We start from the raw sequence: 285,516 nt of genomic DNA, 5'->3' as shown, positions 1-285,516 counted from the left end.
ATATTTAAAAAAAATGAGATAATAATATGATGATAGGTTGTGAAACTTTGTACTATGCGATATCAATGCGTGTTATAATAAATTTCGACATACAAGATGAAAAAAAATCAACATGAGCAAAATAACAAGAAGATATTTTTGTATTTGACTTCGTATGCAAGTTCAAACTGGTGCGGTCAGCACGGCACGGCGATATAGGTTTTATCTTTTTTTCATTATTTTGATTTATTGTTTTTTTTGAAAAAAAAACATAGTTTTTTGCTTTAAAATTAAATCGAATGTAAATCAAAGTGAGAGTTTAGATCCAGATCACTTGTTGGGCGTTGAATTTGCGCCAAATGAATACACCATTTAATTTGATTGAATTATTAATTAGATGTTTTCAAGGTTAATTCTAATACATGCCGTATTAATTTCTATCTACAATTTTATCCTACGCAGTGCCATTCTGTACATTTGCGGTTTGTTAAAAGCAGCCACACATTTGTTCCTAACCCATTTTTCTGATTGCCAATGTAACTTTGTTATAATTGCGCCGGATTGGCATCAAGAAATATTTCAAACATGTTCTGTTTGCAAATCACCGTAGTATTTACCGTGACAACATTTATTCTGTATGTTTGGGTGTTGATTTTTCTTTTTTGCAAAAGTGCAAGTTTGCAATAGATTTTCTTTTTTGCATCAGTGATTTTCCATTTGAAAGTGAATCTCGTCAAAAATAGGCTAATTTATTCGTTTCAACATTTGCAGATTACTTACATTTCATCAAAATCCAGAAAACAATAGTTAAACATTATCAAAGATGAATTGGTTCCATCATTTAATAATAGGTTTGTTTATGATATAGAATTTGTCGCAAAACGCAAAATAAAATGTCATTATCTTTAAGTCATTGTTAACCTTAAGCAAATCGTTCATTGTCAACAGTGTACCACGCATAAAACTATATCAAATGTATTTCAAGATCAATTTAAATCAAGATTTAAATGCGATGCAAAATCATCTAAGATCTAGATATATCCGTCGCCCATTGTTGCGTAGCGAGACAATACAACACATGGCTTGCGAATAATTAATTGCCAAGCTTTGATGTATCTTAGCAATTTATTACAATAACAAAGAAAAAAAAACTAAAATAACTTTAATTTTATTGAATAGCGTCTATAATCGAGAATCTCTCGGTTGAATGATTTCAATGAATTATTTTCCAAAAAAAAATGTATATTTCTTATGACGTCAAAATATCATCGGATGAGCTATGGTTATATTTTGATCTAAATAAAAAAAAACATGAATCAACTTTTTCTTTTAGTTTCGACGTTACTTTGCCCGATTATGTGTCACTTTAAAGGCATTCAACGAATCAAATGTGAAAGTAGAATTGGACTGCCTGTGAGTAAAATTGCAAAATCATGTTTTCTCAATAACATGAAAAATATCGCATTTTCTTATAAAATTCACCGTTTGAATGAATGTTTTAATAGTTTCGTCCCCATTCTGACCAACGTCACCGCGTTGATGCGATTCGCGAGGAAATGAAAAGTAGAGCATCAATGCATAGATCATCGATCGATGCATATATTGTTACCACATGGGATGAACATTTAAATGAGGATATCAGTGATCATGATAAACGGACCCAATTTATTTCCGGTTTTACTGGCAAAATGTCTCATGTTGTTATTACGCTAAATTCGGTTGCCTTATGGACTGATGACAAATACCTTGCTCAAGCAAACGCCGAATTGAATTGTGATTGGAAGATTTTCTCATTGGATGCAGGACCCGATCTCATATCCTTTATATTGGTACTACAAAATAAAAATAAAATCCAATTATTTGTTGCTTTGCGGATCTAAAACATTCTTCCAATTAATTTCACAGTCGAAACTTGACGATGGTGCGCGAGTCGGAGCTCATTCTCGAACAGTGCCGCATAAAATTTGGCACGAATGGAAAGAGAAATTACAAATAAAATCCATACGCTTACTTCAAATGGACCGAAATTTAATCGATTCAGTATGGTTAAATCGACCGCCACCAAATACAGAACTTATCAAAGTGCAACCAGTCATATATGCAGGTGAAAAATGGCAATCAAAGATAAAGACATTACGACAAAAATTAGCAGAGGATCATTGTGATGCAATTATTGTTACATCTCTAACCGAAATTGCCTATCTACTCAATTTACGTGGAAATGATCTGCCGTATACGCCTGTTTTCAAGGTAATTTATCGACAATTGATTCACAACTTTTCCAACAATAAATCCATCAAATCTTTGTGTGATCCCCAAACAGGCTTATCTTTTGGTCACTCAAAATGAATCGATTTTATATGTGAATAAAGACCGAATTGACTTAGGTATCAACTATCATTTAAATTCCTTACTTTGCAACACCGAATGTGTCAAGTGAGTAGTCAATTTTCATGTTTTCTTGTTGATTTACTATGTTAAAATTTGTCATTTGATTTTTTTTTTATTTCACACAGAATCAAAGATTACGATGCCGTATGGCGTGATCTGAAAAATTTATCATATGGATTGCGTAAAATTCTTGTACCTAGTCACTGTGTATTCGATTTTGGTGTATCAGAGGCTATTTATAGTAGTATTTTAATATCGACCGTTTACGAGAAACCCTCGCCTGTCATATTCATGAGAGCACGAAAAAATCCAACTGAACAAAAAGGCATGCATAGGGCACATATTCTTGATGGTGCGGCAATGTGTGATGCGCTTAGTTTATTGGAGCGTAGAGTAATTGAATTTTTGACATCAAATAAATCTGCTCATACATTATTGTTGGATTTTCGCTAATATTTATTATCGTTGTGTTGACAGTTTTTAAACGATGAAACGGTGTTTGAAACATCAGCTGCTGATGATATTGATCGTGCACGTTATTCCATGAAATCGAATCGGGGTCTTTCGTTTAAAACAAATGTTGCATTCGGTGCGCATGGTGCATTTCCCCATTGGCGCACTTCCAGTGAAACCGACACCATTATAACGGACAAAGAGCCATGCATATTTGATTCAGGCGGTCAATATGCTGAGGGTACAACAATAATATCGAGAACTGGTAATAGATAATAATTTGAAAACTATTTACAATTCAATTTTTTAAAAAAAAACAAATGTCGAACGATTGTTCCAGTTCATTTTGGTGAGCCGACCTTTGAGCAAAAGCAAATGTATACAAACGTGTTAAAAGCCATTATCCGTCTATCAACATTGGTTTTTCCTGAAAATTTGACACCAGGTGGAATAGATGCATTAGCTCGATCCTCAGTTTGGGATTCACACACAGATTATCCACAAATAACTGGTCATGGCGTTGGATCGTTTTTAAGTGTTCAAGAGTGTAAGTATCGAGTGAAAAGAAATTGAAAAAAAAAGAGAAGATGATTAATTTTCTTCCAAACAATATACTCAAGTCATAAATTGTCTAGCGAAATTTGATGAATGAGTGTGTGCTATAAATGTGTTAATTTCTATTCCACAGCGCCCATCAAGATTTCGTATGCGGAGTCGCAAAAATTCACATTCGAAGAAGGATACTTTTTTTCAAATGGTGAGCAATTCTGTTCACACGAAACCACGTGTGAATCATATAAATAATCTATTAAAAATGTGTAAACATCTTTCATATGACGAAATGTCATTTGGCAGATCACGTGTGTGCGTTGACATAATTTTTAATTGACTCAATAAAAGAAATGATATGCATAAAATGGATTAATTTTAGAACCGGGACTATACAAAAAAGGATTGTTTGGCATTCGTTTGAAAAATGTTTTGGAGGTATATGATACAGGTGATCGACATCCGTCCGGTACGAGATTTTTAGGTTTCAGAGATGTGAGCCTAGTTCCGTTTGATCCAAAAATGATTGATCGCGGATTACTAAACATTGAAGAGGTATCTCATTTCATTTCAAATCATTCAAAGTTTACATTTGAAATGTCGCATCAATTCTATTTTTAATGTTGACATTAATTTCGCTATCATTCGCAGAAACGATGGCTGAATGAATATAATGCCCGTGTTCGATCGTTGGTTGGTGAAGAATTAAAATCACAATATAATATGCAAGCCTTTTATTGGATGATAAATAAAACGAAACATGTCATCGAATACTATCCAGAATCGGAATATCGACAGAGAGGCGGTTCGGATTCAATACGATTATATACATGGATGATTTCCATCATAATACTAAATGTTTTATTGTTTGCGTATTTTTTTAATTAATTTCATAAACAAAAATCATTCAAAAGCACTTTTGTGTACAAAATAAAACTACACATTATAAAAAAAACAATTAATTTAATGTCCTGTTTAATGCTGTGAGTTAAGTATTCGATTTGAACATGAATGAATGAAACGGAATAAAATTGATATAATTTTCTTTTTAAATTATAGTTCGTTTAACATACTAAAATAAAATAATTTTCATTTTTAGATAAATACGCACGAATCTAGTTCTGAATATATAATAAAGAAAAAAGTGGCAACAATTCAAATTCAATACATTTTTGAATTAAATACAAATATGGTGAATATGGTCCCTATCGGAGAATCGACTTAATACTCTCAATAGATTGTAATCTAGTACGTATGCTCAGAAAACAGCACAACGTTTGTTTGACGTTTGTGAGCTAGCGTAGATGGAATCGAATAAAATTGTGTGTCCGATTTCGATTTGTATGTAAAATATTTTCGAACATTTTCTACCTGAATTTTGGATTAAACTGCATATTTGACTATTAGACATGGAAGATTTGAATCATGAGGTAAGTTTTTTCTTTCTATTTCCATTCAGTTGTTTGGTGAATATAGTGATTTTTTTTTATACTCAAGTCTGCTTTGTTAATGTTCAGATAGTACAATGTTTATAGTTGAAAGTTTCAATAAAATAAAATAAAAACACTTGTAATTCTAATCTTAGCAAAATCAAATGCATTCAATGGCTGAGTATGAGGCCGAGATGGAGAGGCAAATGATGTCGGTACCTGCACCGGGAACACAAATATTGAATGCACCACCACCCGGTATGCAGAACATCAATCAAGGTATCATGCAGCAAAATAATATGGTGCCACCACCGCCAATCGGGATGCCAATGCATCATAACACCAATGACATCAATCAACAAGGTGACCAACCGAATTGGGGCACCGACGAAACCGATAAAAGTGCACACAATTTACCACCATTAATGTCTGTGAAAGTTGATAAGCCGGACGATGTGAAGAGTAACAATCAAAATGCCGGTGAAGTTGTGTTGCCAAAGGCGTTGGAAGATGTATTTGCATTTAAAGATCAATTGGCAGATGAAATGGGCCGTGGCGATGGTGAAATACCAATTGAAACTGATAAAACTGCACCGAGAGCATTGACTGGCGTGATTAGTACAGACTATGCCGATGCCGATGCTGAGTCAGATGATGATGAAGAGGTGCCTGCAAATCATGTGGCCAAATCAAAAGGTCAACATCGATTAGATAAAAATAAAAAGAAAAAACAACGAAAAAAGCAAAATAAAAAGAATCGCCTAAATAAAGTGCAAAATGGTGAAGAGAAAATCACAAATGGCGAAGATAAATCGTCCGCCGATGGGAAAACAAATGAATCTACAGATGATGTGGCTATTGAATATGTACCGGAAAAAATTACAGTTGCCGATTTGGCGCCGATATATCGACAATTTTATCGTGTATTTGAATTGTTCAAGCTAGACGAAAAACCGGCCGCAGCTAAAACTGAGGAAAGTACCGAAAACAATGAAGATGCACAAAAGAAAGATAAAGATCATTTGTTGGACGACGACGACGAAGATATGGATGATGAAAATAAAGATGGTGGTGAGAAATTGTCGAAGCGTAAATTAAAGAAACTCACACGGTTAAGCGTGGCCGAATTGAAGCAACTGGTTGGTCGACCTGATGTCGTTGAAATGCACGATGTCACTGCACGCGATCCAAAACTGTTGGTACAATTAAAGGCCCATCGTAACACCGTTCAAGTACCGCGGCATTGGTGTTTTAAGCGAAAATACCTACAGGGCAAACGTGGTATTGAAAAACCGCCATTCGATTTGCCAGCATTCATTAAAAAGACTGGTATCATGGAAATGAGAGCATCGCTGCAGGAAAAGGACGAAGCAAAAACACTCAAGGCGAAAATGCGTGAACGAACGAGACCAAAAATGGGAAAAATTGATATCGACTATCAGAAATTACACGATGCATTCTTCAAGTAAGTTATAAGCATAAACAAAAATATTTTTCTATTGGAATATTGTTTTTGTAATGATAAACTCCATCGTGAATAAGAATGACTGAGTGAATGGAGTTTTGTTTTGTTTTTTTTTTTTTTTAATTCAATCCAATCAAGATTATTGTCTATTTAAACATTTCATCAAACTTTATTTTCGATTTGCAGATGGCAAACAAAGCCTCGTATGACCATTCACGGTGATTTATATTATGAGGGTAAGGAATTCGAGACGCGATTAAAAGAAAAGAAGCCCGGAGATCTATCGGAAGAGTTGCGTACAGCACTTGGAATGCCAATTGGCCCAAACTGTCACAAAATTCCACCGCCATGGTTAATTGCCCAACAAAGGTATTAAGCGGTGTTAAATCGATACAAATTTATTTGAAATTTTTTTGTCTCCAATCAAAACAACTGCAATTTTTTGTTCGTTAAATTCAGATACGGCCCTCCGCCAAGTTATCCAAATTTGAAAATACCTGGTTTGAATGCACCAATTCCAGAGGGATGTTCATTTGGTTATCATGCAGGTGGATGGGGCAAACCACCCGTCGACGAAAAAGGAAAACCACTTTATGGCGATGTATTTGGTACAAGTCTATTGGATGCCGATGTAAGTACAGATTATTCATTTTTCAAAAAAACAACAACAAAATGTTTCCTGGTTCTAATTATAAATTTATTTTGATGTTCAGAGCGGTGTTGAGGAGGGTGACATTGATCATAATATTTGGGGTGAATTGGAATCTGAATCAGAAGAATCATCTGAAGAAGAAGAAGATGAAGAGAATGAGGATATTGATGCTCCACTTGATGAGAGCGGTTTAGTCACTCCAGCTGAAGGCATGGTCACACCGTCTGGTTTGACCAGCGTCACAGCTGGAATGGAAACGCCCGACACCATTGAATTGCGTAAAAAGAAGATTGAAAGTGAAATGGAAGAGTAAGTGTTTCATTAAATAAATGTTGTTTGACCTTTTTCTCTCATCATTTTCTTACATTCCGATTTTGTGCTATTTATTTCAGCAACGAAACGCCAGTTCTTTATCAAGTATTGCCTGAAAAGCGTGGCGATCGTATTGGCGCTTCTATGATGGGATCAACTCATGTTTATGATATGTCTACAGCGACCGGTGCAAAGCCACCACAAAATATTGCCACACATCGTGTTGGCGATCGCGAAGGCATGGTTGAGCTGGCTCTCGATCCATCCGAATTGGATTTGGACAATGATGCAATGGCACAACGATATGAACAACAAATGCGAGAACAACAGAGTCATCTACAAAAAGAGGATCTATCAGATATGCTTGCTGAACACGTTCAGAAATCGAAACGGAAGCGTCAACAGGGCAGCGAAACGACAACAAAACAAACGAAAAAATATAAAGAGTTCAAATTTTAAATTGTCAAACGTTTCATATTTGATCCATTATTCATTCTTTATTTGTATATCTTTCTTGCGAGAGAACATTCGTGAAGTTATAAAACTTAAATAAAAACAACACCGAAATCAAATGAGCAATAGAATACACATTTTTGTTCAAGCATTTTTAGTACACAAAAGTAGAGAAAGCCGCCGATAAGATAAAAATTGTCCATATCTTATCTTAGAGGGGCCATAAAAATGCATAGGTGTGATGGTGAATCATATTATACACAATTGGCATGTGAATTTAAAACCATCTTGCCATTTAGCAAATTCAGTCACTTTAGTATTGTTTGAGAAATATCAACAGCCACAAAATGTCAGGTAAATTTAAAATGTGAAATAAATTTGTGTAGCGAAATTTATATTTCTCAAAGTCTGATTATCGAAATTAAAACGTGTAAGCAAACGTCATGTGTTGCAGATTTTATTTTCAAAATATACCTTGGCCATCATCCTAAATTGACAATTGATTACAAAAAAGTGAATACAAAAATTCATTTGAATTTGATTGATAGCAGTTTCATATGATAATCGACTTTTGAAAAATGAGTTCAAACGAAATTATTTTCTTCGTTAATTTTGCAATTCAAATTTGTTTATTCAGGTTATGGATGGCAAATGATGAATTCGAACAGCATATTCCCAAAAGAGCATGCAATTCGAGCTGGCCGTGATGCTGATGGCAGCACCATTTATGTGGGACGTGCCTTTCATGAAACTGATTTGCTCCCAGCAAAAGTTATCCCCGATAAACATGCAGCATTTGTTTCATTCGATGGCGAAGAACATCCAAAAACCGAATATGAAGTGTTGCGCTCTGGAGTTTTTGTGTGGGAGTTTGCAACAAATGGTGAAATTCCAACTGGTGCAATTGTAATCGGCAAGACAATTGATGGAGAGAACTTGTATATGGGACGTTGTTTACACGAAGGAACTCAAACGCCGGGCAAAGTTCAAGCCAGCCACGGTTGTTTGTATATTCCGTTCAATGGCGAGGAACTTTCTTTTCAAGAATATGAAGTTTTAGTATTAAAATAAATAAAATACATTTTGATTGAAGAAGTTTAGAAAAATATTTATTTTTGTTTTCTTCTTTTATTCGGAAATTGATTTCTATCTAATTGGCTTTAACATTAACCAAACCAATGTGCTCCCATACAATCTCTGGTCCATTCGGTTTGACACACCCAACACCACTCAAAGGCGCATCCAGCTCTGGTGCATACCTAAGGGGAGAATCACAAAAGGAAAGAATAAAATTTAAAATAATCGATAAGTAATCGGAGAATAATCGAAAAATAATCGGAAACATATAATGAAAAAATTGCAAAGCAATAGCCACAACAACAATATGTCTGGTGCATACCATGTGCATACAGCCGCCATCACGTTCTGTTGGTGTTCGACATTTTGGACATGGTTTTGATATGACCTTTATCGTAACTCTTGATGCATCGTCCCATCTTGCTTCAGTTGCACGCTGACCATCAAAGTTAAAACAAAATTCAAATAAATACGTTGATTAAAAGTTAAATTTCTTTGTTATATTACCAATGGATCGACCGAGTATTGTGATTGATTGGATGTGGCATTTGTTCCATCGTCCGGAATGCAATCACCAATGTGATAACCTTGTAAACAGTCTCGACAGAAGACATACTGAAAAAAAATAATATATATTTTGAATAAATCAAATTGGAATTGATTAAAATGGAAACACTTACACCACAACCATTCGAACAAGTAATCTTTTTGCAATCAGCATCAACTATGAATCCCATACCACAATCAGGGCGTGGACATAGCACACCGCCGGCCTTAAGTACATATTCTTCAGTTGCGAATCGTTGATATCGATCGTACTGTTCCTTTGAAAGTAATTTAAAATGATGAATTTCGTGAATGAATGAATTTTCACAGCCGGCTGGACACGGTAACGTGTATCCAATGTCATCATGTGAAACAAATTGACGGTCCATCAGTCGTGATAGACAATATTGTCGAAAACAATCTAAACATGTGACATGACCCGAATCGCATGGAAAAACTAAGATGGGATCACATACATCGGTACATGATAAACACGGTATATTTTTAATATTACGTTTAATCAATGATAATGGTGCGCTAAAATCTTTTTCACCCATCGACGGGTGTTTTGCGCATTTAAAATAAAATTCAGCAAACGGCAATTCGCCATTATCTCGTGTACATGAAATTTCGTTCGTTTCGCACAGTCCTGGTATTCGATTTGGTTTTAGAACATCATCCCAACCTTCTGGATCTTTGTATACGGTAAACGCACCACCTTGACACAATGAACAACGAACTCTCAACTTTCCCGCACACAAATCATTACAATGTGTACAATAGATGAAGAATCTTGCCTTCATTTTCTCTCCATCTGTTTGTTAGATTTAAACTTTAGTGGACGTCTTTTTGTTTTTCAAACAAAAAATTACCCTTACCTCTATCAACATTAATATTCTCATGTGTCGTAGAATCAGAGAATTGCAAATCAGTCAGTGTTTGTGATAACGGTTTAGATGCTTCATGTTCTTCATTGGGATCCTCTTCAATGGATGAATTCGCCAGTGGAACATTTAATGAGCGCTTTGAAATTGGTTGTGTGCGTGCTTTGACAGCGTGCAAAATACTCTGTTGACCCAAGTCACATTCCTATTTTAAATTTACAAAAAAAAAGACTCCCAAAGAGTTAGTACGAAGAAGTGATGAAAATATTGCGACATAAATACCTCCAATTTCGTTGTATCGCTAAGTTCTTTGCCAGCAAATATGATTTTTACTTCGTCTGGCTGTAAGCCGAGTTGTGGAGCAACAAATTCTTTCACCTCTCGAATGGCCCAATGTGGATCAAGATCAACAGACAATGTATCTCGATTGAATTTAACATAAATACTAAGCGTATTTTTCAATGTTTTCTTACTAAATGACAATAATTCCAGCATATTATGTAGTAAATTTTTTAATAAATTTATTATGAAACTCATGATTTTGTCTCGGTATATTATAAAATATATAATTTTGCATTCATTCTATTTATCTGCTGTCGAACGCAATAGAATAAACATAAACTACGATTAGTATTTACTATGTGTGAGCGCTTCACCAGCTGACTTGACAGTTCGACTGCGCTAGAGCATTGCATGACATTTGTTTGTTGTTGTTGTACTCTGTGTTATTCGAAGTAGTTGTCAAATCTGTCTTATGTAAATAATATGAGTACAATTGATGAGCTAAGATTTTTCTTTTCTTTAAATTCAAAAATATGTCGAAAATAAACGTTGAAAAAATTTCGTTTGTAATTTAGATTTTTCAATCTGAGAAATAAAATGAATTTGGCAATGAACCTTGGTTGGAAGGTATACTTCATGCCTCACCCATTTGATATCAACCAACACTTCATTATTTTTTTCCGTAACTTGGTATATTTCAGGACGTCAAAAATGATCTCAATTCACATTCGAACATCAAGTCAATACCTTCTTCGGTCTATTCATGCAACGTATGTACGGCGGCGTCTATGTGGTTGGTCGCTACATGGTCTCTTGTGTATGTATCTACGACAGCTGCGCTGTACAAAACTGGAACATTGAGCTTTTATCATGTAACTTGTCAACGTTTTTTTTTTTGCAATAGAAAACGAAAATGAGGAAAAAAATAAACACGACTCTAGTACACAAACACCAGCATAAAACGTGTGAGGCAGGGAAATGTATAAGAAAAGCAAAAGAAACAGGAAAAATATCTCGCGCCAGAATATCAGTCTACATTTGATGGGCAACATATTTAGATACACTGAATATTGTTTTCATTTCTCTCTCCTTTTTTTCACGTTGAATGCGAAACAAATCGCAATTTGAATCAAAACAATTTTATTTAATAAAAGTGTGAACGAACGTGTGAGCTTTTTAATTGAAACAAAAAAAGAAACCACGGAATAAGTGGAAAAACATTATTATTTTTTTTGGAAAAATCCAAAATAATTCATTCCATTTGAAATGAATCAGTACAATCAGTGAACTTCCAGTTTCATCTATGAACCGGTTAGTGTCCCATATTTGGTTTGGATTCGCGTAAATGGAATCGATAAAATAGATCAAACGTTGTTTACATATATTCCAAATAGCCACCCTTAATGTTTCGTCAATTTGATTCGAGAATATTAATTTTTTTTGTTGTTCTCAGTGGAAAAACATCATTTAAATGTTAAACGAACGAACAAAAGCGAAAAATAAAAAGAAACGCAACTGAAAACGTGGAAAGAACATTTGCAGTTTTACGGTTTCGGTTTCATGAACTATTGACGTGCATTCAGTATGGTTAACGTTTCTTAATTTTCTCTCAATAGTTTTATACATTTTATGTTTACATATGTATGTTCATTCTGATCTGTTGTTGCAACAACTAGCCAATTTGAAGTGTTAGTTGAACTAATATCCAAATGTGTATTGCGGTATGAGTGTGTGTGAGGGTGTGTTTGTGGCTTGTTTTGTGTTTTATTTTGTCGTCATTTCGAATTGATTTTACTGTATGCTCTTTGACAAACCCTAAACTAATTTATATATATTTTTTTTTAATTGAAAATAAACCCTCCACCCCAACATTGTGGCTCATTTAAAAAAATGTACAAAAGAAAACTCGAATTGAGAGCTCGCAGAATGTTCTAAAGATATAAATGCATTCCATATGCACATGCATATTTGCAAACGAGAGATAGATAAACCATATTTTGAAATAACGATTAGACAATATAGTCGAAAAGTAAAGTAAAAAAGAAAGAAGAAAGAATCATGTTGTGTGAAAACCACTTGTGTAGAAGTGATAGACGACGAAGCAGCACAAGATGCGCTAGATCAGTATGGTACGTATGTAGCGAACCATATATGAATTTGAATATGTATGCGTAGATTTTGAACGTCGACAGCGCAAAAAACGATCAATAAATAAAGGATAAAGCTACGTCTTCAAACTTTTCGGAGAACAAATCAACACACATGCATGGCATGTGAGTGTATGTGAGTGTTTGAAAATCGTTTGGATATCGGTATCCGTTTCACGCCTGTATGTGTGTATTGTGTGTCTTTCTTTCCATATCAGCCATACATACTTTTGGAGAAGCACGCTTTGCGTGTCTTTCGTTGTGCGTTGGTATGCATGTAATATAACGTTATATTAAGCTCAGTTCGCCAAGTTGTCAAAATATGTAGCCGCGCGCTAACCATTAAACATTCGCTTGTTATCCGAGTAACAGCACCCACTAAAATATAAGAATTTCGCTGAGAATAAAAGTGGGAATAGCGGAAAGCATGCTTCCGATTCGATGCGTTTGCCAATTTACTGATAAGAGGTAGTCGATGCGTACTACGCACTGCGCTGGTGTGTATGCCGATGTATACGGTTTGATGAGATCTCAAACTTTGTCGAAAATACTTTTCAACTATCTCTTATCAGTAAGTCATAAAGGCCATAAATTCAAAAGCGCGGTTTCGACGATTTCCACCTTCATTCTCATTCACTCATGTAGATTGACGAAACGCGTATACATAAATTGTCGATATATTGCACACATGTACACGCTGAGTTGGTGGATTGTTCAAGGCGAGGCAAGGCAAACCGTAAACAAGATGGTCTGATTGAGGAAAATATATTTTATCATTCAATGAGTATTATATACTATATTTTCAAAAAAAAAAAGAGAGAAATGAATCGATATTAATTCATTCAGGTTTCATGTAAAAATAAATATTTCTTGCATTTAGTAATATGGCCAATAAGGGACTATATCGTGTCTAATTGCCATTTTCCGATAATTACTGAAAGCAAAAAAAAAACAACACTGTGAGGGTGTTAAACACAATGTTCGGAACTATATATACGAAAGGCCTGAAAAATATAGCTGATTTTCCCGAAAATCAATGCGAAAAGCTGTATTTAAAATCGGAATACATGTATATTTTACAACGTATTCGCTCATGGCAAATAAAATGTATACAAAAATCCACCAAGAGCCAATTTACAGTTTTGCGCGAGAAAAAAAAACGTCAGAAGCGGCTAAATAGCTGTGTACTCTACATACACTTGATGCAGTGGATAGGATGTGTGAGTGAGAGTGAGTTAGAGTTAGAGAGCGATAGAATAAAAGAAACATTATGTATTCATTTTCCTCTTATATGATGTGTATGCTATCACAGCTTCTTGAAAAATAATTACAAAAGCTTGACGTCAACGATGATATTATATGTTTGAAACGATAGAAGGAAACTGAGCATGAAGATTTAAAAAAAACACTGCACTAATTTCGCCTTGTCCTTTGTCTTTTTTGCTGTCGTACTGAGTCTATCAAGTTGAAGATTGCAATAAACTGATGATGAAATGAATATATGAAACGTTGAAAATACTGAATAAAATCGAGAGCAATAGATGTATATTTAATTACGATTATTTGGTTATTGTTGCAGATGCTAAGCGGGCATGGATCCACAACATGTGGTCACCACAATAATTGTGAACCAAATTCATAGAAATAATACGTTAAAGGACCAGTATCGTCAGGTGTTATCCATTAAAAGTTCAAAAGACACGAAATATAATCGAAACTAATCGAAAAGTCATAGAAAATAATGGAATATTGTAATAACGGTTACAATGGCATGGTGTATCATCATTCGCCACAGCATAACCATGAGTTTCGCTACAAAAATGGAATGATGAAAGTAGGCTACAATAATTATAATAATGCATATGGACATAGTCAGCATATCAATTGGAATGGGATGCATCATCCTTCACAGCCACCCCATCATCATCATCATTCGCATCATCATCCGCATGCCCATCATCAGTACGGGAATCGAAATATTTCATCGTCGTGCCATTATGAATCATACAAAGCAAATATGGTACCATTTCAATCATCATATTCGGCGAATTTCGAATCATCGCCATATGAGTCGACAGCCACGGCTGTATCCACAATGCAAACGTATCGATCACGATACGGTGGAGCCTACCAAATGTGCGATACCCAACAATGCTTTCCAAATGGTGAAAATGGTCGTAGTGACTATATGCCACTAAACGGTGGCGTGTCCCGTTGTAACAATATTCCAGCTCCCGATCCAAGAAGTCATCAGACATTCATACATGAGTCGGCCACACATCATCCACAACACATGCGAATGCCACCGCATTCAAATAATCGTACATTCGATTCACATCCGAAGGCACGACAATTTGAAACGGGACCACATCAACACCATCAACAACCGTGGTATGGAAATTCACACAATAGCAGCGAAACAATCAATGAATCGAATCATCACTATTACCAATATCATGCGATGAACAATTCCAATTATAATGAGTACCCCCATGGAAATCAATACTCAGCAGGTGCACCCAATGGTAACGCTATTTTATATTTTTTTCTATTTCAAACTTTTTTCTTCTGTTTTCCTTTCCATTGCTCATTTTTGCATATAAAATGCACACATACAACGAGAGAATTTGTGTCGCTTCAAATTCAACAAGTGGAAGTCGCGCGTTGACTTTATGTATATATACTACTAATACATATATCATTGCGCGCACAGTTCTGCTTTATTCCATATCGATTTATCATTTTTAGAACAAATGGAGCGTGTACAAGCCACAGGGCGTAGCATTGAGCTTGCAATTTCTCGACACATCTCTCGCTTCATAATGTTATCGATTTGTATGACATTTTATATGGACTCATGACAACCAACAATCTACCTCCCGTGTCCCCATATCATAAGCGACAATATTGCCATTATTACATTACATAAAAAATTATTTGTCGAAAATTGTATGGTATACTTTAAATAGGTCAAATGGTTACAGCAAAAGAGGACAAACCATCGAAACTGCATCGCGATCGTAGTTTATCGAAGCTGGTAGCAATGAATCGACGCCTCGAAACACAGGTGAGTTGACGGCCATGCGGTTAATCGATTTCAATTTGTCATTCAAATTGAATTTTCCCCGTGTGATTTTCGAACAAGTAATAAATGTATATTAGCATTTTGAAATATGCTGAAATGTCATGTTCCTACACAAAGTAAATGTTTCAATCATCGATTTTATTCGTTATATGCACTAAAGTTTAAAATATTGGTGCGATAGAGTTGATAATGAATGGCATCGATCATGCGTACAGAATTTTTCTTTTTATCTTTTCAGCGGAACATTTAAAATATTCAAAGTCTTAATTCCGCACACGGACAATTTTCTACATTAACGCGCACCCCAAAAAGTGGGCGGAATACGTAGGCGAAATTGATTTTTTTTTCTAAATATTTTTTCTTATTTGTCCATGACGCAGTTTCTATTCTTCTATTCTAATAATTATTGCGAAAAAAACAGCAACAGCAACAGAAATCCCAAAGCGAACGGTCGCGTTGTAAGCAACGGTAGATTGTAAGCTTTGTTATTCCATACTGATGTTAATGCGCACGAGCACATCCGTATATTTTGTGTTAAAAACTCAATATGAATTGACTCGCTGCATGATTTTTGCCATGAATAAATCGAATTATATTTATATTATATATATATATGTGTGTGTATCGGCTACATAGATACAAGGCCTTTCAACCACTTGTTGACGTACATTCAATGTTTGTGGCGCACATGTTTATGTGCCGTTGCTATGCATACATGTTCTGAATCAATGAAACAGAAGAATGAATGAATAAAAAAATACAATCAACGCATTGTATCAAATTTGCGATTGATTGATGAATGTTTGTTTATATCCAAAGCACATGTAATATTAGTCGAAAAACAATAACAAAACGTATTCATGATTGAAATGTATTTGTCATTTTAATTAGATGAGCGAAAGTGAACGGATTGAACAACATCATCATGAGTCATTTGAGAATTTCGATTATTACACCGACTACTCGACACCCGATTCGATTACAACATCGTCATCTCAGTACACAAATAATGATTGCATAATTAATAATGGTGACACGGATAACAATAACAATAATAATAATAACAATATAAATGACACACCAAACAATAGCCAGAAATGTAGTTCCAAAGAAACGAGAAATCAACAAGAAGCAAATAACACCGAATGGCAAACAACACCTACACAAACATTACCAACAGCAACACCTTCAAATGACACAATAAAAAATGTGCTGCAAACAGAGGGTTCGATTTGTGATCCAAGCACACCGGATGATGGAAATTTGATAAAAAAGAACGATCTTCCATCGGTAAATATAACCATCAAATCACCGGCCAAACTAAATACAAATAAAAAAGTTGTCAAATGTAAAAAGGTAAATGACAATTGTACAATTACATTTCAAACACAAATAAATCGATTTGTTGTTATTTATTCGTTTCAGGCAAATAACATTACAAAAGAAAACTCATGGGGAAAGCGACGAAAAAGGAAAGAAAAGAAATCAAATACTGATTTCAATGAAATAACAGAGCTCAAGGTAAATTTACACTTAAATTGACAACAAATTCACCAAAACACACACAAGAAAATCCAATAAAATAATATGTATGCGATTTAATCGTATTTAGACGGATACAATTCCATTGCCGGCATTTCAACAAGCCTTCGGTTCAACGGAGATTGGACGTTTTTCGGAGATTTTCTTTAATGTTACCGGTAGTCCGATTGAAATTGGACTATTTGAATCGGAAGCGGATACATTGAGTCCACAACCATGGGAAATGGGCGATTCATTGGAGGGACCACATTTTAGTATGCAAGCAAATAGTACACCATTAAGCTATGCAGAAAGTCTTGGCTCGACCGATTCGCCAACAGCGTCAAATAACAGTTATTTTAGTGATTTACGCGCATCCGAATTTTGAAAAGTGTCAAAAATCAACAATTCGAGTTAAAAACGAATGAATTAGCAAATTCTATAGATTTTACATGAACAAAAAAAAAATGCTCTAAGCAAATTAAAACCAAAAAAAATAGATATTATATATTTAATCTTTTTTACGATGAGACAAAAAAAACACACACACACATACACAAAACTACTTCTTCCCAAAAAATTTAGTTGAATATTTCGATAGATTTTGATTTAATTTATTAAAATTATGATTGAAAAACCTTAAATTAATTAATCTTCCAATGGAACTATAGCACATGAAGTGTCAGCCTATCGATCAATTTTATTTCGAATCATCCAAAGTCGATTGACATTATACTCGAGCTCTAGGCGAGAGTCGATTATTTCTATGCCATTGATATTTTTAACAAATTAAATTTCTATTAAAATTATGGTTTAGGATATTTGTTATTTTAAAAGAAAAAAAAACTTTATTATACTCGCATTTCCGTAACTATATCAAAATGAAAATTTAACACAAATTTTTAACATTTATAAAATCAAAAGTACAAATCTCATTTGTCTGCTCTTTCCACTATTTTTCATGAATGTGAAACTATTGAATTTCAACTCAACAATCTACTTTCATATTCACCATATTGTGGAACGTGTTTTTCCTTTAAATGCAAAACAATTTGCGTATTTTCAAAAGAAGAGTTATCAATATATATTATAAAAAAGAAAGGAATGTTATATGATGTTCATTATGAACAAACAAAAAAAATGTCCGTTTTAAAATATCCCTTATTTTTCGATATATCAAAAGAAGAAACAAGCAAAAGACATTGAAGAGATAAAAAAATGATTCAAATAATTAATTAGCTCATATTCTTTATTCTCTCTTTGTCCCATTTCGAAATGTTTTCATTTTCTCATTGAGTGTGAGCTCATTGTCGTTTTTATATATTTGTACTAGTAAATTAACCTCCCAACCAAAATTATTCAGTTGAAACTTGAATGAAATTAAGCCAACAAGCAAGTTCAACAACAATAGAAGCTCAACACAACTCTAAAATAATCGTCTAATTACATTAACATAAAAAAAAATGTTCTTTAATTAAATGTAATGTTGTGTATGTTAAAGTCTTGACTTTCGAAATGAAACTTTCGTCAATGTGTGTATTTAGGTCATTCGAAAAACATCATGAATTTATGCAAATACCATAAGTGATGTGTTGTATAATTTAACGCATCGACAAAGCTTTCGATTGCAATTGAAAATTGCCAGACAGCAGCGAAACACGACGATATTACGGTTTACAATGTAACAAACACATTTTATCCTTAAATGCCACAAGGAGATAGATATATATTGTGTAACCGTAGAGTTTTGATGAATGTTCTAACAAATTTAAATAACTTTAATGTATGATGCCAAATGGAAACCGATCAACACCCCGAACAAATTTGTTTAGTTAGTAAAATATATACATATTTATAGGTATATAGTGAAGTGAAGTCGGAAGGTTGATAAACATACAAAAACATGAAGAAATTTGTTGAATTTATTGTGCCTTTGTTTCTTGAATTCAATCATGATGGAGAAGAAAAAAACGACATTTTATTTTTTACCTATTGTAATTTCCAAAAGTTTTCTTTATTAATGAAGTCATTTCATTTCCTTAAAGCCATATTGAATTAAGCAATAATTGGTGAAATATTCATAATCACACAAAAATTGGTCTTGTCATTGTTTTTGTCCCCCACACACACACACACGCATACTGTGGAAAATGATGTATCTTTCGAAAATGTTGAGTTTAAAAAGTGATGTGCCTTAATTTTTAACAGAATACAATACAACGCTCGTTTATAAAGTTTCACGTTATGGGCGTTTAACGGTGCAACACTCTTTAACAATTTATTTCCAGTGTTTTGATCGCAATATAAATAACACGACTAATCAAACTGTAATACAACAGCACTAGTGTGCATAATAATGCAAAGCAAACCAGAGCTTCTTTCTGTTTCTTTGGAATTTCCATATATTATCTCTGCGCAAAAAAAATATATAGAAGAATGTCACTGTATGGTTTCAAGTAGAACCTAACAAGAATAGATTATGGTAGAAATGATATCAGAACCAAAAATTAAAAAAAAAACACACACAAAACTGTATTGAAATGAATGCAATAGGTACAATAATTTTAAATCATAAATTAATTCAGTGGAACACATTTTATTGAAATACCTACAAAAAAAACCACATTTTTCCGCCTTAAAACATAAATAATCTCATGCTGTTCTTTGCAATAGTGAGAAAGACAAAGAGAGGGAATTTCGATTAATACGACCAACCAAAATATTACTAAATGGAAAATTAAGATTTACAGATAATAATGGAAAGAAATTAAAATGTGTTGTGCATTACTTCACTTGTATTTAATGTTCTTCATGCTGAGATAGTTTCAATCCACAATGTGCATAGTATTGTGCATAGCATGCCGATGCCAAAAGTTTTATGCATCATGACTTTGTGAGTCGAATTCTGATGGAGCTCTCTCTCTCTCTCTCTCTATCTCTTTATGGCATCTACAGTTGGATTACAAAGGGGTCATTTATTTTGAATCTTCCATTTAAAAAGTCTTGTGGATATATTTGGTTTGATAAATATGATCTTTATTGTCAACATTTTCCAAGAGAATATCTCCAACGTAGATACTGGGGCTTGTCCAACCCCTTAGACCATGGTAAGAAGAAATACTCTCTATTTCCCTCTATCTTTCCATCACTATCAATTCATTCACAAAATCCACATTTCATATACACTAATGTATCGAAACAGTTGAATTTAGTTTAATGTTTGTGAAATTGTGAAGACGTCTCATGTTCAATATAAGAAGCAAGTGCTCTTATTAATTTTGCACATAGTGTATGACGAAGAAATGTCACCATAATTCTCTTGTCACAACGCAACTACGTCTTCATGTCTAACTTAAGTTCGTCATTTTCTTGTAATTTATATAGTTTCATGGAATGTAAGAGTCGTCGTATTCAATATAATTTCAAATAAATCAAAAACACATCCTCTATCATTTATCATACAGACATTTTCACATAATTTTCAACGCAATGACACATTGTTTCCGTCTGTAGTAACAACTTTAATGCTCAACATACATACCGATTGCTATACAACACCGTAGTGAATTTTGTATATCATGTCATTGGTCGATAAAATGTGAAGATTCAGTCTCTGTCACTTGGTACCGCTCTCACATCATATTATATTGCCACACTATTATCATCGCCAATGAATAAATGTATAGAAAATTTAGCTTACATTTATGTTTTTCCGTTTCTCATTAATCTTTAAACACTATTCAAACTACTTCGATTTTATTTGAAATTCGAAGCCATAGTCCAAAATGAAGTGTACATTCGTCATTTGTAAATAACAAAAAAAAACTGAACGATAATAATCAAATCTAATTGAAAATTAGGTACACCAGAAAAGCACAGAACAAAAGACAAAAACCAAAAAAAAAAGAAGAAAACAACAAACAATGCAAATAACAATTTAGAACTCAAAAATCAAAGGAAAAACCATTTTCAACATTGTTCACATTCTTTTAACAAAAGAGATGAAACAGAAATAAGATAATATGTCGTAACAAGATAAAAGAAAAATATGGGTGATGAAAAAGCTAAGCTTGGTTTCAATAGTATTTCGATCTTTTGGGAGTTAAATTATGTAGGGGAAAAAATGTCATGACTACAAAAAAAAAACATTGTAACAAAATGGTTTAAAACAATAAATAGAAAAGTACAATCAACACACATTTTATTCCATACATTACCCAATCTGTTGCTGCCACGAATGGAACGACAGACAAATGTGAAGCATGAAATTCCGGTTGAAAGGTAAAAATGTGAAGAAGTGGAAAGTTGTTTTTCTTTCGCTCTTCACTTTGAGATGCGTTTCCTGTTACACAATGAACTCTGCTTTGGCTGCAAAAAGAAAGAACCTCTCCACCTCGGTAACCATCGAAAATGCCGTATACTTGAGATAATTTTTTTTTCTGTAACTGTGTACTTTATTGCATGCTTCACTTTAATCATTTCATCCCCGCTTTGTTCAGACAATAGCTATCGAATTTCCTTATGTTTGAAATGTTACAAAGTAAGTATAGTTTCGCAACTCGTAAATATACTTTCAAGACATACAGTTGAATTAATTGAAACTAAATGTTTGATGGATTTAGCATTTAAAAATTATTTCTAAGTTTTTTTTCTTTTTCTTTTTTTTTTTTGGTTTTTATTTCTTTCATCATCATTATTTTCTACGTATTTATGTAATATTTAAATTTAATTTTTGGCTGATTTTCATTGTGCTTTCCTTGTTTATTCAACAACAATTAATAACGAATGGCCAAAAGATGACTCAGAATGATGATCTCTTCATTGTGCCAAAATTAAGTTAAAACCTACACTATAGACCTTTTGTTTTTGGTGTTAACTTATTATCCCATTGAATGTAAATACGACATTGTATGAAAATGGCCATTTCTTTTTCATTGCATGGATTTTAGCATGGGTTGACAAAAATAAATACAATGAATAGAGAGATAAATAAAAAAAGGAAGATTGGACAAAACTTTTGGGATTGAGCGAAACTGGGTGAAAAGAAAAAGAAAGGTTATTCAATACAGTGTTTTTCAACAAATTAATGAAATTATCCAAGTAAAAGTTAGTTTTTTGTTTATATATATATAAATGTATGTGTATGTGTATGTGTGTGTGTGTGTGTTGATTGATGATAGTTAGGAAGACTTTTAGTACTGTATGCAAATATTTTCCATAATTGGAATGAGCGTTGGTCCATAGTGCGGAAGAAATGTCTCCTTTTCTTCAATTTTTCCATCTTTCTGACATTCTATCTCTGTCCTTGGCTCGTTGTGTTTTCAATTTCATTCATTCTTTCGCTTTTTTTGTATCAATAAACACACAACATGCAACATATAGAGCTCGATCGTTGTGCGAGAGCTTAAGAGAGTCATTCAATGTATTCCCACAGGGTTAGAAATTGCTTACGGAAAACTATTCTTAACAATATCATTTATGTTAAAAGGAAAATCACCATAATAAATAAATATTCATTTGTTTTTCATTAGGAAATTAGCAATGAAACAAATTCATTACTAGGCCATAGAGTACAATATATTAACTTGTTGTTTCAATTTTTGGTATGATCAACATAATGTTTGTGGCTAGATGTTTCGATTTAGATGTTATGGGTCGTTTGGTGTATTGTTTGCTCTGTCATCGTTAAAAATTGCCGCAATTTTGATCCATTAATTTCATCCAAAGTGGCTTTTAACAATAAACTAATTTTGTTGAAATACCTCTAAAACATTTTATTGAATTGTATCCATTCCATTGAGAGCTAGAATCGACTGTTGTAAAAAATAGCCGTAACATACAACTATAACAATTATTTGCCAGCATGCTGACATATTATTTGATACGATAAATGTTACAACATGTAAGTGATGTCCAAGGACGTTCGAGATACTCGCTTGTGTTCGTCGTTTAGTTGATTATATCGCATTGTTGGTCAATCAATAGTCTTATAATGGTGATTCCTTTCATTCGATTACTCACTTCACTTCAATTAGATTTTTCAATACATTTCTTAAATTGATTATTTTAAATTATATTGGACATTGTTTACACATCTTTCTAAATTTATTAAATCAATTTCAATCGAATAATATCCACTTGAACTTGAAATTATGATTTAATTAAGTTGAAATTTAAGTTATATTATTTGAGTTCTTTTCTTTTTTCGATTTGATTCGAAATCTCAACGTTGACAAACGACATGTGTTAAAACATATTTGAATTTAAACGAAAATTGTAAATATTCATGTATAGTTTCTTCTTTTTTTTTTTAAGTTCAAGCGCTTAAAGTCGCTTGTTTTGTTTTTATATCAACATTATAATAAATTTGTTTTGAAACAAAACAGTGCTCACAGTCACAATTTAAAATAGTTGGAATATATATGTATTCCAAGCGTACATCCATCATATTTGGTTTCGTTTCTCAAACACATTGCATAAACGACAAAAACAAAACGACGCTTCAAAAATGTATATGTAACACAAACAAACAAGCAAACAAATAAAATGAATAAACAAAAATAACTCAGAAAGATGTAACTTTTTTTACTCTCTCTTCCTCTCTCTATCTATCTTTTATCGAATTTCCGCACAGTACATATAGTCAATTATGTGGCATATTTTATTTAAATGAAATCCAGCTGGATTGAAACAGACAATAGATTCAAGTGAATCGTTAAACACAAAAGAACGAGAGGAAAAAAAAAAACTAAATATTCGACTACTGAAGAAATACTTATGTGCAAGTGAGTTGCACACTCAAAACAAAATAAAAATACTAAAAAAGACTAAAATGAAACGAAGAGTATTATTTTGTCAGTAAATTGGATTTGATGTTTAAAGTACAGCAGCATCACTGTTCAAATGTATAATAACAATGAAAGTCAAAATTAAAATTAAGAAGTTGGTACTTTGTAAGTGGGTTTTAGAGCCTTGTTGTATTGCAGCCGGTTCCTCACCTAAACGTTTCGAGAAGAGAAGTTTAAACGGATAATATAAAGCATCGGAAAGAACTTTGAAGAAGAAAAATATAATAATAAAATATTGCCCCTCAATCACTTTGGTGTATGGTGTAGATATACATATTTTTTTTAAAAAGCTTTGTGACATGACTAAACTTTTCTTGAGCATCTCATAAAGTGAAATTGCCCTCAAAGCATATTCTCATCATGTATGTGCAATGTGTGTCATTGTTTAGTACACATTTTGAAAAATTACATCCATTTTAGTAATAAAAAAAAGAAACCGTAAGCTTATCATAGAAGTGTTGATGATACATACCGTTTAAAACGTGAACATTAACCGTATTTGGATTTGCATGGGTTGGCATACACCGGTATGCACCCGAATCGGATATTCTCGCCTTTTGAATGAGCAGATAAGAAGTAGTCACTTCACCTTTCTCCGTTATTACACTGACACCTCCGCGCGGACTATCGTAATTAATCTCCTGTGCCAAATAAAAAGCAATTCACCATTAAAAATGCGTCATAAATCAGTTTACAATGAACGTGTTGTTATATGGGCGAAATGAGCTTGGATTACACGCTCATCATAGCCGTCTATTGAAAATTCCAATTTCTAGTGAGCCGAACCTAATAACCTAAGTGGTGTTTTCTAAAGTGTCTCTTCTGAACTAGTTTTTCGTTATTTTACCCTGTAATGTTTTTTTTCTCTCTCAATATTTTGAAATTATTTAAATTAATGATACAATTTCCATACAAGTACACTAATTAAATTTACTTTTCTAATTGTACCTCAATACATATGTATATAAAAAAAAACGACATTTATCCACGGCAGTGAATAACAGAAGAATCAATCTACGTAAAATATCATCAAATATTTCCTCTATTTTTCCATTTATAATGAACGATGTGCAATCAGTAATGAACGAAAACTGTATCGATAAAACATAATGAGGCGCTGCCATTAATTAACGTATACGTTTTTCCGCAAATTAAAATACACTTTTTCATGTGGAAAATATGATTTTGGTCGACAAATCGGTACTTTCATTATAACAATTTTCATTATTATAAAAAGCACCACATTATGGTGACCGCAATCACCTTTCAATGTGATAATTCATCACCTGCAAAATATCACTCCCTCACCCATATACACATAGGTCATACATATATCACGACAGACAAACACACTCTCACACGGCTCCACTCATGAGCCTTGAAACAGTGTGATGATTTGTACTTTTGAACCCGAACCACACTATCACGGATATTGAAAATGAAAAAAACCACACGAATGCTAAACTAAGGTAGTATTAAGTGTGGGAATTGGTGCAATTATCCTATATAAAGGGTCTATGAATGTGTAAATGTGATGCTTGTAGCTACTGAAAATAATTGATCTCTTCGACGAAATAATGGAATTTCCGCTGCTGTGGAGGAAGTTAGGTGGCAAAAACTTCAAAGCGAAACATGATACGAATAGAAACTATTTCCAATATGGTTTCTGTGATAGCGAACAAACGAGACCGATATTGAACGATTCTATCGAGATCTAATTTGTAACAATACCGTTGTTATGATGATGTGCATTTGTAGGTGTTTTTCGGTTTGTCTGAACTCAATTTGAATGAACTGTGGCAATAAAATCGCATGAAAATTGTCATGTAAAATCGTTCATATATACAATATTTAAAATGTTTTATTTACATGTGATTTTCACGAAGAGAAGAATCATATGAATCGAACGAAGAGAGAAAAAAACGTCCGATACAGATTTTAAAAGTAAATGTTTGAATTTCGGCTGTTGTTATATGTTTCATTTGGTAGATAGAATTGTTATTTAAACATTGCCTTTGTTGTTATATGGTGAATATGGGTCCCTTTTGCATTCTCAGTGCTTCGCGTCACTTATTTATGATGTACAGTTGGTCGTTGAGAAGAGAGAATGAAAAAGCATCAATATCATTACCAACCCCAAACCACTATCACCAGTAGCGTCATCAGCAGCAGATATAACAGCTGAAGCGCACCGCTCATTGTGTAAATGTATTTTCCACAGAAAATCGCTGAAACCCTGATTCATATTCATTCTGTCATTCATTATGGCTTGAAATAACTTGCCTTTTCGACAATTTCAACACGTGAAATAAGTGTATTTTCGCGTGGCTTATCACTAAGATATGTATGTATAAGAGCTTTTACTTAGCGTATATATGCATACAAATATATCTCTTATTTCGTTTTGCTATTCATGTATTCAACTCGAGACTGCTTTTACATACCTGATTTTTATGGCTCCATAAAATTGCGCTCGGTGGTTCAGGCAAATGTCTTACAATACATGTTAGATTAATGGTTGAACCGATAGACACGAATAAATCGGGTGCTCCTAGTATGGATGTGACTGGTTCTGGGTTGTACACAGAAGAGCATATACACATAATAGAGAATAAACATAAAAAAACACACACAAACACACACAAAAACGCACAGAGAATTTACTAAAAAGAATTTCGAATCACAGAGTGAAAAATCGTTTCAACGTAAAACAAGTGAAACACAAAGAGAAAACACATCTGACGATGACAACCGAAAAGCAACACATTTTTAAGCAGTTTTCATAATGAGAACAAAGCTTTTACTTCACTTTATTTTCTTTATTTTTTTTCTTCTCTTTCTCACTTCGATGTTTTTTTCTCTGTTGTTAGTGTTTGTCAAAAGAGTTTTTCTCAACTGCGATATTTTTGCATGCAACTTTTTTGTTGTTGTTTTAAATGAAACTGCGCAAAAAAAAAAGTTTTCAAAGTCGCTAATAAAATCGCAGCTCTATTATGCGGCAAACTTTTGTTTTAAATTATCTTGTTTTCTGTCAACAGCCCTATCGAGCTCATTCAAAAACCGATTATGAGTTCAAACAAAATCTCTCAAAGTTGAATATGAGAAGAAGCGGGAGAAATATGAGAGCAACTGAGAGGTAATCTGAGTGAATAAAAATCGAACGAAAAAAAAACATCTATTTTCGATCAACCAAAAAATATATATGTGAAATTCAATCAATTATAAGTTGCAAACATACTCCTCTCAACTTCTACGCACCGATCGGTAAAAAGCTTATGGATTAATATATATATATATACGTATATGACACATACCAACGACTGATAAAATCATTGAAAATCCCACGGGCGGCGTCGTTGAAACTGCGAAAATCAAATGGCAAAATGGGGGAAAATTGTTAATGCATGAGGTGTTCTGAACATCAATTTGAATAATTAGCACATGGAAAATGAAGATTGAAACACAATAAATTATGTCACATATTAACAAGGGACAACAGGATAAATGTTTATCAAGCGGAAAGGAATGAGGATTTTGGGAAAAGGGTGTATTGTGTTTAAACGCTTTCATGGGTGAGCACATTTAAAACCACCGCATGAATATTGACAACATGATGGAATTCATTCAGACCTTGACCTACGAAAGTATAAAAATAAATAATTATAAATACATTCGTGTTAAAAATTCATTCAAGTCAAGACATACATTCGTAGATGCCCGAATCATTTTTTTGCGTATTCCGAATCTGCAAAAAACAAGAAAAAAAGAGAGAGAGATGAATATACATATCCCAGAACATACCCAAGAGACGAGCTTATCACATTTTACGGAAAAACTTTTTCATGCAAAATCTTTCGGATTTATTTTTGTTTTGTTGTTTTTTTTTTATTTCGTTCGTTATTTTCAGTATGGTGAACTCAAAAAGCCAGTAAATTTGTTCAAATGGCTTATATAATTTTGGTTGTCATGCACAACACCAGCAAATTTACCAAACTAAATTTTATTAGCAATTCCGTACAAATGTGAAATGTCAAATTTAGAATTCAACATTTTGATTTGATTTGATTTGTCCACAAGCCGCCAGCTATATTTTTAAAATCTAAATAGTGTGAAATTCAGTTCACAAAATGTTGTTTGCCGCAAAATGATGGACGGAATGTTTCACATAGAAAGAGCTCACCCACCTCAGTCAATGTGACACGGTTTCACTGTATTTTTAACACAAACCTGTAGGGACCAATCGCCAATTTGTTTATTATTCACACACACGAAACGGTTGTCACTTGTGTATGTGGTTTTATCAACGGTAAGTAAGTGTAGATCTCGATGCTAACAGAACGAACAAAAAAAGTGCATAGGTGTATTAGAAAGAGAACGAATGAGAATATGCTTTCGATTTGTCAGTCCAGTTTTCACTTACCCGTATCCAAGTTACCTATAAATCGGAGAGACAAATGTTACATTACGTGACATGGAATAAAGTTAAAATGTTATGCTGGTCTGTTTTTATTTAGTTCGGACACGGTAAGCTCAGCATGTTCAATCGATAATATATTTGCAACAGCGGAGTGAGTAAATTACGAGCCCGAAATGGCCCGGAACCACTCGAAACAAGCTGATTTCATGAATGACTCGAGCAAAAAAAAAGGATGTAAAAACCGTAATAAACTTGTGAATTCAGAATACAAAGCAAAATAATTCATGAAACAACAGGGAGCGTACAGAGTGAATTGTCTCTGATTTCTCAGTATTACTTTTGAGAAGATGAAATGGGCATTTTCTTTGTGCAATTTTGCTTCGATGGCAACGATTCATTTGAACGATGGATTTCTTATTTCTTTTTTTTTTTTTTGAAGGTTGCCAATGTTGTTTTGCACAAAAATCGTCCATGGGGAGCTGTTTGATGTGATATATATAAAGCTGGATTGGGCATTTTCATGCTTTCAAAAATATTTATTTCCTTTCATTTGATACACGCTTTCAGTGCGATTCTGTATGATTAGACGCAAAAACTAATGTGATGTGACAAAAAGAACGACAAAAAAAGGAGCAAGACTTAAGAACATTTTGTGATTATCGCAACTGGCGCAAGAAAAACAAAGTTAATGTGATGATTCCTTGTTTCAATCTTCAAGTATCGGCGTATACATAGTTCAAGAAGCACTTCTTTAATTCAATAATGTGAATTTAGCGCGCAAAGCGTACGAAGCACAATATGGAAACTAGAGCGTTAAAGGAAAAGATTGAAAGATAGACAGATCGAGAGCGCATATGACAGAGATAGACAAGGGAGAGAAAAAAAAATCGAGTAATGATGATGTGCCAATAAATTTTGCGAAGTAAGTTTGAGAGTGAGCTAACGAGCGAGCGATGTTATCGTTTAAAATGTTGAAATGGTAAAATGGTGGAAACAAGCAAATAGACTGGTGTTTACTCACTGTTTTGTTCCCCAAGTTTTTGATCCTGCAATTGAGATTTGCTGTTTTGCCTACGAGCGCAGTGACATTCTTCGATGCTAACAGACACAAACAGGGCAAACAAAAAAAGAGAAAATAGAAAGGGAAAGGCATGAATAATCTTCTTGAATGTTTGGTGTTGTTGTTACACTTACCCGATACATCAAAAAATGGTCCTCGATTCAGAGCGTTATTCATTTTATCGGCATCGTCGCCGATATTGTGGTTATTGTTATTATAAAAATTGCGGTTGTCTCTACTTGAAACGTTCACATATTTTTGGTTACTTCTAATGTTATCGCTGTCATTACTACTCCTATTATCGTCCTCATCGTCCTCTTCGCCGTTATTATTTTGATTGGTCTTGGGATTGCTTAACTCTAATACATATGCCATATTCGTTGAATCAAAATATTGATTTTGCTTTGGGTACGTTGTATCGGCCAAACTGCTTATCGCTGGATGTGCTGGCTCGGATTCTGTAGCTAACGATGGACCAATAATACCAACTAACCAAACTATAGAGTGTAAAAAAAAATATATAAAAAAAAAATCAAAGTCACCAAGGCAATGGAACCATTTCAAATAATACCAACAACAACAACAATTTTGCGAACTATTTATGTGCGTTTAAAGTGCAATAATAAAACCAAAAACTACCCGATATATCGAAAACGGTTAACATATCACTTGTGAATTTTCGATGGGCGAATATCATGCGAATAAACACAAATAAATCATCGCATATTTTCCAAACTTTCGCACCGATTGCGCCAACTTTAGCATGAATAATCTATATTATCCCCATTCAAAATCCGAATTTAAGCTGTCTTCATGAAAAACAAAATCTATATTTCAATGCAAAAGCGTAACCGTTTCACATTCGATTGATGGTGGTGCTTAGAACGACTTTAACAGCATCTCACCAAAAGATGAAGAAGCATTTCCAAGTTCTGTGTATGTGATTTTTTTTTTCTTTCAGTATTTATACGGCTTAACTTGAAATGATTTTCATTCATTTCGGGCACGAAATATCCGATACAACATGATCGAATACATCGACAAAATGTCAGAATGTTGCCACCAGTCAGTCAGTCCACCGATATTTTTCACAATATTTCTTTTCATTTTCATTCGTTTTTAGCTCAAGCATGTTAGCTGTATGCGATGACACAGTATTTTCAATCGTAAACAGCTAACAATTTCTTTTCTTTTTTCTCTGTGTGCTTTGATTGCATTTTCAACAGTACAACATTCGAATGAACCATTGGGAATACATTTAAATCATGTACAGCGACATTGAGATATTTGCTTATAAGTATTTTATTTCACTCTTTTCTCGGGGACATACACATATTGACAGCATTCCTTTGGAGTTTCAAATCTTCGGGATATTTGCAAAGATGACAAGCCGAATTGTTAAACACCGCTTCGATATCTGACAAATCCATCCGATGTATGCCCGCCATATTCGATGGTTTTGTGAATTATGTTAAAAAGTTCCATTTCAGTGCATAAACAAAGGTCTCATTTCAATGTAACCTGGATTATATATTTCGTTTTTTTTTTTCTACCCTCAGACTGAATTATTTTATGCTAATGGCATACGGTATATCTGACAATGGCATATGATTGTTCTCTCTTTGTATTGATCGCATATGCTTTTTTTTGTGCTGAAGTGAAAAAAAAATGAATTTTGAGCTTACCAATTGCAACGGAAATCATAAATGTGACTGCGACGGAAAGTTCCATGATTTACACAAATGTTGTACACATATTTGTTCCTGTAGAGCATTAAAGAAAAGAGACAAAAAAGAGAGAGAGGAGATAGAGAAAAAGTGGTAAGATAATAAAAACAGCCGACTCAATCGCAGCGAATGTAATACATATTTGCAAACATTGCAAAAAAAAAACATGAAAAACGCTGAAATATATACACGTTTACACTGATTTTTATATTCATGCAATGCCATTAATCTATTGAATTGCAACTGAAAATGATAATTCATGCCACTCGAAAAATTATTATGTATATTATTTCGAATAAAATTGCAAAATAAAGATATGCAGTGAAAGTGAGAAAAAAAAGAAGATATATTATACTGATTGACTGTAGATATTAAGTTAAGCGAGTGTATTAGCCAATGTTGACTATGCACTCTCATCCAATCCGATGTTATATTTTCTATCAATGGATAACAGCCCCAAGGCAGAAACACTCGACCACTAACTTTTGACTAACCTTATCCAACCTTATTAAATTCGATACAGTGAAATACATGATATATGGCACCGCATTATATTTCCGGCCGAAAAAAAAACTTGAGACATATTCGACAATATTCTCAGTCGAAAAATACATTTAGCTTATTAGATTGAATGACCAGAATTGGAAGAGAAAGAGAAGAAAGATCGGCATCCGGCCCATTTTCGTAATTCGGTTAGTATCATATTTACCTCTCTGTAAGCACAAGCATATCTTATGCAACGCCTCAAGGCCTGTAAACAACCTTTGTCGCTTTAAAAGTGTATTTATTTCAACTTAGAATATTGAGAGCAAAAAAAATTGGCATCCTTGTTGACAAAAGAAAAAATGGCGAACAGAGTGAAAGAGGTGGCTGTGGAGGTGAAGAGTCAAAAAAATCGTTGCATGAAGAACTAGAGAGAGAATCAAAGTGTATACAAAAGCTTGCTTTTAAAAGAAACTACAAACTTGTACAAAAGTTGTACTGCAGTAGACAAATTAATAAAAATATTTTTTTTTTCTTCTTCCAAAAGTGTGTCAACTAATATGCAATAGTATAGAGCATTGCAGCAAGATTTATAGCAGAGTACAGAGTTCTATCACATTAAAACCGATTCATCATTTGCTTATACATTTTGGTAAATATCCATTTAGTGTTCATCTGTTGGATCTAGGCTGCTGTAAGGCATTTTTCTATTCATAGACTAAAAGATCTTGAAATAGAATTAAAAGCTCTTATGAACACGCAAAAAAGAAAACAACATAAAAGAAGCGAGAGGAAAATTTGATTTTAGCTCTTATAAGCTGTGAAGCAAAAATGGATGTACAGGATATTGATGCACATAAGTTCAAATAAGTAACGCTACACACAACATACATCTTGACTAATATATATACATATGCACACATACACATTCATACGATCACAAAGTTTGCGGCAATAGCAATCATGACAACGCCAACACAAAAAAAAAAAACGCTTTCAATTAGTCCCATAGTGATTTTGATGTTGAGAGTATATTTGATATAAAATTCATGTTTATTTTTCCGTATCGTTATGTATTAAAATATATTTTAAAATCCAGCATGAGTCGTCGTTTCATCGTAAAGGATTTGATAATGACAATGGCAGCGTACAAGTGAACTGTAAGCACCACTAACGATGAACACATCTAACAAAAGTTAATGGAAGAAAAATAAGATTGTGGGAGTTGAAAACGAAAATATTAGACGGATAAATCTATTTGGCATAGATTTAGTTTATAGGTATTGGCATTGCCGTTCTGTGCATTCATACGACATAAAAATTAAGTGAGCTTAATAGTGCATGGGATTTTACAATCTTTCTATGATTAGAAATGCCTCACAATTCTTCACTTGTCTACCGATGTGCATTGTGGTATATTGTAAAATGTAAATGTTATTGTGTGTACACGCCATGCCATTCGATTTGTTGATTCGATTTGAAACGATTCGAATCCATTCGATACCGTAGAAAGATGCTTGAATCGATTCGTTTGGTTTGAATCGTTTGGTTTGCTTTCGTTTCGTTTGGTGCTGTTCTGGTTTTTGTTATAAACATGTCTAAAAAAAAATGATGACTTCACATGAAAATACAGCGCACCCACCAAAACCAATGATAGAAACATACATGAGAAGCTAAGAATGAGGGATGAAGAACGAAAACATGGAACGAAACGAACGAACAAGTGAACGAAAAACGAAAGGCGAATCAGCACATATTACATTCTTTTGTTGTCGCCAACGCCATACATCACATAAAAGCGTTGCGAGATAGGAAGTAAAACGACCGAGAAAGAAAAGCCAATGGTATTACATACAATCCAAGCGAATAAATATACATATTTCTGTATGTATGAGTTTTACACATAAGAGCATTTGAAATAAGAAAATCACCAAAATGAAAAAAAATTGAGTGAGCTAAAGAAAGAGAGAGGGACAGACAGAGACAGAGAGAGAGAGAGAAAGAGAAAGAAGAACCAAAGGATAAATAAAACTTTAACATTTCATGGCATCTTTATCTCGTTCGCTGTAAACGCTTTGCACTCATCGCATAGATAACATTTCTCATCGACACAAAATGCGTGCTGACGTCGAGCAGGGGTTTAGCTGATTGATATGTTGAAATTTTTGAATAATTAGAAAAGCTCTTCAGAAAGAGTGTGAGGAAGATTTAAAGAGTGAAATGAAAAGAATGAAGAAACATGAAATCTGAAGAAGAAGAAAAATTGTAACATGAATACCGTCGAATCTCTTTGAAACTTCTTGCGTAATAATGTTTACTGTTTCTGCTGTTTCTGCATCATTATGTCGTTGTGTGCGTGTGTCTGTGTGTAAAAAGACCGAAGCGAAGAATCATAGAAGCATAGAAACCATTGACAGTCTCCCCCATTGAGGCATTACATTTGTTTTTAACCATCATCGTATCATCGTCGTTTTCAACATTTTTAAGTGCTTTCACGCAAAAATTGATGCCAACATTTGCCATGCCACAACAAACACAAAGCAAACATATTCATAAAGAAGGAGTGTAAATAAAATAAAACGTGCACAATAATAAAAAAAAAAGATTCAAAACATACAAAACACGACACGAGAAAAGCAAACTTTTCCTACAGTTTGTGTCAAAATAAACACGTTCATTGTATGCAGATGCAGTGATATTAAATGCACTAAAATCCATAAAACCACATAAATCAGTTGCAAAAACAGTTTTCATTTGTTTTTGTTGATACATATAAATATGTGTGTACATGTGTGCAATGGGCCCCATTGTTCTCCGCTAATACGATGAACGGCCAAACATCATGGGTACGAATTTATCGTACAACATATAAAAACATATTTATATGGGAAACGCGGGTGTGAGAGAATGAAAATAAAGAGAGCGAGCGTGTGTATCATGGTTTTCGCTCCGAATCGTCACACTGATGCGATACAAACAGAAACGAAAAACAAATAAGCGTATGAAAAAGAATGAAAGAGAAAACGAATATGCTTTCGATTTGTCAGTCCAGTTTTCACTTACCCTAAGCAAATTTAAAATAAAATAGATGATTTCGTGTCGACGTCGATGTTGTCGTATGTCGTTTATTTTCTGACGTTTTTCGTAGTCACTTTCCAAAATGATGCTGCTATTTCTTTCTGCTTGCTTTCTATTTGGTCGTCTTTTTTGACGATTCAATTGAACGTAAAAATGAAATAACTGTCGTGGTATGTGTTTTTTTTTTCTTCTCGCACATGAATACATCTAGGACATTTACATTTTGATGCACACACAGAGATAAAAATTGGTTATTTAGCAAAAAAAGAAGAAAAATCAAAACTCTCAGCAAAAAAAAAAATAATGTGCCTTCCACCGTTATGTTTGACACACACACATGTATACATAATGCAGCCATATACATATAAAATGAACAAAGTTTGTCATTCTCTACAAAAATGTCATTTCAATTAAAATGGAACTTTGGAATCAACCAATGTAATTGACCGAGTGCTCCATAATTTTGTGCTGAAAGTTGTGATTTTTCACAAAATAACCATTTTTTGTATATCATTTTACCGCTTGTGTGCTTAGCAGTATAAAAAAGTGATATCATAGGCTCAAACGTACATGTATAACACGCAAATACCAGATGGGCCACTCTTATCTCGAGGAATTTTGATTGTCTATCTTTGCCTTTATACCCGCAATATATCCGTTCGATGTGTGTCTCGTATCGTTCGTTGTGCTTTGAAGAATTTACGAAGCCCAATATTGGGCGAAACAAAAAAATGAATCAGCCAGATGAAGCACCATAAAACTTAGAAAAATGTCAACTTTGCACTTTGTTTCATGTGAAAAATTTCAAATGTTCATACATTTATTTTGCACGGTTTTTTTTATCGTTGTTTTTGTGTTCTTGATAAAATATAGTGTTGCAGCATCGATTCTGTTATTATTTTGTAACAAAGTAGAAAATAAAACGTTTGCGATCCTTAATTTGTGTAGAAATATTGTGTGTTAAAATTTGCCGCAGTTTTTCACACAATTTTTCAGTTAATAATTAGCAACGGTCTTTCAGTAAGGTCATGCACACACAATACACAATGGAACAGCGGCTATTCAGTCACACACTCCTAACTCAACTAGAGTTTTAGCGCGAGACAACATCACATCAAATTTTTACTCACTAAAGCAAAAGCATCCACTTTTTAAATTACTTGGAGATACCACGAATAGTTAAGTTGTAAAATATTCATTAAATGTGTGTATATGGGTTTCGAAGTAATAATGCGCTTTGTAAACTGTGCATACAATCTAATAGACAAACTGTTTCGGTTTTGGTACTGTTTGTTTCACAAAACCGAAAGCGACAAACGCGCTGCTTCACAATAATAAACCAACGAAAATCGTGCGAACCAAAAAAAATATGTGGAAAATTTCACGATTTTACTGCTGCGAGCAAAAATGATGCGACACAATGGACCGAACAATGCATACTAACCAACGATTGAATATTGTTTGCGCACAGTAGCTCCTGCTGTAACAGAAGTTTTCGTATAAAATGAGAACCACATCCACATCCTTCTCTCTTTCTATGCGGAGCGAATTGGCATGACAAAATGCTGACACATGAAAGACAGAGACAGAAATAGACACAGCCGAGACAGAGCCACAGAGGGAAAGAGATAGAACCAAAGTAAGTGGGTGAAATGAAAAGCATCAATTCAACTTGCTCTTCATTTTGAGACTTAAACGTGTGATACTGGGCCAAAAGGAAAATCATGAATATATGGTGCACGTTAAAACTTATTGTGCACAATAGAAATATGCCATGTGCATATACCGTGAGTTTTTTAATACCTATTGGATGTGTATATACGCGTTTATTATTTGATTACTGTCGAGCGCGCTCTGATATACACTAAACTAGTGCACAACGAGCCGAAACACAACTTTGATGCATGTAAAGCACACATTACGGTGCGGTGTATGATGGAAAATAAATTTTTTAACCGACGTACAAATGACAACGGATGTTTCCGTTCGGAAATTCGGAAATTTGCAGTGAAAAAAACAAATCGCAAAAACAACCGTCTGAATGATATTGTGGCAGTTAAAAGCATGACCAAACACTGTACCAGGAAACTGATTGAACTTCTGGATCGAATTGGGCACGATGATACTATTTTTTTTATCTCTCTTTCTCTTCTTCTTCTTTTCTTTATTTTTTTCTGCTTCTCTTCCATATTGAATTGAATTTGCCTCTCACCCCTTACAAACATCACTATTTTCAACTGACACAATTCACAAATATTCACTTTCCTTCTTAGTTCTTACAACCATTTCCCAAGGAACACTTACAAACTTGTCCCGCTCTGCTTTCTGGTTTTGAAAACCTTTTAACATTCATTTGATCTCAAAGGTAGAAGAGTAATTGAACGAGACAGGTGATGTTTTTATCTAAAAAAAATCCGGTCTATGAAGAGCTCTGCACTAATAAACATAAAACAAAGATAAAACCACCCATTTCGAGGATTTGCAATTTTCATTTCAAAAGCATTCAGTGCCATCAGTTCCTTGGGTGCGACATTTTCAATTTCCTATTACATTATGCAATGAAAGAGCTCGTTAACTATGATGAGATGCAAATAATGTAAGAATATTAACGTACATTTCCCGAAACATTTTATCATACATCCTGCAATGTGATATGGATTTTTGAAATAAAATTGAAAGAGTATTTGTGGGAACCACTAAAATTTGATGAATTTTCCGACATGAAAACCACCACAATTCTCATGGCAATCAAATTCCAACATTCTTTTTTCTGTAGACGGTGAATTAGGTGTGAATTCACTCAGGTCGCAAATAAGTTCTCGTCTGTTACGAAATACATATATATCTGAAAGCAGTAAAAAAAGAGAATTGACGGAAAAAGAATAATTTTTTTTATTTGAGGTTCAAGCCGCAGCGCGTACATCTATTGTATTTAGTCCTAAACAAAAGAATACATGTCTGATGGAAATTGTGCCTTTGTTTGGTATGCGATTCGACAGTATTTTGTTATATTTTGTTATTGCCTTGGCTCCGCTTTATACACACACTTTGTACCGACAACGTACGTAGAATCATAAAAATCGTACCATTTGAATGAAAAAAAAAAGAATAGCAGCAAACATGGTGAAAACTCATTCAAAAGGATGCGCACCACGGCAAAGAGGCAGTTAAACAATTAATCGCTCTCCGATTTCGTTGCAAACCGACAACTTACAATGTCTATTGAAACCAAAACAAATACAATCTGGGCTGGGCTGATGTTTACATTTCCTCATAATTTCTTTTTAGCCTCTGTTGCCGCTGAATTGTTTCCATACATGAGTTTTATTATTTGAATTTACTTTCGTTTAGTTTGCACAGCTGATCTTCAACCAATATGTCGATTGGTTACATAACAATGTCACATTTACCATAAAATCAATGAGCTTATGAAGCAAATGTTGAAAAAAATGTGCCGGAAAAAGCTTGAGAATTTCACAAGTTTCCATTATAAAACTTCATTGAAATTGCCAACTATAACAATCAACCGAAAATTGGTAGAAATTCAAAACTATAGTTTTTTTTTTTTGGTTTTGGGCATTGTTATCATCTGAACGTCTTTTGTATAGAAAACCCCACAGGTTGACATTCGTCGAAATACAATTTGTGTGCCAATACACAAAATTCCCCAAATTGTGGTTGAATGGTTGATGATGGTATTATCTCACTCAATGCAAAACAATTTCAACCCATATTTGTCAGTTTTTTTTGGCAATGCCATTTGAATGAATATCTTTCTCAATAGAGAATTCAATGCGACTTCATGATCCATTTCTTTTTGTCATTTATAATTCGACTCCGATAAACATCGATGATCTATCCGTGTACGTTAGAAAAAATGATAATATTTCTTTTTTATTTTTCACGTCTATTTCATAATGTAACTATAAGTGGGGTAATGTTAAAGGAAAAATCGAAAGCGAAAAAGAGAAAGTACCGGTGAGGGTAGGAGAATTAAAATGTTGCGAAATGAATTTACGCGATAGTTTTGGACTTGAATGAAATTTGATTAGTTTCAGTCACCAGGTTAAAAGTATGCACCGCAAAAAACCATATAAAAAATATGATATATATTTGTTGTTTTTAACTTTTTTGGCGATTTTGGCAGAGAACGTGCGTCGATGCACTTTCTTCAAAGGACGTTGCTCTTTTTTGCAAAATTATCCCTTGAATTTATAGCTTCTGAAACATTAAAAAAATTGTTGGTACACAATGTGAACAAATGTCCAGACTAGGAGGCAGTCACGATTCATATGATTTATTGTGATTTGATTGATTTCAATCGATTTGACACTAAAAAAACAAAGCATCAACTTCTATGTCAATACTTTTTTTAAGCAAACTAAAACTCTTTTTTTTGCGGTCCAAAAACATTTTTGATAAAAAAAGATTCAAAATAATTCGAAATTATTATTTATTATAGAAGATTTGAAATGTTTCCATTTTCAATTTACTCGCCATACTTCAAAAATATTTTTTGTAGAGATTCATTCTTTGGGAATTGGTGTCTACCGTCTACCCCCTAGTGTTCAATAATAATCACGCTCTGGAATATGTCAGATGAATAAATAAAACCATAATTTATTTAGAACATGAAAATTTCCATAGAAAGCTAACTATAGACTAGACAAATTCAAATAAAAGTATACCTATCAATATAGGTCAGAAAATGGCTCAAACAAGTCACATTTGTAACACATTTACCAGGTCGAATAATTTGTTTAATATTTAAATCTGAGCTTAATATAGGCTCGAAACATAGGTTCGTATTTACTTTTGGAATCTCGACAGAGATAAATCGATATAGTTATAGTTTTTTTTGTTCTGAGATTTTTGTTTTTCTGGGCCCATCTATTGTGAGCGCAAATTGTCTATTGCCACAATATAAATTGTCATTTTTCATTCAAAATATATCCATGCGAATTTTGTTGGTGATGATGGTTCAAAATATGACGGTGCAAAAATAAAATGAAAGCTGAAAGTTAAAATTGAATTTAGCAATTATATTGTGTGTTTGGCATCAACTAAAAAGGCATCCAGGAGCACTGACAAAATGTTAAAACTTCACTGTTTAACAATCGAAAAATTCTTGTTCATGTGGTCGTCTACGACACCACTCAGCAAAAATGACTGAATGAATGAAAAAAGAAGAAGAAACAAAGTCAAAACAAGAGAGCGGATGCATCGTTCATTCCTGTGTGAATATTGTTTTTAGTGTGTTTTCTCGCAATAAGCGAGATGTCGAAAGTTTTGGCGTACGATAGAAAGCTGAGGGGTGAAAGATGAATGCACGGCTATGTTGAATCACAAATGTCGTACAGCAGCCATAGAGACGCCGAGCAGATGACGAGAAAATGAAACAAAATTTAGATTCACATTCAGACATCATATTTCGATGCGCTGGACCTAGGTAATCAAATTAATTAAACTTGCGGTCGTTCATTTCATTCAATGTTTGTTGAGGTTTTCGTTGTCATTTGTTTCTAACAACAAACCAAAAAAAAAAAAATGAATAAATAGTTTGTGTAGCATTCTGATTTGGAATTCTACATAATTAGCAGTTGTCTAGTAGAAACGATGATGGAAGTTAAATCACAATATTTCACATCCTGCTTTCAATTCGATTCAACAACAACAACAAAAAAAACACGCACCATTGTATATGAATTCTTTTATGTGCCGTTCCATCCAATGTATTCAAATAAATTTTTATTCTTTCTGCCAAACTTTTTTTTTTGTAGATTTTATGGTCCATATATTATTATGCGTATTTTACATGGAGTGTTCGTGAACTTTTGGCTGTGCGTCACGTATTGGTGAGATGCTTGTTCGTTGAGATTTGATGTGATGTGATGAACAACACCAAGGCGTTAATAGCTAAGTAGAATTATAGCGATAATTTCATTACTTAAAGCTTATTAGGGCCATTCTATTCACTTTGGTATTCCTCAAAATCAGACCAATATAGAACTGGAGAGGAGAGGTTGGCGTTCCGAATTAAATCACTGTACTGAGATTTGTGACGACAGACAATAAGCATACATTTTTGACTTTACGCAAATTCTGAACCCAGAATGTGTTATCCAAATTGCCAAACTTAATTAACTTTGTAAGTGCAACATATGCGAGAGATTCATTTATTTAGAGTATAAAAAACCGAGAAACGTGCGAGAGGAAGAGTGTGTATGTGAATTAAAAAAAACCATTTTGTATTCATTTTTTCCGCAAAATCTCAAAAACGAGTTGTAAGCAAATGCCAAATTCTTCGGCAAGCAAAAAGAGCAACGAACGAACGAATGAATCGAACAAATGGCAAAAAAATAAACGTTTGCTTAAAAAACAAACGAAACTAATTCGAATGTATAAATCACACTTTTAAAGTTGTGTTTTTTTCGTCTTTTTCGTAAAAGATTACGGACAAGTTAACGGAACTGAGGGTGGTATGAATTAATCTGTATGGTTCTTTCTTTTTATTTATTGGGCAAATGTGCTTCATCATTGCTGCGTTGCATAACGAAAACAAAAATCCATTCATATATTTTATTTGTTTGGTGCGGATAGATGCCAGAAGTAAAAGAGAAGGAGAAAGAAAGAGAAAGATAAAGGGGTGCGAGCGAGCGCGCGAGCGCATTTCAACCGATTTTCATTTCAACACCAGGTGCTAGATATATTATGAATACCTGCTGATTCGGCAATATTCAGATATTGTTCTTAACTCAATATTTTTTTATGTGAATTTTATTTTTTTTTTCTTTCTTTTCGATGTTCGATTTTCAATTTTGGATACGCGTTACAATGTGTTCAGTAAAATTTCCAAGAACTGTTTTTGACTTTTATGGGCAAAGATGATTGTTGGCAAGTCTTACCCGTGGATGTGTTTAGATTAATGCTCCCGGCAACACATTATGCTACACATTTTTTTTTACACCGAGAATAAAGAATAAGAAGCCAAAAGAGCCACCACCTCATATATATGTAGATTGTCCGAAAGCAACATTGTTACCATGATACATGTATATTTATTGACATCAATAATAAATCAGAGCGGCTCGGTCCTATTATAACAACGAACCTTTTTTGGGGGGACAGATTTTTCATGGCTTTATAAAAATATTCGACTGCTCCTATAAAAAATTACGAAGAATATATAATTTTTTTGTCGTCTATGTCATCATGTCATCATATTTATTGTAATACAAAAAAAAACATGCATTTGTTTTATGTTTCAAATTCGACTTCGTTTTCATTAATACCATCAGAATGACATACATACGCACGAGCGAACTGGATTACACTGGATGTACACCGAATGAAAAAAAAACTGTGATGCGTTGTAAATACGGCTAGGTTTAGTTCCAGTGGCGTAACTTGAGATCGGATTTTGGGGAGGGTTTTAAAAATTTCGTCAAAAACTCTAGCAAATTGAAAGAAAATTCTATCCAAATGTCCATTCTTGTTCATTCTTCTTCTTCTTTACAATTACTAGAATGTTGGAAATATCACAATTTTTTTGTTTTAATTTTAAAATTATTTAGTTAGTTACGTTTGAGTTTTATGTTATTTTGTATTGTATTGACTGTTGTTGTTTAATTGAATGTCCGAGAATGAAAGCGAGACTTCTATTCACAACTTATTGAAATGTAACACCACCATATAAAATATGCTGACAGTCAGCACTTTGGCGGTGTTACATTTCAATAAGTTGTGAATAGAAGTCTCGCTTTCATTCTCGGACATTCAATTATATCTATTTGTTAATCCAGTATATATAAGCTCTTCTCTTTTTTTTAAATGAACTATTAGGCTTGAAATTTTGAAGCATTGCACATGAATGAGGATTTTATGACATTTTAATTCTCAATTTTTCATATAATTGACCTCAATCCTCCCCACCCAAGTTAAGCCACTGTTTAGCTCATAGTATTCAGTAGATATGCGATTCGTTTTTGCTATGACAGGCAAGAAGTACGCAAGTTAATTTACATTTGCGTTCGAGGCACGTAGGATATGTATGCAATTGCTCTTCTTTCCGTCATTATTCATCAGAACTTAGTCGAATTTGCAAAGTTAAGCTATGTTATGCCAAAGCATCAAATATAATTTATTGCCAAAAAAACTTCTACTCGAATTCAATACAAAATTAAATTAATCAAAGGGATTTTATAAAATCCATTAGGTAAACATCTACATCTATATTCTATATAAATCGTTTTTATTGAGATCAAGAGTAGCGAAAGTTTAAGTAGTTTAAGTGGAGCCGTAATGACAGCTTTATTGCACTCAAAAATGGTTATGTTAAAGTTGATAAAGGGGAAAAAATATCTTTTCTTTGATCTTTCCTTCACATAGATTCAATCTTTGATTACAACAATTAAGCAATAACACTACATTCTCGTCTATTTAACTCACCCGTTATATATTCAGCCTGTCAAAATTGCAATTCATTCCATTTAATAACGCAATCGATGGATAAAAATGTAAATTGCTTGTAATGAACATTTTTAATCATTAATCTTTTATTTTTATCGATAAAATTGATTTATGTGCTTGTGTTTTTTTGTTCAGCTATTCACGTCATCATTTTTTCAATATACAAAATTCCATTCCAATGCGTTTCAATGATAATCAATGTTTGAATCAACTGTTGATTCCATTTGAACAGTTTATTGCAGCTTTATGAACTCAGTCAGAAATTTAATATCACATTACACATACCACTTCATAATTAACCTGTTGCTTTTGTTATAAATAGGAAAAAAATTATCACAACGAAATATCGAGTTTGTATAAAATAATAAAAACTTTGTCAAAACTTTGTCAAACGTAGTAAAAATGTGCTTACAAAATATTTTTCGAAGTCTATTTGGAGATAAAGGAGTTTTAAAATGTTCTACAGAAAGTAAGCTTCGAGTGAAAAAATGAGAGAAAATTAATTTGTTACGAGTAACAATTGGATGAAAAACAAAAGACCCATTGATGAGATCGAAACAAGTTTTAAATTTTATTATGATGAAAATTTTGCTTTCTTTTCTGTCAAAACTATGTCAATTAAATTATGGGGCGCTCATGAGAATCGGCTCACTTGATTAACTTCATTACGTCTCGATAATGGATCCTCCCAATAATATAAACTTCAAGATAGTGGACAGTGTTTGACACCATGCAATTTTAAGGTTTTTTTAGACTTACAAGGACACGAAGTCACCTATTTGTTTCGCTGTTCGCAGCTTTTTTGTTATTTAGATTTATATTCAATCATCATAACCGCCCAAAAACCGCCCTATTTGCGTGTTTGATACCATTTTAAAAAAAATGACAAAAGAAATAAAGTAAAACAATAGAAATCATTTGAAACATTCGAAATTTATTGCTCGAAAATTTATGATTTGTGTGTGTATGTGTGTGTTTTATTTTACTAAATCTTAATCATTTCAATTTGTCAATTGTCTTTATTAACATTGTTCTTCATCTCCTAAAATTAAAGTAGCCTATTGCACATTAGATCCTAATCTTAAAATCTATAAAACGATCAGATTGTGATATAAATATTATAAATATGCGATGTATTCGATTTTAAGAAATCGTATTATCGTATTTGTTTTTTTTTTTGCTGAACTGTATGAATGAACTATATTATATCAAATGACAATCATTTGTTATTTGTATGAAGATATTGATTCAATTAGATTGAAATGAGAGAAAAACAAAGAAACGAAAATAGTTTAAAATGAAACGGCTAAAGCTTGTAAAATATGGAGAGAGAGTTCCGATAGCCAAAGAGTGTTTTTTTTTTCAGAGTTGGCTAAATATGTCGTTTTACATTAGATAATATAGTCCAACCATTGAATACAAATAGGATCTATTGTTATACTATAGATCAGCATAAAACATCGAATTTGTTTCATTAATTAATGTTAGCAATAAACATAGTAATCTTGATTTTAACAATTAGCCACTTCCTAACTCTAATTGAACTTTAATTTGCCGCTGAATCAACGGCTGTAATGATTTCATCGATTATTATAATAAAAAATGAAAGGCTGCGTGAAACCATGAATATAAGCAACCACACAGAAAAAGAACATTTTTTTTTGTAAAGAATTAAAGTAAAAAAAAATTATTATTAATAATGTTAAAATTGTGTTCAATTTTCTTGGTTGCATCATTGAGCAAAAATCCTAATGTACAACATAAATTTGTCAAATATAACATAATAAAATTAGTTTAATGTGTACTTTTATGTGTATGTGTCTGTGTGTCCAAGATTTAGGAAGTAAAATTAATGAAGTGGATTTTGTGTGATTTATATGATTTTAATTTCTTTTAAATTGCAAAATTTTCAAATAAAGACTCTACCATAACGTTGTTGCTACGATGGTATGTGTTTTTCAACATAATTTGTTGTTTCGTCTTTGAAGATATATATAAAAAAAGAAACAAACGTTTAAAACACAAAGCTCGAATAAAAAAAATTTTTTAAAACAAAAACACATCGACAAAAAGGATCTCTTCATCTCAATTATGTGTGTACAATTGCATGATAAATTGTATTTTATTGTATTGTATCGTTAAAACATTCATTACATCGTGAATGTTATCGTTTCGTATAGAGTTATTATAATGTATATTATATATGTATTTTTTACATGAAATACGCACGAATTTTTTTTTGTTTGTTTCAAATTGCACTCATATTATATACTCTATTTTATATCTGTGACACAAAAAAAAACACTTCAATTCGCAGTCGAAAAATAATACAAATAGTTGTTATAAATGGTGTGAGGAAAATCCATTTGAAAATGCTTTTTATGCGAATAGTATAATTATATATAGTATTGTATTTCGGTTGAGATTATAATGTTAAATTGTATGCATGCATCGCAATAATAATGAATTTGTTTTCATGCTTCAGCGGTGAGCGGATCGCGAGCATGATGAATTTTAACGTGTTTATTGTGATTGGTTTTAGTCGTCGACGTTTTTCCACAGATAACACATTCGAATGGTCGTTCGCCCGTATGAATGCGTTTATGTTCCTTTAAATAGTATGCACGATGGAAGTCCTTGCCGCATGTATCACAACGGAATTTCTTGAGTGTTTCGTGTTCACGTGTATGTCGTAGCCAATTGTATTTTCGTGCAAATTGACAACCGCAATGATCACAAGTGTACGGCTTAATTGCTTTGTGCGTGTTCATGTGTGAAATGTATTCACTTTCACGTATAAATGCTTTCGTGCACATATTGCATTTGAATGGCTTCGACGATCGGCTGGCATGTATCCATTTATGTTGCTTTAAATTCCATTTTGTTGTAAGCGTCTTATTACAAATCGTACATTCGTATGTGGTTCGAGATGTTTTATGCTGTTCCATATGCATTTTAAGACTAGATTTTATGTATTTCTTTTTGCAATACGGACATTCGACCGAATCACGTTTGAATAAATGAAAACGTTCGGTATGCGATAATCGAATGTGTTTCACTAAGCTATTTTTGTGCATGTATCGTTCACGACAATACGGACAGCACTTTGGCTTAACGTCGTGCGTTTCACGATGCCAGGCAATTTTTGCCTGTGAATGGAACACTTCACCGCATGAACATATAAAATCTTTGGCCTGTGGCCGCAATTTTAAATGATGTCGATTGCGATGCTGTATCAAATTTGAAAAACGCTTAAAGCGTTTCATGCATAAACTGCATTTTAATGGCGCCTCATTGCTATGAATTCTCATGTGTTCGATCATACTCTGTCTCAATACGAAACGCTTTGGACAATGGATGCAACGATGTTCGCGTATGTTTAAGTGCCGCTTTAAGTGAATACTGAAATTAACCCAACGCTTAAATGTGCGTCCGCACGTATAACATTCGGCTGGATGGGTTGTCATGTGCATATCATATGCTCGAATACTGTTGAATTGCTCTTCACACACCTTACACACATAATTCACGCCGCTGTCAAGAATTTCAAATAGCGTCTTATTTTCATCCTTTGTACCATCAGTTGGTCGTGATTTCAATGTTGACCAATTGTAACTTAAAAGATAATTATTGAGACTAGTGAATGGTCTCAATGTGTCCGAACGCTCTTTCTTACACTCGATCACCGGCGTTTCCGTTGTATCCAACGTTGAACAACTGGCACTTGTTATTGTTTCGGTGGGTTTTTTTATTTTTGTGAATTTCATTGCTTTTGCGGTCGTTTTTGTCACCGACACACCCTGCTGATAATCATGCACACAAATCAAATGTGCACGTTTCTCCTTAAGCGTTGCAAAAATTTGCGCACATATCGGACAACGATATTTTCGCGTTTTTGTCAATGATTTTGATGCCTTCAGCATATCCTTTTCATTGCAAATATTATTGCCAACAAATGGCTTTATATCCATATTACGATCCGTTTGTTCCAACGAACTGCTATACTCAAAAAAAGAAGAAGAGAAAAAAAAATGAAAATTGAAAATGAAACAAAACAGAACAATCACATTTTAATTGCTTTGAATGCTGAATAGAATCAAAAAGAATCTTACAATTTCATTAAAATTGTTGACATATTTTCCATTTCGTGCGATAAATGTTGTTCATTACTTAAACTCCAACTTTCACGCGCCACCGTTGTGTCATATGAATTTGTATATCTGGGCATGTTATCGTTTTCAGTCGAATACACCTTTTGATAGTAACATGTACAAAATGTGTACACATACATATATTAGTCATTTTGGTTCATCGTTAAATGCAACAGAAGCGCATACGCATTAAAATACAACTAACTCACCTGATGGCTCCATAAACCTTCAACATCACCATTGCTCTCTTGCTCCGATATTTCACCTTTAGCTGGCATCTTTTCATCTGTACGTATGTTCAGACTATCGGTTGATGGTGCACGTGCACTAACTGAATTCGTTTTACAACTATCCATGTCCATGCAATGCTTGTAATTCTCTTCGCCGGCTGATGCATAAGACGAACTGAACGTTTGATTCCATGCATTGTTGTCGCCAACAAAGGGTATCGGAGACAATCGTACACGCAATCCTGTAAACATAACAATAAAATTGCAAAATTTCACATTTGAAAACGATCTAAGTTAAGATGTGATGCACACAAAAAAAAAAGACAAATAACAACGAATATTTGAATTGAATTTCGATTGAGAATAGCGAAAAGTTACGTTGTTCATTGTAATCTAGAAATTTCATTCGGCTCGTACCAGCGATGCTATGAAACTCGTTTTGAGAAGAGCCTGGCCCCAGATTCGACACTGACGATGATGATGCGTATGAGGTGCACTCGGAACTTGTTGTTGTCGTCGATGATTTTTCTAAATACGTCTTTGCTGCTGTGATATGAATTTCTTCTGTTTCGTCCATATGTTCTTCTATTGAAAAAAAAAAAATAGAAGAAAATCAATACTTCTGGCTCACTGTATGTACATGTATGATAAATTAAACAAATTATTATTGATTGCTCTTACCATCATTTGCAGCATTAATCGTGAAAAGAACGACGTCTTCTTTACTAATTGACATATTTACATTTTCATTCGCATCGGATGGTTGGTCGTGATCAGCAATATCAAGCATTTGTTGACTTAATTTGATATCAATCATATGTAGTTCGTTCTGTGAATCGTTTGGATAATTTCGAGGCGATGGATCACAATCGGGAATTATCAAATCATCCTCATCGTCGTCGTTATCGTTCGATTGATTCATTGGAAGCGGCGTATATGATTGTCGAAGTGGACTAAATGGTACATCTTCAGAACACTCAAGCAGAACCTCATTCTCATTTTTACTTGTGCTTTCAAATGAATTGTTCCCCGTACGATTATCAAAATGTTCATCTACGTAAAAATAATGGCAACGATTATTTTCAGGTAAATGCGTCGTACGACATTATTGATTTTTTTTTAATGTTACATTATAAATATTATTTTATTTCTACTTCATTAGATTATTATTACTCAATATTCGTATGAAATGTTCATTTGCTCACCAGGAGGATGCAAATTGGCTTCTTCTTCGATTACTGGAACAAATGGCTTCTTAAGTTTAACAACCAATTTTTTAACCGATTGACGATTAGTTGGTCTTGCAGTGTCAGTCGTCGATGACGATGGTTTTGGCGATTTTTGAGATGCCAAACGAATTACGCTAGTTGCTTTGCTTGAACATGGTTTTATGAAACATTCGTCGCTGTGACAAGAAATTTAAAAAAAAAATAAGAATTTGATTTAAATTGAAATTCATATCATATATTACCTGGTATTCCTTTCGTCCAGAGCAAGTGGATCAACCAATTGATTATCGTCATCTTCGTTATTGTGTTGTTCGGCTGAACTTGTTGAGGCAATCTTTCAATTTGAAATGAAGTTGAAATCGTTAAGTCATTCAAATCGCAAAGTAACCAAACAAAAAAAATTCAGTCGTTTTATTTTTAATACTCACTTCAATGTTTGCTTTGGTATGTTTCGGATTTTTAGCATCCGATGGTGAACGTGATTCATTCAAAGTCTTTAGAAGTGATTGTGATCTTATTAGTTGAGTCGGTAGCACCTGTGAGGTAGTTCCGGTTGATGTAGATGGTATTGAACTGACAATTATCATATTATTCAAGGGGATCGTTTCTTTATTTGTTGAATTAAGCGAAACATTAAGTATAGCATTTGGCGAAACTTGAACGTTGCTCAATACTTTCAGACCGTGTGTTCTCTTTTCATTTATGGTTTCACCATCACCGGTCAATGCGTCGGTAGTTTCTTCCTTGAAACTACGCGTTTCTTTATTGCTATCAGACCCACTTTCCATACTATTATCCTTATGCTGTTGCTTTGAACGTTGTTTTCGATATTCACTGCTCTTCGTTGGTCTCTCTGTTTGTGTCTCATTACAACTAATGAACTCATTTTCATCACCATCGACATCTGAACTGATTTCATCAATATGTTCATTGTCATTTTCAAAGTCATTACTATTGGCTAGCTCATCGCCATTCAATTGATCTTCTTCACTTGCACCGGTTTCATTGGGTCCAATTTTTTCGAGCCGTTTAGTTGAATTTTGGTTTTCATATTGTGAACTATTCGATGCATTTATCGCATTTATATTGGTGGTAAGCGTGCTACTGCTGCTACTGCTCGACGCCGACACATTGAAAACATTCGTGGAACAGCTTTGTTGAATTTGTGTGGTAATTTGATTGATTTCATTGCGATGAATCGCATTCCGAACGGATGCATGATATGGTGGTGGTGGCGGTATTGCTTGTTTAGCTGGAATCAGTCGAAATGTCCGTGCCGGAATCGACAGTGGTGGCACTGTTCCCGTACGATGTGAAATTGGAGTCGAACAACTCTGTGATGTAACTCCAATGCGACGATGACTGTTTGATTTCGAAAAAAAAAAAAAGACAACACCAACCACGAAAATTGTGTTTAAATTCATGCATCAATTATGAATAATATAAAAATGAATTGCACTCTTTTATCAGTTTGTTTTTGTTTCTTCTTTTTTTTTTCAAATTCACTTACCGTTGATCATGAAAAACCTGAGTACCATTTACAATCATCAATTGGTGCGACGTTTGTTGTGAAATGGGAGCAAAATATGTAATCGATTGTTGTTGATTTTGAAATGCCTTTGGAAGCGATTTGTCCGTAGACGAATTGAGATCATCAGTGTTGGCCAATGGTTCGTATCGGCTGCATTCGAAATTGTTGGAATTTTCATCATTGGCCCGTTGTTGCAACAGTGTCATATTAACTAATGCCGAGATGACCTGATCTTTTGGATGGGTGTTCAGATGATCTTGTAAATTCATTCCAACATGGAGATAAAGTGTACAAACAGGACACTGTATTTGCGAATCCATTTTCGACTGATTGACCAAATAAAAAAGTCCAAAATATTTTCAATAAATCAACGAGAAAAGTAGCCAGTAACCGTGAGATATTGTGCACAATACAGTGTGCTTTTGCAGCCAGACGTAGCCTACACCTTAGCAGCAACTTTTAATACAACACACTGCAAGTAATTTCATTGTTTTTTTTTCTGTATTCAGTGTCTTCAATTAGTTAGCAGAAAGATAGAATGAAAGAGAGGAAGAGAGAGAGAAATAGCAATCATTGAATTATAGCTGTGACTTTTTTGAAGGTAACATCGATAATGTACCTCTGTATTGCTTTTCAAATGATCATCAGTGGGAAATCATATGTAATCTAAAATTAAAATAAAAAAATTGTGTCAATAAACAAATTACATTTGTGTGTAATATCACTCTTTTTTTTCCTTTTGTTGGTTATTTTTTTGGAATTCGTTTATACAATTGCCGTCTTTTATTCAGTCATTTTGTAATGTTTTCAGCATGCTTTTTTGCCATTGATCTCAAAATCGATCGATAAAAGTGAATAAAAGTTCATACAAAAAAAAAACAAGACCAAAAAAGACCACATACAAATTAAATATATTACGGAAAAAATTGAACAAGATGGCATCTGTCATACGAATTCAGTGTATTTTTCTCAACATTCTTTCATTTATCGAGTCACATTCAACACTTTTCAACACAAAATTTCAATCAAATTTGAATCGAACCTTAATCGAATCAACCGAAATTTTAAAAATTTCAACACCTTTTTGGTAAATTTCATGCAAATTCCGAACAAACCAGTTCCTCGAAGTTCTGCACTATTGTTTGAAACCCTTGTTCACATTGACTTCCATTATTCGTTTCAATTTTGACTAATGTATTGTGTAGGTATTGTATACAACCTTTATTCATTTTATACACGATTCGTGTTTGTGTATTTGTGTCTACGTGTATGTGTGTATGTACGACATTCCAGATGAAAATAACAACATTAATACACTGCAGACAGACAGAGCTTGTACTTAATCGGTTGAGTATGCAATTAATGTCATACTGTTTTGTTCACAACCATAGAATGAGAATCTGATTGTGTTAAAATTATGCCTTTGAATTGTTAAACTAAATTTAAATACATTACTTGACTTGGATTATTTAATTGAATTTTGTTATTTATTTAACTTTATAACAATTAAAATTCATTCGTTTGAGTTTATATAATACTCAAAAATTATGCAGAAGAGAAAAAAAAAACAACATTGTTATTGTACATACATTTTATTTATTAAAGTACTGAATCGGTTGTTAAATACGATTATTTTCGATGTCCCTATCGAAAGCCAAATACACAAAATACACAGTTCTCATTTGACAGCAATGGTCGATTTATATGACGTTCCAAATTTTGTACTCAATAATAATATTATTACATTCTTTTCCAATATCAAAATAAACATTTTTTTAACATCATAATCATTTCACATGATCGAGCATTTACAAAAAATATAATCCGAACGACTTTGAATTTAATTATCATTCTTTTTATAATAGACAGCAATTTTATCATTATTATGAAGGAAAAAAACCGTTTCAATATCAAAATACCATTAAAAATCTTTTTGAAAATCCATTGACTATTTAAATTTAAAGAATTTTTTAATTTAAAAAAATGAAATCTTAGAGGAAAGTTAAAAGTTTGAATGTGAACGACTCTATACGGAAAAAACCTCTATCGCTCAATGTCTTCATGTTTGTGAATTAGTCTGTCTGTATTGACATTAGATTGTTACATTAGATTTAATTATTTTACAGATGTTTCTCGTAATTAAGTCTGGGTGAATTGTTCTTTTTACATCATGTACAATTGATTTCAGGCACCATCATTCGAACAAAGTGCTTTTTCTCAAAATAACATAGTTGAAATGAAAGTGTTAAAAAATTCAGACGTGCTTTCACTGCTTGGATCTCACGCTTCCTCTAGACAAGCTTGAACAAAGATTCTCTTTATCTCTTTAACTTCCAAAGTATCGACAAATAGTATTTCATATTTATTTGTCGAAATCTTTTTCCATTTCTACATTGTCGAAGAATAAATGGTGAATTTTCTGTCGAATTAAAACAAAACAGAATATTCATTGAATTTTTTCAAAATGACACGCTATTTTCCATGCTCTGCTCTATATTATTTAGAAATTTAATTTAAACAGAACAGATTCAAAAACTTTCATTTCATAAAAAATGGAAAGTAATTCATATTCTTTTTTGTCAAACCTGACAAAAGGGGATTCTCTTTTGCTTTGTTTTGTCCGCATTAGTAACTGGGACATTTGTAATAATCGAAATCAATAAAACTGTGACCGGATTAATCAAAATCATCGGATTACAATCGAAAATATTTAAAATGTTCGGTGATTCGATCATGGGTGCGGTTCATATTATTCTGTTTTTTCTTTAATCTGCGGACTTCAGTGTTCGCACAAGATGTTCGATTGTCTTCAACATGCTTGCATTGGATGATTTGGTTTTATTTTAAATGTCGTCGAATGTTTTTAATTTAAAACTTGGTAAATAGACTTTCATCCATCAAACTTTTTAATAATAATAATAAATGGCGTTCCGAACGGTACAGGAAGTGGAATTCAATGGATCCAGATTTGAATGAATGTTAATTGACCAAATATCTTATCAACATTAAACTTTCAATAGCCTTTGTCATCGTTTGGTGAAAGTTTTACATTATGCAAATGGCACCGTCTAATTCGAATATTTGATAAATCCTTGAATTTAATGAAACCTTCGTAGGCTAGGTGAACAAAATGAACCTTGAATAAGACAAAAATTAAACAAATCGTAAATCATGTGGAGATCATTTTTTGAACAAATTGATTCAATATAAGCATTCTAATTACCAAACAGTCTTGCTATTTTTGCTTACGGTTGTGATTACAGTTCGACAATAAAGGCCGTCGTTTTGTTTAGCAACGCAAATTTCACCAAGCCGTTAGATTGTCCATAAAAACGGGAATACCTATTAAAATATACAAATTTTAGTTCAATATAAAGAAATTCACTATAATTAAAATAAGAATAATATTCTAATAATAAATTGCTTACCATTAGATATTTACAGTAAGCTACTTTGTTTCATGAAATTGAATTTTCCTTGATTTTCGAATTAATTCGATCATCTTTTTGCCAGTCTTTTTGTATTACTCATTTATGTCACAAAATCTGCTGACACTTCCGAACGTTTAATGTTTTCAATTGCAGTTAAAGATCTTGTCACGCCTTGGAAAATCAATAGCAATCATCCATTTTCATTCACATCAATTGCTGCTAGGCACGCATTTGAAATTGTTGGTCCAACGAGTGCCAGATGAAATTTCCACGAAAATGTAATATCATCCGGCGATATATCTGTAATTGAAATCACAAATCTCCCTTTACTTTGATTGACATGAGTTTTTCGGTTTTTTTCTATGCCCTTATTGATTTCTTGCAACAAAACTGATTTCAATTTCTAAATGATCGGGAAAATGTATCCCAATTTCAGATAAGAGTAACGTTGAAATTACCTTAAAATTTTAATTTTTTCGATTCTCTCCATAATTTTTATACAATATTTCTAAATAAAGATCCAAAATGCAATTGACATTTCGATAACATGCATTCGAAAGTGTCAATAATGCTTATGACGTTTTTGTGCTGCCGACATTTGCCCGCTATTTTTCAAATGCACGACTGAAATACCGACGAATACATTTTCTTCTTGAATTCATATCAATTTCAATGAATTCGAACAAACAATGTTGCACGTAATTTTTCAATGATAAAATCTGAACCGTTTCCATGCATAACAAAGAGTAGTCACAAGTTAAAAGAATTCGATTCCGTTACATTATTCGGACTACAATAAAAAAAAGACATTATTTTGTAAACCAAATTACAGTTAAACGCGACATTACGATCAAGAGGCTAAACGTTATACAACACAATAGAAAGGAATATTTATTTCTTGCCGTCTTCACGTTTCTTGCCGATTCAATATTAGACGTTTGCATTAATGAGCCATCGATCAATCAACACAATCTAATCTGTATTTTTAATGTTTTTTTTCTTCTTTTCATTTTACTATTGCGTCACAATGTGACAAATAAATTCTGGCTTGTAAATAATTTTTATTTTAATGAATGAAGCAAACAGAAGTGCTTTCTAATGCAAAAAAAAGTAAAATAAATAAACTGCCAATTTCGACAAAGAACCAAAAAATGGTAAAAATGTTGAGCCACGGAAACCGTTTAATGGATCGAGGCAATATTTTTTACTCTGCAATTAATTCATTAAAAAGTGGAGCCATGATAGGTATCAGTTCATCAAAACTAAATGAAATGTATCAAAATTGGTTGTCAGTTTATCAAAGCGGTTTCTCTCTCTCTACATATATATATGTGTGTGTGTGCATCACATGTGGAAAAGTGTTAAAATGTTTGTCACTTTATTTCCGTATTAAATGAATGTTGGATTTATGTTTGCGTGGGTTTGAGCAGTAATATGTTAATTACTCGAAAAATCGTAAATTTCATGTTAAAAGCGTATTTCCTTTGAACCTGTGATTGTGTACATAATCCGTATATTCATATGCACATCAAAACGTGTGCACATTCAATGCATGATTCATTATCTCATCAATGTATGCTTTTGCGGGTTTTTCAATGCGCCCGAATTAATTGTTTGGAAATCACTGGCCGAGCAGCGGTTTGGTTAATGCGTAATTGTGTCCGATTGCTTGGTTACTAGTTGCTGCAAAAGAAATGGAATGGTAAATAAGCTACCGGTAGGCAGGCATCCAACGTTGGCCATATAGCACACGTTTTGTATTTTAAAAAAATAAAATAAATACAGCAGCACTAACAAAACCAACAACAAATATGGTATGAAGAGAGAGAAAGTGAGATGATAAAAGAGCGAGAAAGACAAATAAATACGTAATGTCTGCAAATTGTCGTACAAAAAATATATATCATATATGTGGTTAGTCATTATTTTCCGAAGGGAGGGGGATGGTTACTTCTAAAAATCATGGCATTTGCCTCTTGCTTTTCCTCCAAGTCACTTTAAATGGCATGAAATCGACGTTACATACACTATTTGTTTAATGTATTCACGATATTTTTTTTTTGTTTTTGTTGTTGTTGTTGCGTTGTTGCTGTTGTTTCTGCTACTTTTCGGACGCCACACATAAAACTACACACATAAATTTATATTATGAGTACATATTTATGTATGTGATGCTTGTGCAAGATCAAATATCTCACACGTTGTGTGAGATCAGTTTCGAAGTCTTTTTTTTTGTGTTGTTGTGTCTCTTTTCCTCGTTTTATGCATTTCGATTTAATGTTGGACTGCATGGTATTCATTTTATTGTTCAATACCATGGAACGTATAGTAATGTTGTTTGCGTCGAAACGCCATTCAACTCTTAATACAATAACAGCATTCAATATTATATGCTGAATTGTTGTCTCTTATTTTTGTAGTGCTCGCTGCGTACACACCTTGAGTATCAGAAAGTGAAACAAACGAAAACGAAAACGTGCTATACGAATCCCAAAATATATAGTACTAAATTCAAGACACAAGCCAAGAAAAGACAAGAGAGACAAAAAAAAAACAAAGAAAAACTACATTAAATGACTTCAAATTACTGTAACAGAAAGAACTGTTGAATAGATATATTTGTAATTGGAAGACAGTGAAGTGAAGGTGTTTTATTTGGAAGTTTTAGTATTTTCTTACCGAATTTATTCGTGTTTTAAGCTTCTTCTCAACATCCATTTACCCAGAAATAAATGGATCAGATTTCTTTTAATTGGCCATTACATTTGTGAAGAATTTAATTGTGTGATACGGATTGCGTGCGCGTGTGTCTGTCTGCATGTGTTTATGTGTGTGTATCTTTTATGTACCCTTTTTATTGCATTAAATTTCGTTAACAATCAACTAAAACTCATCGTGAAACACCACATTTGAACGACAGGACCAAAAAGAGGAGTGCGACGGCGGAATGTTCATATTCAAAATGAAGATTGTTATTCTAATGCTTCTTTTGCTCATATTTTTGCCAAAAGGTTTGCTTCAATTAAAATTATTAATCATATATTTGCAGACATTTAGATTATACATTTGTTTAAAGAAAATTTATTTTGAAACATTTCATTTTTTTCTCTGACAAAATATTTAAAATCAGAAACAAAAGTTGAATAACATATTTTAAAAAAAAGAAGGTATTTTGGCTACGCGGGCGAGAAAAAAAACAACCAAAAAAGATTCGTATCGATTTTGAGTGGAGTGGTGACCTCTTTGAAATTACACCAAGTTTGGCAGTGGGTGATTTTGAATTTTAACATTAATGTCAAATGAATATACAATACAAGTTCACAATATTGTGAATGACGAATATGAAACAATGAATTTAATGTGTATACGGTGTAAACTATACGCAAATTGTGATTTTTAACCAGAAAATCGGGTATGACTCCACCACAATATGTTCGATGCAGATCATGCTGTTATGCGTTCTATGTTTCATGTGGTGCTTATATTTCAATTGAAGTGATCTGATATAGCTTTCACAAAATCCATTTACTGGTATGGTAAACGCCATATCGAACATTCGAATTAAAGCCAAAGTTCTGTCAATGTTCTGTTATAGTTTTTTTTTTCTTCTCCCCAAAATGGTTTACACAAAATACTTTGGCATTCGAAAATTAAACAATATTTGATTGTGCAGCTTATTTGAATTATATTATATATTTGTTATATGTGAAAGATCAAAACCGGTATTTGGAGACTGTGTACAATGACTCAAGTGAGCGTGAAGTAAAACTGAATGCTAACACAATAAGTAAACCAGTGGATGCTTGCTATAACCATTTAATTACTTTATTCCATTATTTTGATCAGCTGGTCGATCCTCCAATATTACGTAAACAAAGAACGATGTTTATCAACCACAAAATTATCGGTTAAAAGCTTCATTTACTCCAAACCACCATTTTTTTTGTCAAGCAAAAAAAGACGTATTACATGATAGGGCTGGCAAAGATGCTTTAGTTTAAATCTCTCATATACAAAAAAAAATTCATGCCATAATGCTACATTATAGTACTTACAATTTGAACGTGAGAGAGAAGAAAAACCAAGCCAGCCTTACCATGTCACATTAAACATCAGTTGACTTTCAATAAAGTTGGTTTACTTGAAAATCTATATACGCATGATAAACGAATCCCACATCGGTGTGACTATGTGTATTTAGTCGCCAATTGTGGTTTATTTTGTCGACCTAAATATAATACGTACAAGCATCTTAGAAACGTTGATACATTGTGGCTTTTTGATTGATGTTTATGAAATTGTACAGACAACATTCAATTAATTATGATACATGTGTGTACTTATTGCAATCGCATCCAGTATTCCACAGCATCATGTTACTGTGCGGTACGCATATATGTATGTACACTGTAAAGTGTACACATCATGATATTGTGTTGCATGCACCTTGTGCTCGCTTTCAACATTTATTCATATATTATTTATATTTTTATTTATTTTTTTACTCTATGCTTCGTATTATTCTTCCATTCTATCGGTCTTTCTCTCGAAGCCGGCTTACTGCAATCACATATACGTTAAATTCTTGTTTAAGTTTTGTTTGTTTCAAACTGAGAACAAACGTAAAGTAAATCATATCGTCGATGCGTTCGATGTCCATGTACCAAAGTTGAAACAACAACAAAAAAATACACTATTAAATATTTTGAAGTTGATGTGAAAAATTGAACTATACAATTGAATATCAATATTCATTGTCTTTCAATTTAGAATCAAAACAGCTGGATAAAGTTCGATCAAAGCGTGGTAAAGTGCCAAGATCATCTGACTTTAAAATAAAAAATGACGTTAAACAACACTTGGAAGCTGTTGAAGCTGAATCGATGCCATTAGAGATTCAAACAAACTTTCTAAGCGAATCAGTGCGTAAATACTTGGAACTAGGAAGAGCGATTCCAGGTTTGATTTTTCTTTTCATTCATAAATTATCATCAATAATTAATGTTTAATTTTAAGCATCTTATGGTTTTAATAAATGCTCGTTTGCTTCAAGGTGTGATTGTATATAGTTATATATAAAGTACTACTATAATAGTAGTATCCTTGAGTTAAGAAATCACGTATATTTCACGATAATGAATAATGTAGTCAGTTTGGCACGTTTTTTTTTTTTGGAAGAAATACACAACCAACGATTATAAATAACGATTATATTATAAAAGTTGCTAATCTTGACTGAAACTGAACAACATATCGAATATAACTTTAGCTTTTAACAAATTTATAATTCAAAGGGGGAAAAACTTAAAAAAAGAAATTCAAAAGCGAACATTTAACCAACACTCCGGTTCCTAAGAAAGGAAAAACACGTGTTTTCTACTTCTATGGTTTGAACATTGTTTTCTAATTCGCAGGAAGACCAGGTGCTGACTATCCCATTTTGCCAGCAATTCCTTACACCAATTTTTATTGCGATGAACAAAAGTATCCAGGTTTTTTTGCTGATACAGAAACCCGATGCCAAGGTTGATTGTTTATCTGAATTTTTTCGTTTTTTATCTCGCTCTCTTCTAGGCATTTTCAATTACGTCAATTTCATGTTTATTACATAACCAATAACCATAACCATTAACATTTTGAATAATTATTTTTTTTTTTTTGTTAATTGCCCATTTGTTTTAATGTAGCCTGGCATTACTGTGACATCGATGGTCGGCAAGCAACATTCCTTTGTCCAAACGGAACCCAATTCTCACAAGCCGTATTCGTATGCGATTGGTGGTTCAATGTTCGATGTGAACTATCACCACATTTGTATGAGATTAATGCGAGATTATATCAGAAACCAACACCAAATCCAACACAACCACACCGAAATTTAAGAGATATAATCGACAGTATATTTAATTAAAAGTTACTACAACAGAAAAATACAATTGAAATACATAATTTTTAAGTTAACTTAACATTATTTCAACTCCTCTCATCCATAGAACAAAATAAAGTTACGAATTATAGACAACACAATAAATACCGAATTTAAAAATAAAAATGATGAATTTTCCGATAAATATTTAAGCTATTCGAATTGAAAACGAGCCATTGATTGGATCAATCGACCGAAGATCTTCATAGAATGCATTGAATTTTGTGATTGATATACAATCTGGCCAAATATTCAACGTACCGATACCATTTGATGGAATTTTCAATTCAAGTGCTTTTCACTTGGTAAAAGATAAAAAATCGAATGTTTCGAACGTTGTACTATTTCACAAAATCATTTATTACAATATAGTTGCCGGTTTGTAGACAAAACGTAGCAAAAACAATGCTTTCAGAGTTATGTTAGTGGACAATGTTGAATTTGAGATGTGTAATCAAATGTTTGATATGTATTTCACTTGCAATGTTATTAAACAATAGCTGTGTGAACGGCAGCCAAATCAAATGAAATTGACTCAAAATTGAAAAAAAAAAAAAAATCATACGAAAATTGAATGCCATGACCAAATAAAGTAAGTATGATACTGTATATTGAATCGTCTGCGGTTATGGATATTTCACCACAATTTTTCCTTTGAATTTCTTCGTTTTAAGTTATTAAAACGTAGTTAGCATTGTTTTCATTTTTGTTGTGTTCACCAATCAATCGCACACACACTCTTCAAATAATCATTTATTGTTTATTTTCAATGAAAGCGTCACTATTATCGACACAATACCAATTGTAACAATGGTAAACGATGTCGATTTGAGGTATGTACAACACCAATTCGGTGACAATCAAACCATTATTATTATTCTGCTCTAGTGTGTATAATTAACAAATCAAAAAGAAAATTTACCGACGATACCATCTCTCCTGTGAATAATACGTTTCACATTTGCCATGATGCCAACAAATAAAAAGAACCAATATTGTGTGTATGCGATATTCTGTTCATTGGACGGTTAATGCTTGAATGAAACGTATTAAAGCTGAAATGTTCATTCTTCAACGGTTGAATATTCAAAGGAAATTCACTCTTGCATATTTAATCAGATTTCACAAATAAATATCTCAAGAAACCAAATTCAATCAATACAATGATTCAAGTTTTCGATGCAACTGATGAAATTATTTCCTATTTTCAACGACAACAACATTACGGTGCGATGACTGATGATGTTCACTTTTTAGTTTGAATTACACAGCAAACATTTTGGTTATTTATGATATTTTGCTGGTGTGATGTCAATCGGTAAACATATTAAGTATAGCATCACCAAACAATATAAATATGAATGCATTTTTTATCATACACAATATCTATCGTTCAATAATTCGTTGTATTGAAATTCGTTGATTTTCATTTGGGAAGAAAAAAAATCTGTCAATTTTCACTTCGATTCGTTATAACGAATATTTTCGATAATTATTCTGTTTACGTCAAGTTTACTATTTATCCGATGCATAATAATAGAGAATTGAAGATGATTTTTTTAAGTGTGATAATATTTTTATGTTTAGCTTGAATGAATTAACACAACTAATGGATGAATTTGTGTAGATTTTTTTTTCATTTTGCTTATTAGTGCTCTTCTTTTTGTTCTAATTTAATTACAAACATATTTGTGCTTACGTCTTTTAGACAGTTGAACTGTTTATATTCGAATTTATAATTATAGCAAAATAATTCATCGAGCTAGAACCGAAAATAATCAGAATAGGTAATAAGTGGCTAAATAGAATAGAAGAATAAGTGTCACATTTATTTAGCCACTGAAGAATGAACCACAAAAAGTGGTGCGGGATAGAGAGAGAGAGAGAGAGAGAGAGAGAGAGAGAGCGAAAAAGGAAAATGCGCTAAATGAAAATGATTAAATAAACCATTGCAAAACTGTAAATATTTTTGTTTTGCCACAAAACCATAAACCAAAAACTGATTGAATAATTTAAATGAGCACGAAGTTTTGATGTATTCTGCTTTCAATTTGGTTGCTGAAAGGCATTTTTCTCGTCCTCCTCCCAAATGGTGATTGGGGGATGAAGAAGAGAAATACATAGAGGGGGATGGAAACACAGAGCGGAAATATTTTTTCGATTGCCTGAATAAAATTGATTAAAGGGTAGCACTAGCTCTTTCATGGCGGCAATAAATGAGATCAAAGTATATGGACAATGCGAAATAAATTATTTCCAAGTGTCTGAAATAGAAAGCAGTTCGGAGCTCGATTATCTGATAATTTATTCAAAAGGCTAACTGTATTCATATATCGAAAATGCCGACTTTATAAATGCTACTGCAATAGTTCGTAATACTCACAAAATATGTGCAGTTCGCATTCTCATACTTATTTTCGACTAAAAACACATATTTTTTCGCTTAGTAAGACGGACCATTTTGTTTCGATTTTTGAACGAGATGTTTTTAACGATTTATATGGATCGATTTTTTGTTTGTTTTTTTTTTACCGTTTCTTTCTTTAATAATATTCTGCGTTCGAACATTGTTGTTTGGCAGTATTTTGTTCAATTTTATTTGTAAATTAACCATTTCCAACGAGACTATAGAAAAATCAGTCGGTAATGTGTCATTTATGTTAAATCACACATTATTTACATTTACATTTGTTGTAAAAAATAGCTCCGGCATATGTTCATACTTCAAAATCAATATAAAGAGCCATAAATTTGTTTGTGAGTACTAGTCATGTTGCTTCTATCCTCGCTTACCATCTTTGATTTCATAGTTTCCATTCCTGCTGCTCTACCGTTGCTTTCACCGTCATCGTCAACATGTATTTCAACGTTTCACCGAGTTTGTGGTAAATTTTCATTTTAGTGTGTGTATTCAATTTTTCTCTCTTCACTTGCAATTGAACGGAAAGAAAAAAGACCATTTCAATACATGAAATTTATTGGTAAAACGGTTGAGGAAGCAACAGACAGAGTCGTCGTCCAACAAACTGAATAAACATTAAAAGGACAAGTAAATTGCACAATGAATTATACAACGCTAAAAAAGAGAAAGAAACGATATGAATAAAAAAATTCTTTATCATTGCCATTTTATTTAACAAATATTCCAAAGAACGTTCTATGAAAGCGATAAATACGTGGCAGAAAACTGTACAATTTAAGGCAAACACAGAGAATTTTGCATTATAACACGTGTATCATAAGTTTTGTCACAAATTAGCAATAAACACCAAAGAAGCATTTTGATAATTTCTCTCAGTGGTATTTAGCTTTATTCATGGACAATCCGAAAAGACATTTACGGTACACTGGATGGACCATTGTCTTAAATTTTTCGAAGTGTGTATCGAACCATCAAAATTATGTTCTGAGTAGTATAGATTTGTACATTCTAGGGCAACCGGTTTTTTTTACGTGAAAAGTGAACATTTACCAATTCTGGAAACATTGCAATTACCTTATAATACAAAAATTGATTACGAAGATGAGATTCATTTTAAAAACGTTAAACATTTCGAAATTAATAAGATCACAGGAGGGCACCTAAATATCACGTTTGAACAGTTGGAAGAGCTTAAATGCAATTCAGTTTTTTTTTCGCAAGTGGATTGATACAGTAGAAAAAAATCCCAATTTAAAAAAGCTTATAGTCGAAACCAGAGAGGGAGTGGAAGATGAATATATTTCATTGCTTATTAAAATAGCAAGAAATTTGGTTGAAGCTAGTTTCGATTGCGCATGCCACACTCAAGTAGAAACGATTGTTAAATTTTTGAATGAAAGCAAACATATGCAAAAAGTATATTTAAATTATTGCTACAGCATTTTAAATGAATTAAAATTGCAAATTCCAGATAATTGGAATTTCAAGTTATTAGAACATAAAGTCATTTTTATTGAACGAAAGTAGTACAAAAAGCTTGATACAACAAATTGAATCTTTGATAAAAATACAACAATAAATAAATAAGTGATTTTATTTTATTTGCATTTTTGTTTTTCAACCAATCACAGTGAAGCAAAACGAAAATGCTGTCATGGCGGACAAACAAATTGTTATTATTACGAAACATACTACTTCAACATTTGTCTTTTTGTGCCTTAATAATTATTTTAATAACCTAAATATTTACAATTATTGTTATTTTTAAACACAAATAATAAAATAGATATTTTTTGTGCAAATTAATAGAATATTTTTGGATGATTTTTTTGTGCGACAATTTAAAATAATCTCTTTATTTTCTATGATCGTGAAGGGATATTATCTAGGATATTTCTACATCTACGCTGCCTATCGGGTTTTTGAAAAATTAACAAGGGGCACTTTTTTAGTCGGTCTTTGTTACAATATCGTTGACAATGAAACACCACCCGATCGTATACTCAGCCACCAGCCTTCTCGACTTCGGAGCAGCTGATATCGATCTTGATAACACATAAAAGTTCAAAATTAAATATTTCACCGAACAAATATCACATTTTCCAATTTGACAATATTGTTCCTAAAGATGTGTCTTGATGCCGATTCTAAAAATATTTCTCTTATCAAGTTAAAGTTTCTACAAGCTACGTAAAACGGCTGATTATGTGCGTAATCCGATGAAAATGCCCTAACTCTAATCAGTTCTGTACTTCTCAAATTTCTTTGGTTCTCATTATATTGCAGTCTTGTATAATTTTATCTCTAAGTGAGCTAGACACTATTTTACTTAAAAGCAGATCTCCAAAGCGGTTGAATATTCAAAACATCACATCTAAACTGATACGGTGGCAATACATAATTCTCATCTCTCTGATATACATATCGTAACGACCAAATGACAAAATATTTTTGAATTGATTCTATTCTATCGGAGTGGATACGATGGTATGGAAGCCATACAATACTCGCGTATTCCAATTTTGACCTAACTAGTGCACAATATAATATTTTTGCAGATTCTATCGTGTACTTATTTTTTAATGTTCGTTTGATGAAACCCATTGCCGCATGTTCACTGGCTGTAATCGCATCGATGTGATCTGTGAATGTCAGTTTTGTGTCGAAAAATAATTGGTCCGTTCAAACGTATGATGGCCGTTGTCGATCGTATAGTCGTAGTTGACTACGTTTGCACCCTGTAGCACTTCTTCAGATTCAAATGCAGGTTGTTTTCGTTACACCAGTCGCTCAATTGATCAATGGCCTTTTGAAAAATGATGGCATCAATGGGCGAATGTATAGTGCGGATCAATTTCAGATCATCTGCAAATAATAAAACAAGTGTATTTAACACGGTTTCAACAATGTCGTTTATGAAAATAATAAAGAGACATGGTCCCAAAATACTTCCCGCGGGTACTCCCGATGGTACAATGAAAGTCCTTGACTTTTTTTCACCAATTCCAACAAACTGCGATCGTGATGTCAAATAACCATGGAACCATTTGACAATTTGGCGGCCGAATCCAAATCTCACCAACTTCTGAAGCAATCTCATGTGACTGACACGATCAAAAGCCTTTGCGAAATCGGTGTACAACACATCCGTTTGACATTTGTTGATCATCGAGTCCATCGTAAAATTCACCATCTGCAGTAAATTTGTCGCAGTTGATCGATTCTTCACGAAACCATGTTGATTGTGGCTGATCTTTCCATTTACAAATGTTTCGATTTTGCCGTAGACCACAATATCGAATATTATTGCGATTGTTGGAATAATCACAACTGGCCTATAGTTTGATGCACTGCTCTTTTTTCCCGATTTGAATATTGGCAAAACTCTGGACTTTTTCAATGGATCTGGAACACATCCTTGTTGCAATGACTTTCTAAATAGCACTGTTAATGGCCTGTAAATCTATTGTTTTGGTTGAAATTTGGATGAATTTTTGCTTGGCCAACCCGGTTTTCGGTACTTGATGACAATTTTGAAGGGTTTGAGCATTTAAATTAGGAATACGACTATACTTTTTGCTTTCTCTAGAATCTTTGTCTTCGTACTAAGTCCATGAAACACCATACATGGTTTGAAGACTATAACAGTTATTTTCAATTAATTTGAAACTGTTCGATTCAAATCTGAAGATTATTTGATGATTTAGATTTAAAAGGTCATTTTACCGTTATTTCCAAGCGTTCAGGATCGCATACATTAATTCGATACATTGAATGATGCATGCATCATTTGATGCGCATCAAATAACGCAAACACAATGCTAACGATGTCGTTGTGAGTACGGACCTGACAGCGCACGACGTGCTTATATACGTATGATACACGTAATGATGTGAATGTTCAATAAAGCAAGACCGTCGTATGCTACCAGATCCGTACGTACAACGACAGCGTTGACGTTATTTGATGCGCATCAAATGATGCATGCATCATTCAATCTATCGCATAAATGTATGCGATCCTGAACGCTTGGCTATTTCATTTATATGGATTTTTTTTGTTTAGAAAAACACGTTTTGGGCAAACTAAAAATATATTTAGTCATACAAAAATTGTAAGAAACGTTGAAATGAAAAAAGACATTTGTTCAATATAGAACGAAAATTAAAAATGTCTGGAAGCTGGATAGGAATTTCAAAAGTTTGATCAAAAATGATTCGAATTGGTTATGTAAATGTGAAATATGAGAAATAAATGAGTGTTAAATCAAATGCAATTTTAACTACTTATAAATATTGAAATTTTATGCCTGAATCGGCTAGTATAAAACTTGAACATCACATACGTATAGTCGAGTTAAAAGTAAGTCGGAGTTAAAACTATCTTCCCCTATATTACAAACAAAAAAGAAACACTTTATTTGGTCGCGACTTTCAGAATAAAAATTACATTTTTTATACGAAGTTCTGCGTTTATTCCAGTCGATTCATACATTTAATAATATTTTTCAATTTTTGCGATGATTTTTTTACCTTTGGGCGAACATCATGGCCATGTTAAATAGCTATGAGTGGATTGGGCAAATGATTGAATTCATTCGATGCTTGCAATTTCAATTTTAAGTACATATTTTGAGATCAATATTCACCTATATGGATACATTTACTGTTACTGAGTCCTTTCCGCATCAGTAGCTGAGTTCAAAGCATTTTTAATAGAATTTTTTCTCGCCAACAGGTTTATTAGTTTTTTTTCCTGTATCATCTGAACATCCAGTTTCAGTTTTTTCCACCACACTTGTATTTTTTTTTACAAAAATGTACAAATGCGCTCATTCACAAGGGGATAAATGGCAATTGAAAAGGCCAAAGTGGTTCGATGACGAGTTTGTATGAAAATTGCAAAGTGTTTTTTTTTTGTGTGCAAATTCATTATGCTACAATTCAACGAATTTAACGCAAACAAAACATTAAATGCGTCAAAAAATTAATTTTTAATTTGCAGTTGATGTTCTTCTTTTTGTTTGTTAATTTTCTTTGGGGTTACAAACAAAAACATCAACATAACGAACAGCATTTTAAAACAATCAAGTAATAATTGAACAGAAATCAAACAAATTCATACCATTCATACCAACAACAATCGATGTGTCAATTCCATTTGTATATGAAATCTATTCCACTTTTTTGGCCATTGTAAAATATTTAACCAGCTATCGAGATTTGAGTAGAGTAACGTGACAAGCTGAACATTTTGCTTATTTAAGGGATGGATTATTAAAATCGGCACTGTAAATATTTCAATAGGTTTTCGTTCACTCCAAAAATATAGTGGGCTTCGAATGTCAGTTTGTTGTATTTTAATATGTTCAAATTGGGCGGCTTATTAAAATAAATAATAATTAAAAAAAAAATCATCCAAATGAAAGAAGTTTTTCGAATCGAATTTGATATGAACATGTTTGATCTTCGCATATTTCAAGTGTCAATCAATTTTCAACAATTGAGTGTAGCTTTATGTATGCCATTAATGCAATAATTATTGTATACCAAATGAATTTCTGCTTGTGCAGCCTGCATATTGAGCAGCCAAGCAACGAACGCACATTTATATGGCAACGAACGTTTCAATTTTTTTCAAATTTAACTTGCTCAATTTTTCGACATGAATAACAAAACAAAAACGAGCAAAAGATTCAATTTGTAAGAATCTAATGATGAGAATAATGGCCCATTGTTATATTTATAAGGTTGCGGACCAGAGAATTGATACTTTTTTATCGAATGATTTTTTTTTTATTTTCAATGAAAAATTGAATTACCATCCTCATAAAATATACAATCTCAAATTCTATGTATATATTTGAATGAAAAGTAAACAGTTTTTTTTTGGTCGAATAAATAAGATTCGATTTAGACTGGTTGTATTTACACGCGAAAACATTACGATTTGAATAGAATCTTTGTGCAATGGTATGTGAGACAAAAAAAAAAAAACAGAATAACAAAGTAAAACAAAAGCATGAAAAACAACAACATACATACTACGCATACACAGACACACAGAATACTGCAACGTGATCAACTTTTTGTCAATAAGTGTTTTTTTTTTCTCTGATTATTTTCATTTTATTTTCTTCACGTTGTAATGCATAGCATCTGTTCCCACTTTCATGTTTTATGGCAAATTTTGCTTTCTTTCACCGATTCCACACATGAGCTGTGTTAAGATTTGTTTATCTTAAGATTGAACGTTGTGACTGTCACCTTCGATTTTAACTACAAACATTGCGATAGTATTCGAATCGAGTGTAAACACCATGGCTGACCTTGCATTAATCACAGTGCGTATTGCGTGGTTATTCATTAGAATAGCTATATAGATTTGCATGAAAATTGCATGCAATGCAACCACATCATACACACCGCTTGCCTCCAATAGACTCATATTTTAAAATGAGTCATTTAAAATGACTGTATTTTAAATAAATTTGTATATGAAGTTGGAATATACTATTTAGTTTGTGTTTTATTTATTTATTTTTTCGTGTATCAAATAAATAAATAAAAAAAATGCTGCAACTACAGTCAGATTCATTCATCTATGTGCGCAGTAGTTCAGCGGCAGTTTCTCCTTTCACTTTTTGGTTTGTCTCAGGCTAAGCATAAAATCAAAAATAAAATGCTTTGAACAAGGTTAAAAAAGTTCATGTATCGTATAAACAACGAAATGATGAGAGAGAGAGAGAGAAAAAGCAACTAAAAACTAACAAAAACTCAAACACACGCGAACCGTATCATTTTAAATTCTACGCTAAAATACTGTAATTTCACTTGCCAACACTTATTTCCCACTTATGCTATTTTACACCATATCAATCTAGATAGTTTGACATTTAAAATGATTGTGTTGACGATTGAAGTGACTGAATAAATATATTCCATAATCGTTCTTTCTCTGATCTATTTTCCAAAAATGTTAAAAGCATGCATTTAACAAATACATCACAGTCAGTCGACATTTAGCGAGTTTTTTTTATGGGTTTGAGTATGTCATTGTGCCTTTATGTTTTTTTTTTTGGAAGTATATCTGCCAATTCAATCCGTACAAAAAGACGCTTTGTTTCATTCGTTCACCGATATCCGAAACTTTTTGTCATGTTTGAATGGACCAATCGGTACTTTAATCGAACGCTCATTAAATCTCTGTTTCCTATAGTTCGCAGATAAACATAGTATAAAAATTCAAAATCCGCATCATCACAACTGTCTTTTGTGTGTTTTGTTTTGTTTTCTTCGATCGATATTTATGACCATTTACTATAGTATTGTTACTATATCAAAATCCGTTCTAGTTTTCTTTTATTTGGTTTTTTTATTGAATCGAATCTAAGTAATTTATTGGAAGACACATCATTATTTATGAGTTATTACAGTAGACATTTTAAAGACCCTATAAGACACAGAGACGAATTAAAATCACTTTCAGCATGCATTCTTCAATCTGACTGAGTAGGTATTGATAAAAGCAATAAAGCGCCTCCGCATATCTTTTGTCTAAAAATGCAGCCGAATACCGCTAAAAGCATTGATGAAAAGGTACGCATTCATACACGCATGGATAAATTAAGCAAAAGAAAGAAAGAAAGAGAGAAAGTAGTAAATCGCATCATAGACTTAATAATGATAAAAAGAGTACGGTAACTGCCATGGCACATACACTTGGCACAAAAATTTTCTATGATGAAAAATGAAGATCAAAGAAAGTGTTCTGCTATGCTGTGAACTTTTAACAAGGTTTTTACCTTACACTTTTGAATCTGTTCGTTTCCATTTTTGAGTTGGTATTTTTTTTTTTTTTTGTTTCATGGCTTTGCGCAGTTCCGCTTTCCAGGGTTTGAGCACATTTAATTATAATTACAAAGACGAGAGAAAAATCATTCGTTTTCTTTCACTTTGGTGTGATAAATCATGGACTGTTTTAATGTAAAACAGAAATAGGTTTTCGACATTGCTATGCTTTCAAAAATTGCACTATGTCCGCTAATAAAAGTCTATGACAAACATGAAAAAAAAAAAATAAAATAAAGAAAGAAACTTTACTTTATTTTGAGAAAATATTCCCGAATACAGTGTTTGTGGCTTATATTGCATTGGTGTGCGAACGTACATAGCAATTTACCTCAACGTACATAGATAGCAATTATAAATTCAGCGACTTTACATTCATATTTCGATAATTTTATGAATTTGGTGTGAAAATTTCATAAAATTATGCTGTCTCCGCAACGAACACAATTATGACGCATTTAAAACGTAAATCATTGCTTATAATTGACATCAATCACTTTTTTCAACTATCTGCTCGTAAATTTCAACGGTGCTCAGAAAGGCCATCTGTTATAAATTGTTTTTTTTTTCTTCTTCTTCTTTTATGTTTTCGTATGGTTCGGGCACGAAGAAAAATTCAAATATTACGCAATTCATTTGAATTTAAACCGATTTTCGTCCACTAATTTTATAGTATTATATGAAAATTAAATGGTATTTACTAAGAATCAATTGTCCACACACACATATTATTTTTATAAAAGAAAAAATGTGAAGAAAAATGTATAACATTGAATTGAAATGCGTTCATCTCGAACGTATTTTGTCGATTCTGTTTCAAAGTCATATTAATGTATATCTTATCCAAATACTTCATCATATGATTTGAAGGATTTTCACATGAACTCAAGAGATAGAGAGAGAGACTGACAAGTATGAAACGAGTCATCGATGCCAATGGTCTTTGCTTAAGTAATAAAAAGCATATATACCAGTTCAAAAACAAATCACTTCTTTTGCTTGATCTTCAACTGTACCGACGGTTACTGTAACACCGAGATCACGAAGTATGGTTTCTCTACTTATCTCACCAATAACGATATAAAGTACCGTTGACACGTATGTGTACAATGTATACTTGCACTTGATAAAATGCATAAGACACTACAGTGGTCAATATTTTTATGGGGCTTTCTTATAATTTGTTGAAAGAAAAGATATTACCGTTGGTCGAATTTCATTTCGCCCAACAAAAACAACAACACCAACAACAACAAAATGTGATAACACCATGATTTTATATCACATAAATTTTTTTACACGTTTATACATTCACATTAACTGCAAGTTCACATTGCATTCAATTAAAATGTGTGCAATCTTCATTTTTATCCGTAAAATAAACTCAATCGCAGCAGAAACAAAAAAAAAACATAAAATATAATTATGCATCAAGATGTAATCACGTTTAATTTGAAACGCGGAAATTGAATGCATCCGATGATGAAATGGTGAATCAGTTTTTATTATCATAGATGCTTCCTCTAGACAATCGCAATGAAAACTTACCGCCCATGTTAAAATTTAGCAAGTTCTTATCTATGTTTGATTTGCCAACATGTTCTTATCACATCGATGTGTATGAAAGTCATTTGGATGCATTGAATATGCTCAATTTATAATTGAGGTAGAAAAAAAAGTGAATTTTCTTAGGCGCGAATGGTTATAATAAGAAGTGAAAAAAAGCCATTATCTCTTGGGTGCACGAAAGTTTGGTCACATGTATGAGTTTGTCGCGCCTGTATGTAGCAAAATGCATACGTATGTGAACATGTTCTGCGAACAAAAACACTCAGCTTCCAAGTAAGCAGCGCGTACAGTTTTTTTGTGTTGTTTCGTTTTCTTTTTACTTGACTTATAGACTTTCATTTTTTAACGCAATGTTACAGTTTCAAGAAAACCATCGAAGATGTTGGTTCAGCATATTGACTACAACAGATGTCTAATATGTAAAAGATGTAAGACAGCATACGGTTTTTTTTATCGAAACTGCACAAAGTAGTCTACTGTGTTTCAATTGTGGAATTAATTTACTTTTTTTTTCTGCCGAGCGCTATTATATATCAAACACAAACAATTTGTATTTACCAACGTGCTAGCGAGAGTAAAATCATTAAAATAGAAAACACGTTTGAGATTAGAGTGCGTGAACTTAAATGACCGCAAATTACCTGTGAAAAAAAAAGACTACGATGCGCTGATAAAATCAATTACATTTGAATCAGAAACGTGAATTTGCCTACACATTGTATTTCAATAGTGGTAACAATAACGAAGCCGATCAAATAAAACAATGTTAAATAGGCGATAAACATTTGCATTGGATGTCAAATAGAAAAAAAACGTTATCAAAGTGTGTTCAAAAACAGAAATATATATCGTGAACATTTATTACAATAAACGTTTTACTTTCGCGTCACTAATCTATTATTATTAATAATTTATTTGTTGTAAAGACAATCAAATGATGATAAAAATAGAGTACATTCACTGATAAATTGAATTCATAACATAGGTGCATACATTACACTTATTGATGCATTTCGGCATTGAAAATACAACGGAAAATGTACTTTTTAGCCATTACAATTATTTCGTTTGATAGCACAGTGTCATCAATAACATCATCAAAGCATCGTTTTGTTTGATTCAATCGTCTGAAGCATCGTTATATCCATCGCAAACGTTCTTTTAGCTCTTTTACCTGCCATTGATTCAGTGCTTTATAGAACAAAATAAAATAACAACAATTGATCGAGACAGAAAGAGTTATAGAACAAAACATGTTCAGCATAATGAAAATGTACATGCTCTTCATAGGTATGTCTTTCTAAATTTAATTAATTATATTATATCCACAAAATACGTAGAAAAAAATATCTCTAAATTTGTTGATCATGTAACAATTGGTCAATTTCTCAAATAAGTTGCATTTTTTTGTCGTTGATTGCAAGCGGTGGTAATGGGTTTTTGTATTCGTTAGTTTTGTGTCAATTGTTTTGTCAATTTTCTGTAAAAAAAAAATGGTTAAACAATCAGAAAAGCAGAAACTTTACTACTAAAAGCACTAAATGTAAATACTATGTCAGAATGAAATGAAAATTAAAGCAATTTTCACATGTCAGACAATCATCAAATGGTTGGGAATAAAATGTTTCTATTCTTCGTTGAAAAAGAATAATGTAATGCCACCGAAAAAAAAAGTCTCACATGACGAAATCCAATATTGTATTTCTGTTATGTGTGAGAGATTTTTGTTTTTGTTTAAAAGTTGATAAAAAAAGGTGCATACAAACCATGCCTGTCACTTCAATATCTCAGAATAGTCTTTCGATGACATGTGAAAAATATTCCGATATGAACGATAACCGTGGACAAATTTGTTTGGCATAAAACATAAAATTGGTTTTTATTTTCCGATTTCAAATGTGATTCTTTGGAAAGTGATATATAGATTTTATGTATATCGATCCAATAACAGTCTAGAATCAAAATCGTATATTTTAATCTTTGGCAAAAATCTTTGACACAAGAATTTATTTTTGGAATGGTAAATGCAATATACTATCTATTTGAATGCGTTGATTGGATTTGCTATCTGCTTGGACTACTGATTACTGACGTGCACACCGAACATGGTTATCTCACACAAAGTTTGTATCGTAAAGAATTTTTGATGGTGCGCATGGTTAGAGCATATTGAACAAGCATACGATTTGGTTTGCCCTTTATGCATTTTGAATATGTACAAATCATTCACCAAAATATGCATGAAACAATTGTATCATAAAACTAAAATTTACGTTTTGTATGTACTTCATTCTTTTTTTTTGTTCATCTGGTATGTGTGTGTGTATCTGTGGGTCTGTATGTTATTGTTGTGCGACTGTTGTTGTTGTTGTTGTTGCTGTTGTGTACGATTTGGCAATCGTTTTGAAAATTCTGAATACAACGTTCCACGAAGAACAGCCCCCAATGGTAATGAAATTGAAAAATTCTTTGCAAACATTCTTTGAATGTACACTTCATTTATTAGGTAATAATCAGTGTTGTTATAACAGCAAAACCCCACAAAAACTTATCCGTATATGCGTAAATGCATTGCATATGAATTTATTGTGATAAAATTTCGAGCAGTTTTGGCATCAAATTACTATAGTCAAATCCTTGTAAAAACTAACAAAAACATGATAATCGTATAATAAATTTTCAAATCAACAGGCTTTCGACACATTATGTGTAATTATTGCATGGTATGCTGAACAATTTGCGTTAATAACGTGATATGCTTATTATTATTAGTATTTTTTGATTTGAAATAAAACAATAACAACAACAACAAAAAATGATAGAAGCGAATTTCAATTTGTGATTGTCAAATATTTATCGGTTTGCGTTAATATATCCGATTGAAAGCCGTCATAAATATGTACGTTTGAAGCATCAAATAAGCAAATACAGTTAAATCTGTGGATCGGTGAAAATATTCCATATGCGTGCTTGTGTTTGTACAATTGTACATGCGATTTTGCGTTAACAAATATCAATATGTACGCAATTTTCGCATTGTTATCATTGTTATTGCTATATTTATTGCCCGGAGACAATGCTGATCTGCTAAAGATTAATTATGGAAAACTATTAGAACAATGTATGGAAATAATGAACGCATATATATTCATATATTATGTTTACTTTGAATCGATTGTGTTGCATTCTCCATTTTCTCATCATTTGTGAAGTTCACTTTGAATTCATTCATTCTGTGTACATCGTTGCATACAAATACTGCACATAATTCCCCTATGAAGTCATCGGTGCTGTTTTCGTCGCGTATTCATCAATGGTATTCGTGTATCAAACGATACGGCGTTATGTGGTATAACAAAAGAAGCCATTCCTCTCAAATACTTCATCATGAATTGGCCTTTTAAACAGAATAACAAAGAGAACGGACATTGATGGCAATAGTTAATAGTCAACAGTCAACATCAATATTGACGATACATATATACATTTATATATATCAGCCCAAATGAATGGTATATTTGGTATTTGGTAACACTTCTTCACTTGTCTCACTTTCGGTACGACGCTCTCGTTGTCATCATAATAATAAAGAAGGTGATGAGAAGGTGTCACCATTTGATTCATATTCACTATGACGACTGCATCATGGCTGCATGTAAAATGTCACAAGTATTATCTCTTTATCGAAATCAAACATTGGTGTGGCGTAGACTTAGGAATACTTAGGAAGTTTGGTTTTAGTTTCTTTATCTAAATTCCGGGACCAATTTAACATTACATATATAACATATGTACACGAACCAACATATTCTGACTGATTACCGTCAATTGTAATTAAATTAAAACATTGTATTGACGATATATCCGATACAGACATCAAATTCTCATGATTGCCAATTTGATATGTGCACGGACATCTAAACATCATTGATAATATGTTGAAATGTGCCATCAATTATCAAAATACACAAAAAACATTTTTATAAATATCCCGAACTCTCAAACATTGACAAAAAACCACCACTGAAAGTGGCGAGCGAAATCAACAAACTGCATTATTCATGATAGATTCATTGTTTTTTTTTTTTTTTGAGTAAACAACAAATGCAAATGATTTACAGTTGTCCGTTACATTCAAGCAAAGCTGAAAATAAAATACCGCATTTCATCACGTTTCAATATGGCATCGTATCAATGCAGTTCACTAGAATGTGTCAATTTGGTTTCATTGCAATTTTAATATTGTGGATAATGGAGTGAAACATTGCCGGACATTTCAGGAGAAAAACCTGTAAATATCAGACTGTTGTTTTGTCATGGTTGATTTTTTTCTTCTTCAAATGAATCTGGCTGCAAGCCAGATGTGTACAATAATGTATAAAAGTTTCTTTTCCGGAAATGTACTATGGATTGTTTTCAACGTGGCCATTTTTCAAAGTTCATTTTCTAAAGCCAATATTGTTAGATGTGTTTCTTCGTTTCAAAAAAGTTTACATTAAGTCCTGTTATCAAAAGTGCATACATATAAACATATGGTGTTTTGCTACAGTTCAGGAATGCTTCCACATTTCAAACTCAATCAAATCACAAATACAATGACATTGTGGTCTGACGTGAATAGCATGAGAAAAACTCTATGTCCATAATCAATAAGGTTCATTGCAAGTGAATATTTCACATGTCGAATAATCACAGTGTGTCACAAAATAGAGTAGTGATAATCAAATGGAAACGCAGATAATTCACTTACAAAAATATACTTTTTAATGGCCATTTTTCCTAGTTGACTTCTGATGAAATTTCGCGATTTTCGCCTTGCCTAATTTGATACGTTTTTGAGTATAATTTTCTTTAGCGTCATAACATTTATATGTATATCGAAACTTCGGATCTGAATAAAATTATCTTAAGTGGGTGAAAAGCTAAAGATGTAGACTTGTTACGTTACTCAATATTGGAAGCGAGGGTTATGGGCACCTGTTCAGCTACAGGCACAGGTGAAACATCACAAGTTTGCATACTTTAAAAGGTTCAAAAGGAAGTTTCACATGCAAAAAAGTGCTTAAATTTGCTCCAAACCGTACGTGACTTGAACAAATGTACAAAAATCGATCAAAATTTTAAAAGAAATAAAGAGTTATTTGTGTTTTTATTAGTTTTTTTATTATTTATTTTTTCAGTCACATTTTGGATACACCCTGTATAACACAGAAAATGTTATGTACAAAAATCGAATTGTGAAAATGCCCATCTTTCTCTCTTTCTCTATTATAAAGATATGCACACAAACTATCACTCTTGCTCTAATTGTCTTTGTCTCATATTAGAGTGGTAAGAAGTACTTATTTTTGCACAAATACATTGTTTTATGATGTATTTAATTAATGAACTGTACGATATACGGCATTATATCAGCCCAAAATTCGGAATGCAATGTTTATATTGGATTAAAAACATCCTGGCAACCTCAGAGTAATAAAAATCAATTTCTCGACCATGACAAATTTGGTTTATACGAATGACATATTAATTAAAAATTTGTTTCTCGAATTCTGGAAAAGTGCACCAAAGAACATAAAAACACACAGAGCAGAGAGAACAACAAGATGGAGAAGATCTAGCTAAAAAAATATCTAGCTACGTGAACAATTATTAGATTTCGTTTTTGCGGGTGGGTTTTGTTTGACATGAAATTCTACAGAATTAGAATGGGTAGTACCGTTGATGCCATTTCACCGGTGTCAACGTAATATCATACCAATATTTGTATACTTTCTTTTGTATGTGTGTGGTTCATGATTTGAATTCGAATCCAAAAGCCGGCTTAGCTCACTATGTTTTTATTTTCATTTGAGTCACGTTCGCATCTCACACACGGATAACAACTAAATTATTAATAATGGAACAAACAATTTCCAAACAAATTCATTGTACTACTGAAACGAATGACAATCAATACCATTTTTTCTCTCGCATTTTCAAAAATATACATTTCTTTATTTTGAATTTTTGTTCCGGTGGTTAACATCGAGCCAATTATGAATCACTCAATAAAGAGCTGCTCACTTTTAAAATCCCCCGAGCTGATCTCTTGCGGGCAATGTTGATGGTTGTAAAGAGTGAATTCAGATAAACCATTTAGAAACACTGAAACGCGTCTTTTTGATTTGGTTATTCTTTTTGGACTGATTTTTTTCATTTATTGCATTCTATGATTTTTTTACTTGATATTATAACCTAAGTCAACTTGATTATATTAAACAAATGTTTGTGCGCAATTGGCGATATCTAATCAAAGCCGGCCACGGTAGAGAAAAACAATTCCAAATTAGTACGAAGGGTTCTTTTACATTTTCTATGTGCAAGTGGCATGTATGTGCAGTATATGTAACATTCAAAAGCCTTAACTGACATTCATTTCCTGAAGGCATACTGAATATGGTGGACAATCAACTGTATTGTTTGTACATAGTGCAGTGATACGCAACGAAAAACGAACGATTTAATATCCTAAGGCTTTTTGCATGCACACATTTTCAATATTTCTGCAAATGTATTCACATTTTGTGCTTCTGGTATGAATTTTTATGAAATTTATCCGATTAAATTTACACAAATCTATAGAAATTAAATCACTATAAAAGTTGGGTACAAACACACACACACACCCACCCACATAGCGATGTGTCGTGCGTCACGACCAGAAACTCTATGTATAGTAGAGTGCTTTCTGCATTCATCGTGATTTTTGTCATTGTTAGGCTTTCTATTTATTTGCTAATTTTTTTTTTTTTTTTTTTTTTTGATTTTGAACTCATGCTCGAAATATTTCACAATTCATATTTTATTTTTAAAAACAATTCTTTTTTTCTATTAAAGGTTCGAATATAATTATTGTCGCATCAATGTCAAATTTTCATAGCGATAAACATACTAATCAGACGTCCACTACCGAAAATGGTTTGCATTTCAAGTGGAATAGCCAGCGTATTGACTCGGCGGAACGAATTCGCCGCTTAATACCCTATATGACATTTTACATTCCAACATCAAGCAGAGACTATCTTCCTACATCTCCATATCGGCCCATCAATAAACCCATGGTAATGATAGAATGAGAAATAAATATTAACCAAATCAAATGAAGCCACAACTGAAACTATCGAAGACCAAGTTCATGATATTCAACAATTCACATATATTTTGCATCATAGCTAATGCGATGATGAATACATTTCCATTTTCGAAAACCATCGAATTGTACATCACACATAAAACGCTTCAAAGTTTACAACAAAATCGTCTGCAAATAACAAAATTACATTCCATGTTAAAATAGTAGTATTGAAATATGCACACGATGTCTACATATAGATATGTTGTATGTTTGGTTTATTTGTTTGCTCTATTTAAACTTTGTTCGCGTGATAAGTTTACTGATAACAAAATAGATTAAACAATATCAAACACAAAACTTCAAAATGCATTTCCATGACATCAATTCTCTCATCAAATTTATAACATTTGAATCAAATCATTTTGCAGAATCCATATATTTATCATGAATCGGCAACGATACCAACAAATTACAATGCACAGCATTTGTATTTGCCATCAGCTGGGGCGGCGATACAGAGAAAGCCAACTTATGTTGATGACAAAATTAAAAACAAGCTCAAACAATCACAACCGATAACAAAAAATACGTATGTAACACCTTTAGTCGATGTAGTCGTACCACAACAATCGTATCAATTAAATAGTGATGTTTATAACAATGAGGTAAGTCACAAACCCGAAACCGACTTTCATATTTGTATGAGTATTTTTATTTTCATCGCAAAAGTGACGAAAAAAAAGTGTGCAGCCACACCTTAATTTGTAAATTTTTGGCTTTTTTTTCTGATGAGAAAAACAACAACACTTGGTTTTTCCACAAAAATATTGCCAGTCATACAGTTTGGCATACTATGCGTTACTGCAATTTTGCGCAATGGATATATTTTTTTTATTGCAACTTTTATGCATACCCTCGAAGCTGAACATCTTCATTCCATAAAGTTGTCGCCGATAAAATGCATTGCGTAATATTTCAACATTTCATGATGTCTCAAATTGCCTTCAAATGAATAAATAAAAAAAATAATCATAACAAATGCTCGTCGCTTTTTTTTTAATGAAAACATTTTTGCAGGCAGGAACGCAGTTAATTCGTCCGGCTGCTTATTCAAATGAAAATGGAGAAAATCTCACACCATTTTTGCCATCTAATCAAGTGCCCGGCCCATTTCGACCGATTATTTCACCGAAAAATTATACACATGATTTTCCAAATACATTAAATCGACCGAACCGTATAAAATACTCAAATAAAAGTCCAGTTTTAAAAGAATCAATACCGTTAGCAGTTACAAATACACATCAGCTACGACCAGAGGTAAAAGAATAATTTTCATGAAAAAAAATTGTAATATAAAAAATAATCAATCAAACAATATTACATTTTAATTATAGTCACATATTCAGGCGTATTATGTGGCATCATCAACATCATCAACCGAACAACCAATCACAAACAATGGCATTGATGATAATTCAGTACAACAAGTATATCTAATAAAACCAATTTTAAAATCGGAGATTAACGACCACAAATCAGTAATAAAAATGAATTATCCACAACGTGCACAACAACGTTACAAACAATTCGCAAAGAATATACAAACGACAAAAGCAACGAAAATCAAGTAAAAACATTGCGTTTTTCTATGCAAATATTTGGCTTTCATTTGACATTTTGCACAATTTTACAGCTATGACATAGATCCAGACGATGGTTATGGTGGCCGAGTACTTCTTCCATATGAATCTTACTATACAAAAGATTATAAAAGTGTGCCGCACATTCAGTCGACGGTGCATTCATCCTATTTACAGAAACCAACCGCTAAACCGGTGAATAATGAGTACAATTATAAACCCGAACCGACTATTAACGCTTTCGAACCTGTGTCATACGAATCATACAAAAATACTCATCAACATTTGACGGAAACCACACCAATTGGTCTTCAGACAAATCAAAATCAATCGACAATTGAAATTAAACCGATCGCATACGGTAACTTGATTTCAACCACATCAAGTCCAAAACCATTACACGATATTCTCTATAATATGAATAAAACTTCACTTCAATTGCTGCTAACAAAATTAAAAGAAAATAATTACTTGCCAAAAACATTTACAATGAATAAACTGGACAATTCATTGAGAACCCTTACAAAAGTGTTGAGCGATTTAAAAAAGACCCAAAAACCCATTCAAAATGATCAACATTCACCATTATATCCGGTACGGTATCCACCAAAACATCAACCCATTAAAGACACATTTGAAAATTTGCAACCGATATACCCACTCCAAAGCAATGAAGGTGAGCAGTTCTATTTATATGTGTATATTTCAATTTTTTTAAATCTATTTGTTTTTATTTTCAGCCCCTGGACCACAGTCAGGTACAGCAATATTTATCATTGATTAATATACTTTTTTTTTTATCTTTTTGTGGTTGAACATTTTCAAGTTGAAATTACCGCATACACTACAGTCAACAAATTTTGAGATCACCTCATGGGGTTGAGATCATGTAGACAAATGATTGATTGTTGCAATAATTCCAGCAGTATTTCAAAATCTTCTTTAAATTCATTCAGACTGAATCGTAAATGGTGATTGATTCATTTCGTATAAATTATTAGGTGAACCGGGCGTAGATTTTCCGGTTTTTTCCGTGATACCAAAGACAAGTTTCAATTGTTCAGAACAAAGGTATAAGGGATTTTTTGGTGACCCAGATACAAGTTGTCAGGTTTGGCACTACTGTGATTTGAATGGTGGTCAAGCATCATTTCTCTGTCCAAATGGCACGATTTTCAATCAAGTATGTATTGATGTTGATGTCTTATTTTAAGGCCGATTTACTAATCACAAATAATAATTCATCAGGTGCTATTGACGTGTGATTGGTGGTTTAACGTGAAATGTTCTTCAACAGCGCAGCTTTATGTTCTCAATGAAAGATTATATAAATATATTTTACCACTGAATCCAAAATTCCCCGAAGACTATAGCGGACCTTTAGTCGATAAGTAAGTAAAGCTCCACGGTCTTTTTTCTTTTTGAAACCAAATCTTGAATTACTTTTTTTTTTCAACCATCGTTTTGAGTAGATATCTAGCCATAAAATATCAAGAAATGGAAGAAAAAATGCAACATGAAAGAACGCGGAATCGAGTGAACAACAATGAGGATATCGAAACTGATATCGATACAACATCAACTGAAGACATAACACTAATGGGTGAAACCGATTCAATGCAAACAACCACAACAGTGAGTGATGATTTCGTTACTATTCGATTTCGGTTATTTGATGAATATTCAAAAAGTTTGACTCATTCATTCAAAATTACTAATCTTATATGAATTTATCAGGAAAATTCCATAATCATAACATCTGACACGGAACCAACTACACCCGATTATCGAAATTACTATCAAACAACAACATTTATACCGCCACTGCTTCCACCATTGCCACCGCCACCGAAGTTTCACGTGGAGAGTGAACGGGCGGAAGTTATTGAAATTCGTTCAGATGGATCTTCTGGACACTTGGTCCGTGGAGGTTGAAGTCGACGATAAGTGACAAATGATTATAATGTTTTCTTTTCTAATTTATTTTCTGAAAATGATAAAAATAAAACAATATATATCACATTTTAAATACGAATGCTAGAGTGTAATTTTATGAGTCCTTTCTTTTAAGTTTAGTTTAGTAAATTGATTCAAATGACAGTGAGCGAAAAACAAAATATATATATAAATAGTAACAAAAGGAAAATGCTAATAAATATGCTGGATTCAGTTTTACTGCACAAATAATTGATGTATTCAAAAAACCATGGTAAAATATATAATATTCATGAAAGAATCACTTTGGTTCTTCATATGGAATTTTTCATCCAAATGGCATCCGACACAATAGCTATAATAATTTTATGCAAATGAATTATGCTTTGAGCATAAAGTGTACCATTATTCATAAGAGGTAATGACGAAAACGATCAAAATTGAGTCCAGCTACGTTCAGACCAAAAATAACAACAACACGAATCAATGTTTTGTTTGCATATTTAAGAATATGAACAAACACCAGTAAATTCACTTTACTTTCACTTTGTCTCTCATCGAAACGCTCTCATAAAATGAATTTGTACATAAGTATGCATAAAGATATGCATATAATTTATAGAAAATTGTATATAATTGTGATTTTTTGATTTATTTATCAATTTTTAGTGTCAATAAAGATTCGAAAACGGTTCTCTCCATTTTTTATGTTCAACTCATTCAGGAAAATCACACACGAGACATTCAATTTATTGACCACAATTATAGTTGTTGCTTGCAATTAAAACAAAATGAATCATTTTCTTTCTCTGTTTTTGAATTAACATTATGGCTATGTTTATGATGTGTATTATTTTATATTAATCCATAACAAGCCTGTAATAATTGAAAAGAATTAGCTCGATTCATGCATAAATGATTAAAAAAACTGTACATAAATGAGTTCCATACATTGTCATTGCAATTGAATATGAAGAATTGGTAGATAAGGGAGAGAGATTATTTTTTTTCGCAAAATATTTATCGATGACGTTAAAGGGTTTATATTAAAAAAAATATATGTGTTTGTGTGTATTATACGTGATTGAAAAATAAATAAAATTGAAAATCAAAATATTCAATAAAACTGCAATCAATAATTTGTCATTCTAAATATTTAATAAAGGTTTCTTTATTCCAACCGTTACCGTATGATAAGTGGACATTTATCGAATTGTTGATTCAGTACATGAAGACTGTGCGTAAAGTGATTTTACAATTTTCCAGGAAGCAACATGTCACCACCATAACCATTCGGCGCCAATATATGCATAGTGAACGCTTCAAAAACGCTTCGTTAGAGTGTTCAATACAAGTTGGAAGTGGTTGAACACATATGTATATATCTATCATATGAAAGGGGTAATGCAACAATAATAACAACAACATCATTCGTTATAAACTTATCTTGGTCCTAGACTATTTAATGAATCAATCAATTTACAATCGTTACATACTATATCTATTTCAAAAAAAAAAAAAAAAATTATCCTTCGCTTAAATTTGCTAGAAAGAAGGAAACGATTACAATATTTGCATATGTAATAAAATTGTTTTCTCAATTTGGCAAGGGGTCCTGTCCTACCCATGTGAATCTGTATATATCTGGTGCATTGAATGTCGTTTGTTGATGCACGAACATAAAAAGAATAAGTAAGAAAATATTTTGCGTGAAGAAAGGCTAAGCTGAATATAATCGACATTAGTAGGAGTCGTCGTGTGCCAAATTTGTGTTGTGGTGTGTGTGTGTGTGTGTGTGTGAGGGTGGGAGGTGTGTAGGTTTTTGGGGTTGTTTGTGTATGTGAAAATTTAGTCGGTAATTGATATTTGCGCGTAGCATATTAACGCTTTTTCATCAACTGGCTCTCCGGGTACGTATGCTGACACCAACAAAAATGTAACAGTCTTTAAGTGATTTCGATTATCAATTAATTTTTGTAAATTCACTGCCATCACGGCCGTATCACGTCCATCAACTAGTCCAGCTTCAACTAATTCAGATGCAATACCGTCGGCTGTATCTTTTCCAACCGCAAATTCAAAGCGAATATCGTGCAGTTCACTTTTTTGATTGCGCATCCTTAGTACAAGATTAATTGGTGGAATATCCGATGAATTATGCAATGGTACACCACCGGGTGCAATCGTTAACTCAGACGGATCATCAACTTCACTGTCCGACGATTCAACTTTGATTAAACGATTCATTGGTCGATTTTCTTCGTCTTCTGAATCCGATGAATGTTGACCGTTGTCTTCTTCTTCACTCGACCACACCCATTCACCCGTTATGGTTCGATGTAATCGACCAGATGCGCCCGGTTGTCGTTTGGCCGCTTTACTTACGCGTGTTTCCATTGATGGGCCCGATGCCAGCAACGTTTGTGTTAGATATTTGCGATCTTTTGACTTTTTAAAAAATGGATGCTTTAACAGTTCGCTGGCCGTGGGCCGCTTTGATGGCTCTTTTTGTAGGCACTCAGCAATCATTTTACGAAATGTTTTACCATATGCTTTGTATTGATCCTTTTCATCAGCTCCAGTATCAATGGTTGGCGGATCATTTTGCAATGTTAACATAAGAACTTTCATTGGCGGATATTTATGATAAGGTGCCGTTCCTGTTGCCATTTCAATTGCTGTTATTCCCGATGACCAAATATCGGCTTTAAAATCGTAACCGTGATCTTGTTCCATTACTTCTGGTGCCTATAGTTGCCACACAAAAAGAAAAAAAAAATAGAACCGAAATAAATATAAACATGCAATAAATACATTTACAAGGTATATCTGTAACATTCAATTGCCATCGTAGTCATAGTACAGTAATAATTTCTCATGGCCATTGTCATTGCCCCTGATGCAACACTAAATGTGGTCACACAACATTCACTTGGCATCGTCATTTTGAAAATTATATATAATTTGTGCAACGACAACAACAAAAAAAAAAAACAAATGTATGGTATGACACAACGCACAGTTCACAACGCATAACGGCATCAAGTGCTTGTAAATAAAAACAAATTATAGCCTCGTATTGCGTGCATACCATTTACTCGCACTTATTTCAAATCAAATAGAAATTACTATGACCGGATTGGCAAGTGGCAAATTAATTTTCATTTCATTTTTAAATCACTTACCATCCAACATGGAGTGCCAACAAATGTGTGTCGCACTTTTTGTCGTGACATATCGCGTCCAGTGGCCAACCATGCGCTCACACCAAAATCGGCTATTTGAATGGTACCATCTTCGCCCAATAAAATGTTGCCAGCTTTTATATCACGATGAATTTGTCCATTGCTATGAAAGTACTCCAAACCCTTTAAAACCTCTTTAAGAACAGTTGCAATAGTTGCCTCATCAAACACACCGTGCTTGCAATTTGTCGTTCGCATCTTATGCTTAATGATATCTAATAGACTGCCACCTTCAAGTAAACGCAATACCAGCCACAGTTCGTCTTTTACAACAAAGCTTGTATGGTATGTAACGACATTTTCATGGCTGCACGACTGCATTGCTTGGATTTCTTTTAATAGTTCCTCCATTGATGTGTTCCACTTTTCCAAATTGATACGTTTTATTGCACATTTTTCCTTGCGTGGAATACAGTAAGCAGCATGTACAACAGCCGTTGCACCAACTCCAATTACCTCACGCAATTCATAATCATCCATTTTGTTGGGCCATTGTGATGTTGATGCTGAACTCTGAAAACAACATAAATCGAATTCAAGCATTGCCAATACCAAACTGAACATTTTATTTTATATTCGCTTGATTTATTCTCCTCTCGGGGTGTTTATTTTTATTTATTTGCGTTTATACTTTTGTTATGAATATTTGAACTAAAATCAATGAATGTTTTTCGAAAATATTTCGCGGTAAAAAGTTATTAAAATGGATTTACATAAAAAATAAATGGTGAATTTATGAAAATAAATTGTATATAGTGATGTGCATGCATTTTTATCGTTCATACACATTATATCGAAGAGTGTTCATTGATTTAAGCTTAGTGTACATATGTAGACAGGTCGAAATGCATATATTGATGCTGTCCATGAGCTGTCATTTGATGATATTAACCAGATTCTAAGTTAAACACGAAAAAAAAAAATACAAACACAGAAATGCTTTCAATTTCGATACAAGCAACATGAAAACGACGTGAAAATAGAAAAAAAAACCGATGAAACAGTCAATGAGCGAACTGAATTCTTCTATTGAAAAATAAGTAGCTTTTACAAATGTCACACATCAAAATGTAACGATGAACATCAGATGAACATCATGAAAACAGTTTGATATTGATTTCGGCTCTGTACCTACATACGCTTCAACCAACAAATTCATATCGATGCTAATAGTTTAGAATGAAAGAACCACCGACAAAATCATTTATATAATAAACCGCATCATATATCTCTCTTTTTTTATGCACGCGCAAACTGAAGTGCATATGCTTTTAAGTTTTAAAATAAAAATTGGTTCGAATGTAATGCAAAAGATAAAAGTGATTTATAATTTTGGTGTGGTGCATTATGTTCAAATTTTTGTCGGGTTCTTTTGTGAAAAAAAAATAGAAGAAGAAGAAATATTAATTTAATTGGAACAGGAGAGCTACAGTTGGAATAGTACTCGATGATGGTGCAACTGATACTGCTGGTGTTGTCGCGGAAGCAATGGCTGTGGTGTTTGAATTACTAGCAGACGGTGATAGAGTGCCTGCTGATGATGATGAGTTTGCAGCATTTGTTGTAGACATGTTTGCTTTTACGAACGCAATTCAGTTTTTTTTGTTCTAATAATTCAAACGATTTTTTTTCCACTCGATTATTTGTTTTACGCACACATAAGTCGATCAATCTGAAAAATAGATGATTTTTAAGTTATGAGTAAATTACTTTATCAGACATATTTTAAATTATTGAATAAAATACTATGCTTTGAGAATGAATGCAAAGAATTCATCAATTATTTATCATTTAAATTAGTCGATTTTTTTTTCTTATGTTATATGAAGGAAGGCAGGAGACAAAGAATGAAATGCGTTTAAATGTTATCAATTAAAATTATATACATATATAATGGGTTCTTCAGTGCCCAGCTGTTTGCTGTAACTCGTTCTCATGGATATTATGAAATTATTAGAATTTTCATCGGAACGCTTATGGCATTTAATAATACAGATACTAGAAAAGTATTAATAATTTTGTATACTATCAAATGTATTGTAGTCGTGGTTGATTGGACACATTTAATGGATGTGCCTCATTGTATGTTGTATGCTACATTGTGCTCTACTATATGTCGTTGTGTTGTTGTTGCTGCATATTTTTTTTTTTTGTTTTTCAAATCAATCGAACCCATTCATTTAGAATATTGGTCGTACAGTTGCACTTGTTTTATTTGCTTTTCGATGAAACGATAAAGACGAAGAAATGAAGTAAAAAAACAACGTTGTCCAGTTGACAATTTTGAATTTGAATCACATGATTGAGAGATGTGGAAAGAGACAAAATAATAATGATAATAACAATAACGTTAGTAACGTGAAAAGCTACTAACCAAACCAAATTAGTACAATTTGGAATAAAATCTATTATAATTACGTATGTTATGTAGCTATTGTGTGCGTGTGCTATACATATTACTATACAGTATTTGTTTGTTTACGTAGAAACACTTCGTCGATAGTCTTGTTCAAAACTTGGTGATATTTTAAATTGAAAATTCTCACTATACGTGTGGCAAATTCAATATTTACCTATAGCATGTATATACCGAACCGTACTAGTTCTCAATTTTATGTTCAACATTGAGTGAATCACAAAGTTATGAAATTTTAACTAGGTTTTGTCTCATATTGTGAGGACTGAGCCATTTCAAAATGGTAACATCGAAAGCTAATGTAATTTTATATCGTCGTTATGCTATTATAATAGCATGTGATTTGGATCCATTGTATATAAATGATAAATATTTAATATTTTAAGCCAAAAAAAAAAAAAATTACCAAAAAAATCTTATTTTTGTTCTGACGGGTAATAAGGTAATCTCTTCAATAGCAAAGAAGTTATAAAAAAAACTTTTCTATATCCTATAAGAGAGAAATGACTTGAAAAAAAACGAATCAATTTTAAACTAATTATTTTACCATTTAAAGACTTTCGTCGAAAAAAAAATTAGAATCAAACTACGAGAAGGATTTTTTGGTCGTAAAACTGATCTTAGAATTTGATAAAGATGCTCTTATTTTCGAGCGAATATAAAATAATGTATTCGATATCAAAACTGCGGCGAAACTAATTTATTGTCATATCTGATTTAGGAGGTACAGTACATTCGAATTTCTACTTATTTTCGCTGAGTTCTTTTCATAGTCTGGGCCTGAGCTCGTGGCTCAAGTCTACAAATATATATATATATATATGTTTTTATATGTATTGTATCATAAGTTTACGACTACTGCTGCAATTAAGATTCAATAGTACTCTCGACAGACTAATTTTAAGTGAATCTATGGCAAACGAATGTGGGTGATTGAATGTTTTCAATAAATAAGTAAGATACAATTTTTTCTTTGCTGATTTTATTTTATTTCAACGAAGAAAATATCGAAAAATCATTTGATATTGCTTTTCAGTGATTTGCGCAAAGTGCACCCAAAAATGTACTATTTTTTTTACATCTATTTCATTTTCCATGCACACTTCCAAAATGACATGTGAGGCATATGATCTTAATATCACTCACTCAACTCAAGTATACTATGTGAGGTCTATATAGCGCGTATATTATATATATATAGGTACGTTTGACGTGCGTGAACTGAGAATGATGTACATAGAGTTTCACGTTATAAACCAGATACGAAAACAACAAAAATAACGACAAAAAGATTACGCAATTTTTTTTCCTCAAAAATTCATTCTATACATTTCTCCAGTCAGTTATTTTTTTGTGCAAATCTTGTTGTTGTCAATTTCCTTTACAACTATGATGATAACGACTTCCCATGTAAAATTGTGTAATTTGACAATGTGTGCATCGATTTCGATCAAAATACTCAAACATTAAAATTGTCATTCCGGATTGAAGAGTGCAAAAAAAATCAATTGTTGCGGTTTTTCAATATTTTGGCTCTTTGGCAATGCATAAAATTGCATAACCGAACTTGTTAAACTACAAAGCATAAAATCAATGAAATAAATTGTTCTCATTCGTTTTTTTGAATACATCCATTTCATTCATTCATTGCAATTTGAGGCACTTCTTATTTTTCACTTTGTCCATTTGTTTACGAACAATTTTACGTATATCCATCCGTTCTGATTGAATTTCGTATTAAAACATTTTTTTATCCTTGTGTCTGTCTGACACCAAATCTATATCTTCTTCTTTTTATTCATTTTATGTCGGATATGCTCTATTCAATCTAAAGAGTCTCATTGGATTACATTGACATATGCAGACAAGTCGGTGCAAAACACGAAATTATTTTATTTAAGTTAAATTCAAATTATCCATTTTTTTAATTGTCTCCTGTATTTTATGGGTTATGTACTAAATTGCTTACAAACTTATCACACAATAGATGAAATATTTATTCGAATTTATTGCACTGCCATATATTACTCACTGTTTTTTTTTTTTTGACTTCGTTTGAATACAATCGATTGACGGACTATTTCTTTATAAATTCAATAGGTTTATTTTTTTTTTCGCTGCGAGCCGACACAATTTTTTTTTCTCTCACTTCTTTTCCATATTTATAATGACGTCGACTGTTCCGTATATATGTTCAGCTGTCAAACATGCACAACACGGCTGATTCTCCAAGCAGGAGTAATGTTTGACATTTAAGCCGGTAGAAAGCGCTTGCATCATATCAAATACGCTGTGTTATCGATATGCAACGTTAATTCGTATTTGAATTTTACAATCGAGTGTATTGGAGGCGTTTAATTATTTAAAGTTTAATTTGCATGTAGCGATAATTGATATAATGTGTTTTATGATGATACATGTACTCTCCTTTTATCGTTGACATTTTTTTTTCGCTTAGGTAAGTTGTTAATTCGATTTTTCTAGTTTAACATTTTATTTATTTATTGGTTTACTTATTTGTTTACATATTAATTACTTATGAATAACATTGTTCTTGGAATAAAAATGTTCAATTTGTAACATATTGAACAAAGGTGTAAATTAGCGGAAGTTTTCGCCCCAGCAAACATTTTGAGCACTTGTAGTTTTAAAATTAAACTGATTTTTACGAAAATTTTTATAATTATTTTATTTTTATGTTGCAGTTAACTGAGAAATTCTCTGGTGTAAGCCTAGGCCCAAAATCACTCTACCATTTAAATTTTATGAATAAAATATTGAATCAATTTTTATCACTTATGCAGAATTGATTGAATTTGGATATGCACAAAGCAAGTATATACCTAACGGTTAACTAGAGAGTTACACACCTGTTTTAGTTACTGATACGGTTACGCAATAACAAATTCTATATATACTTGGCGTAGGCTAATTATGCACCTCCTGTGGAAAAATGCATGACTTTCTGCCAAAAATTACTTCATAATGGAAAAAATTGATGCTGGTCACGGTATAGAGTTGCTTTTGGCTCCAAAAGATTAATTAATTTGATCTATATGCAAATATAACGAAATTTAACTTATCTGCTACATGAACTTAAGTTGATATCATCTCAATCCCAGCATTATAGCATATTTGGTCAATATTTACTTAAACTCCGCTCGTATCTGTATCAGGAGATAAAGACTTAAGATCTTTTAACTTCAAATCATCACGATTTTTCTTCGACATAACACAACCGATTTCATAATCTTCTTATTTGTACGGGATAAATGCCAAACATATTATTTATTTAAAATGGAAAAAGTTCTTGAAAAAAATGTTTTGAGTTGTGCTATATATCTTAAAATCTTATCATTCGTTAATATTTCTCACTCTTCTTGGTTATTTCTGAATATGAAAAATTGAACTATAAAAATATATCGCAAATATGTCAGTCGATGATATTTAAAGTGATGATTTTAAACCTTGATTTCCAAGTAACTTATATCATCCACAAACAAAAATTAAGTGAGATTTAAGTGTTCCATCTCGATTACTATACGTGCACAAACATGTGGGTTTATTTCAATTTCACCGCACAGAAAAAAAATGATTGATATTGGATTGGTAAAATGATGTTGCGTGATTTTTTTTCATAAAATATCATAATTTTTTTTTTGTCAAGTGAAGTTGATCAAACTCTTTGTACTGTACCAGAAATATAACATTTGATGGCATGAAATAAACGAAATCAGCCGAGAGAAACCTTTTTTTTCTGTCGTGGAAATGCAATGTTGATTTTATAACATACACTTGACTGTAGCAGTTAAATTGAATTTATAATAGTTATTTGGAGAATGAGCGCGTAAACACAACGACTATAAAATACATTTCTAAGCATACATTTTGGTTTTCATCATCAAAATAAACTTCTTAATTTCTTGTGTACGACTGTTTGATGTATTCGTGAAAATCACTTTTAATTTCCGGCGCATAATATGTGTGTACGATTTGGAAAATTCTGTTAAAATTGTTTGGTCTACCATTGTTGTACGTCGTACAATGTTATTGTGAGTTGTTATTTTCACAAAAACATCGTGGATATTGATATCTACTAGTGAGTTCAATACGAACGTATGTTTTCTTTCAACACTCGATTTTCCGCCAAAAATTGTGCATAGCTAGTGTTTTCATCTAGGGGCTTTTATCTTCAAATGTATACGATTTATACTGTAAATAGTGAACTATATTGCAAAATCATCTGTAATACGCGCAAATAAATGTGCATAACTGCATATATTTGGTGTATATTTCGTGTATATTTCGTCTATGGCATATTTTTTCATTCTCTTTTGTGCGGATCTTCTTCGATTCTGTGTAGCTATACTGTGTGTGTGTACACTGCAGTTTAAAATACACCTTATTCACTGGTATAGGCGGGAAATTTTAATCGTATATATGATGAATAGGACGTGAATATTGTGTATAAATTTGTATGAACGAATGATGAAAGCCCCTAGGTTTTCATAGGTGTATTAAACACGGTTATGGAATTTGTTATGTTATCCAATTTAACCGAAGCCAAACGATAGTTGTTGGTAAAATTTTCATCGATTTCATCGCACATTCTATGATTGAAAAGAAAAAGAAAAGAAAATGATATGAAAAAAAAAACATACGTTCTTTTTGAACTCATTAACAGAATATAAAATGCACATGCAGACAATGCCTATTGATGATTATTTGCCAAAGATCAAAGTACGAAATACGTTCATACAAATCGATTCAGGAAAAGCTTTAGGTGTTTTAAAGTATTTTCGATTGAAGCAATGCGTATTGGCTGAACTCTCTCTGTGTGTAACCAGTTTAAATAAAGTGATATTGGTTTGTTTATTTATTTTCCAATGAAGGTGCACGCTGCTGCTGCTCCTTTTGCCGTTACTGTTGCAGCCACTGAAAATGTCATTGTTATTCTAGTCGTTGTTTTTGTTGTTGCGGTTGCATACATGCGTTTATATGAATGACGGAATTTCATCGCATTTACACACGTATACGGTTTAACATGGATAATAACACCACATAATCAAGTCAGAAAGTATTTTGCGAAAATCCCGGTTATAATTGAAATTTATCATGCCTCAGGAAGTTTTCGTATCATTGCACTTGATTCGTTGAATATACATATTGGGTCGGTAAATAAGTATTGAGACTTTTTTCATAAAACCTTCGGCCATTTTATGGCTAATTACATTATTCCACCGCGTATGGAACTTCGAAGATTTCTCTTTATGTCAAATTTATTCTAGCTAGAGCTGGAGTTCCACAGAGACCCAAACAAATGGTATTGGAAAGTGTAAGGTCCGAACTATATGGTGGATATATGAACATTTTCTGATGAGTGTCTTTTACTTTTTGGTGGACCGTTAAAGATTTGTCTCACCTGATTTTGATTCAAGTTGACGATTAAATTGTGCGAGGACACAACTGGTAGCACCTCGCCATAAACTTCAACACCTCCAACATAACCATTTAGGTTTGTAGTGAACGTTCACTTACGAAGCTAAGCTATTGCTGCTTTTGTTTTTGTTTGGTCTTTTTCTTTATTTTTTATTTTCGTACGAAAATTTCATCTTGATTTTGAACTTTTTTCTTTAGAGTTTATATTTTATTACAAGTTTGTAAGACATGGCATTTTTAAATCAAAAATTTTTTTTTCGCAATTTCTCTTAAGCAAAACTCACATTTTCAAAAATTCTCTGTCTGCAATGTAGTGCTAACGTGGGCTCCAAAGACACTTTTTGAGAAAGAGGATCAAGACTTATTCACCAACCCAATATATACACTTCACAATTTTGATTACACCCATAATCACAAAACAAAATAGAAACTTTATACAGATAAAGTGGTAAAATACCATTAAAAGGAATGTAGTCAAATGGGCTCAAAATACCTAAAATTGCACGGCGTCCATTTCCTTTTTTTTAAATCTGCTTCAAACCTATGCGAATCTATTTAAACGAGAATTCCATCAAAATTATTCCAACGCTGGAAATAAAAATGGCTTTTATTTCTGACAATCTCTGGTTTTCACAAATTACCACAAATATTTTTCGACCGAATTCAAAGCATCGAAAGAATGTCCATTTTTTTGGATAACACACTGAGTGCTAGATATCGGTCACACGAGCTGAATGCAAGTAAACACTTTTAAAATAAGTGTATTATTGTAATATTCTAAATTCCATTTTACCAATACATACGCTAAAATTTCCGTATTTTTTGTAATTCTTTTCGCGTAACAAATTGTTGCTTCATCAATTTTAAAATGACCCAAAATAAATAATAGATTTATTCAATATTTCATGCCGTACGGCTTGGAAAAAGAGCACATGTTTCTCTTGACAAAATTCATTCGTATATGTATACATTGTATATAAAGTGCATCACATTCAAGAAAGAAAATAAATGATTCGAGATTTTTTTCCAAAAAAAAGAAAAAAAGAAAGCGTTTCTGTTAGAAAACGCTACATAGAATCTAAGTTATAAATTGATGTGCGTTGAAGTATGATGAGCGCCCATCGTACAGCATGCTGAGTAAATACACGTGTATTTAACTTTGTTTGACTATGCAAGTGAATAAACAGAATCATTGATAAGGAAATTTTCCACTCATCGCTCATTTTAATAAAATTCGAAGAATTTTATTGAGCTGAGGCTGGAAGGTGTTCTACTTTGATTATCGCCTTCTTCAAATTCTTACATGCGATTACAGAAAAATCGTATCTAGTTCTTTTTTAGACCTGTTAACTGATTATTCTTTCATCGAAAAATTCAAGATCATAGACCGATTTATTTGTCGTCAGAAAATCGAATACAATTGCTGCATTTTTTCTACGATATTCGTGTAGTTTTTTTTTTATCGTCGACGTTGAACATTGCATAGATGCATGAATATTCCGTGCACGGAGTGTTGCTATGGTGAAGATTTTCCTATACAGTTCGTGACCAAGAATGAGAGAAAAATAGTGAAGAAAAAAATACATGGTTGGCGATGTGGAAAAATTACAAAATTCCATACATTTGCTTGATGATGTCTATAAAAAAAAGGTTTTCTTCAACTCGTTTATAATAATATAATGTGTATATGATATGATTGAATTGTGGATTAATAAATAAATTATAATGATTTGTCGTATAAAAAAGAAACTATGAAAATATTTTTGACAAATTACGAAACCAGAGGAAAATCAAAAGAGAACGGTTTTTTTAACGTAAACGATCGAAACAAAAGGAGCTACTTATAAATTCTTGTCCTGAAAATGTTAATTTTGTGATGCTTAATATGAAATACATGCATTATATTCATGTACGTTATGAGTTAAAGGTGTGGATGTATGTTGTCTTTTATACTGTAATTGTTCTTGTTTTCCAACCATTTGAAAATTTTATTGTTTCGTTAGTTATTGGCCGCAATATTGTTTTTGCGGAAAATGATTTATCGATAGTCATTATTAATATATGAAGTGGCATAGGTGTCCATTGAAAGCAATGGTGGAAAATTGGCGAATAATAAAATACATATTGTCAAGCAGGCCATTAAACGTAAATTTCTGTCCTTTCTGTCATGGAAACATATCAACTTTACATGACAGTTTTGTTTCAACGTGCCGCCAATTCATTTATCGATATGTGAGAAGACAGAAAAAAAATATACTCCAGTACACCTTCATCGTATCTTTTGATGCGCTTACATTTATATTCTGTAAAATTTAATGCGCACAAAACTATTGGAAATATTGACATGCGTAACTATATTTCTTCATTGAAAACTTACTCTAATTGATCATGAACATCTCAATTTCAATACTTATCGTTCATATATCATGAAAGAAGCATATAGATAGATTTTTAACGATGGAACAAAAATCGAATAGCAATTTCAGAAGATTGTGGATTCTCACATATGAATATTTCGGGTGGTTTATTATTTAAAAAAATGCGACCCCCTCTTTAATGGATGGCACAGTCGGTTTGAAGTGAATTTCTATTTGAACCCTTGAATACGAAATTAAACCTCATATAAAATAGATTTTTTTTTGTCTTTTATGCTTTCAGTATTGTCGCTAAAAATAAACACACTCAAAAATCGATAAAGTCTTTACACCTGTATGGGTTTTATATTGAGTAAAGCAGCAACATGGTTCACACAAATATTGAATTCAATTGAAGGGAATACTACTTCTTTTAATGAAAGAGCCAGAGCCAGTTATAACTGGAATATTTGATTTGCCTCATATCAAATAGACTTATTGCAATAACATCATCGAAGATGGAAAATTGAAATTACTGAGTTTTTTTATAGTTATAAAAAAGACAAACACACGGACACATACAAAATTCATTTTGGTATGGAAAAAGATCTATGCCAGAGTAATTGCAATTTTTATGCGTCTTCGTGTTGTACATTAGACTCGCAAATGAAAGAAACTTGGGGGAAAAACTCTTTTCTATTGATTAAAATCCGTATTTACATACACAATCAATTTTTATTAGTAAGAGTCTAGTATTTTTGGGATGAAATGGACAATAGTGCATTAGAATAATTTATGGGTTTTTTTCTATCACACGCACCCAAATTGTCGAACGGGGAACGATGGATTCTTTTATGTTTGAAAAGAGACATCCAATAAATTGAATTAAAAGAACTCTTTATGTAAATTTTTTTTATTCCAAAGACTTTGTTGAACATTTCAAGTAGCCATAAGAATGATAAATTCTTCGTTTTTCTTTTTAAAAAGAAATTTTCCAAAAATTAGGAAAAGTATTAGCCTCTTTATGCGCCAACAATTAAATAGGTTTACACTAGGGGACATTCGTAGCAATTCTAGTAAGCTAGTTTTATTTACGTATTCGCTATTCGCTTACTAGTATTACTAGTGAGTACACTAGTGCTGCTAGTAGCTGCTAGTTTTTCTAGTGTTTTGAAATTACCTAGACGTATCGTATGATACATAAAAGAAACAACAGTAATGCTTAAGTCGCTTGTAAACGAACCAAGTGAATAGCGGAGACGCACGATAACGAAGTGAGTGTATTGCGGCAACGGATAACAACGTTCGTTGTCGCTATTCACTCACTTCGTTTTCGTGCGTCTCCGCTATTCACTTGGTTCGTTTGCAAGCGACTTACGCATGCTACAATATATTTTACATGCCTCAATTCATTTGCTTTGGACTATAATACGCTAGTGCTTGCTAGTCGCTGCTAGTTGCTGCTAGTTTCACTAGTTTTTCTAGTATGAATGTCCCCTAGGGTTTACAAGCTACAATTAAAGATAATGGAAATTATATCATTTCATCATGCAAATCTTTGTGGAATGTTTAAAATCAATGATAATCAATAGTTTGGGTTTTTGTTTTGTTTTAAATACAGACCATATATTGAGCTGACTATTCATTTGATGCGGTGCATGTTTGCAGAGCCAATTTGGTGTTGCCACTCACTTGAAATGTCCCATTTGGCGTGATATTTCGTCTAATTTCAAATGAATAGTCAGCAGTTTTATAATTTTCGCTGACGTTCTTATTATCATTACTATTATTGTCGTAGTTGTACAAAATTTAATAATCGAGCAAACACATCAACATAGTTGTATCTTTTGTTCGCCATTATTTGAATTTTTCAATTCAGATTTGGTCAACAACGGCCAACGGTAATATTATGGTGTGCAATATTGACTTAGAAATGTTAAGCGTTGGCAGTGTATTTTGTGAATATTACATATTTCAAGAGCAATGATAATTGTGTGCGGAAGATTCAAAAGGGAAAATCAAAGCGTCAATTTTACTTTAAAAAAAAGAAGCAATGACGAAGTTCTATCCCTATTATTGTTAAAACATAAATAAATCTACCAAATATATATGTATTCATTTATCTAAAATTATTTAAAAATATTGCAATGGAATGTGTATGCGTTGTGTGATTTTTTGTTATCATTTGGTTTGCTTTGGTTTTTGTTGCTGCGTGCAGTACATATCATATATCTAAGTGCATTTTGTAATTGAAAGGAATTTATGTGCACGAGCACGGAAGTAAGTGAGTGTATCGTGCTTGTGATGATAGGGTCGATTTTTTTGTGATGATAGGGTCGAGTGCTTTTTTTCACACCCATGCTGTATTGATCATGTCACAAATAAAATACATATTACTAATATTGTATATTAGCACGTACTACATTTGACAGTCCAAGATAAAAAACAAACTAATCACGAATTTTTACGAATTTTCACGATTTTTTTTTCTTCAAACAATAAAAGATCAATGTAAAAAGCACTTTTATTTCGCACTTCTATTTCTAGCAACAATATTAAAATTCTTACGGTCGAATAAAATTGAGAAATTCAATGCATTAGTTTTATTCAAAGGGTGTCATTGCATGTGCATGTATGTGTATCAATAGACAATACCTGATCATATATTTTAAATATTGTTGTTTGCCGTACAATATTTTCAGCTTTGGAATAAAAGCTTTTAAGTGACAAAAACACTCAAGTTCTGTATCAAAATTGATATGTAATGGGTAAGGAAGGCCATCGAACAAAAACAGTAATAAATATATCTATCTATAATAATATATAAAAACAAACATGCAAACCACAGGTACCTTATTTAGATTTGAGATATCTGATAGATAGAGAAAAACAACCCGAAACAACAATGAAAATGAAGGCGAACCAAAATGTATAGATGACAAGATGGAAAAATCGGACTTGCTTCGTTCGTTTATGTGTTCATGTTTTATAGTGGCAAAATATTTTGTCACCACTATCATGTTGTCAACAATGTCAAATTTATGCACCGTTTTTATATACAACATCGTTAGCGAGCTTTGTTTTAAACTTTGATAGAACATGAAATTTCCCGAGTCGAACACGCACAAAAGATTTACACACCGTTAAAAATGCATTCAACACAAAAGCGCACATTTATCGTTGGTATTTGTCGAGACGCCCATCATCGTATTGGATTCCCTTTTTTTCTCATTTCTATCGCTCTCTGTGTATTTCAGTTAGTATGTATGCTTATTGCTTATGCTTAGTTATACGTATTTATGCACATGCAGACAGTAGTGCTGCTTTTCCATGAATATACATAGATACAAACACATTCGCAACTGCTAGCTACGCATTCATTCGAAAATAATGGCTATATAGCCAAACCAGCGGCAACGTTTCGCTTCCAAATGATGTTGTATTCGCTGGCAAATCGTTCGACTGGATATGGCATCACCATTGGAGATACATGACAACTAGGGTGTTGCGAAAATATTCATTTTTATAATTTGCACTATTTTGCGTTTCTATTCCTTTTCTTCCAAAAAAAGTTAAACGTGTTTTTTAGTTGGTGCCAAGTATTTAATGTAAACAAAACTTGGCTAATTAACGCAAGTGAAAGCAAGTGATTTTTATTTGTAATTAGATATCGATGGGCACAATGAGCATTGTTTTTGTAACACCCTGATACATTTTTGCTCTTTACAAAGAGCATCACGCTATATAATAAAAATATTATTTAATATTTCTTCTTTTTTTCTCTCATCATTTTCGTTTGGTTTATTATGCGTTGCACGAATCCAGAATCCATGTTGTCCTTTGTTCGAAAATTCTGTTCGCATTTCTTATTATTTCATTTTTCATTCGATTATTGCCTAGCTCATCACACTCGCTGTGTTGAAATCGCTGAAAGGAAGGAAGACTGCTTGCGAATGAGGTTAAAATCAATGCAACGATACAGTTATTGCATCGATGGAATTTAAATTGGTCGCTTTCTTTAAATTGGTTGAAATTTGCCTAAGCAAAACAATCGTTAATAACTAATAGTGTGTTGTCGAATCTTAGAAAGTACTAAATAACGAGTGTGCCCCATTGAAATATGTATCTTCATCGAATACGAACCTAAAATGCAGATTTAGATGTAAGTGAATTGCTAGCAAATGTTTGTTAGCTTTCATCGAATTGGACATAATTTAATATCGGCTTTCTCTTTCTCATTTTCCATGTCCGATGCACAAAACATTGGTTTTGTGTGTGACGTTGTATATGTTACGTTCATGTGTTTAATTTTCATTTAGCAACCATTTTTAACCGTATTACCATGATTGTTACGAATTTGAGCTTCTTGCCACTGCCAAACTGATCAAATACAATTTGCTTAAATTTTCGAATCGGTTTGAATGTGTAGACGATGTCTCTTTTTAGCGTATGTATATGTTCGAACTTGTGTGTTTGTGCTCTACGCTGTTGCAATTGTTAGCTGTGACGCTGAAGTGTATGCGGAAGGCGCATGAAATTGCTTTTTTGAGTTTGAGTATATGTTATTTTTTTTTTTGCCATTTCTATCGCAATACATTGATATTCATGATGAATATTAGCGTTGGAGGTGTAGAAGCAAAGTATGGGTTTGATTATTGTGATGTCCGATTTTTATACAAAATTTATTATACCTTGTATTTGCCATAGTATAATGAAGTTGTGTCGTTGTTTTCTTTTTGTTTTGTTGTATGCGTAGTTTGGTATGTACATGTTGATGTTGCTGTAGGTGGAAATGTAAACAATTTATAAATTATCAAACTTTAATGAGTCGCCAGTTTCTTGACCACCAATTGAAGTGGAAAATCTTAAAGAAATTCCTGAAAATCACATCTTTGGGAGAAGGAAATAGAAGAACAAGAAAAAGACGAAGAAGAAGAAGAGAGCCGATTCTCTATGCAGTTTGGCTCGAACTGAACGAATAAACGAATAAACCAACAATCGAACAAACGAATAAATGTACACACAGCACACGGTTCGCTTGTATGGGTCATGGGTTATGTGTTTTAGTGTGCGGAGTGTAACTGTGTGTTCACTGCTTTTCGGCTCAATTGCGTTGCATTGTGGAAGTTGTGCAGAAAGCGGTGCATTACATAGATCGATGTGCACTGCACACAACAGTTAGCACCGTACATAACTTCATTTACCCCTTGCCTTTTGCTATCTATCGCCTTCCAGGTCTATTTTTTTTCCTTCTTTTTCATTGTACATGGTGGATGTGCACGAACCAAACGAACAGATGAACGAACGAACGAGCGAACGAAAGCATTTGATATACACATTATATATACGTTGTGTTTGTTGATATTAATGTTGATGCACACCGATGTATATGCCACACCGTGTTTGGAGAATTTTGTATACAAACAGACACACATGGGTCATTATTGTTTTGTTTTAAAAGTGAATCAGTACCTTTCTTCCTTGTTCCTGTATATCATTTGATTCGCTCTGTCCCATTTTGTCATCACTTGCTGCGCTCGTATAAAATTGGTTTTACTTTTTTGCATGTTGGTTTTAGTTTGCAGCGCGTTGTGTACATGCCCCATTTAATACATAATGCCAAGCGAAACAGAAACACTGATCCTGGCATATGGTGAGCGAGATGGGCCGACGCCAATACATGCATAATGTGTTAAATGTAGCTGAATTTCTATCGGTGTGCGTATGTGCATGAATATATATATACAAATGGATGTGTTTTTATGTGGATGTGTGTGTGATTGTGCAATTTAGGCAAATAAACATAACAGTAACACCACATTTCGCATCCAACGTGAAGAGCAAATAATATATACCACCACAACACAGCCCGAGTAATTTTATTCAACTGAATTTTTTCGAAAATTTAGTATATCAAGAGAATTGCAAGTAAAAGGACATAAATCCTTAACAATATAACATTTACGCTGATTCATAATTCTATTCTTGAATCGAAAAGGACTGTAGCGACTCAATTTTCACAACTCGCACTCGTTCAGCTTATTGATTTGATCGATTGATTTAATTGATTGAATTAAGGTATTATTATAATTTTTTGCTCAAACCGAATACGCAAAAAAGCATTTTGCTAAATTAATGCATTATCACGCAATTAAAATGACAAAAAGATACAAAAATTTAATATCGAAATTAAGGAAATAAACAGAGAACGCGATTGCCAAAAGAATTATAAACATTTAAATGAATTAATCATTGTCTTAATCTGTCGACATATAAATACATCAATAAACCGCATAAAAAAGAGCCTAAAATTCATAGTGTTGTTGTTTGTTTGTTTTTTGTTTCTTCAAAAATACTAATCAGCGTCAATGTAAAGCTTTTTGGTTCGTTGGGTTTCACTCTATAATAACTTTCTCCTTTATAACATCGTGTACTCTTTTCAGTCTTTATTTACGTTTACTTGTACATTTTTTCAATACTTGTTTTATTACTGCAAAATATATTCAATTGCAACGACTACATCTCGACATTGAAAATGAAACAGTTTGACATTTCTTCTTTTTTTTTTAGATGTGTATAAATGTGTTAAATAGAACAATAAAAAAGACTAGTTGTTTATAAAAAACAACGGAAAAACTCAAAAGAGAGCACAAAAAATATACCTCGAAACGAAAAAAAAAAAACAAAAACAAAATTAATAGTAATAGAAGCACACGGCAGTAAAGTCCTGTGAGGTTCGGTTTGGTTTGTGACGTGTGCCTGTGTGCTTTTGTTACAGTTGTAAGCAGGAAATAAGTGTGAAAACACATAACCGACACCCAGAGAGAATACAGATATTTTTCTTATTGAACTTCCTGGTACCAACTGACACTCAAAGGAAAAAAGTATAATAATAGCTACAACATCAACAAAAGAACAAGGAGCATAAAGTGAACAGGTTTTCATCCGTATTTATTAGTCGATATTTCTCGCACGCATTTTATATGTATTTCAATGCCATAATAAGATCAAAATATTTGCATATATCATCTTTTTTCTTGCGTACATGCATACATGCATTGTTGTTTTTATTTTTGTGCAACTATGAACGCTTTAATCGCATTATCGCTTAAAACTGAATTTGGCCAATCATTAATATGTTATATATTTGTTGGCTGGCAAATATAAATAATTTTAAGGAATTAAAATGGATTTTCACACGGAAAATCGATTTTGTGCCGTTCCAAAATTTCTCGTGCATTGAAACTGACCATGATAATAAAAAAAATATAATGAAAGCAATAATAACCATTTTCATCGATATCAAGTCATTGTCGATGCTCGCAATCATGTTGAGCGGTTGAAATTTTAAACCATCAAACCATGATGTGGACAGTGTCTTTTGTGTTGGGATTCTGTCATACATGTCACACGCAAATAGAAACCCTTCGTTACATAATCTATTGTTTATGATTTGCACACACAGACACATGCTGGATGTTTTAGGGTGCATTTTACTCATTTTATTACTTTTCACCAACACGACACCAGCGATTACTGAGATTTTATATACTTTTTCATACATGTAATATCATTTTGGCCGATAATAGTTCGTTTACTACATTGTGCTAAGCGGACAGGCGATGAAATGATACTATTATATGTATAGATTTGGTTTACAGAGGCCGGAGGACGGAAAGAAAATGAATGGGAGGTTGGGGATGAGTTAATTTTTCAACCCATTTTCAGTTGTTTGTTTCTTGTGGAATATTTTCGAATTTTTTTATGTGTCAAGATGGGAATATTCGTTTTTTTTTTCTGCTTTATTTTACACAAAATGCATACTAACATTTCAACTCAATCGGGTTTTGTATGAAACTGACACAAGAAAATTGGCAACGCTCCGAATGTGGGTTCATTCGAGGCATTTTAGTAAATGTAAACAATCAATACATACACATTTTCCAGAAGAAAACTTGATGTGTGTTTATGTATATATGGTATATTTGAACTAGTCGGTTCGCCGCACAGGAACATTTTTATGTACATGCACAAAACTTTTCGTAACTTATACTATTGAAAATGAGAAGGCATCGATGCTGAAAGTTTTCTTTGGCACGACTGTTTTTGACTGCAACAATTCCACAAAATGACGTTGATATATAAAAAAAGCATCACACAGAAAAATAATAATAATAGTAATAATGATATGAGAAATTGTCATACAAAATGATGATATATGCAATTGACATGAACCAAACTAATGAACAGGTTGAGAACAAAACTTTTTACGGATACTTTATGACATTTTTGAAGTGGAAATTCCATTTAGAATTAAACAATAAATTTTCTGACTTTGAAATTTTCCCAAAGTTCAAAATTAAAATGTTGATAAATTAAAAGGTACATCATTTTGCTATCAAGATATAGTTTAAAATAAGTTCAATGCCGACGGGATTAGTAGACAAAATATAAAGGTCTTATCTGGCGGGTAGACACTATCATGACTACCACGAATCATTTTAAATTTCGTCCATTTTCACCAATCTTTTTCAATCTTTGCTAATCAAATCTCTCTTAATGTGATTGCAATTCACATTAATGTCTCATTTTACCGATCTTCACCAATCTTTATTCATATTTTAATAAACACATCTTTTTCAGTCACAAATCTTCTGTCTACCCCCTGGAGTCTTATATACAAGTCAATTGTCCCAATTAAATTGGCTTTATGCATATCTTTAGACGATCGGAATTAAAAAATTTTTTTATTTCTCTAACATTCAATTTAATATAAACTTTAATTTTTGAGAAACTTTCCATAACAACACATTATTTGTGCTGAATTGTTCGTTTTTAATAAATATCTATAGAAATGCAATAAAAATGGGCGAGAATTTTCGTAAAATATATCAATTTGAATAGAATTCACCATTTAAATAGATAAAACAATTTGATTTGTACCAACATTGAATTGGCAACAACGAAAAATATAAAAAAATGCATTTGATCGCAAAATTATCAATGAGTAAAAATCTACTTACTGTACTGAATTTGGCGCCTATTCTATGGATATTTCTGCAGCTATTCATTTAAAAAAAATGTATGTGTCATCTGTTAGAATAAAGTCACTCAATATTCATCATGCAATGTATAATTCCTTAGTATTTGCATGAGTGCTACTGATATATGAGTGAAATAAATATTCATATCTAAGGATAAAAAAAACTAGTTGATGTAAGCTTACATGTGAATTATATATATGTGTGTTTGACCATTATTTTTCTTGTATTTTTAATAAGGCCGGATGAAAACGGACATCGTATAACTACAAATAGACAAACAAAATCAAGAAGCGAAAAAAAAAATCGGAAGAAATATGATGACTGCGCCACACTTTTTTGGGAACTCATATCCTGCATATCATAGACCATCGATTGATAGTCTACAGGCAAGAGAAAGTCCATTAGATTTGCAAATAAATAGCAAACAGCGAAATTGTGAATCACAACCACTACCATTACCAACACCATCTCCAGCAACATCGCCAAGGTAAGCAAATTCATTCTACTTAATCATGGTATATTTTTGATTCACATGGCCAGAATGTAGAAAATCAGATAATCGATTTCAACAATTCATTCACCATGTGAAATTCAATCAAAAATGCTATAAAAGAATTATTGAAGGAATAAAAAGATGTCGAATTAGTCCGATTGCCGTTTTATTGGATATATACGTTTCATACGTCACAAAATGTGCATATAAATAAATGCATACAACATTTATGCATGCAGTATGGTTCAGTGGTGTTTTGTTCCCGCGACTTCATTTTGTGCGAATCACTTTATTACATGTTATGAATATCAAATATAGTCACAAGTAAAATAGTTGGCCACATTTTGAAATAGACACCAGGCACATTCGACATCTTTTTTCCCATGATTTATGTCTAGTTTTGAATATACACTTTTTCAACGGGTGTAATTTTCCACATAAAACGACCCAGTTATCCGTACTTCAATCAACATTATCACCGAGAAAACTATTCTACAATCAACTACAAATAACAACAACAGTTGTTGTCAATTATTCCATAAGGACTTTTATGAACATATATCAATCTATGATTTTGATTTTGGTTTCATTTTTTTTATTGCAGTTCTTTCAAATTTTACTCGCTTGTCTATTAAAATACATTCGACTTTGTTTTACATTGAGAGCTATTTCAAAAATGTCCTCGAACCTTACATTTTTAACTACTACATAGTGAGTAAATTGAAATTTATGATGCCGGTTTTTATGGGGTGCATTACTCATAGTGAAATAAGAATGATTTGAAAAAAAATGCATATGTTCATACACGGCAAACAAAAACCTCGTCCAAACGAAGTTTCCATTCGATTCACCAGTTTGAGTTTGAATAAAAATCAATAGCAAATATTTTGCTCAATTTATTTTCACATAAAAAGTTAATTTTTGAAAGAAAATCATTTTCTTACCATTAGATAAGCTTTAATATAATTCAATTATTTAATTTTCGAATTGTATAAAAAAAATTGAAAACCATGTTATCTTCAACCAAAATTTTATCATCCAACATCCATTGTTGCATGGGTAAGTTACTACAAATATAAATTCCATTACTGTTAAACGAAAATAATTTGTAAATCTAAACACGGGTTGCTTTGTGATGTTTGCTGATTCATGTTAGTTATTTATAAACGTTTTTCTGGCGGTTTCGACTGAATTTTGGGACGCAAAGAGCAAACCAAAATATTTTTTTTCTTTTGCATATTTTTAGTGTAAGTGTAAATACTGTGATCGGGGCCGGTATTCTAGAACAATCCACAAAAATCGTTCGGAATCATTTGTTTATATAAACAACTCAGCTCAGTGAAAACAATAAAAGTTATTGTTATAATTATATTAACACTCACATTACTAAAATCACTATAACAACCACTTCTATTGTTTTCAGTCCGATTCAGCGCCTGACCGTAGCTAATATTTTGAGTGTGTAACAATTTTTTTAATATTTTCAATATTTGGCGACAAATGTAGAGCTCTATTAAAGTTATATTTTGGTACTTTTGGTGTCCATATTTGACGCCAAATGTTGAAAAGACAAAAAAATATTAGTTTCAAATGAATAGTCCGCTCAATATATTGTCGGAATAATTCCACTGTTGAAAGAGGTGTCGGAATAATTCCGAACAAAATAAGTGGAATATTGTTTATTTTTTTTGTCTTATGAATAACGACTATTATTCTCGTTATGTGCTACAATATTATTCAAAACAACATTCATTCATAGAAATATGTTTTTCGGAATAATTCCGAACAAACTGATCGGAAAGTGGCATTAGAATACCGGCCCCGTTTCTCAGAACTTCAAAAAATATTATCTTCTGAGCCAGTTAATGTCACATTTTCCGGTTCATTTTTAAAATTGTTGGCGCCAATTCATTATTGTTGAAAAGTTGGCTTTGCACCTTTATGACATCGAAGGGTGTGAATAGTTCATCGGAGAAAATCAAAATCATCAAGACCATCTAAGTGGTGGCATCTGTTTATTACATTGATTTTGAGTATTACTCAGCGATTGAAATTGCTTTTCAAAATGTTTTAATATTTGATTTTGGTTTTTATCAGTGCACGTTAAGCTTACATAGTAAATACAGTGATCTTTCAGATGTGTAAGCTTAAAAATATATGGTATTACTTAAAGTAATATAATATATAAGCGCTGTTTAGTATCGATCATATTCATTTTTACTTATATCAGCATTTTAAAAGTTGTGCTTTTAATTTTGTTTTTGAAACGATAAAAATGTTAGATAGTAATAATGTGTGTCACACAATTACATCTTTTTGTTATCATTTCACTTGCACTAATTCAAAATTTGGATCAATATTACAATTTCATTGATGTGTCTGGTTAGAATATGTCTGGAGTAAGAAAGGACTATTTTGTACAAGAGTAAATTTTTACTAAATCTTTATCAAGAGAGATAGCTTCAATATTCAATAATGAATGTTCATTTTTATGGAAATTAAAATAAAACCTTGCCGACGTGTTGACTTGTTCGACGTCTTGACTTGTTCGACGTGTTGACTTGTTATTACAGAATTTTCCCCAATGCAGAAATTATATTATTATAGTAAATGAAAGAATAAGGCTATTGTAAAGTATTTTCTATGTTTGATTGTCGGGTGGTTTTGTGTTTGGAATATATGAATGAGTGTATTTAGAAAAATTCATCTCATACTTTGGATTATTTCCTTACTCATTGACTACGATATAAAAATATATAGATAATCCCTTCTATTTAGCTCATATATGGTCGCATCCCATTGTTATTTCATTTATTTTCCGATGAAAACTTTGTTTAAAAAAAGAAAGGAATCATGTAGTTATTTCGCTTGAATACTAAATAATCTAAAAGTTATAAAATTAAAATACTTTTCAGTAAAATCCAATAATCCAACAAAATTTTGCTGGCATTTTTGCCAAAATCATCAATTCATTTAAATTAAGTTAATGCTGTAAATTCAATTTCATTTATTGAAGTACTCTGATATTCACTTTGCAAATTCAGGTACATTACAAACTAGTTGATGTAGAGTATAAAGCCATCATATATACAAATATATATAGTCTGGTTGTACACCAAAGTAAATCGAATAAAATGCAATCAAAGCTCATTGTTTCGGTTAGATGAGCGTTGCGCATCTGTAAATTTGCTTGTAAATCTGCGCATGTAAATATTAGGGTGGAAATTTGTGGTTCATTTACTGACAAAATCTATTATATTATCAACAATTTCTTGTGTTGATTCGCAATCTAAGCCATCGACTTCACTCTAATATAGAGCTGCACAACTGAATCTATGTGCGTTTCATTCACAATATGCATATTGTATGGATAATAACGATGCACCTAATCGATGCGGTTTTCGACTTTGTTTAATATATTTCAAATTGCAGCTGTGCATCAACCAATTAGCATCAAAACCAAAGACTACCAATGTCTACATGCACATGAGTATAATACAAGAACAAACATGCATCCTTTTAAAAATCCAAATAGTTTCTATCAAGTGCATTGCTGCTTCTAAAGCTTTCTTTTATTCGGATTCAATTGTAGAAAAGCTTTTCAAACTACTCTTCATTTGAACAACGAATTGTTTTAGAAACTTTTTCAGTGTATTCAATTAATAATTTATTCGATGACAATTGCAAAGTCGTACAGTTTCGCTTAAAATTTCTGACAAAACTTATAGTATAGAATCGACAACCAAAACAAAAAAAAAATTGCGGAAGAATTAAATATTTTTTGTGTTTGTTTGTAATGGGAATTATTGTTTTATCTCATAATAGCAAAAGAAAAAAGTTTCAAGTCTGAATAATATTATTACAACGTCTTCGATTTCAAAAGAGTTAGATAAAGAGTGCTCTTGATCTTGGCTGATCTGAAGAATATACGAATATTTTTCCTATCATATACATTTGACACCGTTTTACATAAATTTGACGCAACGACATTAAATGGTATTTGTAGAAAGTTCATTAAACGACCATGAATAAAACGAATGATCACAATGATTCTTATATACTTTGAATTCAGCCACCGACTTTAATTTAAACTGTATTCACGAATGTTGTGCGTAGAAAACTAGTTTTGTTGAGGGAACCGAAGTAATTTCAAAATTGGTTCAATCCATAGTTTGTTTCGCATTCGCTGTACAAAAGAGAATCAAACATACACACGCATACAAATTACGAATCGCATAAGTGCCAAACTCCAATATGATCTAATTCAAATTAAAGAAGAAAGAAGCAAAAAAAAAAAGATGCTGCGAGTGTATTGGTTCAAAGCGATTTGATTTATACAATTTCAAACAGCGATTTTCGGTTGATGTTGTTTCAATTTGATTGATTTGAATTCATAGTTCGGTAATTAATTTATGGAATTCAATAAAACAGATATTTTTATGGCATTTTCTTCATCATCATATAATTGACTAAAGACGTCAGGATGACATTTTATATCTACATACACGCACACATTTTTCTGGGCTAATGCGATTATTGCATTTATACATAAAACGTAACAAAAATGATGTACAAATCAAATTTAGTATGCAACATTAAGAGACGAAATTAACGCATACATTTGAGCGATGACGTGAGGTTAGAATGACATTCGAAATAGAAAATTCGTGGAGAACGAAATATTCCTTCGGCTGAAATCGTTGGCACGCAATCCACACATGTGCGTCTAACGAACACCAATGGGGAGGTGGACATGGTATCTTAATGCCAAGTGACTAACCTCCCAAACATTGGTACTGAACGAATACAATTCCATAAAATAAATATGTCTATTTAATTCAAAATAAAAACAGAAACGCCATGTCGTCCTCCTCATCTGTTGTTCATTTTGACCAAATGCTCGCGTTGACGAAAAAAAAAACACATTCAAGTTTTTTTTTTTGTTATACGCTTTAATACATCAGTTTTGTAAATAAGTATAAAACCAATACGAATTCTATGTGCAAAAAAAGCTTGTAAGTGTCCGACGCCATGGACCCATTTACAGTTTTTCGTACTATATCTATGTAGTATATTGTTGTATAATATGAATTGACTTTTGTAGAAATATGCATGTTTTATTATAGGTTTCAACACACAAATTTGTACATTTGCTCTGTGCAGTGAAAGACATAAAAATGCCAAGTCCGTAGGTGGGTTGACGATATATGTGAACTCTTTTTGTTGATGAGCGCATACATTCACACTTTCGAACCTCTATTTGTTGTAAACACTTTTGCGCATACTTACTTTGCTTGATCGCGGAACATACCGAAACGTTACGACGTTTGGCAAGTATTTTTTTTTTCTTCTCTCGCTATTTTTCTTTCTCTCTTGCTGCTGTGAATATGTTGTTGGTGGTGTCGTTGCTGTTGTGTGTATGTAACGCACTAATGTTGATGTTGATGTTGGTCGGATATTAGTATCATTATATTAATACCAATATTACGTTATTTATTTAGAATTTGCTCAAATACTAAAATAACGAACGGACAAACCAAACATCTCTCTCTCTCTTTCTAGTGTATCTAATCTTTCTTTTCTTCCCTTTTTGCCTGTTATCAAATTCATAAATAGATAGAAATAGTAACATTCTTTGCTTTAATTTGCTATCATCATCAAATTTTATAGTATCACAGTAAGTGTTGGGCTTTTTATTGTATTTATCAATTATTGCATAACGCAATCTGGGCGCGAGCGCGTCGAAGAAACAAAGAGGAAGAGAGTGAAACAACCATCTACAATTTTGTCCAAAATGTATTCCAAAAAAAAAAAAAAGCAAAAAAATCGGAAAAAATATTTTTGTTGAAACGGAATTTAAAAAAATTAACTCTATTTAGAAACGAATTCATTGTATTTTGGTGCAAAGTAACTTGTGCAAAATTTACAGTGGATATTACACTAGTGTGACTTTGAATGTATGGAATCGATTGACTTAACGATGCGCGCATTCCACGTTCGTGTAACAGCTCGCTCATTTGGCTCATGATCATATGTGTAGAGATTTGATGTTACTGTGCTACCTCAATATATATACGAATCGGTCGCTGGTTCGCATTCGTTTATTTGTTCGGTCGCTCACTCGCATCATACCGTATCAATATGTGTAGCGAAAACGAACGAGATAGAGTTAGAGTGTGAAAAAGAGAGATAGAGCGCAGCGATGAACACAGAACGAGAAAGATACATATATATTTTGTATTTGTGTCTATGCTTTCATTTACATTCTCCGTCACTCTCTTATAATAATCACTCTTTCAAATCTTTCTTTCAAACATTACATTTATTTGACTGTCCTTTTCTTATTAGTGATTTCCTTCTTTAAATTCAATACATGCTCTTTTATAATATCGCTTCTTCTTCGTTTATGGCTTAGCTGTTCTATTCATGTTCATTCATTCGAATGTATACACTGTATTGCCAAAGATAATATAAGTAACACATGGAATAAAAATCTACTAGTGTTTGTCGTTGCCGTTTGCTTTTTCTGTTGCTGCTATTACTAAATACACATACTATTGTAATGCGGCATATAGCCATGTGGATCACTTAACAGCCGGAGATATTATAAGCATAATAATAACAATTCATAATAATAATAATAATGATGATGATAGTATTCGCGAATTTATTCGCGAATGTATTTGTTCTAAGTTTTTTGCATTGCCTTTTCTTCAGTTGTTGATTTTTTCATTCGCTTTATTTTTTTGGACATTCGTATGACGACCACTTGCTTTTATTAGTTGCTTTAGTTCGTTTAACATAGTCTCCTCTTCAAGTTTATATATCAAATTAGAAAATGTTGTGTTACTATTCGAATAGAAATCGTTCAGTGTGACGCGATTTTTTTTTTTTTGCACAAAATATGTTAATTATTGTTTCAAATTGCTCTTTCTTGTTTCATTTTTTTTATATTGCTAGATATTTGTTGCATTAGATAATTCTCTTTAAAAATAAATGTTAAATGTAAGCCCTGTCAAACAAATCTGTGCCAAAATCTTCTTCGATGATATTTATAATAATTCGATTTTTTGCGTTTGATGTTAGTTAAATTAACAAACAAAAAGTTTATTACCGAAGCCAAATCTAGTAAATGAATGAACGAGAAAAAAAAAGAATCATCGTATCTTTCATATTTTTCTTTTTTTGAAAAAGTGTGTAATAGTGTAAAGTTCACAACAACAACAACAGTACTGTACTGAAGATCATTCGCGTGCCAAATCATTTTTTCTGCTTTTTGCTCACAAAAAAAAAAAATAATTATATTCGGTGAGCTCTTATAGCAACCAAAAAAACCTACACCAGAAAATCGATTTTGGACCTAATTTAAATAATAAAAAAAGACATAGCGCTGTGCAGAAATCATCATTGATAGTGTTGATAAAGCGCTGTTAAAAGAAAAATCGTCGTTTGATATTTTATTGATTCAACATTTTCTTCTGTAATCGAATTTACGTCAAACAGAAGAAGAGAGAAAAAAATCACCAACGAAATTTGAAGAAGCAGTTAAGTGTGAAAAGTAAAAAGTCTTCATTTGATTGAACCAATAGAACTGCTTAATAGAATAAAAGTTTTTAATTTGATGATCATAATTAACGATATAAAAAAGAGCAGAAAAACAACAAAATTCGCCGCGAATTTATTCGATTTGGATAGTTTTTGTTCCACCGAGGTGAGTTTTTTTTCTGTATACATTTAAATCTCGTTTCCGTTGGTAAGCAACGGAATATTTCAACATTTTCTCTATAAAACTATTTCTCTCTATTTCTATTTTATTCCATAAAATTGATTTTGCAGGATATGTTACTTAAGCAATCAATCAATCAAATCGAATTTTCCGAACAATAGTGAAATTCAAGTGAAATCAATATAATATATATGTATGTATAATCAATTCGCATCTTTGACGCTTACACAATGTTTGGATTCCATTGCTCTTTATAATAGGAGATGTTTTGGTTATTTTTCCAATGCTCAAGCAAAGTCTTCTCTTCGTTGTTTGAAAAAAAAATCCATTTTTTTCTCTCACCATTGTTTGAACGGCAAAAGTGATTCCAATGAATTAACTTCAAATCACGACATTATTTCACAGTGAGCGCAACACACGTTGGAGTACACGGAAGCTAACGTGTCCGTTTTCTTTTGAAATGCATCCGGAATATAAAAAAAGCAATTGTAAACCTTTCTCCATTCTACTTGATCGAACTGAAGTGATATTTGATCCAGATATTATTTTACAATCGTCCATATACGTATCATGTATGAAATATTTTCATGACAACTTGACGTTGTGTGGAATCTCCTTGATTGGGGCTTATGGTATTTCGAATATTCAATGAAATGTGTAATAGCGTTATTCATTATACTTGAATTATTTAAAGAACATTCATAACATGTATACCGATTTTTTAAAAAATGTGTCGATTTCTCAATTTCATCGCGAATATATCAATTTGAAAATCAATGGCACTTGTGCGCAAAACAATATTCTACGTTTGAAACCTTGGCGCCTATTGAAAAAATGTTCAGTGAAAAGAAAGAAAGAAAGAAAGAAAGAAAGAAAAGAAATGTGTTATCGTAAAAGTCTTTATTTATCCAATTGCTGCAAATACCCTTTGTTTTCTTTTTATCACTTATAAGAAAATATCCACAGCTGAGTTGACTGCAAAGCATTGGCAAACTGATTTTGAAAGGTTTTTTATTTCCAAAGAAGAAATTCTACGCAAACATGGTTACGATTGACACTGAAAACTTGTTACGGAGCGTTATAGTAAAAGTACTTTGAAGTATTGCTAAATATTTGTTAATTTATTTTATTCGGATGATAATGATCTTTGGCCAATTATTCTATAATTTATGGCTAATCTATATTGATCCAGATCATTTACAATTTGTGTTATCGTTCACAAAACTATGTTGCATGGAAAATCAACTTCTTGAAATCTAGAACAAAACGAAAGCTATTTCTAAAAAGATGGGTGAGAAAGTCAAACAGCGGTGCAACGAACAAAATATAATGTGTTGCAGTTCTATTTCTCAATTTATAAAATCATAAACTGTACCCATAAACGAAAAAAAAATAACATTTGGTGCGAGTTGTTCTCGTTTTTTATTGCCATTATCAAACGAAACTTCATGGTTTCCTCCTATCAACAACAAAGAGCACACATATATCCTTAACGAAAATCCCCATGATATACGCTTCGAAGTAGTTCTTTGATCATAAAATGTAAGGTAAACCTCTTAAATACAAACATGCTTTATTCGCACGTCTACGATTGGATTTTATTTTTCACTCAATTTTTTGTTTTTGTTTTTATTTGGAATGAATTTTGCATACCTCTCTTACGCTCAGACGACAGCGTATATAATTAGGTCCCACTTATAATAATTTTCTAGAGCAAGCCAAAGAAAAAAAAAAAGAAAAAAGAAATACTTAAATAAATAAAATTGATGCACGTACAAACGATATAGCATTTTTGACGTATGATCCTCACAACTGACAAAATAGATGGGTGTACATTAAGTTTCACTTTGAATTGAAACGCCAATAACAATTTAACAAAATATATATTATGATCTTACGTTGATATTGTGTCTATTCGCAAAGCTCTTCAACTATAAGTGTTGCATCCATGACAACGGAAACTATTAAAGCCAAAAAGCAACAAAATGAATTGGGTCCTTTTCATGCTTCGCAGCTTTATATTGGTTTTAATGAATTGCCTCTGTTGTTTTCTTCGTTGTAGTTTGCAACATTCGTCCAGGATTTTCCAATTCTTCCTGTCGTTTCTAATGAACTTCACCCGTATGTACCGAGTGTTCGACAAAATATTATACGATTTTTGTTAACATTTTCTCTCCGTCATGTACGATTTTTTCAAAATCAGTGGCCGATTATGAGCAAATCTTTCGCTGGATAAGATCTTGAACATCGATGATAATTTCACACGGTTAAATTCAATTAAATTCCAATGTAGCGGTGAATCATGGAAGATGCATAGAAATATAACTAATTATGTAATATTATATACTTGATTAAGCTTTTATCCATGGACGAAAAGATAAAATCAAATTGTCCAAAAGATATTTTCAGACGGACACTCAATATGTTCGGTCGCTTTATTTTTCTCCACCTGTTTTCAAAAAAAGAATTCCTTGAGCCAAACCTTATACGAGCGAGAAACAAAATAAAAACAATTTAGATTAGTATTATGTATTTTTGGCTGTTTGACTATGGAAATGAGAGTGCACAAAAATAATACAAGTGTATTTCGAATTCATTTCAAAAATTGCTGACTTGAAGAATTTTCATCTGATTGCAGCAATGAGCACATATTCATTTTAGACATATATTTTTTTTTAAATATTTACAAGTTGAATTTGTTGCGGCAGTTGGTTATAGTATTGAATCAAAACTCATACAATGAAAATGACAACACGATAGAAATAAAAGCAACAACAAAAAACCTTTGGCAAGTGCCCAATTAGTACTGAAGGCTTACACCCAAAAACCATTTTAAACAAACCAACGAAACATTCTATTTTCACATGAGTGTGATACTGTGGAATATGCGCGCACGTGTGTCTCTCTCTGTGTGTGTTTATTATATTCCATGCGTTTCGCCGAAATACCAGCTCCAAAATTGTTTAGAATAAGTTTATGCTAGTACTAGAATTGAGTGTGCTAATTATTACAGCGAACATTTTAAATTGACTGTTCGATTTACGAATTCCTTGTGGTCCTTTTACAAATTATTTATTTGCAAAAAAAAAAATTGTCGATATATTCTCACTAGATTGCCATCTGCTGGCGCTCTCCATCTCTCTTTCGTTTCCTCTCATTTTGGTTTTTAAATAATATATAGATAGACATATGAATATCAAGCTTGGCGTGTTGGTTCGGTGTTGAATGCATTTGTATACATACAATCTGTTATAGCCATGTAGTAAGCTATTATATTCACTTTTTTAGTTTTCCTTGGTTTCCTTTTGATGCTAAACTTTAGATACGTTTCATATAATAAACGAGAATTTTTTGCACCCAAAAATTTCCTTTTTTTAACCGCGTAACGTTAAATAAAAGATTCACTTTTATTCAACAGTTTCATTTTACGTTCAACAATATTTCGTTCTCTTTCCTCTTTCTCTCTCTCTCTCTCTCTCTCTCTCTCTCTCTCTCTCTCTCTCTCTCTTCCTTTCGAATTTTTCCTTCCATATCTCGATACACGGAAAAGCATACGCTTTTATGCGTATGACAAAATTGTTTATGTAAATTCTATTTGCTGAACCACGATGAAGTTTCAAACGAACGGTGCTTGATTGCCATCGCACGGCGTTCTCTCTTCTCAACTATTATTCATTCGTGCGACCGCTTGTTCTCTCTTTCTCTCTCACACACTCTTTCAAACAATGACCAATGTGTGATGTGAGTTTATTTAAAGTAAAGGGAGTGTAAAAATGGTATTGAATCACATTCCATCCTCTCTCTGCCTCTGCACATTTTGTCGATCTGTTAAATAGATATGAAGTGATATGTTGAACACAATAACTTTTTTTTTCCGTGCTCAAAGCTTTGTTAAACAAAACTCAAGAGCAAAACCATTTATGATGCTTCTGAAATGTCCAGTACCGTTTCAATGCTCTAAAAATTATCTGCTTTTATGATCAATTACAATAATTATTACAATAAATAAACCTATGTTTATATATATATCGACGATGAAACTATATCAAAATTCTATTCTTCTAATTATATTATATATTGAGGCAACGTTTGATGTTTTTCACATGGCAACTATGGATTTCGTACTATATCTCAAAAGTAGTACACGAACTAACGGCAGCATGAGTGTGTGTTGCTCGTTGATCGCAAATGAACGAAAAAAAAAAAATATTTGAAACCAGCTAATATTTTTTTTTTCAGGACAAATAACTGGCCGAATGAGAGAGAAAAAAAAGTGTCAAAGAACCGCTTAAAAAGTCACATCTAGCTAAGCCAATATTTAAGAATAAAAATGAGAGATGACTAAAAAATATTAAAAATGAAAAAGGTAAACTGCGTGTCATAATCATGGTGATACCATAGTATTATTCACTGCGATTATTACATATTCCAACACACAATATATTTTGTGTTGGAGTATCATTTTTATACAGCTATTAGTCGTCTTTTTTTTTATTTGCCCGAAAACTTGGTGTGTGCTTATGTAAGGCACGGCACTCTTAGCTCTGCTATGATATTGGGTATGCTGACATCATGCCCTTAGAAAACAAGTAAAAACAAAACGAAAATATTCAAAAATTTACAAATAAACTTGACTGTAGATGTGTTATTCATAGTTCTTGTTTGCATCTCTTTCCCATCTACATAATCTCAAGCGCTGACCGATTCCTCTCGGCTGTGCACGTGTATGAGTGCACATATATTTGTGTGTGTGTCTATGTTTATACAGTTGCATTAAATTGAGAAAAAAAAAACTGTTTAACTTGAATAGATACGAAAAATTCGAGAGATCGTATTATTTATTGTAGTTAACAACAAACACACATCCTCATTTACTGCTCTTTGCAAGACAACAACAAAAAGTTTATATTTTCTACGTTTATACCGAGTAAAATCGTCAATGATACGATTGAGTCGGTGTACATATGCTAGTACATTCACGTTTGCGCTATAATAGGTGAATATACAAATACAAAAGCCATAAGCGCGTTTATCTACGTCTCTCTTTCTTGGTTTTATTATGTTTTTTTTTTTTGTTTCGCTTCTTTCTTCTGTTCTCAATAGTTGATTCGAAAAATGTTTCTTCTCCATCTCTCATTCCAATGGCACATATACAATCTAGATATATACGCACAGTTTATTATACGAAAATGTGTTCGTCAATACATGCTCACATGTGCCTCGATTGGATTGATCTGTACGCGTTTTTCTCTTTCTCTCTTCACTTTTAAATATTTGATTTAAAATGTGGGATGAATTCACAAAATTTTTAAGAACACCGACACCAAGATATATATTGTATTAAGCAGTCTTTTTTTATGTGACTCATTTATTCAAATTATTTTTTATTTAATTTTTGTTTTTTTTTTCTTCTATTCAACGTATTGCATCTGTAGTACTAATATACAGCAAAAATGTTTCCAAAAAAAAGGCAACGAAAAGCATTTTAATTCGCATATATAACGCATAAATTTACACATTTTTTTACAAATTGAATGTTAAATGTTTCCCTTTACAGTTTTGATTTGATGGTTGGTTTTATTCAAGATGAACAAAAAGCCAATTTACTAGTTTGAAACATTTGGAATGCTATGGTTCAACATTTGGCATTTCATTTCTAAATTCTGTACAGCTTCGTATTATATACCTATTCTGTTATTGGCACGAAATTGATTTTTATCCAAATCGTTTTATTTCTTTTCGTCAAGCGCATTTGGTTTTTATTTGTCGTCAATTCGTCGTGAAGGCATAAAGGGAATAAAATATTTTGGACAAAGTCAAATATTTATAGCCATTTATAGAGTTTCTTTAAAAAAGAATAAAAATAAAAATATTAACTCATTTGTAATATCCGCTACAAGAAAATCATTTGTTCTATTGTAATTATTGGCATATTTTCTTCATATGTAATATGCTCTATGATTTGATTTCGTACATTGTGTCGTTTTTTATTTCCTATAAACAGCAGGCACGCTTTCGCTTCAATACACACGAACCGTACACTTTTGTAACAGAACTTCCAATCTATGATAACGATATTCAATTTTATTTTAACGGATTAACTCGTTTTTACCACTACATTTCTGACAAGTTACATGGTGTTGACCCAAATTGTACACAGTTGTTGCATTCGAATTGCAGGCAAGCTTGAGTACAGTAAATTACGCAAGTACTTACTATAATATACACACACACACACATCGCATATAATTTTACTGCGGCAACTAAACCTGACATTGTTTAATTTGGAATATAACGGTTGCCATCGCACGTTCAAAGATGTACCTGAATGAGCTAGTCCAAGCAACTGTACATTTCGTTCATATAAATGTTTAAAATAGAAATTACTATACGTAGTTAGAATTGAAGAAATTTGCCATATCGCGATATCTGATACTGTTATTGTATTTAATCGCGATTGTCAAACCAAAACATTTATTTCTCTTCGTTTTTTTCGTGGATCAACCTATAGATCAATAACGTTGTGAATTGTTGTTGTTAGAAATGAACGAAGAGAATGTGCAATAAAAATCGAAGAAAACATTCGTAAAATATAACATAAAAAAATGCTTGTTCAAGGCGATCTATTGAAAGAAGTTTAACCACTTGCATGTGTATTCCCACTTGTTATTGTTAAAGTCAAATAAGTACAGACAAAGTGTGATAAAAGAATGAGAGAAAGAAAAAAACAACAATCGTAATCATTAGATTGAATGGTTAAATCGTTGAATCTGTGTCTTCTGTAACAGATATAATGCTTAGCTACTGATTCGTTGTTGTTGTTGCTTTTTTCTCGTAATGTATGGTTGGAAACTGTTGTATGTCTTTCCGTAAAACAGCACACGGTTCCGTTGAATAAAATGGTTTTATCGCAGCAACATGCCGGAATGCTCGGTTTAGGCCATTAAATTAATAATAACCAAAACTAAACCGACCAGATAAAGTTTCCTTGAATTCATAAGTTTATATGCTAAAGTTCACGGTTGTTGCATTTAACCAACAATATTTGATTATCATTAAAATTCGGTGATAATGACTTATATTTGCTTTTGCTGTTTGGCTTACTTTGATGTTGCAAATTATGATCGGATTTCAGAATCTTATCTCTTCAATTCAATTTCTAAATAATTCACCATTTCATTTTGCCGAACCTACATCGTTTGCTGTATTTGGATCACAAATCTACGATCCGGTTTTTGTTACTATAGAAATGAGATCCAATTAAAATTAATGTAAATAAATAAAGATGCAACTATAGAAGATGTTACTAATTTGTAAAACCAGGAATTTGTTTATTTGAATGATAAACCACATTGAAGTTGATTGTTCATAAGCAAAAACACAATCATCATTCCCTTCTCATTCCACCGAATCAAACAAACACAGTACTGAGCTCATATACTGTTTTTCTTGTTATTGTAATGGTTGGATATGTTTTTGAGATGATTTGATGACGAACATTCCATCAAAAACCACATTCATTTTAAAAACATTGTGCATTTATATGTTGCAATGACCCAAAATTGAATGAAAAATTTCAACTCAAACTAAAGAAAAACAGTCAACCCCAAATATTTACGATGCCAACCTGTAACGGTTGCGTATTTTTATTGGAAAATTTATTTGGTTTGACTTGATCGCGGTAGTTTACCCTCTCACTTTATTACTTAAAAAAAAAATACATTCAAACAGTAAACTCAGGTATTCATATACTGTATAAATTATATTCCTTTCAACATTAGTCAAATATGACTAACTGACATTTCAACGTTTCAACATTTAAACAAAATCATTACAGGTTTTTAAAAACTGTTTTACATAGTTCTGCTATTCAAACATAACTGGATTAATATATTTTAAAACATATACTAAAACGAAAAAAAAATCTATTTTTATCAAAACTTTTTTTGGCTCCATTAAAAATGTTGGATATACATGTTTGTTTGATTTGTTTTCATGTTTTTTATATTTAAAAGGGATAGTCAAAAGTCAAAAATATTTCGTGTCTCTAGGTAAAACTTAGAGTGGTGGGTGTTTTATCAGGCTGCTTCCTTTTCCCTTCCATTTAAATCAGAGCTTACAAAGAAAAAAAAAACATTATTTTCCACACTTGTTTGTTGTTGAGAAATGATTCATGTGACGGGATCTCTTGATAGAATTTTTTGGGAAATAAAATGTAATCATTTTGAAAAAGGTGAGACACCCATACGCATTGAAGGTCTATGAATATTGGTTTTTGTTCGTATATGCGACCAGAATTTTATGAAACGTTTATTCTCTCTGTTAAATGGATTGATTTCTTGATTACCAATGAAAACTTCTGTATTGTTATTCGAATTGTTTTATAGTCTTCACAGATTTAAAAGCCGTTTATTAGCGCCCAGAATTAAATGAAACACAATTAAAAAATATGAATATTTTCTCAGGGTTCTTTGAAGCTACACATAAAGTTACATATGCAAAAATTAATACGTATGCCAAACAACGTTTAATAAACATGAACGTTGATCATCGAAATCTGATAAAAGCTGAATAGGATTGTAATAACAAATGCACATGAAGAAAATACGTTATGTTGCTGTATATTTTTTACTTTTGGACTTTATTCGACTTATAGCTGCTTAGTCGATTATAGTTGATTGTTTTTTTTATACAAATGTTCAAATCTAGTCAGGCGGTAAATTTGGGACGCCTGGACGTCTAAAACCAAAGTTAACAATAATCTTCCTGTTTTTTACGGAAGAATCAAATCGTCTACAAAAAACGTCCCGAATTTTTTCCACATCGGTGGCTGATAAATGGAAGAAAATGAAAGAAAATAGATCGAATCTATTTGTCATAAACTTATTTGCGCGTAAATGAATGATTTTCTCCTATTGTGTTCCGTTTTTTTCTTCTCAAATTTAGATTTACCGGCAATCAACCATCAATGGATCAGCAATTTTTTTGTCTACGTTGGAATAATCATCCTGCAAACTTGACTGGGGTGCTATCTTCATTGCTTCAACGCGAAGCTCTTTGTGATGTTACATTAGCTTGTGATGGAAAAACAGTGAAGGTAACATTGTCGATTCTACGCATATGCATTTATATATAAAACTTCATTCAAGCACATTATTATTGTATGCTTATATGCTAAGCTACATATTTTGAAGATATATTATTATGGTAGTATTTTTGAGTCACATGTAATTTATCCCATAACTGATCTAATAATTACAGGCGCATCAAACAATTTTGTCAGCATGCAGTCCATATTTCGAAACAATATTTCTCCAAAACAATCACGCCCATCCTATAATCTATCTAAAGGATATACGATACTCAGAAATCCGTTCGTTGTTAGATTTTATGTATAAGGGTGAAGTGAATGTTGGACAGAATTGTTTGCCATCATTTTTAAAAACAGCTGAAAGTCTACAGGTATGATGAGTATAATTTGAGACGCATCATTGTTGATTTTGCCATTTTAATGTCAACATAGATCAACATAGATAGCAAACTGTCAAATTTGATGAGTTAAACATTGTTGAAAATCAATATGATGTCACAATGGATTTTGTCCTTATATCCATACAGGTACGCGGGTTGACGGATAACAACACACTGAATTATCGTTCGGAGACTGATAAAGATCGCACTGATGCCATAGAAAAATTTTCAACAAGCTCTGGTAAAAGCTTCTTTGAACGCAAAACGGATGCCGAACATGGTGCAGATAATGAAAGTAATCGAGATCCAAAAGAAAGACGAAGTGAAGATAATATTACGATACAGGATTTTAAAGAATTTAAAGATCGTGAAAGAGATACATCGACCACTCACGCAGACCATAGTAGTAATAAACGGAGACGAAAAAACTCATCAAACTGTGATAATTCTTTAATATCAACGTACAATACTAATATACAGGAAAGGCATTACTCTCAGGACTCTCAGGTAGGAGAATATTCACTATGACTACTAGTCGACCATTTTATCATTTCACTAATCGTTTTTTTTTCTTCTGCTCTTTGTTCATTTAATCTGATCAAATCACCAATGCACAAACAACCACTTAAAAACATTGTTTTTTTTTCTCTCTCTATTTATAAATGTGTTAGGCATCTTCGCAAAGTAGCTTTAAATTAAGTCCTTTGCCAAAATTGAATCAAGAAGGTGACGAAAGTCGTCGCAACTCACCAGCAAATCAACAATCGGTACTCAACATTAAGCAGGAACTAATGGAAATGGGAACTCACCCCAATTTGCCAATTAGCCAGGAACTTATTCCCGTAAGCAAATTTAACATGAGAAAATTTTTCCAATTGTCGCACACTGTATTGAAAAAACGTCCATTTCAAATATTAACGCCATCTACACGTAGATAGAATTTTGTGTGCTTACAAGCATTAATGTTTGCTGTTGGTGCCTTTTAAATTCCAAGATCAATAACTTCACGATATCTACGTATGGATGGTGCTACGAGCCGTCAACGAACATCCAAATCCTAGTTCGACATTCGTTTTCGCCTCGAAATTTATTGCAGAAAAAATATTTATTTTACACATTTTGTATGTAATTTTTGTACGGGTTCGGGATCTTGGGTTCGTTTTCAGGTTCGTTCGCTCAACCAAAACCGAACGTTCGTTGACACCTCTGTGCTCGATGAGCACCAAACTTTCAAAGTATTTGATCACGGAAATGATGAAACGTTGCCAATAGTGATGAAAATATACTTTAAAATTCCATTGTTATGACCTCACACTCTTGATAAAATTCTTTTTAAAATTATTCGAAACAAACATTTTAACTTTATATTTTTACCTAAAACAATTGTAATAATATTTTCTACCCGAAAACTTTTGAGTTTTGAACTTTTCACAAATAATACAACCAATTTTTTTTTCTTATTGTATTTTACCGACATTACATTGAGATATTTTCAGGCAGCTAATGTCAGGCGCTGACGATTGTAACAATGGAAATGGTTTTATATCTATAACAATCATTTCTATTGTTGTCGCTTCATTTCAGCTCCTGACGATAGCTGCCTGAAAATATTTCAATATAATGTCCGGAATTTTATCACTATTTTCATCAATGTCATCAACGACCTAATATATTAAGTTTTTTTTTTTTGGTTCACGTCAATGTAATAAATACAATTTTTGTATATATGTATGTATGTTTTACGTTCCCGGTTCACATTGTAGCAAACTTCGTTGCCAATTGAATCATTGATGTCACCACACAACAGTAATTTACCGATATCTGAAAATACGGAAAATGATACGCACTCAACTCAGCTGGACCATCCCGACAGTATTGACGGTAAGTTAAAGTTCAAATATATATTTTCCGTCATTTTATTATTCAATCTATAAATCAAAATTAATTAAAGAAAAATCCAAAATTATCTATTAACTGGTTAGAAAGCAGGCTAAAATATAACTTAAATTAAATGGAAACACTTAAATATGATAAAACAAATAATTATTAATAATTTCAATTTTAACGACAAAAAAAAATACAAATGCTAAAAGACGAACAAATCCAAAGAAAAAAAAAATTACAAACAATAAATCGTTCATTTATTATCATAACAGCCTTTAAAAAAAATTACTTCGGTGTTACGTTACTTAGAAAATTTACAAGTATATCTAATGCTAATCTATGAATTACTATCGTTCTTTTAAACAACATTTTAAATAAAAAAATCTTTCAACACATAATCATTATCATTTTTGCGATAATATTGCTTTAATGCTTCTCGTAGTTAGTTCATATACTAATAGCACTTAAATCTTAACTAGTGAATACTTATGTTGTTATATAACTCAGCCTATCTCTGTTGACAGTATGTCCCTTTTCATATAGTCTTTCTTTATGTTTTATTTTTGTTGTCCGTTCATACTATAACAAAGCGTTTTGATACGTTCAATTAGAAGTGAACAATTGTCGGGAAATGAATTGAATGGGCTTAAAAGAACTCGACTTGTATTTTGAGTCTTTAAGAAAATACAAATCGAGATACTATTCTAACCCAATCAATTAGAGTCCTCATTCTTGAGAAAGAGAAAGAACCCAATGAGATGGCAATATTGCTCGGGCAATGGCTGTTGAATTTAAATATTCGGGAAACGATTTCTCTAGATTTGTTTCAAATCGCGGAAGTGTTATCGCTTCTACCTTAAAAAAAAGAAATCGATTTGTTTTATGCCATCGTTGCCATCTAATTCGAGTCCTTTCATCTCAAGTGCGAGTTCAATGAATCAAAAATAGTTGCAAAAAAGTAATTAGTTTCTAATGGTATGTTTATTCATTGGGAATATGTGTCCAATTTTTGCGAAAGTCTGCTTTTAGTCGTTAACCTTATTTTGATTTAAAAAGAACCCAGAGAGAAAACATAATATGTATTGTTTATTTCACAATAATAAATTCGCCAAACAAAATCATCACTCTTTGCCAGTTCATTTGGTTCCAATTTACGGAGCACTGCTTATGTGAAATTATTTGAATGTGCATACACACTCAAGGTCGAATATAAAAAGGGTGTTGTCACCATAGGTTCTGACAATAGAAAATTTAGAAAATATTTTCACAAAATTCAAGAGGGGTCCCCCGGGGAGGTCTATGTGAGCTATGCGAACTATGTCAGAACTTATTGTTGACACCAATAATCATATCAAAAGTCACACATTTCATTACATTCACAAACATTGGATGCATTGGTTTTCAGTGATAAGCTTTACACAGCAACGAATTCCGTCAACGAAGCCTGAATCTCAGTGAAAATATTTCATTTTACAACAAAAATGATTGCATTCAATTATTTTCTACAAAACCACCTCCATTTTAAAAAAAATAGAAATATCAATTTTGCTCACATATATTCGATCACATCACTTGCAAGTGATAAAAAAATCAATTCTTTCATCATGCAACCAATATGATACTTGTGACATGTAAACTAAAGTAAGATTGAAAACCAGTTTTTAAAAAACAATTAACTTTCAACAATGGATCAGGCTTAAACCAATGATTTCGACCACATCATAAAGTGTCTGAAAATGCCGTTATTTCAAATGTCAAAATAAACAGTGTTAACATTCGTAATACATATCATGTTGATTGATGAGCTCATTTGATTGCCTTATCGCTTAAAAATTGAATGTATAAAAAGGTTTTCGTTAATTGTTTAAACTACCAATTGTAATTAATGTTAAACTTGAGACTGTCGTTGAGCTTTAAGTTTTTTTAAAATGTATTTTATGTTTTTTTTTTTTTTTCTTTCAACATATCTATAAAAAGAACGATTCTCGATACGATATAAAAAAATAAAACTGAGCACTTGTCCATAATATGTTTTGATATTGCTGTGGAAGAAATATCTCAAAAATTGAGCTTTTTGACAAACATATAGGGTAATTTGTCTAGCAGTGGCGCTCTGAAGTATTTCTCAATTTTTCTACTAAGGAAGTCAATGTAGATGTTGACAGTTTAGTATTAATGCCCAATCACATTCTATGTAATTTTTGGAGTAAACGCACACGTTCTTAGTATTCATTCAAATACCCTCTGGTAATATTTCTAAAAAAAAATATTTTTTAAAAATGCGAAAAGTGAGTGTTTGTAAGGGAAGTGTCCCTATTTCGGACACTGCTCCTAATTCGGACACCCATGACATTATTTAGGTGTCATCGTTATTTGAGCTCAAATTACTGTCATTCGATAGTTTTTTCGTCTAGAATATTTTTACATTAATACTGACGTATTAAAACGCATTTTTCTTCGCTCCACAAAAGAAAGTAATTTTCACACTTTCTCAAAGTTTTTTCCATTTTTTACCAACTGTCAAAAAATCAACATAAAAGTGATTCAATTCAAGCTATATATATTCATGATATTGGTCTTTCCTTTATCTTTCAATTTCTGGTTGCAAAAGGTGTATGGTCATTGACGTCGTTTCAACTATTTCTTCTTCAAAATGCCGGAGTGTACCTAATTCGGACACCTTTGGTGTTTCTAATTCGCACACCCCATATTTCTTATAGAGAAAACCAGTAGAAGTTTTTTTTTAATCCAACATCATATTTATTCGAAACTACCGATTACCGATTATTCGAACCAATTCTATAGCTCCATTTTTGGTGCGTTCACAGTTTTTTAAAAAATTGGATTTTTTTATTCATAAAAAATGTCTTCCTGAAGAACTTCTATTATAGAAAGTTGGACATAAAAGTTGGCTATCGAACGGTATATAAAATCTTCATCAAAGTTTATTTTTGAATATTTTATTTTGACACTTCCCTTATTTTGTTAGATTTTTGGGTGCTCTTTCAGGTGAACAAAGTAATTTTCGAAAATATTTAGTGTTGACAACTTTTTTGGTGATGTTAAAGTTATACACTGGGAAAAATCTATTACTTCATTTTGAGACGAGCGTCTATAATCTGCAGTTCAATTTACAAACAGGCGCCACTGCTAGACAAATTCCCCTATATATATAACATACTATATGTATAAGTAAATTGAATTTCCTCCTCATTTTCTTTCAAAATCCTTCAATTCCATCATTTTATATTTTTCAATTTGCGTAGATGGATTATTAGTTCAAAGTAAAAAAGAAAAAAATATGAATAAAAATCAATTTTAATGTTTTTACAATTTTTTCATGGTGCGTTTTGAAAAGCGCAAACAACTGCCACTAATTCATTTCAAATTAACATGCAAAGTGGACTTTGTGTGAAATTATGTAGTAAAATGTGTGAAAGCGAGAAAACAAACCTGACAGTGTGATAAGCATTTTTCCACATTTTTTTCTTAACTTTTGAAGTGGAAAACTCAACAATAAACTCTCAGCACTGTAAAATCGCCTTCTATTTACACAATTTGAAGTGGCTTGTGGTGCATGCACTTATATCTAATGCAGCTGTTCTCATTCCTTTAGTGGCAATGTCAAGTTGAGCAAACGTTCTTTTGACAGAGATAGTTTTTGACAGAATAATTATCGAACATTTTTATATGGAATAAGCTCAAAAACGATTGTCTCAGGTAATCTGTTGAATCAGACTTACAACCATTTTTTTTAAAATAAAAAATTCACTCGAAGCATTTTTTTTTTTCGTTTTCTATTCCCATGTGTTTATAAAGCTCTACTACTCTCATATCTTTTTATATATATATATGTTTTCCATATCGCATAAGTTATATCACTTTTTATTCTTAACTTGTCCGTTGTTTTTTAGTCTTGATTTGTTTTGTGCACGTTATTTAGTTTTCCGTTTATCAATATTTCAATAACTAAATTTTGTATCTGTGTGAATATTTAACATTTAAATTGCAAATAACCAAATTATTTAAGCTTTTATACCTCCTTCTATATTTCTGTTATCTCTATAGTTGAACTATTTCAGCTGAATCAATTATTAAATTGATTTTTTTTCCAACTTTTTATTTATTCTATAATAACATTCAACTTCTCCGTGTTGTTCCTTTGTGTGTGTTATTTTCTTAATCGATTCCAGACATATATTTAATTTTTATTCTTTGTCATTCGTGTTCATAAAAAAAAAACAAAGTTTAAAAAATGCATAGATCTAGAACCAAAATGGTATTCCGTGCTAGTAAACAATCAAATTACCAAACATACTCTTGAAAATCCAAATCCACAAAATTTTCTGACAAAAAAAAACATCCTTACAAATGAGATGGAAAGCTCTCTTTTGATTTACAGCTAGTGTGGTTGCAAACACTTTTGGGGTTGGTTTCTAATTATTATTATTTTTTTTTGCTAAACAGAACATCTTTACATGTTGTACGGTAAAATTGGATACAAACAAACAAAAAAATCTCGTCATTGACTCTCAAAATAAGTGAAAAAATTGTGCCAATATTTGAAATTCATATAAAATTAATTACTTTGATGGCCAAATGTTGATGAAATTTATGTGAGACTTGTGAAAAGAAAATAGCAATGACTATTAATAGCAGGAACGGGGCTGATAGTCCAAGCGAAGATCTGGGAAAATATGGGCAGTAAAAAAAACTTATTTTTCTACTTTGAGCAATTAATTGTATTAAATCTTATTATGGACTTAACAAGAAAGTGTCTTTGTATGTGAAATCCACAATAATGCATTCTCAATAAATGCTTTAACTGACAACGTTGGACAATTAATATTCCAGAAAAAAGAGAGGTTCTCACTTGAACGATTCTATGAAAGACACATTGTGTGATTATTCAAAGTGTGAGGTGTGCTATATCAAAAATTATTGATGCAAGTTGACAGCTTGTCTTCTTTGATAATGAAATTCAATGAAGTGAAAAAGAACACTTGGGGAATATAACTATTTGCATATATGCAACGCATTGGCACGTATTTGCAATCAGTTTTACAGTATCGTTTGCAACTATGTAATATTGATGAACATGATATCGAAGTGAGTGTATGCGTAGCTACCATTTTTTTTAAAATTCTCTATGACAAATACTCTTGCGAATACACTTTAACCCATGCGCGACTATGTGCAACGCATTAGCAAGTTAGTAAGAAGAAAAAACAAAACTGACTGAAAAATCAAGCACAATAAAAAATGATATTGGATTGGATTTTTCTCAACTTGTGTTGAAATTGTGATCATTTTTTATAGACGATAAATTCTATTCAAATTTTTAACGAACTTGTTGATTTAATGCACAAACATGGATGTTATTTCACGCGGCCGATAAAAATGTGTTTTAAGAATATGTCCGTCAAATCTTCATATTTTCTATCCTTACACTAGAATGCATCTAGAGGATGTTCAACCACAATACGATTGAATACGAACGAAAATTACCCAGCTATTAGTGATGGCATTCACTAAAAATGCGATATTTATATCGTTTTTAGTTTAAGTTTGAAGCATCACAATTTCAATGAAACATACCATTCACGGAAATATAGTTTTAAAAGATATCAACAGTGATCATCTTTCATAAATGTCATTATTGTCATTGAACCTATCGATTATTCATTTTAACATTAAAAACCAACTGCCGGATCCGATCCAAACCGAAGATGGTCGGAGAACGGTCGGTATCGGATTTAATAGTCTCGGCGTCGGTCAGCTTCGGAGTCGAAAAATCGCCGCCGTTGCGAACATTGTTCAAAAGTACCATTATTACTATGTACTACATATTCTATTGTAAATATTAACTATGAACAACAATCTTTTTCGCAACAAAAGATTAATTCAGCCATTTTTCATCCATAAGTGCTGAATAACATACTCTCCCATCTCTATATTCAATAAAAAAAAAGTTAACTTATGCCATTTCCATGATGGTGATCAATAAGATTTTTTTTATTTAAGGAGAATTGTGCTTACAACAAGCATAGCAAAGATAGCGATTCTATTTCTGCTACGAACAATAAATGAATTCAAACACATAAACTTATATACATCGAATAACGTGAAATAAAGTTAATTCTCTAATTGGATGAGCAATATGGTTTGAGGTGGAGAGAAAAACCGTAGAGATTTCTCATCGTGAAGGTCAGAGACCTATTGCAAAACTACCCACGGTGAAAGAGAAAGACAGCTGATGAGCAATAAGTTTCGTTCGAAGTGTTCGAGATGAATCGAATGCGAACATGGAAAGCATTAGGTAGTGGAGCGACCTCAATACAATTATGTTGCATTTTTTGTTTTGCAAGGCTAATAAAATTACCGTATCTGTGCTAGACTAAATGCAAATATTTCGTTAGATAGAGCGTAGAAACCAGTCTCATTCCATTTAAATTTGTAAAACTTATGCAAATAATTGACTTTATATAAACAAGTTAATATGATGATATTTTCAAGGGTCTAATCAAATTAGATCGATTTAAAGATTTAAAAGATTTTTAAGCACAAAAATACCATTCTCATGATATATTAACAAAAAAAAAAAACGTATGCATCGACGGTCAACAATTGCACTTTTAAAATTATAAGTACACTTATGCAAAAAGAATTTCGTACACATTCACTCAAACAATATGCCAGTCGTGACAATTGGAACTTGTTACTGTTACTCATTGTTGTTAATTGTATCAGGATATATGACCCTCAGTCCTTCAATTAATTTTACTTGCTTACTTACTCCCAAATTACATTGTGTTATGTTCAAACCTTCATTTGCTGCTCAATTGCCAAGTACGCATTGGAGGGTTGTTTATTTAAAATCAAGAGATAAAACCTTGGCAAAAGAAATGTTCAAATCAAAATGAGTTTCAAACAGAGTATTGCTCAGCGCTGCTGTCATTCAGAGCATATTAAAATATCTTGCTGAGAATGCGTCGTCCGTTGCATGCGAAGATACGCTGCAGTTTATATATCACAGCGAACAACAATACATGCATTATTCTCTCAATCGTTTGAATGTTTTGAGTCACATAATCGTGAAGAGAACAATGCATTCATTCTTGTTCTCTGTGATGTATAAACTGCTATGTACGTTCGCATGCGACGGACGACGCATTCTCAGCAAGATATTTTAATATGCTGTGAAAGGCAGCAGCAATGAGCAATACTCTGGTTTCAAAACCTTCTAACTGCATCAGCAGTAGTTTAATAAGATGATGGTGATGGTGAATACGCCAATGCTGAATATATTTACACTTACAAAAGCTTGTAATGTCATAAATTGTGTTTAATCTTTAGTCAAACTCGTGTGCAAAAAAGTGACCTGGCAGCCATTACGACTGTAAAATTAGTCAATTTTAGTTAACTTTGATTAATTAAAATAAGCTATGGTTAACTGTAAGAGCTAACTATAGTTTACAATAATCATAGTCGCCCGACAATCAAGACTGGCTGACTGAAGTCGATTGTTTTCCATAAAAAAATGACAAAAATAATGAATTTAGCCAACTATGTTTTCGGGCGTGTTATGTACGTAATATTTTACGCGTAATATATGTACATTGAAATTTTAAATATTGTTTTTTTTTTTTTTGTTGAATTAATAATTCGTCTTCGGCCTCAAGTCTTTCTTTATATTTCCGTATTGATTATCACTGCGACATGAAAGGAATTGAGTCATTCTTAATATTTAGATCATGGATGAAATGAACCAGTTTTGTTGAATTAAGAGGATGAGTTATTTGTTAGCTGCCAGTCAAAATACCATCAAAATCTTTCAAGAGGCATTCATTAAGCAATACAAGTGTAAATGTTACTAATCAAATTTTGAAATAGTCTTTGTCTTAGCTATTTCAGCAATCAATTAAATCACGTCAATCAAGCGAATGGAATGCATCGTATTGGAAATAAATATTTCGAAAATGGTATAAAGTGCACTATTATTTATTGAGTTCTGTCATCTATTGAAAGCATTCGTCAATGTGATGAGATTTAGATGATGCAGTGAATGATGATAGAGTACAATCACTATATGATTTTCGATTTTCGGTTTAAATGTTCGAGTGACAATCTTTTGGCTTTAGTTTTATAGGCGTGTCATATGCATCAAAATTAGGATTATGCAGTCAGTGTGGATTCCAATATACAGACACTTAACACTAATGCAAATTCATGTTGGTTCAAATTTTTGGTCCTTGATTCAAGTGGTCTTACAACCCATCTTCATTTTGACTTTGTCTCTGTTGATTATTTTCAACGCAATTTATACATACATACATATCTAGTTGATATCATGAACTCACATGCTTCGGTTACATTCATTAGAAGTCCACTCACTCCCTTTTCCAAAATTATGTGCTCTGAAAATGTCCGACGAAAAAAAGAAAACGAAAAACTAATTCTATTTAGTTATTGTGCATATTACTGAGCTTTTGATTGGTTTATGCTATTTTTATTCATCATCAATCAACCTGGATACAAAACTTTTCACACCAAATTCTATTTATGTGCATTCATTCTAGAGGAATAACAATTCATAAATTATGGCATAATAATCGAAACGTTAACATGCAAACAATAAACCAAGTACACCAACAGCGCTGTTTACAGAGCTTGTGCTCTTCTGATTTTATTCATATCATTTATAATATAAGCAGCAGGGACTTTTTCTCAGAGCAATATATGTGAAAAGGAGCGCTTAAGGGAAGAGCTGTAGGAGCACTGAGAGGCAAAATCTTAAAAATTAAAAAAATTACAATGATTTTCGGTATTTTTTAACTTTTAATATTTTGCTCAACATTGAGGAAGAACACTGCTTCTTCGGTCTCTCTGAGCACTCCTCCTCACATATATTGCCTTGAGAAACAATCTCTGCTGCTTATATTATTATCTCTGCTGCTTATGAATAAAATTGAGAAGAGCACGCGCTCTGTAAAGAGCACCGTTGATATACTCGGGAATTGAAAAAAATATATTAATTAATCAATCGATGGAGAACAACATGGTGTATTACTATAATAAATAAGTGATATGTTTAAAAATTTGAATTCATTAATTCGGTTTCATGAACGCAATATTATCCGCATATCACATTCATTCATAAACTTTAATTAACAAGTAATGACGTTCATTGCCAACGTAACACATCCGTTTTATAGGGGGAGACAAATACACACACACCAACACACATACACACACACACACACACACACACAAACGCATACGCATAATTGCAATTATTATTTTGGATTGTGCAAAAATCCAAGTTGCTCCAGCATTGGTCTTGAACTGAGGTGTATTTGAGTTTTATAAATCGGCAAACGAAAAATCTTCTATTTTTATTTAGAAATCATAAACAATTTCAACCTATTCCATATAAATTATTATTTACATCGTTGTTGATTATCCATTATGAGTTTATCCGAAACATAGTATATGTGTATTGTTTTTGCTTCCTGTCAATGACAATTCAATTGTTCAGTTCTTCACTTCCTCATTTTAACGATTCCATTGTATTTTTTGCCACTTTTGACATCCACCGTATATTTATATGTTCACTGATTTTAGTTGATGCTAAATATATATATTCTTTTTTTTTTGGTTTTGTTTTATTTGTTTGATTTGAGTTTCAAGTTGCAGTAAATGATACGTTTGAAAAATTATTTTGCAATTATGTATAAAACAAAATGTATGAATTATATAATATTGATTTTATTTTGAACAGTACTAGTGCATCTGCCTGATAAAGTACAGTAAAGCAAATATCGCTCTGAGAAACCCAAATCGATCCCACATTAAATTTCAATCATTTTTTGCATAATGATCTATGTAGACTGACACGTCATTTACGCATACCACGATAAGAAAACGGTCAATGAAAGACAGACAACTCAGATCTTTATGCGAATGGTTGTTCATATTGATGAATATAGCTACAGTTTCTCATGAAATAAAATGTCACAAAACGAAAATTTATTGTTTAACATGAACTAAATTTTCATAATTGGTTAGTTTTTATCGCCAACATTTTTATTTAAATTTTAAAAAAATATTTTCCGAATTTAAATACAATAATATCATCACATGCAGAATCACGAAATAATATGTAATTGGCAAATTATATGTTTTATGCAGAAAAATTATCATTAAAAATCATTCAAATGTGATAAATTTTTCATTTATCTGACGAAAATTGACATTGCATATTTGTCACGTTAAAATGTCACATGACGATAAAAACCATGCTTTCCGATAGACATATCGCTTGGAAATTAAATTTTTAATGATAATATTATCGAAAAACATCGTAGTTATCACTTTCATATTATTTTGTAATACTACGATTTTTGTGTGTGATGGGCCAAAATTTTTACGCAAAAGCAAAATGTTATCAACTTGAAACAAAGACAAAATGTTGATTAAATTTAAACCATTTAAAATGAAAAATTCATTTATTTATTTTTAAAAAAAACGTAAGACTGAAGAAAGGTTTCTGACGAATACGGATTCCCTAATCATACGATGTTATAAGTTAAACTAAATTCACCATCTATTCTTCATGCATCATATTGCATTATAGCTTTTACAACATCGAATATATTTTGGCACATGCAATTTGATTTTTTTTTTTGAATAAAATTGATTTCATGATTACTTAAGCACATGAACAGACAAGCATAAGATAGAAAATCAAATTTTCATAACGTTGAATAAATTTCAAGTAATAATTTATATATCTTTTTAGTTAAAGTTCAAAGATACAAGCAACAAAAACAACAACAACATAGAAATAAAAGCCGAAAACAAAGAGTGACATTGATTTAATGAATATTGACAGGGCTGTTAAAAAGTGGAAGAACAATCGACATTGACAATTTTTCGTCATCATTTTCAATGCATTAAAATTTAACAACGTAATATTAACCTCAAAATCGTCTTTCAGGCACTCAGCGCCCCTAGTTTAGTTTGTATAAAAAAAGTATTTTTACCTAACTGTGCGTGAAAAGTGGTAATACAAAATACACTGAGTGCCCCTAAAGACGAAATTAAGGTGAAACGACCAAAGGCGGTCCTAAGGTCTAATGTAAAAATGACAAATAACATGCAACATAAGCTTATTAGAAAGTACAAAAATTGACAAATTGATTAATCTTAGAATAAACAGGAAAACAGTATACGAAAATAGTTGATAAAATTAGACCATATCGATAACATCAGATAAAATATTGGCATTCAGACACTAAACATTAACTAGAGAATACTTAATAGCATTAATGCCATATGCACGTTGTATACGTAGAACTGTCACAGTGTTACCCATAGTTTATTAGAAAGATGTCAGCTTTTTCTATATAAAAATGAATTAGAATACTTAACTTCGTAGAAAATGTTAGAAGAAAATGACAGTGTCTACTTCCTAGATTGGCCCTATGCTCCGACGGACATTCAAAATATGCTACAAAATTCAAAGGAGATTGTATTCTTATGCTTGTCTTGTGACAAAAAGAAAAATTGTTAGGAAAAATTTGATATCGTCACAAGGTCTTTGGTAATTAAAAAAGTAAATGAAATTATTTCATAAATACGGTATAGTTCGAGTTGAGCAGACTTCTTGCTTTTGTGTAAAATAAAAGAAAACCATAGATGAGTTATATTCAAATCAATTTTGTTCACGTTGTTTGTGTGCATTGCTTTTTGTTTGATTTTGTAAATGCGTATTTAAACCCAAGACTATTTTAGAGTATGTTTTAGATTATATATCCATTAAATTATCAGAAGTACAAAATTTTTCATAAAGCATATTAGACAAATACTACAAAATGTTTTGAGAACCGTAATAGTCAATTCAGTCCTATTGAATGAGAAAAACAAAATTTATCTACATACATCATAATCATAATAATAATTCAAATTAAAAATTACCACTTAAATTACAATTTAAAATCGAAAACCAAAAAAAAAAAAAAAAAACACTGGATTCGCAGATCCAATTATAATTTAAATACATAAAGAAATTATTGGTGCTTAGTGAGTTTATCTATCTCATTTATTGTGTACGTGACGCCATTTTTCGTGTTGTTGCCTGTTGTTAATTACAGGTGAACGGATTGTTCTGCAGCCATTGATGGCGTCACGAATTCACCAAACACTTCTCAATGTTGGTCACGCAATGGTTGAAAATGGACAAAATGGTTCATCAGTTGTAACGCGACGCGATCACAACATTGACTACTCGACGCTATTTGTTCAGCTGTCTGGAACCTTCCCCACCTTGTATCGATGCGTTAGTTGTCATAAAACGGTATCAAATCGATGGCATCATGCAAATATTCATCGTCCTCAGAGCCACGAATGTCCTGTATGTGGCCAAAAGTTTACACGCCGAGACAACATGAAGGCACACTGTAAGATAAAACATGCGGACATCAAAGATCGATATTTTAATCATTATGTTCATATGTGACCGATGAATGTATTGCTCAAGTATCGTCGAAAAAAGAATAATATGCCTTATAAAAAGGGAATTAATTAACTGGATTTAAATCCCATACGCTCTATATCTATTATATCTATTTCACACACACACACACACATACACACACCAACCACACTCAACTCAGACTCATACGTCGAGAATACTAAAAAAATACAAAACCGCCATAAAAATATATATAAAATAACTTAAATACACAAAAATAGCAATGCAAAATTCACTCAATGGATACAGCATAAATTTACAGCAAAAAATGCGTCACGTCATTTACTTACTTCACTTGTAAGTCGTTGATTATACAAAACGATCAAAGAATCCAATGATCTTAATAAATTTGGAGACGCATTTGTTCATGGGGCTATCCACCAAACTAGAAAACTAGAAAAACAGTAGTAAAAACTAGCATAACGAAGCCAACTTCACACTAATGTGGGTACAAATTGTACGTAAAACTACCAAGAGAACCAACATAGAGTGCGAACAGTACATAAGAGACAATATAAATGAAATTGGAACTGAAGAAGTGCTGTCATCTAACATTAACAAGTTCAGCTCCATAAGAACATGTACAAATAAAAATGGTTTAGAAATAAGATAACAGCGTGTTTATATGGAAAAACGGATAGCATAGAGCATATAGATAGCACATCTGCAGTTCGCAAGGTGTTACTACTCTTTGAGAACCAACTTCACGCATTAGAAAAACTAGTTTTGTGGTTGTCCCCATGCATTTGTTTTACTAATCCAAGTCCAATAAAAGTGTCGAAAATCATCAATTCCTCAATTAATTTCGGAAAACAGATAGATTTTTTTTCATTGTCGACATATTTTAGTGATTCTCAAGTTCCAGCCACCTATAATTCTATATATAAATTTCACAGCATATTCATATTGACTTTTACAAAACAAAAAATTCGTTTTATTTTGACGTTTTAGAGTTATTGAATGACAAATTCGGCCAACGATTAAGTTTATAAATGAAAATGTGGATTGATCTCGTTTTTGGCACTTTTATTTGTTCGGATTGCCCAAATATTCAACTTTCATCCATGCTTCTTAACTTCAATTATTTCTAGCCAATGCACAACTTAGTGAATGCATTAAATTGAATATAAAGTAAACAAAAAACACAACATACAATGAAAATAATTTCACTTAATCTACAGAAGTTTAACCAAGTTTTTGAAACACGAATTTAAAATGAAAGATAAAATAAATAATTTTACATACCAACAGAATTACATACGCACTCAAAAAAATAAAAAATAAATGTTGTATTTCATAAAAGCAAATAACTAAAAGTGTTAGATTATATGGCTAAGACAAATGTGTATTAAAACGGTAAGAAAACTATGGAAGAAACAATTTTATAAATTTAAATACTCAAATAAAGATGGAATGTGTTGTATTGAAATCCAATAAGCTAGTTGTGAATGAATTTAAAAAAAAAGTATTACCCGAGCTAAAAGAATAATAACATATAATATATGCACTTAAAATACCAAATCCTGTATTATTATCATCATTACAATGGATTTTAAGTTTTTTTTTTCTATTTATTTTATAGAAATAAATAGCTAGTCTTTTAAAATGACGTATTATCTGGGTTGATGGCTTTATCAATTTCTCGATTATTTCAAATGTTTCATCGATTAGAAACGCATAGCACATCTCACATATTTATTGCAAAGAGAAAACAAAATAAAAAAAGAAACCATTTAGATTTCGGAAAATATTTTTTTAGTAATTTCAGTTTAAATTTTGAAGACTTTTAGCGAAATATTTGACCGAACGGGAATTGAAATGGATATGTTCGGATTGTTTTATAGTTAAAATACAATACACTTACTTTCACAAAAGTTAACCAACATATTTTCGAGAAATTGTGCAACATTTCTGGAAAAAGCATATTTTCATGCATGCCAACTTTTACGAGAGTCTACTGTTATTATAATGCGATAAGCTTTTACCCTCAGAGCATACGATTAATAAAAAGAATAAGAGAAAATTGTAAAAATAAAATTCAAGATATTTTATGTACAATTGTACACACCAGTTAAGTGAGTGTATTAAATCCTTATGTAGCTATGTTTGCCAATGAATATATTCACTGTGCGACACCCGAATTTTGACCAAAGAAATTTGATATCGTTTAAATGAATTAGGCCCGTAGCTCAAAACAGTATTCGGTTTTACCGCTTTGATGCATACATGTTCACTTGGAGGTTTAAGAAAAAATTGATTTGAAAATCTACCATCTGCTCTGGGCCAGAGAAGTGGTAAGAATGTAGAAAAAAAAAAGTAACCAAAAAAATTGCCTCCACATCGAGGCTCCAAACCAACCTCCCAGAACTTTCCCATTGGATAATAATAAAAACTAAAGCCTGTTCAAGATTTTTTTGAGGTCTAATTCAATCAAATCACATCAAATCTCTGCGATCAATACAAAAAAAATGTTCCATTTAGTCGCACTGTGATATTATTAATAATGTTATAATCAACAATGTATTGAATCGATTATATTGCCCACATCTTTGGAACACAATGTGCATTCAACACGCAGCAATCCGTATTTATTGAATATTTAACGATTGTATGCATTTCCTAATTGAGCCATTAAAGAAAAGAAAGAAAAAAAAAACTGAAAAATTACACATTATTTACCTGTAAAAGTACCTTACACCTTAATGAATAACGATTTGAATTTGTAAAATGTTAGAATGAGGAAAACAACAGAACTGTCATCTTAAAATATACATCGAAACTAATTGCGTTAAAACTTATTTTCTTTTCAATCTACTTCGAAACGATTAATCACATTTCATGTTTTATTTGCTTGTAATTGAATTTCACAACATGCATCACACCCAATTGTTCTTTTAAATTTACATTAAAATGTGACAATGGATTTGCGCTTTTAGACTATACGGTCCCAAGAATTAAATTCAAACGATGTATCAAAGCGGACCATTCAGAGTGTTTATCATAAACTTACACATGCACACGTTGACAAAGAGAATATGCTAGAAAATGTGGTTGTGGTAAATTGAAGCATAAAGTCGATTAAATGCTCGGAAATGATCGATTTTGAAAGAAGAAAAAATTCGAAAAACATCAAATTCCAGAGGCAACGAATTAAATTCTCTCTCTCTCTCGTTTTGATATTAAACTAAATGAAAGTGACAGCAATGAAAATATAGAAAAGTGAGCTTGTGGGTCCTACCAAATGCACTCTATCAAGTTTGGGACCGAAGCTCAAGTTAAAATTGTTTACTCTGGTTATTCTGGTTGGTTTGTAACATACGACAGTATTGATTTCATCAGAAATGAGTTCAATCCAGTGGAGAATTATGGTTGTATTGTGTTCCAGTGTTTTTGATTGTTGTCTTTATTTTTATTCTTTTCATAAAATTAAAAATATCAAATATATTATTCGACGAATGAATGAAACACTTATATAGAGCCATGAATATTTCATTGGAACCCTTTTCAATTTTTATCATGTTTGTTTCTGAATATTTTTTTTTTAGATTTTCTCGAATTCGTTTCAATTTCCTGATTGTAACAAAGTGAACACATCTTCAGTTCTAATTTTAAGCCGCTTTATTTTAAATAAAAATCATTTCGATTTGCAATAGTTTGCTGAAAATATTATTAAATCGATTCAATTTTATTTTGATGAAATCATATTATGCAAAGTTTGAATTGTTCCATTGAGAGAAACCATGCATTTCTATCCAAATGACTTTAAAAAAAACTTATACACATACACACACACACACACATACACACACAAATAAGTTCACACGATTGTCCAATGTCCCAGAAATGGTTCTATTCTTTACTTTCACAAATTTACGGAATTAAAATCAATTCTAACTTTGACTTAAATACTTAAAATCACACTGTATTAGTTGCAGCTGTCTAACAAGTGTACAATAATTTAATTCATTTGGTGGGGTTTTGGATTAGATGTTTGTGCTTAATTTTTCGCAGCTTTATTCACTATTTTCTTAAATATTGTTTAAATTTTAGCTTTTACATACACCTTTGATTATCTCAATTTTCCATTCATACATTATTATTATTATTTTTATTGCTAACGAACAATATGTTGAATTTGGTTTTATTGAATATATTTCATTGTGATGGACACGCATTTTCTAATAAATGAAAAAGACCATCATTTATGATGGTGGAAACATCTTCATCTTTTTCACATTATTGTAATTGAACTCAAACTGTTATTGTCGTCAGACTATCTATTTTCGATCTAACATTTCGTCGTAACATTTTTTACAATATTATTTGCAATTGTTCGAGCATATTCAGAAACGAAATGTTTCGATTCAAATATACTGCTTGAATTTTTCTTTAGAACAAAAATAATGCGAATGAAATATTTATATACTAGCGTCTGGTACGGACAATGACACAATGTTCAGATAGTGTACAATGCAAATAATATTCATGGAATACGGTTGCGAATGAAAGCTGAATGAAAATGGATTATCCAAATTAATTAAAATGTGACTAACTTACTCACAAACACAAACTATATTAAACTAATAGATTCAATGACTTCAGCATTGATTAAAATGACTACCGGCTACAGTGAATCCTTTTTATATTTGAAGTACTCTTCGTTGATGATTGGCCACTTTTTGAAATTGTTCATAATGAATATAGAAAATATTCTGAAAAAAAAAATCACTTAAATTTCAAGTCTTGTTGTTGAAAGAAAAAATGTTTAAAACGAACGAAAATATTTGATTGAGCGACTTTGCTTTCCTTTATGCCTTCATTTAGAGTGAAACACTTTTTGAAATGTTTGGGGTTCTTTGTATTAGATACCTTCCCCATTATTGCTTGCTTACTAATATTAATTGATTAGGTAGTCTAAACCAAATTTTGAGCTCGTCTTTAGCATTTCTAAAATATTTTTGCTTTCGCCAAATATCTCTCAAATATCTTACATTTTTCACCTACTAGAAAATATATGTTTAGATCACATAATTTCAAATCGATTTAAAGAAAAAATTATTACCTTTCACACGATAAGATCTATAACTCGCACTAAGGTGTCAGACGAAAAAAATATGTGTTTTCAAATTCATTCTCAATTTATAAATACTTTCAGCCACTAACAATGGTATAGAAAACTATTCATGTTTCAATCGTTTGCGGTTGAGGATATTAAATTCATTTGATACATACATTAACTACTATTGGTTAAAAGTTATTATTATAAGGTGAAAAACGTGAGAAAATCCAAAATGTGCACTGAAAGAAAACCTACTAGAACATCTGCAAATTCACCAATTAATTTTGAACTTATCTCGTCCACACAAAATCAAAAATATTGACGATTACTGATGGGGACACAGCCCATTAGAATAAACTCATAAGTCCGGTATGCTTTCTGTCAGTGCATCTGTGATAATATTTTAAATTGATCGATCGATATGACCATATTGGCTCACAAACATTGGTTTCATGCACTATTTAATTGATATTCATGACAAAGATCAATTCAACACTTTAGTTAGTTATTATCTCATCTCTCACTTTAAATTTTCTCTATCTGTATGTAGTTCACCACTACTGCAATCAATTTATTTAAATCCTTTTCGTTACCACGTTCTACAACAAAAAAAAATCCCGTTGTTTTGCGAAAGAAAATGAAGGCAAACAATAAAAGAAATCCAGAAAAAATTATACTTATATTATTACTATATTTGGGTCTTTCTATTATTAAATGCACTACATTACAAAAGCATATATAATGTAACTAAATTCAATCAATTTATTTTCGTGAATTAATTTCCTTATACATTCGAACGTTTCAAATTTAACTAAACAACAACCAAAATGTGGCTAGTAATGGGAAAGCAAAAGCGTCAAAACACTTTTTTGGATAGTAGAAAAGCAACTTGCGATTAATTAAACAAAATTCAAATAACACACTATATAATGTATTATACACAGATATAAATAAACCCTTAACTAAAAAAATATATCAATGATTAGATTACTAAGTGACATTTAATTTGAATTTAAATAAAAAAAAAAAAATTTAAAAAAAACATACAAACAAAAAACCATTCATTCGAAATGTAAAATGAAAAATATAAGCAATATCGGATATTGTTGTTGTGTTCGCAGGCTCAAAGGCCTGGCACATGCGCCTCACCTTCGAACGATTATCCGGCGGTTGCAATTTACATCGCTGCAAGTTGTGCGGGAAAGTAGTCACTCACATACGTAATCATTATCATGTACATTTTCCGGGCCGTTTTGAATGTCCACTGTGTCGTGCCACCTATACAAGAAGCGATAACTTGCGCACACATTGTAAATTCAAGCATCCAATGTACAATCCAGACACGCGTAAATTTGAAAATTTAATGGGAACAACGTCTGAGACATCACTTACGACAGCCGATACACGAAAATTTGAAAGTTTAATGGGTTCATCGATAGCATCGCATGTTGCTGCTGCAGCCGCGGCCGCTGCTGCTGCAGCTGGTACATTTAGTGTGGCGCAACCACAAAGTGGACCTTCCGAATGATATAATCACCTTTACGTGGACTACGGTATCACTGAAACGCTTTCTGTAATCGGAAAATCCCACAAGTGCTTTGGATACACTTTGATTCAGATGCCAACAATGGAATTTTATATGAATTAAAACTAATGAAGGGAGAGAGAGCGAAAGAGAGAGAGAAATAAAAAGAGAGAAATGAATAAAAAAAACAAACAAACAAAAGATAAATAAAAATGTGGTCAGCCTTTTAGATTTTTTATTAATTCATTATTGTCGCGAACTATCTATATTCCGAGCTATCTATTTAAGTTCTGCAAACCGTTAATTCAATTACCTATACATTTAAAAACTGACAATTTTAAAAATTGATACTAATCTGTTGATATTATGCAAAAGCTAATATTTTTTTTGCATTTAAATTATATAATTTGCAACGATTTTCAGGATTTAGAAAATAGATCGAATTATTGACAGTTCGCTATATAAGTATATATACACGATTTATTAAGATTCATTTCAATGAAATCATTAAAAACTGAACAATAAAAATTTAAATTTATCATACTGAGAGTGACGATTTATGCATTTGGTTGGAATTGAAGGGGGGAAAGATCCGAAATAAAAATCTGGAAATATTACATCATAGAACGATTTAAGATGAAAAAAGCTCTTCTATTTTGTTGGAAAGAAGTATTATTTCTCTTGTGATAAACATCATTTTGCCGTTTTGCCATTTTGTATTATTCAAAATGAAAAAAAAATGGACCATTTTTTGGATTTTCTAGTGAAATATCAGTTTAGAATGGAGTTTTTGTCGTTAGTTATGTGCGATTTATTGCAATACGGCAAATCAAGAAATGTTCTTGTGTAAACAATGTCTTTGATCTTTTCCCCCAGAATTGGAATGTGTATACTTTAATTAAAATCACAAACAAAAATGTGCAATTATTTATGAAAAAAAAAAAAATTAATCAATTAATCAAAGCCAATTAAATATATCCAAATACTCACCCAATTCAACGATATATATATTTTTAAATATTTTATGTTTTATGTACGCGAATTTAAATTATCACCGAGACTTTTGTTCACAAAATAACCACTATATTTCTTTAAATTGTACCTATTTTATTTACCTGCCTTGATTTTATATTGTTTTCGAATGAAGATATGCGTATTAGTTACGTTTTTGTTTTATCCAACTCTTTTTTTTATTACGCACACACACACATACACATACACACACACACCGACATAGATTCTCGAAGAATGGAAGGAATAAGGCCTACTTTAACTTGTAAAATCTTTATTAAATATTCCACATAGTATGTGCTACGAAACACATTAAAGTTAATTAATTTTATTATTTATATCAATAGCTTAAAAAAATGACAATCGCATGGATTTTCGAAAATCTTGTTCACGTTTTTTTAACAAACTGAATTCACTCTGTACACACATTTTTAATATAAATCACCTTAAGCGTGACTATGTCCCGTTATCTGGCTTGAACAAGAGACAATTCGATAGTCTATTTTAATTGGCAAGAGACCTAACGGAATCTCGATCATTTCATGTAGCACATTTTTGCCGGATTGCTTTCTCCCGAAAAAGATGCCTTCAAAAGAAAAATTAAACGGGACGCTTGAGATATATTTTATTTTCGCTAAATTTATTTTACTGTTTTTTTAGTATTCATTTTAAATGTAATATTTAGACAGATGCCAGTAACAGTCTCATACGCATTGCATTAAAATCCTGTTTTTTTTAATGAGTTCAGTAGTTCTGAAGTAGCTACATTAAAAATTGTAAAATTTTCAGAGTGATATAGTTGATATAAATGTGTTGGTAAAATAGCAAAGCTTTCAGAATTACCTTTTCAAATGTTGGAACATGTCGCATTCATTTATCAATTTCTATCAAAACTCACGCAGTTTTTTAGTTTTATGGTCACATTTTAAATAATATTAATCGTTTATTTGTAACGAATGAAGAATCGACATGAGATTGGTCGTTGGCCTACTTAGCGTAATCCAAATATTCGGTGTTCTTATTGAAAAAGAATGTAAACAGTGTTTTATTGTGTGCAATATCAGAATATTATCAATTAATGTATTTTTTTTTATTTATTCTTGTTGATTTTAATATAGTTAATTTTATATACTTTAACGAACCAACTCAAGCGTACTTAACTCTTATAATATATCTAGATGATTACTTATTTGAATGATATTTTCACGCTAATTACTGCCAAAATCCTCAATTCGGTGTCATGATGCCTGAGAGAGCCTCACTACAACTTTATTCAGCCTTTCATTTCCGCCTAGTCTACACAGGTCTGTTTTCCAAAATGAAACAGTTTTACCGTCGGTCTTCAAAAACTATGCTAGACAAAATGAGCAATCACTAACTCTAGCCATTAGACATTTTCAAAATCCTCATTTAAACCGATCAATTCAAATAGATTTAATATATCCCCATAGAAATTAGTTTACCAGTTATTTTCTTTTTATAATTTATATTTTCCATCCACTTCAATATTGTTAATGTGACATAATTAGGAATGAGAACCAGCTCGACGTTATCTTGCTCACAATAAGAAAATACTTGGTCACGAAAGGAACGAAAATCATTTGCACCGATTTATATTTATCACGGGCTTTAAGATCTCATTTCGAAATATATATACTTTTTTTTAACTAGATCAGCGCAAAAATAGTCTACCTTTACACATAATTCAGCAACCTCTTCAACGCAGAACATTTTCAATTTTGTCATCGAAATATTTCTTCTCTTCGAACATTTTGTTTGGATAACAAAAAAGAGAGAATACGCCAATAATTTCTTTATAAAAAACGTATCTGTTCGTTTTTTGGTTGCTTGGATACACTTATCCTATTAATGCTGCGTGCACGCACCCGCAACATGCAAGCACATTCATTATATGGAAGACGTGCGTATGCAGATATCGTGGCAGCTTTCAATAATAATGTAAGCATATCGGAGCAAGTTTTAAAAGCAAAAATGTAATTCAAATATTAAAAATATAAGAAAAACCATGGAAATTGCTGAATTCACCAGCGAACTTCGATATTGTCAGTCGACATTTCTATGGATCATTTGCGCTCCGTATTAATATGCATAGATATGACATAAATATTTGCACAACTCTACATTTGAGAAATCGAAGTATTTAAATTTAAAAAGAAACGTACCACCACTGCCACAGTGGATTGCCACACATTCTGTTTCTTAGTATCAAATCGCAATATTCGAATTATATATACTTTGGCTAAGAAATGTTCTTTATTCTATCTCGTTTTTTTGTGTGTAAAAATCAACATCTTTCCATAAATGGAACGCATGCACACGCTGGTGCAAACCGAATATATAAAAAAACTTCAAAGTTCAATAATTTTTTTTTTTTCGTAAATCTATTGGGGATAAAACTTTTTTTTTCTCTTTAACTGATTAGACTATTTTACAAACTTTTTGACGTTATTGTACCGTACAAATAGTTATGTGCATGTCATACACATTTTCTGCTTCTTTTATGTTAAACGTTTATCCGAATTTGCATTTATCTATTTAATTTTTGTGCATTTATAAAACAAAAATGTCTAACTAAACGATTATTATTTATACGGAAAGAATCGATATAACTTCTTGATTACGATATGGCATTTTTTTTATTAAAATCATATTTACAATTGCTATTAGTTTACGAAAGTTTTTAGTTTTTTTTTTATTAAGTCTAATCAGTTTTATAAATGTGAATTACAACCATTATAACTTGAGGTGTATACATTGAGGTGGCTTTACGTGGAAATGAAAAAAAAACAAACATTTGGAGTGATGCAATTGCAATTATTATTTACCATGATCTGTCTATGAACCATATCGTGGACTAAATGGACTCAAATTTAAGCAATTCAGAGAGGTTTCGTTGATATTTTTTTTTCATAATTCCACTGATTGTTAATATCAAAATGAGAAATCAGTGATCATCAGTTTACAGAAAGAAAATCACGTCGTTCTATTCAAAACACTGACAATTACATCGGGAATGGTACGCTTCGTACTAATTTGTGTATAAGCTTATTAAACTCCATGTTGTTTACGCATAAAATTGCGCACAACCTTTGTCCATTATACATTATTATGTATGTGATGCATGTTTCGAAAACTCTTTAAGATGGGCTCTTTCTTGAAATGACTGGTAAATTTCCATTTTTTTCTTTCAACTCATTTTACTGTATTGAATTGTTGGGTTGGCTTTTTGATAAATACGATATGAAAATAACCTCATATTTAAAAGCGATAATATTCAAGGCACAAAATGCAGGTTAATGAACACAAATAAATTGTTAAGTGAACATGTCTCAATCCGAACTTAATGAAAAAAAAAAACAATGCGAATAAAGAGTATGAAAAAGAAACAAAAAAAGTAATTAAACGACAAAAAAAAAAAGAAAAAAATTATTAGCAACACGATTGTGATAGTGAATTAATACATTGGTGCTATTCCAAATGATAATTAAAGCAAAAATGGACATAGTAAATTAACATAGGAATAAATAAAACACGATTAATCATGAAACGGAAATGAATGCCGAATTATCTAAGAAGAAGGACAAAAAAAAACAACAACAATAAAAATCTACATCAAGAAAACAAATCTATAAATGGGTAATAGAACTTAATGTGCAATATTACTTGTTTTGCAATATTTCATCGTATGAATCTAGCTAGTATCACAACTACGTTTATGGTTTGAGCTTTTATTCTCGTATTTTTTGACAAATATGAAAATAAATTTACAATTGTTGAAAACATCAACGATTTTAGATACATAATTCATAAATTTAAGCATAATTAACAACTTACTAATGAAGAATGTTTGCAAAATAAATAAATAAAATAAAATAATGAATAAAAATAAACACACATAAATCAATACACACACACACACACACATGCAATACAAACAAATTACACACGAGTTACAATTTTAAACGAATAAAACAATATCGTACAACTATAAAATGGATTAATGGAAAGGTATGTCTAGCATTATGTTTTGATGTTTTGACAAACTAGAATTATAATATTCATCATAATACAATTAATGGTCCAGTAACAACATGAAAAATGTGAAAAAAATAAGTATAGATATTATATATATATGATAAGTATAAGAGATTAAAAAAAATATATACATAAAAGATAACAAAGAGACGAAGACTAATGACTCTTCAATTTATTACATTAAGTTTCCCATTTTCATGGTGAGTTTTCTTTTTTCATCGTAGAAACAACATTGGCTCCGACCAATCAACAATGTTTAACAATAGATACTTTTATACGAGAATGGTAGACAGCGTTTAATCGCTGTACTTGACATATATTTGCGGTTCAAGAACAAGCTACCACACATCAAATTCTAATTGAGAGGATCCAATTTTGATCAACCACCACTATTTCCTGGGAGTGAAAAGGTACAAAATTTATTTTGTTACTTTCGCTGAAACAAATTATTTCAAATTGAATTCATCTTTTTTTTTTGTGACGATCCGGTTATCGAAAAGCGAATTGTTTTTCGGAACATTTCGATGAACATATTGATCTGTAAATTGATTTGAACTAAGAAAGAGCTTAAAAATTCTAGCGCAAAAAATTGCCGCCGTCTTGAATTTGATCATAAACCAAATATGAGTAACACTATTTTTAATTACGGCCTATGGTACTCTATTTATTGATGTGTACTTTCTTGAAATGTTGACAGTTTTTCAATAGTCATCTGTTATATGTTTATTCCAATAAAGTATGATTGCATTGTATTGAATTGCCCTGATTTTCATCATTTTTGCCCGGGTTTTCATCATTGTTACATGACTTCAAATCTTAATATGCAGTTTATAAAGTGCGTTCCATAAAATCCATTTTAGAAAACTGCATTCGTTTCAAAATAACATTTTTTATTCAGCGAGAATAACAAAATAGATTTAATGACAAAATGACCAGAGAAGAAAATCATAAGGAACAATCTGAATGCATACAAGTTATTATAATATAAATTACAATTCGTTTGCAGTCTGTACTTTGAATCCTTGAAACTATGAATTTCACTTCATTTTTATTTTACACTCGGTTCAAGCAAGGCGTATCGCTGTCATTTCAAGTGTTAATTGTTCAATAAATTTATTATTTTTCATTGACAATTACTCTTGTCCATTCATTATTTGATAGCTGTAATAGATTCCCGAGCCATACACTTTATCACTTGTGCAAAAAAATAAAAATAAAATAAAATGAATCATTTTCTAAATTAAGTACTAGAGAGAGAAATTGAATAACGCCTTTTTCGGAAAAGAAAAGAAAAAAAAAATATCGTGTGAGTGTTTGCGTGTGCGTGCGTGTTCTTAATTTTTGTTTTCATAATCAGGGATTCTCTGGAGCTATCAGAATAGTTGTTATTTTATTAAAATGGTTAAACCATTCATAAACACAACTATTTAAATAGATCTATGAAATTCTTGTTCATAAAAAGTCCGTTTCATATACATAGAGTCTTTGTCCAAAAAAAATATATGTGTTTTATGAAAATGTGGTACAATATAGAACATTGTGAATACAACGATGTTCACGCTTTAATTGCAATAAATATTAATCTATTATGAAAACGATTAAATAAAAACAAATAAACTCAACACTTACCTACCATGGTCACAATTCATTCAATATATGAAATTGTGCAGGTCAAATTCATTTTGATAAACATACGTATTCAATCACAACGATCATATTTTCTTTTTGTGTGAACACAGTGATCATTTTTTGTTTCTTTTCAATTTGTCAGAAAATCTCAAATCATCCAATTGGATTGATACATGGGTAGCTCTAAAAATGTTCGAAAAAATTTAATGGACGTGTCTTGAACTGCTCTTTTAATCTCGAATATTGTATAAATGGGTGTCATAACCGTATGAGCCAAGTGAATTTTGGCTAAAATGCCACGATAATACCACAAATTACATCAATTGACTAGCAATCAGACATTTCACTGACTCAACCATATAAAGTGAATAAAATTAGCGTTACAAAATGCCAGTAATTGAGAATAAAATTGTAAACGATAAAATACAACATATTTATTATTTTAATTGTAATAGGTTGATTCGGTGCGGCAATTTGATTATATACTTATACTTCAATTCATCGAAATTTTGAACGATCGAAAAATTCCAGCACACATTTGTTATGTTCACAATCAGCAGCAAGATTATATCGGTTATTATTTTTATGAGTAATACGATTATGCAAAAAATTAACAAAATTCATTAAACAATGGAACAAAAAAAAAACTTTTCTCCTGTTGATTAAAAACTATGTGCCACGATCAAGCAATTTTTTCATGCAAACAAAAGGAATTCATCTGAATTAGTAAGATTTGGAAGAATTTCCAATCCACCTCTGACGAATCGAAAAATCTGGGTATTATTTGATAATAATTTGTTCGGTTGCGAACAAAATGGTGCAATCTATCTATATATGCACACATACATTATTCGAAAACAAATTCAACTGGGATTATTGTGCAAATAGATGCGTATACTATTTTGTTCGAAGTCGAATCATCTGTATGACTTGAATATATGCCACAGATTTTAAGATTTCTTTTTTATCAAGTGCTACATGATAATCTGCATTGTTTTTTTGTAGTTAACATAAATTAATTCTAACAAATTCCTACAAAAACAAGTGAATAATTAAGTTTCTAGATTGTGCAGCTGGTGTATTCTTTTTTGTAACCGTATATGCAAACAAAAATATAGTTAAACATTCTTTAACGGTAGACATAACGAATTTATTTTTGAGAGTAATATTTCTTAAATGTGAAAGAAGAAAAAAAAACTATATGAATTAAGTCATGAATTGTATTGATGAAAAATCGAAAATGAACAACAACAACAACAAAACACACACAATGGCAATAGTGTATTGTAGTTTACACTGGTGTTTTTATAAAAGGAACCAATATACGAAAATGTAACGCTTTAGATAATAAATGGTGTGTGCAATATTACTATAGGTAGTAAGAGCTCTTGAAAGAAGTTAGTTCGTTTTACCGAATAAAAGAAAGCATTAAAACTTAGTAACATGTTGTCACTTTAACAAGCGTAATTTATAATAAATATTATATACAGCAAACTGAAGTTGTTCGAATTTTTATCATTTTGTAAACTATTTCTTGTCATTTCTTGGAACCTTTTTATTAAGCACATTTGATCACATAATCTAGTTTTTTCTTTTTTTTATTTCACTTATATAAATTAATTCAATTTTAAATCCATCGAAAGACATTCGTCGTTAATTACTGTTCGCAAATTTCTGCATTTAACAAAAAAAAAATTGTAACCGCCCGATGAGCAACCCTTCCTATTCTTTTTATAATTATTCAACAGATTCCCTTTTAGTAGTGTTCTATTAAAAGTTGCCAATGTCAATGAGTCCTGTACTGTGTTTTGTATTTCATCGTTTTGATTCGGATTCAATGAACGAAATTCACGTCCATTGATGCATGCAACGATATGACCTACGTCTAAAAATATAAATAATATCGTCTTCATCAAGTTTTGTTTTATTCGAGTTGCTGATGTTAACAGTCGAAGCCGTTTGACTCGGTATTTATGAGAGAAAGCGGCATTAGTCGTGAATTTTGATTTTAGAAATTCAAAAATTAAACAAAAACAACAATCTATAATTCACATTTCTCTACTTATGGAATTTAGTATGGTACACTCCCGTGGTAAACATATAATCATATAAGTAGAATTTGTGTCATTTATCTTACACTCCACAATTTTAGCACCAATCACCTAGAAGTTAGACACGGAGCCAGTGTTGATCTTAAGCTCGATATTGAAGTGAGCTATCACATTTTCACTATAATTTGCACAATTGTCAAAACATTGACAATAAAATTTAAATAAAATGTTTACAAAATACCTTATTGTCACGTGTTCAAATAGAAACATAACCCTTATGGGCAGCTAATGGGTGCACGCATTAAGAGTCAGCTTCCAACCACCGATGCATAAAGATTCAAAGTGCTGTCTTTCGAAAATTTACAGAAAAAAAAAATTGTATACTGTCGTCAGAAAGTTTAAGATCATCTCAATTTTAATGAAATTATGTCATTCGAAACCAAAAAAAGTCAATAATTTAATCTGTTCTTTCAAAAAATACTAAAGTTTGGGTAAAAAGTGTGAGAATAGTTTGAGTGAAAAATCCATTCATGAAAAAACGGCCACTTTCGAGTTTGAATGCATAAAAATTCTAGACAATCGAATGAATTATTGTAAAAAGTGGTCGAACTTTCTTACGGCAATGTATCTTGATTTGCGTATTTTATATACAATTTCGACCGGTTTTTTGTAACAACATTTTCTTATGTATATAGTAGAAATTCAGAAACCGATGTGAACAAAAAATCAGTATAATCTGTGCATCTGCTGAACAAATATAAATTACACACATAAAATATACAAATGAGTTGAAAACATTCGCATTTTGAATAAAAAAGAATGATCAAAAAGGGGAAAAAATGATTTTAATTAGTTAATATCGGACAGATAACTTTTTATTGACGAATATGTGGAGGAAATAGCAAACTTTTTCTTTTTCTGATGTATACTAAACAAACTATTCAAATATTATTGACACTTGGATAGAGTTAAAAGGCTTTTTTAAGTAACTTCGATGGGGAGTCGCTGTTTTTTCCCTCTAATAAACACACAAAGTAAAAATGTTTGAAAGCAAAACCTTTTAACTAATATAATATTAAATCCAAATTTTATAAGCTTACATTAACGGTTATGAGAGCTATCTTGAAATATTTGTTATAGTAGCAATATCTACTGATTTCGAGAACATTTTTCATGATGCATGTTTATGTCTATTCATTGTGTTGCACAACGTTGTTTCCACATTTTGAAATTTCATACTTATTTCTATCAAATCAATCCGCTTTATCCATTTGAAACAAATTAAAAATAAATGTGCTCAACATTTTCGTTTCATTTTTTGACATTTTCATTGTTTTTTTTGCATGGTACGTTCATGTCGTGTATATCTTTTTCAAAAATTCGTTTCTAAATGGTATATAAGTTTTTATTAGTCCTCATGACAATCTTTGAGTTACGTTGACGTTTTTCTCCATTCATTAAATTTTTCTTTACATTCTCATTAGTTGTCAATTAGATAATACACAAAAACATAATTACAAAAAATTATATAATTAATAATAGTAACATGCTTTTCATCCATAACAAGTTAAACTCAAAAATCATTAAGGTACACACAAGAAATAAACCAGACAAATCATTTTAGGATTCATATTAAAATATTAATTTGTAAGGTTTTCTTATAATATGAGAACATTTTATCAGGAAACCTATAAATAATAAAACATGTTTTGTTTCAATTCATTGAAGTTGGATTTGATGTTTGGGCGCGCCAATTTATTAGGATTCCCGTTAAAATATTGCGTTTTTATAAGGAAACCTTACAAATTCATTTTTTAATAGGAATTCTATAATAATTTGTTGGGTTTATCTCTTGTGTGTATATAAGGCTTTTGAGAAGAAAAAAAAGTAGCATAAAAGTAGCACTAAAACAAAATTTGAGATTTGCTCCTATATAGTTCAATTGTCAACGTCGGCATGCGGTGCATTACAATCTGTCCATGGTACACTTAAATGAAATAAATGTGAAGATTGAAGCCCAACACCATGTATCCCCATTTCAACTCCGTACAAGTTCACAATTGAACCATTTGGATTCTCCCAATTCTATAAAAACAATTCCCCTCAACACCTATGGTAAAAGTCTAGACCGTACCTCAGACAGGTTAATGTTTTAGAACCACAGTTTAGTCCCACACAGAATAAAATAAATATGGTAAATTTTTGATAAATGACAGGCTCAGCGGAAACAAACAACTTGAATAATATATTCGTAAAAGACAAATTGAAAAATATATTGCAAAAAGTACGCACAGAAAATGTCTGAGCGCAAAAGAGAAACAAATGAATATTGAGCGAAAAGTGTAATAAGCCTACTTGTTTGCCCTTTGCTCTGTTTACTTTTGCGCTCAATACTAATTTGTTTCTTTTTTGAGCTCAGAATATTTCTGTGCGTTCTTTTGGCAATGTATTTTCCTATTTGTCTTTTACGAAAATATTTTTCAAGTTGTTTGTTTCCGCTGAGCCTGTCATATGATAGTTTACTATAATAAGTGAAATCTACCAAAAAACTTTGACACCATGCGTTTGATGTCTAGTATTATGATGCACAGATCGCACTCATATTTTACTTATTCTGTGATAAACGCTTACCACAAGTACACACTATCAAAAATCTATCACAATTCATTTTTTTTTGTTATATTATCCTTAAATTTGAACTTAGCCGATAATAAAAGGGACTTAAGGAATCTCATCGCCCGCTCTTGCTTGGACTGACATTCATTAAGTCGTTTTCATTTTTAGCTATACAAATGTACAAAGTACATATTTGTATATTTGCCGCTGCTATCTGCGTGTATGGTATTCATGAAGCAATACAAACGTGATTCTGTATCAGACGTACCGAAAGTATGTCCAAAGTGTCACACAGCTAACGTCACGATGGAATTCAGTGTAATCTATACTAAGTTGCCGCCAACTAGTGAAAGCACTAGAACTCCATAGTTGCCTGTGACACTAGCTGTGCTACAATTTTGCATTGCATACAGTCTATGGAATACAATTGCAGTAGATAATAGATAATGAATGCCGCGGCATTCTTCAAATCCATATTTTTTGTTTTTCTAAATATTTTCTTTGAAATTTTCCCTGATATCCCCAGCATATCGTGTCAGTAGGTCAATTGAAAGAATTCATTTCTTCAAAAGGAATTCAAACATTTTCTTGGGAATTGCATCCATTTGAACTATTGAAACTCAAGAGGGACAAAATTGCTCTATGCCCATTTTGCACTTGTCCCTTACCCTTTCCTATCAATAGGGTAAAGTGGGCGTAGAGCAACTTTGTTCTTCTTGAGTTATCCTCCAATTTTGCAAAACATAACCAAGTGATAAAACCTATCCTTGAGCCAGACATCAGACAAATATATTTGGATTTTGTCATCTGGATATTTCAGCTCATCTGAATAACGTAAGGCGATGATAGGGAGTGAAAACAATAGAAGTGACTGTTGTATTGTATAGATATAAAAATACTACCATAACTATAATAATCACTTCTATTGTTTTCATTTCGTATCATCACCTAACGTTATCCAGATGAGCTGAAATATCCAGATGACAAAATCCAAATATATTGTCTGACATTAATTCGTTCCCCTTTTTTAGCCTAAAAATGTTCCCTATCCAATAATAACAACAATTATTTATTTTATTTTGTGTTGTGTTTGATTCACATCGCTGCTGTATACGAACTTGGAAATCACATGTTATTTGTATAATCACAAAAAACTACATCAATTTTGGAATATCTGCCATTAAACACCCAATTCATAAACAAACTGTGTTTATTTAAAGTATAGAATAGTTAATATGAATATATAATTTTGCCAAAATTGTTGTCTGAATTAATAACGAAACACCTGTTTTTCTTCGCTGAACACCTAAAATTTCGTCTAGAAATTATGCGCGTGATATTGCTTTGAAAGCTATCTTTAGCGAAAACCCATAGATCCCATCTTAGGCGTAATAATTTCGCTTTTTTGCATGGTACTGTTTTTTTTTTCAAATTCAAAAACGAAATCAAAAATCATCAGTTTGTCAAAAGAATTTTCTGGGCATGGAAGTATACAAAGAATGTAGTTTCGTTGGCATTGCACATTTAAGTTTTTGAAATGCGATCTTTTGCCATGATGAACTTAAAGTATGGGAACAATTATAAATAAATGCGGTTTTTACTTCTGAAAATCATTTTTCTTTTTAAATAAATTATTCAATATAAATTGGCTTGAATAGTTAATGAGTACATTTCATATTTTGTTACGGCAGTCGAATGGCATTAAAAATGAAGTGTATGCAAACTCAACAACAAAGAATTTATTTTTTCTGACATACATTCAATACCATTTTTACTTATTTCATTCTCTTTTTTATCAGAAACACCATGTTTCACAAATCTTTTGGTCGTTTTCGATGTAAATAAATAATTCTTAATATTTGTTACACAAAACACACAATGAACAAAATAACTGGAACGTTTTCACATAATAGCAAAAAAGTTGTTTCAAATGTTTTATTCAACAAGAAGAAAAAACATTTGTTTACCAATTATTTCTATATTCATATGAACTGTTTTCGATTTATTTGAATGCATTTCTTTATCTATTTCTATCCGATATTTCTTTAGATTTAAATACCTCAAATTATTTTCATGCCATTTTACTTTTTTTTCATTTCAAAAACTAATAATTCCCTAACTCAGTTAGTTATTAAAACGCTTTGAACACATTTCGATGAAGTTCTGTTGGAATGGGGATATATTATGTGTTTTTTTTTAATTCAAGCTCGATTTTGAATCTTTGAAAATTAAGTGAAAGATCTGCAAACCGATTGAATTAAGAAACAATGAATATTTTGCTGTCTTTAATAAAAATCTATTCTAGGTCGTTGCGCGATTGAAATTGGTTCTGAATCTCGGTTTGAGTTCTTTGAAGGGAGAACTGGAAAACTGCACTAAACATAAGAATAATTTACAAAAAAAAAAAAAACAGTACAAAAGATTATCAATGATACAACAATAAATTATTAAACAGAATCGCGACTAAAACCAATTTATTCTCCCATATCGAAAATGATTTACACATCAAAATCACGACGATTTCGAATGAAATGATTTTATGACAATCATTTGAAAGGGATATCACATAAATAATACAATATAACAGTTGAAAATAAAATATCGAACATATATCCCAATATTATTTACAAAATAAATGAACAAATAAAAAAACAAACAAACAAATGAACCTAAATATATTTCTAAACGTAAACCTAAACAAAAAACCAAAAAAAAAAGAAACAAAAAAACGCGTTCATCATATTTTTAGCATTTTTGCTATTATTTGTTGGTTTGCAGGATCCGGTGGACCCCTGTCTTCACATCACGACATACTAACGCCTGGCTTCCTACATCATTCACATGATCATCCGCTACATCGCAGCAGCAGTAATATTAGTAATCACCATGCCATGTCATATCACAATATGTTTACACCGTCACGTGATCCAGGGACAATGTGGAGATGTCGATCGTGTGGCAAAGAAGTAACAAATCGTTGGCACCATTACCATTCCCACACCGCACAAAGGTCAATGTGTCCATATTGTCCGGCAACATATAGTCGCATCGATACACTGCGCTCGCATCTACGAGCCAAACATCCCGAACGATTTTTCAAACATTAAAAATCAATCGAAGAAAGATAATAGATTCACAACTGAAATAATAGAAAATAATGAAACGAATGCATGAAATGAAAAATAAAAACAAATTTCCATTTTCATTTGTTCCAATTTATTCAATGGCCGCACGTCATTGGAAAGAAAATGGAAAATTCATTTGTATCGAACTAAGTAAGATATGCATCATGTTTTATAATTAAGAAACTAATATATAGTTAAAGTGTATTTTGAACATGTCATAAAACTTGACATTCGGATGACAAATCAGAACAGAATATTGAAATTTTTTTAAAGCTATGAATCATAGCCTATGACAATTGACACTCTGATACTTTAAAAAAAAGAGAGAAAAAAATGAAAGCATTTCTGAATACCGATTTTGCATGGACATAACATCGATGCTCAAAATAAATGTTTATTGCAAATTCAGAGATGCAACGGTAGTTCAGAAACTTTCTTATTTTAAACTATTTTTTTTACACTGCACACAATACCCAAATTGAAACTGATGTCGAATCGGTCATGCGCAGATATATCATAACACCTTCACATGAAGCTTTTTTTTAAATGCAAATATCTGTTCTTTTTTCTATCTATAACCGAAAGGATCGTAAATAGTTCGTGTATCTACACTGCCAAAATGGTATCACAGTTTTGACTAGAATTTGATATGAATTTAAAATGTAAATATGAAAACATTGGTTTCAAGCCTAAATAATACAATTAATTCATTAAGAAAACTTAGTCATCATTCTATGAAAATGTATTTTAAACAAAAATCCACAACGTAAAAGTTCAATATATTTAAAAAAAAAAGCGTCCAATTTGAAAAGAATAACATTTTTAACTCTCCAAAATAGCTCAAATGGTCAAAATAAGAGGCCTGCAAGGCCTAAATAGATTATACCATAGATAATCTTTTGAATTAATAATTTTTTTTTTTTAATGATGAATTATGAAGAAGTTGTTCTTGTAATCAATGTCGTCACCAAATCAAAGAAATATTACCAAAAAAATAGAATGCTTGATATGGATAAATGGACATTTTATTCAAAATCCGGTGAAGGCGAATAGTTCTGATGAATTTCATGAAAATAATGAAATAAAATATCACATTGTTTCAGAGTAAGTAACATTAATATGCAGAAACAGCATTGTGCGTAAATATAATTGGATAAAATATATTTCAAAAGTCAGAAATTCTATTCAGTCAGTTTAAATGAATTATTAGCACCTCAGTATTGTGTTTGTTAAAAATGGTTTTTATTTCTATGGTTTTGTAAGCCAAATTTGACCATTGGACGCTGGAGGGTGGAAAAAAGCATCAAGAAAGAAAGGCCATATAAGACATTTTAATCAGTGTTTTGTAAAGCTAATTCGTGTAACGAGTCATTAATTTTGATTTTGACAGAAATTACTGTAGATAATGTCCATACAAAATAAATGAAAAGTTGGCAGCTGACGGAGAATAACATTGATATAACAAAAAAAAAACACACAAGTATATAGGCAAAAGTCAAAAAGATAATCATTTAAAAACCATATATTTACATTCGAATGAACATTGAATTGGTGTGTGGAAATTCATTTGGCATAATGCTGGAACCAGTTTCGAATCGAAAACTTCGATTAATTGATACACACAGATCAGATATTGCCGTCGAAATGTAACCAAACATGAATTTATTTAGTATATGGATTTTAACTCCAAATTAAATGGACATCATAAGGGTAATAATTAATTCACAACACGAAGAAAAATAAGATCCATTCCTTTTATTTTCAATTACCTATATCAACTATTTACGAATTTAATGGGTATGCAGAGTGCAGAGAGAATTGTGTGAACAATATATAATTCTATGTTCTATAACTTCAGTTTCAAAGAATCATAATAATAATAACTTTCTCCAATTTCAAATACTACAACAATTATGATAAGAAAAACAAAAACAAAATGTGAACTTTTAAGTATGTGTTAATAGGGATCCGACAATTAGACACTTTAGTAATTTTATTTCGTTTAATATCATAATCGTCTTTTGATGTGCTTCATCATGAAAAAAAAAAAAAAACAATTGTGACAAAAAGATATTGAAACATAAGCAGCTAAAAAAAGTCAATTTTACGAATTTACTCGTACATAGTGTGTCGAGTAGCAAAAAAATCTATTTCTATCTTCGATGCAAATATTGAAATATCTCTTATTTCTACTTTAAATGCTTTATAATGCCTTGAAAAAGAATTGTGAATACTATTTTATGTGCTTTTGTTATTTTACGGGTGCCATAAGTTTTAAGACGAAAAGAAACAAACAAGCAAAAGAAGAAGAAGAAAAAAAAATCTTGAAAAAATCATGCGAACAAACATTTAATATATTTTTTCACGATGTTTGGAAGTAATTCAATTTATTTGTTTTCAACTGAATAATATAAAAGAGTGTGTATCATTTCTACTTGAATGAAAAAAAAGACGTTGTTTTGTATTACATTTAAATTTTGATTTAAAAAAAGAAACACGAAAAAGAACAATCCCTTTTCGAGTTGCAAAGAAAACAGTTGTTGTTCGGCAAACAATGCATTTGAATTAAAAAGTAAAAAATAAGCTGTCGGTGATCTATGCTTGACATGAACAACATATGCAACTCTAACTGAATCGAATACACAAGTAAAATTAGTTTATTCTCTCAAATTTTGAAAAACATGTGATTCATAGGGTAATTTTCCCAACTAACACAGATCGTGATTGTATTATTTAAAAAAAAAAAAACAAGAAACATTAATAATAGTAGAAGAAAAAAACAAAATCGAAACTGATTGAACAAACTGAGCAAAATTGTGGATATAATTGTTTAAAGATTAACACAATATTGACAATCGATTTCTCAATGTCAACTTGCACATCTAAATAACATTTTAATTACTTGAATGTTTCGCAACACAATTGGTGTTACGTGTATGTTAAGTGGCCAATGCATTTTCTTTTGCACTCAATTTCGGCTGAGTTTTCTCATTGCGGATATTTTGAATAATTGTTGGTTGAATGTTTCTTACTCTCTCTCTCTCTTTTAACTTTAATATTCTGTTTGTCCATCGAAAGAATTGGCGTTTTCTTTGACTTCAGCTTATTTTTCTCTTTGAAACGGTACAACCAAACAGTATGAACGGACACTCAAGAGAAACGGAACAAAGATATAATTGTGTTAAATGGCTTGCAGCCACCTGATGTTGATGGCTCAAAACATGGAAGAAAGAATGAAAGAAGACGATAAATAAATTAACTGCTCAATAAAAACGAGCAAAGATTGTAGTTCACAGTTTTTCCAAACAATGTAACTGTTTATCTCTTGTTTTTTTTTCTCCTTTCAACGCCATTCTCCTTCAAATTGTTTGATTATACCCTCTGGAAAATGTTTTTCGCTTTGATGCCGTTGAAATGATAGAGAAGACGATTGAACATGTTTGAAACATACTTTCTTTATTATTTTCAATTATTCTTTTTTTTTTTTGTCAAAATATCATCCATTGAAATAAACCAGAAAACATCGAGTGATTGCCTAATGCATAATATTTTATTATTTGATTAAATGTGGATCTCGACGCGGATATTTTGAAAATAAAAAGCATATTTCATATACTTTAAATTTGTTTTTAAAAAACGACAAAACTTCTTTATCCGCAAAGTCCATCAAATATCAAAGATTTTAAAATAAAACACAATTTGTTTTAAGTATATTGCACCTTTATGACTTTGCCAATTCAATTTCAAGAATTCTATTCAAATAAATAACAATAATTGAAACAATGGTTCGGATGCATTTCGACAATGTGTCATCCTCAGCGAGTACATTCAAACTCAAATGTTTGCATCCGAACCATTGTTTCAATTATTGTTATTTATTTGAATAGAATTCTTGAAATTGAATTGGCAAAGTCATAAAGGTGCAATATACTTAAAACAAATTGTGTGTTATTTTAAAATCTTTGATATTTCATATAACCTAATTGCAATTCGAAAGGTTGTGTTGGTTTTTTGTTCGATTTTATCATCGATTAAGTTATGAATTCCAAAATATTTATCAAATAAATAAATGATTTCAATCAAAATACATTACCATTTATCATTATAAATTACGAGAACGAAAAAAAAATGCCTGTTGATAGAGAGACGAATGAATGTTGACGAATATTTTTCCAGAGGCCGATTCAATTCAAAACAATGAAATCGAATGTTCAATATGAATTTCAATTTTTCAAACATCAAATTTGATTCGTTTATTTGACAGCTCGTAATTTTTTTTTTTTTGCTGCAAATAACCAGTGTAAATGTTATAAATTTTACGACGTATCTGATTGTGAATGGTGGACGTTTGATCACCGTTGTGAAAATTACACAATCCAAAAATTGATTGACGGAGGGTACATTTGAGTGAAGTGACATTTGAGTTGTGTGCAATTGAAAGCACACTACTACCATGCTAGAATTTTGAAATCGATTGCTAATACTGTGCCAGTTTCATTTTTATAAAGGATATTATGAAAGATGTGTGAAAAAAAGTTCTTAATGGCCATTTTATTTTTATAATTTCTTTTTTTTTGTCTAGTTTAATTTTTTGAATATTCTCATTTTAAAATGTGTTTAAAACAAAACAAAAAAAAAGTTTCATAATTAGTTTAGTTGCTCAAAGAATAAACAGAAAATGTGAATCATATATACTAAAGAAAAATATGCAATTTAGAATATTATACAATTTCTACAAAGAAAATATACGGGTGTTTCTTCTTTTTTTTTTCTTGGAATCCAAAAAGGAAATGAACATTAAAGAGAATTAGTTGATGATATCATTGGACTTGAAATACCGATCAATTGACTACATTGACCTCAGCGACTAAAACAAAACCAAATTAATCAATAAGTTATTGTATTTACATCACGAATAAAATATAAAACAATAAATAACATAACGAATTATGATTTACCATTTGTCATAAACAATATGGATATTGTATTGAACCTTTACATCAGATGGAAATTGAAAATATTAAGATAGGAGTTTTGTAAACTCAAGAGTAACTGGAAGCCCATTTTTGTTTAAAAAAATGGTTTAAATTCATAATATATACAAATGTACTATGTAAAAATCTCAAAATTGTATATGCTTTGAAGAGGAAGAAAAAAACGAACAAACAAAGGAGTCGGTTTTCAGTTGAACGTCTGAAAGTCACTGATGCAACTATATAGCAGGAAATTCATAGGTTTCACAAATATTGTATTGTATTGAATCTTTACGTCAGACGGAAATGCAAATATTTAAATATGAGTTTTGTAACTAAGCCAGTTGGAATCCATTTGAAGAGAGAAAAAAAATGGTTCCAATTCATAATATACACAAATATGGGACATATTCCAAGACACAATTCTTGATTTGAATACGTCTATTGTCATGTTACGTTCACTGTTGAATTTAGGGTTGCAGTTGATTGTAGTGAATAGCAGTAGAAATGTAAAAATCAATACTACATAATACGCATCTATGAGGACAAGTACACGTTAGGCAAGGCACAATTCGTTGAAACCATTCATTGGATTCGAGAACATAAGCGCGGTCACCGTCAATGTCACGACTTACGCAGCATCTGGATGATTTTTTTTCCAAATGTGTACCAAAGAAAGACTTGAATCACACCAATTGGATTCGAACGGAGGTGGATTATCGTTGCTGTTGGTTGATATTATATAGCTACTCCAATAGCTACTCCAAATTCAGCCGTGAACATAATGGATTTGTATTTGTATTAAAAATTGTTGTCTTGGGAACGGTTTTATTATTTTCCAAATGATGTTTGTGTCAAGGAAAAAAGAATGATTCACATATATTATGACAATTTCATGACAAATATTTTCAGAGTTTCATGAACGGATGAATAGCAGTCTAAGCAGTTTGGTATGATGTGTTTTCTAATCCAAATCCTCTCTTAATCATCAAATTAAAGATACGACCATAATATCTATGGATGAGACGAAATAAATGGCATATATATTTTAAAATATATTCCATTGTTTGAAAAGAACTCATAAAATTTTAACATTTTGTCGAAAAACACCAAATTATTATTTGAAGATTGATAGGAAGTCGATGCGAATTCGAAAATCGAAAGTGAAGAGAGAACATAGATCAATTTCACTCCCATCCATAGAATTATGCTGCAATGATCAAACTGAACTCGAACTCGATGCACGACTGAAATGTTATAACAAATGAGCTTAACAAATCTGAATGAAACTAATAGCAACACAAAACTATCAGATTTTTTATTCGAAAATTAAATTTTAAACAAATTAGTGTTCCATATTAAATAGTTAGTAAAATGCAAAAAAAAAAAAACACTTTTAAAATTCAACATTTTATGATGCACACTGTTTGCTCAGGCATTAAATATTCGGTGAGAATTCTTTGAAGGAAAGAAAGAGCTCAGATCTGAAACAATAAACTGTGTATACAAAAAATTACTATGTGTCAAAAAAACGTTGGAATATTTTATAGTTTTTTTGCACCTATTATTTCTATACACTTACACATACACAAAAAACAAGAAAGAATTAAAAACATTTAGAGCATGAAAAAACAGTGTGCAATGCGTACACCAATTATTATACAAAAAAATGTTTCATAAAAATTAAAAAAAACTTTCTAGCGAAGAAGATCATGTCTTTACTACTATTTCACCAACGAAATCATTTCCACCATATTGAAATGTTATGTCATCGTATTAGCTGCAGAGCTATTTGTTATACACAGTAGATACTTGGAAAATTGCAATCGTACAGGAAAAATTGCAATTCGATGTTCAATTGTAAATCAAAATGTATTATATTCTATATTGAATTCTCTTCTCTGATTCAAAATCGAAAATTATGATTAAATCAAGAATCAAGATATTTCATTTGAATTAAAAATATTTTTAAAACAATTTAATTTTAAAATTAAACGTTTTGAAGGAAGAAAATTCAGTGGCTGTTTCGCAGAGCAATATACGTGAAGAGGAAGGAGCAGAGAGAAGCAAAATATTAAAAAATAAAATAAAATATTATGGTATTTTTTTAGCTTTTAATATTTTGGTCCTCATTCAGAATAACCCTGGTCCTCCGGCTGCTTTGAGCATTCCTCCTCACATCAGTGGCGGATTAAGACTTTGGTGGGCCCTGCAGCGAACTAGTTTTTGGGGGCCCATTGTAAAAAAATTTTATCTATTCAAAAGAAAAAAAATTCCTTTGGCCCTGCAGCATTTGTTTCGAAAATTGTATGATAATCCGCCACTGCCTCACATATATTATCGCTCTGAGAAATAGTCGCTGAGAAAATTGCTTAAAAATACACGTATTGATATTAATTTGCAAAGAATTTGTTCAAAATGCTAAATAGCTTAAAATTTGATGGAGGCTTGAAAGTTTAAAAAAATTCTTTGCCATTTTCCGTCATCACTTGATTATTTTAAAATTACGGCAATTGTTATTTGAAACTAAGAATCATGACATTCTCGGCCAATGAACAATGACAAACATAGAAAGCACACAATTTGTTTTTGTTTAGTTTTCGAAGATTCTACTGTCAAAATAACGAAAGAAAAAATGGTATGAAACGAACAAAACCACATTGAACTATCTAAACGATGACAATAAAAAAGTAAACAGATTTTACTCTGGATAAAATTGGTTTCATCTATTTTATTAGTTTAAATTCATAGAAAAAGAATATTTGTTGACAACTGCAAGCTGAGATTTACAATGTAATTTAGTTATAGAATCATTTTTAACAAGAAATTGATAACTATGACAAAAAAAGTATAAATGTAAGTGAAAAAAAAAACACACAAACTATAAAGGATAACAAAAGCAAAAAAAATGCAAATTATCGCAATCAACGGTTTCATAAAACGCAAATGTCTATAAATTTTAGTATTATACACACACAATATACAATATACATACAAACAAAAACTAAAAAAAAAGTGTTCACGAATGGAGAGAAACAAGTACTTGAGATATACTCCGCATTCGGACCAACTGTCTGTATAAATATTAAACAAAATGCATGATTCATAACTTTGAATGTGTGCGAAGAGTAAAGCTTAGAATATATTTGGTAAAGTATTTTTTAGTACATTTTTTGATTTTTTGTTTTGGTTGATCGACACAGATTGATATCCATGGCTATAACATCCCAAATAAATAATAAAAGAAAAGCATTCTTTTAATTTTGAAGGTGTTGCAGTATTTTGCAATACGTTAACGGATCTCTTGAGTATTTCTTACCATGCGCGAAAGCTATAGAGTGAAAAAAAAACTAGATAAGAGAAAATCATCATATAGGGAATTTAACAGATATAAATATCGCATAAGAAAATTATTACTATAGACCCTTTGTTGTGCCAGAAAGCAATTTGAATTTTTATGTACTGAGAATGCTGAAAAGGGTTCAGTGTAAATTTTCCTTTGCATCGTAGAGAAATTCTAGAGATTAATTTCACCAACTAGACAAAATCCCGCTTTTTTTATTTAATATACTCATAGAAACCAATACGATCGTGTATATTTCGAAGAGTAGGCGTTTTATTTTGTCCTATACACTTGGTCAAAGTAAGAAAAGCCCGTGTGTATAAACATGTGACTCTAATTACACAAGGTTAACTAAATTTAACTAGAGTTTGTCCTAGAACAGTCAGTCACTTATTTTGTCACACGGGTCTATCTTAAAAATTTGAATAACTTCATTATTTCTTGTACTTCCATTTATGTTTTAAAGCAGTGCGTAACGTTTCAATAAACGGGGACAAGCATGAATATTAAAGTAGTCAGTCGAATTTGAAACCTTTTTTTTCTTCTCACGAATATCATTAAATAACCTCTCAAAGTTCCGTAGTTTCAACCTTTAAGGATGGAGTTGTATTTACGCTTACCAATATAGGTTTCAATTCATTAAACCAATCGGGATAGGTCTCAATGGATTAAATAAATGAATCAAATATATGTACTATTCGATAGTTTTCTACGTGCCTGCTTTAGTGTGTGACGTCTTTTATGGTATAAATTTAATATTTCAATAACTGGGGCGCACCGTTCGTAGTGGCCAAATGCTCCAAAATAACTAGTCTAGTAAATGTCTAGCTGAATGTCGCCTCAAAAACAACAACAATTTGAGGTGATAACATTTTGGTTGGCCTTAGGGAAATAGATAGTGCGCCCTAAACATCTATTTGATATATTTTATCGATTTTTGCAACTAAACTCGATTGTCGTCTCTAAATAAATAATACATATAAAATATGAATATACATAATGAAGAAGTTAAAGTAAAGTGTAAAAATACTATGTCTCGTGATGTTTTCCTTCCAAAAATGTTATGCGCAAAATGTCACATTTTTTTGTAGATCACATTGCCACCACTGAATTGAGCGCCCACAAATTAAAGCATCACCGAGCTTAAATAATAATAATTATTATTATGTTGGTTTCAATTTGTCCAAATGATTGGCATGTATTTTCTTTTTCAAAATGAACATTTATTTGATATATTTTACCAAAGATTGAAAGCAATATCATTTTTAAATTTGTGATTGTGCGGCATTCTCTTCGCATTTAATTATTTTTGGCAACGATCTAATATGCCAAAAGTCTACATAACATATACATGAGTAAAATGTTTTCATTTGTTCTTCTTTACAAAAAATATTTTGTTGCATAGATTTATTTGAAGCAATTTTTTTTTGTTCTGCATCTATCTAAAGCCAGTATTCATTTTCAATATATTATAATCAATTACTTTCCCATTAGCATTTTTTTTTGAATCAATAATACCTCTGAAATGGCATCATTTCTTCCAATTTGTTTATTATTTTTCTCTTTAATCATATCCAATCGAATAAAATATTTCGATTCAAATCTTTTAAAGGACACCGCAAATAATGCTTCAGAAAGATTGAATGTGTTTTTGACGCGAAAAAAAAAAGATAAAATCTTGAAAATGTTGTACGGTGTTTAAAATCAGCCCGACACACATCTTAATGCTTAGATAAATCGTTCAATTATCGTTTTTGTGTATAATTTTGATATATAAAATAAAAACAATGGTTCAAAGTAGAACAATTTTTCACTCGCTGAATTTTGTGGAATTAAGTTATTTACTTAAAGTGCAGGTGTAATTTTGTCCGTTGTTACCTCAAGTTCTCTTAAAAATAATAAAATAAAACAAAAAAAAAATATAATTTGTCATAAAAGGTATTTTTCAATGCGGTTTCAAACAACAACAAAAATTGATGTAATATTTTTATGTGATAACCATGAATAGCATGTACCTTATTTGGGAAAAACTGAAGAAAAAAATGAAAAAAAAAAAATTAAAATAAACTAACATATAAGCTGATGCACAGTTCTTGATGTACTTGTACACAAACGTTATAACTAAACGGATCATAATTGTAATGATGGTGCTTTTATATAGACTTGAAGACATACATTTAACCTTAAATACAACGCACTTTCTACATTCAATTGTCATAATGTATATGACAATTAAATACTACAACATTATTATTATCTTTTTCGAGAGATTTGTTTTTGAGAATAAAATAAATTTTGACTCTTTTGTACACCTTTTGTGTGAATTTTTCGGTGAAATCAGTGATCTTTTATTTAAAAAAAAAATGGAATGAAGTAAAAGAAACAGAAAAATCTCGAAAATTAATATTAAATTTCATACATTTTGGATATCGAAAAACTATATATTCACGAACATTGGTCATTTAAGCGATATATCTTTTGAAAACACATGATAATTTTTTGAATGTAATTTTGTACACAAAATATGCTTACTTTAAGTTTCAACGTAAATGCAAGCCAATATTTTTTTTGTACAAATAAATGCATCATTTCTGGAACAAGCTTTTTGTAAATTCGGTGAAAATAGATTTGTAATAACGTATTGTTTCAGTACATTATTTACAATGATACACGCTCATTAAATGCGTACATTGTATTGTGCGATATTTTCAACCAATTAAAATATCCTTTGTGTGTGCGTGAGATATTCAGCAGCTGAATTGAATTTGGGAATTTTGAAGATCGTCAAAACGATTAACCGAGATTATACAAGTGACTTATAAGTAACCGTAGCTATTAACGCTGATATGATGTCACACATCTGCGCTTTTGGCTGGTTAAAAATATGGCTCATTACAATGGTTTTTTTTTCTTTAAATTCACAATGAAAATATGAATTATGAATTATAAATGTTGTGAGAATATCTGTATGATTGAGCGATTTTAAACGATATATAGCTTAAATGTTATCAGTGTAAAATATATGCATGGTATTTCATCAATGAGGCATAACTATCAAATTAAAATCGATTAAATTCGGAACGTATTAAATTCCATCCTCAAATAATGATTTTTATTCGCTTTTCTTTTTATTCTTTTTTTTTATATGGAAATTTCAATAAAAGGTAATTTATTTATTTTTGCTTTTGATCAATTTTTAAATCTTTGTTATAAAAAAAAAATATGTTCAATTAAAGAAAAAAAATTAGAATGGAAGTGATTCGTTATAAAGAAATTTTAAAGGTAGGCTTCTGTTTAATATACGTCACATCGAAAACAATAACTGAATGTATGTGGTACAAGTATCGCATCTTCGTAAGAAAAAAAACCGTTTCACAGAGCACATATATTCCATGATCGAATTTAAAATCCAACCCGATTAATAATGAACCACAAAAACAAAATACATAGAAACCATTAATCATCTGATAAATTTATCACTGTTTTTGTTGGATGTGAAGTAGCCAGCTTCAGTGTGAAATATAAGTTTAAGAATATCTTTCATAGCAACAATTAAATATCCTTGAATTCAAAATATTTAAAAACAAAAACTATTATGATGAACTTGATCCAATAAATAACAAAATGCTTGAAGTGAATAATTGTATTTTACTTTTTTTTTATCAACTTAATTATTAATAGAAAAGCGACTCCGTTTGCTTCTGTTGTGAAGGTAGGAAGAAAAAAAAAACAGATTTTTAGAAAAACACACATAGACGCTGAATAAGCCCTTTTAAGGTAAGAAAAATTATAAACTTGTAATAGGTGGGTCCATCGGGCGTCTAAGTTTTTGACACAAATAAATTTTCTAGTTGAGAACAACCTTCCACTTAGTGAACTAGTGAGGTCTATCGCATATATTTGACATTATTACGAAAACAGTTGGAGATATATGATATTATTTCATAAAATATTTAGAAAGCTCAAGTTTTGTATGAGTCAAAGAAAGTATTTTTTTTCTTCTTTGGACAACACTTTGTGTTAAATAAATGAGTAGAATTTGTAATAGAAAAATTATCGTATCTATTTAATGTTCGAATTAATCGTGAGTACGTTAAAAAATATTTTTTTTAATATATTTTCTTTAATCATTTGGCAATTAGGTCTTATAAAGCAAACAATAAGAAAAAAACATCAGTGTTGTTTGATCAGTAGCGCCATCTATATGTAAATGCCAAATACAATTTCCTTTGCACACATTGACTTTTGCCATGAAAGTAAATCAATAATAATCATATACAAATAATTAAATAAAAATAATGCAAAATTATTGACAACAATCGATATAAAAACAAGTATATGAGAAGAAAATGTGTGTTATAGTAATAATTTGAATGAAATCACACATAAAGTATTCCATCATAATCGTTTTTGACAGCTAGTAAAGAAAAAAACACTGTGTGCACAGAACTATTTATTGAATTGAACACGAACAGTAGCGAGTGAGTTTTTTCCGTAGAAAAAAAACATTGAAACCATTTGAATCTCATACAAAATAGATGTGTGTCGAATGTAAAGATAATAGTGATAAATATTTTGACATCGATTTCCTGATGTTTGAAGTAACATCGTTTCAACGAAGACCAGCACGGAACTAACTTGAATTCATCAAAATACACAACATTGTACTGCGACAGTGTACTCCAACTGATTGAAATTGTCGTCGTCTTGAGAATTAAGTCGTTTCGTTCTATCCCACAACTTGGAATGGGTATTATTTCTATTACATTCCATTACGTTCGATTACATGTTGATTAATTTACAATATTTACATTTTTTCTTCTAATCATCTGTCTAGGTATATTTTCTTTGTACAATAGACGGGAGCGTGGATTAAACAATTATGCTGGCTTAGAAGATCAAATACACAAATCAATATATTCACATTTGGAAGCATACAGCTGTTGGGACAGTGATTCTGCGAATGGTTCGGAATATGGTGGCGTTTACAATTTGGAATATTCTCCCGATGGGTAAACATTACACAATCGATTTTTGTCATGATTCACAAGACTAATGCTTTATTTCGTTTCATTTATTAGAACACTGTTAATAGCTGCATGTGAAAAGAAATCGATCGTTTTATTCGATCCGATAACCACTCGTCAAACGAAGGCTGTGAAAAATGCGCATTCAGATTCCGTAAATTGTGTTAAGTATGTAATACATTGATCGTTTTATACTTTTGCGTCTGAAATAAATAATACGAATTACAAAATTTACCAACATTTTTTTTTTTCATAGGTTTCTAACGGATTGTTTGTTTGCCACTTGCTCGGATGATACAACCGTTGCTCTATGGGATAAACGAAATTTAAGATCGAAAGTTCGGAGTTTACATGGTCACATGAATTGGGTAAAAAACATCGAATATTCAACCAAAGAAAATCTGCTGGTGACGTCAGGTTTTGATGGAAGTATTTTTACGTGGGACATAAATTCGAGTACCGAACAAGGATTTGTCTATCAAAAAGTATTTCATACACCTGGTTTGATGAGGTGCCGAGTATCACCAAATTCAAATCAATTGGTCATTTGCACGACGGGCGGCTACTTAATCATCATTCATGATTTAGAATTGTCAACACTTGCCGAAGACTTGAATGGATTTAAGGTGGGATTTTCAATTAAATTCACACATCAGTTGCAGCAAAATTGTTTGGCTCGCAATTTATATATCTCAAGGCCAATATAGACTTTTGTCATGATCATTAATTAATTTACGCTTTTATTTTTTAATCAATAGCCAAATGTGTATCGTCTAATGCAGTTAGGTAGACAATTTATACCAACAGCGGCGAAATTCGATCATGTGTTCTCGAAAAATATGAAACGAAATCGAGTCGAATTAGTTAGTGATTTTCCAAATGATGCCGAAGTAATTAGTAGTTTACAAGTGAGTCAAATCGAAATTTGAGTGAATAAAGATAAGCAATCAGTTAAAATTCATTTTCTTTCTCATTTTTATTTTTATTTTTTTTAGATCCATCCGCATGGATGGTGTGCACTTAGCCGAAATATAAGTTATGACGAGAGGACCGAATTTACATGTTTACACGATATTCAGCATCGAGACTATGATGATAGCATTGATAATGCTGAATCGGATGAACATCAAAAAAACAACGATACACAACCATTTATGACAACGTCTACAGCAACCACCACCACCACCACAACGACCACAACAAATGTAAGATTGATATATAATGGCCGCAATTTAAATTGAACTAATCAATAATTTATAATGAAGCAGGTGAATAGCACAGTAACACATGCAGATATCTGGGCCGCTGAAATGACTGTACGAGATAGATTGCTTAGGGTTAGACGAAACCATGATTCGAATACATTTAATAATACGCACGTATATGGTATCAGTAGTGGTGTTTTATCAATGCAAAATTCCAATGCGACTCAGCCCGTTCGATTGTCATCACCATCGGCAACAGGAGGTGGTGGAGGTGGTGCATGCAGTGGATATCGTTACATGTACGTACCGAAAAAGCCGATACCACAAAATGTACGACGAATGTTATACTCAATAGAACAACCAAATAAAGGCCAAGGATTGATAAAAGAGGAATGCTTCTCATCATGTGGACGCTTAATATGTTCACCATACGGATTAGGGTTTCGTTTGCTCGCATTCTCGCCCAATTGTCAGGAATTACCACAGGCGCTAACACAACAAAATGGTTCAAATAAATTATATGAATTGAAAAATGTTGATTGTCATCAAGATATTGTGGTGAGCACAAGATTTAGCCCCATTCATCCGTTATTAGCCACCGGATGTTTACAAGGAAAAATAATGTGGCATCAGCCACGTTTTTAGTTTTATTCAAATTCGCTTCATTCGAATGCATAATGTTCAAATATGTTTTCTTTTTTAAATTTTCTTAAATAAAATGTTTAGTAATACGTAGGCTGTTACTTATATATTGAGAATAGCAAACACAGATAAACATTTATTATTGAAAACGACTTTATTGTTTTTCAAAATATTCTCCGTGATGATCGATAGACTTTTGCATTCGATGAAACCATTTGTCATTGCATTCATGCCACTCCGAAACTGATATCTCCAAAACATGTGTTTTGAACGCATCAACTGCTTCTTCGGGCGTTGAAAATCGTTGACCACGCAGTTTATTCTTCACGCTTGGGAACAAAAAGAAATCGTTGGGTGCCAAATCAGGACTGTACGGCGGATGACCCATCAGTTCGATGTTTTGACTGGTCAAAAATTGAGTTGTTTGATTAGATGTGTGAGAGCTTGCATTATCGTGATGAAGAATTATTCTGCGACGGCGGTTGTTTTTTCTTATTTCACCAATCACTTCCGGCAAACAAATGGTGGTATACCAATCAGAATTGACGGTCTTACGATCTTCTAGTGGAACTGTTGCCACATGACCATTTCTCTCGAAAAAACAGGCGACCATTTGCTTCGAAGTGCTTCTTGCTCGATCAACTTTTGTTGGGTTATCTTCACTTTGGAAGACCCATACTGTTGACTGCTGTTTACTTTCGGGCTCATATCCATAGATCCATGATTCTACACATGTGACGATATTATAAATGTCTTTTGATGCACCTCGATTGTATTTGTTGAGCATTTCTTTACACCAATTCACACGAGAATTTTTTTGATCATCGGTCAATTTATGTGGAATCTAACGAGAGCAAATCTTTTTTACGGCCAAAATTTCATGCAAAATCGTGTGTATGCTTCTCATACTAATGCCCAAGGATGCCTCAATCTCAAATCTTGGTTTATCATGTTTTTGACAGCATCGATAGTTTCTGGAACAACAACCGATTTTGGACGACCTTCACGGAATTCGTCGATGAGCGAATGACGACCACGATTGAATTCAGTAAACCAGTGATATGCAGTGGCCTTGCATGGAGCTTCATCGCCAAAGACCAAATGAAGTTGATCAAAACACTGTTGTTGAGATACACCCAATCTAAAGTCGTAGTAAATCATCGCACGAAAATTTTCACGAGTGCAATTCATTTTTTTGTTGAGATGCAATTTAGATGTCACTGTAAACAATACAAATAGCGCGCGTATGACAGAACGTTCTGAGATCGTTTATGCTACCAAATGTTAAACTTAACGAATATGACAATGGTTTGTATTGGACAACACTAAATATTGCCAATCTAGAAATATATGGAGCAGCCCTCGTACGTGGGATGTCATTAGACGCATTCATTTTATTAGCACCGGCATGCTTCTGACATTTTGGCGACGATAGATACATAGACAAGCAGATAAATAAAATAAACGCAACGCATCACAAACTAGCAACGAAGAACTGAGAAAAACAGAAAACGACCACATGTAAAAATGTAAGAATTGTTCAGTTTATCAAGTGCGTGTGATATAGAGAAAATTGTTTCACCGAATTCTCAATTCGTCGTCAAAATTTCGAACGAACAATTCCAATTTTTATATTTTAACGTTAAATTGAAGAAATCTCAATAAATACAAGAAATATCATTTGACGTGTATTTAACGTTTAGTAGTTTTGTAACTAATATGGCGTCGTTCGGTGGTGAAGAAAATGCTGTTCAAGAAATCGGTAAACATTTTATTCAATAGCCCATGGCATTTATGAACAATTCGTTTTAAGTATGTGTGATATGTGTAACGATTGATTTTATGTATTGAAAATTGTGTGATTTTATTGCAAATGATTTGAAATTTATTTCAATTATATAAACGTAATGCGGCTTAGTTTGTCGACAATATTGTTCCGCCATTAGTTTAATTGCTTGTCACAATTTCCATTGCTATGTGTGTGTTTGTTATACAAATATAAAAAGTATTCAACTGTACAATCACCATTATTATTGATGTTATCATTATCTTCGTTTGTTTCGTTTTTTTTTTTTTTTCATTCATTCTCGATTATTGCTTGATCGATAACGACAACAAATTTATTAACGATTTGGTCTGTTCAATTTAGAGGGAACTCGACGGACGCGGTCAAGCAGAAAAGCTGCTTCCACACCAGTTACAACTGTTGTTCCAGTTAGGAATACACGTCGATCAACGCGAAAAAAATCATTCGACGTAAGTATATTACAGTATATCGTATTGTGAATCGTTTCACAATTTTCCCTCTCTTTGAATGATGAAAATATTTGCTAATAAGCATTTGTTTGAGATGTATCTCCAATTGCTGATGACATCCACACTCACACTTTGTGTGTGACTGTGTATTTATGATATATGGCAAGGGCCAACTGAATTTTTTTCGCTTTCAAAAATCAATTAAATATTTGAATACGTGAACAAATGTATAACAATCAATTATATTCTCTAGAACGGCGGTGACGATGGTGAAGGTGATGTAAAATCAACTGAGGAAACTGATACTTTGAATACAATAGAAGAACAAACTAGCATTGAATGCAAAAGTGTAGACATGATGCAAGTCTGTATGGATGCATTGCAAAATAAAACATCCGGTGTTGATGATGATGCAACGGATGTCAATAACCCACCAATATCAATCGAATCGAATAATGAAAATGACCCAGCAAATCAACAAAATGCCACAACAACAACTGAAGCCACCGAATTGAACAGTGATTCGAGCAGTTTACCAGCCATAGCAGAAGATCTGCCCAATGGCAACAGTCAAGATACAAAAATTTCAAATGAATTAGATGCTGAAATGGTTTCAGAAGATGAACTACCGGCACCGGCACAACCAAAAATTGATGATGCCGAAGATTTATCCGATGAAGAATTGCCAGGTCCAAAGAGAGCCGAGTTACCAGCGGATACTGAGGTGGTGTCTGAAGAAGAATTTCCATCGTCAAATAAAATTAAACGAAAAATCGATGGGGGAAAAGAGGGTGAAAATGCCGATGATAATGCCGACACTCCAAAGAAACGTGCAAAAGCTGAAGTTGACAGTAAACATAATTTACTATTTATTTATGCAAAAACAACAAATTTAATCGATGATTTTTTTTTTAAATTAATTTTTCTCAATTCAATTGTGTTCATTAGGTAAAGAACCAGAAAAATCGAACGAGGCTAGCGACAAAACTACACAGAAAAAAACACTGCCTGATCTTGATAGATATTGGAAAGCGGTTAACGATGATCCAAGTGACTTTACCGCATGGACATACCTTTTACAATATGTAGAACAAGAGGTATTTCATTTTATTGTTATGTATGGTGAACTACACCGCGGCAAATCATAAATCAAAACATATGAGAAAAGAGACACCATTTCCGTTGTTAATATATAACTTAAATTTAATTCGAAAATAGAATGACATTGAGGCAGCCCGTGAGGCGTACGATGCCTTCTTGGCACACTATCCCTATTGCTATGGCTATTGGCGTAAATATGCTGACTACGAGAAACGGAAAGGAAATAAAAAGAAATGCGAAGATGTAAGTTAAATTGATTTTTGCATTTAAAATTTAAATTTATTTAATTTATTTTCGGTGAATTTATGTTCGTGCAATTAATGTACAATGACGTACAGAAATCGAGCGACAAACGGGTGCATAAAAAATACATTTTTGTTTTCGTTCCATATTTGGCTTTTGCAGAGAATATTCAATTTTCGATCAATTAACGTTTTATCGATACATTTACTTCGCTACAGTCAACAGTACTCAGAAACAGCTGTTTGTCTGCACACGAGCCCCTTTCTTGGGACATTTGCTGGCATTACTCTTTCACAATACTTACCGTTCAAAAATCTCACACACACACACACACACAATCACTGAGATGCAAACGTTATTCGATACACAATAACGACATCAATCAAATTTTATTTTTATAATTAGATAAAATAAAGTACAGTTAGTTTACAGTGTATTGGTAATCAAATTGATTTATGTGGATGTTGCTTGTGTTCGATTTCAAATACAATCCATTAAACATTTAACTCAATTTGTTTACCAAAAAAAAAATCTTTCTTTCTTTTTTGAACAGAAAAATGAATTGTGATATTTTAAAGACACATATTGTGATTAATATTTTGTAGAAATGAATTAAATATTTATTGAAAAAAAAAAAAACAATCAACATATAAACACATCAAAAGTATTGAGTTTTGTTTAGATGGACATCAATTAGTTTCTATTCTTTTTGTTGAATTGTTCATTCTTTCTATGCTTCTCATTTTCATCATCCACTTACATTCTTTGACATTTGATTTTCACTTATATTCACTTGCTCCAATATATTTGCATGATTTTTGGGTCCAATTGTTGTAATCCAGGACTATCTGAAATCAAAAGCGTTCAATTCCAATTTTCTATGTCGAAATCATGTCTGGTGTTGGTCCAAAAACCAGAGCTGTTATTGGCACCGAAGAAGTGCAGTGCCTGATACATGAAAGAGGGCTTGAAGTGCACTTCCACGGTGCCAATGATAGCTATGTCAGAAAATTAAATTACAAAAAAAAATTCTTTCTTGCGAGCTTTCTTCAGAACATTTGCTAAAAAAAATACTGATTCTGACCCTAAATATAATTTCCCTTCTTCAAAAAAAAAAATCAAGGTATTCGAACGTGGATTGAAAGCGATACCATTATCGGTGGACTTGTGGATACATTATTTGACCCATGTAAAACAGAATTACACTGACAATGAATTGTTTGTTCGATCGCAATTTGAACGTGCGGTTACAGCTTGTGGTTTAGAATTTCGATCTGATAAACTGTGGGAAGCCTACATTAAATGGGAGACTGAAAATAAACGCCTCAATAATGTGATCAACGTATATGATAGACTGCTAGCAACGCCAACTCAGGGCTATAGCAGTCATTTTGAAAAGTATGTAATCACATTACATTTAAATTGCTGAGCTGAAAATTCTGAAAATTATTTTAATTACTTCTTTCGTTTTCATTTTATTATTTCTTCTTTTAAAAAACGAACAAAAAAAAAACATAGTTTCCAAGAGATCGTAAGCAACAATGCGATCGCATCGTTGATACCGGTGGACGAATTTAAGCGACTTCGAAAAGAAGTGCGCGATGCAGAGACAAAAGAATCGGCTGATGATTCGGCGTTAGCGCCCGGTGCAGATGAGCCCGACGATTATGTTCGAAATGAATCCGAAGCATCTGCCATCAAAGATAAATTGCTTACTAGCTATCGAAAAGTACATAAAAATACAGTGGCTGCAGTAACAACGCGTTGGTCATTCGAAGAAGGCATTAAACGACCGTATTTTCATGTAAAACCACTTGAACGATGTCAGTTAAAAAACTGGAAGGATTATTTGGACTTTGAAATTGAGCAGGGTGATCGAAAGCGTGTTTTGGTGTTGTTTGAACGTTGTCTCATCGCCTGTGCATTGTACGATGAATTTTGGCTTAAAATGATCCATTATCTCGAATCACAGACTAATGAACCCGATATTGTACAAAAAACCAGAGAAGTATATGAACGAGCATGTACAATTCATCATCCCGATAAACCGAGCCTACATTTATTGTGGTCGGCATGTGAAGAACAATTGGGCAATTTAAATAAAGCGGCCGAAATTTTGAGCAATTTAGATAAGACATGCCCAAATTTAATGCAAGTTGCGTATCGTCGCATCAATTTGGAACGAAGGCGAGGCGATTTCGATAAATGTTCACAGTTATACGAACATTACATAACAAATACAAAGAATAAAACAACAGCCGCCAGTTTTGCAATCAAATATGCTCGATTTTGTAATAAAATCAAAGGTGACATCGATGGTGCGATGGTTATTTTACAAACGGCATTGGAAAAAGACCCAAGCAATGCTAGAATTGTATTACAAATGATTGATTTGGCATTACAACGGCAAACGGTTAACGAAAAAGAGATAGTTAAAATTATGGACGAATTTTTGGCACGTGAAAATCTCGACATCGACCAGAAAGTACTGTTTACACAGCGAAAAGTCGAATTTCTCGAAGATTTCGGACAATCATCGGCCGAACTACAAGACGCTCAACGATCACTACAAACTGCACTTAGCAAAGCGAACGAAGCCAAAAATAAAACAAGGTGAGAATTTCCTTCAAATTCTATACGATAACACTTTTTTTTTATTTCATGTAATTCACATAAATATCATTTATATCAATCGTTTCAAGTCAACATAAACTATGTCGAATTCAAACCCGTGACAAACAAAAAATTCATATCAATTTTCTATCCAATCGCATTGGTTCATTACTGCCAAACTTCACGGCATTTTCCTTGCGCATCTATTCAATGAAATTCGAAAAGATAACATTTTATTACTAATGTTTTGTTCAATAAACAATAAAGTTTCAACAAACAATGATAACAATAATGAATATTCTCACCTGCCTGATATCCCGGAGGGCACTTGACTGGAGTCGTGACCACATTTCGCTGTAAATTTGAAGGGAAAATTCATTTCAAAACGAAAAACACAATTAACTTAACTGAATTTACCCAATTTTTTTCGCTGAGAATAAATTTGGGTTTGGTTGGTGTTCTTACATTTTCAATGTCATTCACGCTTGAAAGAAACTCGGATGGAACGGCATCGTTGTTTTTCTTCTCTTGCAATGGTTGTGCAATAATTACGCCACTGAGAAATAGGATGCAAAATATGATTGCAGAGTAATGTGCCATCTTGACTGGTGGTGTACAAAAATCAATTTGATTTTAAAGTTAAAATAATTATCAATTTTATTGAATTGCGAAAATCGATAAATATTTCTTACTCATTGATGACTTGAATATTTTCTTGTTGAGAATAGCTTTTTTGCAAAAGTAACAAGCGTGTGTGGAAACGATACTCTTATCGCGTATATGATTAGATACAATTCAATTATATCAAATTCAATGCCATACAAATACCTTTTTACATTTTATTTAATCTCATCAACAATTTAATATGGCTATAAGAAAATCTTAAACAATTTTTTTCGTTTGTTTTTCATTTGTTTACACAGTGAGTCACCGCAAAAGAAGACACCGAAAGATAGCACACAACAGTCAGCATGTACAACTTCAGCAACCTACAATAGTTCATACTACAATTCGGGTAATAATTCCGCTTATTATGGGAATAATCAACAGTATGCCGGTGCACAAGCGTACGGCGATTACAGCAATTATTACAATAATTATAGCAACTACAGCCAATGGAGTTATGGGTGGTAACAAAGCAAATCAATTCAATGTCTCTTCGTTACAAATGAGAATAAAATTTAGAATACTTTTAACATTAAGACATTTCATATTTTTTTAACATTTAAAATTATTTTATAATAAATGAAGAAAAAGAGAAAAGAAATGGCAAACCAATTTCAGCCATGAATTAATGCATATTCAAACGGTTTGTCATTTGAAACAAAAAAAATAATCGACATTTTTTAGCACATTTGTCAGTAAGTAAATTGGCTTCGAAATATACATAAGGAAATAATGATAAAGACAAACCACTTGCAAATTGATTATTAATTGTATAAATTGAGAAATTAAACAGAATATTTTAATTTTTTCGTAAGTATAATAATTTTATTTCATCAAAATAAAAAAAAAATGGCAATCGCCCAACAAAAAGAAACCAAATCATTCAGATTTTTTTCAATTAAAGACAACAAGTACTTTTGATTATATTCTTATCTTTATTTGTTTTAAATAAATCACAGCTTCCACAAAAATTCTTACGTACACATTCTTGAAATTTAGAACAACAACCGAAAAAAAACCTCTTCCACATGAGTGTAATAAATGCATATTTGTTTCTTTTGCTTTAACAAATTTTAAGCATCATTTTTTTTTTCAGACTATTTCTAAAAATAATTGTTCAGTCATATTTTAACGTAATGATGTATCGTACTAAATAAACAATAAAAACATGTGGGGAATGCATCAAACTATAATACAAATGTTTTGTTAATAATATTCCGTTTGTAGATTTAGAAAAATGTAACAAAAACAATTGAAAACTAAGCTATACTAAAAATGATTCGTTCAGTTACGCTGAAATGGATTTATAACAGATAGTCTTTGACACCTGAATATGCACACGTGTCGATGTGTCTATAGAGTTGCTTTGAGAATTTTCGCTTCAGTTAGTTCAAGTAAAATTAAAATAATTCATAAATCGTTTTCTTTTCAATTAGAAAACTGAATTGCTTCTAAGGTGACCACAGAGTTACCATTTAAAACACAATTTTTGGATTCAATTTCTATACAGTAGCTGTTTAAAATGTTCACTTTCAAAAGTGACGAAAAAATTTCTATGAGTTTTCATTAACAATATATGGTTCTAATAACATTTATGAAATGAGCAAGCCCATCATTCATTGCATTCTAGTCGTTTGCAATTGCGCTATATAGGTATAGGAGGTTGCAAATGTGCATGCAAGAAACTATTATGTTGTTGTTTGTATCAAAATTATTTGTAATCATATTTCGACTTTGTTTGATTCTCAGCTTGAACCAAGCAGTTACAATGAGAGGAAAATGTATTGTTGTTAGTGAGACAAATGGTACACTAGCATCATTTTTATCTCTTCTTCTTTGATCAAATTTTGAATTGAAATGCTGTGTATTTTGTTGAAGATTTTAAGCGTTTATGATTTTATACAAGTGTTTTGGCATTTGGTTTCTTTGCCATTTCGTTTAATCCATTCATCTGATCCGTCACAGCAATCACAATAGCCATCGTTGACAAATGAACTTGGAATCGAAATATCACGACCACGACCAGTTAGATGCCTAATCATGTTGGAGGGAAACATTGGTTGTGTGTCATTATAATTTTTTGGTTCCGTTTTTTATTTTACATTTACCTTTTTTGGTATGTGCAATAGAATACGCCATTCGAACATGCATTTGTTTCTGGTTCATCACTGCCATCCTCATCACAATCACAATAGTCATCGTTCACTTTGTCCATCGGTATTTCTTTGCCTGTTCGGATGCAGAAAAATTTATTACGCACCACCGGATTATACAGATCATAGTCCTTGTATCTTATTCCCCTGCAAAATGAAATGTGACACAGTGTCAATACATATAAGTAAATAACGAAAATGAATAAATAAATAAATAAATATCGTCGAAAATGATTTACCGAAGAATTCGTTTTGTTTCCTTGTTCGAATTTGATTGCACCGGCACAATATATGGTTTGTGTTCGACTTCGGTTTGAAGTTGTTTAATGTAAAAAACTTGATATGCAAAAAACACTACCGCCATTACAAATACGCTTAGCAATGTCATTTGCAATTTCTTTTTATAAAATGGTTTGTGATACAAATTTTCCTTTTTTATCCATTGTTTTCGCATTTTTCTATTTGCTCTTCTGTAAATTTATTTAAAAAAAAAAGAAAACAAAAACAACAAAAAACAACAAATCACAACACCGTTCTCGTTAAAACTATTGGAAAAAATATTGTATACGTTTAATGTACATAACAGAATATTGACACTTAAGTGTCAAATGGGTATAAATGTATTGGTGATTGTTCAGCCGACACCGATGTGCGTTTAAAATCGTACGAAATGTTTGCGGTTGAATAGAAAACATTGAGTGTTGCCGTATTAATTATTATATTTAAAAACAAAATGAAGGAAAATAATTTAAAGAAGACAAATGATGTTGAACTCACCGAAGATGTATCATTCCGTGATATGATGTTTTCGGATCAAGTGCTCGCTGGTCTTAAAAAATGTAATTTCGAAAGACCATCTCCAATTCAATTACGCGCCATTCCCATTGGACGTTGTGGACTAGGTAATTTTACGGCAATTTTTCATGTTTACATTTTAATTTACAAAGATGCCTTTACATTATACAGATTTAATTATACAGTCGAAGTCAGGTACGGGCAAAACATTGGTCTATTGTACAATAATACTTGAACGATATAAACCAGACATAAAAGCACCACAATCACTGATTGTCGTTCCAACACGTGAAATTGCATTACAGATCGAAAACTATTTACAATCGGTTGGATCACATTGTTCAGGTATGTGACACAATAAAAATTCATTTTACATTGAAAATGTTTGTTATATTTTGGTTTATTTCAATCCATAGGATTTAGTGTGGCATGCGTAATTGGTGGCCGTGACATTGTTGAAGATCGAAAACGTATCAGTAAATGTAAAGCAATCGTTGGAACACCCGGCCGAATTTTGCATTTAATCAAAAATAATTATGTTTGTATGAAAAATATTCAAACGTTTGTACTGGATGAAGCTGATAAATTGGTGTCCGAACAGTTTTATGGTGACATCAATAAATTTTTGAATGCATTGAATAAAAATCGACAAATAATTGCGTCCAGTGCAACATACGAGGATAATTTGGACAAATTGATTGTATCATTCATGCATAATCCGATTGCAGTCTCTACTTCGCGTGATACACCAGTTTTAATCGGTGTCAAACAATTTATATTACCAGTTGGTGAATTTGATTTGTCACCATCTGTTTGCAACTCAACGCCATCGATTCAAGAAATGTGGCGTAAGGTAGCCGCCGTTGAATACATTCTCAGCAAAACATCGTTCAAACAATGTGTTCTTTTTTCGAATTCACAACTTCGTGCCACAAGTTTTGCCAACTATTTAACGCAAAACGGATGGACTGTTGAACTAATTTTGGGTTCACAAGATCAAGAAATGCGCTCGACCACATTGGAACGATTTCGGTACGTATTCGTATTGTATTTTGACGGTTTTGAAACAATCATTTTTACATATCTTTCAATCACTTTTTTAGGCAGTACAAGTGTCGAATACTGGTCACAAGTGATTTGATGGCAAGAGGTGTTGACATTGTAAATGTCAATCTGGTAATAAATTTGGACGTTCCAACTGATTGTTCAACCTATTTACATCGCATCGGACGATGCGGCCGATTTGGAAGACGTGGTTTGGCCATCACTTTATCCAGCGATGAAGGTGAAATGGAAAAATTTCGTAAACTCCTTGGGACAATCGGTGGTAGTAATATGAAAGTGGCCAATTTTCCAATTACACTGAATGGTGTCACCAACTTTGATGCATGGAACTCAACCGACGATTGTGGTTCACACATTTTTGGTTTAGTCGATACTAATAATGAAAAAACGGAAATCGATGTGAATTCAAAAGAGCAACAAAAATTAAACCACCACATCGAAAAGGATGCAGTTGAGAGCAAAAATTTAAAGTTACTGGAAGTGGCAAAGCTGTTAATTGATCACAATTCGAATGAAAATGATGAGCTTGTAAAGATTGATGAAGATTTATTTTCAAGCTTTCAAAATAGTAACCATACAGAGTGCACAAATCAAACCGAATTTACAATTTCTGATGATATTTTCGAAGATTTTGCACAATTTCAATGCAATGGCATCGCCAATGAATCGTCGGAAATGGTCAACGAAAAGTTTGATGACGGAGAGGTCACAGACACGAATGCTGAACCTATTCTGGAATCTTTGGAACAGGAGAAGGATGAAGAAAATGTACCTAATGAAAATAGTCATGTAATATCACCATCATTACCAAGTGACAGTATGCCCAAGATGACAAAAGCTCCGGAAAAACAAAAAGACAAAAAAATTCACAAAAACCGTTCAAATTTTGAAGAAGAATACGGTGCCAGTTGTTATGGAATACCAGCTGCGAATGATTTTTGGATGCAAATCTATTGGCAACAAATCAACGATATCACGCGTCGGTCGGCGTACCCATTAGAGTGAAATAAATGTATTTTACTTTTTACTTGAAATTATGTAAATAAAAACTTTATTTAATAAAATTTGATAAACAAAATTAAAAATGATTAACTTTTGGATTTGTTTGAAATCAACTATGATAATTTTCAATTTCTCGACCGCTTCCATTACAACATTTTGCCAGCCGACACCGTAGATCTTCCATGCAAAGTTCGACATCTTCGGTGATTTCTTTGATTTTGACACGAATATCTTCTCTAGCGATTTGATAGCACATCGCAACTAGTCCCATGCCAAATAAAATGTATGTAAATAAAATGATAAGTTTTGTATGATTTTCACTTTGTGTGTCTGGGTTTGTGAAGAATGGTATGGTTGCATTTATACTCGTTCCTGGCACATAATCTCCTATTCCGATTTTACATAGGCTCGTTACACAGAAATACACGGCATTTTTAAAGTCCCAACTTTCTAAATACGAAAACATTCCGGCACCAAGTAAAATATAAACAGACATCACCCATACGCATGCCGATGATGGTACGATAATTTTCTTTCGATTTGGCATCGATCCATCCGTTTCTTGGCTGCATTCGTGTAGTTTATGATATAACCAACGAAATGTTTTCGCCAACACTTTGCCAATATTTAAAAAATATAAAATATAGAGTGGAATTCCGAATGTTGCATAAATAACAGTTGTTGCTTTTCCCCATTCCGTTCGTGGTGTTAAATTTCCATAGCCTATCATCGAAAATACCGATAAACAAAACATGAGCGCCGCTGGAAATGACCAAATTTGCTTCAACGTACGTCCGTCATAGCCTTTTTTAATCATTCCCACCAAAAAGTTTTGATAATCCAACAATTTTTCATTCATTTGATTTCGCCAAATGGTTTCGTTTATACCATTGTTTTTCAATGCCAGCTTATACAATTTACTCGCATACTCATTTCGCATTTGTTTCACTTCTTCTCCATATGTGATATTTGGTTGTTTTTCGTCTGTTTCAATTGAAATAAAACTGGCTGCACCAACTAAAGCGTATGCCACAATTAGACCACCAACCCCAACTTGTGTGCACATGAATGCAATTGTTTTTCGACAAAAGTCTTTGCATTTTTCCTTTCGATTGACACTTCGAAGGGATGATTGTGAACCGTTGCTACGAACTGACCACCGATTTTGACGATTCATATTTGTTTGAAAACCAATCGTTTGATCGTGATAATTTTTATTTTACTATTTTATATGAATATTACACGAATTTCAAATATAACTAATATAGTTTGGAAACATGGCACCGTTTTTTTTACTCTCTCGACTCATCATATTCTGTAATGCTAAATTTAGACTGTTCCGACGCAATCGTGGAATTTGTATAAAAATAACGTAAATATGCTTCAGTAGTATTAGTAGAAAGTAACAACGTTGTGTGTTGTTCTTTTTTTGGGTTTCATTTCTCCGACCTTTAGATGTAGTTTGGATTAATCAAAACAAAAATATCGACTACCAAAAACATACAAACAATTTTATATTCAACAGAATGTTTATTGTGAAACGAATCAACAACAGAATCAAATAAATTGAAAATAAAACGAGATAAAATGCTGTTTCAGTTTAGTGGTTTTTCAATCGTCCCATTCGTCGTTATCGGAAGATTCTTCCTCTTCGTCGGATGATCGAAGCACTCGACTTCGTTCTTGTAATGCTCTTCGTAGTGCGTCGGCCAATGCATCCGTACCTCGGTTACAGGAATCTCGTTGTCCAGTTAGCTCGCGTTCAGCTGCTGGTTTTAGTTCGACACCTTGTCGTATTTCAGACAGCAGTTCGTTTCGAGCATCATTGCCGCCGCCACCACTACCTGTACTTAACGTAGCCGGATCAACCTTACGCAATGTCGTTCCTTTTCTAATACTATCCATGAGAGCACTGCGTGTATCGGTTGGTGGTGGAACTGAAATAGAAATGATATTTTTTTTATTTCAATGTGATGAACATCAACGTTTGAATTCGGAAATATTTAAAATTACCGGACAAAGTTGGTGCGACCGCAACCGGATTTGCTTGATTGGCCAATGATGGTAAAGTGTTCAATGGTGGCGGAGGCGGTGGTGGAGGAGGTGGTGCTGGAATGTGTACAACTGTGGCTGCTTGTGATTGCTGTAAATGATCAAGTAAAGTGTTGAGTAAGTGTAAATGTAGAAGTAAATTGGTCAGAGTTGTAATACCTGAATTTGTGGATCAGATATGGGCGGTGGTCTTCCCGGGCCAACTCTTGATTGTTTGGGCAGCTGTGCTGGTGGCTTTGTGATATTGGCACTCGGCGGAGGTGGTGGTGCAATTCGTTGAGTTGGATTCTTTTGAAGCGAAGACGAACAATTAATTTCAACAAATAATTCTAAAGTTAAAATGGTAAAAGAGACACTCTTACGTTTCGTGTTGGAACTGGTGGTGGTGTGTGTTGTTGCTTTTCCGATTTCACCGAGTCCAATACATTGTGACTCTGAATAAAATCGTATATATATGCACGTGTATCGCGATCATTCAATTGTTGCTCCGACACACCGGCTTTCTTCAAAAATGTATCCAAACTGTTCACTTCTTCGCTATTTAATTCAAATCGTTTGCTGTCATTCCATCCAACGTGTGCCAAATGCTTGAAATTTGTTGGCTGTGAGATGTCTGCCTTTGTTAGCTTACGATTTGGTCTCTTTTTGTCACGAATTCCAGTTGTTGACTGCGACATTTGCGAAAATTGTGTCATTCCTATTTGAGATTAAGGGAATTTTATATGTTTAATTCATTTTTAGCTCCACAGCATACTATGTGATATTTTAAAAAAAAGAAATACTACTTCATAAAAACGTACCCGTCGAATTTTGATTTCTTAGCACAACGCCCGAATCGTAGCCAATATCTTGACTGCCATCTGTTTTGGTTGGTGAAAATTTTCGACTGCGCCGTTTCTTTGATCGATTCGCAATTGTCGTTGAGACCGATTTGTAGAAATGATGTGCCTCTTCATCGGATGCAAAACTCAAGGCCACCATACAATCCTGTTTATTGAGTAAAAAGGACAATTTATTCATTCACATTCATTCCATTCATGGAAAATGGTTTACCTGGCCTTCAAAGTTGATTAGAAATTCGCGTGGTTTGCCAACCATAATCGAATCGTACATTTCTTCTTCCCAGACAAGTTCGTGTTTCATCATGCAATAAGCTCGAATAAAGTATGATCGTTTCGAACTGTCTCGAACAAAACAGGCGATGCCACTCAAACGTTTTATCCATGCTGAATGGGCGGGCGCTTCAGTTGTGAACAATTGAACCACTGCTGTGCTCAGCGTCTTTAAATATATATATAGTCAGATTAATTTAATCGATTACTTTTATTTTGCTCAACTCTCTCCCTCTTTCTATCTCCATTCCAAATACAAAATCAATATTCGCATACCTGACAACGACGACCCAATAAGGAAAACACCAAATCGTTTTCATCTTGAGAAAGTAATTTACTTGCTTTATTTATGCGTTGTTTTTCGTTTTGTTGTTTCATATTGGCACAATAACAAAATTTCTTTTCTTTTTTCGAATCAAAAATTGTCACACACACATATACACAATTTTAGATTGAAAAAAGATAAAAATCAAATCGAAATCAAATCTAATCAATGTTCAATTTATATTATCCACTAATTGAGTCACGCCACAAAATATTTTGCAATCATGGAATGAATCAGAAGACAATTATCAATTCACTGTGGTCTTATTGTTGATGTCATTCATAGTTTTTCCATACCACTTCACTCGTATTGTCGTTTTGCCTTCATATAAACAGTGGGAGTTTTTATTTTGTCGATGTGAAAGTATTTGTACTTCACAATGGAAGACAATCGCAAGAGGGCACTACTCTCTATGTTTGATTTTGTCACGTCACTTGTAGAACCCTAAGCGCGAACAATTTAAGATTCATATCATTTTAAGATTGATAATTATTTTTGAAACGAAATTGTCTTTGATTTTGACGTTTCGCAATTTTTTTTTTAATCGATCAAACGATTTTTATAACTTTTTTAATGATTTTCAAGCAGCACTTCTTTGTTTAATCGTCCCATTCGTCACTGTTCTCATCGGAAGAAGACCCAGTGCGTTCGTCCTCAGAATACATGAGGCCGTTGGCGTTGAAGATGTACATGTATTTATTTCATTTTGTATTCTATGCCATGAAAATCAATAAAAACGCAAAAGAATACTTTTAATTTCCAATAAAATAAAAATATCAATTTCGATCACATAAACGAAACAAATAGATCACATGAACAAAATACATAGTTTATCTAGTACAACAACCAAAACATAGCAAATACACAGAATTAGTGTAAAACGGCGACGGTGGCGGCGACCGTGTTGAATTTCTCTCATTTTGTGATGACAGCTAAACAGCATCTCGACAATTCATCGTGTTTGTAGGAGTTTTTTGCGTATTTGGAAACGAAATTTTATCTTTTATTGTGAAACATTTTATTTGTTTGTCTCATTGAAAATAAAATATCAAAAATTTCATCAAAACTGGTTGAAGTTGAGTGACTAAAAAAGGTTATATTCCCATTTCCATATAACATATGAACAGAAAGTTTTGGCACAAAATTCAGGCGCTTTTTGCGCTTCATAAACCAAATCAAAAATGTCAACCAATGCACATAGGAGACTTAACGGGATTCCTACTCCACTGTCAAACCCAATTTGCAGAAAAATTTCCAATCGCGATGGCGTACAAATTGAATTTACGAAAAAGTGTCTCAAATGGTTTTGGCGAGCTAAGTTCAAAACAAATTCTGCATGTGTCTAAAGATGAACCAATCTATCTTCGAACCATGTATCGTGTTTCATGGACTTAGTATGAAAATGAGGATTCTAGAAAAAGCAAAAATTACGGTCGTATTCCCAATTTAAATGCTTGAACCCTTCAAAATTGTCATCAAGTACCGAAAATCGGGTTGGTCAAGCAAAAATTAACTTTTGGTGATTATTATGGTTACAGCACATCCAAATTTGAACCAAAACAATAGATTTGGACACGATCATTAGGAATCAGCAAAATAAGTGACGAACAATGCGATATTCTTTATTAATTGTATGTTGACAATACACCACATTCGTTTCTTTAATTCCGTTTCAAAACCACACTCTTTCACTGCAAATCAAATACTAAATAAAAAATCTTTCTCTGCTAGCTATATTCTAAAGCAAAAAAAAAAAACTATTCTACAACGCTACGTCTTGAATCCTGCCGATATGGCACACCAACCAAAAAAATCTGACACAGCATTTCGGAACAATACAAAAACTTCACAACTCATAAAACACTCACGATAGTCATTGAAAAATTACATAATTTGAAAAACCGATATTTTATGAAAATATGAAACAATTCTATTAAGAACAATAATGAAATGCATCGATTTATTCGTTTTTCTTATATTTCAAAAGTAAAAACAAATCGTTATGCTTGCTGTATTCACAGCGATGCATTTTAATTTGAAATCAGCAACATTGTCGACGCACGCTTTTTTTTAATACCGACAACGATCTTAATCCACACACAAACAAATTAAATCTCAAAACTTGTTGTAAAGTGTCCAAAATCGTATGGCACACGTTCCAAATTATAGATTCAAAAATCCAATCCTTTTCATTGTTGCTGCTTACAAACAACATCGATACTCAAAAACGATTTACAAAACAAAACAAAACAAAACAGTGGTGTTTATTTTATTTCCGAGAACCGATTTCGGTGTCGCCACACAATGCGCTCTGTTCATGATGTTTTACAGTACAAATCTGACGAGAATACAAACACACGCACACATCTTCTATGAACATTTCATCTTATTGCCCGCTGTGTCAGATTCTGTTACACTGTTTGTTATTTAAAATAGCGCGAAATGGTAGATAACAAACGAGAAAGATGCTAAGAAAGCATTTAATAGAAAATGAACTTTGATTAATTACCGAATTTATTCGGTAGAAGCCAACAAAGAAATTTTAGATGACATTTTTTTGTCAAACATATTTATTTTTCAATAGTGGTTTGTATTTTCAGTGCTGATATCCAAAACTCAATTTAGTAGGACACCCTAGTGTACACACATTTATATAGATAACAGTTTGTGAGTGCGATGTCTACTATGAGCGCGCACCTCCAGTGTGAAAAATTCTGATCTGTAGTAGGGCAAAAATCTCAGATTGAAATCATTTTCATATTAGTTTTCATTTTACGTTGTTCATTCTAGACATGAATCGTTGCGGCGAAAGAGGAGCTCTTATTTTTCTCCAAATAATACTGCAACATGAAGTTTTTTTCACACGGTTTATTTGTTGTAATACAACAAATAAACTATTCATAAAAAAGTTTATGTTGCAGTATTATTACATATTTTTTTAAAATAAAAGTAAAACTGATTTAAAATCAGTGATCCAAAGTTTCTATATTTTTTGTTTCTTCTAAATTGTTTGGTTTTTTCGTTTTCGTTCACTTTTTAAATATCTTATCTTGTTTAAAAAAAATTCATTCTTATTTTTTCAGAAATGGAAAGAAGTCAAAATAAAGTTATTCGGCTATTTTCTTGGGAGGTACGGTGAATGAAACACGCAGACAACTAATTGGTTTATTTACGTTCTACAAAAATATCTTCATATAAATAAATAAGTATCAAATTGAAGAAAAAAAAACTATTTAAGGTCTTAATAAATGTTTGTTTGTTATATTTTGAGATGTTATTTCGCTTTTATTTGCCATTCTTTTTCGATCCATTTGTTCGCATTGATTGAATTTTCTTTTTCTTTTTATCACTCGACCAATCCGCATCATCTTCATCGTCACTAATATTATTGCCAAAGTAATTATTTCCATCACGAGAATTGGCTATTCGTCGACTCGCAATTCTCGATGAATTACGTCCGATTCCTGCAAATAGTACGGCATAAAATATCTGTTTTAAAATTGAAAATTAAATTTTCCTCATACCCATGCATTTTTCCAAATGTGGCGCAAAACGTGATGATGCCACAGGCCGGTCACAATTTGGACATGTACAATCTACAGCTTTCTTGGTATTTGTCGAACCAAATACATCCATATCGGGCATGTCTACAATACTGAATCTGTTTTTGAGAAGAAAAAAAAAACGCATTTTGAGCAGAAAATCCAAAAATGCATGATAACTGATTATGATAGAAGTTAAACGCACTTAGTTGGATCTTCAGGTTCACCCTCAATTGCAACATCGAGACCTGTTTTGTGTAAATAGTGTAATTCGAATACAACTCCCATAATGGTTTCGTCAACTAATGAATTATACAGATAATTTGTTGCGCGTTCTAGATTTGCCGGATCACACATGTGTTTCTTAAAATCTGCCAGTAGCTCTGTTTCACTTGCATATTCAATTTGTGAACTTGAACCTTCATTCATTTTATTTTTTATTTCACCGATGATTTTCTTTTTATTTTCAAAATATTGAATAGGAAACGTTTTTAAGAAATATCGCTTTTGTACCACACTGTTTAATACAATTACCAAACTAATTTCAAATAGAAAAAAAAACTCCTAATATTTAATATTTCATTTCCACCCCCAAATGCTTTTTGTCTCGAAATGTAATGAGAAAAAAATTAAGAAAGATGTTTATTTGTATCTTTTTTTAGTACATAACAAAACAGTATGTTGAGGTTATGTTGAGTTTCTATTTTGACAAAACTATGTCTCGTTAACACTTTGAAATCATTTTCTGTTTATATTTTATGAAATCGGTTATTTTGTGAAACAAATAATACTCACCTATTTCTTAATTGCGGAAAATTTTCAAGTCGTAATATGTATAAGAGGAAATTAACATTGAATATTTTTCAATGGTTTAAAAAAAAATGTTCAAGTAAATATCGCAGATTTATACTAAAAACAGAGTTAAATGTATTGTTTACTAAATGTCAGTTGTGCGCCACCTGGAGCATTTAAGTTGATGTTTTAAAACCAAAGTTTTCAGTTGTTGCAATAATACATCGTATAAATGTTGATATTTTCACAATGGATAGTGGAAAGAAGGAATCAAACGATTCGCCGGATTTAAATAGTAATATTAGTAGTACAAATAGTATTGATGATAAATTGTGGCAATGGAAACCATGGTCAATCAGACGAAATGAATACCAAAGAACTGCATACAAAGCAGATCAATCGGGTGATTTTGAAAAGGCCATTTTGTACGACAGTAAAGCGCTCAGTTGTGGATTTGTTGGCACTTTTTTGAACGAAAATCGAGCGGCTGAAGGAAATGAAAACGAATTAATTAGCCAAACAATCGATTTACAACAAAAGACGGGAAATGTTTTGATTGATTATTTATCGGAATATTTGGAAAATGTCGTGATCAATGATACAACGATAGAACCCGCTCCTGCAACAGATGATCAAACTCAGTTTAATGATTTGCATACCAAATGTGCTCAATTACCAAAAGAATGGAATGTGATTCAGTTGAGTCAACTTTATAATGGATACAATAGATATGCTACCAAAAGAGATATGTACACCAGTGATGCTCCCATAAGAATAACTTTATTTCGTGATAGCGTATCGGAGAAACGGGATAACCGTCCGACCAACATCATTCTCGATTGGCTTGAATTTGGCGAAGAAAGTGTAAGTAAAACATATATCAAAGTTATATAGAACTAATAAATAACATTTTAATTATACTACAGATATTATCAACATCGTATAAGGTGCATGAGGTGTTATACGAAAACTATACTTCACACATGAATACAGAGAACTATAGTTCATTTATGAAGGAGTTGAAAACAGCACAATCGAAATTGGTGGATGATATGATATCATGGCTTGGACCGTGGATCACCCTCCTGTCCGGCAAAATCAAAGGAAAAGATGGAGAGAATTTTGAGAAAAAATTATTCGAAGACGTTGAAATATTTGGCAAATCGCAAAAGTTCACCAACGATCAGATTACGTATCTTAGTTTAATGGCGCGCCGCATTGATTTACTGGAAAATGATGACTGCGAGCAAGCGGGTCGTTTTATTGCTCGTAATTTCGCCGAATGTACACAAATAAAAAACTTTTTAATTGATCTTAAAAACAAAACCACGATCGAAGACTTTGAATATTATCCATGCATTTTGGTCATCGATGAGATATTGGATCCATTGCCATGGGAAATGTGTTTGACTTCACAAGAGTTCACACGTATGCATTCGATATATTTTTTATTTGATCTGTACGAAAGATACAAAGACCAAATTAACGATGGTTATCTTAAAATTGATGTGAAAAATGGATTGGCCATGATAAATCCAAATGACGATGAGAAGCTGGCACACATGTGCGAACGAATGTCATCATACTATAAAGATTTTTTGCCAAAATGGAAACGTATTGAAAAGGAGGTGCCATCACCAGAACAATTTACCAAATGTTTAACAGAAAATGATGTATTTGTTTATTCGGGACACGGTAGTAGTCTACAGTTTTTCGCCACTCACGAATTCGAAAATATAAAACAAAATTGCATTATGATGTTGTTTGGTTGTGAATCGATTGCAATGCAACCACGAGGTACAGTTTGCGAAGCCACTTGTCAGTCATATGTTTACTTTAAAAATGGATGTCCGGCACTTTTGGGTGCACTTACAATTGTCACAGATGTTTGGGTTGATCTCATCACAATTTGTATACTTACACAATGGGTTGTGCCAATGCAAGAAAAACATCCCACAATCGAAATATGCAAAGATGAACGGTCGAAAGAGCACATTCGAAAAATACTGCTGAAATCCGAGGGTAAACGAAATCCAAATTTACTCGCATTGCTGTGTGAAATTCGCAACGAATCGAGCATATCATTTGGCATTCGATCGGCTATGGTTTTTAGAGGATTACCACCTTACAATACATCAATGGAAAAATAATAGGAATCGAATAATTCAGAACAGTGCAAATATTGTTTGAGTCGTTGAGAACAAAATTGGCCGAAACAGCGATTTCTCGGTTATCATAAAATCTCAAAATTTGCACGAAGGCACTTTAATTCGATCACTTTTCAGAAATTTACTTAAAACATCCATGAGAAAATGCGATTTCGGTAGCTCCTCATTTTATTCTCAACAGCTCAATAAACTTTCAAAAGGAATAATGTACAAAACCATAAGTCATAAGTCAAATAAATAGTCAATAATTCATTTAGCATAGCATTATTTTAATAAATATAAATGATTTTTTTTTTAAATGGAAAATCATTAAATAATTGCCAAAAAATTCAAAAAATATTTATAAAAAAAAAAACACAAATTTCAAAGCGATATAATTTAAAATTGAAGAAAAAAATATTTAGAAGTTTATTAGCTGAACATTCAACTTACTGGCGAGTGCCTAAATTTATGTTATTTTAAAAGTTTGATTAAATCAAGTCAGAAATTCTAATTTGAATCTTTGAAAGCTTTATAAGAAAGAACGAGCTGCAGAACATTGAAAGGTTTGTGTTACCTGTATGTTACTTGCGTGTAATGGTAAGGTTGTAAGTACAACTTGTAACAGTACAAATTCTATAAGTGGAAATGAAATAATATCCTTGAATTTTAATATAAAATGTTGTTCTTTATTCATATTATCTTTTAAACTCACTATTGTATTGAATAAATAGGGGGTCATCAAAATCGTCTACGATTTAAATACCTGTTTATGTGCTAAACGTTTTTTTTTACAAATTTTGATTAGGCCATTTAAAATTGATGAACATTTGTTTTATATACTTTCTAGCTCTTATACGAAATAATCCAGTCGATTAAAATCTATATTCACAGGACAATTTTTTGCAAACAAAAATAGATTGCTATTCTGTTGTCGTTGTATTTGTTGTAGTAATAATATAAAAAATTATATACATACGAGTTCGTTCAGTGAATATATTAATTATTTAATCGCATTATTTTAGTTTGTGAGTAAATAATCTAAATTAAATGCATACAATCATAGTCTAATTTTTTTATTTTTCCTGGCACACCTTTTGGTACGTGAGTTGTGTAACATGAAACATATCAATATCCAGTGTATGCTTTGCGAAACATCTATTTGTCATATATAAATTATATTTCAATTTGTTTACAGAACAAAGAACAAGTGAAATCATTTGATTTCATAAACATAATTCGAATTTTGTGCTTGTGCATTTATTGTCAGGTGTCATTTTGCCAAGCCTGCATTAAGATGGCTGAGACATTCTTGTGTGTGTGTGTCTTTTTTTTTTTTAAATAATAATGTTAAGCTAATTAAAAAATTAGTCGTCATGTTGGCACATCCTAGCATCCCCATGAATTCCCTTTAACCATCGGCGGCAACAAGGAAGAAAGTTTATATAAAATTATTCCATGTTTTTCTTTTAAATTATAGCAGACATTGAAACTTGGTAGCTAGATAGCCCAGCTATATTGATAAAAGGTGGATATTTCAATTTAATACTCGTTATTTATCAAAAACTGGCTCTGATGACTTGCTAGCCGGTCGCAATGTTTGAATTGTAATATAATATGTTTTCATCAAATAAAAATGGCTTGAATTTGGGTTGTTTTTGTCATCACTGGCGAATGCAAACTTTTGATGAGTTTTGTGGAACTTTTTGGATGAGTTGTGTTTCATTCATTAGATTGAATAATTTGATTTCATAAGATTCAATATTGACTATTCATAAGATGTGATATTCATGGATATATGGAAACAAAAAAGGTTTCCGACTTATACAGTTGCTTTCTTTACACATTTATAAGTTATTTGGAATTCATATTTAATAACAAATTTGTTTCCTATCTAATAACTAAGTAGCTTTTTATTCTTTAATTTATTTGCTAACAAAATATCTTGATACATTTTTCTTGTTTATTTATTTCATCCTCATAATACGCTCTATAGATATATCTTTGTTTTTAGGTGTTTTGTATTTAAAAAGAGTTAGTACATTTCTAGATGTATATAAATTGATAAAATTGATTCCAATTTATAAATGAAATTAAGAAAATTGACGGACTTCGAATTTCTATATTCAATTGTTTAAAGGCGATTTATCATTTTTGCGATTTTATTCGCAGCTCTAAGTGTTTTATACTATCGAAATTAATGTGCAAGCGTTCTTTGAATCTCAACAATTCAACGAAGATCACCACGATTTGGTCAATCTGATTTTATTTTTATTTTTGTCTAGCTTCAACAACGGCATACAAGTGTCGTAGAGAGAAGAGTAACATTATAAACGAGGTTACTGGTACATTTATTATTCTATTTGTCTGTTTTAATTGTTTTACCAACAACACGCGGCCAAATCTAAATATTATTAAAATCTAGCTCTTATCTCATTATCTAACAAAAAAGAAAACAATATACAATGAAATATTAATTGAAAATGCCTAAATCTATATCTAAGTATACTATATATACTGTATATATATGTCTAGGTTCATTTTTTATGTACAATTGTATGCTTTCATGAGTGATAAAACCATTTTGATGGTAAAACTATATCCTTAAGTGTATTGAGTGCGCTGGCATACCAATGAATACCTCGCGGCAATTCGGTGTCGATGTCATTGGTAAAGCCAAGCATCTCTTCTATTCGGTGCAGCGATCGCATCGGCATGAAGCTCACATGAGCAAGGGAATGTTTTTCGACTAGAGCATAACAAGATGCTGCTATTGAATTTACAACTATCGTACCATCGTATGTTAGTGGCGCATAAACACCTCTGTGTAACTCTTGTGTAATTTTTTTGATGCGTCGCGGTTCAAGCGTTCCATTTATATTAGCCAACACAAAATCGCCTACTTGAATTAATTCGGCAAAACGAAAATCGGCTGTATTTATATTGTTGGCCGCAACTGGATTCACATTTGTTTGCCACGTATATATTAAATGGCTTGGTGTTGCTGTTATTGCATAACCATCATCAGTTTCAAATCGAATAAATTCTCGCCTCTGCTGTTCATCGCGATCCAAAAACATGTAAACTTCGCTGTATTTAAGTTGACCATCACTATCCATACTTAATACATGATCACCTATTCGAAGTTCGCTAAGCAGACGAGTTTCACCCTTGGCCAATTGAACAGTACTGTCGCCAGTAAAGCATCCTGTTTGATGTGCTTGTTGCGATGAATCTGTGGAGAAGCGAAAAAAAAAAAACAGAACATTAGACATAATGATACAGAAAAAAGAAGTCGGTAAAAGCAAGCGAGCCAACAAGAACAAAAATCATTACATATCAAGCACAAAGACTTTCGCGTGAATGAATATCGAACGACTTTAAGTATTATGCAAAGAAAATTCGAAAATTATTCAATGTTCATACAAAACAAAAAAGAAGAAGTGATGACACTGAGCCATTGTGTAATCAAAAAGAAAGAAAAAAAAAACGAGCAGCTAACATCTGAAGAGCCCGTCATTAATCAAAAACTGTTAGTTGCTACTCAACCAAATTTTCAAAAACTACATGCACATTCCGATTCATCCCATTTCTTTTTTCATTGTATGTCTTCGTCTCACTTTTTTTTAACTCTGTTACCTTTCAGTCGTCCGTAATATGAGAAATCATACATATCGATTTACATAAATATGTAATTTATACCATACAACAATATAGATAACCACAAATATTTTTGACCAAGCGCATTTATAACAAGATTTACGCTAATGCATACAAAAGCGACATTCAATTGAAGAACATACCAACCATTCAGGACTTTCAGCACACACATAAAGACCGAAGAAAGAGAACCGAAAAGGAAGAAGAAATGAAGAATGAACGAAAAACGAGAGACAAGAGGAAACCAGCATGTTTTGACATGTTTTGGTTGTGTATGTCAAATTAAACTTATTAATGATACGACACCCAATGTGATTCCCAAAAAAAAGATGAAAGAATATATGTGGATAAAAAAAGGCAATAAAATACATTGCATTTCGAAATATACGCAAATCTCAACACTCAAGCACACAAACACAGGGAACTGCTGTTGCTGCTGACACAAACACACGAAATCAAAGTAAATATTTTAGAAGATACAGCGTCATGTAACCAAAGATCATGTGTAAACCTTTTCTTGGCGATGTTTGGCTTTACCGATGCTTTACATGGTTTTTACTCGTTATTTCTTTTATTTTCTTCTTCTAAAAGCGAAAAATCTTTAGCGCATTCGAAAGATAGACAAAAATCGGGTTTCATTCAAGTGATTTTAGTGGAAAATAATGCGCAAACGATTCGTAGAAAATTAATTTCGAAACAGGATGCGTGTCTTTTGGGGAGAAGACATTTGCAGTCTTAAATTTAAGAGTTCAATGGTTATTGTCACACAATCGAAATGTCCTATTCTCAGCAAGCATATATCCTATGGATATGCTCTGGATGGCAGCAGCGCTGAGTGAAACTCTCGTTTTATTGAAGCTATCGGTGTAGTTTGTATCAAAAGATGAGTTTTATTCGATGTGACCTACAATTTAGTACAATTGTTCGATTAAGATTTGTGTCAAATACCATGGAAGAACTTTTTCCATATCGTAGAACAATCTACGTTAATAGGCATTAGTGCAGAGGATCTGAGATCCGTAGTGACTGATGCAGAATATGAATTGGATAAAAGTGGAATCAATTATCGTGAAGCTGGAAATCACTTTGTAAGATTTTGTACTATCGTTGAAGCTAAAATAAATAAAACATGTCGGGCCTACAAATTAAAGATTTTTATCATTCGCATATTTCGAGTGCAAAGTTCTCATTCAGCGGTTGGATGAGAAAAATAAAAACTATCGGTAAAGAATTTGATAATTATCAAAGAGTGTTCTTTCGTCGATGAAGTGAATTGCAATTTCATTCGATGAGGATGTGTTTCCCTCACACTGTGAGGCTCAAATGGCCGAAAACCAAGATAAATGTTTTTAAGAACAAGAACATGAGTTGACTCGTAATTTTTCTTTATTTTTTTGGTTATGGTTTTTTTTTTTGCTTTTTGACAATTTTCTGGTGACGAGCATGGTTAAATTCCAAAATTTCAATATTTTCACGCCTATGGATTTGTTGCGGTTAATGTTGAAAATTCCCGCGGTGTAAAGATCTTGCTTGTTGTGCTTCTTCTTTTGTGGAAGTGTACAAATTCGAGAGATCACAGATATAACAGACTGCTATGCGAAAACTGGTTTGGTGGTAAGCATTTTCTTTTTATTAAGTGTAAGCGACAGGCGCACTCATTCGCATTGTATTTGTGAATAGGCATCGTATTATGCATGTGTTATAACTTATATTTTCGCTTTTGTGTGATCTCTCTGTCTGACATTTACTATACACACCGAAAAAAAGACAGGTACATACAATGCACAAAACACAGCAACTTCAGCAGCTTCACAAGCCCAGCCAAAAATGAATAAGACAAAAAAAAACTCAAGCGCAAACACATACACACACACACACACTGACACAACGGCGCAGATACCCCATCGGTGTTCTTTTTATCTCACCTTTGGAGTGAATACTGTTCTGTGCTACACTTTAGAAGATATGCTATATTATATTATTGCTTTTGACTTTGGCGAATAAAACAAAGAATAAGTTAAAAAATAAACCATGACCATGTATTGCCGTTGATGGGCGAACACAAAAAAGTAACGAACAAACGAAAGAATGAAAAAAAAAAATCTTAAACTGAGAGAAAACAAAGAACATCACATTCATTGCACACCGCAAACGCATTTACAATTTATCACACAACGTAATAGGCCTTTTCCTGTCCGTTTTGTCTTACTTTCATATTCTTTCCAAAAGTGATGACTATGTCGGCCAAAGGTATATGCATTTTGTTTTATCGGAATAGATAGGGCTCGCAACACGACATAAATCTTCAAGAAGAAACAAATCGTACGGTCAAGAAGGTGTACAATTTTCACAATGTAATGTCTATGATAATGGTAACACGCACTCCGTTCTCGAAAATATCACAGGCATTTGTTAACACATTTATGATAGCGACAATTTGTGGTGAAAAAACGCGCACACACACACACACACATGCACACAAATAGCAGCAGCCAAAACCAAAAAGACTCTTTAACAGCAGTAGTTTTGTCTTGATAAAGAAAAAGAAGAATAGGTTTGTGTGGAGAAAAAGGGAAAGCAATAGCGGGCCAATAATTTATTTGATGGTGCAACTGGTTGGATCTCTTTCTTTCGTATCTCATTTAATATTTGGGCATCGTGAGATTTTAAAAGATTTTCATCCGATTTCATTCGACCTACATTGAAACGATGCGCACACGAAGTCAATCGAATCAACAAGCATTGACTCAAAATAACAACAACAAAAAAGAACGGAAGAATGAAAACAGAAATGAAAACCAACCACTGTGCCTTGTTTGAACAAAATTTATAATTTTTTTTTTATTTCTTTTGGAGAAAAACTATGTCCGGCGCACACTATATCTTTTTAACAAATTTCGATACAACAAAAGACGGGCGCATCGTGTATCTTTACCGCAACCAACATTGTTTAGTTTTTAACATGAATGCTATTTTTTCTATTATAAGTCAAAACATCTGAACAACATTTTCCTCAACCGTGAATTCTATCCTCTTTTTATTTTATGCTTTGTGAACGATCGATTCGGTAAAAAAAAACCATTCTTTCGTTTCTCTCTTTCTTTTCTCTTTGTGTATGTGTGTCGTCTTCTTTTTTTTTTGTTTCGTTTCATTCTTCGGTCGACCGCAAGCCATTGGCGTTTTAACTCTGAACTTTCTGAAGAAATGAAAATGAGGTTTTACATTTATGCCTCTACGTGATAAACGTTCATCGTGTTTCTTCAGAAGAAAATTCAATACACACACAAATCTGTTCGTTAAATAGCAGCAGAAGGAGAAGAAGAAGAAGATTTCAAGATATTTATCTCACAATAAATTTTGTGCCGGTAAAAAACAACAACAACAAATGTGTGCGCATCATATTCAACCACTGCCGATGAGTTAAATTGACTACCATTATGTCATGAAAATTAATTTAAAACTGTTGCATGCGCGTTAGCTCGTACCTTTTGAGTAACTGTGTGTGAGCGTTTGAAGATCAACACCAAAAAGGAGGAAACACACGCGCACTAGTATATAATACGTACACGTATACATGTATGCCCCCATGCTCGTAAATAGGTTTCAGAGATCAAATATAACAAATTATCGTTTTATTATAGATATGCATTTGATTGTCTAGCCACTTAGTAAAACACGTTTTCCTAATGATGGCGATCACTTTTTAACGACGTATTAGTGATACGGCTAGCAGGTTGTTATTCGTATTGACAAGGGTCGGTCAACACGGTCGGTCACATTAATCGCCACATGCATTTTTCAAATATACAAAATCGACCTATCGACATCAATATTCTGTTTCTCGCACCGTTTACAGCCAAATTTTTTTTTTTTCTACTGTGAACGCAAAGTGCCATCACAATCGATTGCGTTACTTTTCTTTCTTTTTAAAAATGCAAAAATTATTCATTATGGAAACAAAAACGCCCATATCTATGCAAAAAAACATTTGAAACGGAAAAATAATCACGGTCACGTACGAAATTTGAATAAAGGATACTAAATAACAATGAACAAGTCTTTCGTATTTGGATTCGCTTTCAAAATCAACTTTTTGAAAAAAATTAAAAAGAAGAGAAGATTTGAAATATATATATATATATATTCGAAAGAGCTAAATTTTGATGAGAAAATGAAAGGAGCTATAACACGTTACTTGTTTCAAGTTAAAATGTAATTTTACATGATTGATTTTGGTGTGTGCATTTCATTTTTTCTTTTGTTAAATTTCTGTCGGAAATGGCGGGTACGAGCTGTGGCTGTGATGCCGTACAAAAAATCCGGTGGAGATTGTATCCCGTCGTCCGTTCCACACGCGATTTAACCGACATTCAATGTACAATGTTTTGTATGTGCACATTTCATTTTGTTGTTGTTGTTGTTAATGTTTGAGTTATGTGAAAATTGATAGCAAGAAGTGGAAACTTGAAACTGGTGTGAATTGGACTTCTTCATTGCTATGAAAACTAGCTGTTGTATTTTCCTCCTTTGGATAATACGTGGCTTCGAACCGATTCATTCTATTTGATATGAATATAAAAGTTAAAATGAATTTACCTGATTTAACGGAGCAATGAACATGTGCTCGGCTTTCATAATACACCCAGTCGAATCCAGCTTCAACGGCCAAACGAGCTAGCATTCCATTTTTGCTTCGATCGCGATCGGATGTCGTAACATCAACTGCTCGACCTTCGTAATGCAATGATTCAAAGCCATGTGCATCGTCTTCGTCCCATCCTTCAATGACACGTAGTCGGACACCGGGCCACTGATTCATTACAGATATTGCTAACGTGTCTAATTTTTCCTTGCATCGCTATAATTGAAGCAGAAAGAAATAGAGAAAAAAAAACGGAGAAAATCAATAAAACAAGAGAATAAAATCGATTACCATTTAAAAAAAATTTGAAGTTATTTCCATTTTTCGTTTTAGTTTTATTTTTACTCATTTTCTTTTAGTTCTTCTGTTATTTGTGTCATTCTTCATTGACATTGTGGCTATTTATTCCATTCACTTCCATATCGGCATTTGAAAATACAGAACACCGAAACCATGCTGTTTCAGGAAGGATTTTCTTTCGTTTTTACCGGTGCGATTTTGAGAGACGAAAAAAAAAATTCATTAGATTGATTTTATGTTTACTGATGCTGCCTATACAAAATTGCCATTGTTTGACGACGTTGGAATCACTTGTATGTGTAGTGTCCACTGAGGTAAAAATATAACGAAAAATAACAAGAAGAATACTACAATGAAGGATGGCGCAAAAACTATGTCAACATCAGCAATTCAATGAAAGGAAACTAACTCCTTAGCATTGCATCCCATTTGAAAATTACAACAAGCGGTACAATGAGCTATTAACCTTGCCTTGGACATTTCGGCTTTATTTATTATTTCTTTGGCATTTGCCCATTCGATACACACCTCATCTGCAAAGGCACATAGAAAATTTCTATTCTCAAACAAATAGAATTTTATGTACCATGGAAATTAACGTTTGAAAAATACGTTTATTTAGTGAGCGTACCGAATATGAACGGTGTTTGTCGTCGAATGTCCGTGACAAACGTTTAATAGATTTTTGCTAACAAAATTTCTCGGAAAATGTTATATGTTTTATAGCAGCTTCGGAAAAATTAACGTGGTAAAATTCATGCAAACTCATATTTGGTATTTATCCGATAGCTACTCATATTGCCGGAACATTTCAAAGCGAAAAGCGCGTTCACTTAATGGCCCACACTGAAAAAATGCCAATTGAATTTTGAGTATGTTTACGTATTTATTTGTTTGTGTGTGTGTGTGCACACAATGTACGCGTTTGCCGCGCTGATTGATTTTAGTGATTTTCTAATTTTGTGTTTAAGCCATTTAGAGTTTTTTTTTTTGAAATGTGCAATGAAGCGTTCACCTCTTTATCTTTCTCTGTTGACTTAAGATTTTCGGTCAGTTTGTTTGAAATCTTGAAATTGTTTGTAATTCGTTTGGATTTGGTGAAAATACATAAAATAAATTAATTGTTACATGCTGTGTGTCTGTTTCTAATTTTTTCATATTCATAAAGAATTAAGGCGAACAATGGAAATGGAATTGTTAACAAAGGCCTGAGATAGGATGATGGTAGAACGAACGCAGCAAAATTGTTCACCGGTAGCTTCATGGACGCATTTTCAAAAATGCTTTTCTCTTTCTTTAGTTCTGCTATTGAACTTTTTATGCGGGCAACACATTCGTACATTGTTGATGCTGTTCTTTTGCACACACACTCTCTACGCCTATTCAAGTATAAATAGACAAACGCAAAAATGTGCAACAACAAGAAAAAAAAATTCCTTTTTTGTTCGGTGTTTTTGTATTCTCACTCCCTCCTTCTCTTCCTCTCTCTCTTTCTGTCTCCTACGATCTCTCTATATGACTTTTTAACTTTTCACAATTTCAGCTTTCAATTTTCGGAGCATTCAGGATATCCATTGACTTGAATAGGATTTTGTTTGGTTTTATTTTTCATTGTTTGTCCATTGGCAGCTTGTGTAGAAATTGCAGCCCAATGTTTTTACAAACAATGTCAAAACAAATGGCATAAATTTGACTCAAGTCCAAGGCTTAGGTTATTGTTCTCAAAATGTTGAATAAAATGTATAACGACATGGCCCGAGTATTTTCAATTAGGCGGAAAAAATCAAAGTTGATGGAAAATGTTCAACTTTCTACATATTGCATACACACCACACAACCGGCATTGATCGAAAATGAATGCCAGCCGACATGAAAAATCGGCACACAAACATGTAATGAACATCGTATGTACATGAAAGTTGCTGTCCACCCGAATATTTCAACGAAAATGTGATTGCCGGCGATTTTCGTACCGTATCCATTGTCCAATTCATTAAATGGAACTATTTAGTTCCGGCAATGAACGTTGTATTGACAATTTATTCATTTGGCTTCGTTAGTGTTTCATTTTTTTTTTTTCATAATTTTTGGAGTCAGTTTCATAAAAATCCACTCCGATTCTTAATTCTACCAAATTTGCCTTGATTGCATTTCATATTAGTTGATCTCATACCTGATTTCTACGCATTAACGTTTTCTCTCTCCCGCTCTCTCTCTTTTGGTTAAATCGTTTCTCGTTTTATGTATATTCTGCTAGACAATTTGTGTGAATCTTTAATTTTGTTACCACATGTTGTTTGTGGCAGTTTACATCGTTGAAAACGAATCGTAAATTGAAATATGTGATGGTTTCTTCGTTAAAATGTTTTCTTATTTTATACATTTCGGTATACTGTATTGATCACATACAAAGAAGAAAAAAGAGAAAAACCAGCCAACATTTGCGCAACATAGTTAAATTTTTAATATAATACTATAAAATGGTGTGTGTGTGTATTTTTTTTTTGTTAAATGTAAGTAGAGTTGGCGAATTGCATTAAACTATGAAACATTCAATAATTGAAACTGGCCTTCATTTTTCTTTATCTGAATGATATTCTATGGCGATTTCTCAACCATTTTCTATAAGAAAATTGACAAAGATTTTTGAGAATTTCAGTTCGATTTGTAATTTATAAGAAAAAAAAATTGGTCATATGGCTGTACTCATTTTGAATCGGTTGGCAACAGTCGAAGTTTTGAGAAAAAAAGAGATGCGAATGCAGCTTAATTTATTAAAATCGGTTTTTGATGTCGAATGTTGAGACTATTCTTTTTTCCATGCAACGAATGTGAAAAGTAAAAAAAGGAACAAATTCTGATAAAAAGCAAACTACTTCGTTTAAATGCTGCGGTCGTATTTTTAAATTTTTGTATCTGTTTTTCACCGATTGCCATTATTTTGGCCCCGATAGCATGAGCAGGCAACAAAAGTCCACAAACATAATAATATCGCCAAAGGAGGCTTGAGAAACAGAAATGAACAAGAATAAAAAGAAAAGTGTTGAGAATAATAAGATGATATTAAACAGCTTAACGCTATAAAATGGCCGTGCAGACACGTATATACTCTCTCAGATACGTATATATACAAAGAGAAGTATTTACCGTGGAAAAAAAAAATTGTATGTGAAAGAGAATCAGGTAGAAGGAGATATCAAACGCGGCACAAAACTTGTTAGTGGTAGAGGCGTTTAAAGCTTATATACGTACAAAAATTTACAAACACTTTGGAAAAGAAATTCCTGAAAGTGAATAGATTCTCCCGGTTCGTTTATGCTGTTTTTTTTTCGATGTTCGCAGGATGGCTGGTTTTCGAAGATCAATAATGATATTTCGAATGGCTGGCCGTTTTTGTTCTTCGACGATTTTTCTCTCTTTCGTTTTTTTTTTAAACGAATGACTGTGCATTTGAACGCCATTGAAATTTTTCAGGTTCAGAAAGTGAAATTCTCAAATGATAAATACCTTATCAATGGACTAAATATTGAATTGAAATCGGAAAGGTTTGATCGTTTTTTGTTTTGTTTTCAAATGAAACTTACTCTTATTAATCTAACGCATTGATTTATTGATATGAAGCGATCATAAGATGGAATCTGTGTGATACCAAAATGTTTACACAATCGAACAACAATCAATGTCAAACGGTTGGTTTTTGTTTTGTTCATTTAGCTATTATCTTGATCAAAGCAAACAATGAAATATTTGTCATTTAGGGTAAAATGATTGACCAAATAGAGGGAGAGAAGAGAAAAACCACCCAAATCGAACATCAAAGGGAAAATGTGTCGGAAAAAGGAATCTAATTCACACGGATGACCATCATTCGAATGCAATAGGTTTTCATGTTGTTTGTTATTGAAACAAACGATAAGAAAGCACCAACAGACAATACCATTCCGAGTAATTCATTGACAAGAGTTCAAAGGAACCACCGAAAATGTCATTCATGTTTGTGAAATTAATCTCAATAGACCAGTTTTCTATTTATAAAACAAGCCGGCTTCAAATATGGATAATAAACATCTTTTGACTTTCGCATCGATTCTCTTTGTTTTTTTTTTGTACGATCAAGTTGTTTGCAACGTCAACCTCAGCCAATTATTTAGTGTGGATGCGATGAATTTGAGAGAAAGAAGAAGATTAAGTCAATTTTGAAAAATTCAAATTTTTAGATTTAATTTAGTATATTATTATATTTCGATGGTGAACATATATATGGCTTCGTTCATAAATTACACGTATGCTCCAATCTAAATCGCAATAATAAAAATTTCCCATATAAATTCCATTTTTGTTTTCAAAACATAAAAAAATAAATGAGTTTTGGAGAAAATGATGGTGAAAATGCCATGGTTATTTTGAATGAATGAAGAAATAAAGGTTTTTTTTTTAAACCACGCCCATTTTATTTTTTAGGAGGAGTACAGGTGAATTTTCTATCAATAAATCGGTTCATATGCGTGAGAATAATTTTTTCTTTCTCTGTGTTTTACGAATGTGTTGAGTATCGGGCATTTTCTTTTTTTTTCATCTATGGCATCGCGTCAAGTTTATCAAAACGAAAAATAATTTGTTGATTACAAAAAAATATTCGATGCGCATCAATGATCGATCATTTCTGTAATCAAACGATCAATTTTGTTATTTAATACGCATTTAAAGATGAATTCAGAATATGTTTTTTTTTTGTTCTTCTGGCTATCATCGTATGTATGGCACGATACGTACGGCACGATGCGTATTTTTCCTGTGAGCTGACATCATTTTGCATAAATTATTAATGTTTTAACGCCATTATAACGGAATTGTTGTGTTTCATGTTTCTTTGTTCAACAGTTATGAATCTGTATAATAATGGTTTACGGCTTTTGTTTGCTTTGTCGTGTAAGACATACATGGCACGTATGAGCATCATAAAGTTCATTTCACACTCAACTCTCCGATAATATGCTGCGCTACCAAACAAAGCATTCAAGATGGATTAGCATGTTGCCTAATTGATGTTTGTTATCGTTAAACTCAAAGATTCAGCTCTTTATCTTGCGTCCAATTCTAATTAAAAAGAATAACTAAACGGCAAGAACACATGATATATTCAAAACGGTAGTTAATTATTTACGGAATATAATCTCATATTCAGCGACTTAGTGGTATTGAGTGTACGCATTTGCATGCAGAAGAGAAAAGAGATGGAGAGAGAGTCGTGTGTGTGTGTGAGAAGAAATGGACAAATATCAGCGTTTCGGTATGCATGGATCATAACGTGTATTGAGTGATTTGTTTGATTAAATCAAATGTACTCGTTGTTGTTATGCCTTTTTTTTGTATGAAGGTGCGACGTTCTTTCATTTCATACCGTCTCGTGTCACACACATTTATGCTTTACACCGTAGATTAGTACTTTATTGATCGTCGGCTCGTTTATTTCGTTCAAAATGTATTTATCTTTTTGTTTATTGTTCTTTAAAAGGAAAACCAACTAACGAACAACAAAAGTCCGTCATCTCTCTAGTTTCCATTTTACCATTTGTTATTTATTGTAATAAAAGCACACACAGAGAGAAAGAGAGAATCTTCTTCTTTTTGTATCGGACCACTCATTCGATTGAGTGTGTGTATACACGATCACAAAAATATTAGTTATAATTGTGTATATTTCAAATCCATTTTTATACTTATGTTTCGTTGTTCACTTCGCAGGGTGTATCGTGTTGCGCCTTTTTCTTTCTTTCTCTCTCTCTCTCTCTCTCTCGCTCCTTCTATTTGTCTCTGTTTCGTTTGGTTTTATTTTTTCATTCGTTCTCGCTCTCTACAATGTGTGGTTCGACCTTTATATTGTGGTATTATATTTTCGTTCGTATCACAGGTATGTGCCTTTCATACCTTTTCTCTTCTCTGTTTCCCTGTTTACATTTTATATATTAACTAAATAGGATTTTATTTGTATTTGTTTATACAAAACCATAACAACAATAACAGCGACCAAAAGAGCAAACGGAAAGAGAAAAAGACACTTTGAAGGCAATCTTTTGATCGGACACCGCCAAAGTTTACTAACTTCGATGTATGCCTATATGTGTGCGTATGTGTGTGTGTGTGTGTGTGTACATGTGTGTTTGGTTGTTCATTTCATTTTATTTTATTACGTTTATTTATTTTTTTCAGATATTCCCGATATTCTTGCTCTCTCGGTTTGTGGTATGGGTCGATATCGCAAGGCAAATTTTTTTTTCATTCGACGAATGCAGGTCTCGTGCAAACAACACAGAAAGATGAGAATGGAATGTTTTCTCTTTCCTGTTTTGTCTGATCTTCATCGATGAGCATTCACATGTATACAAAACCATTTTATCGAAATAATTGCACAATTTACAAATTTCACGTTTATGTATTGAGGATGTTACAATTTTCGCATTCGCTTTAGTTTCCAGTTGAAGTCTGGACTCATGGAAGCCATAAATCGCAACAATGCATTATCTAAACTTTTCACTATTGGTAACTGCTGCTTGAATTGCAGCAAAATTATCAGCAGCTTGCGGTCCATTTTCATTCATTCGAAATTCCCCGTATATCAAATATTTTATATTTTTCGGTTGCAATAACTTTTGCAAATGTAATATTTGTAACACATACACAGGGTAAAAAACAATGAATTGAAAACAATCCTTTTGCCAATCATAAGGAAACACACACGCACAGTCAAAGCAAACAAATATATATCTATAAATCTATTGTTAAATTGATTTACAGCATAAAAGTCAATTCTATTCATTATAAGTATCTGATGTATAACTTTCTGTTTCTCTTTTCTTCGTTTTCTTCCTTATGACCATTTTGTATTTGAGCGAAAAAATTTGTGTATCATTTTTCCTTTTAACATTCTATTTAGACATGATCTTCCTGTATTGCGGTTTTGTTGTCATCAATCTTGTCTCGTTTCTCCTTTTGATGCTACCTTCTTTGTCGTTTACTGTACATTTTTGGCATACACTATGAATAGCATTGGCCTCAAAAGTGTGTCCCATCGTAACAGAAGCGAATCAAACCGACGATCAATATTGTTATTTCTTTCATAACGAATGAAAAGAATACAAATGTTAATATTTTATTTCGACTACAATGAAATTGGAAGATGTCATATTGTTGATTTCTATTGATGCATGAATGGACTTTAATGAATTTGCAAATTTAATACAAGGGCCAAACTGATAAACAACAACAAAAACATAACATTGAAACTTCTGCACAAAATAATTGTGAATACATCGAAAAATAAACGGATGAGCCCCATGAGAAATCAATACAGTTTGTGTAAATAAAAAATAAATAATTCCCGATTATTATTGAATATTATGAAAACGAAGCATGCAAAAGAGATTTCAAGAAAATGGAATAGAGAACTTGTTCAAATGCTATTGACTTCGGTACGGTTCAATACTCAAAAACCATAGGCCGTTTCAATAAAAAAAAATGCAAATAATCTCTTGAACAATTTCTCCGAATCTGATTGAAAACTATTGTTAAATTGATAGCAAAATTAAAAAGAAAGAAAAGAATAAAATGGGATCGAGAGAGAGGGAGAGTGAAAAAAATGAAATAGAATAAAATGTGTCGATGAGAAAGGGTGTTCAAAACATCATCTGAAATCCATCACATCTCATCAATTTACGGTTCGACGTTGAGTGAAATTACAATAACAACATAGTAAAATAGTAACATTCATGGCACTTCTACTTGGCGCTGGAATTTTCATCGAAAAGTATCAAATTAATAAATAAACATATTCACATTTTATAGTTGAAAGCAACATTTTTCTTTCTTCCTTCTCAAAAGTTCTCAGCAGTTTCTTTTTTGAACAATTTTTTTTATCCCGCTCCTTTGGTGCTCGGATATTTTCCGTCGTTGTTTTTTTTTTGTTTCTTTTTCTGTATTGATATGAAAACGGTTCGAAAATCGAAACAGTAGAATGAAGCGGAGGTTTAGTGATTAGCGTTCACACTTTGTATGGCCGTTCTGGTATGAATGAATGAATCAATGAATGACAAAATGAATTTCAAATAAATTACTTATTAGGCTCATTTACTTGTCATCGACATTGTGCCATGCGATTGATATGCATGTAATGCATGCCGTGTGGAAGTGGATTCAAATTTCACGCGTTACCTATGTCAATGTCATATCACCAACAGACCGTGCATATCACTGTGGATATTTTACTGATCGGTTACCGCTTGCTCGCTACCCGACGCGATGCTTATCCATATGTTACTTCTTCGTTTGCTTCTCTCTCTCATTTTTTTTTTTTTAATCAAATTGTACAATTTTTGTTCATGTGTCATTTCGTATAATGTTATGTTGCAATCAAAACAGTGGATAATCTTGATCGGTTTCGGAGATGCATTTCGGTCGAAAAGGATGGACAGGCACGTTGATGCCTTTTATTCCAGGTGAATACGCATTCAAAAATGATTTTTTTTTTTTGGTTTTCGATTTGTTGACGAAAACACACATATAACATAACGAAAACAAAACAAAAAAAAATCAAGAGAAGAGAAGAAAACAGAGAGAAATATGTCCCAAGAACAAATAATGAAAAGTTGTTTTCACGGTGATACTCCTGTGTGTTGATGCTTTTGAATGAATCGGTGTCGCTGTTCAACCATACGTTCCACTAACCACAAAATGCTTAACGAGAAAGTCATGACAACAAATCTTAAGCCTATGCTGATGTATTATATTTTTGAATCAGTATCAAATTTTAAAACAACACTCATTACATCATATTTTGTGTAATTCGATTTGATTAACTTATTGGATTGCCTTTCCTCTTCATTTGGCTTAGTCTTTCAAATTTTATCTTTTACTTATTTATATCAATTCATTCATATCAGTGACAATGGTTTTGGTCGACCAAAAAAAATGTTTGTTCCTCATTTTATGTGACAATCGATTGTTGAATGTTTGATTTTTAAAAGCGTTACATTTTACATGTAACGATCCACAATAATCACACCAAACAGTGTTTTATTTTTTGTTTTAGGTTGGTGTACTTTATGCACGTACAGAAAAGCGTCAGGTCTCAGAAATTATTTCAAGCATTTTGATTTAATTCAATTTTTAACTTTAACCAAAAGTTCTACTTGTATATTACCAATGATTCAAGAAAACTGTGCTCAAATACCTCACGAAACAATGGGCAAATGATTTGGAATTAAATCTTTCACACACACGCGAATACGCCGATCATTTGTATGCCATTTTTGTTGTCCCATGGGATCCACCAAAGGAGTAAAGTAAAACACTTTAATCTATTGATCATTTAAACGTGATGTCAAACCAATATACATCCGAGTAGGTTAACTGCTCATCGTGTACCGGTTATACTCATTTAATGCGAAGAAATTTTCCATTTAAAATATACGTGATAAACGGAACTGAGTAAAATGAGGCATAAAGAAGCAAATAAATAATGTTGTACAGTGGACACTTGAACGTTGCACTACTCGGTGAGTGAGAATATATGCCAAGTTTTTGTATTGCCAAAAAAACACATTTTCAAAATAGAAATCAATGTATATGTTTGATGCTTTTTTCCAAGGAAACAACACCAATTCGGATCGATGCGTGTGATTTTGATTCTTCTTCTTTAAATGTCAACGTTTGTTGATATTTAAGCGTTCACTGCACGGTGATATCTTTTTCTATGTGCGTTTATAATTTGTATAAACACGTTCTATTAAAGTACACATTAATTCTCTCGAAAACATATACCAAAAATAACTTGAAGCGTCAACGGGTCGAAAGATAGAGAGAGGAGAAAAAAGAAAAAAACACACACACAGCAAAAATTGCAAAACAAAACGAAACATAGGATAGTGTGCACGACATATAAAAAAAACACACACACAATTCGAGCGAAAAAATAAAGACGACGAACCACAGACAAAACACCCAACAAATGTGAAGTTAAAACATAACAACAACAAAAAATTAATTTAAAGCTTTTTAATGTTAGTATTTTATCGTTTATAATGAGTTCTGCTTTTTACCTTTTGACACTAAACGACATCGTTTTTAACGTAAATTGTGATAATATTCGTGTTTTGTTGAATACTTATGCATTGTTACTCGTTTCATTGCGTATTCTGTCTTTTATACGGTGCAGGTTTTAGACAGCTCGTTGATTGTTTCTCATCAGTGATTGTGTGCGTGTATGTGTGTAGTTTCATTTGCCTTTTACTCGTCGCGGATACGTTTCATTTGGATTTCGATAATTTATTTAAATGGAAGAATGTGCATACACATAAGTGGACATATTGTGTCCAAATCATTAATCAATTTTTATTTTAACAAATTTTTAATTTATTTGTTTATTATTGTCATTTTTCAACATGCAGTAGCCGCAACATATTCAATGAGACATAAACAGAAGAGGCAAAGAAATGAATCAATGTCAAAATTGTGACGGTATCTCACCACTCATTTTGAGATCAGTTGGAGCTGAAGTTGCGCTCACAAGTGATACATTCAAGAAGGAAAAAAAACGACAAATCGGCAATTTTTTATTTGCAAATAAATGTCCACCGAAGAAAACAAAATGTACATTGTGGCCAGCAATATTTATTATTAAAATAAATTCAATGTATATTTTTTTGTGTATTTTTCGTTTGAAATAAACAAAAGTCACAAATCAATTGTGATAACGATTCGTATTTATGAAGCGGACAACGTTTTTTTCTTTTTTTGATTCCAATTTCGCTTGTAATGATGCAGATAGACAAGAATTGGTTAAAGACATCTTAAAGCAAATCATCAGTATTTCATGGAATATAATGAATCGCACCGTATGATTAATTCCCACGCATGACCGGTTCGTTATTGTTGGTGTGTGTGATAGCTCTGTGTGTGTTTAATTTCGGGGTCTCTTTGAATGAATAAGCCGCAATGATCGTAAGCGCATGTCAATCTTGCTAACACCTTTTGCTGTATATGTGACATTCCATAAAACCAGCAACAACCGAAGAAAAAAAATCAAAATTGTTACATTTGTCATGGAGGAGCAGAAAGGCGAAGAAAAACAACAAACTTGACATATTCAGCATATGTATATATGTACACTTTACATATAAAGTGTGACAAGTGACGCGAATGAGGCACACACAAAAAAATATGCTTGTTTTATTTTCAATCTTTGCTCTTTTTTTCCCACTATTTCATACTCGATCGAGGTAAACGCGCACCTTCACTTGCTTCGTTTGAAGTTGGCTAAGATAACAAGCATAACACTCTCTACGGCAATGTGTACCAATATATGCATTATTGCATTTCAAATACAGACAAACAACGAATGAAAGAAAGAAAGAAAGTACGTATATGTTTTCGATTGGGATAAAGGTAACTTTTTAACTTTAAGACTTTCCTTGTTCTTTTGATGTTGAAGAGAGGATTTTGCCCATAGATAGAGAAAAAAGCTTAAACGCATTTCAATTACATCATGGATTAGCACTTAGCTTACATACAAAATCTTCAGAAAATCCGGTTTTTAATTAAATATTGATATAATCACTTATTATGTATCTCTTCTCTTTTTTTTGTAAATCCTTGTTTAGTAAATGTTCATTCGCTATGTCATGCCTTCATGCTTGTGTTTTGTGTACGTTTGTAATGGATTTGAAACAAATAAAAACAATTACGTTTTTTTTTCTCCAAAAATACAATTGAAACAACGTATTACAATGAGAAGATGTTTGGCTTCAACAAAAAAAATTCAAATGGATTTCAATTACTTTTCTTTGGATTTTGATTTTCTAAGAAAATCGAAAAATCAAGACAAATCTGCTGTAAACATTCTTGAACATTTTCGATTGTGTTTTGGTTATTGATTCAGTGCCGTTATTCAGTCAGGTCATACCATCAAGGAAAGGAATTGAAAATAGGAGTGGGTCTACGTTTGTCGTGATGTGAGGTAAAATGTTTTTGTTAAGATTTGAATCGAAGTGAAATTGATTAAAAAAAAAAATTGTGAATGGTATGCACGAAGCGTAAAGATCACATCAAAAGTGTTGGTTGCATCTTTTTTTTGAAAAAACTTATTCAAAAATAAGTATCTGTGGTATAGTTAGTCATAAAATGATTTTAAAATGACATGCTGTAAAATAAAGGTGAACGCAGTAGAATTCATTGATTTTGAATTTTAGTTTGGAAGCCAAAAAAACATCTATGTCTACGATGAAAGCATACATCAAAAAGTAAAAGCATAAAACTCATCACGTCAGTTTTGATCTCGAATCAAATGAGAATGGTTTGATATGACTGTACTTGTTTGGTGTGTACATTATGGAAACGAGAGGGAGAAAGGTTAACTACTTGAAGTTCTTTTGAGACAGACACCAACATTGATCGGTTGGTGTTACGTTTGTGCGTGCATGTTTACCTCATCCGATATGATTTGATGAGACTTTTTTTTTCTCGTTTTGTTTCAATATAAGTTATCGAAAAAGATTCCATCCATATTGAAAACTATATCTAGAAATAAGTGATGAAGGATGCATAAAATTGTTTTTAAGAAACCACACAACAACGAAAAAAAAACGAATGAAAATTATAGTCTTCAACATCGAACTATGAGTCTGATCCTCATACAAAATCAATATATTGATTGGGAACTTTGATGCATAAGAACAGTCAATATTTGTGAAATGTACACGTAAAAGCACAACCGCAAACACTTTATTTCGAACACGGCTTAGCCGATAAAACAAAATGCAGCGCGATAGATAGAGAGAGAGAACAAGCAAGCGAATGAGCAATTGTGTATGGAACACACACACACAAATATATCGAACGGTATACCAAAAATTGTACACCTTGCTTTTAAATAACAGAGAACATAAAACCGACTGCATTATAAATTGGAAAAAAAGCAAAATTAAACGTGAGACATGGAGAACGAATAAACACATACAGAAAATGATGAAAACGAAAACAAATGCCGTTCGGAAACAAAGAGAGAAACCGATTATTCAAATAATTCATTTTTAAAGTGTGTAGAACAAATATAAGTGTTAAATGATTTAAAATTAATAAGTGAATAACAAATAAACGTCACTTGTATACAAAAAAAGCGTCTGTTTACATAGGACGATTTGTTTGCACATTGACGGGTAAACATTTCACATACTTCACAACCGTTCAATAGCTCTTTTTGTCTTTGGTTCTTTCTTCCTCTCTTTTCTTCAATTTATTGATTGTTTTTGTTACTGCCTTTCAAGCTTTTTCGTGTGTATCTTTTTTTTTCGTCTTCAATTTTTCCGTCTGTGAAGAGAGACTGAAAGAGAGTAAGCGAAAAAGAACAACCGCTGTGGGTGCTTTTATGGCCATATAGGGCAGCGCAATACAAATAACATACAATCAAATTCGCATTTTAAAGATTTAACATACTTTGTTTTATTTTTCATCCAACATTTTACACGATTCTATCAGCATTCGGTTTGATTGGATGCCGCCAAACGATGCATCATGCAATTTTCATGTAGATAAGAATTGGGAACTTCTTTTGTTTTTATTACATTAGTTCTTCAAAAATAAAGCAATATCTAAGATATTGGATATGGACGGTTGTGAATTTCCACTTTTAAACAGTTTCCGTTCGTGAAAAGCACCGTTTTGTGAAAAAGATAGCAACATCAACATTGATTACGGCTTTCAAAAAGAAGTAAATTGCAAATCTATGAATTTTGTTGCATAGACTTACAAGTGAATGTTTCTTTTTTTTGACATTTTATTGTTTTTGTATTTGTCTTGTTTTGTTTAGCAATGCGGCAAATTCCACAGCATAAAATTGTTTCAGAGAACCATTTTAATGTGCATTTACCGTCACCAACGAGACTGCGGTAATGAAAAGAAACATGGAATATGATATTTGTTGAGATATACCAGTGTATACATATATTTTCTTTTTTATTTGCACACATTTGCTTTGTTTGGCTTATTATGATTGTGCAGCTTGAATTTACGGAAGGTATCAATTGTAGTTTATTTTAAATGTGAATTATATCAGTTGACTTTAAACGAATCTGTTATGTTTGGGTCGGTTGAATTTCGGTTTCAGCCCAAGGGTGGCTTTTAATGCGAGCCGCTCTCTCTCTCTCTCTCTCTCTCTCTCTCTCTCTCTCTCTCTCTCTACAGTAAAGAAGAAGAAAAAAATGAACAAGCTGCGCCAAATATAAACAAGTCAAAGATATTTCAAACAAAAATGCCGTTTATTTTTTCGAAAAGAAAGGAAAAAAACAGTAGATGAAGGCATCTGTAGCTCAATCCTTGTGGAATTCAACAATGGATAAATGCTGTATGATCAATAGAAACGTTAGTCATAGATGCACATTGTGAAGCATTCCATTTGAAGAATTGTTGAATTTGCAAACTTCTCAATTCTTTTTAATATTCAGTTGATTTTATAACGTCAGCGTGTCGTATAATGATAACAAATCTGTGCACACTTTGTGTATTTATGCGATATCATTGTTGCTTTAAAAAAAAATCATTTAAAATTGCAGCACACTCCGTTTATTTCGATTTTAAACAATGCAATGTCCACATGGAAAACCGCGACATCGTTCATTTGAAAATGAAACCGTCTGCTGTCAATGCAATCGCTTCATTTCTGAATTCAATATCAGTACAGTTTATTCAATAAAAGAATAAACAAATTAGCGCAGAGAGTCCCGTGGGAATGAAATTGATAATATTGGGTCTGTGTCTGTGTATACAATTTGATGTTAATACGCCGTTGTGTTCACGATTCACCAGGGTTTGCACACGATGCGAGAAGATTGATGCTTCACAACTAGATCGAAATACAATTTTTTCCCGTCTGATTGAGCAAATAAATTCAATGGTAACAAATCATAATATCTTCTTCGACATTCTCACTAGTTTCTATGAAAACAAAATGATAATGAAGCGGCGCCCTTGGCTTTGCCAAGTCTAGTAAGTGTTGACAGATCATTTTGTAGCGTATTTAAAGATTCAATGCAAATCCGCGGCTTACTTTTTTTTTCATTTCGATTTAGCTAAGTAATCAATCACCATTTGCAACAATGTTACAGTTTTCGTTCTTTCTTTAAGACGCTATTTTCGACAGAGATTAACAATCAATAACGAATGCAAAATGAAAAAAAAAACAATTCGGCACAATAAACAACGATTATTTTATTCTTATTGATCAGTCTACTAATTGATGTTAACGCCTATCATGAATTTAAACTCTTCTCTCTTTCTCTCACCATTGGTGTGTGTTTTATTTTCGGTTTATTCATATTGTTCATATCATATATCATAAGTCAATAAAATATATTAAAAACTACACATTTCATGAGGATATATAATGTTTACAATGCACTTTTCATTTTGTTTATGACTTTGTATATCTAACCAGAGTGATAGAGAGAGAGAGAGAGAGAGAGAGAGAGAGAGAACACACAAGAGATAGATAAACTTCCGTCAACGGTCGATTTATTGGGCACTGACATCATTCGAGGCCGTTGATTAATCATACCGATCTATGCTCCGGTTTATTAAGTCTCAGGTACGCAAAAGAGATGGTTACAACAGCCCCCATCATAAAAGTTTTCGTTCAACTTTATTGCCCATTTATTACAATATCATAAAATTTGAAAAATACTTCAATAAATTTTGCAGTTTTGTTGCATCGAGTTCAAAAAAAAAAAAAAGCGGACAAAGAGAGAAAAAACTACCCAGAGAAAAACATTTATAATAATTTGACCAAAATTATTAGCTGAGGATCGATTGCTAATGAAAAATGGAAGAATCCATAAAATGTAAACCACGATATGACAGAGTAGGTGACAATTGACTGTATATTGTTTATTAGTACCATTTAACATTCACTTTGATGCCATATAGTCATTTTGTTGCGGTTTACCCATCCTCATTCAAAGAGTGGTACGATGAACGATGAAGGGAACAAAATATTTTTGTTGTTGTTGATGATGTATTGTGTTGTGTTCAGTTTCGTTTTTGGTTCAGATGAAACCTTACCGCGAAATTAATGGCAAACATTAAGTGGACATAAACCACTAAACCTATTTTGAATGAAAAAATTTCATGTTTATTGGTCTTAATGCCATGTTTTAGCTGGATTGGGTTTGTATCGTAAAACAGTTACAATGAGAATGATGAAGGATCAAACCAACGCTTTTCATTTTCGCTTCAATCAAATTAGTGCTTTACGCAGCTCGTTCTTTTCATAGTTTACATTGAATTCTAAACGAAAGAACCGGCTATGCTACATTCCCGTATTAATGCGGTTCAAAATTTAAATAAAAATTGATGGGCCAGAAATTTGAAATGAAATCAAATTCATTGCAAATTATATGCGTGAATAAATTTAAAGAAAATAAGAAACAAACACGCACAATTCAGGTAATTTACTTGTATGTATAACATTCGGCTTCTGCTAAACGGACAAATACAGCAAATAAACATTTTTAAAAAATGAAATTATTTATTATTATCATAATTTACTGTCAGACACTTTACGGGAAATTGTAATGGCAACCTTTGCAGAAGCGAATGTAACGGCCACAAACGTCGCATGATTGATGATCAGAAGCTAAACGCTCTGTACAATGGAACATGTTGAAATATTCAAATCAAAAAATGCATTAAATGTTGTCAGTAGAACAAGCACCAAATCTCACTCAAAAGATATAAAAGATTAACGCTTAAATCATGATTTATGGCTATTAATAACTCCTTGAAAATCGATGTAAAAACATAAAAAGCAATTCATATTTAAAATGATACGGAGAGACAGAATTACAATGAAGAAAATAAAATGAAAATAACAAAAAATAAAAATAAAACAACGAAAGAAAGAAGTTGAGTGAATGAATAAGCCAAAAAAAAAATGTTTGGTTGTGTTTTCTTGTCACACGTATTGTGGCATTTTCATCCACACATATTTCAGTTGTTGGGTTGATTGTTTTTATTTCTCTCTTGTGCTTATCTCTAGGTTTGTCCTTTATTTTTCTGCGCCTACTTACTTGTGTCATAACACGATCAGCACCAGTACCCTCGTCATCCTTGAATATTATATCCTCATTATAATTTGTTTCTAAATCCTTAAATTTTTCATCGTTCCTTGTAATTTTTTCCTCTTGTAGACCAGATGCGTTTATCGTATTTTCACTAACGTTTGGCACATGCTGCTTAAATACTAATGGTGTTGGTTTTCGAAAACGTCTTTGCCCACCGATGCCCCGTCCAGGACCACACGGCATTACCGATGTGAAAATTGCAAACAATACTAATATCACTAACATCGACATTTTGATAATTTTGTTTCTTTTTTTTTCGTTTGTTTAGGAAATGGAAAAATGCGTTGAGAAACGAAACTTTTGATTTTGCAAATAGATTTTGATTTAGAAATTTGAATTTCGAAATTTTATTATTCGTTTGTTTTTTCTTTGCTCATTTACAACATATAAAACTCACTGTTTGAGCGCACTTTTTGTTGATTTTTGTTTTCGTTATATTATAACCATTCGAATCAGTTTAATCCTTATCGGTGTTTTGTTTATTCGGTCTGTAGATAGGTAATAGCGTATTGTTGATTCGAAAATTCCATTTTAAATTAATCCTGTGTATGGTGTGATTGAAAATGTATCAATTGAAGCACTTGAAATACAGTACAAAAAATCTCATTTAATGCCATGTTATGCCTTTATATAGGTCATTTTGTGGCTTTTAATTATTGAATTTTATAATGCACTTTCATAATTTCTCAGAACGGATAGGTTTGTTTTAAAATTTTCACTGAAATTCGGATGATTCTTTTTTTTTTCACGCAAATTTGTACAGGTTTCTTTTTATTATGTCCGTCACAATTGGCCGACGCGTTTTTTCTCTTCAATATTTATATTTTTTCGCAAAAAAAAAAATTGTGATATTTTTTTACACTCAATACTCTTCTCCATTTAATTCATTATATATAAAAAAAATTCTTTACGAAGAAAAAAAAAGATAATGATAATTGAGCGAATCCAGTGGTTTGCATTGAACCATAAATTAATCGCATAATTTATCGTAAATTTCTCGCTGGCGCATTTTTATTAATGAAAATGTAACAATCGAAATAAGTCAGTCAATTAAAACGATGATTATGAATGAATTTCGTTAAATTGTCATCAGTCACAGTCACAGTCACTGGTTACAACAAATCAAGGATTAACACTTCCGATATGTGTATGTTCTACAACTATCAAATGCATTATACGAAGTGATTGCCACACACTCTTCTCTCTCAGTTTACTTGGAGAAATAAAAACTATTACAATCAGATGTAAAGAGCTCACTGGAAGAAGAGAAAAAAAAACACAATATTACCTCTAGAGAAATGTATAATAATGCACACACATATGAGGCTAGCTTACGGCTAGCGAACAAACTTCCATGTGTCTATGTATATGGCGTTGTGTATTGGTCGTTTCGGTTGTTTTTTCGTGTGTATTTTTGTTTCTCTCTCATTATTCGTGTTTCGTTTTAGGGGAATGATCGCAAAGCTTGAAGATCGCCATAGCCAATCTATTGGTGTGTGCGCATTGAGTGACGGCATTCGTGCAACAGCTTTGCACACCAATGAACCAAACAGCTATTACGGTAGCTCAACAACAGGTAAGATTTCTATCCTTGATACCGTTCGGTTATATCGACTACAAAACACACACATAAATCGACACATACACACACAAACTCAATACACACTTGGTCACCAATATCTCTTCTTCGGTTCTTCGGTGTTCGTCGATCACAGAGTGTACGTTCATAAATGAGAATTTGTACATATGCATGTTTGTGTGTGCGCTGGCCGATCGATTGAGGAAGGCTGTTACGGAACATGATCAAAAGACACCTAAACATTCTCACCTCGTCATTTGTTGTTATGACTACATACATATATTCGAAAAGAGTCGTTTCTTCATTCCGTTCTTTTTTTGGCCTCCCCCTTCTTTGCACCATCATTTTCCTTATTGTTCGCTCTTCTTTTTCGTTATCGAAACAAGAAGGTGACGTTACGTATGTATTTATTGAGACGGACCTTTCTATTCTATAATGCGCACATCGTTCGTAATCGGCTCGATTGTGCTACATATACATGCGCACAAATTCACTTTACCAATAATAATTTGGTTTCCCCACTCATTCGATCATACAAAGCTTCGGCTTGATGCTGTTGTTTCAAACACGAATTTTACTTCGATCTCGGATAAATGTGTTTCATGTGTTTTCTTGCATGTTCGTTTCTCTTTTATTTCTTGTGGCACAACTCTTACCATTTATGAATTAGCATCGTTGAATACATGCCACTTAAGGCATCTTTAAATACATATCATGGGCGGAGCCTCTTAATAACACCATCTAGCTTATGTGAAAGAGAGATAGCTGGGGCACACACATATTTATACATATATTTATATAGAATTGTACAAAATTGACTTGACTGGCTAAGCATGATTATTTAAACTTTTGTTATTTAAATACCCAACAACATGCTAATTTGTAATGGTTTGCGTACATTTCTCACCGTTTCGCTTCTTTGACGCTCACAGTTTCTTATCAATTAGATTTTTTTTTTGTACTAAATATATTCTTATTAGGAAGAAATTTTCGAACATTTCACAGCATATCCTATGTGATGCGCAACCACTAAAAATGCATGATGCGTTCGTATTTTTTTCGTTCGTTTTAACACGTGCAACAACACACATATCTACACGTGAAATCATGAACTTTATCATCAATAGTTAGTTAAATCAAAATGGAACACGATTTATGAATTTCTCCAGCGAATTAATTTCAAATTTATCAGCAGTCAAGTGGAACAATTCTTTCTTGTAATAAAATTGATTTAACGTTCTTGCAACGGTGTTAAGCTTAAAAAATGCAGCCATGCGCCGATATAGATCGTTACTTAAGCTTATTGAACATACATTTTACACTTACTTCGCTTTTAAGTGATCACCATAATCGTTACGGTTAAGTATGTATTACTGGAACATTTCTAATTGAAAATTATTCCTTAGTCTTGTTTATGGATTCAATTTTAAATTAGTTGGTTATTTTGTTACCTTCAATTTTCTAGTATCCAATTGGCGAGCGTTCACTATACGTTGTTGATTCATTCAACGAATGTTGAGTCAAAAGCAGCATCATTTAACAGCATGGTAACATATATGTATCTGATATTGAATGTGTCGGCGTAGTTTTTAAAATGTTTGAAGTATATGCTTTGTGTGTTACCAAACCCATGGTGTGGTATAAGAACGAAAAAACCTAACGTTTTAAATTTAATTTTGTGTGCAACATTTTGTATTTTTGTAAAAAATTCATAAAAATTGAATGATATCATCCGACAGAATGAATAAAATAATTGTCAACATATTATATACATTCATGTGTGATTCACGAAACATAGCCTCTTGTGAATCTGAACATTATACGTGCGTAAAGGTATTTGATTGGTTCAAATAATGTCGCCATCCAAAAGCTTTTCCATCAAATATTCTTTTCTTTCTTCAGCTTTTGCGGTGCAGCTCTTTCTATCGTCGATTACGTTCTCTGATAACTGTCTGAATGTTGATCATATTCTATACTGTACTTACCTTTCTTACCTTGTCTTACGGGACTTATACATGTTAAACATAGAAATACTGATTTTTTCGACACATATTTGGTTTTTAATTCAATTCAGCTCTCTATAATTTATACAAATCAAATACATTTTAATTTTCATTTTAAATAAATTAAACTGATGAAAAAAAAACATTTATTGTAAATCATTATAATAATTAAATTAATTTCTAAGCGTTAAGTAATTTGTTTTGTTGTTAATTTCTCTCAACTTCAATTAAATATATATATATGTTTTTTTTTTCTTTCTTTCTTTCAACTGTTGTTGCTATTATCATCGTCATCATCCATTATTTTCGTAATCAATAAACTAATATAAAATGAAAGTGAAACTGAATGTGATTTCTATTGCATGACTTTTGTATTAATGTCCGTAAATTTGTCAATTGCTATGCTTAAATTGATTATTTGATCATTAGATGTTGTTTTGTTTGTTTTTTTTTTCTTCTTCTTCTTGTCGCATCCACGCTCAATCTAATAATACAAGTCTTGTGCGAGAGAAAGAACATAAATGGTAAACATAAAGCTTCTGCAACTAAAGGTGGGATATTCGATTTTGCGCAAAATAAAGCGTAATGTGCAATGAATTATTATTATTATTATTTGTTTTTTTTTTACACAGAATTTTAATTTGTTCGATTAAACATATTGTTGAACATTCAGTTGATGAAGCGAAATGTTTCCCATTTTAGTTTATCTCATCGCATGTATATTGCTATACATTTGATCAAAATACACATCGCATAATGTCGGTATCGTTAATATGCTTTACAACAGCCTCTGTAATATGAAAAATTGTCTTTGCCATCATATTATATTCAAAAAAAAAAATGTTTACTTGCAACAGCACAATTTTTGTGCACTGCCATTTTTATTCTTGAATTTATTGGTTTTTGTTTTCAGTATCCTGACTTCGTGCCAATCGTTTGTATATGATTGACAATCTGATCTGTGATATCTATTAATTCGAAATAAAACACAAATGTAATAAGATTAAAAAATAAACTGACGATGTCGAACGATTTGTACGCATTGAATTTATGTAAATCAGACAATATATTTAACTAACTGGTCAGTTGAGCTGACAGTACGTTAGCCAGCTAAATGGACTAAAACAATAGAAGTTATTGTTATAATGAACAATCACTTCTATTAAAACAAGAAAAGTGATTCATCAATAAAACAATAACGTACTGTCAGCTCAGCTGACCAGTTAGTTCAATATATTGTCTGATGTAAATATCTTGGTTTATGGAAACAAAATGAGAGCTCTTTTGCGCAAGAAAGAAAAATGATCGCAATATTGCTGAAAACTGTACTAAAATTGCAATATTATCTAAATGTCTACGGTCAATTTCAACATTTACTACATTTTTGCGCCGATTTTTTTTCTTTATTCTTCGTCTCTTTTACTCAGTTTATTTCTTCTCTAATTTCATAACCTGCACGCTTTCTTCATCATAACATGTAAAATATTTTTTTCTTCTTCTTCATTTTTTTTGTCATGTATTTTGCATGTGTGCTATATATATTGAATGTGTTCTTTTTTTGCATGCACACACCATAGCTGTAACATGAAAAAAGAAAATAAAATTCTACATTTTCATTCATCAATTTGTTATTATTCTTTAAAAAGAATTTAAAAATAAACGCTATTTCTAAATTATTTTTTCCTCTGTTTTCTTTTTATTATTATTCACAATATGCATTATTTTCGATTATTTTCTCATCTCTGTATTGTTTTATTAATAGTTTTTTTTTTTTGTCATTTCATTTCATATATTCAATGTAATTTCGTTAAATTTTTTTATTAAATCTATTTATACGAACATTTCTTTTTCTCAAATCAAATCAAATTTAATGTAACAAAAAAATAAAAATAAATGCTTATAGATAAAAGTGATAAATGAAAAGAAAAGAACTTTTGTGTGCAGTATATAGAATTGAGTTCAGATTTCAGAATGTTGAGTTTTTTTTTAATTAACGAAATGAAGAATTAGAATTGACTTAAAATCTCACAACTAAAAGAACACATTGATGGTTGAATAAAAAAGAAATGAAATAAATCCAAGTAAAAAAAATGGAAAAAAGAATCTTACGCATAGCTCAGTTTTACTATTGCAACGGAACGATAGTTATAGTTACTAACAAATGTGATTTGAATTTTTGTTTAATTTATCAAGTGAAAAAATTGAATGAAAGAAAAAACTAACAGAGAAAAAAGATCAAATCGAGCATAAATCATCACTGTGTCAACCGTATATTGAACATTTATCCATAAAAATGTGTATTTTTTAAACTATGACATTTGTCCACATCAAAACGAAAGTGTATGTAAAGTATGTTTGAAAACAGACAGAATTGGGATTTATACAAATTGAGAATTATTGAGAAGAAACGAAACCATTTTAGGCCATTATCGGATAGTGATTTATGGCCATTCAATACTGCAACACATAATACAATGTGAAAAGTTTAAGAAAAAACATATTCATTCAATGTGTCTTCATTACATTTGATAAATAATTCATTTCATAATAATACTTTTCTTTGTTTTCGATAAACTCTTGTTTTTTGTTTGTTTTTCATTATTTGAAATTCGACATTTTTATTTTGCTTGTGGTTGCTAAAATTTGTTTTCCAATAATTTTGATCCTAGAAGAAAAAAATCACACAAATGGTTTGATAAAAAAAAATGATCATTAGACAAAAATATATAAAAATAAATGATTTTTTTTATACAAATCTGGAATTAAGTCCAATGTCTAAATAAAGAAGCGATAAGATTACTGCCTAAAATGATAAAAAAATAAAATTCACGTATAGTTGGCGCTACATTCTATTTCCACTTATTCCATTGCAACGGAAAACAAGTTTGCATAGACTGCAGCACCAGCTATATACGAATTTTATTTTTTATCGTTTTAGGCAATAAATCTATGGTTTTCTTATGGCTTCTTTGAATGTGTGAATTTGGTTTGTTTTCAATTTTTGTATTTTATGTAATTTATTACTTTTCTGATTCATTTTAATCGACCAATTGTGCTGATTTATTTTTCGTTCCTCTTCTATGTTTATATATCTCATCAAAAACACTTAAAAAATTTAAGAGAATTCACGAAAATATCGAGTGAAGTAACAAAAAGCCTGGTCATATTGGAAGCTTCCTTGAACATTATAAACAATTGTTATATGCCTGTCAAATCACTTGATATTCCGCGTTTATACAAAAAAAAATATTTAACGAAAATTATGTCCACTTTGAACATTTGCTTCAAATTCAGTTTCTTTTTGTTTTGACGATGGTTTGAAATTTTCCAAAATCATTATCCACTGTGAAAGTGGCCACATTTTGACTTTCATAAGTTAGAAAAATTATTATTGAAACAAAATAAGAGAAGCGAAAATGATACATCGTTCCCAAAATGGATATAGTTTTGGTAAAATATTCCCGCTAGAGTCCTACAAAACACGGTCAAAATTAATTATCAAAATTTTAAACTTTTGCTTAAATTTCGTCACTCATTTTCATTACCACACTCATTTGTATGTTTATAAACACTTTTTAAATATATAATTTATTCAGGATGCTATTTTTTTAACAAATAAAAATAAAATTGCTCATGGCTTCGACACGATCTACGATTTTAACGTTTCTTAGAGCTGGGGAGCTATCATTACGATTTGTAATTATCTTAACATTAGAACATAAACAAAAGTTTTTAGCAGCGGATAAAACTGTATCTGTGAAATTCTGGAATAATTCAATGTAAAACACTGAAAAAAGTACCATATTTAACATTCTGTAAAATTTCCGAAAATGAAAACTAAAAAGATTCCAACGCATTGAATCATTCCATTTGGAAAATGTTCATTGTGCTAGTTTTCGTTTTTATGTGATAATCTCAAATCATAAGATAACAAAAACATCGAGAAAACAAAAGTAGAGGTAGGTGATGTGAGAAAGGAAATAAATAATGAACAATAAATCGAATAAATCAATTTTTTTATTTGTTAAAATAAATCAATATTAAATGTAATTACTTTTTTTCGCATTATCCATTCTAAAAATGGCGAAAACGTACACCAATGACAGTTGAAATGCAATGTTTTGTTTTTCTTTTATATTTTGGATTTGTTTTAGCGAAATAATGTGATTTGGTGTTCGTCTCTGGTTTATACAATTAAATAAAACGAGAAACGAAAAAGAAACGCAAAAAATGATAGGAATACAAACGTATACTGAAAAAAATTATTGAATTATGTATGCCAAAAAAAAAGAAAAGAAAAAAAAGTGGGATAAAAACAAAAGATTTGTGATCCAAAATTTTCAAAATTGCTTTAAATGCCAACTAAATTACGACAGGACTTCATTGTTTTACGCAGTCTATGTATTTCGGATGGATATCCATCCGAGATATTTTAGAATATCTGGATATTTAACGCAACTGCACATATAATCTACGGTATTTCGCTACACGAAAAATACCGACACAGTGTGACTGTGTGTGTGTGTGGAACTTGATACACATATGCGTAGCGACATACTGTAGATTCTATTTGCGACGCACACAGCTCTGGCGCTGTGCAGTTCCGTTGAATATCCAGATATTCTAAAATATCTCGGATGGATATCCATCCGAAATACATAGAGTGGTTTTACGTCAACAAAATTTGTTTTTTTTTTTGTTTTTTGAAATTGAATTCTAGAACGAATCACGCGACATCATAGTCTCAAATCTCTATAGAAAATATCTAAAACAGCGTCATGTACTTTCCTTTATATTTAAATGAGATGAATGTATGTTGGTATAACTTTTTGATTTTTTTTTGTTTAATAATGATATCAGCTGATTTATGGTGATGCCAAATGAAAAGAAAATTATCCTTATAATCGAATTGTTTAGTTTTCATTCTAAAATGCTATGTGGGATTGTGACAAAAAGTACTATGCCACATTACTATATGTCCATTGAATTTTTGACGTCGCGTGAAAAAAGTTAATTGGTTGAATGTGTAATGTTTGTGTGTCATGAAGCCAAAAATTGAATGGAAGAATCAAATTCGTCAAAGCCATAAAACTAAAAAAAAAATAATTATAAGTTGCAAAATTATTTTATCGATACTCGCACGTAAATTTCAATCGCTGTAACGAAAAACACATAAAGAAATCAATAAACAACGATAATTATCATGGAGATAGCTTGGATCGTATCAATTTATCTGTTGTTTGTCTGTTTGTTTGTTTTTTCTTTCCATTTTTGTAATATTAATTGAAAAAAGAACTAGGTTATTCTAAATACATTTTATAATATTTATATTATGTATATATCATTTAAAAAATATTGATCTTCAAAACTTTGTTTTCATTCCTTGGTTTTCCATCATTTTTTTCCCCCCTTTTTCTTTTGTTTCACTGCATGTAAGTCTGTCGCTCACTTTGTGTCTACTTGAACACGTGATTTATGTCTGCGTCAAACCAAATTTGTTATTTAAATTTTGTATGTCTTGAAGGGAGTGACCTTAAAACTCTTTCTTGATGTATATTTCATTTAACATGTGCATTACCGATAAATAAAAGAATGCTTTTCATTCGGTCAACATTTCCTTAGTTTTCATTTCAAAATAATTTCTTTGTTTTTTTTTTCTTTTGTTTAAATAGATTTGTTAATATTTCTATTCATTTGTCTTCTTGAAGTGTGTATGTGTATGTGTTTGTATGGTTGTGTATATGTATATAAAGTTATGTTTCTTTAAATGTTCTTCCGTTTCTGTATCGCACTTAATTAGCGGTCTCTCCACATAACAAGTAGACCGTACGTTCAATGTATCATATATAGAGTAGCCTTGTTTCTAAACATCAGTGTTTCTATTACATCTTACATAGCTTATTGTAAATTGTATTTTTCTCTCTGCGTTTGTTTCATTCAATCAGGAATATTTTGAATATAATTCGTAGACGTTTGAACTATTTTACTGTACTTGGCTGGCTGCATATTATCTTATTGTTTTTGTGTTTTGTTTTGTTTTGTTTTTATTTTCATCATCTTCGTGTAGCTGTTGTTGTATATTTGTTTTCTATCCTTCAAAATCATCAGCGAAATTTTGTATGTGTGTGTGTATGTGTGTTAAATTTAATTAGGAAGTGATTAATGTTTGGCAATACGGACATTCGCGCACTGTCTTTGCACAAATGTCACACAAAACAAAATGATTGCAGGGAAGTGTTACCGAACGGTTGTTCTCCTCACAATTCATACATTTTGTTGCGGTTTCCAAATACAATACCTTTTCAACCTCTTCTAAATCCGTTCGCAGTTTTGTCTACAATAAAATTATGATTCGTGTGGTAGAGATGAAATTCGTTTAATTCAAAGGTATAAACAAACCTGCAATGTTTTTAACTTTTGTATCGACAATCCTCTCAGATCTTTTGGAATAGCTATTGATCCATTTTGACCAGTGCTGACTTGTTCCAGCTTATCCGTGAGCAATTGAACATGAGTTAATGCTTCATCTCTTTGTTGTTTAGCTTCAGTGGCCTGTGAATGTTTTATGTTTTAATGCGCTAAATTGAAGTGCCTACATCCTTGTGTTTTTTAATTTGATTTTACCTTTCGATTGCTTTCATCGGCCTCCGATTTCCATGCCTCGCATGCCTTAGTCGCCTGTAAAATTTGATCTTCCCATGGTGTTGGGAGATGTTTTGTCGATTGATTCGCAAAATCATCACGCAAACGAATATCACTTAGACTGGAATTGTTCAATAGAGATGGTGACATCGAATATTGCTTATTGTGCAAACTATTTTCAAATAAGCTATTTCCTATCGAACCAGTTGAAAGCTCATCGCGAATTGGATTGATTTCAGAGAGCCTGCTATAAAAATCAAATCAATAATATTCAATTAGTGTCCAGGGGAACTTTTAATTTTTGGTGGTACACATTTGGACAATGAAATATAAATACCTTAGATCTGGACTCATTGATAATGTTTCACCCAGACTGGGCGATATTAAATGTGGTTGGAAAAACAAACTACTATCATTGTGACCAAAGGAATTGTTGATTTTTGGCGCTGGGTCACTATGCAGACTGAATGGATCTGACACATTGAACATATTCGAATGATTTGGACTAAAATTATTCAGTGAACTACCGGGAATATTTACTGGAGCTGATGTTCCTTGCAAAATACCTATAATTTTGTTTTATTCCATTTAAATGTTCGATGATGATTTTCAAAATATCAAAATGACATTCATAGGTGTTGACACAACTTCCGAGGATCTCTATTGTGCACCGACAAAGAAATATAGAAATGCCCCCGTCCAGCAATTGTGACGTGATTCTTTTTGACCAAAATAAACTCCCCCCACCCCTATCCAAGTGATTTTTTTTATTTTTGCCTCCACCTTTGCATTTTTGCCATTAACCCTTTCTAAAAATCTTTGTCGTCAACATCTATGGTGAAATTTCTTTAAAAAATATAGATTTAACTGATTGACTCACCAGAAAGAGAATTTGACAATTGAGATCCAGGTATGTTGAGCGGTGTCGTAGAACTCTGTATTAAATTTGATAACTCATCCAAATTTGCTGCGAATGTAAATGGTAACATTTTAGATTGGTCGTTTTATTTTATTTCGATTTATACTTACAATATTTATCTAATGATCCAATATTTTGCATACTAAATGTCAAGCACATTCTTTTTCGTTGCTCCTTCTCCTGTGGGCAAATCAACGGATCATTTTCTATGGCCAAAAGCTGTTGGTTCAAAGATAACATAAAATCGATTGAATTGATATCATCTAACTAGAATTAAGAATCAAAGTGTGCGTACCTGTTTTCGAAGATCAGGTGTAAAATCGGGGAAACTAGATATCGTTGAATTAGAAACTATCGATGTTGCCTTCCCGCCATTCGATAGACTATTTTGATATAAACTACTATTCTTATGTTGTAGTTGCGCGCCTGGCGCTTTGCTTGTGTTATTATGTGAATTATTAGAGCCTATGCTTGAAGTACTAGCTGATTCGCAACTCTCGCTGCTTCCATTTTGTAACGCCTGTATTTGGAGCAAGTACAAAAAAGACAATTATTACGTTTCCAAAGTTGAAATCAAGTCATTATTGAAATTATTTAAAAAAAAATTAATCGCTTACATTGTTTAGGTCAAGTTTGTCCTTCTTATCTTGTGGTAGCGCACTAGAAATCATTTCGCTAAGAGGTATACTTGTCGATGGACCATCTAGTTCTCTATGTTGAGCTTCCTCGGTAATTGCGTATGCTGCGTGATAACAAACAAAAATTGTTAAATAAACAACAATGGTTCAAGTCATGGATCATTCATAGCATAATATCTGTTATGCATTTTAATAATTTTGTATTTAAATGTTTAAACTTACGTTCAACATGAGCAAATGCACAAAAAACACTACGCGGACAATATCCAGCCTGTTGTACATCATTGCATTTGGTTGATTTGTAAATTTCTGGATGAAATTGTTGCTCGGTACGTGTATGACAATACTGACAATTATCGCCAGCCTCACAATTCGCTGGTTCTCCCCATTCTTCGCTGTGTTTAACATTCGGGCATGGTGTCGATCGATATTTGAATTTTCGCGGGCTCCTTCGTTTATCCTTACTATTGTGATACTGTGGGCATGCATAACCTTGCCGGCATAGTCGTGGCGGACGTTTGCATGGTTCCGTTTTATAATTGGCCAGCACATAGTTTGTGTCTTGCCACTTTGGATCTTCATTCATTAGACTGCGCTCTTTGTCGAGTGCATTGGGGCCATTGGTGGCTTCGCTATTCGCTTCAGCATTCTGAGCAGCTTCTATTTCTTTAATATCGTATACTGGTGGTCTTTGATCATGAGCACCGTGCGCGAATGCACAATGATGTCCATTTTTCACACAATAACCGCGTGAATCGGTGTCATGAACACACATACACGTTTTATAATAGCGTAAATGATATCTGCGTTCAGTATCACCGGCGGTTCGATGTAAAAATGGGCAACTGGTCATAGAAAACGTGAAAAATTAATTAATTTTCGATTAAAACAAATGTTGATGTATTGATTGTGTTCAGAAATTCGGATTACGTTCGCAACAAACACAAAATAAATAAAATCAGCTGATTCAGCAGATTAAAAAAAAAAACATGAGTCGACACACACAAAGATATAGAGAGAAATAGGTATATAAATGCACAACCGTATACCGCACGTACATTTCACCAGGCACCAAAAATATGTAAACAAATCGATGCCACACTATTTATAGAATATAATTCACAAATAGTCGGAAAGCAATTTTGCGTAGTAGTCCGAACAAGAAACGGCAACCAATTGAAATAAGCGATCAAAGTTAGTAGCACAAATGTCAAAAACGAGCGCTAAAATATATGACGATGGCTGCGATTAAAGAATATCAGGAGAAAAAAAAGGTAACAATAAAAACAAAACAACCGGTATACAACGACCGGCACAATTATATAAACCCATAATAACATTTAACGTTGTTCATATTCGGCGACATTGTGGTGAACAAAAACAGCGCGGGCAGCATCAGTAATAAACAGCAACAATCATATTCTATACATACATATTATATTGTACACTCGTTTGAATGAAATATTCTGCTGTCAATACACGCCATACATAACGCATTCGCAAGTCGGGCATCGCGTTTATTGTGTTTATTTTGCTTTGTTTGTGTATACAGTCTCTGTTTCGCTATACTCATTATGTGTGTGCGCGCGTATGAATATATACATATATATATCTATATATGTTTATATTGAATATATGTAGCGTGAGATTAATTTATATTCGTATATGTGTATGTTGATGACTATGTATGTATGTATGTTTGTGTGCGTATGTGTGTGTGTTGTGTTCTTGTTTGTGATTTTGGTACGAACGAATCAGGTTCCCCACTAAATGAAATATGAAAATAAACTTATGAATTCAATTGATTCACACTCACTCGTCACCATCCGGGCAAATGCCAGTTGTTTCATCATATTTTACACAATAATTATCAGCACTGTAATTAAATGTACCATCTCTTTTTCGAACAGGACGTCGACGACGCTGATTCATGAAATGCCAATTGAAGCAAACGAATGGCCTGTGTTGATTACATTTGTGTTGCAAAAAACTTGTACACTGTTCAACTCTAAATTCTTTCAAATAACTGCAATGAAACCACACAATTTTCATATAATCAAATTGGAATTTTTTTATCGCATTCATTTAGCACAAATTGACCGAACAAAAGCCAAAAACTTACCTGTAATGATTTGGTTTTTCTGGTTGTGTAGTTAATAAAAGTTTTGAATCAGTAGCCATTTTGCATGGAAAACTGTGTTATTGCGTCTATCTGACGCGCTAATACTGTTCGACACACGGTGACATCTATGAATTGTTTACCATCAATTTTCGATTGTTTCACATTTCCAATGGAGAAACATACAAACAACAAAACAACAATCCTGATTTTCACACACTTATTTTTTTTTTTGCACAATGACAATTTTCACCAGTTTTTACGCAAAATCAATACGATCAATTGTTTTTCGCATTATTTTCCATTCAAATTTAAATCACAAACAATTCGAATTCACATTCGCTACCAATTTACTTATTATTATTATGTAGCACACATAAAACACGTAAATTAAATGTGAGAACAAGCATTTGTATGTATTGCGAAACAACCAAACACACTGTCAGAACACTACTATTGTTTGTATAAAAAAAGCATCAACAATTATTGCGCAACATATAGATGTGTATATATAAGCGAGCGACCTCTTTCGTTTTCAGCGCTTATTATTGGAATAAAGGATTCACGTATTGTGTTCCAATTCAACTGTGCAATAAATCTAGTTTACATTATAATTCTGGAATGGAATTCAGCAAACGCACACAATTACACATACTCAGCAAACTGGAATGGAAACAAACATTCGAACATTCGGAGTTGATACAGTTTTATTTATATTGTAATTGTTTTTAAAATTAATGATGGCACAAAAAAATGTATTTGCATTGAATTAAATGCATATAATAAAATATTTAACGGTTTTCTAATACAAATCTGGACACACAAACAGTGAGAAACTATAACATTTTATTGGCAATGATGCTTTTGTTTGTATATGTGTGTGCGAGTGTGTAATGTATATTAAAGTTGGTGGCGCTGGCAATCGGCTTTCCATTTCAATCAACAAATTCTATTGAAAACTAAATCATTTATCGTACAAATCTAGCACACCTTTCATATTAAATTAGAAAAATTCATTTTTTTTTTTTTAAATTCAAATTAAAAATCGAATTTCCGAAAGTCAGTGGTTAACACTGGAATTGGCGTGCTTGAAATGGTACGCTTGTGTTTGTATATACAAACACTAGCAACACCAATTTTCAGACATATATCAAACAACAGCCATAACAATAAAACGATTATGTGTGGTGTCCGATGTGAATCCGTCAAAAAGAGAGATGAAATGAAACAGTACAGCACAACGAAATACTTTTACTGAAAAGTGAACAATATTCCGGCGTCATTAAAAGTTTGGTTACACACCATACTTATTCAAGTGGATTCAACTTGATTGCAATCCAAATATTTATCAATTAATTGATAGTTGTAAGTTGTTAAATATTGTTAAAGCACTTCATTGAAAATTGTTTTGGTGTGTGAAAAATTTACGAGAAAAAAATGTATTTTTTATCGATGTAACACTTGATACTACGTGTCTACATTTTATCGGCACCGCCATTTTGCACAAGAATAAATTGTATTTAAATAAAAAAGTTAGAGAATGAACCGATTATGTGATGAAATTTTTTTTCCCTTTCGTCACCATAAAAATGTCGTTTATTTTTTTTACAACGTAAAAGTTCGACATTTTCTTGGTAATGGCTTATTAAATGCGTGAAGATCAATGTTGACAATGGTAGCAAATGTGTTGGAATTTGACAAACTGAAATGACAAATTAAATTTTTTCAATTGTGATCATGTAAAGCAATTTTGTAAAAATTTTTCCTGGAAATTTTTCACCAAATAATGCAAAACCAAAACCACAAACATTTTTCTTTTATTTTGAATTTTAAAGTTGCTGAATTAGTAAATCAAGACATATACATATATAAATATATATGCGTCCATTTATTTCGTGCAGATTTCATAAAAAAAAAGTACCGAATTAAAACAAACAGAAAAAAAAAACAAAACCGAGTTCGCGTCGCAACCTGAAACCATTCGGAAACGAATACAACAATCTAAAACTTTGTAACCAATTCAAATCAAAAACGAAAACATACGATCTATCAATTACGAGTCAAACGTTAGTACGAGTCGCACGGTTAATTTAACGAAAACAAAAAATACAAATCAAACAAAGAAAATTCGCGGATCAATCGTTTCAATCGACTTTGGAAACGTACGAACGAACAAACGAACAAACGATTCAGAATGCCGGGTACTGGAACGTTTAAGCTATTCATCGGTAATATTGAAGAGAAAACGTCGCCGGCGGATTTGCGTCCGCTATTCGAAAAGTATGGAACTGTCGTGGAATGTGATGTCGTTAAAAATTATGGCTTTGTACACATGGAAAATGAACAAGAGGGTCGTGATGCTATACAAAATTTAAATGGTTATGTTGTTAATGGCAATCCAATAAAAGTCGAAGCGGCTAAAAGTCGTCGGGCGCCAAATACACCGACCACCAAAATTTTTGTGGGCAATTTAACAGATAAAATGCGTGCGCCGGAAGTTCGTGAACTATTTACAAAATACGGAACAGTCGTCGAATGTGATATCGTACGCAATTATGGTTTTGTGCATTTAGATTGCGTCGGCGATGTAAACGAAGTGATTCGCGAGCTAAATGGAAAAATGGTTGATGGGCAACCGCTTAAGGTGCAAGTATCAACAAGTCGCGTTCGACCAAAACCGGGCATGGGAGACCCAGAACAGTGCTACCGATGTGGCCGATCTGGTCATTGGTCCAAAGAATGCCCACGGTTAATGTTCTCAGATCGCGGCGGCAGCAGTTTTCGTGACCGATATTCGCGAGATCCGTATCCTCCGCCACCACCACCACCCTTTTTACATGAACGCTTTCGGGTAACCTATTCAATTTTCATTTTGACTGAATTCTTTGTTGACGCGTCGCCATATATATTTCTCTCTCTTAAAAACTCTCACTCTCATTCTCTCTGTGTGTCACATTGAGCGCGGTCTTTATCGTGAACTTGTTCAAATCTAGCGGTATAAAAAATTAAGAAAAACATTTATTCAAAATTTATGAATCGCGATTCAATAATTATACTCATTAAATTAAAATCAAATATCGGTCCCTCTAAAAGAACTTACATATATTATATATATACTGCACTTTGATTTTACGAGAATTCGTTTTATTAATAATTTTATTGCTACTTTGGATAATCATTTAACAAAAAAAAAACATACTCAATTTTTTTTTGTTCAGGACTACGATTATTATGATAGATACGATGATGGCCGAGACTTATTTGACAGACGATACTCAGGAATGGGTAACAGTGGAATGCGAGGTAATTTTTAAAGATAAAATTGGACAGAGAGAAATATTTGAGTACGGTGACTCGCACGTGCGGTGTTAGCAGAGCTAGATGCTCTCCCCTCAAAATGAGTTGTGCACTCTATTTTACTCTATTTTCTGTTTTTACGCAAGTGCGAGTTATCGTACTCAAATATTTCTCTCTGTGTATTTTCAATTCATGCTGGGATCTAATTGTTTTTCTAATAATATTCAAGCAGGTGGAATCCCAATGGGAAGACGCGATCCAATGCCAATGCCTCCAAGCTTGGGAGGCGGTTTGCGTGGGTTAAGTGGAAGCAATTCAATGAGAAGCAGTTCTGGATATGAATCTATGTTTAGCAGACGAACACCACCACGATCCAGCAACGGGCTCGGACGATTCGGGTTTGTTTACAATAAAAAAAAAATTATATTTCGACCAAAAAATTTTTTTTGACTAAACTGTGACTTGATTCATTCTTTAACAAACAGTAACTATGAAGATTTTAGTCGTGATTCATTTGACGATCGACGGCCGCCAAGAGATTCGTTCGATTCATTTGATCGTCGTCCTGGTATGCGTGGACAATCACCAACCTACCGATATGCTCCATATTGAGGGTGTCTAATTCAAAAGTGAATTATTATTACAGGCGAACATGATAAAAGAAAATTAAAAAAAAAAAAAAAAAAAATATTTATTTATAAATTTAAAAGATTAAACCAAGCCATGGAATAAATGATAAAAAAAATACACACATTTTGGCTTATAAGATTAACATGTTGTTTATTTTCCTATGCAAAATTGTTTAAAAATAAAATCATACATTTCTTCAATGTGAATTGTTCTGCCTGAAATATTTTCCAATTGATGCTGTGATTCACGTAGATAAACGGCGGCAATGGAGAAATCAAACCCATCCGAACTCGAATAAGTTTTGAATTCTCTCAAATGTTGCAAACACTTCACCAAGAATTGACGATGCCGTTCATTTGGTGGCACATGCGCCAAACCCAATGGACTATAGTCGGTCAATTGTCGAAGTGTTTCTTCAATTTTTTTCAGTGCACCATCAATACCATGATTTTCTGTACATGACACAAAAACGATATCATTGTCCTGCATTACAGGTGTCTTATCAACGAGATCACATTTATTCGCAATAACAATGATTTCTTTTTGCATAATCTCATTGTCTTCGGTAATTCCCATTTTATTCAGATGTTTTCGTTTAAATTCATGAAGACTCATATCGGACGCTAGTAGTTTATTTACATCAACTATTAATATGATTAAATCAGCTTCAGCTGCATATTGCTTTGCACGCTGTATGCCCTCTTTTTCAATCGGATCATGTGTGTGATGCCGTAAGCCAGCTGTGTCAGCAATTACAACAGGAAAACCAGCAATATTGAATGATGATTCAACAATGTCACGTGTTGTACCTTCAATACTGGCCACAATTGAAATTGGCTTTTGGCATATGTGATTCATAAAGCTGCTTTTTCCAACATTTGGCTCACCAAGAATGGCCGTTTTTACACCATTCCTTCGCATTTCACCTTTTCGGCTATCGTTTAGAAATCGTTCTATTTCATTAATCAATTTATCAACGTCGCTTTGCACTTGATTTATAGTTTCGGGCTCGATATCGTCATCTTCGGCAAAATCAATATATGCCTCAAAACATGCAACCGCTCGTAATAATGTTTGTCGCCATTCAGCATATACACTTGATAATGCACCGTCAGCTTGTAACAGTGCTTGTTTTCGTTGGATATCAGTTTCGGCATGAATGAGATCGGCCAAACCTTCAATTTCAATCAGGTCCAATTTCTCGTTTCGAAAGGCACGCTTTGCAAACTCACCAGCCAATGCTGGCCGAAAACCATCAATACTATTTAGTGCATCGCAAATTGCAGACACAACAGCTGGACTACCGTGCACCTGAAATTCACAGCAATCTTCGCCGGTGAAACTGTGTGGAGCGGGAAAAAATAGGACAAGCCCTTTATCAATTAAATCATTTGTTTTCGGATGCCATAATTTTCGTAAGGATGCATATCTCGGTTTCAGGTTTTTTGTACTTGGTACAGTCTTTGTTAATGATGTTATGGCTGTTTTGGTCTCTGGACCAGACACACGAACGACCGCAACACCACATTTTCCAAATCCTGCAGTAGATAATTCAATTAAATTTGGGTTAAAGCGAACCAATGTACTTTACCTGATGACAGAGCGAATATTGTAGTATTTGAAATACGTCTAATTGGTGTAAGTAAATATGAAATTCCCATCAACATTTTGAACCGAGTGCGAATATTTCGTTACAATAGGTTAGATCAATGTTTTGACAAGAACAAAATCAAAAAATTTAGATGACAGCGCCATCTTGTGATGCAAATGCATACTTCATTCAAAACTTCCCCACCAAACTAATTTCTCTTTTGGTACAATTGATTCATATATCTTTAGAGAAAGAACGTCTTATAATTCTGTTCACACAAAAATAATATGATAATTTATTATTGAAACTGCACGATTTCGTTTTTTTTTTATTTTGTTTACGAAACATCAAAAATAGAAATCGTGAAATGTGTTTTTATTTAAAATTAATAAACGCATGAAAAATAATTGTTTTATTTTGGACAGTTTAGTTTCCGTTTTCAATCAGAGATGGGAAATATTTTTTATCCTCTTCCCAAATGGCTTCAAGGGCGTTGCACACTTCATTGTTTGAACGAAAACGATCGACCCATGATTCAATGTAACCCGGAAGCGATGCCTCATATGTTTTCAATGTTACCAATTCACCTGAAATCAAACGAAATTTTTACATATATATAAATTTTGTGTACGTAACTTTTCCCGTGTACATAAAAAGTGACTGACTATTTTGGGACAAACTGACTGACTATTGACTCTAAAAACAAGCAACCTTAGTTTTTAGTTAACTATACTTGTCAATAATCATAGCACCCGATATTCAAAACGTCCCAAAATAATCGCCTGACTGACTGAGTAACTATAGTCGATTGTTTTCCATACAAAATTTTAAAATTAATGAATTTAGCTAACTATAGTCACTTTTTTCCACTCGGGTTGCTTATGATAATAAAGGAAAAAGTAGAATTACCTTGAACATCAGTATTGGCTTGTACCAAAATGGTTTTTGGTTTTTTGTGAGCCAAAATAATGTCTCGCCACTTTTCCCATGTATATGGTTCGGAGTCATTGGATACAGACGAATAATGATTATACATTTTGGATGCATTTTGAATGTCACCGGTCGATTTATAGATTTGCAATTTCAATAAGAAATTTTTGATTGCATCACGACCAACTGTTCCAATTTTTGTGCGATCGACAGTCAATAACAAATTCTTTCCTTCTTCGGTTTCTTCGATATTGATAAGACCTTGTCCAGCTTCCAAAAGAACTTGCATTATTACATAGCGTGCTTGATAATGTGCTTGCAACCATTGTTTGGTGGTTGGATTATACAATTCCATTGAAACGCCAACACCAGCCCAAATCAAAGACAACCAATTCACATAAATAATGTCTTCAATCTCTTGTTCGTCGGTGATACCGAAAATGCCCAAAACATCACGATTCAAACTGAGATACAGTCCAACTGCTTCAGCTCTGCATTCCTCCTGTAAAAAATACATTCAAAAATTGTCATATAAACGAATGAACGGTTGTGATGAAAAAGAGGTGAAAGTATGGCCACTTAAAAAAAAGACAACAACTATGAAATACTCACATAAGATGATCCCATTGGACCGAATTTCGAGTCGTATGATTCACCTGGCTCATACCAAGAGCTTATGAGCTGTTTGGTCAACGGATTTTTTACAGTATCCGCATCAAAGTTGTATTTGCCATTTTCATCAATGCGCAACAATTTTCCGCTTCCATGACCGAGCAATTCATGAAGACCGACTTGTACCTAAAAAAATTTTTTATCAAAATATATTCCATTAACTAATCAATTAATATAAGGATCATTCTGATGACTCACCTCAAATGCACGAACTTTGTACTTTTTCATTAAAGTTTGATCTGCTTCCGATAAAAATGGAATGGAATCTTTAATATTATAATTGGCAATGACATTGCCCAACGAAACATTTTTGAAACCTTCGTTTTGTCGAATTTCGTCGTAATTCGGAATATTGATACCGGCTGGAATTCCGCTGCCAGCAAATGTTAGTACCTCAAGTGATGTAAAATCTGGCTTCAAATAATCATCTTTTTCGAAATCTTTATCCCAAGGCAGCAATGCAATTAAATTTTCGGCATTTTTCACAAGCGTTGCAAATTTGGCCGACATTTCTTTGTTCACCATTGCAACAAAGCCCTCGAATTCGCCTCTCATACCAGCCGGATCACGGTAGGTCTCAATGAAACCAATATACGTCTCAACAACTGGCACTTTATCCTTAATCCAGTATCTATTATTTAAAAAAAAAAATAAAGTTAAAACCATGCATTTAAATTACTTATTTGGAATCCTTACCGTGAGCCTTCTTTGTGCGCATCCAAGCTACCTTCAGCAAAACTTTTTATATATTGATCAATCATTTGAATTTGATTGTCATTGGCAGCATATTTCTTAGCAAGAGAAAGATTTGAATTAACTAATGCCAACAGGCGAGAATAATCACCACGTGTCACGACAAACGTATCACCCTTGTACTCTTCAGGTGCTACAGTAATGCCTTCACATTCACCTTGTTCAACGGACGCCAATTTAATTTCGTAGGTCTTATGACCGTTGGCCTCAGTCTTGAAGGTTCGACAAATGTAAGCGTCGAGTTTTTTCAGTTTCAGCCATTCATTAACACGATCCGAGTCTTCTTTTGTACAATTGTCGGAGAAATAGGTCGTGATACCATTATCACTTAGACCCAAACTTTTTGTGCGATCAGTCAAATGGAAAATGGGGCTTTTTAGCTTGGTCCACAAGTTGCTTATAGCATCCGTTTTCGTTTTATAGGCTCGGCTTGATTTTACTATCACCTCAAATTGGTCGGCCTCAAGATTTGGAACGAACTTTGTGTCGCCCATACCTATTGTACATATTTAAGGTAAAATAATCAATCTAAAAGTCTCGCGATGAAATGAGCTTACCTTTGTAATTGCCAGCATTTGCAAAGAATCCGCAAGCATAAACCAAAAATGCCTTAAAGTCAAACATTAAAATTAAATACCGAGTATGTGCTTCTTTTTTATTTTCAAAATAAATACGACATATTTACCGTAAAGTCATCTTCACTGACTCCAGCGGCCAGTGCAGCAGTTTTTAGCTCTTCAATTGGTTCGGTTGAGAAAATGCGATTCAACAAGGAAAAAATTAACGGAGCTTCCGGACTGGATTGGATTAGTGCCACCAGGCCACCGTTCCATGATGCCTTTAATTCATAACATATTTTGTTCATAATTTGTTCTTCACAGTTTTTACAGGCTTGATTATGTGTTACCTGACTAAAGTAGTGGGCGTACAGCTTCTCTTTGTCTGTTAAATTCTTAAAGGCAGTTGAACACTCTAAATCACCGACCGGCTGATTATTGGGTAAAACAAAGTGTGTTTTATCGACAGGATTGCCCCCGACCATGATTGTTTTAACTTGAAAATTGAAAAAAAAAAAAAATTAAAATATTTTGTATGAGTTGGCCAATGAATCATAGTGAAAGTTATTTGCCGGGTATAAAATGGTAAATTGTACCAAAACTAACAAATCGTCGAAAAAATCGAAAATATTTTAATCTGAGATGTTCCTTATTATTCTCATATACGTCTCACAATTTTTTTTTGTAATTAAAAAAAAAATGGAAATTTAGAAAGTTTTTTTGGAAAATAAAGAAAAGTGAAATGATCCACTTACAAATGGTTGATTTTTTCTGATTTGACAATTGTTGGCTATGTTTAAATGTTGATAATGAAAATGTTGTGCATTTATTGTAAGCAAATTGATTTTTCAGCACCCGAATCACTCTAATCATTAAATTCGTTGAAAAACGGAGATGATGATTCTCCAATTAAAATGTTGATATGTGAATGTACCACTATAAAATACCACTCAACTCTCGTTCAACGAATGGATGACAAGACAATTTTGTGAGATTGTCACGACTATTGAATACGGTTGTTTGCTGCAGAGTGAATGTAATGTCAAAATTATACACTCGCATACACAGCGCTCAAAGTGTTATAAAAGTTTTATACAATGATATAATGTAGTGTGTGACAGCTGCTTGGTCGTGTTTTGTTTACCATTTTCATCGAATCTGGTGTGGATTTCAACGTAATCAAGCGAATGAAATGACACTGGCCGACACAAAAACAAGATGTCCCGGACTTTATTGTGGTCGACAATTTACGGGCTCAATAAATGGATCGATTGCTTGGAATGAGGTGCCTTGTGGTGCATGCCCAAGAGGTTATCGTGTCAATATTATGAGTGAATACAGTCAGTGTATGGCATGTGAAAACAATCCATCCACATATGATTGGTTGTATTTGGGATTCATGTCAATGCTGCCTCTGATTTTGCATTGGTTTTTCATCGATTTGGCGGCAAAGGAACGATGGTTTGTTGCAAAAAACATTCAAAATAAATTCAGTTTCATTCATATCATTTGTTCATAATTTTAGTTTCACAAAAGGCGAAATCATCGTGCATCTCAGCGCATTCTTTGAAGTCCTTATATCAGCTACAATAACATTATTGATATACGAACCGTATTGGTCACTGCAAATTCATTCATGTACCGTAAATCGTTTGTCAGATTGGTACACATTATTTCATAATCCAACACCAAACTATGAGAAAAAATTGTATTGCACACAAGAAGCGGTCTATCCATTGTAAGTAAAACTCCAGCCACTTCTTTGCTTACAAAGTTGATTTTTTTATCTTGTTTCTTTTAGGCAAACGATGGTCTTAGTATTTTATTTGCTGTGCATTGTTTTGATGATGCTTGTTCGGCCCACACTCAATGCATACTTTTTAAAGAAAGGCAAGATGGCAGTTTATAGTGCATTGTATTTCATTCCAATATTGGCACTTTTTCATACAATCATTGGTGGACTCATATGTACGTTGTATTCATTAATCGTGACTTTTTTTTTGTTCATCTTGTAACTTCAATAATTAAATTCAATTTCAGACTATGCCTTTCCATATTTGAGTATAATCATATCGATGATATCAAATGCAGCTCATTTTTCAATGAAACTCGATCAAAGTATGAAATCGTTATTTTTAACATCAATTACAGAGACAAAGAATTGCATAATAATTGGTAATCAATTTTTATCTATGGGCATTTAAATGATTGATTTAACATTTCATTCTAATCGTATTGTTCACCTGGGAATTTCAGTTGGACATTGGTTGATATTGGCCTATGGAATAATGTCATTAACAGCAAGCAATGTGATTTTACTCGTAATGGTGCCGCTTCCCGCTCTCTTTTATATATTCACTGTGAAATTCACCGATCCGTCAGGATATCGGGATCGAGATGACCGAAATCATTAATTTATATCATATATTTTTTATGTTATGTTAAGTTTTGTGAAATTAAGAAATTCAACAAAAATGAACGAAATCAAATTAATTTGAAAATAAAAGTAAAAAAGAAAACATTTGCATCTGGCAACACTTGAAGACTGCATCGCAATATTTCGAGGTTATTGGCAAATTTTATAAACATTTACTGTTGTTTTGATTCGAATCTGTCAAATGGCAAACATTGTACATTCATAATATAGGTAAAATAAAAAATAAAAAATAATTCGATGAAAATATGGCAGAAAACGAGCCGAAAATTGTTGGACAATATCCTATTGAAAAAGAGTGGATTGATGAGAAGAAGGGACTTCGTAAACAGTTGATTTCGTTTAAATTCCAATCAACAACAAAAGCAAATGATTTATCAAAATGTAGTGTTGCTATAACCGAATTGAATGGCCTCAAAGACCATCATGCAACTGAATATTTACGCGATGAACAACGAAATCTTGACTATTGGATTACATTATCAAATGGCCTTACACCGATTGACTGTTATGTGGAGTTGTTTTTGAAGCAAATGTTAATTGGAGAAACGAGTTGTTGTTCGATTAAAACCAAATCAGGAGACTACATCAGTTTTGTCATGCGATTGATTCGAGTTGAATTCCGCGGGTACATGTATGCCCGAAAGTTACCGGAAATCATGGCAATTGCACTACATTACAAAGAGAATGGTGTAAAAATGTATAAACAATATCCATTGTTTGCACATTATTATTTCAATAAGGCAGCCAAGATTTTAATTTCATGCGAACCATTTGAAACGTTGGGTGAACGTGACATGGGCATGGTTGAAGGCGATCCGGAAAAATTACGAGAATTGCTTGAAACAATTCTATCAAATATCAGTGCATGTTTGATTAAACAGGAACGTTACGATGAAGCGGCTCATGTCATGGAATTTGCCGAACGTCCCGAAAATGTTACGGACAAACACATTTATCGACGTGCAAACGCTCTCTACTTACTTGGTCGATTGGACGATGCAAAGCAAACAATCGAACGTATTAACTACAAAGATAAAAAAGAATGCCAGCTATTGTACAACAATATTACTGGAAAGCTAAAACAATCGGATCAAAACTATAAAAAAATGATCAAAAATATGTTCGCATAACAAATTAATTGCATAATTTTATTCAATAAAACTCGCTTAATTATTTACAATTCAAATTGTGTACTTTCATTTAATACAATTTTAAATATACTAATGCTTCGTGGATGATTTGATGACCGCCGGTGTCGCTTTTGCTTGGGCTATAAAAAATCTCATTTTCAATAAGATCTAATGATTTAAGGAGAAGTCCAGGATTGTAGTTACCACTTGTTTCACCAGCCGTTTCAAGTTGAGGCGTTGGTATTGGTGGTGTTGGTGGAGGTGGCGTTGGTTCAGGTGGTTTGTTATCATCGTCATCGTCCTTATTTGTGCCTAGAATTTTAATCTTTGGTAACCATGTTCGAGACTCTAGTTCGGCTACAGTTCGTTGTAGATGTCGAATTTGTGCATCCTGACGCTCAATATTCAAGGCCAACTCTTGAAGTGTAAATTGAAGTTCACGTTGTTCCTCGATGGCCATTTCTTCTCTAGCAGTTTCCTTATTCGATTGCCTGTGAATGGAAAAGGACATTATTTCGGGCATGTAATGGATACGATTGCTTCAATCAACATTCTTATTAGAATATTTCTTTTAAAATGAACGTACCGTTTATATTCAAATATCAATAAACCAGCACCGATTGAGTATATAATTGTTTCACCAAGTAAATTTGCACCTAATTCAATGGCTTGAGTTTCATTTAATTGGGGTATTTTGACTGGTTTACCCAAATTCAATACCCACATTCTGGTTTGAACTTCCACCCAATTGTAAACTGTTGAGAAGAATATTAGAAAAATGAAAATAAAAGTGTTTTTCATAAAATGATGTGTGAATCTCTCATAATTTCGCTTACATTGAGCTGGGGGCATGCAAATATATTTGCGAAAGAATGGATGACTCTTGGCTCGTTCTTTCATAATATTTGCAATTGGCTTGCTGAGTTGCTTGAATGCAAGCACCGCAAGCTTAACAGCTGGAAATGCTCCGACAACCATGATCTAATTTACCTAGAATTTCTCTATGATCAATAAAAATTGTTACACTTATTCGTCCGTCATGCTAAACTTTTTGACATTTCGCAAACAGCTATCAAATAAACAAATACCGTGCAAAAAATGCTGTCTTTCATATGTATGTGAGTTACGGTAATATTTGAACCGCAACTTTTTAAAATATGTACGTTTTGAGGTTATACAATTACAATAATTTATTTGGTCTCAAGTGTCTACATTTTCTATACAAAATGTTTTCTATTTGAAAAATAGAAAAAGTAAAATAAAATAAACAATAAATTATGGATCCCATATTTGTCGAACATTGGCGATCACTTCTTCTTGTTTCGATAGTTTGTGCATCATAAAATATCCTTGAATTTGAGCTGGACTTGCTGATTTGCCAACGGCTAAAACAGCTTCAGCAAATTGTTTGTGTAGTGTTTGTTGCGTTTGTGGTTCTTCTTGATCCGTATTGTTTATGGTATAGAAACGTTTGAACATCTCCTCTAATTGATAACGATCACAGAATCCAATGTATTCTTTAAAGTCAATACGACCCGGTCGAATCAATGCTGGATCTAATCGCTCCAAATAATTGGTGGTCATAAATACGATTCGTGCTTCGGTTGATGCAACACCATCCAAACAATTTAACAGTCCACTGAATGTGACGCGATTCAAACCTTCGAATGCAGCGTGCTGTGCCGAGGACTCTTCACGTGACACAAATGCTGCATCAATGTCTTCTAACAGAATAATTGATCGTTCGGGTGCATTATTAAGTAATTGATTTAGACGATCGTCGGTTAAACCACGTTCACTTAAATTCAATAAACATATACTAAACTCCAATTCACCGGCCAAAGCAGTGATGAATGATGATTTACCACATCCAGGTGGTCCATATAATAAGTAGCCTCTACGATATGGAATTCCTCTATCTGAATACCTAAGGGGAGAATCACAAAAGGAAAGAATAAAATTTAAAATAATCGATAAGTAATCGGAGAATAATCGATCTGAATACCATTTTGGATTGCTGATGAAATCACGACAATCGGCCAAAATTCGGTCGGTTATATTTTCACCGAGCACAACCGATGAGATTGGTCTTCGTTTTCTTGGCTGACCAAATTGTCGCCATTCGGGACCAAGTGCTGTATACAAAAGTGTTTTTCCTTCGGTAAATTTAAGTGCCATTTCACGTGCTTCCTCCAGCATATTAAAATAGATGCTACGATCTCGTCCAAATGCGGTCAATTCAACCGTTTCAAATGGTATGCCCATTTGAATGTCAAGTGTTGCTTGTTGTCTTGTTCGTTCTACTCGAATCAAATGACCTCGATAAAACATGACGTGTGTTCCAATGCTTGGAATAAATGAATATTGTGTGCTAACATGACCAGTGTCTCTCTGAACAAATGATGTTTCAACGCTCAAGTGCTGTGTTTTTCGTGCACCTTTCTGTGATATCCACTGCAATAACCATTGATATGATTTATCACGGCACGGAACTTCCAATGTTATCATATAATGACGGCGAAACAAAATGAATGCGCCTTGCATTCCTTTCCGCAATAGCGCAGCACCAGCTCCAACACCGAACAAACCAAATCCAGCTGTAAATAGATTATTTGATGTCAATTCGGCAACTACATCTTTTATACTCATCTTGTTGAATGGTTTTTTTATTTTTCAACAAATGAAAATATTGAAAATAATCTAATTGGGTCTGTTGGTCGATTACATTTCACACCGTTTTATAACAATATAAGATTTGACAACTGACAGACAACTAACCTAACTTAAGAGAAAATTACCGTAAAGTCACACAATTGTTTCATTCAATGCGTGCAGCTGTCATGATTTGCGCGCCAAATTTCATTAGTCAGATGGTTAAAAACAAGCTTAATCCAATGAAGACACTCGTACACCAAATTCCATCGATTTTATAGTCAGTGAAGAAATTCAAATTTATTTGTGTGTTGTAAATAATAGATGAAAATCTGACCATGGCCACACCACAAATAATATGTGAAAACTTTGAAGAATATGGATTCGAAATATCACCATCGTCGGCTGAAAGATGTAAGAAGTGACAAACATCATTTTTGAGTGATTCACTCACAATTATTATTGCAATTGTATTTTTTTTTGTTGTCGAATAGGCGTCGAGTTGTGCATCAGTTATTCGATTGTTCCAAATGATTTTGTGGAAACTTATGTGACATTCAGTGTAAATACTGAGGCAGGTACCGAAGTAACCGAATCGCTACTTGACGATTTCGAACGAAAGGAATTAACAAATTACAAATCAAAGAGCAATGCAAAAACACAACAAAATATCAACACTTTTGAGTATGATGAAATTGGCTCCGATGGCGATGATAACGATGTAATGGGTTCCTATGTTTGTACTACGCCAAAGGTTAGTTGATCCATTCGCCGGTATAAAATGGCTTATTTTAACAAAATTTGATAAATTTGAACAGGCAAATAAGCTGAATCGATCACGTGGAATCAGTACACCTGTCAGTAGTCTGAAGGACCGCGGATCAATTTCAATGGAATCGCCCATGTAAGACGAATATTAATATTCGAATATTAAGACCAAAAACCACCAAATTTTTTAAAATGTCTCCCTTTAACAGATCAGCCACATTAAAAGACGGAACTGGAAAAGTTGTGTACACATTTGGTTCAGCTGCGCTAATGAAATCAATCGATTGGGTAAATTCGGGAAAGCAAACAATAAAATGCGAACGAATATCAGACAATTTGGCCGTTGATCAGCATTATATGTATGACAATTTATTGCAAAAGACAAGCATTGCAGCCGATCGAATATTTGATATTGGTGAAGAGATTTGTGCCAAGCTAATCAAAGAACATTCCGATAAGTACGGAAACGATTTGTACAAAGAGGCCTTCGAATATAGTGCATCGTCACAGGGTGTTATGAGATGCGTTGGTCGCATTTGTTCGGATAGTGATGATCGACTGGGTCTATATTCAACCATGTTAATTGGAGCCGATGAAATAACGTTACGACCATATCGATTGCATTTTGATCGAATGAAAGGTTTCTCACTGTTTCCGGGCCAAACGGTATTTGTGCAAGGCACTAATCCACGTAATGATTCGTTTTTTGTCGACGAAATTATCGGCGAACGAAATTTAACGTACTCACGGACACCACAAGTGACAGAAAATCTAAATATTATTGTTGCATCCGGACCGTTTACATCGAAAACCGATCTAATTTACGAACCATTGAATGAACTTCTTGCATATTGCAAACAACATAAGCCAGACATTTTAATTTTGCTGGGACCATTTTTGGATGCTGATCATCCAAATTTACTAGACGGTACAATGAAAGTGCCACTGGAGACACATTTCTTTGAAACGATGATTTCTGGCATCGTCAATAGCGTTGGGTAAATTTCTTTGATTTGAACTTTTCAACATCCATTTCTCGAAATCTGATTTATCAATACGAAATACTTGGTTGTTTTTTTAAAAATATTTTAGCTGCGACACGGAAGTGTTTATTGTTTCATCCAGCCAAGACGCGCACAGCACGTTTATTTATCCAACGGCACCATATGCACACAGCAGCCCATATAAAAATGTAACATTCCTACCAGATCCATGTATCATAAAATTGAATGGAGTTACAATTGGTATGACAGCCACCGATATTTACAGTCATATTACAGATGCCGAAATTGCTGTGTAAGTGTGTAATTGGTTCACGGTGAAAGATTTTACTGATTAAAAAAAAAATCCCATTTTTAATTATCGCAGAAATGCTGGTGACAAAGTGAAACGAGTGGCAAGCTATTTATTCAATCAAGCGTCATTTTATCCATTGAATCCGCCATCAGAAAAAGTGAGTGTGGACAGTGGTTTGGTGAAGGAGTTTGCTACATTGTCCATTGTTCCGAATATTTTGATTTTAAAAAGCGACGTTAAATGCTTTGCCAGAGAAGTAAAAGATGGTTCGAATGGTTGTTTGATACTCAATCCAGGCTCAATGTGGGACAATCAAAGCTCAACAAATGGAACATTCAGTCGACTTGTCGTAACACCGGCCAACGACGACACAACATCGTTGAACAATATCATTGCCTGTCAAATTATGAAAGTTTAAATATATTATTTAATAAAAAAAATTAACATAATAATAATTGTAATTCTAAATGTATCATCATCTCTTTATGCGCAAATAAATCATCAAAAACGAATTAATTGAATTACGACACATTGAAGCGGTACAAACGGGTACAAAGTTGCGGTTCATTTTTGTCTACTCATTTTTAACCGGAACAAAGCATATGACATGCATACACATACATGACACTATGAAAAATAATAAATGGTGTAAATAAAGATGGTATACTTTTAATACGAACAATCAAAACAAAAAAATAGGAACGTAGATCCAAGCGAAGTGTTAGGAAATCAAGTGAATATAAAATTGTTAGCATCAATAAATTTATTTAACTGTAGACCATAAAAATGGGAAGTATTGATGCAGCGCGTATTGCTGGCTTTCTGTGTCGTCTATGTTCGGAGATGCATCGAACTGTAATTCATATTTATGGAGATCAGGGACAAAAACACGATTTGGCCAGAAAAATAAATGCCTATTTACCTGTAACAGTGAGTTCTTAAATCAAAAAACCAATTCAAATAAATCGTATATGATTATTTGTTTCTTTTCTATACTTAATTGCATACACAGATAAAGCCAAATGATCTGTTACCGAAAACAATTTGCCAGTCATGTATGGATCGTGTAGAACAACATCATGAGTTAATGCTTAAGTTGAAACAACATGAGCACGTCTTTACCAACTCCAATTCAACAAGAATAGCTCGAACAACGACGACGACGACGACGAGCACGGCGTCGGCGACGACGGGGACTGAATCGACACGTCAAAATTCCACAACCAATAGCGATGATAATAATAAAAACGGCAGCGAAAGGCCGATCTGTTAGCTATTTAGTTTTTCATTTTAGTTTTAATCATAATTATTATTTCTCATAAATGCAGACAAAAAACCACGTATTCTAGAATATAGACTAAAAAACACAGACACAGATTTTTCTTTCTTTTGGTAAATAAAAAAGACGTATATTTGAAAATAAAATTATAAACTATGAGTGATATTCATTTGGCTCGCTTTTCGGGCGGTTTAAATTCACCATTTTGATTATTGCCATTGGTATTCGCTGTTGTGTTTGTGACAATGCTATTTGGATTTGTTTCTTTTAAATCAGGTCGTTGTGGTTGCTGGTCGGATGCTGCCGTTGGCGGGGCATTCGGATTGGGTAACATTGGTAGTGGAAACTTTCGCATAAGTTCACCCAACAGCATATCGACTCGTTGTCGTTGGAACATCGAACTTGGCTCTTCTTTTGCTTTTTCGGGTTCTTTCTTCATTTGCGCCTTTGATTTATCAGTTACTGCGTCAATAAATTGAAAAAAAAAAACAATCATTACATAACTCTTCTTACAAACAACGATTTAGATAGAATTGATAATTACAGGCTTTGTTACTCGCAAAATCCCATGTATAGCCTTTGTTTGGGTGGTAACGTGAATATGAGCTCGCCTCTTCGAATGCAGTTTGTAAGTGATGCACAGTCGATAGCTAAATATTGATGATAATAATTAAAATCATTTTAGATTGAATTTCTTTGGATTGGTTTTTTAAATAAATATTCACCAATCGAGAATTGAATACACTAGATAAATCGGGTGCTTGGTAAATAATTCCAGCAATTATGTAGTAGTCAGCCATTGGAGTTGCTTCTTTTGGTGAATGACGATGCTGCTTTCGTATCACATACAAAATTGGATCTTGAACATGCAATAAAATATATTCCACTCCAACCATATTGCTGTCATATGAAAAATAAAAGAAAATCGATTGTTCGTAAAAATGTCCTAGTTGGAAAGGTGTTTTATCAAATTTTATAAAATCCACTCACTTTAAATGTTCAAAGCTTTGACGTTGCATTTTTACAATTTCATTGTTGCACGTACGATCATAGAATGGATTTGATTTCTCCATGAAATAATCCATGACATTGGTTGGATTCAGGACGGCAATCCATGCTGAATCATGCCAAGATAACCACAACGGGTTTTCTTGTGACAGTGGTACATTTAGACGCGAATGCATCATTTTTCGATGAGCCTATTAATCTGAAATGATACGGAGATGTGTGCGATTGACGTTAAAAATAGTTTTTGTTTGCTACACATCTAACCAAAATCCACACGTACGCCTCTGTATATATTTATATATGTACACACATAAATCCACATATATATATAAAAACGCCTTAACCATGAAAATGAAAATGAAGAAACCTTGAGCTTGATATAGCTTGTGTGTTGTTGTTCGATTACGATACTGCGGTATTTCAGATGTATGAATTCTCAAAAATAGTTTTGACGGAAACAAACGTTGAGCTTCCTACTTGTGGGTTATTTGCTTAATATCGCAACCGACTGGCTGCGGGTCGAACATCGTTTTTTTTTTTTTAAATCATAATAACAGTTCAGACAATAAGCAAAGAAACCCACTGTAAATACTTCGGACACGAAATTGTGTATCATTGTCAGTGCATTGTTTCAATTCTTCGATTCATTGTTTCATCGAAAATTCCGAATCAATCAGGGGTTCATCAATAAGAATCACACAAAATGGTATTATTTTGTTTTTAAACAATAAATTCAAATTGATTTGATACTCACTCGAAAAGATAAAGCGATTTTCTTTTCTATAAAAAAAAGAATTACTATAAAAGGATCCACTGCTTCTTTCAGTTTGGAATTTTGACAGATTTGGTTGCGGTTAAAATGCTTGTGTAAGACACACATCAAACAAACAAATTTATACCGTAAACGTTTCTATATATTTATGTGTGTTGTGTGTATGTGTGTGAGTGCATGTGTATTCAAAACACTTTGTTGAATGGAGTGAAATGGATGATTTATGTTTTCGTTTATTTACAATGTGTGCTGTCTTCAATTACCTTGTAGTTTCAGTTCGGAAGTACCGAATTTGTTCTTGTGCCAATATTTTTTTCCTTTTCCATACAATTTTTTTTTGCTCATAATCTATAACAATTGTGTCTTTTTTGAATAATGGTTAAAATATGGTAAATTCTGATTAATATTCTTTTTTTTCTATTTCTCTCTTATTATATTACTTAAACAATTTGAATGGTTTTTGGAACGTTTGTTTGGATCGACGAAGAACAGTAAACAGAAAAAATGTGTAAAAAAGTTCAAACGAAGACGCATTCGAGAATTGGTATGTGCAAGTTGCATGTATAAAAAAGTGTTGAAAAATGTAACAGTCAGTAATGAGTCAGTCAGACAGGAACAAACCATCGAGAAAATTTCCTCTTCAATCTTCCTCTGTGTTATGTGTTTATATATCGAATACAAAGTATCCAATGCAAAGTGAAAAACCTATCTGTTGTTGCCATTTTTGTTGATGTGAATATATGTTTCTAGTTATCCGATCCGTCGTGTGTGTGTGGTGTTTCTGTATTTTATTCCAAAATGTTATTCTATTTTTTTATGCTTTCAGGGACTTTTACCGAACGACACTGCCTACCTTGGTTCGTACAATGTGGTTGCAATACACAAGCACCCGGAACTGATTGGTCAATGTTGTAAATTGATAAATTCTGAATGGCCACGCAGTGAGGTGGCACGGATGCGATCATTGGAGGCATCGTGTGATCAATTGCCCACTAGTTTGGTTCTAACAAGAGACCACAATCAAACCGTATTGGCTCATTTGAAAATAAGCGCTATACATTCGAATATGCGTTGTTGTTTCATTGAATCAGTGGTTGTGGATCGAAAGCTTCGAGGTCAAGGTCTCGGTAAATTGATTATGAAATATGCTGAAGACTATTGCCGTGAATTTCTTTTACTCGATACCATTTATTTAAGTACAATTGATCAGGTTGGATTCTATCAGAAATTAAATTACATTATATGCCCGCCAGTTAATATGTTTGGGCCACGAAACTGTACATTACCATGTTTAAGTAATTTACGAAAAACCTATATGAAAAAATCGCTAAGATAATTTAAAGAGATATAAAGACGAGAGATATAAGACGATTGTGTATGCACAATTGCACGTGTGTTTATGACAAACAATCAGAGATTTATTTATATCATAAAACCAGAGTAATTTATTTTTGCAATTTAAAGTGAAAGATGTACCATATCAATTCAAGCTCATCACCAACAATTTATTTTGAAAAATTGTATATAAAAAAACAAACGGAAGCAACTCAATGTACCAAAATAAAACAAAACAATGATTCTATGTATTATTATTTTTCTGAAGGTCTATTAAACTTTAGCGATGCCACAAACTTTGCCATAGTGTTCAGTTTGATCCAACGAATCAACGAAAAATTTGGCCAAATCCAATTTGGAAATTACACGACCGGGGGATTCATCGTGAAGAATTTTGTGCTCAGATGATGGTTCATCGGCGATATGTGGCGGCAAAATGGCAATAAAATCCAGTGATGTAGCTTTTAAGATATCCAACATGCGCTTATGTTCAGCATTCAAATGTTCAAATTGTTTGGGAACTTTAGCCTGATCCCAAAATAAAAATGATGATAGACACACAGAAATTTTGCGTAAATTTACTTTTTCCATTGCGTTTATGATATTCGTAAGTCCGGTAGACATAACAGTTGTTGGATCCAATTTGTTACGCGTTCCAAGTGTAACAACTACACCATCGGTTCCATTCAAGGTATTTTCCACATCTTGTGGATTGGTAACATCACCTTTGACAAGTTCAACTTTTTCACGGCCTTTGAATGGTTCGACGGTTTCTTCGGTGCGATACAACAAACGAACCGAAAGACCTGTTGATAAAATCATACATTTTTCATAATTATTTGATGAATTGTTTTGTTTTCTTTAAATTTGCTCACCTTTTTGCAATGCATATTCAACAACGCATTTGCCAGTCATACCAGTTCCGCCGAAAATTGCAACTTTGTTCACCATTTTTTCAGATAGATAATAAAGTAAGTAATAGTGATTTATTTTTCTTCAATTATCGAATGTTCTCGAGTGCAAACCAAATCTTATCAAATGAAACGCACTCTTCTTTATCGTTTGAAACCAACACACACACACTGAATGTCAAACTGAGCAACATTTGCAGCTGTCACACTGAGCTTATGTCGTAAAAAGAATAGAAAACATCATTGTTTTCATTGGCTCATTTTGTTTCTACAGATGATAAAGCAAACAGTACGCAAAAAAAGAAAACAAAAGCATTTGGTTTGTCATAGATTGTATTTATACACATACGAAAGTGAATTCAATTGAAAATTAGTTAAATATGGGCAATCACTTGGTTGGAATTGCTCCATCGCAAATTTATCCCGTCGAACATTATTTGATGGGGTCATTTGAATCAGATTTACAATATGAATCAAGGTAATTTAGCTAAATAATTATAATTTTATTTAGTTGAATGATCCACATCGATGCAATATATCTAATTTTCGAATTAAAATTCAATTGTAGCATGGGCAGTACGAGATTTTTTAAAGTGGCCAGAGTTCGTTCGGATGAAGGGCTAATTGTGATTAAAGTATTTGTTAAGCATGATCCGAGTTTACCATTAGAAACGCATGCAGATCGTGTTATGTACATACAAAAATCATTAGCAAACGCTGTGAATTGTTTGCCATTTCAACGTGTTCAAGTCACCGAAAAAGTGGCATTGGTTATGCGTGAATACGTAAAACATAGCCTTTATGATCGTGTCTCGACCCGACCATTTCTAACATCGTTGGAAAAGAAATGGATCACATTTCAAGTGTTGTGTGCACTGCATCAATGTCATCGTCAAAAGATTTGCCATGGTGATATTAAAGTAAGTTATACAAAAACACAAACATAAGACCAAAAGTAATGAACAACCATTTCTTTTTATCCACTTAGTTGGAAAATATTTTGATTACATCATGGAATTGGATTTTGCTATCTGACTTTGCTTCATTCAAACCAACATATTTGCCCGAAGACAATCCAGCTGATTATACGTATTTCTTTGACACAAGTCGACGACGAACATGTTACGTAGCACCAGAAAGGTCAGTTCAATGTTTGCTGCGCACAATATGTTTCAATTGATTGTCATACATTTCATTGTTGGTGTGGTTTTTGGTTTTGCAGATTCGTGAAATCACTATCAAACGATGCAAACAATGCCAAAAGTGGCATCCTAATCGGTGGTAGTTCGCTACTTTCAGCATCAATAATGGACGGACTACAGTCAAGCGAACAAAATAATACGGCAAATCTTTTGCCTGAAATGGACATTTTTTCGGCTGGGTAATATAATGATTTGATTTTTAATAAGAGAAAAAACCTTGTGAATATGATTTAAAAAAACGTATACAATGCAGATGCGCACTTTTGGAATTGTGGAGCGACGGAACGGCAGCATTTGAATTTTCACAGTTGCTCGCTTATCGAAAAGGAGATTTAGAATTGGTGACTAAACACTTGGACAAATTGGGCAATGAAAATTTGCGAAATTTAATCGCATCGATGATCAGCCGTAATCCAACCGATCGTAAATCGGCTGAAGTTTACTTAGACGAACAACGTGGAAAGTAAGATTGCTATAGAATTGATTGTTTCGTACGGTAAATGGTTTAATTTAAACATTTGAATTTGCAGACTATTCCCCGATTACTTTTACACATTTTTGCAATCGTATATGCAAATGTTTTCATCACTTCAAATTCTACCGCCTGATGATAAAATTATGCGTCTTCACTCTGATATCAAGCAAATTATTGATATATTTTTACCGACCAATAATGAACAAACAAACCGAACCATTCCCGACGACGATGGATTGATTTTAATAACAGCTGTGGTCACATCATGCATTCGAGGCCTAAAGTATTGTAAAACGAAAATACATTGCTTAGAAATTTTACAACAATTATCCATGTACACAACATCTGAAACTGTGTTAGACCGAATTCTACCATACATTGTATGTAGTCCCAATTCGATTCCGATTGAAATGTTCTATTAACAAATTGATTTTTATATTATAGCTACATTTATGCAATGATCCAGCAGCCCGAGTGCGAGTCAGTGCACTTGATACATTGACCATGTGCATTCGCTTAGTCAAAGATCCACCACGAAACGATGCAAATATATTTCCCGAATATGTTCTTCCGTCAATCGCTCCATTGGCCATGGATAATTCGGTTGTGGTGAGAATTGCATATGCTAGAAATGTTGGTGAGTACTCTTTTCTTCGTCAATTTAAGTTTAGTTGAATTAAATCAAATTAAATCAATGTCCATTGAAATTTGTTCAAAATAGCCGATATTGCTGAGACGGCACTCTATTTCCTGGACAAAACTCAATTGATAAGCGCTCAAGATGTGACAACGGTCCGTTATGAAGCCGAATTGAGTACGTTACATGAAATGCTACATCAAACTGTGTCCCATTTGTTGACCGATCCACAGCCAATAGTCAAGCAAACGGTCATGGAATGTGGCATTAATAAATTATGTGTATTTTTTGGTCGACAAAAAGCAAATGACTTGATTCTATCGCATATGATAACGTTTTTGAATGACAAAGAGGACAAAAATTTGCGCGGCTCATTTTTCGATAGTATTATTGGTGTTGCAACATTTGTTGGTTGGCAATGTTCCGATATTTTAATTCCATTGCTACAACAAGGCCTAACCGATTCCGAAGAACTTGTTATAGCCAAAGCGATTCGAGCAACAACAGCACTGACAACACTTGGCTTAATTCAAAAATCAGCATTGTCTGAATTCATCACAGAATGTGCCTGCTATTTAAATCATCCAAATTTATGGATACGTCACGAAGTGTGCGGCCTAATATCAAGTGCAGCAGAGATTTTTGGAGCTATTGATGTTCAGTGTAAAATTATGCCAGCCATCATCAATCATCTGAAGTGTCCATTAATTCAAGTTGAAAAATCGGAAATTTTAATGGACTGTTTGCAACCATCAATACCACGCAATATTTATGACAGTGTTGTTCGATTTACGGAATTGGAATCGTTCTTCACGTTGCTGGAAGAACGGAAAAAAGCACGCGACAGCACCATTGACTCACTTCCACAACACTGTGAAATGACATCGCCCGTAAGAAACGTGAGTTTTTACTTATCATACGTATTAATGATGCTCTAAAGTCCAATCCATAAATTTAATTATTAATTTTTTCATTATACTTTAGTTCTTCCGACGAATATCGTGCGAAGGTTTAACTGACACCGTAGAAAAACAGATTTTATCAATGAAATCGTCGATACTAAAACTGAACAAATATCTTAAAAAAGTTCCTGCTGATAAATACTCAACAAATGGAAAAATTTTCATTGATTCAACATTAGAAATTGGAAAAGAGCTCGTACTGGTCGACAGTAAAAAGCAATTGATATCGAATCGAAAATCGGATGCAGACAGTTCGAATTTAGAATGGCAACGAATGTATCCACATTCCGATAAATCAACGTCACCTGGGAGTGAATATCATTCATCCGGAGTGAGCTCGAGTGCTCATTACAATGATACACCGTCGACGTCATTAGTTGAATACAGCATGCCCGAAAAGAATTTTATTCAAGGTGAAAGCTAAATTCATACCACTAGTTCTTATTTTAATGAATTTTTCTCTAAAACGTTGACATTTTTCTTTGAAAACAATAGAACGCAGTTCGGATTGTCGAAATGAACTGCATATGTTGCATAACAAATTAAAAGGTCAATATGTGATTCTGAATGCAAACAGTGATTCAAATGCAGCATTGAAACGTGCATCGATGATACCACCTGGTCACAGTATAAAGGGTACATTGATTGCCCATCTTCATGAGCACAAGTCATCGGTAACGAAATTGACAGCACTCAGTTCCAGTTCGTCACTCTTTGCGAGCGCCAGCACTGACGGAACCGTACGCTTATTCGACTGCAACAAATTGAATGGTCATCAAAGCATCAATAAGTAAGCCAAATGCATTTTACACTCTATCGAACAAATGAAATGCGGGTAGAGTGTACCATGATTTCTTCTATATTAATTATTCAGTTTAAAATAAATCTTTCAATCAAATCATTCAAGTTTTGAAGGGAAAAGTGTTGTCGGAATGTGAAAAATGATATTTCCGTCAGATTTCAACAATTTCGCAAATGAATGATGTTAATTGGAAGTGAAGGTTGATTGCGTAATAGAGCATTTTTTTCTTCTTTTTAAATTTCCAATTTAGATCGCGTCAAATGTATTCGGCCAACGTTCCAATATATTCCATAGCAGCCTGTGATTCTGGGCAATCGTTAGCGGTTGCTGGCAATGACGGATCCTTGCTACTACTACAAATTGATCCAAATTCTTCAAAAATGGCACTACAACAAGCAAGACATCTAGTGCAAAATGCCGGTGGCTACAATGGTTTCGACGATGGGCCCGTTGTTGATATGCATCCACTCGATCCAGATTCACAAAGTGTGATTATTTATGCAACATTATACGGTGCTATAATTTGCTGGGATCTTCGGATGCCAACTAATGCATGGCGTTTGAATAGTGATCTCAAGCAAGGTGTTATCACAACATTTTGTATCGATTCGAATCATTCATGGATGGCCAGTGGCACAAGTCATGGCAATCACATTTGTTGGGATCTTCGTTTTAAATTGCCAATCGGTATGAATTAACTTTCTAATTTTCGACTTGATTTTTTTTACTGCATAAAATTGACCGTTTCTTTTATATTCGTAGCAAAAATCCAACATCCATCTGCAACACGTATACGAAAAATAATTCCACATCCAACGGAATCGTCATGGTTGATATCCACATCGCATGGAAATAATGAGGTTTCAGTGTGGAATATTGAAACCGGTCATCGGCAAGCCGCATTATGGGCCAGTAATGCACCACCTTTATCGAAAGAATCGGTATGCTATTCAATTGATTGTCTTGTGCCCGAGAATTTTTTCAAAATTTAAATAAATCAATTTTTTTGTGTTTTGTTTCTTCTTTTTTTTAGAAAAATACGTCAAGTGTCTGTGGAATAGTATCGTGCATTGTAGATCGATCACCTGTCCTATTTACGGGCAGTTCTGATCAACGTATACGTTATTGGGATCTAAATACACGAACAAATTGCACAATGATTGCACCTGCTAGCCGTGATTACGCTACTGGATCCAATTTCTCTTATGAGTAAGTCTCTTTAATTTGTGTATATTGTATTCCATTCAAATAATAAGACTATGATATAATTTAATAAATTACATTTATGCTCTACAAATTCGTAGCTCAAGACTCATAGATGGAACGCGAGTTATCTATGAAGTTCAAATGCAAAATAAATCGCATGCGATTGCATCGGGTTTGACAAATACAATGAAATCAGACGATTATTCACCAAGATCGGGCCCCGAAATGCCTCTACCATCACATAATAATGTTGTAACCGATTTACTGTTGTGCCGAACTCAAAAGTACCCCGTACTTATATCTTCAAGCAGAGACGGCGTGATCAAACTATGGAAATAAATATGTTTAATGTGTTATGAATATGAAATAAAGTTTGTTCCTTCAATGGAAGAAAAATATCAATCTATTGCTAAGTAATGATATAAAATAGTTTTTTTTATCATTTTTTTAAATTGTTTTTTCTCAGCGAGTAGACCAATTTGTCGACGAAAAAGGTTTTTGAAACTGAAAGCCCTGTGACTCATTATCAAGTGTTTTATCATATGTGTTCTGATATGAAAAAGAAATGTACCATTCAAAAATGAAGCAAAAATGTACGTTTTAGTGAAAAAACCACGGTTCATACAATTTAAATTACAGATGATGTTGGTTGAAAAAATGGTTGCTGTTGGTGAAAAAAACAAAACCAAATTTTAGGTTGCAAGAGAAGTCTTGGTCAGACATTTTCATAAAAGTTTGCCATTTTAGATCAATTAAACGGCAATTGAAACATCAATTTAAAACATATATATTTGAAACATTTTTTTCTTTATTGAAAATTTGAAGTAAATTGATTAAACAAGAATGACAACCCCTATTGACGTTTATTAGTCCAGTCCTATGCTTAAAACTTGCTATTGTCTTCGAAATACAACAACTCGATGATCACTGTCGTACTTATTCCCAGCGTTTACAATAAAATTTGGAAATTCACAAGTGTTTCTTGTTCCAATAAATGCATAATCGTATAACCTAACTACAGTATTGCCAAGACCTTGTGTTTTCTCAGATGGTAGAACTTTTGTAAAATGGAAACCCCGAGGTATTACGGTGGGGTTAAAATAATTAGGCTCTGTGTTGAAATCGCCCATTACTACAAATGAAACGTCTTCCATAGGCATTGCGTTGTTGCTAACAAATTGTGCAATTTGTGAGACTGTATCTGGAGAAGGATTTTTCGGATAAGCCCCAGCATGCATACTAAAATAATAATTACTTCCAATTCGGAAGCCAATTACTGGTCTTGATTCATTTGGATCAATTAAAACAAACACTTCATTCGCTCTTGTTTTCGTGATTATGGCAGTATTTGTTCTTACATTTCCAGCCAATTGTAATTCGTAATGATATAAATAATATATTCTTTGAACATGGCCTCTATCTCTCACATTGATAGTATATTCCTTTGCGCCACTTCCATTATCTCTTTGATTAATATCACCATTATTATAGAAATAGGATATATATCTATAGAAATTGTTTTATATTAGTTAGATTCACTTATAGTTATCAACATAATTTATAAATAAAAATGCAACAGAAGTTTTACTCACTGCACAGTCAAATATGGTCTATTATCAGACCATTGTGTTGGTATATTACCATTTCCAACAAGTGCTATAGCTGGATCAATAGGCGGATTGCCGCATTCTTGCAATGCAAGTACCTCGACATCAGGATACGTATGTGATAACAATGTTTTCACCGTACCCCATCTTCCGCCTTGACTATTCCACGTAGCCATCGGGATATCATATGCCATATCACTACAAACCCTTCCATAACAATTCTGAACAAAAACAAAAAAAAAAGCAAATATTGAAATTTCAAACTGGAATGAACATTTAAGTTTTATATTTAAAATTTACCATGAATGTTGCACACATGAATCCAAAAAATAGAACTCCCTTCATTTTTGTCCAACACACAAAAAGATACACGCACAATTCAATGTCTGAAAATGTAATGAAAAGCAAAAACAAAAAATAAATTTCGAAAGAACACATGCAACTATCAAGTTCTCATTACCAGATAAGTCCCACCGAATTTGAAGAGATAAGCAGTCACGATCTTTATATGAGGTAGCATTTTACATAGAAGTGAAAAGGTCTCTAAGTGATAACAACCTTGCCAATCACGGAGTCAGTTCATATAATGAACGAATATGTATGAAATTTGATACTGAAAATTTGTAAAAAAAGATAGAAAAAAACAAAGTACGGATTTAAGATACAAATATTTTGATGGCTAGGAAGATGGTTTTAGATTATAAAAAATAACTGTTCTTAAATCGAATTTTGAATGAATCCACAGTAATAAACTTAGAGTAAATCACTCAAAATTAGACCATTAAAAACCCACTAATTTTTCTTTTTAAATATCAGATAAAAGCACTTTATGATCGTACTTTATGTAAAATAAATAATTACAAACAAAAAACTAACAGTGTACAAAATAAAATCAAATGATTGTTGTATTTGATTGCAGCATCCACAGCATTTCTTCCGGTTACGATGACCCGTTGTCAGTTCAATGTTTCGTCGATGGTTAATTTGTGTATGGAATGCAAGGCCGTGCAACAAATGGAAAAATATTTGAATGTCCAGTTCATTTGAGTGGCGCTAAATTGCATCGTAATGCACGATTAGGTGATATTCAAAGGCATTACAAAATCAACATTGCAACGATTAAACGTGTGTGTTTCACATTTTGATCAACGAACGTTTTCAAGAAACACATGGATGCTTAAAAGTGAACGCTACGAAGCACTGCATCAGTGTGTATTGCATTTGTTTGATGCTCGCACAAAACTATGTGACCATTGCCTTTCAAACGTGCATATGTTCCATCCACATCTCGCTATCAACAAGTGGAAATATGCGTGAATTTTCAAGCGAAACAATTTTATATTTTCTACATTTAACATGAATACTCTCTTTATAAACGTCGTACATTGAAAATTCAGAGAATATTTCGTCGTTTTAAATAACTCTAAAATCGAAAAAAATAAATTCGAATTAAACAACGTAGTGATTAAACATTTGTCTTAGAGATTAGTCGTCAAATAGCAAATGTATGTATCGTCGTTCAATTTCTGTTCAGTATAATACCATTTTGATGAGCATTTCTATTGCAGCATAATGATTTCTTTGGTTATAAAATCAATATTATTAAACAATTTGAATTCAAGAGTATGTTGCAGTATGTTTTTTAATCTGTCACGTTGCATTTTATGTTAAAGAAGAAATGATGGCTCTGTGACAAAATGCGGACGATCACAACACGGTTTACAGCGGTCTCGTATTTTGACAATAAAATGTCCAAAATTACAGTCAAAATATGCTTTTTTTGCCATAATGGCCGTGTTAGACCACGATGGCCGACAACAATAGGGCCTTTGGTCCCCGGGCTGAGACCTTTTTGATGGTAAGCAAACAGTACCCGTTGAAATAAGAGCCCTTCGGGTGAAGCCAAAGTCGCCGCTATCCTCGTCGCTCCCCGACGAGAAGTGTATTTTGGGAGGAGTGTATTTCTAAACATTTTTGGTTAGCTCTGGTTAGTAAACTCTTTTAGTGCGTTTTTTCTATAGAAAATGGCCCGTTGATGTTGTTGTGCAAAAGCATAAAAACTTTAATCATAAATTTCATAGTTCATGAAACACTGAACATTTTCCCTCGTATTTTTTTTCTGTTAAAATAATTTGTTTAGAACATTTTGAGTTTTGTGGGTTAAAGTTCATAAATTAATTTCTTGCCACATTCTGACCACAAGTATACAAAGAAAATCGAATAACAACAAAGAAAAAGTAAAAATTTAACGGTTTTTGCTACGATTTCCAACAAAAATTACACATTTTGCAGCAAATGTAACGAGGATGTTGAATCCGAAACGTCCATCGCCCCATTTTTTTCTGCTTATCAATATTGATTATTATAATTGAAAATTATAAACTTGATATAGGGCAAGGAATTTTGGTACATTTCAAAACTTTGATCATGTGGCAGATGAAAGTTATAAAGTCATAAGTATGTACTTTGCATATGGACTAATCCCAAGAATACATTACCACCCTAGAACTAAATCACAGTGAATACTGAATAGGTCCTTCATATTTGCCAACTGGACGGAAGAAACTTCAATATTCTGCATTCTATACTCATGTTTTAACAAACTTCTCCAAAAATCAATCAATGAATATATCGATTGTGTGTGTGTGGTTTTTTTTTCTTCTCATTTAAAATCGTCGTCCAATTTCATTCCCGTATAATACCATTTTGGTAAGCATTTCTTGTTGCAGCATAATGTAACAACTTGGGTAATAAATCCAATATTCATCGTTGCCTGAGGTCGACTTCAGTTATACAATTTGAGTTCAAGAGTATGTTGCAGTACGTGTTTTAATCTGTTAGTAGTGTTTTTTTTTTATTTCAAATAAAAATTGCCATAACAAATAGAGAGTATACCATTTAAACATTTTTTTTACGTTGTATTTTACGTACAAACATGAAAAGATAGAGGAAGAAAGAGAGAGCGATAGAAAATCAGCTTTCGGCCAGCCATGATATACATAGGTAATCACAGTGTTCGATGTGTTCCTGATTTATTTTATGACTTGATAAAAAAGGTGATTCAATTGATGCTGTTTGAAATCATCTCTCGGTGTATGTATTCATTACATCAAAGAATACACATATGTTGTGTATCCACTTCTAATGATAACAGGTTGCGGGTCGACAAACTGTTCAATTCATGACATTCATATTGTGCAAAACTACAATCCGTTTGTAGTACACCATGAATCATTCAGATTGAAAATGTTACCGACACACCAAATGTGTGTATTGTTAATCGCAAACGGATACTATGATGAAATGAAACCAGATTTTAATGAATCTATTATTCAAAATAGAACTGGTTTAAATGCGGCGTTGTTCTGATAATTCATCGGCGAATTTGTTGATTTGATTTTGCAATATGTAAAATTAATTTTACTTTCGTTTGTATCCATTGTGATTGTTTGCAAAAGACCTATTGCATTTGTATTCTCATTGATTCACTTATTCAATTGGATTGGGAAGGAGAATTGAAAATAATCATCTCTCAAATCTCATGGTGATTTGCCAGTGCTTTCACATTTTCCAATTGTCGTCGTGTCTGTGCAAATGATAGAGGAGAAGAAGATGGCAAAACGAAACGAACGAAGCAACAAAGAAAAAAAAACAAAACAACTTAGGAACATTTGATGTAGTAAAGTAGAAGACGAAAAAAAAATAAGTAAAATGATAGCGAAAATAAAATCATAGTCAAAACTTTTATAAATACATACTATTTATTTATGCAATCAAATTATAGTCATGTGATTGGTGGCGTATAAACGAAAAAAATGGCAATTTGTTAGAATTGGCATTTGGGCGCAAAGTGGATGACGATGGTAATTACCACAACACTATTTGCAGTAAGATTAAAACAAATATCGATGATTCCAAAGATTTACTACTTCGCTATAATTATCGCCAAATAATAAAATAATGTCTTAACTTTAAGAAGAAAATAATTCATTATCAATGTTAAGCATCAAAATTAATTGCTATACATAGTTTGTAAAAAAGCACATATTTTTGCGGATCATAAGTAAGCTAATAGTTTCATGTACACTTTTTTCTCACTCCATTTTTCACGCACAAAACAAACAAAAAAAACATTACCTTATACAACAACAATAGCTAAATTAGTTTACCTAAATTATATAGTGTACTAGTGTACCATAAATTAATATAAATACGGTGAGAAATATAACAGCGGAATTAACTCATCAATACAAATGCTGTAATACACGACAGGCAGCGTTACGTTTATACATAATCCGTTTTTTTTTGTTGTTGTTGAGTGCGTGTCTTATTTGTATCATCTTTCATCAAAATTGAATATTGTACACGATGCGTGATTTACTGAATGACATGAGACACTTTTGGTTTTATTTCGAATAGACAGCGTTATGTTATTTAGCATCACATCACATAGAAGACTCTCTATACACAATGCAATGACCATGCAAAAGACACGTCCAAATAATCAATCATGCAATTGAAAAACCTGCTCACGTGGTGGTGATTGCTACATACGAATTACTATAATGGCATTTGCACCGCGTCTCAAATAATTCATATTTATATCATTTTCTCGTTTGCTCTTTTGATTTCTTCACCGTTTCGGTCTAACATTCCTTAAGATGCATCAGAAAAAAATTCGAGTCAAAGCAAACGAATCTGGATTGGATTTGTCCGCGGACAAATACGTAACTGATATTCATTGCTCATTGTCATTGCATTTAATTATTTCATTCGATGCAATTAATTTGTGTGGCAACGTGTAATGTGCATATATATTTGAATTACATATCATCATATTTTAATCACAGACCCTGAATGAACAATTTCTATGTTGATTTTCAAAGAAACATAAATACATACGGACATACGTGCTGCACATATGCATACATACACACACACACATACTCAATTGATCTCCAATTTATATGTTTGAAACGTGTGTTTCCGATTTGATGATGTTCGTTTGATCGTTGGCGCATTTCTGTATTCGTTTTAAATTCCGTCTTCACTCTTTGGCCATATTATAAATCAATATGTATATACATAGAAATGGTTGTGTGAAATGAAAGAGAAACCAAACACAACAGAGAGAAATGGAAGAAAGAAGAAAAAGTGTCTTAGTTATACATCGAAATTTCCAATCGTACTACCACCTCAACCTCTCCACACGTATACCTACTTATACAGGCGAAGAAAAAAAATAAAAAAAAAATAATAATAATAATATTAATAACAGAGTTTAAAAAAGCGACTAAATTTGTCTTGTGTGTACGCGGAGCGCGAGCTAGCACACTCGTGTGCTTGTATGCTTCCACCCAACAAAGTATGTCATCTCTGGTATTCGAACCGACAAATCATAGTGAAAGCGAAATGCTGGTGCGTGGATTCGAACGGCGATCATATCGTTGGATTCAGTCTGGTTTTGTGCGTCAACCATTGCAAATTCACATCTCTTAATTTTCCGCTTGTTGAATTCGGGGCTATGTGACAAGAGCACACACAGCACAGCTGCACGTGCATATAATCATTTAAACGAAAACCGCGCACTACAAAATATATCTAAACTTAATACTCTCAAGTGATATTATTGCATATTCAGATATTCATTTCGTTTGAAAACTGTAACAGACACAGAATAATTTACATTGACCGTGTTTGCATTATTTTCGGTGTTATAAGTTATATATATTATCATTGTTCATATTGATAACAGTGATCGAGAGTGATATAACAATGATGATGACGATGCATTAAATATTTGACAAAAAGAAAGTGAAGTAAAAATATTAAAATAGCATCAAAAACGAAAAATCGAAATTTAAAAAAAAAATCATTTGACATTTTTCACTCTTCGACGAATGAAAGTGAAACCAGAAATTAAAATAGTGACTCAGAAATTTTGTTTTTGATCGGTAGCTCATTTTTTTACATTGCATTTTTGACCGGTATTACGACGCATCGAACAATGGATGTAAGTAATTTGATTGAGTTTATCTCCGCGATAAAAATCATTCACTGGTGAAAGAAATGCGATTGAATTGCAAAGAAACGTAATCGTGTACTTGGGAAACGAAAACCGTACATTTCTTTCTTTCTTTCTTTATTAAAACATATCTCACAACGGTTGCTTAACATCAAGATGTGAACTGATTTTTTCTAAATTACTTTCTCCGTATGGTTCATAACGAATAGCATTTCGTTGTTTCAAATGCGCCAAATGTTTGTATGTTTACACGTTTGTTTATATTTAATTATTATTCAAAACACATGAAGGCGGAAAGAAAGAAAGAAAATATAAAATTTAATGATAAAGCTCATTTGGTAGCGCATTTGCTCAGAATTTCACACTATCCAAATAAATTCATGTTGTTCATATGTACTTTATGATATTTATTATTTACAAAACAATCTACATACACACACACAATCACACATGTGTATGCGCGTGTGCTCATCTTTATCTTTCATTCATTCATTCATTCGCACACACAAACATCAGATCACTTGCGGTTTTGAATAGATTTTATATTCAATAGAATTGATAGGCAAATTTTTTCATTATCATATTTTAAAAAAAATATCAAATATGATGATTTTAAACAAGATACTATTGAAGTGTTTCGATCGCGGCGTTTTCACATAACTCAAAAGAAAGCGAAACAGCGTCCACACAATGTTCAATTTATTTACAAATGTGTAATATATTCAATTTACTAATCAATGGCATTTAACCACATTCACATGCAAAAATCACATCATCATCATAGTTGGCGGTAAATTGAATATTTGGACATGGACCGTTACATTTCTTTCTCCATCTCTTTCTTTTTTTCTCTATCTCTCTCTTTCTTGAAATGACCTTTTCTGATGTGTGGCGCACATCATTGCCCCCCAATGAAATTTCTCTTTGGAAAAACCAGAAAGAAAAATTGCATTCGGTCAATATCTTTATTTTCTCTGTAAATTTATCTTGACGATTGTTCACATAAAAAGAAGTGCAATGAACTAACAAAAAAGCGTGATTGTGATACGTCACCAAAAACGTCGCTCACCTCATTGTCGACATGTTTGCCATTAAGCTCATTATCGTATCTAAGTCAAAAATATGATTCAATCTTCTAAATTGTTCACTTAAAAAAAGGCAATTCAACCAAAGTGCATGTACGCATAAAAAAAATATATACTTAAAGTAATGCGACCATCATGCACCAAAGGTTGGACAATAATAATTACTAAGAAACTGTTACGAAAATGTCAAAGCGACAACATAATATCGTACTTGAACGAAATAAATAAAAAAAAAACCGCAGGCGCACCTACTGCGAACACATAAAAAGCCGTTCACATCTGATAAAAATTGCAATGATTTAATTAAAGTATTCAAAAAAATATTGTTATAAACGAAAACTATACGTGCAAATCAGGTCCTTAACACCGATTCAGCTGCGACTGCATTTTCACTCATTCACATATACATATGCAAAATTCGTTGAATGTTTAACACAAGCTTGCGATCGGCTCAAAATCTTGTTTTTTTTTATCGTACTACAACTATTCTACCAGTATTGATACATAAGTATATTGTAGAATTAACGTCGAACATTTAAATCGCTGAAATTATTTGTTTTTTTTTTTTCGAACAAAAAACGTATTCAAATATGAAAATGTATCGTATTGAATAATTTTCAATCTGGTTCATGCATGCGACCGGACCCGGTTTCTTGGGGAAAAAAATCCATCTCATACATACGAGTTATGTTTTGGAGACGAAAAAACGGCATACAGCACCTTAACATAGATACCAAAGAAAACAAAAAAACAAAATCGAAATATTCGAAAGCCATTCACTTATATATATATAGATATACGTATAAATATAGTTTCGCTTTCAATTTTGTTTTTAATCGGTGCGTTACGGCAAAGTGCGATGTCTGAACATTTGACGTTTTTTTTTTTGTCTCTCTGTCACTCTATGTATCTCTGTTTCTCTCTGTGTATTTCTTCTTATTATTCTCCATCATTTTTCTTTGACATCGCGTTCGTAACAACGTCAATACCAAATATGCAATGGTGCTGCATCAATAGGCCGTCATCAATGTATAATAAATTTAATTACTCCTTCAATGGTCTTGTTTTAAGGCCATATCTCTCTTCGTTAATAATGCGCTTAATTAAAAATCAATGTACTGCTCAGCTCAGTTCAGTTCACAATTCGATCGGTTTTATCGGGCCAAAGGAATAAAACTAGTCTACGTTCACTTTGCCGTTCTTGATGCATACAACTTTTGAAAATCAGAGCAAAAATGACAGTTTCAGTTGCTTCGAGCATATCATATGGTATTCTAATTGATAGGTAGCGACACAGCTGTTTTAAAAAAGATGTAGAGAGAGAGGGTTTTATCTTGAGATATCAGTTAAATGGCAATATATCGCAAACACCTGAGAAATGAACGGTGAGAATAAGTGAAAAAAAAAGTAGCTCACAAAGTCATCCCACAACAATTATATTTTATTGCTACAATTTCAGCACTATAATATTTCGCAACAGGGAGCGCTATGACCAAATAATTTTTTCGTATTAAAAGTCATTTTTCAATAAATAATTTTTACCCGAAAAAAAATGTAGCGAAAAATTCATTGGATTTTTTGAATGTTTACATGCTTTGTTTGAATGTTTGCAATTCGTATAAAAATTGTTACACATATTTTTATTCATGTAAAACCTCAATCCATTGCTTGTTTGTCTGGTTCGTTTGTTCGATGAACAAAATTCGTTGGTAAATTGTTGATTCTATTTGTTGGTAAGAGTGTTGTTATTTTCTTTTTTCTGGTACAACGATTTGTGATTTGTATTTTGATCGAAGCGATTAATTTCTATTTTATTACTATAGTCCATAGACCAAAATTAATTCAATCACCATTATATCATTTCAGTTAAAATTTGTTACAACTTTTTGCATGCTATTGATTATGATAGAGTGCTCAAATGTGATCGATGCGAGAAAATATCCACATGAAAGCAACGCCATTCATTTTCGACCGAAACGAGCTAGCTCCGACTTTTTAGGAAAAATCAAAAGCGTAAGTCAATGAAATATATTACATTATCATTATTATTCAGCGTTGAATAAAATAGTTCATCGACGTAGTTACCATTTTATTGCGACAAATACTTTCACTACTAAAAGTGAAAAAAAACCATACTTACCAACTGATTTACATTCATACCAATCATAAAATTGTGGATGGTGTCAAGATCGATTTACAGTCAAAGTGCTTTCGGCAACTGAATTACATCTAGAATTATATATTACTCAAAATACCAACAAGTATTTGATTGCCTTCAAACTTATATCTGTAATAAACATAAAAGTGAACAAATCTAATTCGCATAATAACATTTTATGTTTGAAATAATTGCAGTCAATCACGTCATCGATAGGAAAAGCATCGGCTTCATCGGCTGGAGCATCGTCTGGAACATCATCATCAAAGACTTTTGCACATGAAAAACCGCCAGTGGTTTGTTGATCCACATTTTTCATTATCTAACAAAATTAATAAATTGCAAACACGCCATATATAATTACCAAATGTTCATTTCACTCTTTTTTTTTCATTTAGGAAAAGGAAATTCACTTTGATGGATGGGAGCTGAAGAAGAACATATTGAATACATTATTCCAAGCAGTGAAAGCGATAACCGGAGGCGTAACAGCAATTAAGGGTCAATTGATCAAAGGCAGTGGATATGCTTTAAGTAGTGGTGGCAAGGTAAGACAAAGAAAAAAAAAATGCAAATCATTCGAAAATCCAGTAAAATTTATCATAAATAAATGTCCAATTGACAGTTAATCGCCGCATCTGGAGATGCTGTAACGAATGTTGGTAAAAAAATTGCATTGTCAGCAAAATTGTTGCCGCCAGAACATAAACCTCATTATAACAAATTCTTTGCATCATCTGGACATGGTGGTCATCCACATGAAGGTATGTTATTAATGGTAGCACTGGACAGCAGTTTCTTTTTGCAATTTACATTTGCCATACACATTTCACAAATGAGAAATTTTTTATTATTATTTTTTGGCTTTGCTTTGCTTATTCACAAAAATATACAAAATACCAAATCACACATATCACAACTACAGATTTCACAAGCTATGGTCATGATGAACTAGTAGAGTATGCTCAGCCACATGAAATAACTGGTTATGCACCAGAACCTCAAATCCCATATTTACCGGTAGACGTTGCCTATGACAATCATTATATACCGCCAGTTGCTCACGCTCACTATGGACCGCCACCGCTTCTTGAAACCCCTCATTCGCACATTACGAATTACATAAGCACAGATAGAAAAGGTAAATCTTATTCCAAATGAATATAAAAGAGTCGCGAAATCATCAATCGTCACGAAAAGAAAAAATGAAAAAAAAAAAAAAAAAAAATTAAACAAAATTACGTCGAAAAAATGAAATGGATATACTAAAAATTACGAAAGATTTTGACGAATGTAATTCGGTACATATTTTGAAGAAGAAGAAGAAGATGAAGATGAAGAAAAAAATTGCAAAATTATTCAATTGTTTGTTATCAAATTAAATGTAGTGCGATGATGATAAATATCTGTTGGATTCCAAGGAAAGTACCATATCTACCATATTTACTTTGTTTACTTGTTTTTTTTTTCTCTGTCACTCTCTCTCTATCTCACACACACTCTGCCTCTTTTGCATTGTTTCACTCTTTTCAACTGTTTTATGAATTTTTGCACTGAATTTTGTATTGCGCGTGACAAATAATAATTAGGCACATGTTTTGCATGTTGAATGTCGATTGAGATGTCCAACACACGTACACATTTTTTTTATTATCGCCTTTTGTGCTTACTGAGCACTGAATCTTTTGTTTAGGTTTTGGCCAATTTTGTATGAGTCAATTTGTCATTTATGCATTTAACTAATCGTTCGAAACTCTTTTCTAGAACAAGAGCAACACTACGTAAAACATGACGGAACGGCTGGACTTGAGACAGACAACGAACTCACGACACAAGATGCTAATCAAAAAGCGATCGAAGCATTACAACTTCTTTTACGAAAACTACCGAATAAATTACCACTTAAAGACAATTCGATACAAACAATTGACGATGACAATATCATACCAGATTCAAAATTAACACAACACATTACACAATACAATATACCCAATGATCCAAATGTCTATATTCCAAAATTTAAACCGATCAAATCATCGGTCACATCCACATATACATTTCAGCTCGGGCCATTTGAACAGATCACAAAAGATACCTATGGTGGTCCCAGCAATAATGTTGGACATAATCACGGTTTGCATATTGAAAAGCACAACAATGCACCTGGACCTGGAGTGCACGCGCATCTCGTACCACCATCAATCGACTCAATACCAACGACATTTAAATCACATCCAACACTATCACAGCACAGCCATAGTCATACATTTGACGCACAACCATTGGATTTATATCACACAATGACACGAAAAAATGTAGAAACCATTCATATGAATCATCCAAAAGTATCATTACCATACTTACCACCACAAAAACGACAAATTCCATCAAATCCACATCAATTTGAAATCCAAAAATCTATTCAATATCAATTACACTGATTGTTGTCACCAAATTCATCTAAATGAAGTTAAAGCTTTGAAATGAATGAGTTTGTTTTTATGTGCCGAATGAATGATCTAAGCATTTTTTTTTTCGTTTCTAAGAGAAAGCATAGTATAGGTGTAAGTGTAGTATTATTTATCACCATGTGTAATTTTACGCAAATAGTCTAAAAAGGAATTCTTTTAAATTGTTTTTGTCCATTGATCATCGGTTTAAACAAAAAAAAAAACACAGAATAATGTAAAACAAAGAAAAGAGTCATCCAGCGCACAAAATCGACTTTAAGTCATAGTGAAATAGTAATGTGAGACAGATTTAAATTAAAGACAAGATTTCTTTCTCCTCCAATGACATCTCTACCTAAACGCAATTGATTTCAATAAAAATCGATATACAACAAGGATGTTTACGATCGATATAATCGTTGGTGCTAGATTTTGCTAATATATACTCCAATATGTAAAAAAAATAGGTTTCATTACACAAAAAAAATCTCTTCAAACGTCTCGGAAATCTAACATTAACAAATTGCATAATGATAAAATGTACGAATTTTTCTAATTGTAGCATACCATTGACATGTATAGAATTTACAAATGTATAAATATTTTTAGATTTAAATCATATGTAAACGACAAAACAATTTTAATATACGTTTGAGTCCTGCGAGAGACGTCTTGTTGTTATGAATAAAATATTCATTTAAACAAAACGGCTCGTTAGGTGTGTGTGTATATAGCGTTTTAGATTGTGCTGCAAGACACAAACGGGTTATTTATGGCAGCTTGGATTAGAAAATTATTATTAATTTTTTTTTGTTTGGTGTATTTGAATCAAATATGAATTTTTTTTAAATCGAAGATGTACGAATAAAGAAAAAAATGAAAGTGAAAACCATATGATTATATTTATTTGTTTAGTTTTTTTTTCTTTCGGCCACACTTTGATTACGATGATGATATCTCCATGTGTTCTGCAAAAAAAATGAAACCAAAAGAAAGTGAACTAAACCTTAATATGTTATTACAGCAAAATAGTATGTCATTGACTTGAAAAACAAACTGAAGGTATAACTTCTTCAACAAAATTTGGTTGAACATTTGAATGCTTTTGTTATATATGATCTGTTGATCATGAATATTGATCGTCAAATCTATAAGTTTTAGAACTTTTGAAGGATTCAGTTGCAATTTTATCAAAAGGAGGATATGGGAAGCATATGGTTTGGATAGTTTTTGAAGAATGTTGAATATAAAATATAGCTGTATTGTAATGTTGCTAATGTTTTTTTTTTTCGTCTGCGTCAACTCCCTGCTTGATTTGAAAGAACCAATTGATCTTATTTCCGAAGAAAACAAATAAAGGAATATTGTACTCCGAAAAATCGTTGGAATCTAAAGCCATTCTAGCATACTTTAATTTGCTTTTCTGTTCATAAAAAGCAAAAAGTCGGCAAGTTAAAAAAATTTTTAGATCTCTTACTTGGTTTTATATACATAGTTCACATTCCGTAAATCAAAAAGAAACAAGAGCATGGCGTATAGAAGAGATAAAAAAACGGTTTGAAGATTGCTATTTTTTCTGTGAAAAGCATTTTACGAACCAAATGCACGCATTGCTGAATTCCACCATTTTTTCTATCTCATTCTTTCTCTCTATCTCTCTCTTTATATAATGTTTAATTTATATTATTGAGTAGTTTACGTTCACATACACGGCAAATGGCACCAAGGCAATAGCTTTTGGGATAATATGGATTATAGGAGATATTGTGAATGAGAATGCAAGCCATCAAGATTATCATCATATTAACAAACACAAATGCAGCAGCAAAATGGAAATGAGCATTGTGTGAGTCCATTGAAAATGTATGCAAGAATAATGTAGAGGTGATGCTAAATGGCCTATAATGGTTCTTTGTGCTCAATGTGAGAATAATTGTGTATGAGTGCCTTGTCGCACATCAAACAACCCTATATTAATAAAATAGACGTTACATTCGTCCCCCGACCGATAAATCAAATATTCAATCCAACCCAAGCATATTTCTCTCTACCACAATTTTCTGAAGAACTATAGAAAGAGGCTTTCATAAAATTTGTGTTGATTTTTGATTTTATATCGTCATTATTTTTGGCCAAAAATTTGCCATTTTTATGGTCTGGCATGAAGGGTAGGAGAGAACGATACCGTTGAATAATATAATTTCGTAATGTTATGCATGAAAATCACTTGTATCGAAAAAAAAAAAAACAAAGAACAAATAAATATGTTTGGCGTTCATGTTCAAAAAGTTAATTTGGGCAAATGATATTATTGGCATATAAAGATGTTTATCATTAATTAAAATTTCATATGGAAGCAACTCAATTGGAGCAGGTTTGTGCTTTTTATCTATTTGGTTATAAATGTATTTCAATGTGTGTTTTATGTGTTATAATATTTGTGGTTAAAATAAATACAGGGATGTATGATTTTACCAATGTGACAAGAAAGTAATAATTTAAGTTTAAAACAAGTTTACAATCAAACTCAATACAATGCTACGATTTAATCGAATTCAGAAAGTTGACTACAATTAATTTCTATTTATTTATGGAATTTTTCATCGGGCTTGCAAACAAGTATTCACATTTTCTGTTCGTCAGAGATAGTAGACTGGCATAAATGACGCGAACCGTTTTTGATACAATTTAGCTTGGTTGATATTATTACTATTATGATTGAAGGTGGTATGTAAAATGCTTGAAATGTATCATATATATTACATTGAGAGGGGAAAAAACAAAATGTTGCGGAAAACAACTGAAATTGTTCTATATCTTGTACAATTTGCATGCGAAATGTGGTATTTAGCTTGTTTGAAATGAATGTTTGTCAAATCATTCTTATGCTATTCGCAGATATATTTTTTTGATATAGAAATTTGACGGTAAGTACAATTTTTATTTTCTCAATAAAATCTGGAAGTAAAATTTATCTGTTTTGCCATTTCCTTTGCGGAGATAATATAAAAAAGAGTCGTTCGATTTCAATACTAAAACTTCAAGTTTCCACTTATATAGTATTTAATTATAAAATTAAGAAGGCTCAATACACCTTTCATACGTTTCGAAAGTGAAACGATTGTAAGGACAGCACAGATATTCTTATTCAAGGTGAACTTCAAGCAAGTTAATAACGATACCGGACCGGCCGTACCCATAAGTTTTATTTTTCATCAATTGTACGTTAACTTAACACTTAACACACATAACAAGGAAACTGTAGCATTAATTCCGTGTTTTTAGCAGTGCATGTTCTATATGAGATTTATACCGGCCGAAAATAAAATATGATCTGCTTTTGCGTGCGTTATTTCGTGCAACAGATGAAATGGTGAAAAGTTCAAAGAGTGAACGAGTTGATGACTCGAAGGTAAACAATCGATTTAAACCGGACGAACATGTATAGCATTGTTGTGTGGATGCACGGCCAATTTATCACCCAGCAGAGGCAATCAAGATGAAGAATGATACATCAAGATTAATGCCATCAGAATTCTTTTCCGACACACACACGAGATGATTATGCGAAGGCATGCAGATGAGATGCAGTAGAACTTTCGTTTCGATTAAAACTCCAAATAAAAAGAAGGAGATCAATTGGCGACGCGCTATTTCTCATTAAATGTATGTACAACATACCAAAGAAATATGCAACACCAATAAAACATTAACTTCTCACCGTAGAAAAAAAATGATTGCACTACACCAAGATTGATTGGTGAGTTATCAAAGTGTAATTGAAATTAAAACGTAAGTGACCAATCGAAAAAATGAAATTCAAAGAAAATTAGATACAGTCTTGCAATAGATTCAGCATATTGTGTACAAGAGAAAACAAAGCCATTAGATACACATATGTCTTGTGGCTCTAGCAATAGGAAATATTCAGGCGTACAGTTCGTTATGCTAGTGTTGCTATTATATCATTTTAGTTAGACGTGTTATATATATTATATAATTGCTCTCTATGAAGTGCATGCATAAACGCATACGTCACACACAGACATATGTACATTGCGCGCATACACAATTTAGCTAACTAGCCAAAACAAGTCTTTATGCTCGGACAACGACAGCGAGCAAATGAGCGTGCGCGCTCGCTGTCGCTTGTGCGCTTATACACAATTTGGTCAGCAACAATAACAGCCACAAAATTTATAACAATAACAAAGTGTATTTCAGTCTAGGTTCCAAAAAGAGAGCCAACAACAATAACAACGGCCACCAACCGTTGTGCAGTTCGAAAATTGTTATTATTGGCATTACATTTTTGTTTTATGCTTGCTAATTTTTATCACAGTCCCGATTTCGAAACCGAAAAATATCAAAATCAATGAAAAAAACCAAATCCAAACAAGTATGAAATGAAATTTTGCGAAAATTGTATTTGATTGTTGCTGTTGTTGTTGTTGTTGTTTTTTTTTTCTTCTCTTGCTCATTCGTGTTTATTATTTGTAGGTATTAGAAAACGAACTCGTTTATTCGATATCAAACGGTCATTGTGTGTATCGCTTGAGCATATGGAAAAAGGTAAGAGCGAAAGAAGAAAATATGCGCTGAAAGGGAACATGAAAATATAGCGCCATAACAAATATTATGATAAACAGCTAAATCGCAGCGCAGCGCACTGTTATAATAGTGCATGGCATAAAAATGATTAAAAATGGTAATATATATGTGTGTGTATGTGTGTTTACACTTTCTTGTCCATTACGGTGGCCTGGCTGCTTCACTTTTTTTTATTGTAACAATAGGCCGGGGTAATCAAGGTTCAATACTTTGATATATAAACCAAAATTCATTCAATAGCTCACCATTCAGTTTCTTTCGTTCGATCGGTCAGTTTCATCGGTACTATATACACATTTTTACCGTAAAGGCTATTATACATTTGCGATCAATAGCAGTTTACAAAAATATATATAGTGCACCGTCTTTTTTGTTTTAAATTTGAATTTTAACGTGAATTCAAATTTTTCTACCTTATTCATTCTAATTGTGTCTGTGTGTGTTAGATTTTTTCAAACGAGGAAAAATGTTTCGTTTTGTGAGTATCAAATGGAAAAGTTCTATTTTTAAAAAGCTGTGATCTTGATGGTGAATTTTTAATTAATATATTGTGTTCTATATTTTTTTCCTTTTGTTCTATTTGGCATTGTGTGATGGAATAGATTGTGTTAGCATCGGTGCTTGCGCTCAGTGTACAGGGTCAATACAATCCTGATCCAAAAACGGCTGCTATTATTAGTGAGCAACGTTACCTGTCGGGTGATGGAAAATTTGGCGCTGCATATGTAGGTTCTTTTCAAGACTACATTTCTTCGTAGTCACAATTATGAGTGACCGATCAGTAGCAATATCATCCTCATTTAAAAAAAAAACAAACTCATTGCCTTAATATAGGTACAAGAAGATGGGACAGACTTTAAAGAGGAAACTGACTCAGATGGAACTCGCCGAGGATCTTATAGTTACATCGATCCAAACGGACAGAAACGCAGCATTTCATACACGGCCGGAAAGAACGGGTAAGAAAAATTAGACCCATTTATCCATTAAGCTATGATCTTACGAGGAATTACAGTTGATTTCATGAATATCATGTGAAATTTGTGCTTGAATCACATGTCCATGTCACTGTATCAAGATTCCAATGGACATTCTGAGATGAATTTACTACTTCCTGTATTCGAAATCCAGAACATTTTCTTAAATTCGGCCGACAAGCCGAATCGATCGAATTTTCCTTAAAATTATTTCTTCATTGCGAAATAAGGAATCTTTTCACATTTCTTCTAGCAAGTTCATTTTTATAATAAAAAAATATTGATCTTTCGGTGACCACAGACTAAATAAAGGACCTAGAATAGTGATCAATTGATAATAGATTTGGCAAATAATCCGGTTTGGAAAAATGAAAGTTTAACGCGTCGTTGACTCCTCAATTTGAAATGGACAGTTTTACGTTTATTGAACGGAATATAAATAGCATAGAGAGGAGTGTAATGGACGAGAACGTGAAACTTTTTGTTGATCAACGGCCGCATTGTACTGTTGTACACCATTTAAGCATTGTACATTTTACATATTTACAAGAGAAAAGGAAACTGTATCCACTTTTAAGCGGACTCGTTCACACAGCGAATGAAGTGAATTAATTTGACCGTGTGCGTTGGTTGCATATAATCATGTTCGACATTTTGTTGATAGAAAGTCTCTTATTTCCTGGTCAAATGCATAGGCCAGTAGTGATAAATAAAAAAAAAACAGTAAGCTTACAAAATAAGCCCGTGCACCCATATACACATATCAACAACAACAACTTGATTTTTGTGTTGAATGTTAAATGTTGAACATATCAGCGAACCAGCCAGCATGATAATATATGATAATAGTTATTACGTGGCTTATGAGGTAATGGATCGAATAAAAAAAAGACGTTATACTATGTGCATTACATAGATATATAGATTTCTTGATACCATGTGATTAGTTCAGGTGAATGTACAAAAATTGTGTGTTCTTTAACAATATAAATCATTCCAATCAAATTGATAGAAATTTCGTCACAAACACACTCACAAAATGGTCGATCAACACATGCAGAACAGCAATTAACTTGATAGAATACAGTATGATTAAATGGAGAAATTGAAAATGGTCTAAACATTGAAAACAGAAACGATTTGCAAATGGTGAAATTAGTAAAAGTTGGAGATGTAATGTCATCATTACCATCACCTCGATGTACTGAAAGCTTTAATTACTCAATGCATTTATGTAATTTTGTAATTAATAGTGAGACATCTCTTCTGTATGTATTTCTAATTGAGTTTGAATTTCAAATTGCAATTTTATTTAAGCGCGCATTTACTAAACGAAAACATACAAGCTCACTGTACATCGAAGCGAAACACTTTGCTACATTTTTATCATCATGTATGCAAAATATGGCTTCGGGATCTAATTCGAACTGTACATTTGTTTTGTTTTTTGCTTTCATCTCTTCTGTATCTTGTAACAAAAACAAAACATAGCTTAAAATCCGTGTAAACTGCAATCACAAATTTAAATCATAATTGATGAAACAACTGGCACATTATTCCACTTATGCAATTAACTCCATTTCAAATGCACACAAATCACGGAAATGCACAGAAGAGAGATAAAAAAAAGTGCAACGTTTAATGTATGGTATGCCAATGTGATGGAGTTTAGTGTTTCTCTCTCTCTCTCTCTCTCTCTCTCTCTCTCTCTCTCTATTCAAAATGCTGAAGACAAAGGATCCGTAGGCGAGAAAACCAACGTAATATCAATTGCGATTTCGTTTGGTGTCTGATATTTTTCGGTACATTCTCTATTACCAATTTATCTAATATTCGATATAATCAATCAGCCATGAGAGAAGTTATTTACGGTACATTTTTTTAACCGGTTTCGCGAGTACTTTGTTGCAAATACACGAGCGTTGCGAAAATGAGAATAACAATGTAATGGAATTATTATTTCGATACAGTGTGGAAAGTCAAAATCAAAAAAAAAAAAAATGTATATGCTTATTTAATGTGTGTGCTAACATTTATATTTTAATGTTTTTTCTTTAGATTCCAAGCAACCGGTGACCATTTGCCAGGTAACCACTAGTTTTTCACCCTGAAAGAGTCTCGATTCAAAATCGGATTTCTTCACCGCCCATTCATCATAAATTAATGTCATGTGTTTTTGTTGTTGTTGTTGTTTAATTTGTAGTACCACCACCAGCACCAGCTCATGCTCAATTGGCTGCCGTCCAAGCAGCTCAATACAATGCAAAGAACTACGATTTGGGTGGTGCTGATGGTTTTGATGATGGCCAATATGATCCACGGTACAACGATCCAAGCTTTGAAGGTAACTCGCGTGGTGTCCCAGTCCAATCTTCCTACGTTCATCAACCCGTTCCTCAACAACCACAACCACAATACGTTCAACAACCGCAACCACAACAATACAATAATTTGAACAACGTTAATTACATTGCACAATATCAATCAACAACACCAAACCCACATCGATTCCAACCACCAGGTTAGTTTATCACCCCCTGAAAAAGCGTCCATTCCAGAATGTTCATTAATTAATAACATATACATTTGTTTTGTTTTTTCTTCTTCTTTCAGGTAAATTATCTTTGAGCAGAACTCCGGATGGCTTTAGTTACAGCTTCAACAAAGTTTAAACACGTTCCGACTATTTTTTGCTGTAGTTTTTTCTCGTTTTTTTTTTTTGCTCAAACATGTGAAGCAATTTATTATTATTATTATTACTACTATATTCTTTGTACGTTGTTTTCTGTTTGTTTATATGTGTAACCAAATCGATATTTACACAAACACACTTATGCTTTCAAACAAAATACTCAACAAAAAATCACAATTTCCCTATGAACTTGTATTTTTTCCAATAGAAACATTTTAATTTTTTTTTCTCCTCTCTGCTTTCTTTTTAGCAAAATATGAAATAAAATATTAATGCTGCACGAAACACAAGTAGTAGATTCACATTTTTAAAAAGATAAACACGAAACAAGAATTGTTTATTGCAAAATGTAAATTGTATTAAAAAAAAAAATACTCAATAGCGAATGAATAAAATGAGATTCAGATAATGAAAAAAAAACAGACGTTGTTTGCATTTAAAATTGATTTGATGACCTGCCAAAAAAAAGTCTCTCTTTTTTTGTACAAAAAATGCCTATCCAATTAGATAATTCAATAAACACGAAATCACATTTGAAACAGACATGACTTGACACAGATTCGATTGATTTAAAATCGAAACTATTCCTCACGTACGCATTTCGTAATGTTAAACTGAAAAGAAAAATGGTGGTTATTGTGTTAAGGTGTCATCGTTGTTGGCAAAAAATACGAGAAATTCAGTATTTTCACCATGTTTAACGGTGCAACATTTCATTTGACTTTGTTCATGACACTATTTATTATTCATCGAAACGAATATGGTTTCAAATATAAGATCAATATTTCATATTTCGCTCTTTGTTCGGAATAACAAAATCGAACCGAAAATAGTGTTTTAACTCTTAGAGACCAAATCAACATGAAAATGGTTGACATTGTGGAATATTGCAAGCTGAAAATTTCATCGAAAAAACAACAACAACATGGAATCTCTCTACAAATGATCATGCTATTGCGAGCGTAATTTATTATAAATGCAACAGGATACATAATATACATTTATATAAAAGTTTCAAAAGTTGTCTGTTAATTGAAGAAGCGAGAGGAAAGGCACATAAAGTCAAACCATTCTTTCGAATGAGTTTATTTAGACTCTTTAAATACAACATATTTGACAATAAACTACAATAGACAGCTGCAACATTTTCCATTTCAGTTTTTTTTTTTCGTTCTCTTGGCTAAGCCGAAGCATTTTCGTTTATCTATGCGTGAATTGATGCATAATACAAACGTCAATCTATTAACTGACGCGCACTGATTCTAATTATTTGGGATGAGTACTGTAACCTTCGGGTTTTTTTTATATTCCAAGCTAATTTTAACGCTTAACAAAACTAAGTGATTTCAATCGACTGCTTTGCCTACAACGCATCACTATTAAATAAAATAAACCCTCCGTGAATGGAAAACTACAGTACAGCCAAGAGCCGATCATAACTCGATACTTGGTGATATTCAATTTATACCGTATGATAGATACCGTACTGTATGATTTTACATCAACAATGCACTATATTTTGAACAAATGAGAACCTTTTTTAGTACCGATGAACAGTTCAAACACTAAATAAAGCATCTCTACATGTTATTTAGCGACTCCCATATTTCGTCGGTTGTTGCCTTAGATCGAGCGATATAGGAAAAAAATCTGTACTTATCTCTATTAAATTCAATGTGAATATGAAAAAAACGTCTGTTGCAGTCATTCAGTTGAGAGTTTTATTGAAGGGAATTTTCAATGTTCATAAATCACAAAGCTAAATCACAAAGTGAAAAAGGCGAAAATCATAAAATTTCAACAGCTTAAAATTCGGGGTGGGGATGTGTGTTACCACTATACATATACATTCAGTATTGCATGAAT

The 285,516-nt window shown here is 32.4% G+C and overlaps 37 protein-coding genes and 1 long non-coding RNA gene across 64 annotated transcripts in view; 21 read left to right on the top strand and 17 right to left on the bottom strand.

Moving 5' to 3' along the window:
* The window catches only part of LOC116352306 (xaa-Pro aminopeptidase 1), a 4,761-nt gene extending 336 nt beyond the window's left edge, over nt 1–4,425 (top strand). Inside the window, exons 1-12 of one of the 3 annotated variants that reach the window (XM_031784804.1) lie at nt 121–198; nt 751–830; nt 1,313–1,392; nt 1,485–1,808; nt 1,885–2,229; nt 2,303–2,415; nt 2,496–2,763; nt 2,848–3,088; nt 3,164–3,370; nt 3,512–3,580; nt 3,755–3,927; nt 4,024–4,425. In XM_031784804.1, coding sequence (XP_031640664.1) covers nt 803–830; nt 1,313–1,392; nt 1,485–1,808; nt 1,885–2,229; nt 2,303–2,415; nt 2,496–2,763; nt 2,848–3,088; nt 3,164–3,370; nt 3,512–3,580; nt 3,755–3,927; nt 4,024–4,260 — 2,085 coding nt within the window. In that variant the 5' untranslated portion in view covers nt 121–198; nt 751–802 and the 3' untranslated portion in view covers nt 4,261–4,425. Of the gene's footprint in view, nt 1–120; nt 199–385; nt 615–750; nt 831–1,312; nt 1,393–1,484; nt 1,809–1,884; nt 2,230–2,302; nt 2,416–2,495; nt 2,764–2,847; nt 3,089–3,163; nt 3,371–3,511; nt 3,581–3,754; nt 3,928–4,023 lie in introns of those variants that run through there. The other 2 variants (XM_031784805.1, XM_031784803.1) reach the window with 2 other exon arrangements.
* A 236-nt stretch (nt 4,426–4,661) lies between these two features.
* On the top strand, nt 4,662–7,803 carry LOC116351712 (splicing factor 3B subunit 2). Its single transcript, XM_031783852.1, has 6 exons — nt 4,662–4,802; nt 4,958–6,267; nt 6,454–6,636; nt 6,727–6,898; nt 6,981–7,228; nt 7,312–7,803. Exons 1-6 carry the CDS (start codon nt 4,782–4,784, stop codon nt 7,688–7,690), a joined length of 2,313 nt encoding a protein of 770 aa, XP_031639712.1. The 5' UTR covers nt 4,662–4,781; the 3' UTR covers nt 7,691–7,803.
* Nucleotides 7,804–7,911: 108 nt separating this feature from the next.
* On the top strand, nt 7,912–8,792 carry LOC116351731. The gene is made up of 2 exons (XM_031783874.1): nt 7,912–8,038; nt 8,322–8,792. Exons 1-2 carry the CDS (start codon nt 8,032–8,034, stop codon nt 8,753–8,755), a joined length of 441 nt encoding a protein of 146 aa, XP_031639734.1. The 5' UTR covers nt 7,912–8,031; the 3' UTR covers nt 8,756–8,792.
* A 23-nt stretch (nt 8,793–8,815) lies between these two features.
* On the bottom strand, nt 8,816–11,022 carry LOC116351720 (E3 ubiquitin-protein ligase parkin). Its single transcript, XM_031783863.1, has 6 exons — nt 10,474–11,022; nt 10,186–10,396; nt 9,442–10,121; nt 9,269–9,376; nt 9,084–9,197; nt 8,816–8,943 (listed from the first exon to the last, which is right to left on the bottom strand). The coding sequence occupies exons 1-6, from the start codon at nt 10,726–10,728 to the stop codon at nt 8,851–8,853; spliced, it is 1,461 nt and encodes a 486-aa protein (XP_031639723.1). The 5' UTR covers nt 10,729–11,022; the 3' UTR covers nt 8,816–8,850.
* Nucleotides 11,023–12,392: 1,370 nt separating this feature from the next.
* Nucleotides 12,393–17,691, top strand: LOC116336722 (probable serine/threonine-protein kinase clkA). The gene is made up of 6 exons (XM_031760787.1): nt 12,393–12,602; nt 14,200–15,145; nt 15,590–15,687; nt 16,597–17,061; nt 17,131–17,226; nt 17,318–17,691. The coding sequence occupies exons 2-6, from the start codon at nt 14,362–14,364 to the stop codon at nt 17,612–17,614; spliced, it is 1,740 nt and encodes a 579-aa protein (XP_031616647.1). The 5' UTR covers nt 12,393–12,602; nt 14,200–14,361; the 3' UTR covers nt 17,615–17,691.
* Nucleotides 17,692–21,652: 3,961 nt separating this feature from the next.
* LOC116352454 (hemicentin-1-like) lies at nt 21,653–36,267 on the bottom strand. The gene is made up of 13 exons (XM_031785061.1): nt 35,410–36,267; nt 34,825–34,963; nt 31,237–31,314; nt 29,686–30,048; nt 29,513–29,589; nt 28,495–28,509; nt 28,302–28,403; nt 27,780–27,819; nt 27,705–27,710; nt 27,389–27,436; nt 26,519–26,646; nt 24,547–24,715; nt 21,653–24,224 (listed from the first exon to the last, which is right to left on the bottom strand). Exons 3-13 carry the CDS (start codon nt 31,280–31,282, stop codon nt 24,103–24,105), a joined length of 1,116 nt encoding a protein of 371 aa, XP_031640921.1. The 5' UTR covers nt 31,283–31,314; nt 34,825–34,963; nt 35,410–36,267; the 3' UTR covers nt 21,653–24,102.
* Nucleotides 36,268–44,476: 8,209 nt separating this feature from the next.
* LOC116352180 lies at nt 44,477–54,442 on the bottom strand. 4 transcript variants are annotated; one of them, XM_031784569.1, is made up of 13 exons: nt 54,339–54,442; nt 53,878–54,180; nt 53,699–53,791; nt 51,069–51,115; nt 50,429–50,961; nt 49,347–50,280; nt 49,161–49,252; nt 48,895–49,094; nt 48,371–48,742; nt 48,068–48,274; nt 47,669–47,931; nt 47,421–47,560; nt 44,477–47,307 (listed from the first exon to the last, which is right to left on the bottom strand). In XM_031784569.1, the coding sequence occupies exons 5-13, from the start codon at nt 50,767–50,769 to the stop codon at nt 45,783–45,785; spliced, it is 4,074 nt and encodes a 1,357-aa protein (XP_031640429.1). In that variant the 5' UTR covers nt 50,770–50,961; nt 51,069–51,115; nt 53,699–53,791; nt 53,878–54,180; nt 54,339–54,442; the 3' UTR covers nt 44,477–45,782. The 4 variants fall into 4 exon arrangements, with proteins under 4 accessions (XP_031640429.1, XP_031640432.1, XP_031640431.1 ...); XM_031784572.1 differs by having other exon boundaries at nt 48,107–48,274; XM_031784571.1 differs by lacking the exons at nt 53,699–53,791; nt 53,878–54,180; nt 54,339–54,442 and adding an exon at nt 51,530–51,633.
* Nucleotides 54,443–56,226: 1,784 nt separating this feature from the next.
* Nucleotides 56,227–59,911, top strand: LOC116352477. Of its 2 annotated transcripts, XM_031785111.1 has the most exons (5): nt 56,227–56,710; nt 56,801–56,891; nt 58,651–58,839; nt 59,295–59,405; nt 59,568–59,911. In XM_031785111.1, the coding sequence occupies exons 1-5, from the start codon at nt 56,699–56,701 to the stop codon at nt 59,789–59,791; spliced, it is 627 nt and encodes a 208-aa protein (XP_031640971.1). In that variant the 5' UTR covers nt 56,227–56,698; the 3' UTR covers nt 59,792–59,911. The 2 variants fall into 2 exon arrangements, with proteins under 2 accessions (XP_031640971.1, XP_031640972.1); XM_031785112.1 differs by having other exon boundaries at nt 56,228–56,891.
* A 12,114-nt stretch (nt 59,912–72,025) lies between these two features.
* Nucleotides 72,026–83,375, top strand: LOC116352314. The gene is made up of 11 exons (XM_031784817.1): nt 72,026–72,938; nt 78,528–78,751; nt 79,194–79,430; nt 79,843–80,085; nt 80,163–80,395; nt 80,462–81,084; nt 81,149–81,166; nt 81,410–81,591; nt 81,657–81,799; nt 81,881–82,043; nt 82,146–83,375. The coding sequence occupies exons 1-11, from the start codon at nt 72,902–72,904 to the stop codon at nt 82,341–82,343; spliced, it is 2,301 nt and encodes a 766-aa protein (XP_031640677.1). The 5' UTR covers nt 72,026–72,901; the 3' UTR covers nt 82,344–83,375.
* A 398-nt stretch (nt 83,376–83,773) lies between these two features.
* On the bottom strand, nt 83,774–90,201 carry LOC116352386 (STE20/SPS1-related proline-alanine-rich protein kinase). Of its 3 annotated transcripts, none has more exons than XM_031784937.1 (4): nt 89,974–90,201; nt 87,019–87,260; nt 85,529–86,101; nt 83,774–85,091 (listed from the first exon to the last, which is right to left on the bottom strand). In XM_031784937.1, the coding sequence occupies exons 2-4, from the start codon at nt 87,157–87,159 to the stop codon at nt 84,192–84,194; spliced, it is 1,614 nt and encodes a 537-aa protein (XP_031640797.1). In that variant the 5' UTR covers nt 87,160–87,260; nt 89,974–90,201; the 3' UTR covers nt 83,774–84,191. The 3 variants fall into 3 exon arrangements, with proteins under 3 accessions (XP_031640797.1, XP_031640796.1, XP_031640798.1); XM_031784936.1 differs by having other exon boundaries at nt 90,037–90,201; XM_031784938.1 differs by lacking the exon at nt 89,974–90,201 and adding an exon at nt 88,552–88,670.
* Nucleotides 90,202–101,727: 11,526 nt separating this feature from the next.
* LOC116336797 (sex determination protein fruitless) lies at nt 101,728–161,750 on the top strand. 9 transcript variants are annotated; one of them, XR_004200740.1, is made up of 9 exons: nt 102,462–102,734; nt 105,079–105,328; nt 122,007–122,157; nt 122,322–122,522; nt 122,679–123,038; nt 123,203–123,373; nt 124,295–124,412; nt 143,131–149,011; nt 150,686–151,729. XR_004200740.1 is itself a non-coding variant. In XM_031760931.1 (8 exons), exons 2-8 carry the CDS (start codon nt 105,156–105,158, stop codon nt 143,535–143,537), a joined length of 1,581 nt encoding a protein of 526 aa, XP_031616791.1. In that variant the 5' UTR covers nt 101,728–101,875; nt 105,079–105,155; the 3' UTR covers nt 143,538–151,729. The 9 variants fall into 9 exon arrangements, 8 of the variants coding, with proteins under 8 accessions (XP_031616791.1, XP_031616794.1, XP_031616798.1 ...); XM_031760931.1 differs by lacking the exon at nt 102,462–102,734 and adding an exon at nt 101,728–101,875 and having other exon boundaries at nt 143,131–151,729; XM_031760934.1 differs by lacking the exons at nt 143,131–149,011; nt 150,686–151,729 and adding an exon at nt 157,676–161,750.
* Nucleotides 161,751–170,635: 8,885 nt separating this feature from the next.
* On the top strand, nt 170,636–173,335 carry LOC116352269 (DDB1- and CUL4-associated factor 10 homolog). Of its 2 annotated transcripts, none has more exons than XM_031784740.1 (7): nt 170,636–171,088; nt 171,176–171,350; nt 171,420–171,533; nt 171,622–171,991; nt 172,124–172,273; nt 172,361–172,570; nt 172,631–173,335. In XM_031784740.1, the coding sequence occupies exons 1-7, from the start codon at nt 171,085–171,087 to the stop codon at nt 173,213–173,215; spliced, it is 1,608 nt and encodes a 535-aa protein (XP_031640600.1). In that variant the 5' UTR covers nt 170,636–171,084; the 3' UTR covers nt 173,216–173,335. The 2 variants fall into 2 exon arrangements, with proteins under 2 accessions (XP_031640600.1, XP_031640601.1); XM_031784741.1 differs by having other exon boundaries at nt 170,639–171,088; nt 172,634–173,335.
* A 1,315-nt stretch (nt 173,336–174,650) lies between these two features.
* On the top strand, nt 174,651–180,724 carry LOC116352144 (pre-mRNA-processing factor 39). Of its 2 annotated transcripts, none has more exons than XM_031784489.1 (8): nt 174,651–174,741; nt 175,362–175,468; nt 175,722–176,319; nt 176,417–176,565; nt 176,687–176,812; nt 177,936–178,210; nt 178,331–179,425; nt 180,349–180,724. In XM_031784489.1, the coding sequence occupies exons 3-8, from the start codon at nt 175,824–175,826 to the stop codon at nt 180,557–180,559; spliced, it is 2,352 nt and encodes a 783-aa protein (XP_031640349.1). In that variant the 5' UTR covers nt 174,651–174,741; nt 175,362–175,468; nt 175,722–175,823; the 3' UTR covers nt 180,560–180,724. The 2 variants fall into 2 exon arrangements, with proteins under 2 accessions (XP_031640349.1, XP_031640348.1); XM_031784488.1 differs by lacking the exon at nt 174,651–174,741 and adding an exon at nt 174,749–174,974.
* Nucleotides 180,725–181,003: 279 nt separating this feature from the next.
* Nucleotides 181,004–182,731, bottom strand: LOC116352145 (glucosidase 2 subunit beta). The gene is made up of 3 exons (XM_031784490.1): nt 182,484–182,731; nt 182,200–182,391; nt 181,004–182,125 (listed from the first exon to the last, which is right to left on the bottom strand). Exons 1-3 carry the CDS (start codon nt 182,696–182,698, stop codon nt 181,981–181,983), a joined length of 552 nt encoding a protein of 183 aa, XP_031640350.1. The 5' UTR covers nt 182,699–182,731; the 3' UTR covers nt 181,004–181,980.
* Nucleotides 182,732–182,882: 151 nt separating this feature from the next.
* On the top strand, nt 182,883–185,181 carry LOC116352209 (probable ATP-dependent RNA helicase DDX20). Its single transcript, XM_031784615.1, has 4 exons — nt 182,883–183,146; nt 183,211–183,384; nt 183,456–184,071; nt 184,143–185,181. Exons 1-4 carry the CDS (start codon nt 182,978–182,980, stop codon nt 185,107–185,109), a joined length of 1,926 nt encoding a protein of 641 aa, XP_031640475.1. The 5' UTR covers nt 182,883–182,977; the 3' UTR covers nt 185,110–185,181.
* Nucleotides 185,182–185,200: 19 nt separating this feature from the next.
* On the bottom strand, nt 185,201–186,405 carry LOC116352210 (TWiK family of potassium channels protein 12). Its single transcript, XM_031784616.1, has one exon. The coding sequence runs from the start codon at nt 186,281–186,283 to the stop codon at nt 185,216–185,218; it is 1,068 nt and encodes a 355-aa protein (XP_031640476.1). The 5' UTR covers nt 186,284–186,405; the 3' UTR covers nt 185,201–185,215.
* Nucleotides 186,406–186,616: 211 nt separating this feature from the next.
* Nucleotides 186,617–189,089, bottom strand: LOC116352260 (neural Wiskott-Aldrich syndrome protein). The gene is made up of 7 exons (XM_031784720.1): nt 188,547–189,089; nt 188,212–188,439; nt 187,959–188,145; nt 187,521–187,855; nt 187,318–187,446; nt 187,120–187,249; nt 186,617–187,043 (listed from the first exon to the last, which is right to left on the bottom strand). The coding sequence occupies exons 1-7, from the start codon at nt 188,646–188,648 to the stop codon at nt 186,718–186,720; spliced, it is 1,437 nt and encodes a 478-aa protein (XP_031640580.1). The 5' UTR covers nt 188,649–189,089; the 3' UTR covers nt 186,617–186,717.
* A 1,009-nt stretch (nt 189,090–190,098) lies between these two features.
* LOC116336613 lies at nt 190,099–191,867 on the top strand. Its single transcript, XR_004200718.1, has 2 exons — nt 190,099–191,181; nt 191,679–191,867. It is a non-coding gene; the product is annotated as an uncharacterized LOC116336613 (long non-coding RNA).
* LOC116336612 (SAGA-associated factor 11 homolog) lies at nt 191,687–192,781 on the bottom strand. Its single transcript, XM_031760561.1, has 3 exons — nt 192,343–192,781; nt 192,120–192,256; nt 191,687–192,059 (listed from the first exon to the last, which is right to left on the bottom strand). The coding sequence occupies exons 1-3, from the start codon at nt 192,564–192,566 to the stop codon at nt 191,881–191,883; spliced, it is 540 nt and encodes a 179-aa protein (XP_031616421.1). The 5' UTR covers nt 192,567–192,781; the 3' UTR covers nt 191,687–191,880.
* A 332-nt stretch (nt 192,782–193,113) lies between these two features.
* On the top strand, nt 193,114–195,353 carry LOC116352403 (separin). The gene is made up of 2 exons (XM_031784968.1): nt 193,114–193,793; nt 193,856–195,353. The coding sequence occupies exons 1-2, from the start codon at nt 193,179–193,181 to the stop codon at nt 195,077–195,079; spliced, it is 1,839 nt and encodes a 612-aa protein (XP_031640828.1). The 5' UTR covers nt 193,114–193,178; the 3' UTR covers nt 195,080–195,353.
* Nucleotides 195,354–195,815: 462 nt separating this feature from the next.
* Nucleotides 195,816–222,043, bottom strand: LOC116352667 (protein hedgehog). The gene is made up of 3 exons (XM_031785413.1): nt 220,790–222,043; nt 203,333–203,594; nt 195,816–198,311 (listed from the first exon to the last, which is right to left on the bottom strand). Exons 1-3 carry the CDS (start codon nt 221,072–221,074, stop codon nt 197,641–197,643), a joined length of 1,218 nt encoding a protein of 405 aa, XP_031641273.1. The 5' UTR covers nt 221,075–222,043; the 3' UTR covers nt 195,816–197,640.
* Nucleotides 222,044–227,978: 5,935 nt separating this feature from the next.
* On the bottom strand, nt 227,979–235,164 carry LOC116351987 (RING finger protein unkempt). Its single transcript, XM_031784149.1, has 11 exons — nt 234,747–235,164; nt 234,441–234,650; nt 232,847–233,469; nt 232,604–232,728; nt 232,282–232,506; nt 232,097–232,205; nt 231,948–232,034; nt 231,405–231,633; nt 231,050–231,314; nt 230,825–230,977; nt 227,979–230,759 (listed from the first exon to the last, which is right to left on the bottom strand). Exons 1-11 carry the CDS (start codon nt 234,803–234,805, stop codon nt 230,574–230,576), a joined length of 2,271 nt encoding a protein of 756 aa, XP_031640009.1. The 5' UTR covers nt 234,806–235,164; the 3' UTR covers nt 227,979–230,573.
* Nucleotides 235,165–235,765: 601 nt separating this feature from the next.
* LOC116351988 (RNA-binding protein lark) lies at nt 235,766–238,732 on the top strand. 2 transcript variants are annotated; one of them, XM_031784151.1, is made up of 5 exons: nt 235,766–236,108; nt 236,645–237,594; nt 237,962–238,046; nt 238,273–238,438; nt 238,526–238,732. In XM_031784151.1, the coding sequence occupies exons 2-5, from the start codon at nt 236,938–236,940 to the stop codon at nt 238,650–238,652; spliced, it is 1,035 nt and encodes a 344-aa protein (XP_031640011.1). In that variant the 5' UTR covers nt 235,766–236,108; nt 236,645–236,937; the 3' UTR covers nt 238,653–238,732. The 2 variants fall into 2 exon arrangements, with proteins under 2 accessions (XP_031640011.1, XP_031640010.1); XM_031784150.1 differs by having other exon boundaries at nt 235,770–236,108; nt 238,270–238,438.
* Nucleotides 238,733–238,800: 68 nt separating this feature from the next.
* Nucleotides 238,801–240,379, bottom strand: LOC116352488 (tRNA modification GTPase MnmE). Its single transcript, XM_031785136.1, has 2 exons — nt 240,262–240,379; nt 238,801–240,208 (listed from the first exon to the last, which is right to left on the bottom strand). The coding sequence occupies exons 1-2, from the start codon at nt 240,335–240,337 to the stop codon at nt 238,821–238,823; spliced, it is 1,464 nt and encodes a 487-aa protein (XP_031640996.1). The 5' UTR covers nt 240,338–240,379; the 3' UTR covers nt 238,801–238,820.
* A 236-nt stretch (nt 240,380–240,615) lies between these two features.
* LOC116352548 (dipeptidyl peptidase 3) lies at nt 240,616–244,192 on the bottom strand. The gene is made up of 9 exons (XM_031785235.1): nt 243,929–244,192; nt 243,524–243,669; nt 243,302–243,454; nt 243,174–243,225; nt 242,560–243,112; nt 242,062–242,494; nt 241,804–241,989; nt 241,171–241,693; nt 240,616–240,848 (listed from the first exon to the last, which is right to left on the bottom strand). The coding sequence occupies exons 1-9, from the start codon at nt 244,044–244,046 to the stop codon at nt 240,688–240,690; spliced, it is 2,325 nt and encodes a 774-aa protein (XP_031641095.1). The 5' UTR covers nt 244,047–244,192; the 3' UTR covers nt 240,616–240,687.
* An 87-nt stretch (nt 244,193–244,279) lies between these two features.
* LOC116352660 (JNK1/MAPK8-associated membrane protein) lies at nt 244,280–245,694 on the top strand. The gene is made up of 5 exons (XM_031785404.1): nt 244,280–244,634; nt 244,699–244,911; nt 244,975–245,141; nt 245,214–245,348; nt 245,430–245,694. Exons 1-5 carry the CDS (start codon nt 244,366–244,368, stop codon nt 245,585–245,587), a joined length of 942 nt encoding a protein of 313 aa, XP_031641264.1. The 5' UTR covers nt 244,280–244,365; the 3' UTR covers nt 245,588–245,694.
* Nucleotides 245,695–245,743: 49 nt separating this feature from the next.
* Nucleotides 245,744–246,796, top strand: LOC116352661. The gene has a single exon (XM_031785406.1). The coding sequence runs from the start codon at nt 245,856–245,858 to the stop codon at nt 246,738–246,740; it is 885 nt and encodes a 294-aa protein (XP_031641266.1). The 5' UTR covers nt 245,744–245,855; the 3' UTR covers nt 246,741–246,796.
* LOC116352662 (putative OPA3-like protein CG13603) lies at nt 246,738–247,804 on the bottom strand. Of its 2 annotated transcripts, XM_031785408.1 has the most exons (4): nt 247,577–247,804; nt 247,327–247,495; nt 246,945–247,231; nt 246,738–246,880 (listed from the first exon to the last, which is right to left on the bottom strand). In XM_031785408.1, exons 1-4 carry the CDS (start codon nt 247,716–247,718, stop codon nt 246,831–246,833), a joined length of 648 nt encoding a protein of 215 aa, XP_031641268.1. In that variant the 5' UTR covers nt 247,719–247,804; the 3' UTR covers nt 246,738–246,830. The 2 variants fall into 2 exon arrangements, with proteins under 2 accessions (XP_031641268.1, XP_031641267.1); XM_031785407.1 differs by having other exon boundaries at nt 246,738–247,231.
* A 100-nt stretch (nt 247,805–247,904) lies between these two features.
* On the bottom strand, nt 247,905–249,501 carry LOC116352327 (mitochondrial chaperone BCS1). Its single transcript, XM_031784836.1, has 2 exons — nt 248,746–249,501; nt 247,905–248,667 (listed from the first exon to the last, which is right to left on the bottom strand). The coding sequence occupies exons 1-2, from the start codon at nt 249,387–249,389 to the stop codon at nt 248,016–248,018; spliced, it is 1,296 nt and encodes a 431-aa protein (XP_031640696.1). The 5' UTR covers nt 249,390–249,501; the 3' UTR covers nt 247,905–248,015.
* A 71-nt stretch (nt 249,502–249,572) lies between these two features.
* On the top strand, nt 249,573–251,968 carry LOC116352305 (DNA polymerase alpha subunit B). The gene is made up of 6 exons (XM_031784802.1): nt 249,573–249,806; nt 249,887–250,146; nt 250,211–250,296; nt 250,370–251,158; nt 251,253–251,456; nt 251,529–251,968. The coding sequence occupies exons 1-6, from the start codon at nt 249,731–249,733 to the stop codon at nt 251,872–251,874; spliced, it is 1,761 nt and encodes a 586-aa protein (XP_031640662.1). The 5' UTR covers nt 249,573–249,730; the 3' UTR covers nt 251,875–251,968.
* A 110-nt stretch (nt 251,969–252,078) lies between these two features.
* LOC116352018 lies at nt 252,079–252,825 on the top strand. Its single transcript, XM_031784198.1, has 2 exons — nt 252,079–252,386; nt 252,469–252,825. Exons 1-2 carry the CDS (start codon nt 252,243–252,245, stop codon nt 252,727–252,729), a joined length of 405 nt encoding a protein of 134 aa, XP_031640058.1. The 5' UTR covers nt 252,079–252,242; the 3' UTR covers nt 252,730–252,825.
* A 12-nt stretch (nt 252,826–252,837) lies between these two features.
* Nucleotides 252,838–254,625, bottom strand: LOC116352015 (mediator of RNA polymerase II transcription subunit 6). 2 transcript variants are annotated; one of them, XM_031784190.1, is made up of 5 exons: nt 254,498–254,625; nt 253,726–253,942; nt 253,461–253,635; nt 253,280–253,385; nt 252,838–253,197 (listed from the first exon to the last, which is right to left on the bottom strand). In XM_031784190.1, the coding sequence occupies exons 2-5, from the start codon at nt 253,920–253,922 to the stop codon at nt 252,902–252,904; spliced, it is 774 nt and encodes a 257-aa protein (XP_031640050.1). In that variant the 5' UTR covers nt 253,923–253,942; nt 254,498–254,625; the 3' UTR covers nt 252,838–252,901. The 2 variants fall into 2 exon arrangements, with proteins under 2 accessions (XP_031640050.1, XP_031640051.1); XM_031784191.1 differs by lacking the exon at nt 254,498–254,625 and adding an exon at nt 254,111–254,443.
* Nucleotides 254,181–256,416, top strand: LOC116352017 (N-alpha-acetyltransferase 80). 5 transcript variants are annotated; one of them, XM_031784194.1, is made up of 4 exons: nt 254,181–254,449; nt 254,570–254,610; nt 255,008–255,059; nt 255,342–256,416. In XM_031784194.1, the coding sequence occupies exons 1-4, from the start codon at nt 254,447–254,449 to the stop codon at nt 255,849–255,851; spliced, it is 606 nt and encodes a 201-aa protein (XP_031640054.1). In that variant the 5' UTR covers nt 254,181–254,446; the 3' UTR covers nt 255,852–256,416. The 5 variants fall into 5 exon arrangements, 3 of the variants coding, with proteins under 3 accessions (XP_031640054.1, XP_031640055.1, XP_031640056.1); XR_004202245.1 differs by lacking the exon at nt 255,008–255,059 and having other exon boundaries at nt 255,342–255,451; XR_004202246.1 differs by lacking the exon at nt 255,008–255,059 and having other exon boundaries at nt 254,570–254,643; nt 255,342–255,403.
* On the bottom strand, nt 255,996–256,910 carry LOC116352016 (flavin reductase (NADPH)). The gene is made up of 2 exons (XM_031784192.1): nt 256,726–256,910; nt 255,996–256,656 (listed from the first exon to the last, which is right to left on the bottom strand). Exons 1-2 carry the CDS (start codon nt 256,799–256,801, stop codon nt 256,124–256,126), a joined length of 609 nt encoding a protein of 202 aa, XP_031640052.1. The 5' UTR covers nt 256,802–256,910; the 3' UTR covers nt 255,996–256,123.
* An 88-nt stretch (nt 256,911–256,998) lies between these two features.
* Nucleotides 256,999–262,468, top strand: LOC116352014 (phosphoinositide 3-kinase regulatory subunit 4). Its single transcript, XM_031784189.1, has 14 exons — nt 256,999–257,239; nt 257,330–257,681; nt 257,750–257,901; nt 257,984–258,142; nt 258,217–258,426; nt 258,494–258,818; nt 258,883–259,075; nt 259,160–259,974; nt 260,060–260,450; nt 260,533–260,827; nt 261,090–261,526; nt 261,602–261,780; nt 261,873–262,048; nt 262,144–262,468. Exons 1-14 carry the CDS (start codon nt 257,142–257,144, stop codon nt 262,382–262,384), a joined length of 4,023 nt encoding a protein of 1,340 aa, XP_031640049.1. The 5' UTR covers nt 256,999–257,141; the 3' UTR covers nt 262,385–262,468.
* Nucleotides 262,469–262,835: 367 nt separating this feature from the next.
* On the bottom strand, nt 262,836–264,065 carry LOC116352617 (cytolethal distending toxin subunit B-like). The gene is made up of 3 exons (XM_031785343.1): nt 263,953–264,065; nt 263,638–263,873; nt 262,836–263,551 (listed from the first exon to the last, which is right to left on the bottom strand). The coding sequence occupies exons 1-3, from the start codon at nt 263,995–263,997 to the stop codon at nt 262,939–262,941; spliced, it is 894 nt and encodes a 297-aa protein (XP_031641203.1). The 5' UTR covers nt 263,998–264,065; the 3' UTR covers nt 262,836–262,938.
* Nucleotides 264,066–269,077: 5,012 nt separating this feature from the next.
* On the top strand, nt 269,078–275,594 carry LOC116336615. The gene is made up of 7 exons (XM_031760562.1): nt 269,078–269,665; nt 272,629–272,775; nt 273,118–273,216; nt 273,319–273,468; nt 273,546–273,684; nt 273,846–274,061; nt 274,685–275,594. The coding sequence occupies exons 1-7, from the start codon at nt 269,660–269,662 to the stop codon at nt 275,359–275,361; spliced, it is 1,434 nt and encodes a 477-aa protein (XP_031616422.1). The 5' UTR covers nt 269,078–269,659; the 3' UTR covers nt 275,362–275,594.
* A 4,821-nt stretch (nt 275,595–280,415) lies between these two features.
* On the top strand, nt 280,416–284,032 carry LOC116336567 (larval cuticle protein 3). 2 transcript variants are annotated; one of them, XM_031760482.1, is made up of 6 exons: nt 280,416–280,459; nt 280,584–280,706; nt 280,816–280,940; nt 283,017–283,045; nt 283,162–283,479; nt 283,901–284,032. In XM_031760482.1, exons 1-6 carry the CDS (start codon nt 280,448–280,450, stop codon nt 283,921–283,923), a joined length of 630 nt encoding a protein of 209 aa, XP_031616342.1. In that variant the 5' UTR covers nt 280,416–280,447; the 3' UTR covers nt 283,924–284,032. The 2 variants fall into 2 exon arrangements, with proteins under 2 accessions (XP_031616342.1, XP_031616341.1); XM_031760481.1 differs by lacking the exon at nt 283,901–284,032 and adding an exon at nt 283,572–283,839.
* The last annotated feature ends 1,484 nt before the right edge of the window (nt 284,033–285,516 follow it).

The sequence above is a fragment of the Contarinia nasturtii genome, unplaced genomic scaffold (assembly GCF_009176525.2).
Source record: "Contarinia nasturtii isolate CC-2019 unplaced genomic scaffold, AAFC_CNas_1.1 Cnas_scaffold_187, whole genome shotgun sequence".
In the NCBI taxonomy this organism is placed as follows: Eukaryota; Metazoa; Arthropoda; class Insecta; order Diptera; family Cecidomyiidae; genus Contarinia; species Contarinia nasturtii.
Note: the sequence above shows the minus strand (reverse complement) of the source record. Positions and strands in the feature narration are given on the sequence as shown.

Coding starts and splice junctions, on each gene's coding strand:
- LOC116351712 (XM_031783852.1), top strand. CDS start 4,782: ATGGAAGATTTGAATCATGAG. Junction 4,803..4,957: donor TGGAAGATTTGAATCATGAG/GTAAGTTTTTTC, acceptor TTCTAATCTTAG/CAAAATCAAATGCATTCAAT. Junction 7,229..7,311: donor ATTGAAAGTGAAATGGAAGA/GTAAGTGTTTCA, acceptor TATTTATTTCAG/CAACGAAACGCCAGTTCTTT.
- LOC116351720 (XM_031783863.1), bottom strand. CDS start 10,728: ATGAGTTTCATAATAAATTTATTAAAAAATTTACTACATAATATGCTG. Junction 10,397..10,473: donor GCGATACAACGAAATTGGAG/GTATTTATGTCG, acceptor AATTTAAAATAG/GAATGTGACTTGGGTCAACA. Junction 9,198..9,268: donor AATACTCGGTCGATCCATTG/GTAATATAACAA, acceptor TTTGATGGTCAG/CGTGCAACTGAAGCAAGATG.
- LOC116336722 (XM_031760787.1), top strand. CDS start 14,362: ATGGAATATTGTAATAACGGTTACAATGGCATGGTGTATCATCATTCG. Junction 15,146..15,589: donor CTCAGCAGGTGCACCCAATG/GTAACGCTATTT, acceptor TACTTTAAATAG/GTCAAATGGTTACAGCAAAA. Junction 17,062..17,130: donor AAGTTGTCAAATGTAAAAAG/GTAAATGACAAT, acceptor TATTCGTTTCAG/GCAAATAACATTACAAAAGA.
- LOC116352454 (XM_031785061.1), bottom strand. CDS start 31,282: ATGGAACTTTCCGTCGCAGTCACATTTATGATTTCCGTTGCAATTG. Junction 24,716..26,518: donor TATGGAGCCATAAAAATCAG/GTATGTAAAAGC, acceptor TATTTGGCACAG/GAGATTAATTACGATAGTCC. Junction 24,225..24,546: donor TAATGTTCACGTTTTAAACG/GTATGTATCATC, acceptor CGAAACGTTTAG/GTGAGGAACCGGCTGCAATA.
- LOC116352180 (XM_031784569.1), bottom strand. CDS start 50,769: ATGGATTCGCAAATACAGTGTCCTGTTTGTACACTTTATCTCCATGTT. Junction 48,275..48,370: donor GATTAATGCTGCAAATGATG/GTAAGAGCAATC, acceptor TTTTTTCAATAG/AAGAACATATGGACGAAACA. Junction 47,561..47,668: donor AAGGTTTATGGAGCCATCAG/GTGAGTTAGTTG, acceptor TACTATCAAAAG/GTGTATTCGACTGAAAACGA.
- LOC116352477 (XM_031785111.1), top strand. Junction 58,840..59,294: donor ACTAGGAAGAGCGATTCCAG/GTTTGATTTTTC, acceptor TCTAATTCGCAG/GAAGACCAGGTGCTGACTAT. Junction 59,406..59,567: donor TACAGAAACCCGATGCCAAG/GTTGATTGTTTA, acceptor GTTTTAATGTAG/CCTGGCATTACTGTGACATC.
- LOC116352314 (XM_031784817.1), top strand. CDS start 72,902: ATGTTCAGCATAATGAAAATGTACATGCTCTTCATAG. Junction 79,431..79,842: donor GTGATGTTTATAACAATGAG/GTAAGTCACAAA, acceptor ACATTTTTGCAG/GCAGGAACGCAGTTAATTCG. Junction 81,800..81,880: donor AGCGGACCTTTAGTCGATAA/GTAAGTAAAGCT, acceptor CGTTTTGAGTAG/ATATCTAGCCATAAAATATC.
- LOC116352386 (XM_031784937.1), bottom strand. CDS start 87,159: ATGTCTACAACAAATGCTGCAAACTCATCATCATCAGCAGGCACTCTA. Junction 86,102..87,018: donor CATCGAGTACTATTCCAACT/GTAGCTCTCCTG, acceptor TGTTGTTTTCAG/AGTTCAGCATCAACATCACA. Junction 85,092..85,528: donor TTGGCACTCCATGTTGGATG/GTAAGTGATTTA, acceptor TGGCAACTATAG/GCACCAGAAGTAATGGAACA.
- LOC116336797 (XM_031760931.1), top strand. CDS start 105,156: ATGATGACTGCGCCACACTTTTTTGGGAACTCATATCCTGCATATCAT. Junction 105,329..122,006: donor TCTCCAGCAACATCGCCAAG/GTAAGCAAATTC, acceptor TCTCAAATTTAG/ATTTACCGGCAATCAACCAT. Junction 123,374..124,294: donor TTAGCCAGGAACTTATTCCC/GTAAGCAAATTT, acceptor TTCACATTGTAG/CAAACTTCGTTGCCAATTGA.
- LOC116352269 (XM_031784740.1), top strand. Junction 171,992..172,123: donor AAGACTTGAATGGATTTAAG/GTGGGATTTTCA, acceptor TTTAATCAATAG/CCAAATGTGTATCGTCTAAT. Junction 172,571..172,630: donor CCACAACGACCACAACAAAT/GTAAGATTGATA, acceptor TTTATAATGAAG/CAGGTGAATAGCACAGTAAC.
- LOC116352144 (XM_031784488.1), top strand. CDS start 174,932: ATGGCGTCGTTCGGTGGTGAAGAAAATGCTGTTCAAGAAATCG. Junction 176,320..176,416: donor TGCAAAAGCTGAAGTTGACA/GTAAACATAATT, acceptor TGTGTTCATTAG/GTAAAGAACCAGAAAAATCG. Junction 178,211..178,330: donor TATAGCAGTCATTTTGAAAA/GTATGTAATCAC, acceptor AAAAAAACATAG/TTTCCAAGAGATCGTAAGCA.
- LOC116352145 (XM_031784490.1), bottom strand. CDS start 182,698: ATGCGAAAACAATGGATAAAAAAGGAAAATTTGTATCACAAACCATTT. Junction 182,392..182,483: donor GAAACAAAACGAATTCTTCG/GTAAATCATTTT, acceptor TTCATTTTGCAG/GGGAATAAGATACAAGGACT. Junction 182,126..182,199: donor TATTGCACATACCAAAAAAG/GTAAATGTAAAA, acceptor CAACATGATTAG/GCATCTAACTGGTCGTGGTC.
- LOC116352209 (XM_031784615.1), top strand. CDS start 182,978: ATGAAGGAAAATAATTTAAAGAAGACAAATGATGTTGAACTCACCGAA. Junction 183,147..183,210: donor CATTGGACGTTGTGGACTAG/GTAATTTTACGG, acceptor TACATTATACAG/ATTTAATTATACAGTCGAAG. Junction 183,385..183,455: donor GGTTGGATCACATTGTTCAG/GTATGTGACACA, acceptor TTCAATCCATAG/GATTTAGTGTGGCATGCGTA.
- LOC116352210 (XM_031784616.1), bottom strand. CDS start 186,283: ATGAATCGTCAAAATCGGTGGTCAGTTCGTAGCAACGGTTCACAATCA.
- LOC116352260 (XM_031784720.1), bottom strand. CDS start 188,648: ATGAAACAACAAAACGAAAAACAACGCATAAATAAAGCAAGTAAATTA. Junction 188,440..188,546: donor TATTGGGTCGTCGTTGTCAG/GTATGCGAATAT, acceptor ATATATTTAAAG/ACGCTGAGCACAGCAGTGGT. Junction 187,856..187,958: donor AAGAAATCAAAATTCGACGG/GTACGTTTTTAT, acceptor AATCTCAAATAG/GAATGACACAATTTTCGCAA.
- LOC116336612 (XM_031760561.1), bottom strand. CDS start 192,566: ATGAATGAAGGTTCAAGTTCACAAATTGAATATGCAAGTGAAACAGAG. Junction 192,257..192,342: donor GAACCTGAAGATCCAACTAA/GTGCGTTTAACT, acceptor TCTCAAAAACAG/ATTCAGTATTGTAGACATGC. Junction 192,060..192,119: donor ACATTTGGAAAAATGCATGG/GTATGAGGAAAA, acceptor TACTATTTGCAG/GAATCGGACGTAATTCATCG.
- LOC116352403 (XM_031784968.1), top strand. CDS start 193,179: ATGGATAGTGGAAAGAAGGAATCAAACGATTCGCCGGATTTAAATAGT. Junction 193,794..193,855: donor TTGAATTTGGCGAAGAAAGT/GTAAGTAAAACA, acceptor ATTATACTACAG/ATATTATCAACATCGTATAA.
- LOC116352667 (XM_031785413.1), bottom strand. CDS start 221,074: ATGTCGATGTTAGTGATATTAGTATTGTTTGCAATTTTCACATCGGTA. Junction 203,595..220,789: donor CTGATCGTGTTATGACACAA/GTAAGTAGGCGC, acceptor CTTCAATTATAG/CGATGCAAGGAAAAATTAGA. Junction 198,312..203,332: donor TCATTGCTCCGTTAAATCAG/GTAAATTCATTT, acceptor GCTTCTCCACAG/ATTCATCGCAACAAGCACAT.
- LOC116351987 (XM_031784149.1), bottom strand. CDS start 234,805: ATGGCTACTGATTCAAAACTTTTATTAACTACACAACCAGAAAAACCA. Junction 231,634..231,947: donor ATTGTCAAATTCTCTTTCTG/GTGAGTCAATCA, acceptor ACAAAATTATAG/GTATTTTGCAAGGAACATCA. Junction 230,978..231,049: donor CCGATGAAAGCAATCGAAAG/GTAAAATCAAAT, acceptor AAACATTCACAG/GCCACTGAAGCTAAACAACA.
- LOC116351988 (XM_031784150.1), top strand. CDS start 236,938: ATGCCGGGTACTGGAACGTTTAAGCTATTCATCGGTAATATTGAAGAG. Junction 238,047..238,269: donor GGGTAACAGTGGAATGCGAG/GTAATTTTTAAA, acceptor ATAATATTCAAG/CAGGTGGAATCCCAATGGGA. Junction 238,439..238,525: donor AACGGGCTCGGACGATTCGG/GTTTGTTTACAA, acceptor TTTAACAAACAG/TAACTATGAAGATTTTAGTC.
- LOC116352488 (XM_031785136.1), bottom strand. CDS start 240,337: ATGTTGATGGGAATTTCATATTTACTTACACCAATTAGACGTATTTCA. Junction 240,209..240,261: donor AATATTCGCTCTGTCATCAG/GTAAAGTACATT, acceptor TATCTACTGCAG/GATTTGGAAAATGTGGTGTT.
- LOC116352548 (XM_031785235.1), bottom strand. CDS start 244,046: ATGATTAGAGTGATTCGGGTGCTGAAAAATCAATTTGCTTACAATAAA. Junction 243,226..243,301: donor TCAGTGAAGATGACTTTACG/GTAAATATGTCG, acceptor TTTGACTTTAAG/GCATTTTTGGTTTATGCTTG. Junction 240,849..241,170: donor AGCCAATACTGATGTTCAAG/GTAATTCTACTT, acceptor GTTTGATTTCAG/GTGAATTGGTAACATTGAAA.
- LOC116352660 (XM_031785404.1), top strand. CDS start 244,366: ATGACACTGGCCGACACAAAAACAAGATGTCCCGGACTTTATTGTGGT. Junction 244,635..244,698: donor TTGGCGGCAAAGGAACGATG/GTTTGTTGCAAA, acceptor TCATAATTTTAG/TTTCACAAAAGGCGAAATCA. Junction 245,349..245,429: donor AAAGAATTGCATAATAATTG/GTAATCAATTTT, acceptor TGGGAATTTCAG/TTGGACATTGGTTGATATTG.
- LOC116352661 (XM_031785406.1), top strand. CDS start 245,856: ATGGCAGAAAACGAGCCGAAAATTGTTGGACAATATCCTATTGAAAAA.
- LOC116352662 (XM_031785407.1), bottom strand. CDS start 247,718: ATGGTTGTCGGAGCATTTCCAGCTGTTAAGCTTGCGGTGCTTGCATTC. Junction 247,496..247,576: donor TTGCATGCCCCCAGCTCAAT/GTAAGCGAAATT, acceptor TCTTCTCAACAG/TTTACAATTGGGTGGAAGTT. Junction 247,232..247,326: donor TTGATATTTGAATATAAACG/GTACGTTCATTT, acceptor TTCCATTCACAG/GCAATCGAATAAGGAAACTG.
- LOC116352327 (XM_031784836.1), bottom strand. CDS start 249,389: ATGAGTATAAAAGATGTAGTTGCCGAATTGACATCAAATAATCTATTT. Junction 248,668..248,745: donor TTCATCAGCAATCCAAAATG/GTATTCAGATCG, acceptor TTCTCCCCTTAG/GTATTCAGATAGAGGAATTC.
- LOC116352305 (XM_031784802.1), top strand. CDS start 249,731: ATGGCCACACCACAAATAATATGTGAAAACTTTGAAGAATATGGATTC. Junction 250,147..250,210: donor ATGTTTGTACTACGCCAAAG/GTTAGTTGATCC, acceptor AAATTTGAACAG/GCAAATAAGCTGAATCGATC. Junction 251,457..251,528: donor ACAGATGCCGAAATTGCTGT/GTAAGTGTGTAA, acceptor TAATTATCGCAG/AAATGCTGGTGACAAAGTGA.
- LOC116352018 (XM_031784198.1), top strand. CDS start 252,243: ATGGGAAGTATTGATGCAGCGCGTATTGCTGGCTTTCTGTGTCGTCTA. Junction 252,387..252,468: donor ATGCCTATTTACCTGTAACA/GTGAGTTCTTAA, acceptor TTGCATACACAG/ATAAAGCCAAATGATCTGTT.
- LOC116352015 (XM_031784190.1), bottom strand. CDS start 253,922: ATGATGCATTCGCGTCTAAATGTACCACTGTCACAAGAAAACCCGTTG. Junction 253,636..253,725: donor CAAAGCTTTGAACATTTAAA/GTGAGTGGATTT, acceptor TTCATATGACAG/CAATATGGTTGGAGTGGAAT. Junction 253,386..253,460: donor GTGTATTCAATTCTCGATTG/GTGAATATTTAT, acceptor ATCAATATTTAG/CTATCGACTGTGCATCACTT.
- LOC116352017 (XM_031784194.1), top strand. Junction 254,611..255,007: donor GTTGCGGTTAAAATGCTTGT/GTAAGACACACA, acceptor GACGAAGAACAG/TAAACAGAAAAAATGTGTAA. Junction 255,060..255,341: donor GAAGACGCATTCGAGAATTG/GTATGTGCAAGT, acceptor TTATGCTTTCAG/GGACTTTTACCGAACGACAC.
- LOC116352016 (XM_031784192.1), bottom strand. CDS start 256,801: ATGGTGAACAAAGTTGCAATTTTCGGCGGAACTGGTATGACTGGCAAA. Junction 256,657..256,725: donor TGAATATGCATTGCAAAAAG/GTGAGCAAATTT, acceptor TTTTATCAACAG/GTCTTTCGGTTCGTTTGTTG.
- LOC116352014 (XM_031784189.1), top strand. CDS start 257,142: ATGGGCAATCACTTGGTTGGAATTGCTCCATCGCAAATTTATCCCGTC. Junction 259,975..260,059: donor TGACATCGCCCGTAAGAAAC/GTGAGTTTTTAC, acceptor ATTATACTTTAG/TTCTTCCGACGAATATCGTG. Junction 261,781..261,872: donor CACCTTTATCGAAAGAATCG/GTATGCTATTCA, acceptor TCTTTTTTTTAG/AAAAATACGTCAAGTGTCTG.
- LOC116352617 (XM_031785343.1), bottom strand. CDS start 263,997: ATGAAGGGAGTTCTATTTTTTGGATTCATGTGTGCAACATTCATG. Junction 263,874..263,952: donor TCATGTGTGCAACATTCATG/GTAAATTTTAAA, acceptor GTTTTTGTTCAG/AATTGTTATGGAAGGGTTTG. Junction 263,552..263,637: donor AGACCATATTTGACTGTGCA/GTGAGTAAAACT, acceptor CAATTTCTATAG/ATATATATCCTATTTCTATA.
- LOC116336615 (XM_031760562.1), top strand. Junction 272,776..273,117: donor TTTTAGGAAAAATCAAAAGC/GTAAGTCAATGA, acceptor AAATAATTGCAG/TCAATCACGTCATCGATAGG. Junction 273,217..273,318: donor CACATGAAAAACCGCCAGTG/GTTTGTTGATCC, acceptor TTTTTCATTTAG/GAAAAGGAAATTCACTTTGA.
- LOC116336567 (XM_031760481.1), top strand. Junction 280,941..283,016: donor TACACGGCCGGAAAGAACGG/GTAAGAAAAATT, acceptor TTTTTTCTTTAG/ATTCCAAGCAACCGGTGACC. Junction 283,046..283,161: donor AACCGGTGACCATTTGCCAG/GTAACCACTAGT, acceptor TTTAATTTGTAG/TACCACCACCAGCACCAGCT.